Source organism: Manis pentadactyla, chromosome 5 (genome assembly GCF_030020395.1).
Source record: "Manis pentadactyla isolate mManPen7 chromosome 5, mManPen7.hap1, whole genome shotgun sequence".
In the NCBI taxonomy this organism is placed as follows: domain Eukaryota; kingdom Metazoa; phylum Chordata; class Mammalia; order Pholidota; family Manidae; genus Manis; species Manis pentadactyla.
Genome location: NC_080023.1, coordinates 1,043,079 through 1,327,346, shown reverse-complemented (window position 1 = coordinate 1,327,346; position 284,268 = coordinate 1,043,079). Strand labels below are relative to the sequence as shown.

Here is a 284,268-nt window from a genome sequence, read left to right as displayed (position 1 = left end):
GTCCTCTGCCTGGCAGGGCCTCATGCTACCCCCAACACCACCATCTAACCAGGTCCTACTTGCACTGAAGTGACCCCACTGGGGAGAGCTGACCCCCAGCCCTGCGCCTCCACCACCCCCAGCTCCGCCCCTTGGATCTGTCACTGTTGTTAGCCCGCTGTCAGTACCACTGGGCTGGTGCTGCTCAAGGTGTGGACCCACTGTGGACCCCAGCATCCTGCACGCTGGCCTCCACCAGGCTGTCAGAGGATGTGCATGGGCCCCACCCAGACCCCAAGGGCCCCACAGTTGGGCCCTTTCACCATCTGCCCTGACCCATCCCACCAGGGTTATTAGTGCTTCATAAAAACCCCAGGCAGTGGTGGCTTTAGGAGGTCAGTGTCCCTGGGACACAGAGGGAACTTGAAGCAGGCTCACAGGAAGACCAGGGTTGTGTACCTGTGGAAGAGAGGAATCTGGGTCCGCTGTGCTCACCGGGGGCCTAGCTGCCGAGGCCCCTCGAGGGCCAGAGCTGTGCCAGGTCAAGGCAGCAGGGAGCTGCCCTTCGGGAGGGGGTTGTGAGCTCCCCGTCACTGCTGCTGTGCATACAGGGATGGGGACAGATTCGCACACCGGCTGGGGCTGGCACAGACAGGAGCCCTTACTGGGGGTTGGACAGCTGGCCTGTCCATTATCCTCTTCCCACTGGTCCTTGAGGAGAAGATGAGCCTGTCCCGCGATATCCTCTGGGACTTGTGCTGGGTGCGTGGGCACCTTTGCACCTGGCTGGTTTGCTCGCCCTGTGCCCAGCACAGCCACCCTTTAACATGGCTCCTCTTGTCCTGACAGTGTCGGAGCCCCAGGCTGGTCACAGCCCCCTGGAGAAGCCGCCCAGCACGGCGATCCTGTGTGACACCTGTGGGAACGTGTGCAAGGGGGAGGTGCTGAGGGTCCAGAACAAGTATTTCCACATCAAGTGCTTCATCTGCAAAGGTGAGTGTCTGTCCTCAGTCTGGGCTACAGCGGCCGCAGGGACAGCCCCGAGGTGTGGCCTCCAACCCAGGCCTCCCAGCTGGGGTTCTGAGCCCCGGAGTCTCTGGGAAGCTTGTTAACTGGGATCCTGGGAAACCTCAGGGTCCAGAATCGTCATATAGCTTGTGAGTTTTTCATCACGGCCTGTGTCCCTTGCGGGTGCGCCATGGGAGTGGGGAGGGATGGAGAATGGGGTCCAGGCCCCGGGGTGGGACACTGTGCCCAGCGTCCGAGGACTCAGATCCAGTGGCCAGAGCAGAGTGGCCACCTGGGCCCCAAAGCCAGGAGGCCAGGGCTCACTGTGGGCGGTGTGGACGCAATGGGCAGGTGCATAGGTGTGTATTTACATTTAGTTTCCTAAAAATATATGAAGAATAGAATTTGGGGGGAGGGGGGGCAAATCAAGCCAATTTGAGGCAGTATCCAAACCCCCAAAATTTGTAGTTTTAAAGGAGTTCTGTTGATGGCACGTCTCTGCAAGCACAGAGTCCTCAAGACCTGCTCTCCCGCGGGTGCTGTGTCCTCCACGGCCACCAGAGAGGCACACAGCATTGCCCATAATGACCCAGGGACCCCTAGGACCCAGGAGCCATGAGGGTCTGCTTCTTCATGGGCAAACACAGCGGGAAATACGCCACATATACATGATGAAGTGATGTGATTTTTGTAGCTATTCCATGGCCCTGTCAAGCCGGTGTCGGCTCTTGCGCCTCACTTCCCCGACGGTCTCAGGAACCCCCTCCTGTATCAGCCTGGTGGGTGGGCCTGGAAGTGCTAAGGAGTAAGAGGGCACGATTCAGCTCTGACCGGGGAGGTCTGGCGCGGAGATAGTACAGCGCCCCCCACTGTCCAGACGCACGGCATTCAACACCTTGTGGGCCAAAGGGTGCGGAGCGAAGAGGCGAGAGGCACTCACCGCTGGTTCACATGGAAAGCGTTTTGGGTTCTCAGACCCTCAAAATCACCCCTTGTAGGCTTTCTGATAACAAAGGGCACGTCTCACCAGGATGAACAAAATAATGGGGCTGAAGCACGATGCTCACAGACAGCTCAGAGCCCTTGGGGCTTGATGCTGAGCATCCTTCCTGGGGAAGGAGCTTGGTGGGGGCCCCCTCCCTGCCCGGGTGTGCGCGGCCCCTGTGAAGCCTCTCTGCAAAACCCGCACTGGACCCTCTGGTCATTTTAGCAGTAAAAACCAAGGGCTGGGTGTGGGGAGGGGTCAGGGAAGGATCCGGAAGCTTCCAGAGAGGGCTGCACAGAGGAGATGGTGTTCAGGCTCCTACTCGGTGATAGGTCCGTGGGGGAGGCAGCCCTTCCAGGATGCAGGGGCCGCGAGCACGCAGTGTGGGGCGGGGGGCAGCCTGGACCGTGGGGAGGGCCAGGGTTTGACTGCTGAGTGCAGGAGCTGAGGCTGGGGGCTGGGACTGCTCCCCATGCCAGCAGCCCCAGGAGGGGCGTGTGGCTGTCCCCTGGGGAGCGGCAGCTGAGGCCTGGCGCTGCAGGAGCTCGGTCAGGGCTGGACCGCAGGCCTGCGTGTGGCCCCTGGATGAGGCGCTTCCATCCCGGGGCTCCGTGGAGGTGCCTTCTGGGAGCGGGGCAGAGGCGGCAGGGAGAGCGAGGCTGCAGGGGGGCCGCCCACCCCGGAGCTGCTTGGCCTATGGCCACATCATGGTCTCGGGCTCTGGGTGAAGACTGGATTTTGAGTCCTGCTGTTTGAAGAGAAAACGTGAAAACTGTTGAGGGTCGAGTTCATTCTCCTCGTCCCCTGTCCCCACCGCAGCAGAGAATTGAAGGGCAGAGACACAGGAGTGAAGCAAAATGAAAATTTTATTCAAATACACTCCAGAGGAGGAGTGGGCTAGAGTCAAGGTAAAGGCAGGTTTATTTAAGGCAAAAAGGTGCCACTCAAAGAAAGGAGAGAGTGGGCAACCTCAGAGAAGAGGCGCACCTAGGGGCCTACTGTCTTTTAAGGCTTTCAAGAATGGGATACAGGTGAAGGGATGGGGGGCCATAGGCTTGTCACGCGGTCTCATGATGTCTGTCTCTGGTGAGAGACCGTATGTCATTATCCATGGTCAGTCCTCTAGATAATTCTGTAAGATAAACTTAACACAAGGAATTTACTGATCCTGTTCTTCTCCAAGGTAGTGGTTACCCCCAAGCCCTGGGAATTTATCAGTTAGGACTGCCTGCCCTCCCCTAAGATCTGGCTGATTACCAAAGAGTATGTTAGGAATCTAACTTCTCAACTCTCTGCTTTTAAAATGGAATCTTAGATTTAAGATAAGTCTCTCCTGTTCTTCTCAGCACTTTTAGGAAATTTACTCATGATGCCTGTCCCCTGTCCCTGCCCTGTCGCACCTGCATTCCACTGGCTAGAGCAAGTCTCAAGGCCCGCCCCGACTCGGAGCACGCGGGATGAGCGCACACTGCAAGGGTGTCAACTCTGGGTCCCTGCTGGCTCTGGGCTCCTCTGGTCAACTCCCTGCATTCTTGCTGGGCCCACCCTCTTTTCATCTCACTCCTATCTGCCTTTCTGCCCAACAAAACCCCTAGCCAGGCCTCCTCTGCCTCCAGGCGGAGTGCCCCAGAAATGGCCCCGATGCCTTCTGGACCTGGAGGAGGTCAGAGTGCAACAGGGGAGTTCTGGGGGACCTGGCACGGGCCAGTGGCTTGGGGAGGATGGTGAGGCTGCCAGCGCAGCCAACTCTGGGACCCCTCAGGGGCTGTGCCATTTCTGGCAGGGGTGGGAGTGCCCTCGGACCCTGGGTCTGAGGCCAACCCCCGCCTGCCTCCCCGAGGGGCTGCAGCTGCACCCATGGGCCTGGGCAGCTGGCAGGAGCATCATTGAGGTGACCTGGTGCCCCCATGATCTCCCGGATCCAGGGTCCCCCGAGCACCCACAACCTGGCTCAGCCTTGGGGAGTTCTCTCCAGAGCACCCTGCCCTCCTGGGTGTGTACTGTCACCCTGATGGAGGCTGCCAGGGGCCTGATAATGGGCCTCGGGGCACCCCCAGAACAGAGGCTTGTGGAGAGTTTGGGGAGAGACGAAGGGAGGGGCACGTCCCAGGAAGCATGTTTTCTGGGAAGAGACAGAGCGGACCGTGGGTGTGAGAATGGCAAACTTAGCATTTCCGTAAACAAGAGGCCACCCACCTGGCTCTGCCCGTGCATCTGTGCCACCCCCTTGGGCCCTAGAATTAGGCTGAGTCTGCGCCAGGGAGGTCTTTCCTAAGGAGATGGTGACCACCACCCTGGTCAGCGCCTGGCCCCACCTGGAGCTTTTTTTATCGGAGCTGCTCAGGCCAGTGTGGGATTTGTACAGTTCAATGGTTCAGTTTTTTCTACTCTGCACAAAGATGCATTTGCTACATTTCAGAAAAGCAAAATCCATTAGGGGGCTGTTTTTACAAGCTTATTTTAAAAGACAAAGGGAAAGGCCCACTGTGATTCAAAGGATCGTCTGTGGGAGCGACCTTAGGAATGCAGCAAAGGGCACTAACGAGGTCCTAGAATCAGCCCATCAGCCCATCGCCTGGTGTGTAGGAGGGGAGCTGCCCCCGTGCGCCCTCCCCGCGGTGCCCTCGGAGGTTCAGCCTCCCGAGCAGATTGGGAGTAGCTGAAGCCCCTTCCTCACCGGCCTCGGTGGGAGAGAGGGGACAGGTGGGCACCTCCACTCAGCCTCTGTCCCTGGCGGCTGCTGAGCGGGCTGCCGTCGTGGTGGGGGGTCCGGGGCGCGGGGCCTGCAGTTCCACACCCCCCGCCACAGCCAGGTACTGAGTCTCACTGTCTGACGGGAGCCTTGTCGGCCCTGCGGATGCAGTGGGGACCCTGCCCTCTGTGAGTGGCACCTCTGCTCCCCCGGCTGAAGAAGGACATGGAGCCCCTGAGATTTCCTGCCGCTTTAACGAAAGCTGTGTTTGCCTGAGGATTAGGTGGTCCTGAGCTTCTCTCCAGGCTCTTTGAAAACGCGGCCTGTGAACCCCTGCAGGGGCTTTGGGATGAATAAAGAAACCTACTCACAGTGTCTTAAACAGCCCTGATATGTATCATCTCAACATGAAGCCTGCAGGTGGCCCCCTCACCCCAGACTCAGTTAATTTAACAGCCCACCAAGGTCACTCCGAAATCTTTCTCCGCTTCTCTGCCCCCAGCTGCCCCCTCTCCTGCCTCGTCCTGCGCTTCTCAGCAGGGCTGCGCCTCAGGGTCCCAAGATGGCTGCTGTAGCCCCGGGCATCAGTTCCCTGGTCAGCGGCACCTGACCCAGGAAGGGATTGAGAAGGGGTGTGACCAGGCAAAGGGGCCCTTTCCCTGGGACCCCCAGAGACTTCCAGTGTGAGTCACTGGCCGGACCTGCGTCGCACGTCCACCAGCACCAGCAAGAGAAGTGGGAGGACGGTGACCGGCCAGCTGCATCCGCCCCTGTGTGGGCACGTCACCAGATGCACCGAAGCAGACCTGACAGTGCAGACAGGCGCGCCCCCATGTGTTCTGAACAAGTGGTTCGGCGTGTCGGGATGCGCCCGTGAACAGAACCAGGCACCCTCGTCCTCGTGGCGATCACGGTCTAGGACCGGGGGACAGGGAACACTGGGTAGAGCAGGTACATTTGACCACAAGCTGGAAAGTGACGTGCTAGGAAAGGACAGGGACAGGTAAAGGCGTGGGTCAGCATGCTGGAGGAGTTACTGTTTCAAATGGGGTAATCAGGGTGGGCTTCACAGAGAAGGTGCCCTTTGAGAGAAGACTTGAGAGGGGTGAGTGAAGTGTTGCAGCCAGAGAGAGCAGCTAGGACAGCGCCACTGACGCGCAGAGCGAGGCTGGCAGGTTTGGGAGCAGCGGGGCGGGTGTCCGGAGCAGACAGTAAGGGCTGGGGTGGGAGGGGAGCTCCTTGTGAGGACCTCGGCCGGCCGCCGGCGCGGGAGAGGATCGGAGGAGCGCTGTGGCCGTCCTGTTTCCACGGATCACGGTCGCCCTGCTGACGCAGGAGCCGGGGCAGGTGAGGGGGGCGGCTCGGGCACATGGTGTCTGAGACAAGAGCCTGAGGACATCTGATCACGTCACCTCTTCCGGACAAAGCTGGGAAAACAGCCATCTCTATCTTCACACTAAAAAATGGGGATACACATAAGATGTAAACACATCTCACACCCGGCACGGAGTAGGTCCTTCAAGAAAAAATAAGGCTCTGCCATTTTTACCAACTTGAAATTTGCCTCGAAAAGTAAATCTGGTCCTCCTGACCCGTGTGTGGCCTCGGCCTGTGCTTCGAGGGCTGTGGTGCTCGGTAGCCCTGCCCATAATGCCCTTGGAACTCAGGCCCTGACTCTGAAATGATGGGCAGGTGAGGCCACAGCCCAGGAGGACCACAGGGAAGCAGACGCGCTCTGAGGGGCCAGCAGCGGGACGGTGCGGGCCCACGGTCATGGGAAGGAAGGCTGTGTGCCTGGCGAGGGGGCCGCCAGCCCCGCCTGTGACTTGGTAACGGTGGGTGCAGTTGTGCACAGGGACATATCCATCTGGAGACTATGAGTCACCACGTGGAAAGCAGTTCTGGGCACTGGGGGTGACAACGGAATGTGCAAATGCCAGCATCTCCCCTTTTGGGGCGCTCCCAGGGCATCGATGAGAAACTGACCAGGGCTTCCAGAATGAAAGGAGGGCTCTGGACAGGTGGGCCTCGTCCGTGGCCCAGGACACACGTTCTACACAGCCCCACCTATGCTCCAGGGACCACGGGTCACATGCCAGAGCTGCACGAGGTCACCAGGGGAAGGAATCTGCTGACTCAGGCCTGTGTCACACGTGGAGGGTCAGAGGCTGAGCCGAAGACAGAACCAGGGCTGGCGTGGCCCCGTGACCCCCAGACCAGCTCGCCGTACATGGGGGTGTGTGCCCGGAGTCCCTCTTCCTCCCCCGCCACGCAGAGACAGGAGAGGGGAAGGCGGTCCCAGGAACCGCTGGCCGGGCTCCGGCATCCCTCCTTCCGATCTTCTCCCCTGTCTGAGTCCTCTTGAATCTGACGTCACGCTGTATACACATTTGTGTATCCTGGTTTTCACTGTCACTGACCGCGGAAGCCCTTTGTCCCTCGTGTGAGTTCTCAGGGTCTGCCCCAATTCTTCCAACTGCAAGGCCCACAGGGAACTTGGCCGTCCCCCTGCTGCTGAACACCTACATCAATTCCTGCCCTGCCCTGGGCTAGTTGGTTTCACACCTCATCACACTGGTATCTTAGGACAGCCAGGAGAAGTGGGTATGGCTCACTCTGTTTTACAGATGAGGATGCAGAGGCCCAGAGAGCTTAGGTAACGTGCCCAAGGTCACACAGCTGGAAAGTGGCAGGATTGAGGCTTCAAATGCAGGCTGCCTGACTCCAAAGCCCAGCATTTATTTACCTCATTTGCAGTGATGCTGAGGTCAACACGGGGCAATTGAACTTCAGTGCATATTCCCAGTCATTTCTCAGGATAACGTGCTGGAAGAGAGATGGCTGGGTCAAAGGGCAGAGGCGGTTTTAACAATCTTTAGAGTCAGTGCCAAATGGTATTCCAGAAGTCGTCTTCCCACTGCTGCCCGCCCTCCTGACTGGTCCTCATAAATGCCCGTATTATATGAGCACCAAGGGCCCGACCCTCGGTCACCCACAGTGGCCCTGCTTCCCTTATCAGTCTTGGCTAATTTGATAAGCAAAATAAAACATAGTAATACTATATTGTGTTGATGAGGATTTTTAAAATTATTAATGAGGCTGGACTCTTAATTTTTAGGAGGCAGAAGTCTGGGTTTTAACTGTCTGGCCTTGACCTTAGCACCCTTGGGGCTGCTGCAGATGGCACTGGCCAGGGCCCAGCCTGCGGCAGGTGTGGCTGGAAAACTGTTCTGACTGCTGTCCGGTGCCTCGTGACATAGACCTGCATTGTTTCAACGGGCACTGCATCCATCTTCACATTTTTCTCCTTCAAGGACAATCAACCAACATGTGCTTACAAAGACTGGAGAAGCAGCCCACGGAGGGTGTCCGGGAGCCATCCTACTGCTCCACAGCTGTCTTGCTACAGGCAGTGTTTACCAAAAAAGGCACCGATTCCCCCAGAAGGCACCAGATAGGCTATTCTCTCCACGTGCGGGCACCTCTGCTTGGCCTGCCCCAGGGTGCAAGGTTATATGAGGGCTCTTCACCCTCAGGCTGGTGTGGAGAAGGACACGGGACCTGGTACCAGCCTCTGTCCTCTCAGAGTGAAGCCAGTGCAGTCCCTGCCTGGACAGAGGCCTTGCACGGTCAGGGCTCACACCATACTAGTTTGTGGCCCCTCTGTGCTGCTGCTTTTGGTCAGCCCTGATTCCAGGTGCAGGGACAGAGGCCCAGAGACATCAGGGAACCTTCTCGCGGCACCAGGAGCAGTGCCCACGTGGAGGCGGGATCTAAATCTGGGCAGCTCTGGCATCTGTGCTCTCCACACAGCTTGTGTCTCACCTTGTCTGAAGAGCTGGCATCTCCCTGGAGACATGGAATGACATTCCATGCATGGCAGGGCTGTCACCTGTGAAGGTGGCCTGGGCCGGAGGGACGGGGAACCCAGGAGAGACCTCCCCCCATGTGGGAGATGGTTGCTGAGCTGAGGGGTGGCTGCCTGGAGCCCCCAGGTGGCGGGTGGGTGGCGGGTCCTGAGCCCTGACGGCACCTGAGCTGGAGGCCTTGCTGCCGACCGGACACCCCGGAGACTGAGGAGATGCAGCTTCCAGACTACGGACTTCCATGGACGCTGTTCTGAAACCTGGCCTTCCTGAGAGGGCACCCGTGGCTGGGGGAGGCTGCTGGCTGCCCCGCGCCCCCCAGACTCCCTGGGTGCCAAACAAAGGCACAGTTCAAAAGTCTGGTCTCAGCTGCCAGGAGCAACCCCCGGGCCCCCATCCTTGTCACCAAGAGCTGTGTGCAGAGAGGACTTCCTTGGTACATTTAGTAACAACTTACCAACGTGTGTAACATATGTGTTGTGCTCCTATTGTAATAATACCTCAGTCCAGAATATGTAAATATTTAGAGCCTGTGACCACAAGAAATTTCTGATAAACCAGTTTCCACATTGACTCTGGAATTTTTTGTTTTAGGGAGCACGATAGGGCACTTTCTGTCTCAAAATACGTTTGCATTCCGTTTTTGGCAGTGGGGCGGCAGTGGGCTTCACAGCACAGAGGGGACACGTGAACTTTCCGCCTTTACTGAGAGCTTGGCTGCGGGCTTTGTAAGTGGACGTTGGTGGTCTTGCTTAGGCGCCCGCATGCCACCGGATGTGCCGAAGGACAACGTGGCAGCTGGATTTAAATGGGTCAATACTTAGAATTCAGCAGAAATGGCTTCCTTTGTAATCAGTTAATGTTTTGATGAAGACTTTAAGGTGTTGATTCCAAACTGTCTGAGGGCTTCATGGTGTTTCAAGGCTCCGGCTTGGGGGCTGTGACGCACGAGGACCCGGCGCTGGGGCCGCAGGGGGTCCTCTGGGCCTCCAGAAGGGAGGGACCGGGGCCGGCCAGGGCAGCCTAGGCTGCCCCCTCTGAAGCTGTGTGTGGCCCCCACGGGCCCCTGGGGCTGGGTGGGGAGTGCATGGGGTGAACAGGCCTGGGGCCTGGATGCCAACTGGCAGGCTATCCTGAAGAAAGGTGCCCCAACCTCTCCAGGCTCCAGGGCCCAGCGTCCTGGGGCAGGAGGTGTGTGCTGTTAGGGGTCAGTGAACCAAAGGATTCGTGTTCGAGTGTCTGCAGAGTTCTGCCTCTCCCAGGGGTTCTGGCATTGTCCACACTGTGGGAGACGGACATCGAGGACGTGGGGAGGCAGCAGGGTGGGGTGGGGATCAGGAAGCCTCACTGTGCGCAGTGGGGCAAGTGCGGGGATGCATCTGTTCTCCACGCTGCCTGGCTCATAGTAGGTGCTCAGGTATTCACCACCTTCCTCATCACCTGGCATAGCTGACAGGTGTGTGGGGCATCAGTGCTCGTCCCTGGTGGGCTCAGGGAGGCTCGGGAGGCACCCCAGTGAGAGAGAGAGGCCGCGCTGGTCCCTTAGCTCAGGCTGCTGCTTGTTCCAAGTTGTTGACCCTTTCTGGAAGCTTCCGTAAGACAGTCCACTCAACTCTAGGCTGAGGAGCCAGAGCTCAGGTCTGTGTCTGGAGCCTGGCCCCCTAAGGGGTTCAGTGAGCCACCCTGAGTTTGCCCCTAGGCCTGTGTCAGAGGTGGGGGTGTGGGGCATCCGCCAGGGCCTGTTAGAGCCAGGAGGTGGTCACCACTCTGCTGACACTGTGTGCTCTCCCCAGCGTGTGGCTGTGACCTGGCCGAGGGCGGCTTCTTCGTGCGGCAGGGCGAGTACATCTGCACGTTGGATTACCAGCGGCTGTACGGGACTCGCTGCTTCAGCTGCGACCAGTTCATTGAGGGTGAGGTGGTATCGGCCCTGGGCAAGACCTACCACCCCAACTGCTTCGTGTGTGCCTCCTGCCGGTGAGTGAGGCCAGCCAGCCCCCTGATCCTGCCACTGGCACTGCCTGCCTCCTGCCCGGCGGCCCTCCCTCCCTCCATTGGGCCACAGCTGGGGAAGGGAGAGGGTGCCAGCCAAGAAACGGCAGGTTGGCACTGGGTGGCCAGGCACCAAGGGCTGCCGACCAGTCCCAGCCCCTGCAGGCCTTTTGCCTGCCCACAGCACAGAGCCGGGCCATCTTCCTGGGAGTCGTAGAGGCCAGCAGGTTCTGAGGCTGCCAACGCGCGGCTTCCTGTGGCTTCTGGGCAGGGTCACTGTCCCGTTCCCTCTGGGCCCTTGGCCAGCTCCACTCTGTGCCAACATCCCCCTCAGGCTCCTTCCCTCACGGTGGTGCCCGCAGGGTCCGTGCTTTGGTCTCTGCCTGCCCACCCACTCAGCCGTCCAGGCACGTCCCATCTGCACACCTTGCCTCTTTCTCCCCTTGCCCTGGGCCTGTGGGTGACACCACCACCCAACCCACCAGGTGCATGAGCCCCTTCTAGGGGCGCCTTCCAGGGTCCCTTCCTTTCCAGCATCTGCCCTGCCCACACTGAGGCCTTGGAACTTGCCGGCCTGGAGTCTTGCCACGGCCTCCGCACTGTGGTCCCCGCCTCCCTCTGCTGCCGCTCCTTCTGCGCCCAAGCTCCTTGGCCCAGGGGAGAGGACCTTCACAATCCGGTCCGGTTCCTTTCTCCTTTCCTTCACCCACCCACTCACTCATTCACTCACTCACCCAGACTTTTCTAAAAGTCTACACGGGCCAGACGTGGGGTTGGCACCAGTGACCTGGTGATCGTTAGCTCAGACCCCACAGGGCTCAGCCGCTAGAAGCACCACAGTGCAACAAGAGTGCCTCCCCCTGGGCCTTGCCCACCTGGGAGGACAGTCCCCGCCTCATGGCCCCTGCTGCACCCTGTCCCATCGCTCTTCTGGGCCGCACAGCACTGTGCCAGCATGGCCCTGGAGCTGCCTAATGTGGGCTCCGGGCAGGCACAGGCTGGGGCCGGGTCCTCTGTGTCCCAGTGCCGGGCATAGAGCAGGGGCGCAGCGGATGATCCCTGGAGACGGACTAAGATCCTGCCCCTGGCAGCCATACGCAGCTCCCTTCTCTGCCCTGCATCTCTGGGCACTGGGCACAGAGGCCAGAGGCAGCTTTCCCATGTGGGCACCCTCTTTCTCGCCCTCCCATGGCTCCTAGGGGGTTGTTCCATTTCTAAAAACAAAGAATATAAAAAAAAAACCCAGAGTTGATTTTCTACTCTGTTCTCTGCGTCTCACCACACCCAGTTTAAAGGGGACTTTTTGGGTGTTGTTTCCAAAGCATTGTCTGTAGTTACAGCATGTGCGCCAGTCAGAAAGCAAAGCTGCTGTCCGGGGACTCCTGAGAGAGAAGGACAGTGACAGGGGACATTGCTGATGACAGAGTCCCTGGGCTGTTACAGTGTGTGGGGGTCAGATTTCCCCCAAGGGCTGCTTGAATGTTTGATTTCTGTGCACGTAGCTTAGAGACAAAGGCTGACACATCACAGTTGGTCTGAAAGATCATCTCTAGGTAATCTGCTATTTTAAATATAATAGCAGAGACCTCTGTCCTGCTGCAGCAACTGGGCTTGGCCTTACCACCCACTATAAACAACTAAAAAGCTGGACAAAATGTATGGAACAGCTGTTTTCCGACCTTGGAGAACAGGCAGCTCAGGACTAGGAGGAAGGAGAGGAGCGCAGAGGGCCTTGCAGCCCAGCTCTCTCCCTGGGGGCAGCTTCCCGGCGTGGTACAGGCAGAGGGGACCCAGGAGAGCAGTGTTCTCGCTGCGTCAGGAGACAGTGACCTGGGAGGCAGGAGCAGCCTGTCAGGGGGGAGGGAGCTTCGCAGAGCGACATCAGAGAGCCAGGTAGAGGAGCCGTGGAGCCTTTGACGGAGTAGGAAGCCGTGACATTTCACGAGGTGGGACAAGGAGTGACCAGGCTGCAGTAGGCTAAACAGCTCCCAGGGCTGGGAGACACCCAAGTTCTGGCCGGGTGGGGATCCCCCGCTGAACACCCAGGCGTGCAGTGCGGACACCGAAGGGCCGTGCCTTCTCAGTGGGACGGAACAGACCCAGAGCAGAGGCTGCTGCCAGCCTGCCTTAACCAAGTACACGAACAAGCCTCGACATGACCTTGCTGACCTGCCTGGGCCCAGAGCAGCCCGGCTCTTGTAGGAAGATAAAAAAAACTACAGCATTCAACAACATAAATCTGACGATGTCCAATGTCCTACCAAATGTTACAAGTCAGAAGAAGCTGGAAAGCGTGACTCAAAGCCAGGGAAGATCGGTCAGTAGCAATAGTCCCAGAAATGAGAGCAGCGGTGAAATTAGCAGATCGTGACTTTAAAACAGTAAGGGAAACAAACGTGTTTAAGTATTTAAAGGAAAATGTGAACATTAGTAGGAGTGTTATGGAAGCTGTGGAAAGAAACCAAATGAATTTCTAGACCTGAAAATTGCTGTACAGGAGTCAGCAGTAGATTGGGTATTTGTAGAGGAAAAGACTGGTGAACAGGAAGACAGAACAATAGGAACTCTTCGAACTAAAGCGAAGAGAGGAAAAATACTGAAGAACATGAAAACAGGCCCAGTGATCCTGGAATGTAGGTCAATCCGTCTGTCTTGCTTGGGATGGGGAGGGCAGGGAGTAGGAGACCAAAAAAACTGAAGAAATAATGCTTGAAAAATCCCCAAATTTGATGAAAACTGTGGATCCAAGAATCTCAATGAACCGCAAGCAGAATAAACACAACAGAAAACTTCCAAGTCCATCATAACCAAATTTCTGAAAACTCGGAATAAGAAATCGAAAGAAGAAAAGCAGCAATAGAAAAAAACATTCCCTACAACGAAACAGAAGAATATTGCAGTCTTCTCATCCAAAAAGTGCTCACCCGAAGGCAGTAGAACTGCATGTTTAAATAGCTTAAGGAAAAAATCTTTCTGATAATTCTATACCAAGCTGACAAAATATCCTTCAAAAATGAAGGCAAACCTGCTGAAGGGTGAGGTTTTTGGGGGGAGAGGTGATGTAAAAGCTCAAATTGATCATGGAAATGGAGGCATAACTGTGAGTATGCTGAGAACCGTTAGACTGTCCACACTGAGAAGTGAAGGTCATAGAGCATGGGATTGAAGAAATGTCAATAAAGCTGGCACACAAAAAAATGAAGGCAAAATATAGACTTTTGTAGACACACAAAAGCTAAAAGAACTTGTTGCCGGCAGACCCACACTACAAGAAAACTAAAGTGTTACAAGCTGAATAAAAATGTCAAAAGACATCAGTAAAATGCAGAAGTAGGCACCAGCTGGTCAATAGTGTGTATCTGAGGAGGGACTGGGATCCAAAATATATAAAGAACTCCTACAAATCAATAATAAGACCCAAAAAAACTTTTAAAAATGGGCAAAAGAATTTGAAAGATAATCCATAAAAGAAAATATATGCACAATCAATAAACACATGAAACAATGCTTAACATCATCAAGTCATCAGGGGAATGCAAATTAAAAACTAAAAGACGGCCACACTAGAATGGCTGAAACCAGAGATGGGTGACATCAGGTGCTGGTGAGGATTTGAAGCAGAAGGAACTCTCATACACTGCTTGCAGGAATGCAAGCAGTGCATGCAGCCTCTATGGAAAGCAGTTTGGTGGTTTTTTATAGTTAAACACAGAGTTAACTTATGACCCAGTAATTCCACTCTTGGTATTTACCCAAGAGAAGCGAAGGCACACATCTACAGAAAGACTTGTCCACAGATATTGTTAGAAGCTTTGTTTGTAACAGTCCCAAACTGGAAAGAACGCCAATAGCCTTCACCAGTGAGCGGAGCGCGAGTTGTGCCCCCTCGTGTGATGGAACCCCGCTCAGCCCCAGGAGTGTACTTGGGTGTATGCGCCGAAGTGAGTGGAGCTCAGAAACGTTATGCTGAGCGAGACTGAAGATGACGTCCTGTGTGGTTCCAGTCGTGCGCAGCTCCAGAAAGGGCGACACGAATCTGTGGTGACAGAATGCCCATCCTGGTTGCTCGGGGCCGGGGTGGAGGTGGTGGGGTGATTGTAGACAGCTGCGGGGAACCTTCTGCGGCGGACAAAATGTCTCCTGTCATTACTGTGGTGATGGTTACATGAGTGTGTACATTTATCAAAATACACTTCAATAAAGTTGAATTAACAAAATAATAGCTTCCATTTATTCAACCCCTCCTGTTCCCAAGGAGCATGCTAGAGCTTTCCACGCAGTAAGCCCCATGGATGGGTGGGTGGAGGGATGAGTAGCAATCCTGGGCCACGGGTGTTTTTAGTCCCATTTTACAGGTGCGAACCAGGAACTCAGAGAAGTTAAGTAACTTGCTCTGGGTCACACAGCCAGCGGTCCTCGGTGTGCACCCAGGGGTGGTGTGGGACTCCCACTCTGTCCCAAGACGTCCATTACCAGACCAGTTTCAGGACACTAAGAGGGAGGCAGGCAGGGCCCAGCACTAACACAGGTGGCACAGAGATGGCATCAGATGGCTGCGAAGCTGGGGAGGCAGACCTGCTTGGCCTTGTCATTCACCTGGTCACTCCAGCCCTCCCTCCTTCATTAACAATGACCTGTTGAGGGCCGGGGGTCCCAGGCATAGTTTTCAGCCCTGAAGAAGGCAGAAGGGAGATAGCAAAGGTCTAACCAGGGGAAGGGAATGTCCTGGTCTGGACAATTCTGCAGGCTACTGTCTTGGGGGGCAGGTTCTCCAGCCAGGCTCAGCTGGGGCAGGAAAGGTGGCCGCAGGGCTGCTGGGAGCTCAGTGGCAGCAGGTGGCAGGGGCGGACATGGGCAGGACACTCAGGTCACGTTTCCAGCCCTGGTTCACAGGTGGCCTGGCCCGAGCTCACCAGGGATCAGCTGCCTTCCCTCTCTCTCGGTCACCCGAGGAGAAGTTCTTGGGGCTGCGGGGACATGGGCTGGGTCTTTGCTGCCCCTACCCAGCCTCGATCCGCCCCCTATCCCCCAAACCACCCAATAACCTTACCTTGCACCAGGGCTGAGACAAGGGTGTGGCTAGTGAGGCACTGGCTTTAGATACAGAATTGAAGGGGGTGCCAAAAACTCAGTGAAGGTAAACGACAGTTTAACATGATATTTTCAAAAATTGAAATCAATGCAAAAAAATCCATGATGACCAACATGCCAAACTCTTAAGCAAAGGCAAGATCCAGCGTGCAGGACCCGGATGTCTGCACAGCATGCGTTTAGGGGCACTGCCTTCTCCACAGTCCGAGTCGGTGAGCCATGGAGCTTTGGAGCCAGACAGGTCTTGGTTTGACTCTGGCTCTGATATGCATCAGCTGTGTGTCCTTGGACAGGTTAACTATTCTCTCTGAACTTCAGTTTTTGCACCTTTAGGGAAAATATGAAGCAAACACCAATTTGGACAGACGTCCTAAAGTTATTAAATGAGGTGTGCATTTTAGGGATCAGTCATAGTGCCTGTCACCTGGCACATAGCAGGTGTTCCAGAAGTGGTAGTTGGTGCCATTACTATTGAACCGATGCAGACAAAGCTTCCTGGGTGGTCAGCGGAGGCCATGGTTCGGACCAGCTGAGTGACTGCCTTATGCCAGGCTCTGGGCCGGCCTCACTGTGCCGCACCCCACACTGCAATTCTGCCTGTTTGTACAGTGAGAAAACTGAGGCTAAGTGGCCAGTGACTGGCCTGAGGTTGCACAGCAAGGATGCACCAGTGCCAGATGGAGAGATCGCACTTGTCTCCACGAGTCCTGGGGGAGGTGGTGGCAGGCCACCTTGGGGGGCTCCCCGCCAAGAGAACAGCGGACGGTGGCCTGGCTGCTAACGCACTCTCTTGTTTCAGGGTGCCCTTTCCGCCTGGGGACCGAGTGACCTTCAACGGGAAGGAATGCATGTGCCAGAAGTGCTCCCTGCCCAAGTCTGTGGGTGGCAGCGCTTGCCTGACCCAGGGCCTCTGGAGTAAGTGGGTGTCAGCAGCAGAGGGGCAGGGGCTGAGCTGGGTGGTGGGCCTGCAGAACCTGGGAGGGGGCTGGGCAAGGGGCAGGGACCCAAAGCAGAGGAGACAGAAATGAGTCTCATGACAAGGAAAGGGAGGGAAGAGGGACAGACATCTCCCGGCACTCCTGCCCCCGGGCCTTTGCACAGGCCGAGCAGCCACCCCATTGTCACTCCTGCTTTCACACCCCACTTCCTCTCCCGCTCTCAGCCCCCTCTAGCCTGCCTCCTCTAGGAAGCTGGGCCTCCTCCTGGTCCCTTCCCTGCAGCACACACTCAGCTCCCTGTAGCTCCTTGCAGACGGTCCCGAGCCCTGTGGGAGAGCCATTAGCAAGCCTTGAACTCAGGGTCCTGTGGCCAGGGCTCTTGGGCTAACTGCTGTACCACCCAGGAGCTAGGCCAGGGTGTATCTGCAGTGGGTGCTCAGCACATGCTTTTAAATGAAGCAGCAGGAGGTGGCTCCTGCAGAAGAACACCTGCTGGCTGGAGGGTCACCACCTGGGCTGGAGGCCAGGCTCGGGGCTCTTTGAGGCCAGAGAGGCACCGTAGGGACTGGGCAGGGGCCCAGTGCTCTGGGACCTGCCGCTGCAGAAGCAAGGTTTTCAGAGCCCAACCCATGTGCCACAGTCACTGGTTCCCTGGTGCCAGGGCCACACATCGCAGAACCAAGGAGCAGTTTGTACTGGTTTCCAGAGCCAGCCCCTTGCCCCTAGTTGACTTCCTCTCCCCTACTGAACCCCCTCTTCCCACCCTCCTCGTCAGCTAGGACGCCCCTACAGAGGGGATCGCACCTCCAGCCTCCCGGGGTCAGCTTTGGCTTCAGGGGCGGGTAATAATTTTACTCTCTGAAATGAGGTGAAGCCTTTATTCCTGGGGGAGCCAAGCTTGAAGCAGCACCAGCTGGTGAGGCTGTCCCTTTGGGGGCCGGCTGAGAGTCCGTCATTCAAAACTTCCTTTCTCTCTGAGGTCTGGATTCATTGAATTTTTGAGAATTTGCTCCACAAATAGTACTGTTACAGTTAAGTCTAGACTAGTAGTCAAAAGTTCTACAGCAGAATAAAAAAAGGGAGAGGTTTGTTTGAATAGCTTGTCCAGAGCTTCCTGGCAGCCAGAGTGAAAGGGGAAATATGCCCAACCACAGACATCGTGTGAGATTTTTTTGAGATTTTTAAAAATGTCATGGGAGAAAAGGGTTTGCCTTTTCCAAATATAAATTATTTTAAAATACAAAATTTGCATTTTCAAAGAAAAAATGCTCCCCTGACCTCCAGATGGTCTAGTAATATAACCTGCTCCTTCTCACAGCACGCAGTGACAATCCCCAGCTTAGGACCTTTTTGTGCTTAGGAAGTGTTAAACTTTCATCCCCAGCTCATGGCCCCTGTGCAGATGTGCAGGGCCTTCCCAGCTCCTGCCTCCTCTTGTCCCTAGGGCAGCCCTGCCCAGCAGGACCCCCTCCTTCCATAGGTGCAGAGGCTCCGTGAGTCCAGTGGGAGTTGGATATGTGCTGGGCCCAGTATCCAGCTAGGAAGTGGTGTGGCTGAGGTCTGGGCCAACTCCAAACAGAGGAGCTCGCCCTGCTGTGACCAGAGGCCTTCAGAGGAGGTGGCCTGTGTTCTGGAACTTGAAACACAGGTCCCAGTAGGTGGGCATTTACAGACCTGGACTGGGAGCAAAGCCTGGACGCATGTGTGATATGCTGAGGGCAGTCTCCAGTCCCATGTGTGTGGACAGGGGTGCTGCTGTGGGGCACGGGACAGCAATGAAGCCAGATCTCAAAGCCACGCAGAAGGGTTCCCACTGCATCCTGGAGGCAGCAAGGAGCCACAGAAGGCTGCTGAGTGAGGCAGTGTGGCGGCCATCAGGGGATGCTGGGAGATGAGCCTGAGCAGCAGGTCTGCATGGCTGCGGGCAGGGAGGGGATGCCTCCTGCGGTAGAGTGTCTAGGGTGGAAGGGGCACACTGCCCTTGCCTAGGGTGCAGGGAGTGGCTGGCTATTTAGGTGGGAGACATGCCCGGGTCCAGGCCTCACCTTCCCTCTCCTCTCTGGCCCTGAGCCTGCTGCTTAATAACAGGAGACACTCCTCTCTCTGGGCACCCAGCTGTCCAGGGAGGAGTTGCACTACCCCTGCTGGGGCCCAGCCCTGCCAGGACAAGGATGGGGTCACAGCCGGGAACTGGGGCCACATGGGAGCCAGGAGCTGAGGCCCCTCGGGGTTAGGAGGGGAGGCCCCCATCCCCTGGTGTGTGCAGATGAAGGGCCAGAGCTGAGGCCAGGGCTGAGGCCCTGGAGCTTCTGTGCCTCCCACAGCCGCCTGGGGAGCGGGGCAGCCAGACTGCCCGGTCAAAGGAGGCAGTGGGGCTCTGCGGGGGCAGCAGCCATACCAGCCATCCTGGTGCATACAGTGGCCACCTTGTGAGGTCCAGCTGCTCTGTGGGGTGTGGCCACCTTGTGGGGTGCAGTGACTGTGGCTCAGCCCCTGGAGCCCACCCTCTCGGGGCGCCTCCCCGCTCCCACGCTGCAGTCAGGGCTCAGAGCAGCGGCCCCTTCTCTCTCCCAGCGGCTGCCCTTCCTGCTCTGCTTGGGCTCCTTAGAGAAGTCGCAGGCCAAGCCCAGAACAGTCCAGGCACTTCCAAGTTTCAGAACTCAGTCAGCTCCTGGCTTTCAAAGGTCAATCTCAGATTTGACTCAGAGGCCTCCTCTGCTCCCGACCCAGTTAGACCTGGTCTGGCCCTGCAGCCCCACCCCGAGTTCACAGCTGGGTTCAGAGAGGCTGCCCAGCACATCCTGGGTCCCGCAGCGCTGAGAGGCAGAGCCAGAGACCCGATAACCTCGTCTATTGGAGGAGGGAGTACATAGGGGAAACTAGGAAACTATGTGGAAGTTTCTAGAAGGGCCATGCCAGGGAAGAGGCATAGGCCTGTCCCCTTGCTGTGGCAGCAGAGCAGGCCCAGGGTGTACTACAGGTGAGCAGATGCCAGCTTTGACTCTTGGCAATGGGGGCATACTTCCTTGGGACGTCCCCCTTGTTGACAACTGTAGTCAGCAGGGTTTGTGACACAAGATTCTGTGCTGTGGTTTGCCAAGTGTGCACAGCTATGCTGAGCCCCAGATGTGTCCAGACACTGACTGCTGTTCCCATGACAGCCCGCTTGGCACCGTGCTCTGGCCTCGTCAGGGATCACTATCAGTGGGACTCTGCCCTGAGGGAGGCGCCGGGCTGGTGTCGGTCCCCCTGCCCCACAGCAGCTCCCGGGGCATGTTTGGGGGCCTCTGGCTCCTGCCCTGGGGGGCACACTGCCCTTGGGGTAGGAGTCCTGCAGAGAACAGGGGGCTTCCCCCACTGCGTGCCCCCGGGCCTCCTGCCAGCCTCCCCTGTGGCAGCTATAGTGATAGAGCGTTCAGCCCCACCCGCATGTCATCGTTCATCAAACGTGTCCTCCGTGCCGTGGGCCGGTGGCTGTTTGCTCTCCTTACTCTCGTAACAACCGCGTGAAGTTGGTGCTATTATCATCCCATGAGTGTGTCCCCATTCTACGGGTACAAAGAGGTGCAGTGACTTGCCTGAAGTCACACAGGCGGCAGGGGCAGCCTGGCTCCAAGGGCCGTGTCCCTAACCTTCGCCTACCCCGCCTCCCCTCCAGCCACAGTGCCACCCTGTGCGCTCTGTGCTCCCTCGCTTAGCCTGTTCACAGAGACGCAGACCACGGCCCAGAGCAGGGTTGCTCAGCCTCGGTGTGACTGATGCTCAGCCCCCATGATTCTGTGTGGGCTGCCTGGAGGCATGACAGTCAAAAGGGTCCCCATACATTGCCCAGGCGCCCCTGGGGCTTGCCCTCTGCTGAGAGGCTGTCTTGCCAATGGGTTTCAGCCCCAGATAAGTTCACTGTGGATTCAATGTGAACAAAGAAATGACAGCAGAACATTCTTGGGGTGAAAGGGTTATACCCAACTGTATTCCCATGGTGGCAGGTCAGTCACTAGAATCCCGTCCACTCAGAGTGTGTCTGCAGGCAGCAAGCTGGTCTCAGCCGTCCTCTGGGCCTCTCTGCCTGCACAGCCGTCCCAATCTCAGTCCTCAGCGCTGCCACCACTCCAGCCTCTGCTCTCCTGCAGCCTTGCAGCCGTGCCACCGTGTCGCCCAGAGCACTGGGCGGAGCTCTTTATATAGAGTCAGAAACAATGCATTGCCCACACGTGTGCGGTGGGCCAGCCGACCAGGGCCAGGTGGGAATCCCGGCCACGGGAACCTCCCCTTTCTCCACAGAGGCACTCACGGCGAGCTGCCTGCACGCTCGGGTGCGGGTGCAGGAGCGTGTCTCTGCCCCGTGGGGACCGGAGGTGGGCTGGGGAGGGCTCTGGCTGCCTCCTGAACTTGAACGGGAGGGCCTTCTCTTGGCCCCCCTTCCTTCCTTCTCCCCTTCATTCATTCCTTCAGGCACACATGTATTCACTCACTAAGGCTTCTGGGTTGTCAGCCCGTGCTCGGCCCGGGGTCCTGAGATGAGGGGAAGCTGCTCACAGCCCAGGGTCTTGAGTTTGGTTTTCCGGTGTGTTCTGAAGGAACGTGTGGATTTGAGGTGATGATTTAGGAAGCCAGTTTGACCAGCAGTTTTGTGGGTTTTAAATATTTTTTATTTTTAAAACAATATGATGCTGGTCTCTGCCAAGGAGAGGAGCAAAACCGTGTGTCACAGCAGCATCGGAGCCTCCTCTGCAGCCAGGCGGCTCCTGTTCCTTGGCCCTGGCCGTGCGGAGCGCCTGGCCGTGCGGAGCGCCTGGCCGTGCGGGCGTGGCCCAGTCCTCTGTGTGCGTCTGTCACGTATGTGGTCACCACTCTCCTCTGGAGAGAAAACCAGCTCGACGGGGAAAGCCTCACCCAGCGTGGCCTGCGAGTGGGGCCGGGATCTGCAGCCAAGCCTGCCAGGCCCTGGGCCCCACTCCTTCATGTCAGAACCTGGGGTCCCTGTCCAGCCCGTGAGCCCTTCGGCTGAGCCTGTGGGTTGTACGGGGCTCCTGTGGGCATGGGGCCGTTCGCCAGATGCCCCCTTCATCTGTGCCTTTCAGGACCCTGCAAGGGGCTCCCAAGGCCCTGTCCTTGTCCAGCCCCAACACACGCAGACACACACACGGAGACAGACATATACAGACACAACACGGGCACACACAGGGACACACACTCACGCGCATGCCCACAGACATGCTCATGCACACACAGACACACATACACACACATTCAAACATACAAATACCCCAGGCGGGCTGTGCTACCACTCTGTGCCCCAAAGGCTCCCTGGCCTGCTCCCCCCCTCACCCTTCACTCATGTGACCTGGACTGTGGGATCCCCCAGTGTGGCCACCCACAGCCGGAGGAACCTGGTGGCAGGTGCTGAGGCGAGGACCTGGGTCTCCAGAAGCACTGAGCAGGGATGGGTGTGGCTGGGAGGGGCAGAGGGGGTGTGCGGAGGCAGGTCACAGGGCCAGAGCAGGGGCCACAGGATGGGGAGCACCAGACACCTAGGGGAGGAGTCCAGGGGCCGACGTGGGGGGCCCGGCCAGGGCCTGGGCTGAGACCTGGAGCAGGAACACAGGCAGGGGGACTGAGTGTCCTGTGTCCCGGACGCTGCCCGACGGCCACGGGAGGGCCATGGGGCGGTGAGAGTGCAGTGGCAGCTCAGACCCCCCTGAGGTGGCACGTTTCTGTGTCTTCCAGGTTGTGGGGGCTGCGGCACAGAAATCAAACATGGCCAGTCCCTGCTGGCTTTGGACAAACACTGGCATTTGGGCTGTTTTAAGTGCAAGGCGTGCGGGAAGCAGCTGACGGCGGAGTACATCAGCAGGTGAGTCCCCGGGCCGCTGCTCTGCTGGCCTCTCCTGTCCCGCTGCCAGGCGAGGAAACCTGGCCAGAGCCAGGTGTGCCCGTCCCGCGGTCTGGTGCCTCCCCTGCGAGGCTCGCGTCCCCGCTTACAGAGCCCGCATGCGGCTCCGAGTCTGAAAACTGATGGAGCCACGTCACCACCTCCATCTCTGACTTTATCAGATGCCTCCTGCCCCCACCCCTGGGTGCCACTCTCCCTCTGAATTTGCCCCCATTGCTGGCACCTGGATATCCTGCAGAATGCAAAGTGGACAACAGCTGATGTCAGGAGTGAGGAAGGGGGGCTGACCAACCCCCTTGGTCACAGGGGTGGCAGCATAGCTCCGCATTCCCACTTCTACAGTGCCAGGCCCTCGGGCTGTCCCACTGGCTGACAGCGTCCCATGCAGTGCCAGGCCCTCGGGCTGTCCCACTGGCTGACAGCGTCCCCAGATGCGTGGTCAGGACCCAGTGACGGCTGCTTTGCGTCGGGGTGTTAGAGCACATGCTCCCAGGAGGCAGTGTGAGGGAGGCTCGGGAGATCACAGCCTGAGCAGCAGAAGCTGGTTTGTTGGGAGGCGGCGGGGTTGGGGGCTGTATTTTAATCCCAGAGATGAGTGCGTTGAGACTGGTCAGCTCCCAACAGCGTGGGCCAGGGAAGAGTTGAGGGCTGCATGAAGATGAACGGCTCTCTGAGCACAGGGCGGGCTCCTCCCTGCCTGTCAGGGCATTTTGATGATGTCCATCAAAGACTGTCTAGGTCTTCATGCCACAGAGTGCATGTTACAGTGGAGGAGTCCAAAGCAGGTGGCTGGACGGCCCCGTCTCAGTGTCCTGGTTGATCTGGACCCCACTTGTGCTCAACATCACTGTTGGGGGTACCTGGGTGGGTGTTTCTGTGTTGTTTCTTATGTGACTGTACAATTATTTCAAAATAAAACATTTTCAGTACAAGTCCCCAAACCAAGGTGAGCCTCCGTCCTGGCTGGATCAGGCTGGGTGAGTTTCTGGCCACTGCTCCCCACCTGGGCCAGGGGCTGCTGCCCGTCATGTAAGGAAAGGGATGTGCTCACACAAAGGCAGTGGGGGGACAGAGCCCTTTAAATACACTCAGCATGCCAGGGCCCAGAGCGCTGCCACTCACCCACACTGTGGAGGCGGCTGAGCAGCTTCCTGAGCCACCCAGAGCTGAGAGCGGGGTGCGCAGGGGTTGCCATAGACACATTAGCTTTGAAACTCCTGGGTTTGCTGCGCACACACCCGTACGTGGGGAAGAGTGGGGGCATTTGGGAGTGGATCTGAGGGCCCAATTTATACCTTCCTCTCCTAAGGAAGGGCTCCTTCTCTATGATCTGCCACGTGGCCCCAGGGCCCGGTCACCCCACACACCTTGCCCTCCTGGAGGTATCCCTGCCTCCTGCAGAAAAGGGGGTGCCCTTAGCTCCAGCCTCCCATCAGCTGGAGAAATTTTACCCTCTGTTGGCTGCTGTGTAAAAATCAAAACCAGATTGGGACTAGCCCAACAACCTCAGCAGTGCTGGGAGGGGACATGCCCTGGAGTAGCCAGTGCCCCCATGAGTGCCAACACCCAACTCCTGCTGGGCCAGGCCTGGGGCAGGGGGACAGCCCTGGTTAGCAATGACAGTGGCCTCAGCCTCTGATGGGCAAGTGCCGTTGTGTGCCAGGAGCTGGCCACACCTTCTCTTGTTAAACCTTACTGTTATTTCCCCCATTTTACTGATAGGGATACTGAGGCTCAGAGAGGTTGGGTGACTGCCCAGGCTCACAGAGTGGGGGCATGGCAAGCCTGCGCACCACCCTGCTGCCCTCCAGCACCACACGGAGCATGGCCGCCCAGAAACCCTGCACCCCCTTGGGCTGTCCATCCCCTCCACACTGCCTTCTGTCCTGTTGTGTTGACCTCATGGCGATGGTTACAGTCACTTTTAAATGAGCTCCTAGCCCCTGCCAGGTGCTGCGTCAGACCTCACAGCTGCATTGCATGCTGTCAACAGCCCTGACACTAGCTTTCCGCCCTGGTCCCTTTCTGGAGCTCCGTGTTTCGGCACTTCACCCAAGGCTGCCAAGTATTCAGGAGCAACACCCGGGTGACATTTCACTCGTCACTAGTGCCCCAACACCATGAACAGCGCCTGGCATGTTGGGGCCACACTGTAAATGTTCGTGGGGAGAACGGATGCATCGTCCGGTGGCCCTTCTGCTTCTTTGTGCGTAGGACGCCTCTGATGCCACACCTGGGAACAGTGCGGGCCACCCTGCCCCACCGCACCTGCCACCTGGGATGTGCGCACCCCTCGCCGGCTCATTCCTCAGCCTGGTGTCTGCCGTGGGCACGTTAGTCATACCATCTTTCGGTCCCACGTTGTTCTCAGGCACCCTGGACCCCGGCTGGAAGGAGCAGAAAGCCCCCTGATGAATGAATGGGCAATTTCCTACCCAGTTCTTGAATGTGGGACAGAATGAACCAGAAGAGCCATGTTTTGGAAACGTCTTGTATTTCCCAGGTGTGGCTTTACTGGCCTGGCGCAGCCTCTGAAAGCGGCTGCCAGTCCCTCCCTCACCCGCCGGCCCCCCTCCATGCCTCAGCTTCTCCACCTGTGAAATGGTACAAGCGTCATGATGTTTCTCACGGGGCTCGTGGCAGGGGACACCGTGCCGGAGCCTAGAAGCGCCGTAAGCGCTGTCAGGACAGCATCATTATTTGGAGTAGGAGGAGGCGGGCCCTTCCCCTTTGTCGTGGTCTCACTCCTTGTCAGGGGCTGTCGGATCTGGTCCTCTCAGTGAGCCCCCGCCATCCTGACTGCCTGTCTCTGCAGGAACGGGCTGCCCTACTGCGAGACCGACTACCACACCCAGTTTGGCGTCCGCTGTGACGGCTGTGAGAAGTACATCACGGGGCATGTGCTGGAGGTAAGGCGGCCCGCGGGCAGTGGGCACCGGCCCAGGCAGGCCTGGGGTCATGTGCGGGGCACCGTGCCCTCTGAGCCAAGTCCTGCTCCGCCTCCCGAGGCTGACCTGCCTGCAGGGAGCTACTGTGGGGACCCAGAGGGGCTCTGGGGGTCCCCCATTCATGTGTGTGCACGAACCCACAGCCCGGAGCCTTTGCCCCCCTTCCTCCCATCTCTTCCCCGGGGACGCCTGCCTCAGCCTCCCTCACCTGTTCAGTGAGTGCCGCCTCCTCCAGGAAACCCTCCCCATGACCTTCTCTCTCCCCCGCCCCTTACACGTTGGGAGAGCTGGAGCAGCGGGAAGGACTCGAGACCCTCAGCCCAGCCCTTTGGTGTCCAGCTGGAGAATCTGGGTCCTGAGCGGGGGAGGCAGGACCGTGTCCCCCACAGGAGCCCGAGTGGCTGCCCGGCAGACCGAGCAGCAGGGGTGAGGGGGGTGAGGGGCGGGCAGTGTGTTTCTGATCTGGGTGGCAGTTCGTGGTGTGTTCCTTTGTGAAAACAGCATGTTATGCACTGTTCTACATTCGGTCAGTAAGATAAATCCCAGGGACACCCGGGACCAAGCCCCACCCACCTGGCCGTCTGGGCGTGCGCATAGCCTGTGGGGGAGGGTGCAGGTGGCCAGAGGACTTCAGGGACAGAGCAGGGGCCCTGGCCCAGCCAAAGGCGGGAGCAGCCGCTGTGGTGGGTGGATAGGTAGGCGGGTGAGGTTGTAGCCCGCACCCCACCCTCCATCCTTGACAAAGGCTTTGAGCCAGGGAATACCAGTGAGATTTGCATTTCAAAGAGCCTCCTCCCTGGGGCAGCTGCCAGGCCCTGGAGGCCAGAGGCTGGGAGGCCAGCCTGGAGCCGGTGGGACTGGGCAAGCCTACCCCTGCATTTCCCAGGACTCCGGCCCTGCTGTGCCCACAGCGGCGCCCAGCACGTAATGGGGCTCAGAATTCAACTTTCAAATTGCACATTGGATGCCGAGGGGCTTTCTTCGAAGTTACATTGACTCCCAGGCAGCAGGGACAGGGGCGTATGGGGCCCAGCTCACACCCACTGCAGGAGGCAATGCTGCCAGGCTGCCCTCCGCGCCACCTGGGGCCCGTCCCAGGCCCTGCGTGGGGTCCCGCCCTCCTCTGCTGAGAGGCTGGGCACACATGTGGCCACAGCTCATGGCTCAGACCAAACAGCAGTGGGGACACTAATGATGCCGCCATAGTTAGCCAAGCCTTTTGGAGGTTTCCTCCCAGGGTCTCTGTCCGTGTCATCGCCGTCGATAGCAAACCATTTCTACAGCTTTACATCCTGATTTTCTCACATGGCGTTTCCCATTTAACAGAGTCCCATGCTTTTGTTTTTTGTGTTATGGGTCTTCACAAAAGCAGCTTTATTGGAATGCAGTTCACTCGCCCTTTACAAGTGTGCTGTGCGGCGTCCTTCTGTCTTCATGCCCTTGTGCAGGGGCCCACGTGCACCTTAGGGGGTGCCTTGACCTGGAGAAGAACCTGATGCCCAGCCTTTACTCCCCTGCACCCCAGCCCTGGCGGCCCCCTGTCTGTGTGCTGTCTTCCCTGTTCTGGACATTTCGTTTGACCAGAATCGCACAGGCGTGGCCTCGGACAGGCCTCTTTCTCACGGCGCAAGCGCTCAGGCCCGCCCTCGCGAGCACGCTTCACTGTGGGTCGTGTCTCGTCAGGACTGTTCCAGAACCTGTGAAGCTGGTCCGTTACTGCTGGGCAGATCTCTGCTTTCCAGTTTTTACTTACTACAATAAATAACACAGAGATGAACATCTTTTTTTAAAATTACATTTCTAATTTTCCTTGAGAACCATTTCTTCACAGAAATGTAGAAGCTGAGGCAACAATTACCAACTTTTTGAGTGTTCTTCAAACTTAGAAATTGCTTTCCAGAAAGGCTGCTCTCATCGATGGGCTCTGATGTGTCGCGTCTCTCACAGTGGGTGTGATCTTTATGGAATCCTGTGCCGACCTCGTAAGTGAGGACACGGGCCTCCTTCCATCCCTGGTGATGGCGGGTCTTATTTTTGGTCATCTTTAGCCAGGGTTCTTATATTTCAGTTATCCTTCCTAAACCTACCTGCCTATCGTGTTTCCTGACTGATTGGTGGGTGGGCCGCACGGTGACACTGTTGGCATTTTGTCTGCTGAGCGACTTGTATTTTCTTGGGTGATGATCATATTAATATTTACACCCACATGCTTTGAATGTGGCCGGAGATGCATCCTCGCCCAGTACCCGCAGTGGGGTAAATATCAGGGGTGGTTCTTCTGGAGGAGACACGGGTCAGGCCACACTGCCCCGTCACGCGAGCTGTGTTTCTCTCTGTTCCCCCAAAACCTCCCCCCTCTCCAAGGCTGCCGCCCCCGTCCCCCACTGGTGACCTTATCTTCCACCCGACAGGGGTAACGGGCCAGACACTCGGGGCTGTCCTCGGGCTGTCCGTGCGCCCGTCCCCTCTCCGTGCTTGCTGACACAGGCGCAGCCCCGCTTCCCCACAGCCCCGGCCCCGTGCTGGGCCCTGCCCCTGCCCCCCGGGCCCCGCCTGTGCTGGGTCAGACCCCTCCCGCCTTCTCCAGAGTCTCGGCCCTCCCCTCCTTTCCTCCCCCGCGTACACACGCCCCGCTCAGAGGGCATCCTCCCCGGTGACCTTTTAAACAGCCCAAGTCTCCCTCTGTGCGGCCGAGCCCCTCCCTCTGCTGCCCGTCCTGCCCTCTTCCCTCCCAGCCTCGGGCCCCCACGCACCATGCTCCCGGGCTGTCTGCTGGGGCTGCAGGGCCTGCTTCTCCCGGCCCCGGGCCTCCCCGCACCTGGCCTCTCCCCTCTCCAGGTACCTGCCGACTCGCGCCTGGGCCTCTGAACCGCGCTTCTCCTCGGCAATGTTGGGGCTCTAAAACTCGGCCAGGCCAGCACCAAGTTCAGGAACGACCAACGCCTCCCTCACCTGTGCACACTCGTGGTCCCCTCACACCTCCCGAGCCCTCAGAGAGCTGCGCCACCTGGTGCCCCACGCCCGGCACCTGTGCCCCCAGGGGAGCGTGTGCTGGGCAGGGCTCAGCCTGCCACGGTGCCCTGATGCGGGCGTGCGCCTCGGGCCGGGCAGAGCACCGTGCTGGCGTCCCTGCCGCCTCATAGCGGGGCACATCTTGGCTCAGGCAGGCGGAGCCGCTGCTGCTCCAGGCGCGAGTCTAGCCTGGCCTGCGTCCGGGCACCGGGCCGCGTTCCCTGCATCCTGGAGGCAGGCGACACACCGCGCCCCAGCCCGCTGCCTGCCCTGCCCCTCCTGGCCCTGAGCAAGCCCTGCGCTTGACCACAGGACGCTCTGGTAACCTTGGGGCCTTACCGAGACCCGGCAGTGTCCCCAGCTCAGTGCTGGCCCTGTGGTGACCGGTGGGCGTCAGGGGTGTCTTCATTATTGTCATTCGTCCGTCAGCAGGCCTCCCCTTGAGGGGTCAGGTGGGCAAGGGTGACCCCGTCTGCAGTGTACACGTCTGGGATGTAAGGCCAGGACAAATGCAGGATTGGGGAGTTTGGTGCCTGGGAGTGGGGCCTCTCTTGGTGCCCACTGGCTGCCGTCAGAAAGGGGCCATCTTACATGCGAGCAGCAGAAAACCAGGTCTGGGGTTTTCTTCCTTATCTGCGGTAGAGAATAAAGGGCCTCCCAGGAAAGATTGATGCTTCTGTTCTTGCCTCTGTCTGCAAGTTCCCCGTGCTCCCTGGCGCGGCTGAGTCGGCAGCCTCTGCAAAGCTCTGAACATCCCCCTCAGGGGCGAGGCAGCGGCTGCAGGCGGGTGGAGAGAGCCCCGCTCCGCGGAAGGGGAGCTGTCGCCCAGGAGGCACCGCCTGAGCTTGGCCAGAGCGTGCCGGTGCCCGGCGGCGCGGGCAGGGGGCTCCTGGGGGAGCAGCAGGTGGAAGGTGGCAGGAGCTGAAGAAGAAGGACCCAGACCACAGGCGGAAGGCTGAGCGTGTCCATCCCCACGGTCACCCTTCCCCTTCCAGCCGGCCTGTCCTGGGAGCAGGCACTGGAGAGGGGCTGTGGGGGTGCAGCAGACTGGGCTCTGGTGCCAGGACCCTGTGCAGGTAGGAAGCCTGGCCAGGCACTCCTGAGGGTTGATGGGGGGGCCAAAGGGGCCGTGCCGGGCTTCAGGTGGGCGGGCTTGCTGGGAGCAGGGACAGGTCAGCCAGGTGTGAGACCCCCAAGGCACCCATCACCCCCCACCACCACCATGTTTTGCCTGCTAAGATGCTGGTCAGCCCCAGGGCTTTGCTCTCCTCAGAGCCCAAGCCGGAGAGCAGCCCAGGCCCCCTTCCCCACCAGCAGGAGCCCTCAGTCTGTGCCGTGTCTGCTGGCGGCCGGGCAGAGTGCCATCTTAACGCCAGGCACCAGCAGCGCCTGCCTGCCTGCCCATGAAATGTGCATTCGGTGGTGGAGGATTTTCCCTCCCCCTTCCGCAGCGACTCCTAAATATGTGGCATCCTGTGCCACATCTTTTCCTGCATCGTGCGTGTCTTGGCGCATCTGTCTTGATAAGCCTGCTGCATGCTGGGTTGTAGGTGGAAGAGCCTCCGGGTCCAGTGGAGACCCGGGAGGGGCTGGTATCTGTTGCTCCGCCTTCGCTGAGATGGCCTGCCGGGAGCGTGGGGGACGAGGCAAGGGCGCAGGGGGCGCCTGGAGAGGTTCTGTGGCAGTGCTGCCTCCTCTGGATGTAGTCGCCACGTGGAGAGCTGGAAGGTGGCTGGGAACTGCCAGGGGCTGGCCCCATAACCAGACCAAATGGACCAGAGTTCGGTGAGGAGGCTGAGCAGGGGGAGTCCCTGGCCCCGTCCTTGCCGCCGCCCCACCCAGCCTCGTTCTCTGTCTCATTCTCACAGTTTTAGCAGATGCTCCCCTGCACAGGTGAGGGTTGGGTGGGGGTGTGGGGCTGAGGGCAGATGGGTGCTTCTGCCTGTCTCCATGGTAACGAGAGGCCTGGGGTCCCTCTGGGACCACTCATTAATTCCTTCCTCCCTCCCTCCCTCCGTCCTTCCCTCCCGACTTCCCTCCTTCCTGTCTCTGCCACTCTCCACCCTCCACTCACCTGCAGACCCTCTGCCCGCTCTGACCTGCCCTGGGCTGGGGCCTGCCGTTCACAGAGATGATAGGCACGGGGCCCCTGCCTGCCCTGGAGGGGCTCTGCTCTCTGACAGACGGACCCCTGTGCCTAGGGCCCCAGCCCCCGAGCTGCCTCCTCTCCTCCTTTGGCCCTTCCCACCTACCCCTGGGTGCAGGCGCTGCTGCCTCCAGGAGGAAAGGAGCCTGTATGTTCCAAACAACTGAAAGCATGTCTTTGGGACACGGGTGAGGTCAGCTCCCATGGCCCCGGCTTCTCTTTTTGTAAAACAACTTGTAGAATGAGTCAATCTGCAAAGCACATTCAGAAGGAATATCTGTTTACCAGAGACTAAACCAAAGAAAGCGTCCCTCGTCAGTGCCATCACCCAGGCTGACTACTGTTAGCATGTGGAAGTCACCCCTTCAGGTCCTGTGCACGTGCACACACACACACAGATGCACGCAGAGACACAGCAGGCACCCCCACCCCCCACCCACATGGGCACGCACGCACCCTAACCTGCCTTCAGCCTGATGTCACATCCTGGCTGATGCAAGTCCTGGTCCTCACCCTTCAGTGCTGGCCTGTGATGCTAGCATCAGGTAGCAGTGCTCCCTGCCATCTGGGTGTGGGCTGCCAGGGCCAGTGGGCTGAGTAGGCATCCCTGGTGCAGGGCTTCTCAGAGCCTTGACAGGCTGACATGCGCGTGAGCACCCAAGGGTGAAACGGACTGTCCATGTCCCGGAACTCTCTGGGGTGAGGCCTGGAGCTCAGGGGGCCTGCACACCGCACAGGGCCTTGCTCTTGGGGGTCTTGGGTTGTAGGGCCCCTTGGCATTCTGCGCTGGCTGCCAGATGCCCCCCACCCCCCAAAGCCACACTGCTCCTGCTAAAGCCTGATCTGCTTCCCCGTGAATCTTGTTTTATCAGTGCATTCTGATGATTACGTCTTTTAAGATCTGGGTTTGGTTCTGGTCATTCAACAAGGAAGTTCCTAAAGCTTCAAATTGGGCCTGTGGGCACCGTGAGTGGCCACTGGGAGCTGCTGGCCTGGGTTGGGGATCCGTGCAGTGTGCAGGTGGCCCTCCCTCACAGTGGGAGGGCTGGGGAGCCAGCTCTCCAGCGAGTGGCAAAGCCACAGGTGGCGTTAGGGAGGCATGGGGTCCTGCCTCCCACGTGCCAGGCTCTGACAGCCCAGGGCGGCCCCTGGGCCTGCAGCTCCTCCATGCAGGGGCGGGAAGGGATGTCTGGTGCCCAGAGACACGCCACAGCTCCGGCTGCGGGCCCGCCCTGCAGGTCCGAGGGTCGCTGCTCAGAACCCTGCCCTCTGACTGGGTGGCAGCTGAGGAACCCCTCTTGCTCCCGGCTGCGGAGGCTTCCTTCCTGTGAACCCTGTTCTATCTCATTAAGGGTGACAGCCGCTTGTCAGAAGGCACAAGACATCTTTTTAAAACCATGAGCTACAAAATCTCATGGGTTTTTAATGTACTTTTCAGATCTAAGCCACCTCAAGTCCCACCAGACCAAGGGGCTGGGGTGGCCAGGATGACAACTCCAAGTGCCAATGTCCCTTCTCGGACAGTAACTGGGGGAGGCCCTGAAATAGCCTGGGTGGTGGGGGCAGCAGGGTTCTGATGCGTGGAACCCCGGCCGCAGTGGCCACTGGGAGAAAACATGGCGGTGACGGTACAGGAGGACCCAAGGGGGAGGATGCTTTTGTCTTTGACTCTGTAAGCCTGTCTCTTCTGCCCAGGCTGCCCTAAGAAATGCTGCAGACTGCGTGGCATAAACAACAGTCATTTCTCACGGCCCTGGAGGCCACACGTCCGTGATCGAGGTGCCAGCTTGTTTGGTCCTGGGGAGGCCCACTCCCGGCCTGCGGACGGCCCCCTTCTCCCTGGGTCCTCAGGTGGCGGAGAGCTCTGGTGTCTCATAAGGACACAAGACATCACGGGGGCCCCACGTGTCAGCACTTCAACCCTTTGCATGGCTGGATATTATTCCACTGTGTGGACAGACCACGGTTTGCTCATCCGCTCCCCACTGACGAGCGTTTGGGCGGTTTCCACTGCTGCCTATTGAGGATAAGGCTGCCGTGATGTTCGTGTACATGAACATTCTTTGGGTGGACCTGTGTTTCCATTTCTCAGTTCTTTCTCTTCATTAGTCTTACGTACCGAGGCGTGGAGTTGCTGGTCATGTGGAACTGTGTTCAACACTTGGAGGCTCTAACCGTTCCCCACAATGGCCGCACCGTGTTACGTTCCCACCACCGGTGCACAGGAGTTCCTATTTCCCCACATCCTCACCAACACTTGTCATTCTCCATTTATTTGGAGAAAGGTCTATTCAAGTCCTTTGCCCATTTTTTAATCGGACTGTGTGCCTCTTTGTTGTTGATGTTGAGCTGTAGGAGTTCTGTATGTATTCGGAGCACTTAACCCTTATCAGATCTGTGATTTGCAAGTATTTTCTCCCATTCCTCAGGTTTTCATTTCCTTGATAGCGTTCTTTGATGCACATAGTTTAATTCCTGTGAGAAAAAAACGTTTCTATTTCTGTTGTTGCTCCTGCTTTCAGTGTCAAACCCAAGAACCCACTGCCGAGTCTGGGATCATGAAGATGTGCCCCTGCGTTTTCTTCTAAGTGTTCCGTGGTTTTAGCTTCTATGTCTGGGTCATTAGTCCATCCTGTGGGAAATCTTTTATTGCTTTGTAAGCACGACTCATACACTCGCAGCTTGATAAATTTTCACAATGTGAATATTGCAGCTTCTCAGCCTCCGGCCTGGTGGTCTGGCTTTGGGGTGTGGACCCCCATCCTCACGTGCCCCCCAACCCCAGGCCCCAAGCAGTTAGAGTGAGTGGGAGAAGCTGGGCACACAGAGCAGCGAGGCTGTTGTTCCCGAGGTCACAGCCGGGCCAGGAATGCACTGTGGCCTGCATGTCGATTGCCTGGGCCTGGGGCTGGGGAGCATGTGAGGGTGGTGTCTGCCCCCCCAGAGCCAGACCATCAGCTGGGGGCTGAGAAGCTACAAGGGGCCAAACGCTGGGCTCTGATCCTGGCTCCCCCACCTTCCTGCTGTGTGACCTCTGTCAGGTTCCTCCACCTCTCTGTGCCCCTTATGGAAAACGAGGAGAAAGATGTAGCTCATGGGGCCGTCTCGGTGAGGACAAGTCTGTATGTGAAAGGGCTTCTTCCCTGGAGCTGTGGAAACAGTAACCATGTTGCAGTTATTTCTGGAGGCTGGGGGAGTTTGCCGGGTGCCAGGGGGGGAGGCGCTTCATGTAGGGAGGGAAGCGGGGACTCAGTGGCCGTGGGTCTGCTTTCCCTCCAGGTCGGGTCTCCCCCAAATGTCTATTGCAGAACTTCTGCTGCTGAAGGTGATGGGGGGTGTCCACTCCCCAGTGGGAAGGGTGGCCTGCATGAGGTGGGCAGGGGGACAGGCCAGAGGTCACACTGTTTTCAATGTGTCATCCCTTGACAGCTGTCACATTGAAGACAGGTGGTTTTGCTTCTAAAGATACAGGGCTGTTCGGACCTGTCTGCACCATGGAAAAAGGGGGCTGCTCGGAGCCCTTGGCATCGAGATGCCGGTAGTCACTGAGGTGGCTGCCTTCTCCAGCGTGTCAGGGCCCATGCTGCGTGCGACCTGCTACCAGGACAGATCCCCACAGCCAGCGGCTCCTGCAACGGCCGTGTCAGGCTCTGCCCTCGGTGCTCACAGTTTGGGGGGAAGAACAACCCCTAGTCATCAACACCCTGTGAAATGCGGCTTTTGGGGCCCAGAGGAGGGGAGCACCCGGGGGAGGCCTCCAAGAGGAGGGGGCACTTGAGATAAAGACCATTCGGGTGGCTGGGTGGGAGTGGGAAGGCACTGCAGACAGAGAGAGCTGTTCGTGCCGAGGTCTGGAGGCTCTGGGGCCGGACTGGTGATCCAGCATCCCTGAGCTTCCCTGGAGGAATCTCTTGGCACCAGGACGTGGGCAGGCACCTCAGGTGCCATACAGGAGAGGGGCAGGGGCTGGAGACTTCGTCCCTGACACACAGGGGTCACCTCTGGCCTGGTTGGCACCCCAGGTGGCAGGTGGTAAGGGAAAGAAAGGCGAGAGGCTCGTTGTGAATGTTTAGCCCCGTACATGCTCAGGAAGTGATTATCGCATTTCTCCCTGTTTTAAGGAAGAGCGGGATACGGGGTGAGTGTCCATAGCAGCGACAGGCGGCAGCCCTCCCTACCCCCAGATTAAAAATACGATGAAGTAATGCTGGAGACAGTATTTTGGGGAGATTTTTCTCTTTGTACCATGTAGAACTAAGCCAAACCAGCCAATGTAATTTTATCTCATTTCAGTATTAATATTTTCATCTAATTTAATAGATTTAAGAATTATAAAAATAGTAAATGCTAATTGAGAACATTCAGCAGTACAGAGATACGTAAGAAAACGATTAATCACTTTTCGCTCCACTCCTCCAGCCCTTCCACCTGGGAAATAAAGTCAACTCCGTCCTCCCCCAGCCCCTGTTCCCCTTGCCCCCAGATACAGAGACGAGTGGGACCTCGTGGGAACCCGGGGGGGCAGGGGGCACACCTGTGTCCTGGAGGTTGGGGCGTGCAGCCAGTCTCTGCTCCCAGACTTGGCCCCCAGAAGGCAGAGGCCAGCTGTCACACTCAGCACCCCGCACAGCCTGGGGGCACGCACTGGCACAGGCTCCGTTCCTGGCCCGGTCCTGAGCCCTGAGGGCTGCCCGCTGTCCACTGCATAGCATGCCCTCTGGCGCCAGCTGCCACCCCGCAGGGGCCGTGCGGTGCCCCCAAGCTAAGTGACTCTGTCCGCACCTGAAGTGGCCACGCCTCTGCTTTGTCCTTTCCACAGGCGGGCGAGAAGCACTACCACCCTCTGTGTGCGCTGTGTGTGCGATGCGGCCGCATGTTTGCGGAAGGCGAGGAAATGTATCTTCAAGGTAAGAACAGAGGTGCGCTGCTCGGTCCTCGTGGGCAGGAGGCGAGCTCTTGGGCCCCTGCCACGGGCTGGGTGTGACCTGCTGGGTCACAGGCATTATCTCACTAGTTAGGAAGATGTTGCAGGAAGAAATATTGAAAATAATATTTTGGGGTGACTTTTCTCTTTGCACCATCTAGAATTCTGCTAAGCCAGCCAATGTAATTTTAGGTGATTTCAGTATTAATATTTTCGTCTAATGAATGCATTTTAAGAATTATAAAAATAGTAAAGGCTGAGAACCTTCAGCAGTCCAGGGCTATTGGGCTGCTGGAGCAGACTTAGTGGGGTGCGGAGGCAGAGCCCCTGGGCCTGGTGAGGGCCTGGACTGGAGAGAGGGAGCCGATGCCGCTGGGACCTTCCCCGGGAGGGGTCAGGGGAGGGTGGCTTTGATACCGAGACCTCTTCTCTTTAACCACAGTTTCTTTTCAATGATGTCTCTGTCTCCAGGGGCGGGAGGCGAGCTGCACAGGGCCGGGCGGCTGGGAGGGCCACACTGTCCTGCAGGCAGGCCGGGTAGTGACCTCATCAGCTGTTTTCTTGGGCTGCGTGTCAGACAGGCTGCCCTTTCTGGGGCCGACCCTCACGGGGTGACATCAGCCTGTTCGGCCTCATCCCCACTGTCCCCTCTTGCTCCTTGAGTCATTGCTTCAGAGCCCATGAAAGGGGCCCTTTGCACCCCTCCCACTGCTGCTAGGAAGTCTGGGTGGGAGGGGTTCCCCTGCCTGAGGCGCACGTCCCTGGAAGTAATGCTCTCGGGCCCTCCTGATGCCGAGCACAGAGGCACTGGGGTAGCGTGGGGATGCAGCTCCCCTTCGAGGGGGACCCAGTCTCAGGAATCAAGATGCTGTCCGTGGCTCTGGGCCGAGGCTGGCCACTTCTAAAGGGGGTCCTGCTGTGGCTTTCTGTCGGATGTCGGAGCCAGTCCCGTCCCTTGTCCCAGCCCCGGATATCCTAGCCAGCACGGTGAGGAGTGGGACTAGGTCAGAAGCTTTCAAGTTCATGCAGGAGCGCCAGCGTCCCAGGCCCCCGGCCCCACCCTGCCTGGGCACCCTGAGCCCTCCTGTCTGGTCTGCCTGGATGTTGGGGCCCCATGAAGGGGTTGCTTGGCATGTGAATCCTGTGCAGTCAGACCTCCGAAGAGCAGGGCTTCTGCTGAGCTGCGGGGCCGGCCCTTCCCCGGCACCACCACTCCCACCACGGGCTCACCCCCCAGCCGGACACCCTTTCCATTAAACGCAGGCAAGGGGATGTTGACTTTCACTAATTATCAGGGAGACACAGATTAAAATAGTGATTAAATGCTGTTTTTTTCCCCATTGTGTTGACAAAGATTAAAAAGAAGGGCATGCCCCCAATGTCGTAAGGATTCAAATTGGGTTTCTTACCTGGCTGGTAGCAGCAGAAATTGGGAAATTGCCAGTATGCAACAAGAGCCTTAAAAATGTCCATGTCCTTCAAGCTGGGACTCCATTCATCAGAAATCTTCAAGTAAATAAGAGCAATGTGCCAGGACTTACGTGCCGTGAAGCCCTCGCCACATCATTTGGAAATAAAACACTGGGGCCGGCAAGCGAGGGCCAGACAATAAATCCTCATCCGTCTGCGCAGTGGGACGTCACCCAGCCCTTGTAGTTACGTGTTTGATAGTTAATTATACGGGGAAAGGTCCAAGACATTTCTGAGCAAAAATCACAGGATACAAAACTGCAAGTACAGCCTGATCCTCATCTATGAAAAATACAAATATACTAGTAGATAAGAGATTATAGGGGATTTTAATTTTCTTATTTATACTTTTTAAGGTTTCTTTAATTTTTAATAAGGAACACCTATTACCTTTGTAGTCATAATCCATTTTTAAAAAATAAATATCTTACACACATACATCCCTCCCACCCCCATCCCCCGCACCAATGTTTTCCCCGAGAGGCAGTAATAAGCTTTCTTCCCAGGTGTCAATGCGTCTGACCTAGAAGCCTTTCAGACCAGAAATGGGATGCAGCTCTTCCCTTCCAGACATATGTCAGAGCCCCTACTATGTGCCAGGCCCTTTGGGGCATGTGAGAGGGAGAGACACAGCCCCCTCGTGGGCCTGCCCCACCCCTGCACAAGAACCGTGATGACGAAACACACATGAGCCCTTCCAGTCTGTCATTACCCAGCTTGAGCTTATTAAATCCTCCCAGGGGGCTGGCACGGGGGGCATTATGATTGGTCCTGTTTGCAGGTGGGAGAAGTCTGAGGCTTGGGGAGTCTATACTGGGAAAAGGGCAGGGCCTGTGGAGCACCTGCAACCTTGCTACTATCCTTCCGGCTGCTGATGTGGGTGGCCAGGTGAAGCTGGCAGGGGGAGAAACTGTGGTACAGGAAAGCTCAGAGACCTAGGGAATTAGTGACAGGGTGGGGCCGGGGGCCCTGCTCTTCACCCCACACCTAAGGGCCTGCCAGCCAAGAGCCCCCCAAAGCCCACACCCTGAGGCTGCCCCCACCCCAGTTCCAGCCCCAGCTGTGCCCCCCACATGTAGGCAGGAGCAAGGGGGTGCCGCAGGGCAGCCCCCCTCTCTCTCTTTCATCTGAACCAGAAGCCGCCAGACAGCGCTCCTTTGAGAACCTCATCTGGCTGCCCAGGATGGGCGAGGTGCCCTCCCAGGTTCCTCTGCCCCAGTCAGGCCCCCGGAAGAGCAGTTAGTTCACAGCGGTGTGTTTTCCTGATTATTTCATGTCCCCCCAATTGAGCTGTGAGCCCCCTGGAACGAGACGTACAATCTGCCTGCACAGGGTGCAGGGAATGGGTGGGCTGATGTGGGTCTGCATGTGGACCACCAGCTCCCCCATACCCCCACTCCCCACGACCCCTGCATCTCCCCCTGCATCTCTGGAAGTCACACTATAAACCCTTCCCTCGGGAATCTGTCCACAGGTTCCTCCATCTGGCACCCGGCATGTCGACAAGCAGCCAGAACTGAAGACAAAAACCAGGTCAGTGGGATTCACTGTTTCCTCCCATGGATTCTTTAACAGTTCTGGGCGACTGTCATTCAGTTGAGAGGACGCTCACCAGCCTCTACAGCTCACAGGGCAGTCCCACCAGGCTGCGGGCAGGCAGCATGAGGCCTCAGGGGTGTTAAGGTGGAAATAGGTCGATCAGCCAAGGGACATGGTAGGTGGGGCGAGGGGCATCTCAGGGCCTCCTTCCCTGGCCCTGCTGACCTCTTCATTTGTCCAGTGGACACCGATGGCCGAGAAAGGCTAAGGACAACTGCGAAGTTAGCAGGTCTCCCAACAGTCCCCCAGATCGTTCTTGGGGCTCAGTAAATTGATTGCTGCATGGTTGATTCCATTATCCAGGTGACATGACCCAAGACCACCCCAGATCCCATGGCCAGTCCTGCTGTGGCCAGCCCGCGTCCCCTCCTCCCTGCCCCCGACTGTTGGGTATGACCAGTCCTCTCCTTAAACCAAGACATCCTGTCAGGTGTGAGAGAGCTCCCTGCAAAAATGCAGGCAAAGTGTATGGCCCCGGAAGATGACTGGTTAGCCAGAGACGGGTAAGATTCCTCAAGGGAGGAACAACCTAAGACAGGCACAGTCACAGGGGGGCCATCAGGTGAGAAATTGGGGATCAACAGAGGTGAGGCTTAGAACCTCTCTCCCCCTGTTTTGAGAGAAATCTTCTGCATACGTGGATGTTTTATTGCCCTTGTCTAGCTTGGATTAACACTTAGTCTACAGGCACACACCTGATCATCTACATGTGCCCCCTTACAGCACTAAATTATGTTTTCTACCTTTATCTTGCATCTATCTACCACTTCAGCATTTTATTTAAAAAAATAATAATAATAATAATAAGGGAGATATGTGGGATTCACATATAAATCAAGTATAAAAATCAAATGAATAATCGTATCTGACTTGATTGTTTATAGTTCATGATGCATGATCAAAACTGAAAGTTTCTGTGATATGACTGCCCTTGCACTGTTCACCATGTAAGAACTTGTTCACTATGTAAGAACTTGTTCACCATGTAAGAACTTGTTCACTATGTAAGAACTTGTTCACCATGTAAGAACTTGTTCGTTATGCTTCTGAAGATTGGAGACTGTTGAGAATTAGGCTTGGGGTTGATTAATGATTGTGCATTGACTCCCCTATACAGAATTTTATTGTTGTTAACACCATTTGATCAATAAATATGAGAGATGCCCTCTCAAAAAAAAAAAAAAATGCAGGCAGAGGCCAGAGCTCTCCGGGCAAGGCCCAGGCCTTCCCCCTCGGGCCCAGTGGGACACCAGGCAGAGGGGTGGCAGTGAGGAGGCAGGTGTGGGCTTTGCCCTCCTGGGCCACCATTCCAGAGAGACGCAGAAATGGAGGCCTAATCAAGCAAATGAGGCTGAAGGGGCAGGTGCCCTGAGAAAGCCCGCAGGACATGGTTGGGCAGCAGGGGGCAGAGCCGCTTTGCACGGGAGGGCCAGAGAAGGCCCCCAGAGCACTAGTGGGAGCCTGAAAGATGACACGGCACCAGCCCTGATGGGCGGGCTGGGGAGGAAGGGTCCGGGCAGGCTGGGCAGCTCGTGCCAAGTCCCTCATTTGCTTGATTAGGCATCCATTTCTGCGTCTCTCTGGAATGTCGGCCCAGGAGGGCAAGGTCCACACCTGCCTCCTCATTGCTGTCCCTGTGCCTGAACCAGCAAGCGCCAGGAGCTCAGGGGAGGCTCGGGGGCCGCCCAGTGAGCCCGGGGGGAGCTCCTCCCTCTGCCCCCTCGCCCCTCCCCATGCCCCCAGCTGCTGTGTCTTGCCCAGCAGCGTGCACTTCTGCAAATGCTGTTCCTATTCCTGGGAACACCTTCGCATCCCCTTGCATCCCAGCAAACTCTTACTTCAGCTCTTTTAAGATTGATCATAACCGCTGAAGACTTTGCTGACTGCCCCCCTGCCCCATATCCTCCCGCCCTGGCCAGGTAGAGGGCTCACTCCTCTGTGCTCACAGCTCACCTGCACCCCACATCCCTCGGGGTCCCACCAGCTCCGTGGGCTTTGCTTCATCTGGAGCCTGGGCAAAGGCGCCCTCTGTTCCGAGTTCCTGGCTCCTGGCTGGGCTCCCGGCACATGACAGAGATTTGAGTGTTAGTTGCACCAAGGCATCTAGGGGTGACCTGCAGCCTGGGGAACCAGAGACCCTCGGAGGGGAGGTCTCTGCCACTTTGCTTTGCCAGGCATCATGTGTGCCAGACCCTGTGCAGGCACTGCCTCAGCAGGACCCCACCAGGAGCTGTGACCTTTGGGCCCCAGGACAATGCAGAGGGGGCAGAGCCCTGTGGGGCCAGTGGTATGGGACCCACAGGACACCCCTTCAGGCCTTGTGCAGCCCCAGGACCACAGCGACTCCTGCCTTCTGCTCTCCACCCCCACACACAGGGTGTCCCTGGCGTCCACGCCGCCGTGGAACAGGCTACCATGAGGCAGTTTGCAGGGGGCCCTGAAGACCCTCATGCACAAGTGTCCACCTGGAGTGGGCAGAGCCGAGCAGCCAGGTGTGAGAGAGGGACTTGGGCCCAGGCGAGTTCTGCGCCATGGTGGGGGGGCTCGGGGGCCGCGCTGTGCCTTTGCAGCATACTTTCCTCTGACTGGGGGCCCCAGGAGCCCCCTCACCCTTAGCTCTGCAGTGTGGGCACAGCTGGTCAGCGAGCCCCCGCTGACCACTTCCCCAGAAGCCCCAGACGCTGTGTGCGCTCAGGGTTTTAGAATTTCTGGTGGGGCTGGATGGAGGCCCATGGACTCTGGCCTCTGAGCCAGGCAGGGGCGCTGGCTGGTGGAGACCCTCCTCATCCCTGTGCCCTCAGGGTGGGGGACCCACCCAGTTCAGCAAACCTGTTAGTCCTGTTCTGAAAGAGCCCAGCCGAGGAAGGTCTCCCATTTCTTTGGGTGGGTTTGAAAGCCCTGCTCTCACGCTCCACTCCCTGGGCATCTGCACTGCTCGCTTGGCCAACCATCACCATGGGTCTGGCTGTTCATGGGCCTTGTTCTTGGGGCACAGTCATGAGTCCTGCCCAAAGATGCCCCTGGTAGAGGAGGGAGTGGTGGACACACGTGCACGTCGTGTCTGATGGCCACAGGGACGGGGAAAGGGGCCCTGGTCCATGGGGGACAGGCATCCCCTCCATGCCCACAGGCCTCCCCTGGCCCCCCACAGCCTCTTGCGTTGGCTGTGCTGTTGCTCAGGCTCTTTCCGTGGCCGCGAGACTGGGCTGGAATGTCACCCTGTGCCTCCCAGTGCTCCCCTTCAGGGCAGGTGCCTCCTTCCATTTGTGATGTTGTTTTCTGTATTTTACGATGGTGCCGGTTGCTTTGCTTGGGGTCCAATCCAAGTGTCCACAGGGGCCTCTGATTTAATCTAGGTTCATATGTTCACCTTTGATGCCCAAAAAGATGAGGCCTTCTCAGCCTGGAGACCCCGTGTCAAGCACTGGTGGGCACAGACCTTTGCATGGCTGCTGTTCAAGCCTCAGGCCTGGGGGTGGAGAGGGAGGGCTCCCCGAAGGGCTAGAGGGCCAGGGTCCCCGCCCCGGGGCGCCGGGAGCAGCAGGGGCGGCTGTGCTGGGAACAGTCCCCCTGTGAGGGGCGCGGGGCCTGGGGCAGGTCTGTGGCTGCTGGGACCTTGGGCTGGCTGCCTGTCGGGGTCACCGCCTGCAGCTGCTCCTCTGTCACCCTAGGGTCCTCTCAGTCTCAAATGGCAGTTCTGGGTGGCAGAGAGGCTGAGGGCCTGATGACTGAGCAGAAGGAAGCGAGGGGCAAAGCCCTATGTCCTGGGGAGGGCGTCTGGGGCTGCAGTGGTCCGCACTCCCCGAGTGCCACAGGTGACAGCCATCACCATTCTGGCTGAATTCCCGGAACTGTCACTTGACTGGCAGAACCCAGGGGCTGGGGGTGGGAGCAGCCCACCCAGGCTCCTCCCCACCCCCCGCTGCTCAGCGCCGGGGTTGCTGCTGCCTTCCCTTGGCTGGTCCCCACTCCGCGGGCCCTGTGCCTGGGGGCGTGCAGAGGCGAGGAAGGGGACAGATCCCCCGCCAGCTGGCCCCCCAGCCCTAGGGATGCGGAGGCCTGGGAGGGAGCTGGGGCTGCGTTCATTTCCTGTGGCCACTGTCACGAATGACCACAAATTCAGTGTTTTGAAAGCCTGAGCTTACAGCTCCCGAGGAGGTCAGGGTCTAAAGCGGGCAGGCGGGGCTGTGCTCCCGCAGGCCTTCCTGGTGTCCAGTGCGCTTGCGTTCCTGTTCGTGGCCCCATGCAGCTCAGGCCCCTCCCATGCCGCACCTCCCCGACCCCCTCCCTCCTCCTCTCGAGGACCCTGCGACCATGGGGGCCCGCCCTGACCATGCCAGGCCACCTCCGGTCTCAAGTCCTTGATCCCATCTGCCAAGTCCCTTTGGCCACACACGGTGACACGTTCACAGGCCTGAGGGGTCAGGATGTGGGTGTCCTTGAGGACGTCAGTCTGCTGACCGGTGGCAGAGTGCACCGTCTGTCATGTGTGTGGCCAGTGTCCCCGGGCGGCGGGCACGCGGTGGCTGTCCATCGAGCTCTCACACAGCGCACAGTTCTTGCTGCGATCTGTCCCATGCCCCCCAGGGCCTCAGAGCGCAGCCCGACAGCACCCCTGCTGTCTCACAGCCACGATCCATGACCCTGAAGTAAGCACAGGGTCCTGACCTTTGTCCGTAGGACCCCCTGCCTGCCCCGTCCTCAAGGTCTGCCACAGGGTGCTGCCTGATGGAGGGAGCCCACATGCCAGGGCCTCCGGACCACACCTGCGCGTGCAGGTGGATCGGCCCACTGCCTGAGACTGACCAGGGCTGGAAAGGGGGACCCGGGACCACGGGGGCCTGCTCAGGGACTAGTCAGATGGCCAGTGCTGGCTCCTGGGTTCTGGGCCTGCTGTGGAGCTGGCCCTGGGCCTGCAGGGAGCCCAGCTCTGCCCTCAGCCTACAGCCAGCCTGTGATGACCGAGGGCCACGGGCCTGGCAGAAGGGAGGCCTTCTGAATGCTGGACATTGGCAGGACAGGCAGGAGAAGCTCATTTTCTGGGGCCGCACACTGGGATGGGCTCCCTGGGCTGTGTCCACAGAAGCTCTGGGGCTGAGCTAGCAGCCGGAGAACAGCCATCCCCTCAGCGCTGCCCCCTGGGGCTGGCTTGGCTTGGGGCTGCCCCTCCACGCCCTTGACGGGATCCAGCCCCTGCCTGTCTCTCATTTCACCCTGCCATGTCCCAGCCGCACCCCAGCCCCTCAAAGCCTCTCTGTCTCTTTCTGCCTGAGAAATAGAACAAACCCTGGGCTGGGCCGGGCCAGGTGGTGAGAGGATGGGGCTGGCACAGGCCGTTTCCTGGGCGCTTGGGCTCCCTCGAAGGTAGATAGCTCTCCTCGCCGGGCTGGCTGCTCCTGGACTGGGGGGCAGGAAGACAGCTGAACCCACCAGCCCCAGTCAGCTGGGCAGGCCAGCTGGGCAGGTGGGCTCTGGGTCGGCTCCGGGTGAGCTGGGTGGGCCCCGGCCCCTGCGGAGCGCAGCACAGGTGGTGAGGGCACTGACGCGAAGCAGGCCCCAGACTAGGGCTGACTCCCCATTACCTGGCCAGTGACTGTCAGTTAGCAAGTGCCCCTGCATGCCAGGCCCAGGGTGGGCTCTAGGACCCCCGGGGAGCCAGCTCCATCCCTGCCTCTGAGTTGCCTCCATCCAGCAAGAGAGGCCAGCTCCAGGGTTGCTCATTTCCTGGCTGTTGGAGTCCCCCAACCCTGGGATGCATGCTCCCCAGGACAGGGACAGCTCCTGGGTATCTGCTGAGGGTGCCTGGGAAAGGCCCCATGCGAAGGCTGTGGTCCTAACTGCCCATCGCGGTGCATCCTTATGCACTAAAGCATGTGGTCATTCAGCACACAGAAACTGATCACTTAACTGTGTGCCTTGCAGGCTGGATGCTGGGGACCAGAGATAAGTAAGGCTGGCAGGTTCCCTCCCTGGAGGAGCTCCCTGTCATCTGGTGGGGAGACAGACGTGGAATGGACAGGCTCCAAATTGCAGAGTGCCCTGCCCAGAACAGAGAGGGATGGGCCGCTGGATGGGCCTGGGGGCCGGCGTGGGCAGGGGCCAGCTTCCTAGAGCTGGCTTGGGCAGTGGTGTGGAAGTGTCACAGGGCCAGCCCTGTTCGCGCTCAGGGTCCTGGTCTGAGGAGCCAGTGATGTGCACAGGTTGGACGTGGGTTTCAGAGCCATGGGAAGGGGCAGCCCCTTGCCTGCTGAGGGGCTGGGGAGCAACTCCTTGGAGGTGAAGATGGCCAGAGACTGGGTGACGAGGTGGGAGGGAGGGAGCCTGAACTGGGGGCTGGTCTCGCAGGCTGCAGGTTTCCATGGTTTCAGGAGGCAATGTCCTGCCCCCACCCCAACCCCAGGCACAGAGGTCCGAGCTGCTCACTGTGGCTTCCTCTGGGAAGGAGCGAGTGGGCCTGTGTTCAGCAGGCCTCTGAGTAGGGAGATAACAGGCTTGGGGAGATGCCCAAGAGGCCCAAATGCAGGGACATGTGAGCAAGAATGTCCTAACATCCTTCTCAGCGGCAGCCGAGGGCGGTAGGGCAAGGCTTACGCTGGGGCCTGGCTCTGCCACCTCAGCTCTGTGACCTTGGACGAATCAGGAGCCCCCTCTGAGCCTCAGCTTTAGCATGGGGAGGAGTGGTTGTCTGCACCCCGCCCCCCGTGGTGTTGATGTGACTGAGTGTGACCTCAGTGAGAACCAGATACCCTGGTCCTTGTTAAAAGACAGGCTTCCCCGGGCCAGGCTGCGAGGTGGGGCTGGGCTGGGCACATGGCCTGGCGCCTTCTGTCTCTGAGGGTGTGACAAGGCCCCAGACAACACAACTGGGTATTGAGTCTGACTGTAAGGCTCCTTCGGGCAAATTGAAGTCTGGGTATCGGGAAAGTGAGAGAAAGCCTGTCTCCTGACCCTATGGGAAATGACCTCAACACAGCCCCCTCCTGTCTGGGCTCAGGGGCCTGGGAGGCGCTCTGCCCCTGTACCCCTTTCCACAGAGCTGGGGACTGGGCACAGAGAGGGCGGGTCATGCAGCCACCAGCTGCTTGCTCGGGGTGTCTTAAATGAGCCAGAACAAACCCAGGGCTGCTGCAAAGCAGCTGAGGGCCCTCGGTCCCAGTGGTGCTGGTGATGACCTGGGTGCCTGCCCGGGCCGCCGCCCCCCTGGGCCTGAGCCTCATCCCCGGGGCCTGAGGGCCGGTTCTCCTGCCTCTGCTGCAGATCTCACTTAGGAACTTTGTTTTTAAAACACCTACTGATAGTCTGCTTTGCAAAGAAGGGGCTTCCTGTCACCAGCCCAGTTTGAACTGAAATAAAAGGATGATTTATCAGTGCTGGGCACCTAACAGGCTGTATCTCCAAGTGAATCTTTGGAAATGGAAAGAGTCTTTCAGGAGGTTTTTCCATTTTATAGAGAAGGAACCTGAGACTCAGTGGACATTTCAAATTTATAAAATGTATCTGTACATCATCCTTTGCTGGTAAAATAGGTGACGTAGTCCCAGGGACAGAGAGAAAAGCAGACTGTGTGTTACCTGCCGTAAGAGTGGTGTCATCTCCTCTGCCAGCAGCATGTGACACTTATCTTCCCCAGGGGTGGCTGGCTCAGGACTGCACCGGGGGCCAGGCTGAGGGCACAGGCAGGTCCCTGAGTCGACGCCCCGTCCAGTGAGCATGTGTGGGGCTGCGAGGCTCTGGGAAGCAAGGTGGGCCTCTGGGAGGAGGCGGCAACCCCAAAGCTCAGCCCCAGAGGATGCCAGGGCACTTAGGCTAAGGGGGTGTTGAGAAGGGCCAGGCCAGTGCTGACCAGGGGCGAGTGAGGAGCTGCCCAAGGACCGTCATGCCCTCTGCCTCTTCTCTCTCCGTTCTAGACGCAGAACCAGGTTTTCCATCAGGTTTACCCGGGTGCCGCCCCCTATGCCTTTCAGGTTTGTCCCTCCTGCTGCTCCATGTGGCCTCATGTCTGGTCCCGGTGTCGTCCCGTCCTTGCTGGTGTCATGCTGACTATAGGAGTGTGTCCACACAGAGATGGGGCAGGCCTGACATGGGGGACTGGAGGACACAGGTGGCCAGGGGATCTGTCACCTCGTGGGGGGCAGAGATGTGGTTGGGGAGGGAAGGGGGCAGGAGGGGCTCCAAACAGCGGGTGTTGGAGAAGCATGTCACAGATGTGACCCCTGCCAAGCCTGACAACAGAGGACCAGGCTGGCAGAAGGAGCTGCTACACGCCCCCCATATTCCAGAGGAAAATTACATCTCTGAGCAGCAAATTGTGGGTGGAAGAGACGGCCTCTGCTATCGAAGCCACAGGATCATTTGAAGATGCATGACTGCTCTGGTCCTCCAAAAACCATGATTTCCGTGATGTGAAAGCCTAGCAGCAGGGGGAGCTTTTCCGGCCAGTCACTGCTGTGTGTGTAGCCAGCGTCGCCTGCTGTGTCCATCTGGTTATAGCTTTCCAGTGGTTCATTCAAGCCTGCATGTTTATTTCAAAAATACTTTCGACCTGCAAATAAAAAACAATATCCCGTGAGCCAGGTGGAGCGTGGCTTGTGGCGACCGCCTCTGGGAGGTTCTCAGCGCTGACAGTCCTCCCTTCACTCTCCCCTCCTCTCCTCCTCTCCCAGGAGACCAGGACCTCCTCTGAAAGCATCATTTCTGTCCCTGCTTCAAGCACCTCAGGGTCTCCGAGCCGCGTGATTTATGTAAGTTGGTTCTTTCTATGAAAAGGGGAGGCAGGCAGCGGGGAGGGCACACGGGCCTGGGGCTATTGCTCAGCCCTTGGGGGCCGGGGAGTCCTCCAGGGGCCAGCGTGCTCTCACCCCCGCACATGGAGATCGGTGCAGATTTTATGAGGGCGTCTTGGAGCCCTCAACATGGACCAGCAGCTAGAGCTAAATAAACAGTACTTGAGCACACGTAGCACTGGGCGGGCATTGCAAATAACAGTGTAGATCCGTGCCTGTTCCCATAGAAAGTGTTCCTAACGTGTTTCTAGAAAAATGTTAGGGCTGATGTATGTTATGCAATCCCATTGTCAATAAAAGGAGTGTATGTGTCTGGGTGTGTGTACGAGTGCTGTGTGTGTGCCCACATGCATACAAGTATAGAAATGACCAGGGACATTTTAATCCATTGTTAATTAGCAATTATCTCTGAGTGGTAGCACTGGGAATGGGGGTTATTATTATTTTCATTTGCTAATTTACTTGTGTAAGTACCAAAATTCATTGTCTGACAAAGAGCCTCAAGGCTCAAGGTGGGGATGGGGAGAGAGGACCAGCTCTGGACGGGGTATCTCAGCCACTGGGAGGAACAGCTGGTGGCCTGGGACATGTCACCCTTCCCACCCCTCCTGCCTGGCCAGGGTCTCAGTTTTCTATAGCCCAGTGGGGGTTATATTTGCCTTTCTAGACACTGCTTTTCAGCCCTGAATCTACTGTGCTAGCTGGCCACAAAGGCACTCCTGACCCATTCTGATGGTGACAATAACAAGGGCTCTAGTCTTGGGGCAGTGTGACTGTCACAAGTCTGGGGGTGAGTGGCCGCACAGCCCCCAGTGGGTGGGCACTTGGAGGCTTAGAAGGGGAGTGTGAAGTCGTGGGCCCGCTGTGCTCTTGGGTGACAAGTGGCCCCTCTGAGCCTCCTGGAGCTCTTCTGTGCCATGGGAGGCCCCCAGTACCTGCGCCCAGGGCCACAGAGGGGCACGCGGGCAGCCTGAGTGCAGCCCTAGGCATGGGAAGCCCTGGGAAGCTCACTGTGGCTGCCGTTCCTAAGTCTGGGTTTGTCTGCTGGGCCACCAGCAGAGTACCACATACGGGTGGTTTAAACCCCAGAAATGTGTTCCTCACAGTCTAGAGGCCAGACGTCCAAGACCAGGGGTCAGGAGAGTGGGTTTTTAATGAGGCCTCTCTCCTGCTGTATAGACGGCTGTGTTCCCTGTGTCCTCACATGGTTGTCCTTCTGCATGTCTGTGTCCCAGTCCCCTCTTCTTATAAGGACCCCAGTCAGATCGGATCACGACCCACCCCAAGAACTTCATTTTACCTTGATCACCTTTGTAAAGGCCCCATCTCCAAATACGGCCACATTCTGAGGTGCTGAGGGTTAGAGCCTTGAAATACGCAGTCCGTGATGCCGTCATTGCCATGAACAACAATAACTACGACTATTGTCACTTAGACGAGTTAATGTCTGTAAGGCACTAGGCACAGGGCCCAGCAAGGTCGGCGCTCCACAGGTGGTGGCTGCTGCTGTTGACATAATCGGTCACTAAATATGAATTGTTGTTTTTTAAACCAGCTGGTGTTTGTAAAGTGCTTGGGTGCCGTAGTGACTGCAGTGAGCAGTGACACTGGTGTCTGCTGTCACGGTCACTTTAATGGGACAGTAAGTGGTATAGCTGGGCTCTGGGGCTGGGTCTCTGTCCCCACAAAGCTTGGGTCCTTTCCGGGGAAGCCATCTGCTCAGTGCTGAAAACCAGCTGTGGTGGGTCCCTCCTTCCCCCAGGCAGTTCTAGGCACAGCCAAGTGCTTCATCCCTTGGTCACGTTGGGGCGTGTCCCTCCCCTCAGGCTGACCCTGAGCACCAGGTTGCCAAGGAATGGCTCAGAATGTTGGTGGGCAAAGAAGTTTACCCCAGCCGCATGCGCCTCCCACTGAAGCAGAGGTTTCCCACCAGCCACGTGGGCGTCCCACCGAGGTAGACTGCAATTTGATGCACTGTCTCAGTTTAAGGAAACTTTTTGTTCAGCAAATCCAGATGCAGAAGCTGCATCCCAGCTTTACGCAGAAGCCCTTTGCAGATCAGTTTAATCCAGTCTCCTGAATCTCAGCTGCCCGTTCTTAGTCTGACGCATGGAAGTGCTTTGATACACGGGGCCCAGAGGAGCACACCTGCTGCCTCCCCCAGGCTGACAGCGTCGCCGCCCCCGCACCTCAGATGCAGCTCAGAGCAGAGCAGACTTGAGTGCATCACCGTCCAGGAGCAGGTGCTTCCAGCTCCAACATGGGTGGCCAGCTCCCAGCCTGGCCACAGGCCAGAGCGCCTGGTTGTGCCCCTCAGATTAGCACCAGTCAGCAGTGCACATCTGTGGGCTTCCATTCCCCGGGAGGTGCGGGTCTGGTGAGGCAAGCCCTCTTGTCTCAGGGCTCCTGGCCTGCTCTTCCTTTCATCTCTCTGCTGGTGTCATTGTCACCCCACTGTGTGTCTGGCTCCTTGCTCAGTGCCGGGCACACTCAGGACCTCAGGAGGGTGGTGCCCCCCCTGACGCCAGCCCGGCGTGCTCCAAAGGATGTGGCACACTGCCCACTGAGGGGTGGTTGTCCTCAAATGCAGTGCCCCTGTCCGCCCACTGCCCTGTCAGCAAGAGATGCGCCCCTGATATCTGGGGACGGAACGGAATCCATCCACGGTGGGCCGGGAGCTCCTGGTGAGTGGGGGCCTGCCTCGTGCAGCTTAGTATCCTTAGTATCCAGCATAAAACGTGCACTAGTAGGTGCCCAACAAATCGTGGGGTTTGGAAAGCAGTCTTTTTACTGCCTTTCTTATTACAAAAGTACTTCACATTTATTGGGAAAAAAACAGTGATCTGAGCAGAGGAGAAAATGAATACATGTGTTATCCTTCCAGCCAAAGTAGCCACTGTTAATAGTTTGGAGTGTGCCCCGTAGGTCTCTTTCCTGTGTGTGTGTATTTTTTAACAAAATGAAGTCACACTGCGTTGTTTTGTGACCTTTTGTCACCATGGCAATAAAGTAGCAGCAGGCTGAGCATACGAACAGCATTGTTTGACTGCAACAGGTCGTCATTGGCAGGATTATACTGTGACAGTAGCGTCATATATGGCCACATTATTATTATTTATTATGCTGGACTGAGTAGAGGAGAGAGAAAACCAAGAGGGGACATGTACACAGGTACGTCAGCGGCCGTCTGCCAGTTAGAGAGCATAGCCTGTTGTCCCGGCAACCACCCCAGGGAGGTGGCATGGGAGGAAGTGGATCTGTGAGGCCTGCCGAAGGGACAGACGTGAGAAGCCAGAAAAAGGGCCACTTAGGCCCCTGTGTGGGGTGGGCGCAGGCCTCTTTCTGCAGGCAGCAGCAGCCGGCATCGCCAGGCTGCCTACCTGACCCCCGCTGTCAGGGCCTAACCCAGGGCAGGGCCAGCCCCGCTGACCCATGCTCTGTGGGGCTGAGAATGCGGCGGGCAGGTGGGTGCTGTGACCGCAGTGAGGCTGGTGACCTGTGACCGCAAGCCTCTGCAACCCTACATCCCAGCGTCACCTTATGGGGCACTTCATGTGATCTGCATGAAATCCTGCAGGTGGGCAAGCAGGTGGCCTTCCCATTTTACAGGAGGGGAGGGAGGCCCAGAGGGTCCACCTAACTTTGGCAAAGGCCTGATTAATTTTAATTCAACTGGTCAAGTGCACTCCAAGGACCATTGCTGTGCTGAGCGTGGTGTTAGGCAGAGGGACTCCACGAAGATCAAATGGGGTCCCAGACTCCAGGAGCTACCAGTCCAGGGGGAGGGGAGACGTGGGCCATGATTGGCACGTGTGCTTTACGCACAGGAGAAAAGCAGCCCGCCCGGGTGGTGGGGGTGAAGCAGGGGCATCTGGAAAGGGGGCCTGGGCTGAGTCTGGAAGGACCAGAGGATGAGCCAGGCAAAGAGGCCTGGGAAGGGCATGTGTCCAGAAGAGGGAACAGCATGTGTGAAACCCTTGGGCTCTGCATGACTGGGAAGCTATAAGGAGTTCAGCGTGGCAGGTGGCATGGTAGAGGGGAGTACTAGGATAGTAGATACATGGGGACCAAATCCCCAGGGCTGACGTTCAGATTTCCCCTGAAGGCAGAGAGAAGCAGCTCAAAAATTCTGACCGGTGGGCCTTCATGGCAGACTTGGGATTCAAACTCAGGTCTTCTGACCATGGCCCAGGGTTTCAAAGACAGCAGCTACAGGTCTGAGACATCAGGCACTCACTCTCTCAACCTAGGTCACAAATAGCAGGGTTCACCTCATGAGCACCCAGTGACTGAGAGCCTTGAAGTTGGGTGATCGGGGAAAGTTTCCTGGAAGAGGCGGGCTGGGGCTGCTGGGCCCTGGAGGATGCAGGAAAGCTGGAGTGTGGGGGCTGAGCCTGGCACACTTGGGGCACAGGGAGGAGACACCTTAGGGTGAACAGGCTGAGGACATCAAGGTTAAGTTTGGGCTTGCATCTCCCATCCCAGAAGGGGCTATTGGAAGATTTGAGCTGGAGCCACATGGCCCTGGCAGAGAGGAGAGGGTGGTGGGGAGCTTGGTCTGGAGTCAGAGAAGATAGCCTGGGGCTCTTCCTACCCTGTGTACCCCTCTCTGTGACTCTGAGCAAATTCCCCACCCTCTCTGGGCTCTGGTTTGTCGGTAAAGTGGAGTTCCTGTGACTGCCCCCTTCCCGGGCTCACTGTGAGTGCTGGTGAGCAGGTAATAAAGGGCTCAACCCCGCGCTGTCCCAGGAAAGAGTTCATCATGTCTGCAGCTGCAGCTGGCAAAGTCTGCCAGCAGACAGTGCTGGCAGGAAGGCCCCAGGAGGCGGTTTCGTGATCTGGATGTTGGCGGTGAAGGCCTGGACCGTGCCATGTGGGGCTGCTAAGAGCCAGCAAGAGAGGAGGGCAGGGCCCACACTGACCCTGGCCCAATGCTGTGGGAGCTGGGTTCAGATGAGGGGCTCCAGGCCTGGGTCGGAGCCGGGTGAGGCGGCCGGTGTGACTGGCCTGGGCTGGCAATGCCAGCCTGTGATTGCTGCTCAGAGGGGCACACGGAGGGGAAAGGAGGTGCCCTGTGTGTCCGCTCCAGGAAGGACAGGAGCCTTGGCATCCGCCCTGCCGGGAGCTGTTGTACTCAGTGCTGGGGACGCACGTGTGTGTGGTCCCTGGAGATCCTAGACTGGGCCACTCAGTGCAGCCCAAGCAGGCACTGAGGCTGGTACTGCGGGATGGACCTCGTCCCTGCTGTGCTAGCTGAGAGCTGCGCAGGTGGTTCCCCCCAGGCTCCCATTCGGCTGCGAGGCTCTGGGACCTGTCTGAGCCACCACTGCCCACAGGCAGGCCCTGAGGCTGCAGTAGAGGGGCCGGGGGGGGCAGCACAGGTAAGGCAGGGGAGCTGGCGGCCAGGTGGGCCTCACCTGAGCAGATGCAGTGCTCCGTGTGCCCGAGCATCACACGAGTGAGCATTCCGGTGGCCCAGGAGTCCTGTGTCCCTCCTTGGTCACCTTCCAGCTGGCCTGCCAAACATCAGGTGCTTCTCTGCCATATTGGAAGTGCTCAAAAGTGCTGAAGTGTGTGTTTGTATGTGTGTGCCAGTGCGTGGGTATGGGTGTGTGTGAGCATGTACCAGTTTGTGTGGCTGTGATTGTGTGTGTGTATGTGTGTGCCAGTGCGTGGGAGTGTGTATATGTGAGCATTAGGTGTGAGTGTATAAATGTGTATGGGCAAGTGTGTGGGTATAGGTGGGTGAGAGCACTAGCATGGGTGGGTGTGGGAGTGTAGGTGTGACTCTGTGTGAGAAAGAGTGGGTGGTGGGTGTAGGAGTGTGAATGTGTGTGGGGTGTTCCTGCAAATGTGCACAACCAGTTGTACGAGGGTGTTTGCCAGCATGTGCTAGTGTGCAGTGGTACTTGTGAGTGTGCAAGTGTGCATACCTCCAGTCTTAAGCACCGTCTTTGTGCATACATACCCTTGTGTGTATGTGAGCACATGTGTGTGTGCAGTGCATGTGTGTATATTGGGCATCACATGTACGCACACCTGTATGTATGCCCTGTGCATGCATTTGTATGTGTGCATGTGTATGACTTTTACATGTGTGTACATTTAGTGTAAATGGACACGTGTGTTTTTATATTTTCATATACAGTATATATTTGTGTGCATCCAAGTATGAATCTGTATGCATACATATGTATGCATGTGTTTTATATGCATGCACACATGAACGTGTGTGTGTGTACACATGTAGGTGTTTGTGTTTGCGTGTATGTGTGTATCTGCGTGTTTGCATGTGTATATGTATGAGTATAGTTGCACGTGTTGTGTATTTACTTGTATTCACAATGGTTGTGTTGTGCTTATGTGTATGCATATATGTATGTATATGACTATGTTTAGGCATGTGTTTGTATCCATGCATTTGCATGCATGTGTGCCTGTGTGTGCAAATGTGTGTATGCATGTATGTGTGTATGTGTTTGTATGTACACATAAGTAAGTGTGTGTGTTTATGCCATAAGCTGAGGGTCACCATGCCAGCTCTGTGCCCAGCCTTTCACAGGCTCCCCCTCTGTGACCCCAGAGCCAATCTCTGTGACCATTTCCCTCCCTGTGTAGAGAGGGAAGTCAAAGCTCAGGGCAGACACGGCCTCAGGACCATGTGGCTGTTCCAAGGCCACACCACAGGGCTGTGCCTGTCTGACCACAAGGCACCCCTACCCCCAGGCCTTCGCCCCCTTCTCGCTGCCTTGCTCAGACTTGGCTCCCAGGTGCTACGACTCCACTGCCCTCCACAGGGCCCCCCGGGTGCCTTCTGCCGCTGGGTCTGGGGCCCCTGTGGCAGGGGCGTGGGTCTAACAGACTCTGCTGCTCTCTCCTCCCAGGCGAAGCTGGGCAATGAGGTCCTTGACTACAGGGACTTGGCTGCCCTTCCTAAAAGCAAGGCCATCTATAACATCGACCGCCCCGACATGATCTCCTACTCGCCCTACGTCAGCCACTCGGCGGCAGACAGGCAGAGCTGCAGCGAGGTATGGCCTGCCCGCGGCCCCAGAGCACTGCCCCAGGGTGGGTGGCATGCCCGCCACACGGGTCCTGTTCACTTCCAGCCTCTCTGGGACCTCGGCCACCTTTCCTCCCCTCAGATAACCTTCTGCACGCCCCCTTTTGGGCCCGCTCTGGCCCAGCCCTCGCAGGTAGCAGGCCATGCAGAAGGATGTGTGCTGTGCACGGTGGCCCAGCACAGGCACTCCCCTAGGCTAGGACTCCTCCCTTCACACCCCTGCCCCTGGGAAGTGAGGCTGAGCCAAGGCCCCTTGCTCCAGGGGGGGTGTGGGCAAGCCCCCCTGGCTCGGCTGACCTGTGACCGTTGTAGGTACAGCTACAGAGCCAGAGGGCAGGGCAAGGAAGGGGGGAAGGGCCCTGCATCCCCTGCTCAGCAGCCAGCAAGCTGCTTCCTTCACCCCACTCAGGTTTCTTCTAACACATGGAGCCGGATCTAGAGGGCTGGGTCCAGGTTCCCCCTCCGCCCCGGTATTCCTGGCCATGGGCCAGCCTCCCTGGAAGGAGCCCGTGATTACCTGTGTGGACTGGCTTGTGGGGACCATGTGCAGGGCCTCTGTGAATGTCACTGGCCCTGGGCTGGGAAGGGCCATGTGTACCCGGGGGTGCGTGGTGTTGCCACCCTTGGTCCTGCTTCCATGCTCACGTGGATGTCAGCCAGCACGTGAACACGGCGCAGCATGGCACACCAATGGACGGGGCCTGAGCTGGGTCTCTGAGGCCACATCCCTCCAATGGCGCATCGTTTGCGAACCGCGGTTGATTCCTTCCCGCGGGACGTGTGGTGGGAAGGGAGGGCTGTGTTCCTGGTCAGTGCCCACTCTGAGACCCTCCTGCCTAGGCACAGGGCAGCCCAGGGCACAGAGATTCTCAGCGGTCATCCTGCAGAGCTGATGAGTGTCAAGGGGGTCTTGGTCCCCAGCTATCCCTCAGGCCTGCCCTCAGGACTTTGTTTGCCCATGTTTGGTGGCCGCAGGCTGGGAGTGGTTGTCCCAGGACACAGGTGAGAAGGCACGGCTGGGAGGCCGTGTGGGGCCCGGAGCTGTGCGCCTCCCCGGGCAGAGCTGGGACTGGCCAGGTGGCTGCCCCTGGTCACGGCTGCCTCCGTGCCGGCTCCTGCCACACCCCAGAGGTCCTCTCCTGCCCGCCTCTCACAGGATCCCGAGGGCTCTCCCCTCCCCAGGCCCCGCCACACCCAGCGGGAGCCTGTTTGGTGGTGGTCTCCGTGGGGGCCTTCTGGGGGCAAGGGGAGCAGGGACTAGGAAGTGCCAGGATGGTGGGCCAGGGCACTGAGCTGGCAGACGCTGGCCTAGGCTGGACAGTGCCGCCTGCTTCTCAGGACCACAGCCTTCCAGTGATTCACCCCCAGTGCTGGAATCTAGCAGAGAAAAGAGCAGGTGCTGGAGGCACAGAGGTGGGCTTCGCCTTTCTGAGCCTCAGTCTCCCCTTCTGTGACATGGGGGACACCTTCCCCTTTCCATTCTCAGGAGAAGGAAATGAGCATAAGAAAGCTTCCTGGTTCCCCAGGCTCCTCCGAGACCTTCCCAGCATCCACGTACCTGTCGGGGTGTGGGGGGCAGACAGGCTCGGTCTCCAGAGCCCCTTCGCCAGGAATGGCTCCGCTGAGTCTTGGCGATATGTCTGTGGGGGCCGCTGTAACAGGAGGTGCCTGGCTTGAGAGGCAGGTCACCGCTCCCCAGGCCAATGCCACCCCCGGCAGAGCTAGCCCTCACCCCAAACCCAAGGCCCTCTTGCCCTGGGACCCTTCCCTCTCTTTCCCAGGGAAAGCTGGGGTCGTGGGCTTGCAGGATGTCACCCTCCCACGCGCTGACTGACCACCTTCCTCTTGGAAAAACACCTTCATGGGAGAGCAGGGGGCATCGGGGTGGGCCACGTGCAATCAGGCCCTGGAGCTGTCCAGAGCCTCTTTCTCGGGTGCCAGTGGCCATCTTTCTCCAAGAAGAGGCCTTCAGCATCCTGTGTCCAATTTGGGGGAGGCCCTGCCGCGTGCCTGGGCCCGATACGTCTCTTCTCCAGCCGTAGTGCCCAGCACTAACAGGCCCCTCTGTGTTGTGTCCACAGTCCCCTCGGTTGTTCTCGCCAACGCTGACTGAGGTAACCACCATGCCCCCTGGCCTCGGCCCACTCCTGTTTGTTCATGGTGCTGCCCCCTGGGTTATAAAAATAATCACCAGGCACCCCAGCAGGGCCTCTGTGACACTTGACCATGGGGTCTGGGGCCACAGGCCCCTGGGGCTTGGGGTGCCCTTCTCTGAGTTGGTTATTTTTATAATCGTGTCTCATCTGCATGCTTCCTTAGTGCGTCCAGTGGCCTGCAGTTGTGAACCCCTGGGACACAGGTCTGGAGGTCTGGGTCATGGCTTCCTTTAGAGAAAGGATCAAGGAGCCTGGGTTAACCTGGGCCCACCTTGTATACCTCCAAGCAGGACGTACGGGGACCACCTGCTCCTTGTGGATAAACACGCCCAAAGCATTTCTCCATCAAGTAGCATTAATAATTAGCAGGCTGTTCTTTTTCCTACTTGTCAGACTTTATCAGTGATGTAGATAGCTGCCCATCAGACTCCAAGAACAACCAGATGGGGCAAGTGGCCCACTAGCACTGAGCTTCTAAGTCTGCGCGTGGCTGGGGAGCCCCACAGACAGGCTGAGTGAGAAGACAGGACACCTGTCGGGTGTAAACTGGCTAGTGGGGCTGTGCAAGGACACCTAGAGATGGAGACTGGACAACCGCCCCTAGAGAGAGCATGCCCATCCCCGTGGGTGGCGTAGGCCAGAGGGGCTTGGGGACCTGGCAGGTGTGACATCAGCAGGTGGGCTGCCCTGAGCAAAGTGTGGTGTGGTGCACAGGCAGGCTTTAAGGACAGTGGCTCCGCTGGCGCGGCTGAGGAGCAAGCCTAGGAGGCGGAGGGTAAGCCCAGACAGCCGTGGAGCCGTGAATGCCAGACCCAGACTCTCACATTGCCAGTCCCCAGGCTGGCCTTGGGGTCAGAGCAGCAGGGTCCGCCCCCCAGTGGGATGCTGGGCTGGGCTTTGTCACAACACAGGCCAGCTTGCCAAACTGGGGCAGGCCTGGCAGCCTGCTATCCCCCATGCCGTGGAGCTGTGCCATCTCATGCCACCTGCTGCCTGCTCTGACTGCTCCAAGCAGCCGCCCATCCTGCTTGAATGGAGTCCGTGTTGTCAGTGCTGTGGGTCTGACTCACCTGGGCTTCCAGGCCTGGGAGGGGGGCCTTCCTACCTCCCATACCTGGGATCCCTGATGGAGGCTGGGGGAGAGTGCAGAATCTCAGTGGTTCTCAGACTGTGTCACAAGGAGCCCTGGGGCCGGGAAGGACTGGGCAAGAGTGGATGGAAGGAGGGACCGATGGGGGGTGCGGAACACTGCCCGGGTACCCGGCAGGCGTGGGGACCATGCTCTGTCCAGGGGGTGTCAGCACCAGGCCAGGCCCCATCTGGCTCCTCAGATGTGCCCTGGCACGGGCGGGGGGTTTCATGACAGGGCATGTTGAGTGAGCCTTGGGTCAGGGGAGCAGATGCCGAGTGGGGGCTGGGGGGTGGGCAGTGCTCCCGCTCGGCGTTCATCAGGCCGTCTCCCTCCCAGGGGGACCAGGATGACCGCTCCTACAAGCAGTGCCGGACCTCCAGCCCCAGCTCCACTGGGTCGGTCAGCCTCGGGCGGTACACCCCGACCTCACGGTCGCCCCAGCACTACAGCCGTCCAGGTACTTAGCCTCCAGGCTTCTCTTCCCCGAAAAGCTGTATTTCTTATTGATTTCCTCTTATGAATCTGTATCTTATCCATCCAACTAGAAAAATGACTGATGGGGGTGGGATTGCCAGTGGGTGATGGGGAGCCTGTCCGTTTAGGGACCCAGGGACGGGCCCGTTCATGTCTGGTGGGCTGGTTAACTGCAGAGGCGGCTGGCTTGTCTGTTGGGTAGAGGGGCCTCCTGAGAACCCAGGGCAGCATGGCACTCAGATCTGGGTCATGTTTCAGCGGCGAGAGAGGCCAGGACGAGGGAAGAGGAAAATGGCAGGAGACCAGCTGCCAGTCAGGTCCCAGCTGGCGGGGCCCAGGAAGCTTTGAACAGTGAAGCCAAAACCGACGGCCAAAAAAGAGTCAGAATGTCATTGTCACTCCACCTATAGCTGGGTGGGTGGCCCCAACGACAACCGGCCCTACACAAAGAGCGGTGCGAGGTCCCTGCCAGCCCCTCCCAGCAGGGCACATCCCCAGGGGACCTCTCTGCCCCATTCCTCCTCGTCCCTGCCTGGCACGCAGCTGCGTAGTGCACTCCCTTAGCTTGTGGAACCCCTTGGTGCCCTCGGTGTGTCAGAGCCGTGGGGCTGTCCCACACAGATGCGGCCTTTCGGAGGGACTCTTCCAAGCTGCCCTCCCTCCGGCCACCGCATGCTTCCATTTCACATCCACGAACCCCAGCTCCTATGTCTGCAGGCTTTGTGGGAAAATCAACGCTTGTTTGATTGAAAAGTCATTTTCATTGACTCCCTGCAAAGCTCCTGGTCCATCCTGCTCAACAGGTGTTTGGAAAGTGGAGGGGTGAGTGAGCGAGTGAGTGAGTGAGTGAGTGAGTGGGTGAGTGAGTGGGTGAGTGAGTGAGTGAGTGGGTGAGTGAGTGGGTGAGTGGGTGAGTGAGCGAGTGGGTGAATGAGTGAGTGAGTGAGTATGTGAATGAGCGAGTGAGTGAATGAGTGAGTGGGTGAGTAAGTGAGTGAGTGAACAAGTGAGTGAGTGTGTGAATGAGCGAGTGAGTGGGTGAGTAAGTGAGTGAGTGGGTGAGTGAGTGAGCGAGTGGATGAGTGAGTGAATGAGTGGATGAGTGAGTGAGTGAGTGGGTGAGTGAGTGAGTGGGTGAACAAGTGAGTGGGTGAGTGAGTGAGTGAGTGACTAAGTGAGTGAGTGTGTGAATGAGCGAGTGAGTGAATGAGTGAGTGGGTGAGTAAGTGAGTGAGTGAACAAGTGAGTGAGTGTGTGAATGAGCGAGTGAGTGAATGAGTGAGTGGGTGAGTGAGTGAGCGAGTAAGTGAGTGAGCGAGTGGATGAATAAGTGAGTGAGTGGGTAAGTGAGTGAGTGAGCAAGTGGGTGAGTGAGTGAGTGAGTGAGTGGGTGAGCGAGTGTGTGAGCAAGCGGGTGAGCGAGTAGCGAGCAAGACAAGCAGGTGGCCGAGTGAGTCAGGGGGAAGGAGGTCAGCCCCACGCGTGCCCTCCAAGGGCCCCCTCCTTGGGCTCTGACCACTGCATCTGGGTCCCCCTGGGCTGGTCCATCTGGCCAGCTCCTCTCCTCCTGGCTCCTTGATCCCAGGCAGCTCCCCACATGCCCTGGGCAGGTCTTAGGGGGCCAGCGATTGCCCTCCAGACAGGTGGACTGCCACCCTGTCCCCCGAGGGCCGGGCGTCCTTGCCCTGAGCCTGGAGCAGACGGGTTGATGCATGTCTGGTGACACCTCTCCAGGTGCCTCAGAAAGGGGCGCCATCCCCGAGAGGGGAAGCAGAAATGTTCCTAGCAGAGTGGGGCCTAGGAATGTTTCGTGGCTCCGTGGCCAGTCTGCCGTGTGGGCAGACTCTGACATGCTCTCTGTCGCCCCGCAGCTGGTACTGTGAGTGTCGGTGCCAGTAGCTGCCTGTCCCTGTCCCAACACCCAAGCCCTACATCCGTGTTCAGACATCATTACATCCCCTACTTCCGAGGTAAGGCATGCGGTGCTGCGGGCTGGGGTGCTCGCAGGGCACCCAGCCGCGCGTCTGTGTCTTGCTGTCCTGTGTCAGCCGCATGGCTTCCCCGAGCCCCGTGTCTTATGCCCACGCCCCTTGCTGTGTGTCTTGTGAGCCCAGCCCTTCTGTTGATGTGTAAATGTTCCTGGGAGGAAAACTTAGTGATCCTTTCTGTAAAGGAGTGAGCAGCCAGGAGAGGGGTGAACGCCACCAGCGCAGGAGACGGGTTCACCCAACACCCACCCTTGGGCTTTGTTCCGAGTGCCTTTCCTAAGTCATCATGTTGTATTTCCCACGTCAGCTCTGTGGGGTGCGGGGCCTGCTGGCAGCCATTATTGGAAGTAAGCTAAGGCCCAGAGGAGGCCAGGACCTGCCCAGGGCCTCAGGCCCATGGTGGCAGGGGCAGGAAGCACGCTGTGCATGGTTCCCACTCCTGCCTCCTCCCAGGGTGCAGACCTGCCCACCATCTGCAGCCCTGCAGACGTGTGTGCGGGGAATCGCACCAGGAGAGCGGCCAACCCCATTTTCCCATGTGCTACGTTCTGAGTTGTGTCCCCCAGAAGTCCTACGTTGAAGCTCTGACCACCAGTGTGGCTATTTGGAGACAGGGCCTGTAGGTTATTAGTTATATGAAATCATAAAGGTGGGGTCCTAATCTGGATAGATTGGTGGCCTTATAGAAAGAGGAAAAGACACCAGAAGATCTCGCTGTGTGTTCTCAGAGGAAAGGCCACGTGAGGCCGGAGCAGCTGTTTGCAAGCCAGGAGGAGGGTTCTGCCAGAAACCGAACCCTGCCAGACCCAGTCGTGGACTTCCAGCCTCCAGAACTGTGAGAGGCAGGTCTCTGTGTTTAGGCCCCCATCTGCCATCCTTGTTACGCGGCCCTAGCTGACTAACGCCCCACAGAAAGACAGCTGGGCATTAGAGGGGGCAGCGGTGACATTCTTGCTGATTCCCAGCAAGATGCAGTCAGTTCCCTGTTCCTTACAATGGCTAAGGGGAGGACGTCTTGGAAGAAGCTTCCAGCCCGAGGGGACCAGGCGAGGCAAGCTCAGCTGGGCTATCCCAGCCTTCCGCAGTCCCCAGCAAGGCCCGCGGGGACTGGCACGTCTCTCTCAAGCATGTCACCATCACCTGGCTGGCCGTGCCTGTTAGTGCACGAGGGGGGTCCCCCGATTGACACAGCCTCGTTCCTCGCCTCTCCATGGACCTGCACTTACAGTTCACATCTCTTCCTGACGTACTGATCTTTGGAAAAGCAGTGGAACCCAAGGTGGGGGAGCAGCCGGCAGGGCCTTGCACACACCCGCGGGCACACGGGCGTCATGTGGCCTGGTGAGCCCCCACCTGGGGGAGGGCGGAAGACTCACCACAAGGCGGAGCGGGAGTCCCAGCAGGTCACCAAGGAGACGCCTCTGGCGCCCGACAGACAGCTGGCCTCCTGCTGCCAGGACCCTCCTTTGGGAGGCTGTCAGGTCTGGGGTCTCTGGTGGAGGCAGGTGGGGGGACACCACTGTGCTGCTATTTACCCTCGCCCCCCAGAGGGCCTGGACGAGCTGGGCTGACTGCGTAGGGAACCCTCTCGGCCGAGACCAGCCCAGGCTGGGGCCTGGGGCAGAGCACACCCCGGGACCCTCTTCTTCTCTGTCCGTCTGAGTCTCCACCCTCCACTCCCAGGGGGTGCAAGGCCAGGGCAGGTCCTCAGTCAAGGGCCAGGCCCTGGGTGGTGGCCTCAGGCCTGCAGCATGCCTGCTCCAGGGCGGCCAGCAGAGGGAGCCAAGGGAAAGGCTGCCTGCTGCCCTTGTGCAGGAGGCGTGGCCGCTTCCCATGTGAGGGAGGACCCTGCAGACAGGCCGCATCCCCCTGCCAAAATGGGGTTTACAAACTGTTGTAGCCTGTCGTCAGGCACCCCGGGGCAGGGGCCCAGTGCCCAGTGTGACCTCCTGGGTGGACACGAGCTATGGCCAACCACTTTGATGTCTCACATGCCCTTGTCCCCGCCTGCACTTTAACCACCAGTTCTCTGTGTCCAGAGGTTAGACAAAGACCCCCATCCTCCTCTCTGGTGACAGATGCAGGGGACCCCAGCCGCCCCATTATTCCCCCCTGACTGACTTCCAGGGCCATCGGTGACCTTGGTAGCACCCAGCCTCTTTCCAGAACCCCCCAGAGGAGACCCAGGCTCAGAGGGGTTGCTGGCCTGAGATGGCCAGGCTCCATGGGGCAGAGTGGAGTCGGGCCTCATTCATGGGCCACGACACTGGGCCCTGGGTCCCCTCAAGGCCATAGCAAAGGAGCCCCTTCATCTGGCCCTAACGTCCCAGGGTGGTTGTGGCTGGCAGCTCAGGTGGCATGGGGCAGTGAGTGGCACAGGTGAAACCAGCGGACGTCTTGGTCATCATACTAACAGGCCCTTGCCCAGGGCTGAGAGCCAGCCCTGCTCCCTGGCACCATGGAAAGACCCAGCAGGGGAGCGCCCCCCGAGGCAGAGCAGGCAGCGGAACAGTAACATGAGCAACGTGGTCTCGACTGTAATCCAGAGTATAAAACAAACCCCAGTTCATGCTGATCCCAGTAAGCAAGCAGATAAACAAGCGGGCGAAGTGACGAACCTCCCACAGAGAGGAGATCCCAGTGACTTGTGCAGGTCCTCCGTCCCCGAGGAGGGAAGCCCACCTCCCTCACAGGCCTGGGCTGGGCCGGCGGCGCCCCCCGAGGAGGCCAGCATGGGAGGTGAAAGAGGGGCCTCGCGGGGGAGAAACCTGGCAAACGGGACCCCGGCCAGGGGGTTGAGGCTGGCAGCATGGCGGCAGGCCGTGTGATGACCGATGCCCGTGCTGCGCCCGGAGAAGGACATTCACCTCTGTGCTCGTCCTCCCAAGAGCCCGTGATTCCTGTCTGACCTCGAGAAGTGTTCGGACAAACCCCAGGGGGGGGACATCCTACCAGGCACCTGACTGACCCCTCAGACCCTGCCGGGGTCATGCAGAGCAAGGGCGGGCTGAGGGACCCCCAGCCCAGAGGGCCTGGGGACTCGTGGCGGCTGAATGTCACGTGCTGTCCTGGACGGGGCCAGGACGGAAAAGGTAACCAGGCAAAATGAAATCCAAATCCGGTGTGGCATCGAGGTCCTACCAGCGTGGGATGCAGCGTGGCCGTGGAGCATCCCACGGGGGAAGCTCTGCACTGCCTAAAGGAGCCAGTCATCCAATTGTTAGCAGGAAGCCTTTATAAAGGCTGAGGGCTTCCCATGCACTCTCTCAGTGAAGGAGGCTGGAAGCTCCTTTCCCCAGGGAGGCCGGAGGCTGACCTCCGACCCAGACGGCCTCCGGGAGAGGCATGAGCCTCATGAGCAGGGCCTCTGTGCCTTTTCGGGGTCACCCACAGACAGCCTCTCCTCCGGTTTTCTCACACCCCTGGTGATGTCAGTGGTTTGCAGCCTTTACTGCTGAGGCCCTCAGAGGATGCTGGCCCCCGGGCAGTGGCCAGGGCCTCTTGGCGGCATGCCGAGCCTCTCCAGGGTGCTGGCCCTGTGCCTCCCAGCCGTGGCTGACCCGTAGGAGGCGGCCTCAGCACAGGAGCCCCACAGGGCCAACGTGGGCACTCCGTGAGCTGCCGTGGGCAGGGCACTCCAAGTGGCCTGTGAGTGGTCTGTGTTAACAGTGTGTTTTCTTATGACAAAGCGACACCGTGGACAGGCAGGGTGAGTCCAGTGAGTGAGTGGTAGTGTGGGCTGTGTCCCCCAGGAAGGCTTTTTACCTCAGCCTTGACCCAGGAGGGGTCTGGACAAGTGGGGATGATTGGAAAGCGGGCTGCCGGTGTGCAAGGGGGTGGCCTGGAAGAAGAATGCGAGCAGGGGAGTTTGGGGCTGGGACTAAGATGACTAAGTCACAGGCACACGCACACAGAGTCTTGCCTGTGATGTGGGAGGACATTGCTCTCTGTCAGCTCGGGGTCAGCGGGTCAGGAGTTCTGCAGCGTGTTCAACAGAAGCTGCAGCCCCCTGGGTGGAAGCCAGGTGGATGAGGGCCAGTGAATTCTAGGCAGAAAGAATCGAGCTGCTTGCCACCTCTCGGACCCATGGGCCGTGCCGAGAGCACCCTGACGTAGTGATGATGCCCCAAGTGCGTGGCCCTAGACTGTTCTAGAGTTGGTATGGATGCATTTTTTTTAAAGCCCTTCCTCTGGCGTGGAATTCCTGAAAGCTCTCTGCTACACTGGAGGGCCGTCAAAGGGAAAAGCAGGGTTCACGCGGTGAGGGTGACAGTCCCCTACCTGCAGGTCCTTCAGTGCCGACAAGTGACCTGGGCCCCAGGCTTAGGAAGATGCTGGAGTCAGCAGCCCCTCTGTGGCCTCAGCCCAGTGTGGGCTACAAAAGCTGAGCCCACCAGCGCTCTGGCCCATGTCTCTGATGCCTTCCTCATCAGCCCACCCGGCAGTCCCTGGCCGGTCCACTTCCAGGCCCAGCTCCATGCTCTCCCGCTGGGGACATGCTGTCTCATCACTGTCACCTCGGGGGCCTGCTGTGGGCAGCTGCAACTCAGAGGGGGTCTTCCTGAGTCAGGAGCGCCCCTTTCCCTTTGCCAAGTGGCACCTAAGTGGGGGGCTTCCCAAAGCTAACGGGAGAGGAAATGCCCACACCTGAGGTGTGTCTTGCTAAAATGAGCTGTGTCACATCACCCAAACTGTCCGGTGCCCGCTGCGTCCTGTGTGTATCATTCCTTAGGTGGGTGTGGGGGGCTGGGGAGGCCACTGGGTACCCACAGCCATCGAAATCCGTGACTTGATCATCCAACCTTGTTTGCAAAACAGAAATTATAAATCCAGATGGGAAAAGGAATTGAAGCCAGAACCAGAGGATTTTCTTTAGCTTGTCAAATAAAAAGCTTTATTCAGGAACGTGGCAGCTGATTGACACTGACTTTCTCTTATTCTGTAGCTGGTAAAATTTTATTCCATGGTTTTTAAGGACAGTTTTGATGAATTCTGGCACTTGAATCCTATTCTCAGTGGGTATTTGTGGGTTTTCTAAGAAAGCAGCATCTTTTTATCAAGAATACTCAGGAAGCAAGGCCTTAGTTTTGGTGGCTTTGTGCTTTGCCAGGGCAGAGCAGCAGACCAGCTCTGCACCCCCAGGGGAGGGGGGCTCGCCCACAAGGCCGGGCCAGCCTTCCTCACACGCGCCAGGAGCCGGCAAGCATTTCACTCTTGGCACTGCCCTTCTTTGCCGCGGGGCATGGGAAGGGTTCACACGAGGTTGGACTCCCAAGTCATCGGGCTCAGTTGGAAAAGTCCGTGGAGGCCACAGTCCCGTCCCTGGGCAGCGGGGCTGGGAGGCTCCTCCAGGCGGGGAGATGGGCTCCCTGGGAATAGCTTTCATGCTTGAAATACTCTGCTTTTCCCCTTCCCTCTTCTCTCTGCTCTGTGCTCTTCCGTCTGGAGGCAGTGAAAGTGGCCGGAGCACCCCCAGCCTCTCGGTGCTCTCGGACAGCAAGCCGCCCCCCTCCACCTACCAGCAGGCTCCTCGCCACTTCCACGTCCCAGGTAGGCACCTGAGTGCGCAGAGGCTGCCTTGCCTGGGCGGGGGTGGCATGATTCCTGAGCCTCTCCGTCCCCCGCCACCCCCCTTGCAAACCCTGAGATGCTTTAAAAACGAGCAGCTGGGTCTGCACATCCCCGTGCGGGCATGTGTTTGAGCTTCTCCCAAAGCCCCGCAGGCAGTAGAGAGATGGTTTTGCCCCCCTGGGGGAGGCTGCAGAGAAGGCGCAGGCTGCGCCGGCTGTGCTTCCTGGAGGGGCCATCTGCCCCCTCTGTCCCCTTCCAATGGGCGTCTGTCTGCGCTGGGCCGGGCCTGGCTGAAGCGTGGTGCCTGGGCGTCAGTTGCTCGTGGGGTGCCAGGTCCTTTCTGGCTGTTCTAACTCCGGGGATGGGTTGCTGCTGTGAAAATAGCTGCAGAACGGAGACCATCACAAGGACTTCCTCACCCTGCTGTTCTCTCCTCTTTTTCTTTCTTCTTCCCAGACACTGGCGTAAAAGATAACATCTATAGGAAACCCCCCATCTACAAACAGCACGGTACCGTGGGACCCCCTCTGCTGCTGTGTTTTGCCTGCATGCCTGTCAATACCGTTAGCTTCTGGATGCTTCTTCTCCTCCTTTCCCTGCACTCTGATCGTGGCGGGGAAGGCGCCCCAGAGGCGCTGGTTCCCACACCGTGAAGGGAGCAGCCGGGCCGACGGCCGCACAGCTGCTTAGGGACAGAGGCTGCTGGACCCAGGCTGACCCGGCCTGAAGACTAGAACACAGAACAGACCAGAAGTAGTCATTGATTCCTTTGTGAGCATTTAAGTTCCGTATTTGGGGGATTTCTGTGACAGAATGAGCGATGTGGCCTTCAGTCACACAGAAATCGGGGCCGAGAGGGTCTCTCTGCCTGTTTCCTCTCGGAGGCGACCTCCCGCCTCTGCTGCACCAGAGTCTGCCCCAGACAGGTGCACAGGGAGCAGGAGGCTCCGCCTCCCCTCTGGTCTTTAGAGAATTTCTGGGTGATTTGGGGCATGTTGCTTCACCATCCTGAGCCTCTGTTTCCTCATCTGCAAAATAAGACCAACCCCTCCACTCTGCCTGTTTCACAGGGTGGTTGTGAGGACCTGATGCAGTAATGAGCGTGGACACATGTTCTGAACTGTAAAGTGCTGTGCACATGGTGGGGACCCCCATCAAGTTGCTAGAGAAACAGGAAGAGGAATCCCAGTATTTAAAGTTCTGTGCAGATGTGCCCGAAGAAAACCTCCTGGGCCCTGCTCGGCAGAATGCAGCAGAGGTGTGTTTTCTATGCCTCACTGACGGATCAGTGGTCTAGTTGTGCTGACAACAGGCTTTTTATTTTCTGCTTGATTGCAGTAGGTCCTTTGCTTTGTATATTTCTTTCTCTTCCCAAGAAAGAAAAAAACTATTAAAACTCTCAGGTTTCCAGAAGGCTCTGCCTTACCATTGCCTCTCAGCCACAGAGGCTTAGAACACAGATCTTCCTGGGGGATCAGAGAGGGGTGAGCCGGTTGGCCTCCAGGGCCCTTAGAGGTCACCCAGGACAGCTCACTTGTGTTGCAAGTGGGGAAACTGAGGCCCAGCTGAGGAAGGAGCAGCATGTCAGCTCGCACTCCATCCCGGCACTGTGGTCAAGCCTGCATGGAAGGCTATGTGTCCTGTGCTCATCCCACACATGTGATTGACTAGCTTGGCCCTTTATTAACCTTAAACATGTCATTTACATGCAGTATAAGAGGGTCGGCCCCTTAGGAAGGGGTGAGGTAGGAAATCAGATTATGAAATTGCTCACTGGTGTGTAGCCAGATCTCAGACAAAGCGCTTCCTACGTCACGTCCTCTGACAGAATTGTCCAGTGCAAGATTCGATCTCTCTGTCGCCAGTGAGAATCTTGTTGCTGCTGTTGAGGATTTTAATCTGGATATGGAGTCCTTCCCTATCCAAAGGCAACTGAATTCCTTTTTGCCTGAGCCTTGAGCAGTGACCGACACCCATCTGTCATCTCCAAAATGGGGCACATTGATTTTCTTATGAAATAAACTTTAGAGAGTACTTGCTGTCTGCCATGCATTTGGGTCAATCCAGGGATAAACATGGATAATGTCTGTCCCTTTGTGAACGTAGATGGGCCCTTAACTGAGGGTTCAGCATGCGGTGTGCCCTGTTCTTGACGTCTTTAGAAAACCTCAGAAAATAATGGCTGTGTTAGGATGCATGTGGTTTCCATATGTGAGATGTGTTGGTTTTACAAGACAATTCCCCCATCCAGGTAAAGGATGTCCTGCCAGGTGTGTGTGTGTGTGTGTGTGTGTGTGTGTGCGTACGCATGCATGGGTGTGTGCATTCCAACGCCACCCCATCCCAGCAAAGTGAACATCCGCCCACCCAGGGGGAGAGAGGAGCCCGGCTCAGACGTCAGAAGGTGGCCCCTTTCTCTCCAGACTCCCCTGAAACTCTGGCAGATGGTACCAGGTTAGGGATCATTTAATCAAGCTTAATATGTTCAGTGAGTTAAAAAATTATACTTTTTAAATTAACATATTTACTTTTTAACTCTCCATTTCCAACTCATAGCAATTTTTTAAAAATTAGCACTTTTGGGAAATGAGCCTGCAGCCGTGAGGGCAGCCAGGGCGGCGGGGCCCGTGGTGGGCACTCTTGGTGTTGAGGACGAGGATGGTTCGTGTCCAGGATCCGTCACTGCCCCGCATGGGGTAGATGGCGGCTTGTTGCATTTGGCACACCCTGAGGCTGGCGTCATTACCAACGAGGCTTCTCGGGCAAGGCCGGGAACGCGGCCAGGCGATGGCCAAGCTCACGTTCACAGAAGGCCCGCCCGCCTCCACCCCCAGCCTGAAGCACCCAGTGGTGTCTTCCTGTACTGGGAGTGCCAACTCTCCTCGCTTGTGAGTTCATGGCTTTTAAAAAAAAATAAAGAGAAGAAATGAAAATAAAAAGAAAGGGGAGCAGTCAGGGGCCCCTTCCCTGCAGAGACAGAAGCAGGTGGGAAAAGCAGGACAGGCTGGGAGGACCCCGGAAGGTTTGGGCAGGTGTTGGTGGGGCCTCGACGGCCGGAGCCGCTCAGTGTTAGACTCCATCCCTTCTGCACGGCCACCGGATTCCAGCCACAGCCGCTCTGCTCCAGGGAGTGGGGCTGAAGGCTGCCATGCTCTCGGGGATCTGAGAGGGTCCGGCGAGGCCACACTGACGCTTTCTGTTGGCAGAGCCTGCGAGGGAGCGGCCTGTGCACAGCAGTTACGCTGGTTAAAATGAGTTGCAGAGGAAAACATCGCCTCCCCCAAATTTCCCAGGTAGATGTCCAGATGCAGGGGCAGAACTTGTGTTTCACCAAATGTTGTTTCGTCTAAGCAGGCGTGAGCCCTCAGAGGCCACGCGAGCAGGGCACTGGCCCGGCAGGCAGGAGATGGCACCCCTCAGCTCCCTGGACCCTGCTGCCCGCTGCACACAGAGACACTCGGGCCTGCCCTCCCCTTCCTAGGGCTGCCCACCCAAAGCAGACAGGACCCCGTGGGGCACCCCTCTTTGTTATTTCTTTGGTCATGGCCTGAAACGAGAATCAACCATTTCTCACTTGTCTCTCTAGGATTCCACTGTCGTGTGGCTGAGTCCATTTGGTTTTGGGGTCCTCCCCGGGGGCAGGAGGAATGGAAAGGCATCCAGGCTCTGTGTCCAGAAAGAACATTAGAGACCCCCCACTCTCATGGGGATACCTCCAACCCAGTCCCCCAGGTGGGGAGTACAGGACAGCACAAGGCCAGTGCCCTCCAGGCTCCCGAGCAACTGCCTGGGTGACAGGAAGACAGACACACCTACTCGACCTCTGAGGCCAGAGAAGGGCCCAGGCTGCCCCAGGTGCTGGCAAGGTGGGAAGGGAGGCCTGCCTGCGGGAGGGCTGTGAGCCCCAGGCCCTGCTCCTTTGTGCTCAGGGGTCACTGTTAGTCATGATGTAACAGGTGAGCAGATATCGTTGCCCATAACCGGTGAGGAAGCCCCGTGTTGAGGTGGAGAGCCTTGCGTTAATTGATCCGAGGAGGGCTTTGAGGAGCCACTGTGTGCTAGGCCCTGTCCCAGTGCTGGGGGTACGTGGGTCACCAACAGCCTTGACCCCGTGGACCTGATGTTCTAGTGGACTTGCCGCGGGCCAAGAAATTGGTGAGAGGCCGAGCATGGCTTAAACCCAGGTTTCCAGCTTCCAGTGGGCACATTCTCAGTACACACTAACATGTCCCTCACACACACTCACACACACTCACACCTGACAGCTCTGCGGGCCCAGACACCTTTGGAGGTCAGAGCTGTCGGTGCGTTAATACCAACCAAGGGAGCTGGTGGGGCCTCCCTCGGAAGCCGAGGGCCACGCCGTGCCCACCTCATTCACCAGCTCTATGTCCCTGCGGTCTGCAGGTCACCGCCTCGGGCCCCAGAGGGGAACAAAGGCACATCGGGTGCAGGCTTTGCCCTTCTGTGTCCGCTGTCAGCTCTTCCTGGGCACAAGCTTGTGCCCAGGGCACGGTGGCGGGAGGCAGCCATGGTACAGCCCTGCGTCTCACAATTTACACATCGATGAGGAGGGTGAAGTGATTCCAGCTCAGGCTTTAGGCTTGGACCACACAAGCCTCAAATTAGCAGCTATGTGGCCTGAGGTTCTTCATCGGGAAAATGAGGTTCATAACATCTATTATCTGTTAACACACTTAGCAGATGTTTATGGAGACTTCCGCCCAGGGCCTGCCCGATGAGGAGTTTAAGATGCTGGGTGATCACTCAAGTGGGTATCCAGTAAGTGCTCATCACATGCGCCCTTGGGGGAGGCCCGCTGTGCTGACCTGGCTGTCCTCTCAAAGCCCCTGTGATGTGTACAGAAACTATCTGATCCACTGTCTGCCTCACTGCCCAGCCTGTGAGCTTCTGAAAGACCAGTTTGTATCGCGGGATGTGGGCTTCTCTGCATCCCACACAGTAGGTGTGCACACTGGGCACCAGATCACGAAAGGCCGAAAGGCTAAATGGAGAAGGGAGGGTAGGCGGAAGAAGGAACAGGTGCATGAGGGTTGCGAGCATGAATGGGCACAGGGGTGGACTGGAAGGGACAGATGAATGGGTGGGTGGGTGGGTGGATGAATGGCAAGATGAGCTGATGGCTGGACGGTGGATGGATGACGGATAAGGAAAGAAGTGGAGAGATGCAGGGGTAGTTAGAGGCATGGATGAATAAATGAATGGAAATGGATGAATGGGTAAAGGAATGCATACATGAAGGCATCAATGTTCAGATATGAAATGAATTATAAGATGGGGTGCGGGAAGGAGGGAAGGCAGGCTGGCTCTGTCCCCGGAAAGGAGATTAGAGGCCTCCCACTCTCAGCAGGACCCTTCTAATAGAGGTTCCCTGAGGGACACAAAAAGCAGGACATCGGCCTTTCCCATGTTCTTCATGGCAAATATGTTCTAGGCCTCGGAAGAAACTGCCTCGTGTGATAGGAAAGACATCACAGTCAACTCGATTTTTCTGGTTCTGAATTGATCTCTCTTTTCTGGACACTCTGAAATAGCAAGCTATAAAGTAGCCTCAAATTTAGTCTCTTTCTTATTCCTAATTTTTCATATTTGAACTCCCTGATATGTTACAGAATCTACAATAAGTTATCTCATGTTATCAAAACTTGAAGGAGTGGGCATCATTCGCCCATTTTACAGATCAGGAAACTGAGGCTCAGAGCTGCTAAGAGGCCGGCTGCTAATAATACCAAGCGCCACATTGCTCCACTTCCTGCTGTGGTCTCATTTCTCGAGAGAACCTATCATGTGCTGGCATGTGGGCTGGCAAACTTGGGCTGGGAAAGCCCTCGGTTTGCATCTGGCTAAGTTGTGCCCGTGTGGTACAGCTGGTTGCATTTGCTAAACCGTAGTAGGAAATCCCCCCGTCAGATGGTGGGGCTGTTTTTGGAGCCCTGAGGTAGCTCTGCGGTCAGCGTGTGTCCGGCCCACCCATTGTCTATGGCTGCGTGAAGCCCTTGAGCCTAGGATGGCCTCTGGTCCCTGTGGCCTGAACTCCAAAGGCTGGGACTTCACATTCCGGAGAGCTTTGTGTTTGGGGGCCACTTAGTTGTTTTGCGCTTGTAAATTACCCTAAGTGTGGTGGTCCATTCTGGGCTTCCCAGAACTGTTCTGCGATGTGGCGCACTCTCTTGTGCCAGCACAGCCACCGCTGCGGCCCTTCTCTGGGCTGGACAATGGCAGTGACCTCAGAGCTCCAAGTAGCCGATGCCTGATTGTCCCCAGGGCTGCTGGGCAGCCACCACGAGTCATGCCTGGTGACAGCCAGCGTCTGGACAAGAGCGCCCACATTTATAGGCATGCATGTGCCTCTGAGCTGCCGGCCCTCCGCCTCTCCCCTTCCGGCTCCTTGGGCAGGCTCACCATTCAGTTGCCTCTGTGGATGCAGAGAGCAAGGCTTTTGTTTTGACAATGAAAATCTCTCTCCTGGAAGAAGGAGAAGCATATAGCCGTCGGGTAGTGACAAAATGTCAGTGTATCCAGAACAGTCTTCAATTGTGGCCTCATCTTGTCAAGGTCCTGTAGCCCAATCCCCAATTTCCAAGCTCTCGGGCCTGATGTCAGCCTTGTCCCTGGTGGTGCACAAGGCAGGGTGCTCCGGAAGGCTAGAAGGTCCGAGCCCCCCACAGGCTGCAGGTAAGGAGCCCCCCTTGAAGTGTCTTACTTTGGCCTCGGTCTCCGTGGTGGGTGGGGCCACACCCTGGGCATTTTCCTTTCATTGTCCCGCACATGGGGTCAGTGTGTTAACACAGAGAACATACTGAATTGGAAGCATGCCATTCCGTGATTCATTCGATGATAGTTATTTGGAGATAATGCCAGCCCAGCTGGGTGGCACCCCCTCCAAAAACAGCCAGCAGAGAATGCAGGCACGTCGTCACTCAGCTCCGGGTAGAGTGCTGGGTGAAGGGGCGTTTGCCCGCTCTGCCCCACGGAGCCGTCTCTGGTTGTGTGTTGTGCCCCTTATGGCCCTTCATGGGCTTTTCCAGGGGAGACTCACTGGCCGTTTGTGCTTCGTGAGCGGCAGGCCGTGGGGCGGGCAGCCTGGAAGTGCTCTGGAGACAGACCCCCGGGCACCAATGCCGGCTTCTGCTGCCCACTCCCCTGTGATCTTGAGCAAGGCGTGTCCTCTCTGGGCCTCTGTTTCCTGCTCTGTGAAATGGGTTGTGTGGGTGGATAAGCGGGGATGTCTGGAAACACCTAGCTGAGTGTGACACAGGAGGCTGGGTGACAAAGACCTTCTGTGACTCGAACTTAGAAGCTGCAAAGTGTGTTCTTCACAATGTCACACGCCTGCGTCTAAACACGTGAGGCCATCACTCTGCTGGGGGCTTGGCTGGAGCTTGAAGGAGGCGTGACTTCGTACACCTCTCTTGACTGTGGGACTGTCACGTGCAGGACGCACAGCTGATCCCCAGGCCGTGTTCCTGTGGGAGGCCTGCCCGGCCTGTCTTCTTCCTCAGCCCTGAAAACACACGTGTGGTGCTGGCTGTCTCTGTAACGGCTCCCATTTCTGCGCATGCCTGAAAGTGGGCACGATGCAGAAACTCAGAGTAAACGGCAAGTCGCCCTGACAAATTGACCTTTTCCCTTCCAGCCGCCAGGCGATCAGACGGGGAGGATGGAAGTTTCGACCCAGATAACAGGAAGGTAATCCTGGGGACAGCCCTTGCTTAGAACGGCCCAGCTCAGAAGGAAGTCATGCTTTGTGGGGGCTTCTCCAGTTTGAAACGTCAGGCTCCTCCTCTCACATTCTGCTCCTTAGGGGTCCTGCGAGGCCTCGTGGGGCAGGGACCAAGCATGAGAGCTGGTTCCGCCCACCTCCTTGGGACATTTAGGCCTAGCGCACCGTCACCAGAATCCACCACCACTGTCCCCGTGTGTGCCCGTGTAACCTGGCTAAGCTCGGTGACCAAGGGGATGTCCAGGACGAGAGGGAGATAAAGAGCCTTCCTGGGGCATCTGGGCTGATTGCTCTAGAACAGGCTTGGCAGACAATCTCCTTAAAGGGCCAGAGAGTAAATGCTTTAGGCTTTGGGAGCCGTACGGCGTCCGACGCAGCTCCTCCACTTGGAAAGCGACCGGAGAGGGTGCAGGGAGGAATGGGCCCGGCTGTGTTCCTGTAACGCTCTGTTATGAAAGCAGGCTGCGGGCAGCCCTTGGCCCCCGGGGCAGAGTTTGCCCACCTGGCTCCAGAGCCACGGCCCGCTTTGCTTGTCTTTCAGGAGGCTCAGTGTGTGGGAAGAGCCCAAGGCTGGCTCACCAGGCTCCCACTGTGGGAAGCCATTTGGCCTCTGACCTCTTCATCTGTAAAATGGGGCTCTGCCATTGTAGATGCCCAGAATTCACATGACTTTTTTTTTCTCAGCAGAAGACCAGCTGGCTGATTCTGAAGGGGGACACAGACACTAGGACTAACTCTCCAGACCTGGACAGCCAGTCTTTGTCCCACAGTAGCGGCACCGATAGAGACCCTCTCCAATCAATGCAAGGGGACAACTTTTACTCACGTGAGTGGTTCCTTTGAGCAAGGTGCTGTAAATGTGGTAAAAAAAAGCCACAAAACAAAGGGGCCCCATAACTTTGAGCCAATCCCCTGAGATCTAAGCCTTGCTCGTTAAAGAACATCTAAGATGGAAGCAGGCAGGAGGGGGCGCCGCTTGCCCTTTGCTGATTTCCCTGGGTCTGCTGTTTGCCAGCTCATGCCCTGCAAAGGGACTATGCCAGCGTATCTCCAGAACTCTCCGGGGCAGCATTAGCCAGATCAGCCTCCTGAGTCTTTGGGAGGAAGGGCTTCCAGGCTGCCAGGCTGAATGCTGAGGGCCTGTTTCCCTCCAGAGCAGATGTGAGCATGGTGTGGGGGGGGCGTCCAGACTCGGAGCTGCCGACAGAGCATCGTCACCCTGGGCTCACCCTGAGCAAGGAACCAGGGGGTCAGGACTTTATATCTTAGGGCATATGGGACCCAGAGATGATGTCCGCCTGACCCTGGGGGTCCTGAACTAGGAGCGACCTTCAGATGTAGGACCAAACTCCAGGTAATGGTCTGTGTGTCCAGAGGCTATAAATTGCTGGTGAAAACAGTCAGCTGTGGTCAGGTGCACTCAGTAGACCCTGGCTGCAGTGCTGGGGCTCAGCAGGCTGTGATGGCATTCTGTGGGCAAACCGGAGGCTTGGCTCGGAAGCAGAGGCCAAGACAGGATGGGCGTGGGTGAGACGTGGAGGAAGGAGGCTGGCTGTGCCGTGGGTCGGACCCGAGTCCAATCTGGGCGCCCCACTGACTGGCGGAGTGTCCCCAGGCAGTAACCCCTGTCGCCGGGCCTTGGTTCTGGCTGGCTGCCTGGCCAGGTCGTTTAGGGACTAGCGTATGCAGCCAGCACTCGGCCCGGCCCCTGGTAGGCGCTCCGCAAACAGACTGCCAGTCGTCGTCGTCATTCTCGTTGCTGTGAACGGTCTTACAAATGGAAGCTGCGAGTGCTCTGTTGGGGGGGGAGACAGTGAAGAAGCTCGGAAATCGTCATTTGTTAAAGAAGGATTCTAAACCAAGAAAAGGCGTGGTTTCGTGTGTGAGCTTTGCAAGTAGAGGAGGTGTCTGTACCCACCATGCCTCCGGCCCCCCGGGACACAGGTCTCTAAAGGCAGGGCCCCCGGGCAGGGCGCGGTGCTGCCACCATGGGAAGGCCTAGCCAGCGGCATCTGCAGAGCGTCGTCCAAGACGGCAGCGTGCTCTTCCCGGAGGGGCTCCGCAAGGGACACGGGCTGCCTGACCCGCCCGTGGGCAGCGGCGGGGCTGCGGGGCTGGTCTCAGGACAGCGGGCCAGCTCCTCCCCGGCGGCTGCGGCCTGTCCCCCCTGCTCCCGGGCTCCCGCTGCCCCCAGGGTGCAGGAAGGGCTTGTGCAGGGGCCCTGGGCCATGGCCTGGGCTGTGGGCCTTGCTGCTCTGCACCCCTTTCTCCTAACAGCAGTTGTGTTTGGAAGGTGGTGAGCACCTGTGGCAGATGCCCAGTAGCGCCCAGCAGCCCTGCCAGGCCTTGGGGGCATCAGTGCCCACGAGCTCTCAGGGAATGAGGGCCTGGCATCCGGGAGGTCTTCTCCAGCTCCGTCCTCCCTTGCCGGGTGGTGGGCGCACCTTCCTATGCAAGGCTGGAGCCAGGCTCATGCCCACCCTGGGCGCTCCTCAGAGGAGGCCCCTGCTGCCCCCAGGGATCACTGCTTCTGTTGGTGGCCTGCCTGTGGCTCAGGCTGAGGAAGGAGGGGGTGCTGTGTGGGGAGAAGCCCAGGGAGAAGATGGGCCCCCGTGGGGACCCCGCCGTGCGGCTGACCTGCCACGTAACTGGTCATGTCACCTGCACATGTGTGTGCTGCTTCCTCATGTCACCTGCACATGTGTGTGCTGGGCCGGGTGCCCTGAGCTTGTCCCAGGTGCCCCATGGGTGGCAGACCCTGTGAGGCCCCGAGGCTGTGCCCGCAGTTTTGATCGGCCCGTCACACCCCCACGAGGGCCTGTTGTCAGGACGCCCCTGCCGCCGTCTGCATGACCCAGGCTGTGCATGTGGGCGTGGATGGAGATGGGGCTGCCTCACCCAGGGTGCACCTGGCTGGCAGGAATTGGGTGGCCTGAGCCAGGAACCCACGCTCCTACCAGGGAGATTCCTCCAAACTACAAGCCGTGCGCGTGTGAGTGTGACCTTCCCTGGGCTGACACCTGGCTGCCAGGCCTGTGACGCCCCTCGTGCCCTCTCTGTGTGCTGGTGCTCTGGCGGCGGCTCCTCTGCAGGGGCAGACCCCGGGTCTAACCATTGCCCTGGGCCTTTATTTCTGTCCTGATGATGTCGTCATGGTTCCCTGTGAGCTCGGACACAGAGGCAAGGACCCAGGCTGCCTTGCTCTCTGCCAGCCTCCTGAGAAATCTGGGTGGGACTGGCAATGCTCATAAACTGAGGGTTCTGTACCCTCTTCCCTTGGGGTTCCTTCGAACCTCACCGTGTAGCCCCCAAACGTGAGGCCTTCAACACCCCTTCCATTTGTAAACAGTTGTTACTGAACAAGACATTTGCACACGGCCAGGTGTGCTGCCTGCTTCCCTGGGGTGTCCATCTGTAGTGCCTCCAAGGAGCAGGATTGTTGACAGTCAACACAGTGGGCTCTCAATAAATGTTTGTTGAATTGAGTTGCATTAAATTCAACGGGTACTTATTGAGCACCCGCTGTGTGCCAGAGACTGTGTGGGGTGCCAAGGGCACAAGAGCAGCCCCTGCTGTGGAGAAGCACGTGGGGAGCTGAGAGGCAGGTGCCTATGGAAGTGAGCGCATGCGTGCCCTGCCGCCGCTGGCTCCTCCGTGGGCTGGCCGACCATCACCACCCCACCCTCTCATGACACCATCAGCATGTCTCACCTGGGACTGAATTCATCATTCAGTCATTCATCCATCCCACCACTAAGCATTTATTGAGCACCTACTATGTGCTGGACATGGTGCTAGGCAGCAGAGAGGTGGTGATGCATACAGCCCAGCCCCCACTCCTCAGCAGAGAGGCAGATGACTAGCAGTGGTGACAAACCTGTGTGACATCCCTCTCCTCCGTGGCAGTGGTTCTCAGCGGGCACTGCCGCCCTCTCCAAAGAGGGTCCTGCTGAATGGGCATTTGCTGACAGGCACTGTTTTCCCTGAGGGTACACATGGGGCATTGTCTGGATGGCATCTGGAGTAGGTCAGGCTGCGGACGAACCTGACTTCTGCGCAGAAAAGGGGTGGCATTGAGTTTTTGTTCCAAAGGAGAGAGTCTTGAGCCTCATGGGATGAGACAGGCTCCCCTCAGAAGAACACGAGGTGATGGGGGCCCCCCCAGCTGTAGGCCAGCCCGCTGCTGCTCTGGATTCCGTCTGTACCTCAGGTCCTGCCCCCTCTTTGGAAAACTCCCACGTCCCCTTCTGGGTGGCCAGAGGTGTGTCAACATAAGACAACCTGCAGCTACTGGAGACCCTGCCCAGAGGATGCAATGATAAATAGAAAGGGCCGTGTCCTCAAATCCCAGCACATGGGAGGAATGGGGGGCTGCAGTCCAGCAAGGCAGCCTGTGGGGGGGACTGAGCAGCACAGACGGGTAGCCCCAGGTGCTGGCTGCGCCCCCACCCCTGCTTTAGCTAGGCGTCCTGTCGCCTGTGTGCCCCTCCCTGTGGACTCCCACATCTGATGTTGCAGGCTGTGCCCGCTCACTGCCCACCGCTGCCCGGGGCCTGTTCTGGGGCCAGGAACAGGACTGTCCCCCAGGTGTGAGGGTGAGGCCTGGTCAGAAATGGCCTCTCCTGCCCCTGGTACTCCTCTGGGGTTTCAAGGTGACAAAATCCCATTCTCATGTTTCCTAGTCCATGGTTGAAAGAAAAGCAGCGCCCCGATTTTACTCTGCCAGCCCATCAGAATAGCGGGCAGGCTGGCTGCACATCTGGCCCCGATGTGTCCTGAGGGTAGATCTGCCAGCATCAGAACTGAAAGAACACCCCTGCTATTTCCTCATTCACAGTAGGCGAGGCAAGGCCCGCAGAGAGGGCACGGCCTGCCCAGCCCTCAACCAGCAGTCCATGTGCCTGCACACCCACTCTGTGCGCCAGGGCAGGGCAGAGAGCCAAGCAACAGCACCCCTGCCCTGAGGCTCCCTCGGTATAGTGGGGCAGGGACATAGGCAGAGGCAGAGGCAGAGGCAGCTGCATTGTTGCCGAGCAGGCCAGGGCCCAGGGGGGCAGGAGGGCAGGAGGGCAGGAGGGCTGGGGCCCAGGGGGTCAGGAGGGCTGGCGGCCAGGAGGGCTGGGGGTCAGGAGGGCCCAGGGGGCCAGGAGGGCTGGGGCCCAGGGGGTCAGGAGAGCAGGAGGGCTAGGGGCCAGGGGGTCAGGAGGGCTGGGGGCCAGGAGGGCTGGGGGTCAGGAGGGCCCAGGGGGCCAGGAGGGCTGGGGCCCAGGGGGTCAGGAGGGCTGGGGCCCAGGGGGTCAGGAGGGCTGGGGCCCAGGGGGTCAGGAGGGCTGGGGACCAGGAGGGCTGGGGCCCAGGGAGTCAGGAGAGCAGGAGGGCTAGGGGCCAGGGGGTCAGGAGGGCTGGGGCCCAGGGGGTCAGGAGGGCTGGGGCCCAGGGGGTCAGGAGGGCTGGCGGCCAGGAGGGCTGGGGGTCAGGAGGGCCCAGGGGGCCAGGAGGGCTGGGGCCCAGGGGGTCAGGAGGGCTGGGGCCCAGGGGGTCAGGAGGGCTGGGGACCAGGAGGGCTGGGGCCCAGGGAGTCAGGAGAGCAGGAGGGCTAGGGGCCAGGGGGTCAGGAGGGCTGGGGACCAGGGGGTCAGGAGGGCTGGGGACCAGGAGGGCTGGGGCCCAGGGAGTCAGGAGAGCAGGAGGGCTAGGGGCCAGGGGGTCATGAGGGCTGGGGCCCAGGGGGTCAGGAGGGCTGGGGGCCAGGAGGGCAGGAGGGCTGGACATCCGGAGGGCTAGGGGCCAGGAGGGCAGGAGGGCTGGGGGTCATGAGGGCTGGGGGCCAGGGGGTCAGGAGGGCTGGGGGCCAGGAGGGCTGGGGGCCAGCTCACAAACTGGTCCGGGAAGGAAGGTCAGGCCTGAGTGAGACTTGAAGGGGTGTAGGCTTGAACATACTGATATTTGGGGGTGTTCTCACGAGGACAGAAACGCGGCTGCTGGTTTATGGGACCCCAAGCAGGCTTGTGCAGAGGGGTGAAGGCTGGCATGTATGGGGTCACAGAGCACAAGCCCTGGGAGGCTCCAGCCTGGCCTCCGAGTGGAAGGCCAGTCCTAAGGGGCTCCCAGCAGAGCCTTGCACTGCGCCCCCCCCACCTAGGCTGCAACAGGTCTGAGCCGGGGCAGGGAAGGCGGTAGGAGGTTATCACTGTCATCCAGGCTGGGGGAGGGGTTCCTGGGGGTATGTTGAGGGCGGGGTGTCCCCGGGGTTCATTGGGGGATGTCCAGCAGGGTCTAGGGGAGGGTGTCCCGAGGGGTGCCCTTGGGGAATGTCCAAGGGAGGTTTCATGGGTGGAGATGCTCCAGGGGGGCATAAATGGGGGGAATCCTAGGGCGGTGTCCCAGGCGCCTGCGAGGTGCCCAGAGGAGCATCCTCGGGGGTGTGCGGGTGGAAGGGGTGTGGGAGCGGGGGCGGTTCCAAGCAGCACCAGGAAGCAGGTGGCCGTTCGGGAAGCCAGTGCGGTGGTGGGAGAGGCTCTGGCCAGAGCTGATCTGTGCCTGCACGATGCTCGGACACATGTGTTCTGTCCGCCAGGATCAGGTCAGCAGGGCAGGGCTGTGAGCGGAGAGATGGGGCGTCCATCTTGCATATCTGAAGAAGGGCATGCAGCCTCATAGAAATCAGGCCGGCGGCCCCGAGCCAGGGAGAAGGGGCTGCGGAATGCGGAAACGAACGGGAGGCCCCGACTGCCCAGCGGGACCTTACGTGAGCGGTTAGGGAGGATGGGCGCAGGGGATGGCATCAGGGGTCATGCGGGGTCCTCTGGCTCAGGAGGGCAGAGGCACCGTGATTCAGAGACAGGGAAGGAAGAAGGTGACTCTTCCTGTGGAGTTGGGAGCTGCCCAGAGGCAGCGGGGGTGCTGGGAGCCCAGGAGAGCGCGGGGCGGCCTGAGACCCGGAGCTGTCCCCCCATGTGTGCCCGGTGGTCAGGCGTGGTTCTCCGGCCCCACCGCACTTCCTCTCCGTCTTCCTCGTTTCCCATCTCTGCCAGACACTGGAGCAAAGGAGAGAGAGGGGGCAGGTGGGGACAGCGCCACTTAAGGTGGGAGGAAAACCAGAGGGGCCACCAGGGAGGGAGAGAGCCGAGGCGAGGGGACAGGCTGGGGAGCCCGAAGGGGGCGGCCAGGGCCTGCAGGGGGAAGGCCCCGGGCTGCTGGAAGGCCTCCAGCCGGTGGCTGGGAGGTCCCCTGGTGCAGAAGCTGCTGGGAGAAAATGGCCAGCCAGGCCTCTCTGCAGGGACTTGGTTTCCAGCTGGGTGGAGAGAGCATTCTCGGCCCCTGCTCGTCCTGCCCCCGTAGAGGGTGGTGGGCACTCGGCGTGTAAGACCTGGACCCAGGAGAGGCCGCTGTTGGGCCCTCACTGGAACAGACCGCCCCCGGGTGCGAGAGTGAGGCTCCGCAGAGCCCGCTGCCACTCCCTGGGGACTGGCCGGGGACTCCGCTTTGAGCAGACCTCCCTGTGTCCACTGTGTCCAGCGTGCACGCATGCCCGCCCTGGGACGGGATGGGGTGTGGCCTCCGATTAATGGGCAGGGCCACAGGCCACGGGAAGAGCTCAGGTCCCTCGGGTGCTCGTGGAAAAGAGCTGAGAGGGCCTCCTGTGTCCCCCTCCCACTCTGCCTTGGAGTCTGAAGACACCCCCCGCAACTGGATGCTCTGTCTCCCCTCCCCCAGCCCTGTGGCCTTTCTTCCCCGCTGCCCGGCGGCTCCTGGGGAGCAGGGGCCAGTGGGGACCCGCCTGCCTACCCATGTGCCCACAGCAACTTCTCGGTGTGTGCTTGTCAGAGCGGTGGGGGGCCAGGTCTCCCCTGGGCAGAGCCCTTCCTTCTCGTGGGATCCAGCCCTGCTCCTGTTAGTGGGGCGGGGGCTGGGGCTTGGGGAAGGTAAGTGTGGCTATGACTAACACAAGTCAGTGACAGTGTCCCGGGGGGGAACAAAGAGTGCTAGATCTGGGTGCTGGTCCCTCCAGGCCTGAACCCCAGCTTGCCACTTGCTGTGTGACCTCAGGCAGAATAACAAGCTTCTCTCTGTGAGAAATCATCTCACCTATCAAAGTGGAGATGGTCCAGTCCTCCTAGCAGGAAGCATCTGGGCTTTGGGGTCACACGTGGGCATCTCTGCATCCTATGGCCTGATCCCTGGGGGCTGTCACAGCAGAACATAGTCAACAGCAAGCACACCTCGCCGTGGTGAGCCCTTGGCAGCCCTTCTCACTTGCTTCTGCAGCCTGAAGCTTGGGCCATCCAGGGGCCTCCCTTTCACAGTTGCATGGGCTGAAGGGGGTTTCAGCTTTCTACTTCCTCACACGGGGACCTTGAGGCTCAGAGAGGGGACCCAAACCTGTACAGGGCCAAGTTATATATCTGTGCATCAGCAAACTGAAAACCATCTGTGGCTCTGGTGAAACTGAGATCTTCCCCTGGGACTGCTGACTGCTCATCTGCCCACAAGGTGCCCCTGGACGCTGTCGTGATGAGCCACATGCCTTCAGCTGTGTGCAGCATCATCCACTCGCAACGGGCCTTTCCTTGCACGTGCAGCAGGCAGTCTAACCTCTGATGAGCCAGCCCAGAAGAGGTTCGGACCCAAGAGACCATGCTCATGGCCCCAAGAGCAGTTCTGATGGAATACCAGCTCAGGGTTGTCACAGGGGGCTTCTGGGAGCAGGTGGCAGGGGAGCCTGGGTAGACTGAGTGTGCACAGGAGGAGGGGGTGTGTGTCCATTGCTTACAGGGGCTGATGAGACTCGAGGTCGTGATTACCCAGTTGCCATCTTGTCCTGGGCCCAGCACACCCTCCTTCCCCCTGTGTGCTTTCTCTCTCTAATGCACACACTCTTAAGGCCATCTAGTGCCATCTGACACAAAGGTCTGTAGACGAACCACGCCTGCAAACCCACCTAGGGCATAGCTGCCAAAGCAGATTGGGTTAGTGGTTCCCAAAGCCAGAACCCTGGGCTCTTGTCTCATCCTCTTCACGAGTAACTGTTAGACCTTGTATGGGTGGGTCACTTAATCTCATCAGGCCTCAACTTCCTCATCTGTAAAATAGGCTTGTGAAGGTCAAGTAAAATCTCTGACTGTGTGAAGGGAATTGTTAAACTGGTGGTTCTTAACCCTGGCATTTGGGATCACTGGAACCCCTAAAATCTACTGATGGCTGGTCCTGCCCCAAGAGAGGCCAATTTTAATGGGTCTAGATGGCAGCCTAAGGATGAGTTGGTGGAGATTCCTCTCTCTCTGCTCTTCCCCACTAAGTACATACAACTTAAAAACCTGTAAATGATGCATCAGACAATCACAGAACTCTGACGGGTGGAGAGAGGAAGGTGGGTTGGCTAAGGACCCCGAGACTTGAGGAAAACACAGGACCCCATGCCTCCTACCTCCCATGCCGTGACACAAAGTGACCAGGTAGAAGTTTCCCTCCCTTGGTCACATGAGCAGACATCAAACAGGAGGCCCACTGGAAGAACGGGCCTGGGGAAACCCTCTCCGTCCATGGCCAGTGTCTCCCTCCCCAACGTCAGGGCACAGAGCAGGCATGGAAGCACATCCACTCCAGTCAGCACCGGCAGCTCCAGGGGACCCGGAAGATAGGAGGGCACTTTGACAGGCATCCTGAAACTAAATTGTTATCAGAACCACAGCCCATGATAAGCCAAGCCCTACATGCAAAACCTAAACAGGTGGTGTCCGCTAAAACAGAAGACTTCACGAGGATCCAGAGTCTTCCCACATAATATCCAAAATGTCCAGGAGACACAGAAGAGACTTACTCCTCACACCAAGAACCATGACAAGAGCAGTTTGAATGAGAGAAGATGACAGATACAACAGTGAGAAGAATCAGATGTTGGAGTTTCCTGATGAGGACTTGTGAGGCAGCCATCATAAACATGCCTTAACAAACAATTACAAATACTCTTGAAACAACCACAAGAGAAAAAAAGAAAATCTCTTCAAAGAAACAGAAGTTATAAAGATAATGAAATGGAAATTACAGAACCGAAAAATAACCAAAATAAAAAAAATTCCCTGGACCAGTTCACTGAGAGAATAGCAGAATATGGCAGAGGAGAGAGTCACTGGAACTGACGATAGAATGACAGAAAGTGTCCAACTGAACCATGGAGACAAAATGGCAGGAAAAAAAACAAACAGAGCCTCGGAGACTGGGGGACGCTGTCGCACCTCTGGAGTCCCAGGAGGAGAGAAGGAAGAGGGGGGGTCTCAAGATGTGTTCAGAGATAATGGCAAACACTCAATAACTTTGGTAAAAGACATGAACTTACAGCGTCAAGAAACCGAGTGAACCCCAGTAAGTCCAAAGTAATCCACTTCAACACACATCAGAATTAAACTTCTAAAATCTGAAGACAGAGGGGAAAAGATCTTGAAAGCAGCCAAGTGTCGAGACAGGCTGCCAATCGGGGACACCGATTGGAATGACAGGATTTCTCATCAGAAACCACAGGGGCCAGAAAGAAGTGACATGTTTTTCTTGTGCTGAAAGAAAATCACTGTTGATGTGAATTCTATATTGGCTGAAAATATCCTTCAGGAAGAAAGGGAAATGAAGACATCCTCGGACAGAGTAAGGCTAAGAGCAGTTTTCACTCGCATTCTCCAAAGAATTGCTCTAAGTTTTCTAAACAGAAAGGAGATGATGAGAGAAACAAGCTTGAAACCTCAGAAAGGAAAAAACATCAGACTAGGTAAAAATGGGGTGCATGTAACAGACTACCTCCTTTTCATGCATTTCTTAAATCACATTTGACGGTTGGAGCATAAGTTATGATACCATCTGATATGGGTGCTCAAGGTAGGTAGGAGAAATCTCTAAGACACTGCGTGTGAGGTGGGACCCCGAGACCAGTAGTGGCACCCCGAGCAAGGGGACTTTAAAGACGGTCCGGGACTACATTGTGTCTGCTTGGAGAACCACTGGCTCCAGATTAAGGCTGAGGTTATTCTTCAGGTCAAGGATAGACGTGGGGGCATTGCTGTTCCTGATGCCCAAGAGATTAGTCCACCCTCACACTTGGGGGAGCATCTAAGAACCCAGGGCCCTGGACCCCAGCCCCAGAGTTCCGATGCAGTAGGTCTGGGCTGGAGTCTGAGAATCTTCTTTTCCAGCAAGTTCCAGGTGAGACCAGTGCTGCTAGTCAGGAACCCACTTTGAGAACCACTGCTCCAGCATCTTTGGCTGACAAGGAACTCCTGCGTCCCCACAGAGGGTCCTCAGGTTTCCAACCCAGCAGCCTCCCATCCCCCAGGGTGCCTGGCTCTGTGTGTGCATTAGGGGGGACCTCAGGACCGTATGTCGGGAGGCTGCTTCTTGCATCCCTGGGCTGGGTGACCTTGGGCAGGTCCCTCGTCTGGGGCCACAGTCCCCGTCTGTGAAATGGGCAGAGCTGATGAGCACAGGGGTCCCTTCCTGACTCTGCCCCCAGCTCTCCAGCTCTGTCAAGTGAGGGGCTTGGCCTGGGCAACAGATGATGCCAGGGCCTGAGGCTATCAGGGAACACAGTGCCCAGGGCAGGGGCAGGCCCAGTGGGGTTCCTGGTGTCATAGGTGAGGCCAGGGACGTCACCCCACTCCTGGCCTCTTCCTCAGTCAGTGCCCTGGGGACAGCGGTCACGACTGAGGTGGGGCATGATCGTTAGGGTCCCTCCGTGTGCCCCCTACCTAGCCCCACCAGCCTGGGCCAAGCCCGCCTTCGTGCTTGACAGAGCTGTGCTGTGTCTGTTTCAGGATTCCCCTATTCCAAATCTGACCCTCTCCCAGGACATGGAAAGAATGACTTGGACCACCGGGTAGGTACTCGACGCCTCCCTAGCACACAGTGTACTAACCAGTGGCTGCCGTGAGCCCGATCGCGGTTCCCAAAGCTTGGCCCTGCACAGGAGGGGTCCCCAGGGACCCTGCTCGCCCGCCTGCCTCTGCCTGCGGCTCCACCCAGGGGCTGCCTGGCCACCCTGTGCTTCTGCAGACCAGAACCAGACCAGAACTGGGCAACCCCTTCCTCCTGCTCTGCTCTGGCCCCCCAGAGAGACCTGTGTGTGTGGCAGGGGAGAAGGGTGCCACCTGGAATAGGCACATCCTCTTTAAGGCCCCTCCTGACCCCCATCCTTGTTCTGTGACCTACTAAGGACCCTAAAGATAGGTGTGTTTGAGGAGTGATGTGAGCCAAGAACCCAGTTCTTCCCTGGGGTGCCATCGGCCCCTCACTGTTAGGATTGTCCCCGCTGCCACCAGGAGCGGCGTCATCACTGCCTGCCGTCATGGTTGTCCCATCATCACCACTGAGGGCGTCAGGAGTGCCTTGCTTGTTGGCGTCTGTAGGGAGCGGCTGGCTCTCTCTGGCTGCCCCAGATAAGGCTGGTGGGACCTTCTCACCCACATTTTCCTGACTTGGGAATCCAAATGTGAGCCCAGATAGTTTGGTACCTGACTTATCTCCCAAGCGGGGCCAGGTTCTGATGGAGAGCTGCTCATTTGTGTCCCTCTTCACACAGCTTCGGTCAGGCTCCAGTGAGGACCCTGGGCCCTGGGCTGGGTGGCCGTGATGATGCCAGGGCCCCCTGTCCCTCCCCCCACACACAGCTCCAGGAGACCCGCCATGGCCAGGCAGCCTCTTCCCAGGCCAAGGGAGTTTGCCATGAACTGAGGCCGTCCACACCTCCAGAAAAGCCCCAGAGGCAGAGCCCCCCTTTGGTTGCGCTGCAATGGTCTTGGTGATAAGTGTGTAACGTGCTGGACAGCCTCCTACAGCTTCCCCAAGGGCAGAGCACCTATCAGGGCCCAGGCCACAAGGGCACATGTAAGGACAGGGACCCTGCCACCAGAAGCTGGTTTGCTCCGTGCTCCAGGCTCTGTCTGACTGGCTGCCACGTCTGTCCTGGACCCGGTGCCTCTGCATGGTTTGGCTCTAGCAAACCCCCACCCCATCCCACTAACCACTCTTCCCACACCAAATGGGCCAAGTCGGGGAGTATGCATGTGCCGTGCTTCTGTGACTTGTCTTCTAGAGATTTCTCTACCCCTCATCTTCCATGGACAGCTGCAGGGGTGAGGGACAAGCAGGACAATGTCTACAGGACTCAGGGGTCCTGAGGGCAGTGGGAAAACATCTAGAATGTTCCCTGCTCACCTGGGACAGCTGTTTTCTGACTCCGAGGGCTATGAGGGCAGTGGTCCATGAGGCTGGACCATGCCAAGGTTTTCCAACCCTCATCAAGTCCTGGGATTTTTCTTCAATATGTGGAAGACAGTTAAGGGAAAATCTCCATTTCTAGTCCTGCATCATTGGTGCCCGGGTTGTGTGTCCTCTAGGGAAATTCTCCCCCTGCTTCACATGCTGGAACGGCATGGATTGAGGTCCTTCAGCACCTGCAGAGAAGGCCATGGCCTCCAGACGCTCCACCCTCTGGCAGAGTTTGGGAACAGCTGGGCGAGGTGTTCTGGCAGGGACACATCTTCATTCCCTCTCCTAGAACTAGTGAGGGCAGAATCTTTAGCTCTGCAGAATTAGGAGTTGTTTCTCTGTGAATGAATGCTTCTCCTGCTAGCCTAAGGGGTGGGAGGCGGGGTGTTAGAAAGTCCATACACACTTCTGCACAAGCTTTGGGAGCTGATCTGGACAGAATTCATCATCCTGGGAAGACTTTCAGCCCCTCACCTCGCTCACGTGGGAGGCTGGGGAATCTCACTGGTGAATTCGCTTTGGGATTCTTCTCCTTGTGAAGGTTCCCTCCTATTTTTCTTTCACTCTTTCTAAGATGCTTGTCTCGTTCCATGCCTCTTTCTCAGTGGGAAGGCCAGGTAACTGACCTTTCCGATGACCGGCCTGTTTCAGTGTGACTGTGCTCAGCACCTGGACTCTTGCTCTGCACCCTGGAGGTCCCCAGTGAGTCTGTGTCTGCCCGCTCTCACCCACGGCCTGCAGAGCTCCCAGATCACTTCTTAAATTGCTTCTTGGTTTGTTTCTACTTCCAAAAAGGAGTCTATGTGGCCTAAAGTAAAAGCACAGATGTAATGAAATAAAAAACCCATCACCACCAAATCCCAAAGGAGGAGAGCAGGAAACTGGGGGGGAATAAGTGCATCAGAAACGGAGAATGTTGCGTGAGAAAACCCGCGAAGCTTAGCTCTGAGCTTCCTGATAGCTAGGGCGGAGGCAAGCAGGACTGGGTGTGTGGTTCTCATCGGCCAAAGGAAGGAAACCAGCTCACGGAGGAGGCAGAGGATTTCCTGGCTCTTGCTCTGGGAGGAATTTATCCCAAAGGGCCAGCACCGTATATCCCAGAACTTATTAAAATGTCCTGATAACCAGCTTGCCACAGAGCCTGACTCAAGTAGATGCTCACACCTCTCTATGGATTAAACAAGGTGTTGCTTTCCTGTGGATGAGGCAGTGGCAGTATTAACCCTTTGTTTGTCACCTGGTCTGTTAAGAAAATGACCACTGGCCACTGACAGAGCCTTTTGCTAGCCCCCTGGAAGGAGTCCCGTTGTGAAAACCCCTGATGCTATATGAACAGACTGAATTCTTCTACTAGAAGACAAAGAATGTCAGATTATAAAGAAGAGACACTAGTTCATGATAACATGAGTTATAAAGCAGGTATAGCATTAATAAATTTAAAAGCACCAAACAACATGGCAATGCCAGAGACCATGATAAAATACAACAAATGTGGTAGGCAATTTGAATATGAGCCTTTTGAAACCAGATATATAGATCTAATGAAAATAAATAATGAAAAGTATACAAGGCAATTGAATAGTGCAAACAGCAAACTTAACTTAATAGGTATATGAGGAAAATGTGTATCTTTTGAATCAGGTTTTCACGTGTCCATAATGCATTTGAAAGAATGTTTACATATGTGACTACAAAGAAAACCTTTAAAAATTAAAGAAGCCTGATATTTTCCAACAGTAATGCTGGAAAGAATGTGCATTAGCATCAGTCAGCCTGAGTTCACATCCCACCTCTGCCACCAACTGGGTCTGTGTCTTTGAGGAGGACACTTACATTTTCTGAGTCTCAGTTTCCTAGATTTTTAAAAATTATCCTTACCTCTTAAGGTTATTGTGAAGACAAATAACACTTGAAACATGAAATCTTCCCATGAGCTCTATAGCATGGTTCCCACATGGGTGATCATTACAACAGCAACTTCCCACCCCTTCTTCCTTCCACATCCCTGGCCACTGAGTGAAGCAGCACGTTCCATTCCAATGTGATCTTAGCAAAAAAAGAACAATGGCCAGTGATGAATGGCCACAATTTCATTCCTACTATTAGCAATTCCAGTACAGTTTTTAAAAACTAAAACACATCAGTTAAAATGTTTACAGCTCCATGTATTAGCTGTGTGATCTTAGGCAAGTTGCTTAACCTCACTAAGCCTCATCCATAAAATGGTGATAACAATGCCCACCTTCTAGGGTTGCAGTGAAAATTGTAGAATGCGTCTGTAGAGTAGCTGGCATACAACACGTAATAATGCCAAACAAATGGAAGAAGTAAATAATTTGTTGCTTTAGATTCTCTGGTGCCTCTGTTGAGACCTGCAGGGGGAACATCTGGTGATGTGCCTGTTGGCACTGCCTTTGTGGGCATCCCCTGACCACTTAGCTGTCCTTTCAGCCCACTCACGGAGGCAGTAATCCGAGGCTCCCTTGCACCAGAGAGGTCTTGGAGATCTCAGCCCCACTTGGCACCTAGAAGGCCAGGAGTGGACTGCTCTTTGCCTCCTCTGGACTGACCCAGGGCTCCCCTTCTCCACCCGGAAGATGCCCCACCCTCTCTCCTGGGAGTCTGCATTTTGTCTTGTCTGGCTGACCAGAGGAAGCTGGTTTCCCACTTACCCAGGGTGGTGGGGGGGGCCTGGGAGTTTTGATGGCCTGTGATGCAGGACAGTAGACACTAGGGGGCAGCATTTCTCCTTCACATACAGACCAGGTGGGCGATGGCCAGTGGATGGCAGATTGGCCTTGGTTGGTACAGGAGGAGGTTCCCCGACCAGACGGGTGCCCCTGGGCACTCTGGCGCACTCAGGACACGTCCTAAGCAAGTGTCTCCACAAACTGCTGCTGAAAACCCCTAAGGCGAATTCTGTGAAGTGAGGGGTGAAGGCTGTGTCTGAAGCATCAGTGGGTGGCTGCGAAGACACCTGGCTCAGGGTTCCAGGCCTGGGACTAGGGGAGGCGAGGGGGGCACTTACCAAAAGGCTCAGAATCAAGATAAAGAACATTTTGATGCAATGCTTTTAAAAATTCAAAGTAAAGCAAAAAAAAAAAAAAAAAAAAGTCCATGATGATCAAATACCAAAAGTTGAAAGAAAGATTGGCTCCGACCTTCCACCATGTGCTTACCCGAGTCATCCCCCAGTCCCGGCTGCTCTACGGACCTCAGTTTCCCCTATTTAGGATGCAGGACTTTGGGCTCCATGATTTCTGAGGCCTTTCTCTGCCCCCATACTCTCCAGGTCTACAACCAGCTCCTCACTTAACACCTGCGGCCATAAATCAGCGCTGAAAGCACTTTTCCCCATAACAAAACCTAAGGATGAAGGACGTGATCCCCCTTTGACTGCAGAACTCTCTCCCTTGAAGTTTAATCCCTGGGCCCAGTGTGGGAAGTGCTGCCAGTAGCACGGCACCTATGTGGGCCCCTGCGCCAGGCGCTGAGAATACAGGCGTGAATAAAGTGTTTCCCTCAAGGGGCCCGGCCCACTCTGGGCAGCGGAGGCACAGCTGCAACAAGGCCTGGTTCCTGGTGCCAACACCAGGTGCAGGAGTTGGAGGGTAGAGGGATGGGGCAGCTAACCCCTGCAGGGGCTCAGCACGGGCCTTAGGGACCCAGGCCCTCCCTAGAGGTTTGCAGGATGACTTTATTCGGGGAGGCAGAAGAGAGAGAGAATTTCAGACATTAATAGTCGTGATGCACTAACACAGTGGCGTTTGCTGTGAATGCCATGAACAGGTGAGGGAGGCACCTGAGACAGGGTGGGGCTCAGATCCATGTCCCCTCAGCGTGTCGGCACCTGAAAGTCATCCTCAGGCACAACCTCTCTGTATGGGGTGCTCATGACATGCTGGGCCCTGTGTCAGGGGCTGGACAGACCCTGGCCCACCCAAGCACCTGCCCGTGGGACGGCCTCACACTGCGCTTGGGTCCCACACCTAACAAGCTGCCTGCTGGGTCCGTGCCGGCCACAGGGCTGAGGGACCAGGCACCCAGGAGCCCATCTTAAAGGCGAGTAGGACGTTCCTGGACAGTCAGGGTCAATGGAAACCCGGAAGGTGGCAGGTGCCCAGGGTGAAGCCCGCAAGTCCCAGCAAGTGTGGGCACCCAGAGCCAGGTGTCCTCGGAGGCCTGTGATGCTGAGCACGCCTCCCCACCCAGGCTGTGCAGGAGAGACCTGACTGCCTGCCCCCTGCAACCCGCCTCCTGCCGCCCTCTCTCTTTCTCTTCCAGAATGCCAATCTGGCCCCTTGTGGAGCAGACCTGGATGCCAGCTGGGGCACGCGAGGTACAAGGAGCAGGGACCCCTGTGGTCTCTGGCTGGGGCAGGGGTCATTAACATTCCCACAGTCTCCCTCTGGCATCCCCCTGCTCCGGGGCCAGGAGGCAAAACACTCTAAGCATCGTGGAGTGGGGGGTCTGGGGGTGCCCCTCTCCCCACCTCGTCCATCAAGGACCAGCTCGCCGGAGGCCTCCCCTTCTACCTCTCCTGCTCCCCCTCTCCCTACCCTGTGGGCTCCCTCTCTCCCATCTTTGAACACAGCCAACCTGTCCTGATGTGTTCGTCACTCCAGGTCACTTGGGGGGAGAGATCTGTGTTTTATCGCTGTCCCCTGCCAGGGCAGAAGCCACCCTCGAACACCCAGTGTTAAATTTCTGGCTATAATAAGGGAGGCAGCGTCATGAGCAAAAAGCCTCTGGGATCCAAGCTGAATAAGGTTGGGTCCGATCCTATATCCCACCCTTGCTGACTGTGTGGCCTCTAGGCTCCAAAGCAGGAGGGTTGCCCACTGGGAGGGTGGTACAGTGGAATGACCCTAGTCACATAGCAGGCGCTTGATCAGGGCTCTGCCAGCCCTGAGGCTGTCCCATGCCAGTCAGTGCTTGCTCACCACCCCATCCCATTCCCCTGAGTATGCCGGGGAGCCTGCTTCCTGGGCTGGTGCACACCGGATATAAGAGTGTCAGGGTGTCGCCGAGTCCCCAGGCTCAGAGCGGTGACGTCCAGGATCCTGCATGGTCCGTGGGGACATTCAGCGAGCAGCCCCCCATCCCTGAGGCCCCTCACGGGCTCCCCCTCCCTGGATGGGCTCGTGGCTCCGAGACTCTGCTTTCTGTGGGTTCTGCATGGAAGTCCTCCTCTCCCCATGGTTCCGTTTTTTAACAAGACAATTTTAATCTAGAAGGAAAATCTTTTTAAACATTAACGTGCAGAGCTCATTAATTTAAAAGGAAGAGCTAAAGAGTTAAGCCGATAAGACAGTAAGAGGTGTGGGGTTAGACCCCAATGAAGGTGCCAATCTCCACGGCGCCCCCCAGAATGTCTGCCCAGGTGGCCACATCACAGGTGGGTAAACCGAGGCAGACAGCTTCCTCAGGGCAGCCAAGACCTCTAGCGGAGATAGAACCCCAGCCGAGGAACATAGTGCTGCGTCCGGCTCCCAGTCTGGCCTCCAGCCTCCTGACCATGCGTCCTGCTCTTTCCCCCTGGAGCCCCCTAGAGCCCCTCCTGCGGCAGCTCCGAGGATTGGAGCCCCATTGCAGGCAGCAGAGGGGGCAGGAGGGAAGCCCTGCCCACTGACAGCAGGGGTGCGGGAGGGGTGCCCCCAGCTGGGATGGCTTCCACCTTTGGGACTGTTCCCGTGTTTTCTAAACAGCCACCCATGTCTCCGCTCTCTCTTACAGAATACAAGGTAAGACGGCCACCCACTCCCGCGCTGACCTCTGCGCCGTATGTACCTGCTCAGGTTGAAAGTTCCTTCTGTTGTGCTTCCCTATGAATGTGTGTGTCAGCTGCTAGCGCAAGTATGTACCTCTCCACGGATGGCCTGGGCTCGGCTCCTTCATGGCAGCACACACTTGCTTCCCACGGTGAGCCTGGGGTCTCTTGTCCCAACAGATCTATCCTTATGATGCCCTCATTGTCACAAACCGAATTCGTGTGAAACTGCCCAAAGATGTGGACCGGACGAGGCTGGAGGTAAGAAGAGCTCTGGGGGCGGGGGATCTGTCTCAGCTCCTGATCTGTGCACGTGCATCTTTCACAGTGTCAGCCTCAGCTCTGCTGAGTCCCCGTGGGGGACAGCGCGGGGCCCAGTGTTGGGCTCAGAGGCAGGACTCGTGTTGTTTCCACCCGAGAGTGTGATGGTGTGCTTCAGCAAAGCAGGCCCAGCTGCTGTGGCTCGGGGCAGGAGCGGCCTAAGTGAGGGTGTAAGTCTGTTCTTACACTAAGTCCTGATACTGAGAAAATCATCCCCATTCACAACCCCTCGTTTGACCACATTCTCACTGACGCAGAACAATAACCTGATCTGTGCAAAGCAAGTGTGTGTTTGAAAGACCCAACAGGACGCCAGCACCAAGAAGGTATTTGGGTGTGTGTGCACTGGAAGACCTTCACTGTGCGCCTGCTGTCAGCCGAGGGCCCAGTGGCCGACATGCCATACTTAGTCCCTCACAGTCACGACGAAGCACTCAGTGGCCAGTCAATGAGCTTCGCCTCCTGAGTGCCATCGTGAATGCTTTACTGCCTTTCAGTGACTGTTCCCTGGTCGAGGGTGTCAGAGGCTCCTGAAGACCCAGGGCCCCCCTGCCCCATCCATGCCCCAGGGCTGGGCACAGCAGGTTCTGGGAGCATCCCAGGCATAGCGAGTCCAGCCGGTGCCAGAGCCTGCCAGACTGCCTAGGGGGGCAGTGGCTCAGGTGGCTGCTGGGAAGGGAGCAGGCGAGGTATGGATGTAGCCAAGGAGCAGCAGCCATGACCATGGGCTCAGGAGGGCTGCCAGGAGCAAGTGGGAACAGATGCAGGGCAGATCTGTCGGGAGCTGCTGTCCAAGATGGGACAGAAGGAGGCCCAGGCAGGTAGTGCCAGGGTGGGGGGTAGGGGTGGAAAGAAGCACTGAGCTGTCCTGAAGAGGGACAGGACTCTCACCAGCAGGGAAGGGGGAGCATGGAAGGGTCTCCCAGGCCAAGGGACTTCTGAGTAAAGGCTTCAAGGGGAGACCCGAGCACGAGCTCTGGGGGCTGACTGGACCGTGCCGCTCCCGGCCTCAGCTCCACACCGCTCTGCAGGTAGACGCTTGGCGCCTGCGTGCGGCCCAGCCCCTCCTCCTTGTCTTTAGGTCCCAGGTCCGAGCTCTGAGCTGCCCCAGATCCATTCAGCTCAGGTGGTCTCAGCTGCCCGCAAAGGGCCTCCAAGCCCAGCGGCACAAGGCCTCTGCTTGGGAGGCTGGCAGTTGAGTTGGGCATCGAGACCTCACCCCGCAGAATAGTAACGACCACAGGAAGTCCTGACCAGTCAGGGTGCGTGCGGGACGTGTGGCAGGAGCAGCAGGTGCTGGCCGGGAAGCCGGTGTGTGAGTCCAGGGGAACGGAAGCAGTCTGAGGCCGTGGGCCCACAGAGCAGGCCCAGAACCAAGCAGGGCTGCCTCACGTTTTGGGGCGCCTGCCCCAAGGTCTGGGAGATGGGTCCTGGGCAGCCTCGCGTGTGACAGTCCCCACTCTCGCAGGGCACGCCCTCCTGGGCTCCTGCCAAAGTCGAATCCCGTGAGTTAGGTAGCCACGTCCCCAGTGGCCATGTGGCAGCCGTACCACGGGGCACTTCCAGTGGCCCTGCGCAGAGGGCTCCTTTTGCGTCTTCTGCCCTGAAGGGTGCAGGCCCTGTGGGCGGGAGCTCAGAACAAGACACTGGGGCTCCTGGCGCAGCGGCGGCCTGGGGCGGGGAGCCCATTGGGATGTGCTGCTTCCCTCTTGGGGCCAGGGTGCCCTGTAAATGACTCCCTCGTTTTTTGCCACAATGCTGAATGAAATGTGCAAAAATCAAGTATTAAGACAGGTAAATATTTTCTTCAAAAAAGCTCTCTAATGACTGGTAATGGGCTTCATCACGGAGTCTCCCACCCACGGCGACGTCTCCCATGACCGTTCTCTTCCTCCATCTCAGTGAAGCCAGGAGGCAAATGAAAGTGTCAGCGCTCATGGGGCACATCCCACATTCCCTGGGGCTGGAGCTGGGATGTGAGCCAGGGGTGGTTTAGGAGGGGCATGGCCCAGCAGGAGAGGAAGGGCCCCTGAGGTTTTTATTTCAGGGGAGAGTGCTTTATTTTTAATATGAAAACAATTCATAACTCTTGCAAAACTCCAGAAAAACATGAAGAGCATAAACATCACACGGAATTCCCCCACGGACCTAAGAGAAGTAAGCACTAAGTGGGGTGCATGCTTCTGGAAATCCGATTTTGCACAAATACCCAGAGATAACTGAATCCTGTTTTGAGTAAGTAGGCGTACAGGGTTTATGCTGTTTGACATCTGCTTTTTTCTTTTAAATCTAATGTGAACGTTTTCCATGACAGTTCATGTGGATCTGCCTGTCCTTTTAAACGGCTGTGTGGTGGTCCTTGTTCCACACCTGGGAGGGTCCAGAAGGCCAGGCCAGGGAGGCGCAGACACCGTGTGCTTCATGCCCTATGGCTGGAGCTCAGTCCCATGACAAAACCCCATGCAAGGCAGGCTGGTCTGCTGTGTGCTGACGAGAGGAGAGGGTGGGCTTGAGTGGATGCTCGGTGGTGCCTGTCACGGCTCCACAGGGTCAGGGCCTGGAAGGACTGCTCTGTCGGATGCTCAAGGCCTACCATCCACCCTGATTGCCAAGGTCTTACCTGAGTCTTTCGTTCATTTGGATATGTGCCAGACACCGAGCTGGGTCCTGGGGATGCATCATGAGCAAAAACCAGCATGACTCTGCCCTCCCAGCCTCAGCCTGATGGAGACAGACATCATCAGCTGGCAACCAAATGAACGTGTATAATTTTACACCAAGAGGAGAGCTCTCAAGGGAGGAATGTGGGCCTGTGAGCATTTAAAAATGGGTGAAAATTAATTGGGTGCTGTGCGTGCATGTGTGTGCATGCACATGTGTGCATGTGTGATGGATACATGTAAGGTGAGGGATGGCAGGTAGGAAGAGAATCCCAGGAAAAGCAAACTGCAGAGCTGGGTGTGAATCCGTCTCCGTGATGTCTGGCCATGTGATGTGGGCAAGTTTCTCAGCCACTCTGCGCCTGAGTCCTCAGCTGTCAAATGGCATTGCCCTGTCCGTCTTGCTGGGTGCTTGAGCATTTATTTAGCTGTTCAGTAGCCACTGAGCCCCTCCGGTGAGCAAGCCCCAGGCAGGCACAGTGTTTGTGTGCGATTCCGTTATTTCATCCACCTCCTTAACCACTCTGGGAGAGCCATGTGGGCGTCTGCGGACTAGGGAAAGCTTCCTCAGGGCCAGGGGCTATGCGGTGGCCACACCCGGTGGCCAGGGACTTGGCGAGAGCCGGTGTGGGCACAGGCAGCATCAGCCACGAGGCTGAGCCTCAGCGTCACGGAGATCTCTTCATGACGCCAGTACCAGGCTAAGTAGGACGTCTGAGGATTTATCAGGTCTGGTTTATTGAACTAGTATGTGTCCCGCCTGACTGTGTGCAAGCCGCTCCAAGCACTGGACGTGTCAGCACCCATGGTTTGCACAGGGCACTGGGATTGTAGCAGAGGAGGCCTCGGAGGCAGGGAAGCCAGGGGCCAGTCCCAGGCCTGCGGCCTGCGGCCTGGGAGACATTGCTGAACCGCTGTTCTGTGCTGTCTCCCAGGCTAATTATAGTCTGTGAAGGGACTCTAGCCCCTCTTCGGTCCCCAGCTTCCCCGTGTACGCACGGGGAAATTCCACTCCTTAGGCTAGAGAGTGTATCAGCCGGGGTCTTCTGGAGAAACAGAACCAATCGAGATAAATAGAGAAGCAGGTAGACAGACATAGATGCATATTAAGAGGTTTATTTTAAGGAACTGGCTCACGTAACTGGGGGAGTTGGTGAGTCTGAAATCTGTGGGGCAGGCCGACAGGCCGGAGACCCAGGCGGGAGCCGACTCCCTGAAGCAGGCCTTCCTCTCCTCAGCGTTTGCTCCTAAGCCCTCCAAGGTACTGAGCCTCCCAGCCCCCACTATTGAGGTGATCTTTCCTCAAAGTCAAGAATTGTAGATGTGAGCCGCCTTCACGGCAGCTCCTGGACTAGTGGTTGGCCGAATGGCCTGGCTCGGCTGAACTGCCGGTGCACAACGAAGGCAGAGAGGAGCTTCTCGTTCCCCTGAGGCCTGGTGACAGTGTGTGGGCTCACCCAGAGGACCCCCTCGGTTCAGCGCCCCGCGAGGTCCCGGGTGCTCTGCGTGCTCACGGGGGCAGGGCTGACGGGGAGTGGGGTGCGGCAGTGGCTTCTCCTAGTAGACTGTGGTTCCCAGACCCTGCAGCTAAACGCGCGCCTGAGTGTGCCCAAGCAGCAAGTGTCCACGTTGGAATGTGCCTGAACAATGAGGACCCTGAAGGTAAAGAATCGTCTTTGCTTTAAGCTCACCCAGCTGGTGCAAGTTCCCAGCCACATGCCCGGCTCTGAGAGACGAGTCTGCTCCAGAACCCAGGACCCTAGGGTCTTGGGCAGAGGCACAGAGGACAAACGTGAGCAGTCCTCGGAGGCCAGGCCACGTGGCAGGGATTGCAGGGGTGGATGATGGGCAGGAAATGGAGAGCAGGGCTGGCAGGTGGGATCAGCACAGTTGGAGGGGGATGAGGCTGGGAGGTAGCACAGATTTAGATTTGGGGATGCACACAGACAACATGGAGTATCCCGATGGGAGGGTGGGAGTCCAGGGTGAGCAGACAGGCTGGCATCCACCCTCATGGAGCTGAGAGTCACACAGGTTGGTGGTGACAAGCTCAACAGGGCCTTACTTGGCTAGGGCAATCCAGGAGAGCCCCCTGGAGGAGGGGACATTCAAGCTGAGACCTGTAGGATGAAGAGGAGCCACTGTGTGAGTGGAGAAAAGAGCATTGCAGTCCCCGGGGTGGCAAAGAGCCTGGAAGGTTCCAGAACAGCCCCCCCTCCTCCCGTGGAGTGTAGTGAGGGTAGGAGAGATGGACAAGCGTGCAGTGTCCTCAACACAGCGATCCAGCCACCTGACACCATGTCACTCGGCCTCATGGGCCCTGTCCCCTCCCTTCCCCGCAGGCTTCAGGACAGGCTGAGTGGCTGCATGCGGAGCTCTGCCAGCACTCTGCCAACGGCAGTGGCTGTTGTCATTCTGGCGATGCTGCCATGACAGTGATGTCAGGGTCCTGTCGCTAAGCGGGCCTCACCTCTGCAGGGGGGTCGGCCCCCCACAGGCTGAAGCGGTGTGAGCGCACAGAGCCAGGCCACAGAACCCCGTCCTCGGGAGGAAAGCAGCCCATCGCAGACCCAGGAGTCGTGGGCTTAGCAAGTTGGGCCTGAGCCCCGCTAGTTAGCCCCCACTGGGGCAGGGGGCCTGGCAGCAGTGGGCAGGCCAGGCGGAAGAAGAGGGTGGGCATCAGAGGATCCCCCCAAACTTGCTGAGGTGAGGGCCCACGGGGAGGGCCCTGGCGGGGAACGGAGGCCGCTGGGGCAGGCCTCCGCATGGGGTGCCGGGCCGGGGTGGCGTGGCCCTGCTGAGTGGAGGCGGTAGGGGCCCTGCGAGGCCTCTCCAGCCCCCCGGCCTGGCTCCCGAGCCCAGCCCCGTGGCTTTCCAGACATGGGGCCTCAGCCGAGGCGCATGACCTCTTCAAGCCTGGGTTTCTCAGGCTGTAAAATGGGAAGGAGGCTCTCAGGACAGGACAGGGTGGCAGATGCGGTAAAGCCCCTCGACCCAGTAGCCGTCCCGGTCAGCGTAGAAGAGCAGTGGGGTTCGGTTTACTAAGCAGGGTCCCCACATGGGCCTCGGGGTGTCCGTGGGGCTTCCTGACCCTGGAGGCCAGGTGTATGCAAGTGTGTGTTTCTACCGAGGTGGGGTCACTCCAACTATGTTTCCAAGGGTCTGGGGTTTCTGCCATCAGAAGCTCGGATGGCCGGGCCTCAGGACCAAGAGGCGGGGGCCTTCCTCCAGGGCACCTGCCCAGCTGAGGGCCCGGGTGGCACACAGCAGGCTGCGGCCCTTAGGAGGAGTCCTTGACCTCCAGCCAACATGTGCCACTGCGGGCTGGGTGACACAGGGCGTCCCCTGCCTGCGGCTCAGTCCGCAGCCTCTGCAGGAAGGAGCTAACTGCACAAGCACCAGGCGCCTTGCACACTCATCGCCCTCCTCTCCCTATGAAGCGAAGCTAGCGTGCTGTCCAGCCCTGCGCGGGCACCTCTTGGCTGTCGGCTACTGATCCTTTGATGAGTTTTTGCTGTAAGCTGGAGGTTAGTCACTGCTGAGCTGTGTCTTTGGGTGACCTTTGCTTTGATCCAGGTGACAAAGTCAGAGATTCATTTCTCTCAGAAACGACCTTATGGCTGTAAAATGCTGGGTGGAAATCCCATTAATGCTTTACAATAAAAGGCATCACAGGGTGTTGGCCAAGCCTTCCCGGGCCTCCCAGGTCCCAGAAGCTCAAATGGACTGAATTGTTTTCTGATGTGGCTCCCCACCAGCTGTGAGACCCTAAAGGGTGGGGGTGGTCTGGGTGGGTCTGTGCCCCAGCAGCTGGAGCCCCACAGGAAGTACAGGAGGGGCTGGGAGCAGGCATGGAGGCCAGCCCTCCACGTCGCTTCTCCCCAGAAATCCTGCAGCCCACCCACGTCCCTTCCGGCACCCCTGCTGGCTCCTGTGCACAGGTCCCGCGGGTCCCCATCCCTGCCCTGGGGGCTCGTTGAGGGAACCCCTATAATACAGCTTGCTTAGAGTTCACTGGCAGCTGGACCTGCTCCTGTGTTAAGCCCAGACATTACTGAAGACCAAATTATGTAAACTTACACTGAAAAAAGTTATATTTAAAGCAAAGATAATAAATACTGAAAACTCACCCTTCCCAACTCCTTTCTACCTGTTACTACAATCTGCTCTCAAGGTCATAAACATCTGTTGTATCCTTATGGGAGAACCAGCCTCACGGTGCGCTCCTGGGCACCTCTTCCCAGCTCTGCACCCAAGGACGTCTTGATGGCAGCTTGTGAGAATTTACACCATGGAAAGGAGACTTGAGGGCTCTGGGAGCTTGGGGAGAGGGGCGCAGTCAGGAGGGGCTTCCTGGAGGAGCTAAGACCCAATCCCAGGTCTGAGGAGTGGGTAGGACTTAACCTTGGCGGACGAGGAGGGGCCGGCACTCCAGCACAGGGAGAACAGGGGAGCCATAGGCGTGCTTACTCCCGTTCCACAGACACAGAAACTGAGGTCATGTCACTCAGCTCGGCTGGGCAGGGAGGAGGCAGGGCTGGAACCCCTATGTCTGACTCCTGGCAGAGGTCTTTGTATGACGCTGCCCTGGAGCTTCCGCGCAGCAGACCCACATCGAAGCACGTGGGGCCCCTGCCAGGCCTCGCCAAGGGCCTCCCCCCGGGGCTCTCCTTGGGGGACCGGTGTGCCCCAGGAGTGAGGCTGTCCGGGAATGAGGCCAGCCCGCCTCCTGCAAAGGCACCACGCCCGGGGCTTCCTTCCTGCACTTCAGGAAGTTCGGCTGTGTCTGGCCTTGGAAGGTATCTGCGGGTGGGGCCGCCCCTCCTCCTGGGGAACCTTCAGGAACGGGGGCCACTGTGTCCCACCCCATCCCACCCGCTATGGCAAGCACGCAGGGAGGCAGGAAGAACCTTTGCATGGGGCAGGGGGTAAGGGGGTCGGGGTGCATTCCTGCGTGCAGCAGGAACACAGGACCAGGGGGCATCAGGAGGGTCCCAGGGGCTGGCCTCCGGCTCTCCCCACCCAAACCTAAGCAGGGCTCTGTAGACCCCACACAAAGCAGAAAAGGAGAGGGTCAGCCTTGAATCACGCTGCAGGTCCGGCCCTGTTGCCTTCCCAGGATGGTCAGCACCTTGCTGGGTCTGGCTGTGCTCAGACACTGGACACTGATGGCCTGTCTGCAAGCTCCAGACCAGCTCCTCCGCCCCTCCCAGTGCCCCTCCGTGCTTCCCATGTAGAAGTCCCTGCGCTTGGGCGTGCCCATGGCCCTTGGCCCTGGATTTCCGTGCAGCTTTTCAGACTCAACTGCCAGGGCACCTTGGTCCTGAGAGTGGAGGTTCTGCTGCACAGGACTGCAGAGCCAGGGCCATGCCGGCCCTGGAGAGCCCCCAGCAGCCCTGCAGTCCCTTCCTGGCACAAAGGGGAGCCTGGAGGCAGCTGCCTAGCTGCCATTGTCCCCTGGCATTCCTGGGGGGCCCTCAGGCACCTACTCTCCTTCCCAGCTTGCAGGGCATGGTGGTCATTGTCCCCTCCCCAGTCTCCTGCATTTTTCGAATGGCCAAACCTGGAGGCCCTTTAACACCTGACCCCAGGCTGGGGTTGCTGGAGCGCCTGGGGCCTGATCTGTCTCGTCTTGCCGGGGGGCGGGAGGAGGGAGGTACCCTCCTACTCTCTGCCACCGCCTGTGGGCGCCTTTCCCCAGCCCTCCCCCTGCCCGGCCGTGAGGGTGCCCGCACACTGGTTTCTGCTCCTGCTCCGGCCCCAGCACACCTGCTCACCACTCCACCCGCCCCAGGGACCCTGCACCTCTGGCCCGTCCCGGCTCACGACCAGTTTAAGTTGAATGACAGAAGCGATCCTCCTCCTAGCTCCCCCTCTCAGAGCCTTGGCCCATCCGCAGTAACTGGGGAGACGGGTTCAGTTCCTAAAGGGGGGCTGTTGTCTGATGGCCAGTCTGAAGCTCTGTGGGCTGGGCTGTGGATGCCTGAGTGCACCAGGAAGCCCGGGGCAGCATCCCGTAGGTGAACCGTCCGTTACCAGCAGGACCAGGATCCTCTTCCTGTTTGCACGGTCAGGATGGCAGCAGGCAGCTGATGGCCTCTTCCTGGCAGAGACTAGCTTGGGGTGTGCGTGTCCGTGTGTGCTGAGGACTCCAGGCCCCGATTCAATTAGCAGGGCCTTCAGTGACTCAGCAAGAGACTGAGAGGTCTTGGGGGTTCCCTCCTCCAGATCATGCCAGTCACTAGGCTCCAGAACCCCATGATGCCACCCAGATCTGGTGATTTTTGTGAAAGACACAAATGGTAGTGATTGCTGTGTGCACTTTCCACAGTTTACCAAATGTCTTCATTTTCTCCCTTGATCAATCATCACAACCTGTATTTGAGTAGTTTTGTTTTGAAGTCAAGGAAACCACATGTTTTTTTTTTTGCAAGAATCTTTTCTGTTTTGGAAAATTCACATAAAATAGAATTCACAATTTTAACCATATAAAAGTATACAATTCAGTGGCATTTAGGACATTCACAATGTTGGGCAACCACCTACTTTGTCTAGTTCCAGAGCATTCTCACCTCCCCAGAGGAGACCCCAAACCCACTGGCAGTCACTTCCCACCCCTGGTGACACCATCTGTGTTGGTCCCTATGGATTGGCCTGATCTGGATGTTTCCTGTAAACAGTGTCACATAGCACGTGGCCTTCTGTGGCTGGCATTTTCCACTCCGCATCATGTTTCCAGGGCTTACGTGCACTGTAGAAAACATCAGAATTTCACCACTTTTTGTGGCTGAATGACATTCTATTGCATGGACCCACCACAATTTGCGGATCCGCTGATCCTCTGCCGGACGGTCTGGTTGTTTCTGCGTTGGCGCCGTTGTGAATAACGCTGCTGTGAGTGCGGCGGAGCAAGTATCTGTTTGGGTCCCTGTTTTCGGTTCTCTCCGCTCTGCCTGGGCTGGGGTTTCTGGGGCATGAGGTTGCCCTGCTGAACTTACGGAGGCAGTGCCCAGCTAGTTTCCACACAGCTGCCCAGAGGCCACACCTTGTAAGTAGGGGGCAGACGGGAGATTTGAACCAGGTCCTCCGACCCCTCGTGCCACAGACCCACCTCCTTTCCCTCCTCTCCTCGGCGCCCCCCAGGCCAAGCAGAGGAGAGCAGCTGCCCGGCAGCGGGGGAAGGCCGCACCCTGCCTGGGAAGGCTCGGTGGGCGCGGGTGCTGGTGCCCGCTCTAGCCCCATCTTGAAGGACTAGAGGAGGGTCCGTGGAGGCAGCTCCAGCCCGGAGCCTAGTTAGTAACTGTGGCCAGCACCCGCTGCCCGCCCGTGGCAGGCCCAGCCCTGAGTACTGACCGGCCCTGGCGTGGTCACCCCCACGACTCCAGCCAGCAGACACTAGGAAGATCCCATCATACAGGTGAGGAGGCTGAGGCCCCGGCATCCCAGAGGCCCTGACATCCGTGCCCGCGGCCTCCCACTGTGCAGCCTCTGCACTGTGTCCCAGGAGAGGAGAGGGGCTTGGAGAGACTAACTCATGACCACACGGCAGACGCTGGGCAAGAGGAAGGGTGTGAACTCAGGCCTGGGCCCTGCCTGCCTTCTCTGCTCACTTTCCACCCCTCCACTTCCTCGTCTGTGAAATGGGGCATCATAAACCATCCTGCTTGTAAATGGTGGCCGTGGATTTAAATGAAGCAATAAATGTGACTGTGCAAATCTGCCGAAACCTCAGATGCTCCTAGGCAGGCAGAAGTCCCAGTCCTGGGCGAGTTTGTGAGCCGAGCCTGCAGTGGAAGATGCCTTTGTAGTGTCAGGAGGCAGGGCTCTGCCCCAGCCCGGCTGCTGGTCGTGGCGGGTCCCAGAGGGTCTCCTCTGGGCTTAGTTAGGTCAGCTGCAAAGTGGGAGTGAGGGGGATGCAGAGGGCATCCCGGGAACTGGAGGGCCTGGCGTGCTGCGGGAGGCCATCGCATCTGGCGGTGACCCTGCCTCGGGCCACGTGGAGAGCCGACCTGGAGGCCCCGTGGCCATGCTGCAAGGTTGCCATCTGTCCCCCTCTGCTGTTTCCTTCCGTTTCTAGAGACACCTGTCGCCTGTGGAGTTCCAGGAAGTGTTTGGGATGAGCGTGGAAGAGTTTGACCGCCTTGCGCTCTGGAAGAGGAATGACCTCAAGAAGAAAGCTCTGTTGTTTTGATGGCTGCCGTGTGCCTGACCCCACGTGCAACCACAGCAAACTGCGGACACCTGGTGGGAACCATGCCCGCCCCTCCTGTTGTACCTGGCTCTGGCTCCTCTGCATCCATGGGGTGGGCAGTGGGCGCCTGGGGAGGGCTGGGCCGGGGTGGGAGGTGGTCCCGCAGCAGGTGCAGTCTCTGCCAGCAGCACTCCTGCCGTAGTTGGGGCCCAGACGGCCTTGTGCTGCACTGCTCCTTTCCTGCTGTGGCTTGGCGTCAGTGAGATGCTGCAGAGTAGCTGTCCCAGGAGACTGAGGAACATTTACGTGCCCCCAGCCCATCTTCCCGGCTCTGTTCAGTGCCCTGGCCCCCGCACTAGGTCCTTGGGGCACAGAGGTGACCAGGACTTAAGATTTGAGGTGGCTTGTCAATGACAAATGCTGACACAATCATGGGTGGATGGGCACATGGGTCCCAGTGTCCCTTCCCCACCCACCCACTGGCCCCGGGTGGCATAGCATTGCACACAGCACGTGCCTGCACGCCAGGGCAGGGAGGGTGCTGCGGAGCCGTCAGGGCTGCACCAAGTGTGGGGGGCACGACTTTTGCAGCCATCGGTGATGAGTCTGTTCTTAGGGACGAATGTCCACCTGACAGGGCACCTTCCTCAGGGCCCTCCATGCACTGCATTTTCTTCCAAATCATGCCCTTAGATGCCTAGATGATATCTTTAAAATAACACAGAAGTTTTTATTTTATTAAAAAGTATAGCCTACTTAAACATAAGATGACATATATAAAGAGCTTAGTTTTACAGTCTCGCTGAAGGGAGCGCCTCCAGCCTTACTGTCCACTGTCCGCATCTGTGCGGTTTTGGGTTCCTGGTGTGTTCCTAATACAGAGGATTCCTCGTTTGTTTTTGCTCTTTTTCTTTTTTACCTGTCACACAGGTATGTTTAAAAGCAGACCCCCTACCTAACGCTGTTTGCAAGTATGCGTGAAGTATAGCCACTACCATCTTCCTCACTGTTACTTTCCAAGTCTCGGAGAGAAAACACCGTCCTCTGATGGTTGGGGCCCCGGAATAAAGGATCCCCACGCACCCAGCCTGATGCCTGACGTAGCTTTGGTGTGCTCTTTGTGACGTAGCTGGGGGCACCCGCCTTTCCCTCACCAAAACACAGATGTGCCCAGGAGCCATGTCCATGCATGGTCCTGAGACGGACACCCAGACACTCGCAGAGAGAAGAAGAGGAGGCACCACCCTCTTCTGATCTGCGAAGCTAGCAGAGTGTCCCACCGCAGAAGGCCGGCTGGTCCCTGCTGAGGGGCAGCTGTGTCTATTATCAGGCGTGGATTAAAGTTTGATGTGGGTCACAGAATGTTTGTAAAATGCGCTGAGGCAGATGAAACACTGCAAAGGTGTCACTGCTGTTTGTTTCCCAGCCTTCCCTGGGGCTGCATCCCTTTGTCTGTCCTGGGTGTTCCCGCCTGTGAGTCGATGTTACTCAGTTTCCTTCCAGCCCCATAACATGCCAAGTCCCAGTGCACACCCAGCTTCTCAGCAGCCCAGCTTGGCCAGGAAAGGGGAATTTTTAGCACCTAATATGCTTCCTTCCATTTAGCAATCTGAGCCTGAGCAACTGGAAACCCCCATTTTCTCATTAGCGCAATGTCGTGTCAGATCCCAGGGAAGCCTGGAAAAATAAAGGATGATGTATTATCACTTGTGAAAGTACGAAGCCGCTTCTTATAAACGTGTGTCATTTCTGCAGATAGCGCCTGGGGAGAGCGTCCCCCAAAAGTGGCAGCGCCAGATGTGTGCCCAGAGCAGGGGCAATGCTGGTGGGGCAGGCCCCATGCTGGCATGGGGAGCGTGGACACCCTCTCAGAGGCAGCCCTGCTTGCTTGGAAGCACAGCTCGGCCAGGGCCCGGTGCCGATGGCAAGGAGGGAGGTGTGAGGGCAGCAGCTGCAGGCAGGCTGGGGAGACCAGCCAGCAGAGAGACAGTGACAGTGAGACAGACCACTGCCTTTGGAGAGGGCCCGAAGCAGGGTCCCAAAATGAACCCTAGAGGGCAGGGCAGGCCCAAACCAAGTGTTGGCAGGTGAGGACGTGTCCCCAGGGGCCAGGGGAGGAAGGAGCTAGGGGAGCGAAGGGCATTCTGTCTGCGGGAACAGCAGGAGCAGACCCTCCGAGGGGGCACAGCTCGGAAGCCAGTAGCTGGGCATGGCTGAAGCATGCGGCTGAGGAAGGAGCGTGCCCGCTGGGCTCCCCCGTGGGAGGCTCCCCTGCCCCACCCCATGGACCTGTCTGTCCCGCCTACGATCAGCAGGGCTGCCCTGGGATCCAGTGCTTCATGATGTCTGTCTTAGTCTGCTCGGGCTGCTGCAACCAAACACGATACACCGAGAGGGGCTGAGACAGCAGGCGCCTCCTTCTCACAGTTCTGGAGTCTGCAAGTCCAGGGTCAAGGTGCCGGCATGTCTGGTTCTGGTGAGAGCCTACATCCTGGCTTAGAGATGCTGCCCTCTCTTGGGTCCTCACAGTGGCAGAGACAGGTCACCTCTCATCTGTCTCACCTTCTTATGAGAGCGCTGACCCCATCCTGAGGACGCCCTTATGACCTAGTCATCTGCCAGGGCCCCATCTCCAAACCCTCACAGTGGGGGTTAGGGCCTCCACATATGAATTTGGAGGTCACATTCAGCCCATAGCAACCTCTAATGTTACTCCAAGGACATTAATGACTTGTGAACCTTGGGGTCCTCCTGGGAAGCCTGTCCACATGCACCCGATCTGCAAATTAGTAAATGGCACAGCTGTATATACACCCAGTTATGCAAGTCAGAAACCAGCCCACTTCCCTGAACCCCAAGGATGACCAGCCAGAAATCCTGGTTCCTCTGCTAAGCACCTCTCTGCATCTCTCCACCTCCGCAGACACTGTCATGGAATTTTCCAGACCAAAAATGCCGAGAGAGGGTGGTGGCTCTACCAGCAAGGCCCCTGGGACACAGGTGCACAGCTGGGCAGCCCCTGGACCCACCCTCCCCTCTGGATGGGCCATTTCCCACCCACCAACCAGAGTGATGCTTTGAAAGCATTGATGGGATCCTGCCACACTCCAGCAGCTGCCCTCTGCAGCCCTCCACGCAGGCCCCGGCGTCTGTCCCACATCGCCACCGTGCAGGTCCTTCCTGAGTTCCTTAGGCAGCAAACCTTGGGCTCCCACCCGTGTTCTGTCCTCCCAGCCCCTGTTTCTGCTCAAAGCGAGGCCCTCTGCCCCCTTCACAGTTGGGCTCGGCAGTTCTCCCTCTGCTGACTCCTCAGGAGATGCCCCCCATGCCCCCTACTTCTCCTGGGTCGGCAGATCCTCCCTCTGGCCCTTGACTCCCCCGCCACCAGACAAACCCAAGCTCTGGCAGCTTGACACCGAGCGTGGTTCCTGGGGAAGGAGCTTAGTGGGACACTCTCCCTGCCCGGGTGTGCGCGGCTTCTGTAAAGGTTTGCTGCAAAACCCGCACTGGACGCTACGGTCTTCCTCCTTTTGACCTTCTTTGTAAAAGTGAAAATCCTCTGATTTCTTTTGGTTAGCTAAAACGAGTACTAATATAGTCCTTTTGTAAAAGTGAAGTGGCATACACGACTTTCAAAAAGCGGGGGTTCCCTGTATAGGGTTTAGCGCACACCTGCTGAGCACCCACCTTTGCCTGGCACTGTCAGGCTGATGGAGTGTGCCTGTCCTCCAGGCTTATGCCTGCCACCTGAACTTCCGGTGCCCAGGACGTGCCCACGCCAAAGCCCCAATCCAAGGGTGTGGCTCAGTTCTCCATGCCGGCCTTAGAGTGTGCCAGTGGCACTGGCCTTCCAAATGGGCCGCAGCTCAGGCCTGTGTCGGGAACCCCGGGACAAACAGGGCAGGGGGATGGCAGAAACAGAGGCCTCCTTGCTGGACCCTTCTGCCCAGGGTAGCCGTGCACCCTCAGCTCCCTGAATCTCAACGCAAAGCCTCAGAATTCCCTACTCTGAACGAGAGGGAAAGGCTAGAACTGGTCACATGACCCTGCCCGACTGCAAAGGGGTCTGGGAAGCACGAGCGCCCATGTGTCGAGGGGAGGGGAGGCCAGCACCGTTGGGGAGCACTCCCAGTTCTGAGCCAAGCCTCACTATCGTTCTCCTGGCCCCACATTCAGCTCCCAGTGCCTTTGCTGATTCATCCTGGGAGTTGCTTAAAGGCCCCCACCTCCTGGGCTCCCCTCCCCTGTAGGTGAGCCTGTCACTTATCATCACTGCCCATCTGCCTGCAGGCCCTGCACGGGCCCCCTAACCACCCGAGTCTTTGCCATGTCTTGTATCCTTCCTGAAGGTGCTTTACCCACAAATCATTCTACCCATGGCCTACTGCCCTGGGCACAGGTCATGATTGGACTAAAGATGCGCCTGAGCATCTGCAAAGCGGAGTCCCTGGTGACCCCGTGCAATGGCTCAGCCCACCTGAGATGCTTTGTTCTGGAGATCGTCCACCCAACCAGAATTATCTCGGGAGCTGGATTGTGAGACGCTCTAGTCGTCAGGAGGGTGGGCACACCCAGCCTGAGCCATGAGCCGGCAGAGGACGCGGCGTGGAGAGGAGGAGGGTGAGCAGGGAAGGAGGTGGGGCTGGAGGGTCCGAGTCACCTGCAAGGCGGGCACCTAAGTGGCGGGGCCCTCCGGGCGGTGTCTAGGCTCCTCTTAGGCCCACCCCACTTCCCCTCTGGGTTCCAGGCCAGTCGAGAACCAACATGAGGAAAGGGATAAGGGTCCAGAGCCGTGTCCAGAACCACAAACCCCGGGACGCAGAGCTTCAGGGACAACCGCATCAGATGCTGCTCAGTGTCCTTTAGATCAGGAGAATCTGTAAGGATGGCCCGCCTCTGACCAGACCCGAACTCGGACCTAGGCTCCTCCCAGGGCGACAGGAGGGGCAGGTGGGAGGGCAGAGAGGGGTCTGGCTGTGGCCCACATGGCTGCCCCTCCCAGATACAAGAGGGGGACCACCCCCTCCCCAAGTCAGCCATCAGGACAAAGCTGGACACCTGTGCTCCAGGACAGCGTGGGACACGCACCACCATGCAGATCAGGGTGGACAGCGGAGGGCAGTATCCCAGGTGGGGAGGCCTGGCTGGGTGGTACTGAGGCTGCTTCGGCTCACTTGAGTTCGTGAGGGTCCCCGGATGGCCGCCAGCCCCAGGGGCGCTGAGTGCGCCCCATTGTGCAGCCTCGGGTGGAGGTGGGAGGTAGCATCCTTCTGCCCTGAGGCCCAGCCGGCCCTGGGGGGCGCTCCTCCCCGCCGCCCACCTCTCCCCTCCCTCCTCCAACGCAGTCATCCCAGCTCTGTTCGGCTCCTTTCAAGGCCCCTCGCTCACCCCATTTTTCCATTCTACTTGGCCAGCTCTGCTCCTTGCTGCTGTTCTTCCTGGTTCCCGGGCTGCCCCTCCAGAGCAGAAGCCCATGTATTACACAGGTGAAAGTTGGATCATTCCAGAAGCTGGGGCCCCTTGCCCACTGGCTCCTTTCCCCAACCCCCACCTTTAAGAGTGGGAGAAACCCTGGTGTCAGATAACCAAGCCCCCCACACTGCCTGATCCAGGAGCTGGCATGGTTCCTGTGCCACAGGCTGAGAGGGGCATGTCCCTGGTGTGAGACCACTTCTGGCAAATTAAATGAGAGAGGTGATCAATGCCTCCCTGGTGACCACCCGGGGCTGCCAGGCTATTACTGAACTGGGCTCCATGAATAATAGAGGCTTCATTTTCTGCTGCCTGAATTGTGAGGCCCGAGGAGCATCCCACATCTTCTCTGATGGCTCCTCTGGGCAAGCCCTGCCGCCTAACATCTCTTCCTGCCCCAACACCCTGAAAATCTCTTTGTTCTGATGTGCCCGTGCCATGGCATTCCCTCTGGTCCATCCTGCGCTCCGTAGGTCACAGCACTCTGTCTGTGGTGCACACTTGACTGAGCCGTGCCCCGCCTGTGGGCTGCCCTGGGGGGCCCTCTCTGGCCTGTTCCCTGACTCCGTCCTGGGCGTCACTTAGCCCCCGATTCCCCCCACACACTCTTCCTTCCCTCTGGAGCAGCATCTGCTTACCTCCCTCCCAACACCATGCCCTTGGAAGAGGGTCTTTCCTCTGCCTCTCTGTCTAGGAAACTCCTACTTATCTTTCAATACCCACCCGAGATGCCATCTTCTCTGTAAAGACTTCCACGACCCTAACGCCCTCCCCAAACTCTTATCACCCTTCCTTCCATCTAGATAACCCCATTCATCAATACTTACTGAGCTGGGCATGACCAAACAGATGAAGAAGACACTGTCCTGACCACAAGAACTGGCCATAAACCCATGGAGGAGAGGTGTTCGGACTGAACTGTGTCCCTCCAAATTCCTGTGTGAAAGCCCTACCCACCCTGGCAAGGTGGCTGCCCTTGGAGTTGGGGCCTATAAGAAGGTAATTAAGGCTAAATGAGGTCATGAGGGTGGGTCCCTAATCCGAGGGGCTGGTGCCTCATAAGACGAGGATGAAAGTTTCCTTGCACACGCCTGAGGCCACATGAAGATGCAGCAGGAAGGGGCCGTGTGCAGGTCACACACAGAGCTCTCACCAGGAACTGGATTTGCTGGCATCATGACCTCGGACTTCACAATCCCCAGAACTACGGGGAGTAAACTGACGTTGCTGAAGCCCCCGGGCGGTGGTGTTTTGTTACGTGCACTGAGCTGACTGATGCAAGGCAGTCAAAGGAAGAGGCTATGGCAGTGCAGGTGGAGATGCCAGAATATGGTGGGCACACGTGGGGAGGAGACTCCCCGGGAGCTGGTGGTGTCCAGGAAGGCTTCCCACACCAGGTCCCATTGGCGCTGAGGCCAGAGGGATAAGCAGGAAGCAGCGGTGAGGGCCAGGGCGAGGAAGGGTGCAGTGGGCAACACAGGCTGAGGACATGGCACGGACAAGGGCTGGAGGACGGGGAGCGCTGGGGAGCCACCCTCAACCAGTATGGCTCCCGGGTCGGCCCCCATCGGTGGGGCAGCTCTGAGGTCGCTGCTGCTGGGACTGAGCCCCCGCTGCCCACAGCAGCCGCCTGCTCATGGACACACTCCCTCAGCTCCTTGCCTTCCTTCCCTGGATCTTCCCCTCCCTGCCAGGTGCTTCCTGGGACCCGTCCCACTTAAACAATGTGTCCCCAGTCCTGGTTTCCAGGTCTACTTCTGGGGACCTGCCTCACCCCTTGCCTCACCTGCTGGGGGTAGAAAGATGCTGTTCTTGGAGCCACCCCACTGCTCTGGCCTTATCAGGAGCAAATGGAGTCTGACCACTGTCCAGGGCCATGGGGCGTGGGTGGGTGGGCAGTCGGCTGCGGCTCCTGTCATTCAGCGGGGCCCCTTCTCATGGGAGCAGCCCCACTGATGGTCCCAGAAGTGCTGGCACCAGAGCTCTTTCTCTCAGAAGGACGTGGGGACGTGGGGACCTGCAGCTCTCTCCTGAGACCCTCTGGAGACCTCCGTCTCATCTGAAGTCACCACGCCCATTGCCCTCCTCCCCAGGCCCCCTCTGGCCCCTCCTCACTTGAGGTGGCCTCCTTCCAGCGGCCCTGAGCCTCCAGCTCCGGGCCCCTGCCTGGGTGCAAGGGTGAGCATGCTTCCCCCAGCTCTTTGCCAGCTTGTAGTCATTTCCCCCAGCATGGTGAGGCCCCCTATGTTCGAGGAGCCTGCTGCACTGTCCCCCAAGTATTGCCAGCCAGGTAAGATCCTCCCTCAAAGTCCTAAGCCCTCTGGAGACCAAGCCACCCCCGTCCCCTACCGCCTGCCAGAATGGCCCAGTCCCTTCTCTGCACCAAAGGCCTTGTGGCCTGGTCCCCTCTCTGCACCAAAGGCCTTGTGGTCCCGCAAACCTTCCAAGATGCTTCCCCCTAGAAAAGAAGACAGAAGGACAGCCTTTCAGCTGGAGTTCGTGGTCATTCTCTGGATTCAAATATTCTCCCATAGGCCGAAGAGTCCCATTACGGATGGGGAGTGGGGAGGGCCCCCCTTTCACTTCTGGGGCAAGGCCATCACATCCGTATACTCATCACTCTTAAAATTGATCAACTGTGGCCCAGGCCCCAGGCCCCCAGCTCTGGGAACAAGATAGATAAAAATCTGGAAGTCGTTTTCTCTCTGGGGTGGTAAAGCAAGCAGACAATACGTGTGTCAGTGGGGGACAAATGAAGGCAGAAACGTTAAACAAGAGAAGGGGAGCGAGTGACCAGAGGTCACTCTATACAGTGGTCCAGAGCTGTTCTATACAGTGGTCAGTGAAGGGGACAATTGTGTCACTCCTGGGGGAGGGGAAGTCCCTTCTTCCATGGTGACAGGGAAGGAAGGAGGAAAGGAAGGCTGAGATGCTGCTTACTTTGGGGTGGAAATATGCTCCGCATAAGTGCAAGGTCTGGACACCTCATTTTAACCCTAGATTGTTTCCAACCAAATTACTAATATCCATCAAGCACATACCATGAAGCCGGGTGCCCTGTGGGTACCAGGGAGATGAGTATGACTCAAACATGCCCTGCCCTGGAGGAGCTCACTGTTGCATAGGAGAGACAGAGCTGGAACTAGATCATGATAGTGCAGGGTGTTAACTATCATAATATAGGGTGGGTTGTTCAAGCATCAGTGAGATCGTGGAGGAGGTAAGGCTGTCTTCCTGGGGAGCTGAGACCCCTTCACAGAGGACGTGACATTTGAGCTGGGTCTGGAAGAATGAGTAGGAGTTTGCTGGGTGGGGGCTTGAGCAGGAAAGGAATTCGCACATTCTAGGTGCTAGGCAATTAGCATATATTATCTCATTTAATTATCAAAAAAATTCAGCATGGTAGATATGATACATATTTTACTGCTGTGCCTACTGAGGATCAGAGAAGCTCAGAGATTTGACAAGGTCATACAGGTGTTAGAGGTGGGTTTCCAAAGATTATTATTTTCACCCTCACACTTATGCTTTCTCCAGGAAGCACCACACCACCATATTAACCTGATAGATGAGTGTTTGCAAAGGCACCAAACAGAGCAGGAGAATGACACGTTTGAGGCTAGCTCAGAAGTGGTTCTTTCCCTAATATTCCATGTGTATGAAGGAAACTGAAGATGGTGTACATAAGTGGTTGTAGGTTTTGAAAGAGCTGGACTGACTGTTTTGTTCTTTCTTTCAACATTATTAGTCTGTCATCGCATTGTTTTTTCACTTCCATTATTTCAGGTAAGAAGTCATCTGTAATTCTTGTTATCCCCCAGAATATGATAATGGCTATTATATTTTATGGCTGCTTTTAAGAATTTTTTTTTAATCTTTGGCTTTCAGTAGCTGTGGTAGGCAGCCTCTGAGATGCCCCCCAGTGAGCCCCTTGCTTCCTGGTACCCCCACCCTTGTGTGGTGCACTCCCCGTGAGTGTGGGCTGGACCTGCTGACTTGCTTCTCATAGAAGACAGTGAAAGTGATGGAATATCACCTCTGATGTTGGGTGACAAAAAAATGTGTGGCTTCTGTCTGTGGTACTCTCAGCTACTGCATTATAAGCTGCCCTGTGTAGGTTCACGCAGTAAGCAACTGTGTGGGGGCCAGGAGCCAGAGGAGCTGTGTCCTGCAAACAGCTACCTGAGTGAACTTGGAAACAGAACACCCATCACTCAACCCTTTGCATGAGATCACGGCCCCAGCCACCAGTTTCGCTGCAGCCTTGTGAGAGGCTTTGAGCCAGAGGCACTCAATTAAGGTGCGCTCGATTGCTGACCCACATAAAAACTGAGAGATACTAAATGACAATTGTTTTAAGCTACTAGGTTTGAGAGTCATTTGTTGCATAGCAGTAGAAGACTAATGCACAGCCCTGTGGGCTTTCACTGAACTGACATCATATCCTAAACTGAGCCCAGATTCCCCACACGTACCCAGTTGCCATAGATGATCTTTGCTCCCTTTAGGCCCCAGAATCTAGGAAGACTGTGTCAAAAGTGTCATGGAAATACAGCTTACCTTGGCATATAAATAGCTTATAATTAATTTTTTTCCTCAAGAGACCTGTTAGTGTAAGAGTCAGGGAAGAGGTCTCAGATCACTAACCCCACCAAGTGGCCCTTTACATTAACAAACTAGGTTAGGAAAGGGTGTTGTCCAACTTTGTGGATCAATAAACCCTGATTTATTTTCCCACTGAATGAGCACTCTCTCTATATCAGAAGGAATGTGGCGGCAAAGAGGGATTTGACTTATTTTCTGAGCTTCCAAGAGGTCCTCAAATTCCAGTTGCATATAGGGAAAACTTTCTACTAATCAGAGCTATGAAACTGTGCCTGGACTGGTTCATTGTGCGGCATTTCTTGTTAGTTGACAAGCCAGACTGGATGACCACTGATGAGGAAAGAGAGTGAGGTTGAGTTTGACAAACATTCACTGAATGCCTATATGCATCATCCACGAATTCTATAAGTAACAGAAAAATTGACAGTGGCTTATACTAATAAGGCATTTGTTTTTCCTACCTAATAGAGAATCTGGAGGTAGGGGATTCCTAATTTGATTCAGTGGCTCAAAGATGGAAGGGTCAGAATTGCTCTGACTCTGACTTGGTTCATAGTTGTGAGGTGGCTCTGTTACAGCTCCAGATGTCACACGTGTGTTCAAGGCAATGATCCTTGCTGCCGAGAAAAATCACTATTAGCTTTTTCTAGAGAGGAAAATCTTCCTCGAAACCAGTGGTGTGCTGGTAAATGTTTGATTAGGGGCGTTCTGTGGGATGGAACCAAGGAAGAAAGTCCTGACTTGTAGCAGTTGCCAATATCTGTGGAATAAATTCTCCTACCACATCTAATTTCAAGCTACCAACATGACTGCTGTCTGTGGGTATGGGAAGAGACACCAGTAGCACCATTACATAGCATTTCTATCACACAGGTACAGTAGATATAAAATCCTGAATAGCACAGATAATTGTGAACTGTAGTAAAATAACTGAGAAGCAATGATTTTTGAGTACTTATTGTCTTTGTTTTAAATATAGCTCTTAATTGTAAGTTTATATAATTTAAATTTCAAGTAATGACTGTGTTTAACACCCGAATCGTGAAATTCCTGAACAATGAACAATCAGGTCTCCTGATCTGGCCCAAACTGGCTCCAGGACAGCACTGCTAGAAACCTTTCAGCCAACTTCTACTATGTCTCACTGGCCAGGACAATGTCACATGGCCACACCAGGCTCTAAGGGAATCTGGGAGGGCAAGAAAAGAATTGTGTGTCTATAATGGAATATGGTCAGGGAAAAGGGGGCTGGGGAGGACGGTAGGGTCAGCCAACCAGCTGACTGACTGGTCCACCTCAGACCAATTGCCATAGAACAAAACTGTGCTGGGCATTTGGAGAATAGAGATGAGCAAGACAGGCTCCATTTTTGTTTTAATGGGGCTTTTACGCCTGTGGCAAGAGAGAGATTTTAAACAAAAACATAAATTGTGATGACTACCAGAAAGAGGTGGAGGTGCTATTTACATGTGTATTGGCCAGGGGACCTTTTATTAGTTTTTATTGTTTCATGACAACAACAAATGTAACAGTTTAACTCAGTGCACACATTTTAACTCAGTTTCCATGAGTTGGAATTTGGCTCACCTCAGAGAGGTCTCTGCTCTGGGCTCACCATCCTTCGCTCAATGTTTTGACTGTGCTGCATCCTTACCTGGAGGCTCAACTGGGGAAGAATCCACTTCTAACTCATTCAGGTTGATCCCAGAATTCACTTCTGTGGGGTTGCCTGACCAGGGACCCAGAAAACTGGAGCTGATCTCCACTTGCCAGGTGGGCTTCTCATAGCATGACAGGTGACTTCTTCAAAGCATCTAAGCAGAACCTCTCTCTCATCTGTTAGGATGAATTTTTTTTTGAGTCAGAAGACAATATGTGGTTTTTATTTATTTATTTATTTATTTTGAGAGGGCATCTCTCATATTTATTGATCAAATGGTTGTTAACAACAATAAAATTCTGTATAGGGGACTCAATGCACAATCATTAATCAACCCCAAGCCTAATTCTCAACAGTCTCCAATCTTCTGAAGCATAACGAACAAGTTCTTACATGGTGAACAAATTCTTACATAGTGAATAAGTTCTTACATGGTGAACAGTACAAGGGCAGTCATCACAGAAACTTACGGTTTTGATCACACATTATGAACTATAAACCATCAGGTCAGATATGAATATTTGTTTGATTTTTATACTTGATTTATATGTGAATCCCACATTTCTCCCTTATTATAATAATAATAATAATTATTATTATTTTTAATAAAATGCTGAATTGGTAGGTAGATGCAAGATAAAGGTAGAAAACATAGTTTAGTGCTGTAAGAGGGCAAATGTAGATATCAGGTGTGTGCCTATAGACTAAGTATTAATCCAAGCTAGACAAGGGCAACAAAACATATTAGGATGAATTTTTATGTAATATAACATGACTATGACATCCCATCTCCTCGGTCACATTCTATTGGCTAGCTGCTGTCACGGTTTCCTCACATTAAAGTGTCGGGGGGGATTGTACAGGGCATGACTCATTGGGGGGCCCCCTCAGGGTGTGTCTGCCACAGTTGTGCTTGGTGGGTGGGGGGTGACAAAGCCTTTCTGGGGAAGGTGACATTTAGGGAGAGACTTGAAGGGTCAGTAGGAATGGCCAGGCACAGGGAGAAAAGTGCCAGGTAGAGGGCAGCACATGCATGCGTCCAAAGCAGGGAGTTGGCATCCTTTGTAGGAATGTCACTTCCTGAGATTTTGCTTCCCTCACCTCTGAGGACATCCCCAAAGCAGAGTGGGGCCCTGGCTTTAAAGTGGTAGGGAAGCTTATGTTCATGGAGGAATTTGGCAAGTCAGATTGGAAGCCAGACTTTCAGTGGTGTGCATGTGTGTGACAGAGCACGTGTGTGTGTGCAGGGAGATGGGGATAAGGTCTGCTGCAGCCACGTCAAGAGTGTACCCAATTATCCATCCATTCTATAGGCATTCCTGTAAGTGCCAGGCTGTTCTGTACACAGAAATGAATCAGTCACACTCCTGCATCGTCCCAGAGGAGTCACACTTCACTAGTGGTGGGGGAAACCACTATGGAAAACTCCTGCAGGTGCTCTGCCTGCAGGAACAGAGAAAGGACGCATGGGGGTGAGGAATAAAGAGCTCCTGGAAGATTTCAGACTTCAGCCTAAGCAACTAAAGATGGAGAGGCCATTTACTGAGAAAGAGAAGAATGTAGAAGAGCAGGTTGGGGGCTCTGAATAAAGCACTTTGTTTTGGCCGAGAGAAGTTTGAAATGCCTCTGGGGCATTCCGGCTGGGGACTTGGGAGAGGTCAGGCAGGGCTGGTGAGAGGGATCCGGCTGTCAGCACAGTGCCTGGTGTTTACCACGTGGGTAAGCAAGAGAGTTTATGCCGTGTAGGAGGTTCCACGGCCAGTAGAAAGGCCTGGCCTCAGCCGTGGGCCCCCCTAACACCCTAAGTGGTAGAGACTGGGCCACAATGGGAGTGGATCCAGCAGACCCACAGCGGAGCAGCTGGGAGGGTCGAGACAAGCCAGAATGCATGGTCAGATGATGCCGGAAGATGAAATGTGATGAGGAGAGAGGTTTTAGAGATGATTGGTTCTTTGATATTTGGGGGTGACAAGTGGGGAAAGGAGGGCATTTCAGGAGGGTAATAGCCAACCCACAATTTGAGGTAGGAAGGATAACAGCTGGGCTTCATGCTCCCTCATCTTGTGTTAGTGACCCCGATAAATCCCTGGAGCTCCTTCGGGGAAGGCCAAGTTGCCTCTATTCTAATCTTAAACCAGGCGGATGTGCTGCGGAATGTTTGCTGAATGAATAAGAGATGAACTAATGAACGGGACTCTGTGACTGGGACCGCGGGTGATCCGGCTCGCTGGGTCTCAGTTTCCCTGTCTGCAGAGTGGACCAAGCGGACACTCTGAGGTCTGGGTGGGGACCAGCCGCCCGCGAGCCGCCCCTACCTGTGTGAGCCGGCGTCCACGGCCCCGGCCCCGCCCCGGAGCGGCCCCGCCCCTCCCTTTGTTTTCCCAGGCCCCGCCCCCTCGGCGCCGCGCCCACCCCATTGGCCGGGGGGCGGGTCCCGCGCGCCGGTCGCCGCCGGGGGCGGGGCGGAGGGTGGGCGAAAGAGTGCGCTTGCGCGGTGCCAAGCTTGGTCGCTCCTTCGCCGGCCGCTCTCCGCGAGGAGCCGGACCCGGAGCCTGACGGGCTGAGGCGGCGGCGGCGGCCCCGCCCCGGGCTCCATTGTTGCGGCTGCTCGGCTCCGCTGCACTCGGCCTGGGCGCCGCTGGCAAGGTGCAAGGGCTGCCCACTGGCGACCTGAGGTGAGGCGGCGGCGGCGGGGCCGGGCGGGGGTCCCTGGGCGGGCGGGGGCCCGGGGCCCGGGCGGGGTTTTCCGGGCCGGCAAGACCTCTGGGTCGCCAGGGGTCTCGGAGCGGGGCGACGCTCCCGGCTAGGCGGGGGTCCCCGGGCCGGGCGTGGCAGGTCCGAGGAGGCGGCTGCCGCCCAGAGCGCCGGCGAGCCGGGGCCGGGGCCGGGGCCGGGGTCGGGGACTGACGGGCTGCAGGGCACGGGCGGCCGGGCGTCGTCTCCCCGAGGGCGCTGTGTGCCTGCTGCTGGGGTCAGGGTCACCCTGACGGTGGGACCCCTGCCTCGGTCCCCGCCGCCCCTTGGTGTGTCTGTCACCGGAGGTAGCTCTGCGTGGGCCCTCGCGCGTGGGGGTTCCCGGGCATCCCGCGGGTGGGAGACCCTGTCCCCCGTCCCCCTGTGGGGCGGCGGGTACACTGTCTCACTGAGGGGGACTGCGTGGACCGTCGATCGAAGGGGTCCCGGTCACCTTTCTCGGGCCCCAGGCCCCCCACGAATGGCCGAGTAAATGCTTGTGTGTCACGGAGGGCGGCTCTGCGTGCAGCCGCCCGCGTGGTGTCCTAGCCTCCCTGTGGGTCGGGGGGCTCGGCCCCGTCTCCTCCCACGTGCTTTGTCTGGATGTGACCCTGCCCTGTGCTCACGCCCCACAGTGTGCGTGGGGTTCCGTGGGTTCAGGGGGTCCTCGTGCGGGTCGTGCGCCCCACGGGTGTAGCCGGCTGTGCGCCAGGGGCGCAGCTGGCCTGGGCAGGATCCAGACCCCCTCTTTTATTTATTGCCTTTCCTGCCAGAGGAGCAGAAGCGGGGAGCGGCGCCGGCCGGCTGCGCTTCCCCGGGAACCCGCCCCTCTCCCCGCCGGCCCCGGGGGAGCGCGGGGCTGTCACCGCGCCCGGGGACCGCGCGTCGGGCCGCCGCACTTCCTGCTGGGCGCGAGAGCCGGCTCTGATTGGAGGGGGCCGGGCCCCTCTGCCGGGCGCTTCTCGATTTCTTCCGTTAGCACTGGGAGGAGAAAAAAATCTGGAAAGCCAGATTTAACTGTGCCGCTCTCAGCGCCTGGAGAGCGGAGGCGAGTCTTCCAAGAATTTGGCGGGCGAGAGAATGAGTCTGAGGGAGGAGCATCCACGCCCACGGAAGGAGGCCGCGGGATGAGGCCACGGCAGTTGCATGGAGAGGTCAGGTTGAAGAACGGGTAGCCTGGGCGAGACTGCGGATTTCAGCCTGATGCCAAGACCGGGGGCCACCCTGCAGGCTCTACATCTCTCGCCACTTAAAATGGAATCATTCAGTTACCCTTCATCAGAATTTAAAAATTCCTGCCATGTCCCAGGGATTATTTTTCCCCGGGGGGCTTCGGGGGATGCAGAGTTGGCCAAAAAAGCCTTTACCTTTTAAGAGTGTTATGGGCCAAGACGGAAGACGGAGCTCTAGGCACAAGTAGCACTCATCTCCCAACTGAAATTCTTTGTGAACAAGATGGTGTATAAATAACAGGAAAACAAGATGAAAATGTGGTGATAATGCTCTCACTGTTGTAAAGTTAGACAGCGAGCACTCTGCCCTCCCAGCCGCTGTCGTATGGCTCTGCCTAGCCATTCAGCCCTGTCAGTTTAGATGGCACCCCCCAACCCCCAAGCCTGCCTGAAATCCTTCTCTCCCGCCCGCTAAGAGCTATGGTCTCAGGGGTCAGAGCTCTCTCTGATCAAGGGGTGGGCATGGTTGGTGCCCAGAGCTAAGAAGACGTGTGTTTAAATGAAAGATCCTTTTTCTATACCATGGACCCAAGTATTTCATGTGATTTAAAATCTTCAGTTCTTTAAAGCTCTTTGGAGTTTCTCTGGGCTCTTTGTACTTTTACATTAATATTTGCTTTTCTTAGTGTTTATTGCATAGTGTAGAGTGATTCAAATTTACTGGGTCTCATTCTGGCTGTAGCATTAAGTTACTGTTTGTTCCTGCAAAACCACCCCATTGGGCTTCCAGTTCCTCCCGTTTGAGGGTCTAAAAAGCTAGAGAAGAATCTTCTCAGCACTAAGCCTTTAATTCTTTCAACCAAATATATATAGCAAAGGAAAGTTCTCTTGGTGGAGGTCTTTGAACATGTAGATTTGAAAGTGAAAGTTCTTTTCAAAAAGTTTAGCTGCGTGGGTGTTGCATGGATGTGCCCTCTGGCAGTGAGGGACTAGAGTCTGATGGAAACTCAGGCAACTTTCTGATACTGTCTTGCGTAGTCTTCATAATTATGTTGTTCTTGAAACATCTGGACTATATCAGATTGGTTTGATGTTTTCCTTAATGAAGTTGTGGGGTGCATAACTCCTGTCAGGAGCATTTTGTTGATTCTTTTGAGTGTCACATGAAATCAGCCAACTGTAGGCTTCTGTATGTCCCAATCTCTAACAGAGATTTTAATTTGGGGAGTCTATGAGACAACGAATTTTTAGTGCCTTGTATAGATGTGACTCTGTATGATATTTTAAAGCATAGTTTAAAAATCATTACTTATAAAAAATTGCATCATAGGTTAAATGATCTATAAGGAAGCTTCAATTCTAAGGGATATGGTAATTAATCCTTTAAAATTAAATCTTGCTCCCAGTTTATCTGCTTGGTAAAATGGGATTTGGGGTGCTCTTAAAGCCACATGTCTGCCTGTAGAGAGGTACACAGTTTTCTCTGCTGTTCTTGTTTGGGTGACCACAGGGACTAAAAATGGGTAGCTGTTTGGTTAAGTAGTGAAGCCACAGAATTACCATTTTCACTTACCTCAGGAGGATTTTTGTCTTTATTTTGATTTGCAGTCTTGTCTTAATTTCAAAAAGTGCTTTTATACATACTGCATACGGTTTATTTTTTTAGGGATCTTATTTTAGGACGAGTCTTCCGAAACACAACTGGATTTTCTTTGTGGCTTTCTTAGATTGAGTTAATGTTTTCACTGAACCTTAACTAGTTAATCCTTGTTGTGCATTAAGAGTATTATTTCGTTTGTAGCAGGCTTGATGTTTTTTATGGATTAAATGGAAAGGGGTCTTTCATGGACAGGAATGCCTGGAGATGCAGACAGTAGAGTTTGAATTCTGCACTTCAAAATTATCCTCTCATTCTTTACTGAAGGCAGAGAGTGAACCTCACTGTTCCCTGGGGGCCCACGCAGAGAACATAACTCACCTCCTTTAAAGAACTGATGGTGCTTCCCTTTTTTTTAGGTTACGATATTCTGTAAATCTCCTTTTTTTTTTTTTTAAAGTGTTATTTGCTGGGAACTGGAAGTTCAGAAATAAATTTTGCTTGGACTGTAAGTCTTCATGTTTGGTGATAACGCTCCACCCCATATCACCTAACAAATGAATTTTTTTCTTTCACTTCCATTTTAAAGTCTTTATCATATATATGTCTATGATTTCGAGCTGTCTCCAAATCTTTTTGGGTGTTGACAGGTTGTAAATATAAATGATACAGTGACGATAACTCACTCAGTTTCTCTTGGACAGGAGAATTGAGCGATGATCTTGGCCCGGGAAAGGCTTCTTTTAAGTCCAAGTACTTCTCTGAATTTCAGCTCCATAGTTCAACACATTGTTTTGGGGATGAAATGAAATCATGAATGTAGTGAAATTTTGTAAGTGGTAAAATATTACCAATATTTTGTGTGGTAAAATTGCCAAGGAGTCAAAAAAATGCTTCATTAAGAATTCAATGAATCTGCGTTTTTCTTTAAAATTCCACATGTTTAAGATACAGATGTTCCTTAATTTGAAGTGTGCTAGGCAACTTCATATAAGATTATTTTCTGTCTTTAATTGGCCAGTATTGTTTGGTATTTTAACATTTTGGGGAAACATTAAATTCAGATCTTTTGTAAGTCAGACTTTGAACACGCATAATTTAGCCTTTAACAGCTCTTCAGTTATGTACATTCCCATGAACGTTCCTTTAATGAACGATCATTTCTTGACATTCCTGGGCAGTAAGCAGTCTGAGGTCGAGGTGCACAAAGCATTCACCTGTTCACATTTAATATCCAGCACGAGTGAGCAGCAGGCATCGGTGTGAACTTGACCAGCACAGAGGTTTTCTGGGGCCGCCCCTTCTCAAGCCAAGCCACTTAGGGAGCTGCTTGCCCAGTGTCTCCTGAATGCCAGGCGGTTCTGCTTTTCTCTGTCTCCACCTTCTGCCTTCTCCTTTCTGTCAGCTCCTGAGTACTTCCAACTTCCCAGGCTTTGGCTGAGGGCAGAATCCCAAGGCCAGTAAAACACAGCCTGGTCCTCAAGACTTTGCATTTTATGTACAGATATACAGGTATACTGTCATATAGCTCAACAAACCTTTACATGAATTACCTGTGACATGCCCCAGTACCCTGTCGCATGCAGAAATGTACCGGTGGCTTGCAGTGAGTCATCCGTGAAGGGCTGGAGGCCACCTCGGGGGGGAAGCAGACCTGAATCTAGTTCTAGGCAGTCTAGGAAGTGCCATTGTAGGTACAGAATGTAGGAGAGTTTGGGGGCCAGGATGGTGCACACATCCAGCTTTGATTCTCCATTCTAAGAGTGGTGCTTAGAGTTTATCAGGTAGACAGGTATTGGGAGGGCTGTACACTAAAGGAAGGACAGTGAGTTACCTGAAACAGAATTGGTAGACGTTCCGGGCAACTTAAAATTCCCGAAGTCTGCGTCTAACAGACCAGTCTATAATCTTTTGTTTTGGATGGCCATTCTTGCCTTTGATTCCAGGAAGTTAGGTGACTCTTGCTGAATGTGGACAGTGAGATTTTCCATCTATCACTGTATGAGTTTCCAAGGGCCACAGTAACAAATTTCCACTACTTACTGTCTTAGAAACAACATGTATTATTATCCCACAGTTCTGTAGGCTAGAAGTGTGACTATGGCCTCACCAGGCAGGAACAAGGTGCTGGCAGGGCTGCGTTCCTTGCTGGGGAATCTGGGAGAATTGCTTCCAAGCTTGATCAGACTGTCAGCGTGAATAGAGCTCCTGGCAGGTGGAGGATGTAGGCCTGTTCCCTTGCTGACTGTCAGCTGGAGGGCTGCCCTCAGCTCCTAGTAGCGTCTGTCTGGTCCTTGCACGGACCCCCTGAACCCGGAACCAGCAAGAATGTCGGAATGAATACTGCTCCAGGCCTCTGCCTTCTCCGTATGCTATAGCCCTCTTCTTCCTGTAAAATGTTCCTGTTTGTACGGGCTCATGAGATTAGGTTGGGCCCACCTGGATAAGCCAGGGTAACCTCTCTAAGGCGGTAGCAATGCCCTTTTTGCCACATATATGACATCGTTACAGGTTCCAGAGATTACGGCATGAACTTCTTTATTCTGCCTTCCACAATTACCTGACCCATTTATGACAACATCCTGTGAAGTTATTTATCATTACCCTCAGTTTACAAATAGATAAACTAAGCCATCAAAATGTTAAACAAATTGGCAGGACCATTAAGATCCCTATTAAATAACAAGAGTCCTGACCTGTTGTTGAGATGTTGGTGAGGTTTATAAGCAGCAGAGACAGGTCAGTTGGAAGCAGAGTAAGATTTGTGTTTTGGAGTATTTAAATGGCCCTCTTTGATTACAGAAGTTTTGCCAAGAAGTCATTAGAGTAATTCTTCTATTAGAAAAAACACCCATGTGGGGAATTTGGGACCGTTCCTCATGGCAGGCTGTGGGGTGAAGAGTGTTTGATTCCATTTCCACTTCCAGAATGGAAGCAGCTGAGTCAACCCAGCGGAGTTCACATTCCTGAGTTTTAGAGACTCTTTCAAGGTTGAAGCAAAGCCAATATACAGAAAGTTTGTACCTTCATTGATAGTTAGGAATGAGGTGTGCCTTGTGGTCAAGGAAACAACTGGTGATGGCCACTAAGTGTCCTAAGACCAAGCATGACTGTGACCTTATGTGATCATGTAGGTGTGTTTACTAGTTTTTCATGAGGATATTTTTCCCTTTACAATAAATGACAAGCTCTGATTTAAAATAAACTTCGTGTAAGGAAGCAGTATCTATATTGCTAATGCTTTTAAATTGGCCTTCAGGAATTCATGAACTGCCTGAAATCCTGTGCAGAATTTTGTGCGTTTGTCTGTGCCTCTGTGTGTGTTTACTAGGGAGAAGATTTATAGCTTTCCATGCATTGTCAATGGGATTGGATTCCAGAAAGTTTCAGAATGCCCCACTAAACATAATATTCTTGCTGGTCAAGTATCATATTTTGTCTAAAAATTAAATAACCACGTTTAACAAGTTATACAGGCGCATAGTTTCAAGAGTCAAAAGTTCTACAAGTCTTAGAACAAAATAACCCTGCATCCATCTACCCCGCCCTTCTCCACCCTGATTCCTGCTTCCTGGAGGCCACCCCTTGATAGCAAAAAATAATATTTTTGCTATTTCTTCCAGATTTTGTGTATGTGAAACATATGAAGGTGTTTTAGAAGGTAGTTTAGGTCGCTATCCTATCCTTCCTCCCATTGCCTTAGCTCAGGGTGATCATGTTAAATATTCAGCAGTGCTTGTGATCATGGAAATAATATTCATCACTGAGTTACTCAGTCTGTTTTGATTCGTTTCCTTTCCTCTCTTGATTTCCCCTTAGAGTTGGGAATGACCCTGCTTTGTTTTGTTCAGCTTATTTGTATCTGTCATTTATTCGCCCTCCCCCTGCCTTGCTGCCCCAAGTGTAAACGTCACAGCACACTCATACCCCTCAGGCAACCATCCCTCTTGTCCTCTTAGGATAGTTCCTCCCAGACCTCTCATCCTGCCTCCTCTCAACTGGCCTGCCTCACATTTGTCCCCTTACCTCGTCCCTGTGACCCTGATGTTTCCTTTCACCTCTTTCCTGGGTAAGACCCTCCTGTTTTTTTCTCTTACTTTCGTTGAGTACATTCAGTAGTAGCTTTCTAAGAAATACTTTTTTTTTGAACTCTTGTATAATGTTGGAATATTTTACTCTCACTTTAATTGATTGTTTGGCTGAGTATAGAATTCTGGGTTAGAAGTCACTGTCCGGCAGAATTCCGAGATAACTGCAGAGTTGACTTCCAGCTTTCAACACGACGGCTGATGTGTTCAATGCCATTCCTTTGTATGTGAGCCGTGTTTCCCTGTGTGTCATCTTTTGGGCTCTTGTGATTCTACGTGTGGGGAAGCTTCATGATTGTAGTGCCGCGATGTGGGTCTTGTTTCCATTCATTGTGTTGGAAACTTGGTGGGCCTTTCCCATCTGTAGACTCCTGTCCACCATTCTGAATGTGAGTTCCCCTAAATGTCTTCTCTTTTCTTTTTCCATTTTTTGGTCTTTCTGTTTTCCTTTTTAGAAGATTTGCCCAACTTTTCCTCTAAATCCGTCTATGTGTTTCTTATTGCTAAAAATTTTTTTCACTTCAAGAACTCCTTTATAGTCCTTGGAAATACTTTGTAAAAAGTGCCATCCTTTTTGTGTCAAGGTTGTGGTCAGTTGTTGTTCTGTTGTGCTCCACATCCTGGAGGAAAGGTTTCTTTTTAATGGCTTTCAGTTTGGTTATCTATGAAAGCCTGGTGAATTTGATAGTAGTTTCATAACACAACTATAGTTTGAAAGAGAAATTACCTTTCAACTCATTATCTCTTCTCCAATATGGAAAAAGACTCAGCTTTCTGTCCTTGGAGGTCTTAGGACATTTCCTTGGTGTGTCCTCAAACACGTGTTGAGAACATTTCTTTCCCATCCATGCCTGTGTTGCGGCTACAGTGTGCCCTCTGCCTTGTTTATTTAAGCCTGTCCATTCGGTACTGTGAGCAGGACAGTCACGGTGGTTCCAAGTCTGGGAACCCTGCTTCCTCTTACTTGACCCAGCACACTTCTAGTTCACTGTGCCCGTGGAGTGCGATATGCTGTGTTGCTGGCAGCTGGTGGCATTGAGAAATGTCCTCTTGTAGGTTGTTTTTTAACCATAAAAATTATTAAGAAAAGGAAAAGAAGTAATAATGGTGGACTCTTGTTCTGGACATTAGGTAATGGTATAATAGTTTTTACGCATGGTGGGTAGAACTCAGTTTGGGGGCTGTCATCTTGTCTGGAACTTTAATGTCACAAGTAGTTTATAGAGATGGCTTCTTGGGAGCAGGACACAGTGCCTCCTGGGGGCGTTTGATGAAGAGATTTGTGACAAGGATGACCAAAGGGGAAAGAACACATGTGAAAATTGTGCTGGAGTCATACACTTTGAATGATTTTGAAGCCTGTAAAGGTTTCCCCAAACATTCACAGCATATAATTCTCAGTTACTTTAACTCTCAGCTGTGGAAACAAAAGTGAAAGTGATGATTAGGATGAATCTGACGGTAATGTGGCATGAGGTTTTCTCTTTAAAAATCCTCTTCCCAATTAATTGAAATTTGTGTACTGAGCAGCCATAAATTACTTGGTATTTTAATTCAGATGGGTTAATTATTTGACTTTCGGTTCCTGAAGAGTGACCTTCTATCTTGGTCCGTCCAGGCTGCACATAAGTTACATTTTGTATTAGGACAGCAGGGAAGGCATTTGGTGCCCTTCGGGTGTCCACATTGGTTTGGGTGCTGTGGTTCTTTTAAAGTGGCACCCAGGCATTTAGACTGGAAGAAGACTTTCCATTTCTACTACTTCTATAACTGCACCTTCCTGGAACAATCCCACTGTGATTTAAAGACTTTGGAGTCAAAATCACATTGTCCAGGTACCTCTTTTGAAGCAAATTTACACATAATGTTTGTTTATAAATAACTCGGGTGATATGGAAGTAGATGTGTAGAGTAAAAAGCTGAATTTTGCATCCTTTCTTCTCTAGAGGTAGCCATTTTAATAATAAAGGATGTATGTCAAACATTTCCTGGTGTTTATATTGGCATATATTTAATAATATGACATATACTTAATAATATATAACATTTGTTAATTTATTTAACACCTATCTATTAAACTACCCTCTGTACCAACTCATTTCATTTTGAGAGCAATCCTATTATTGTGACCATTTTACAGTGAGGAAACTGAGGTGCACAGAGATTGGGGGCCTTGTGCAACATCACACAGACAGTGAGTGTTGGAGTTAGGGTAGGAACCCAGGTAGCCTAGCTCCAGAGCTCTTGATTATTCTGGATTATTTGTGGAAACCTCATGGCTGCTTGGCAAACCTGGCCTCCAGCAAAAGTTCACTTCACTCGCGGTACCCGTGAGCTTTCTCTGCCTCTTTAAGCCTAAACCTAGATCTTGGAGTCACTCCAGACCCCAGCCAGGACCTCCTGAGGACTGAATGGAGGCTGATCCAGCTGGTTGGATGGTGTAAGTGGAAGAGGGTAACGTGCCAGAAAAAAAGGCCAGGTTGATGGGGCTCCCTCCTCTAAGGGGTGGGGCCCTGGAGCAGCCCCGAGACCTTGGCCACTTGGGTAGAAAAGTATGAGTCCAGGGAGAGGAAATCCCTCTTTTTAAGGGCAAAATACCTCTAAAAACCGAAATCAGGTTTTTAGGGAGAAATAAAGTTTAAAACCTGTTTATTGCTTACAAACTGCAGTCCAGCTCTGTCTCTCTCCCCTGCTCCCGAAGAAACAAGCCAGCCAGCACCCCGCTTAACCTCTCAGGTTCAGACACGCCCTCGGTTGCCCAGGTAATCACCCATTGACATGGAGATGAACTTCTCTCCACCCTTGAGGACATGCAAATGCACCAAAGCCAGGCGAGATATTCTGGAAATGTTGCAATTTTATCCACAAAGAGGAAGAAGGAGAGTTTTACCCCTGGTGGTGATACTGGCTGCAGAGATGAAACACTAGCCACCAATGAGTTGAGTGGACTGCCCATTAATTTCCCTCAAGTAGACAGTTTGGTGAACGTTCTCCCCCTGGAGGCCAATAAATACAACTTCTGGCTCAGCCAGGTCAGGGCAGCTGTGGTCTGGCCCTGCTTGAATACAAATAGCATTTATCAGAGCCAGCTCAAATGTTCCCAAACAGCTTTTTTCCTTTTGGACAAAAGTCCAGTTTGACTCATAAGTACCTTTCCTGCCTTATAGCTATGTTATGGATTAAAGTTTTGTTTTTGATATTGAAGAAGATCAGAGTTGGTTAATATGGCACATCCGAGTCTGCTGGAGACAGAAATATAGGTAGCGTAGGAAGTCACTTTCTTTTCATGGATCACACAGTGTTAGAAGTGACCCATACTTAAGTTGGAAAATGAAAACAAATCTTGTTCTTTAGTAGGATTCCGTAGTCTGGATACTACTGCATCTTGTATGGACAGCAGGTGTCAGAGTACTGGGACCATCACCCTCTTTCTGAGACATCTTGTGCTTCTCCCTGGGGTAAGGTGGGCCATAGCTGGTGAGCACCGGGTGTTTGTTAGCCACGTTACATATAGTGTCCCATTTAATATGATCTTAGCGGTAAATGTTATTTTTATTAAAGATGAAGATAGAGGCTTAGAGATGTTAAGAAATTTGCTCAAGTTCACATAATTATAAGTGGAAAAACGAAATGCTTGATGAATTCAGAGGTTGCTGTATAGCAAGGGAGTTGGCCACCATCACTTGCAGAGACTCAAAGGCAGGCAGAGGAGTGGGGGGCTCCCTGGAGGAGGAAAGGGGGCTCAGGTGTGCCTGACAGGGATGGAGACTGGGGAGGCTCACGGGGGTGGGGAGTGGGGTGGGGGACATCTTGGGTGATTGGTTGGGGAGCAGTTTTGGCTTTCTTGGCTTGGTATTAAGTTGGAAGCAAGGACAGAAATGAAGGAAGCTGTCAGTTATTGGTTGAATCCTGGCCAGTTGTTACAGGGTGTTGGCTACTGGATGGTCGCTAGAGGAGCAGGCTGGCTTCCTGCAGGTCTGTGTCAGCTTCCCAGCTGGTTGTGGGGGTGCAGGTGGGGGTGGGCTCCGCGGGTGGTGGCTGTAGACGGGGGTCAGAGTTCTGTTTTTATTTGTGATTTGGCCATTGTTTGTATATTCAACCTCTCATCTTTCTCTTGTTGGTAAAAATATTAAATGACAAATTAGATATGTTGGGAATATTTTAGATGTCATATATCCTCTGGAAGAAGTTTTCACATTGAAATTCTATCAGAGTAACCATAACTCATTGGGCCATTAACTTCAAAGATTTAACACAAAAAGACTTCAACAACATTGCCTGGACATCATCACATTTTCATCCATTGTTATGAAAATGTGCTTTTATCTGCAGCCAGCTCTTTGTCATCCGGTTTGTTGTTGATCCAAATTCTGGGACATCTCATCTCCTGTGCGTTTCTTGTCTGTTACTATTAGCTGCCCCATCTTGTCAGAGAGTTTTATTTTTGTAACTTTTGTTGATAGGAAGGTATTGATTGTGGGATTTGCAAATTGTGATCTTGGAGCTCTCCTAGGTCAACCCAGCAATGTTACAGATAAACTGGGATGCAGAGGAATGTCCTAACCTTTTAGGTGGCAAAGCCTGGAGTGAAATGCAGTGCTCTTTCTGCCACAGTGCGATTGGAGGGAAGGCTAAATGTACGGCCTAAAGTAAAATATTTTATAGCTGATTTTTATTTCTCTCTGCTTCTCTTATTAACACAGAAATTTTAAGTCGGCCAGTTATGTTATCACAAATGTAAAAAGTGCTGATTTGTTCACATATTGGTTATCTTTTTCCTACTTGCTCAGTTGTTTCAGTATCATTGAATGGACACTGTACGGACTGAATGGTGTCCCCCGAGTCTCTATGTTGAGCCTTGACCTCCAGTGTGATAGTATTTGGAGATGGGTCTTCGGGAGGTCAGTAGGGTCAGGTGAGGTCATGAGGGGGGGCCCTGGTCCTATGAGATCAGGGCCCTTATAAGGAGGAACAGCAGAGAGCTTGCATGCTCTCTTTCCCCATGATGTGAACACACGGTGAGTTGGCACTGACCAGCACCTTGATCTTGGGCTTCCCAGCCTCCAGAATTATGAGAAATAAGTGTCTGTTGTTTAAGCCACCCAGTCTGTGGTATTCTGTTGTGGAGCCCTGAGCTGACTAATACAGACAGGATTCTAGAATATTGTGGTCTTGTTGCCGGGCAGCTGTCTCTGGGGTGGGGGGGGTCTCTCCCTGCATACTAGCTGAAGCACTAGGAGAGACTTCAGCCTGGATGGGGGAGGGTTCTTGACTCCGAATGAGAAAGAATTCTCGAGCAGGTTGGACGGGTGTGGGTAAGGAAGGAGTTCTTAAGTGAGAGTAGCAGGAAGTGGCAGCTGCCATGCGGGCAGCGGAGAGCAAGGAAGGGCAGAGGAAGGAAAGGCAAGCTCATTGAACTCCTTCCTGCTCAGCACTGGGCAGAGGCCTGGCTAGCTCCTAAAGCCAGGGTCAGCTGGTGTTCAGTGTCTGCTTAAATTTGCACAGCATTGGAACTAAGTCCCTACCACCCTAGGAAATGGGGGGGCCACAGAGCACCAGATGAAGTGAGATTTTGTTCTGAGAACTTCCCAAAGGCAAAGAGAGGAGATTTGCAGGCAGGCTACTGAAGAGTATGACCGTACAACTGCAGCCCTGTCCGGGTCACCCAGGCAATGGGAACTTGCAGGCCCAAATCAGAGCTCTCAGCAGCCCCTTCCTACTCGTCTGAAGTAGGACAGAGAGAGTAAAGACTTGTGTTAAGTCTGGAAAATTGAATGAAATAGCAAAGTAACAATGATACTTACCACTGGAAGAGCACAGAGACAAAATGCAGTAAGTTGAGCAGAGATAAGTCTTTATTTATTAAGGCAAAAAGTATGCGCTCAAAGAAAGTGGAGTGTGGGCACCCTCAGGTGGTGCACTTAGGGCTTAGGATTCTGTCTTTCAATGCTTTCAAGAATGGGGCACAGGGCAGTGAGGGGTGGGGGGCTGTGTGCTTGACATGTGGTCCCATGATGTCACCACCCACAGTCAGCCCTCCAGATCTTCTGCAAGATAAACTTAACACGACGAATTCACTGACCCTGCTCTTCTCTAAGGTAGTGGTCACCCTCAAGCAGTGGGGACACATCACTTAGGACCGCTCACCCTGCCCCAGAGTGGGGTTGGTTGTTGGCTGATCACCAAAGAATATGTTAGGAAGCTTACCTCCCAACTCCCTGGTGTCCAAAATGGAATCTTAGTCTTAGGATGGAGACCCTCCTGTTCTTACTGTACTGTATATACCTCAGCATTCTTCATCATAGGCAGGAAAAGTTAATCATGGTGCTTGTCCCATGTTCCTACTCTACTTCAGTCTGAGTTATGTTGTCAGTGCCTTAAGAATAAATGCCTAGCAGATTCCTGTGTATGTGGAGAGAGCGCTGTGGTGCCGGGGCTGGGCCCTAGTTCATGCTCTTCCACAGGCGTCCTGTCTATAGCATTGTTGTTCCATGTCTGTGCAAACTCTTAGTGATTCTCTGTGTCGAGATGACCCACAGATTCTCAGGCTTGGTGCCCAAGGCCTTCCTGATCTGGGTGCAGTCTACAAGTTCAGGGTTCTTTCAATCTCTGTCATCAGTCTCACTGCAGCGAGTTGCTGAGCCCTCTTCTGAAGCCCCGTGGAAGAGCTGCACTTAGAATCTATACTTTCCCTTCTCTGTCTTTGCATGTGTTCTTCCCTCCAACTAGGACGCCGTCACCCCACTCTGCCTCTTCAGATCTTACCCATCCTTCAAGGTTTGAAAACGCTCCTCTTCTGTGACCCCTTCTCTAACACCCAAATTAAAATTACACTTTCATCCTTAGAACTCTGATAGTATCTGAAATTTTATTCCTCATTAATTAATACAATGATGCTGTGAATTAGGTATTACTAGTTACCTTATTTTTTTATAGTTAGGTTAAAAATACTTGGGGCATACATTTTGAATATGTAACATGAACAATAGAACAACATTCAAAAGGCCCCAGAGAGTGAAAAGGAAGTCCCATTCTGGTCATTGGTCTCTGTCCTGGAACCACTATCACCAGTTCCCCTTGAAACCTTCCAGGGATATTCTGTGCATAGTCTGGCATTTATGGATAATAGTGTCTTCTTTTTAAGAGCACAGATGTAGGCATAATATAAACCCTCTCCCCTGCCAGTCTTCTATTATTAGATGTCCAGGAGGTTCCCAGTCTTTTGGGATAAGCTGTGCTGTGTCGTACATAATTCTTGTGCATTTGCATGAATACATTCATAGGATGGACTCCTAGAAGTGAAATTGTTGTATCAAAGGGTATGTATGTTTAGATTTTTGATTGGTAATTCTGGATTCCCTTTCGTTGGGGTTATACCATCTCATTCTCTCACCAACACTGTGTAAGAGTGTCTGTTTGCTACACCCTTGCCAATACAGTGCGTTCTCACATGCTTTGTTCTTTGCGAGTCTTATAGATAGGTTAAAACAATGCTCCTATTTTAAAGAATAGGAAATTGAAGCTAAGGGTGATTACTAGGTAGGTAATTTGCCTGGTTTCATAGTATACAGTTAAGCTACAACCTGAATTTAGTCTTTGAATTTCAGAATGTGTTTTCTTTGGATGCAAGCTGGTATAAAATATATATTGCCTTTAGCAAGTTAAAATTATGTACTATTTAGTCCTTCTCCTGGATTATAAGCTTTTTTGTTTATGTGTGTGGAAGGGAATTTGCAGGTTTAGAGAATTTTTTATTGAGAGTATAGAACAGTCCTGAAAAGGCAGTGCATATAACAACAACAACAATATATATATATAGATCTTGTTTTTTAATCTCAAAGCATACCTAAATTGTCTTCTGACTTTTCAAACCTTTTGATGTAATGACTTAGTCTAGTGGAGAAGTCCAGGCCATTTGTTTCTTAAATATGGCAGTTTTCTTGGTTAGAGAAAGGGGACTTTGTAATTAACCCTGTTAACTTGCAGGAATCTTCTGTGTTTAGTTAATTGCATATGACTGAGAAGATTGTTTTGGGAAGCTAGTACAGTTTAGCAGTTAAGTTTATTTCCTTGATTATTAAATCCTCTTTCCTTCTGTCCTTTATCCATCATAGTGACAACATAAAATCCTCCTGTGAAGCCACTGGGCTCTCTTGTCATCCAAAGAAGGGTGAGCCTCCAAAAACGGATCATTGCACACCAAATTATAAATTTAGTCCAAAACAATTGAGCATAGTAATTCTAATATTGTCAAACTTCCCAGATGTATGACCTGATAGTACAATTCATATATGAATTGTGTGTATCAATGTACATTTATTTATTTATGATGTAGGAACCAAATAACACTGTTCAAATAGTCTTTCTGACAAATTCCAGATAGCCCTTTTATTGTAAAAGATAAGCATTTTACATGCATACTTAGAGCATTCATAGGCTATCTGATAATTTTTGTATTTTAATAATCAAGTTACTAGCATTGTAGATGTGTTTGAATTTGCTGATCAGTCTTAACTCTTCTACTCAGGGATTTTGATTTTGTTTTTTGTTTTGGTTACTAAGCTAGTGATAACCAGTGTGAATTCCCCTCAGCCTCTCAGCCATATTCTCTCTCTCATGGATCATCTTAGTATCTTATTGGACTTGAGTGTTTTTCTAACAACGGGAGTTCAGGACTCCCAGCAAAATGTATGAACTGTGTTTATAGGCCTGCATACCAGTGCTTTCCTGGCAGTTGGAAGACCTGGCTTTGCCCTGCCTCAAGCCGTAACTAGTCTAGTTACCACAGACAAGTCACATCTCTTCCTGGTTCGTGTCTTTGGAAGTAGAACAGCAGCTGGTGTGTTTGTAAGGCGCCTGGAGCCTGGTTACTCACTGGCCCGTTTTCTGCCCTGTGCCAGGTGCGGGGGAAATGACAGGCAAATGTGAGGTGTTTTGTAACCACTAGGGATTGCAGTCCAGTGTCAGACACAGGAGGACAGCTGCCAGGGCTGGGTGGGTATGCGGACTGCAGGAGTTAGGAAGGGTGATTCCAGTCCCTCGGGGTGGCTGGCGTGATCAAAGCCTCCCAACTATGTGAGGGGGACATGTGCAAAAGAGGCATCAGGTCATTTAAAGGAGTCTGAATCTCTGAGTCTTGGATTATCCCACAAGAGAGGAAATGGAGCACTGGATGGTGTTTGCAGAAAGGTGAACGGGGGTTCGCAAGTGCACACTGAGCCAGGACTGGCGCTCCCATTCACCTTCTGTTTCTGCCTTCCTGGTGTACCTGCTAGACTCTCCAGAAAAGTCACAGTGAATTTCTCTGAAAAACTTTACAAAAGGAACAGATGCTCATTGAAATTATTCAAATCATACCTGAGACAAAGAGCACAAGCTGAATGTCCCCAGTGTACGGATAAATGTACCTTTGGGGAGTATTTTCTTAGAACAAAGCAGTAAGCATCTGATACACACTGTCCATCACTCCACCCTGGTGGGGTTCAGGGACATTCTCTGCAGATGATACATCCAGATCTGACAAACACCTTTTGCCCTAGGGTGCTGTCTAGAAGCAGCTAATGATAGCTGACATCTGAGTGTTGCCCTGTGCCAGGTCCTGTCTGTTAAGCTTGTTACGTGAATTGTGATTTTTCTGCAACATCCCTAAGGGTGAATACTGTTATTGTTAATATTTTATAAATAATAAAATTGTAGTAGAGAGAAGCTTAGGTGCTTGCTCAAGCTCCATGGCATTATTTCTAAAAGAGATTAACACATTCAAACAATTCTTGATAAATTAACATAATTGACATTCACTCTTCAGGAAATATTTATTGAATGCATCCTGTGTCGGTTGCTGTCCCAGGAGCCTTTTCTGAAAGCATGTTTGGGAGGGAGTCGGGGGGATGCAGGGAGGGAGGGGCCCTGCTGGGAGAAGTGCCACAGGGAGGGTCTCTGGACAGTCCTTGTGTTGTCCACTTTTGCCACAGTCTGGCCTTCGATCCAGTTCTTGTGTGTACAGTTTTCAGAGATACTTGGTTTTGGTTTCTTTGATGGCCCACCTGAGTCCAAGTGAGCAGTATTTCCAGGTGCCTGAGTCATGGCCTCGAAGGTCAGTGCCAACACCTTCTGGGCAGGGAGTCAGCCAGGGACTAGACCACAGGCAGCTCAGTGGGCATCTTAGAGTGAGTGGATTTGATGCTGGAAGGGTGGTCCCGAATGACCTGCTATTTCCTTCTTGGAAGAACACCATTCACTCACCTTATGGTTTTGCCAAGGAGCTGTGGGAGTTAGAGCAGCCGGGCCCTGGCGTCCGTTGGTTCATATACGTTCTGCAGGCACCGTCAGAAGGCTTCATGAGATGTGGAGGAAGCAGCATGGATGCTGCCGGCTGGGCGCTAGCGCTCTCCCATCACCAGCCGTAAACACCTCCTAACAGAACAGCGACGGATCCACACACATGGTGCTGGGCTTGTGCTCTGTGCTCTCTGCTATTTTGGCATGTTCTATTTGGGTGTGTTTGGTACAGAGGCATGACACCAGCGTTTGCCCCCAAGTATCTTTAGCAGTTGTCCCTCCTATGTGGGTTGCTTTCTGTGCTGTGGTTTCTTCAAGGAGATTGCAGCCCTTCTACCCAAAGCACACCTTCCATCTCAAGGAGTTGCCCTTTCCAGTCGCCTTGGGTGGTGGTGTTCCGAGTAGGAAGCCTGCTGTCAGGCAGTCCGCTCCCAGTCCGGTGGGGTCTCACGCTGCCCAAGCGCAGGAGGGCTGCGAGGAGGGCCGTTCTGGCCTTTGGGATGAGCGGCGACCCTCACCCTCCGCTGCCTCCTTCCCTTCCTTCTGCTCCTCCTGCTCTAGTTTGTTTGTTCTTTTTTTTAAAACATTTCTTATTCAAAATTGAGCAAGTACTTTGATCTTCATTTGCTATTCTTTGCTAATTGTATGTAGAGTGAACCTGGGAAAGCGAAGAAGAAAGTTTTTACTTTCCTTCCGCGATGAAATCGCGCTCTTAATGGAGGGGCTCATGTGCCCTAGCATCGCAAATGGCTTTGCAGACACTCCCTTGCTGTCCTCACAGTTAACTGGCTGAAGTAGGTAGTATTTATCCCCAGTTAATGATGAGGGCACTTAACTCAGAAGGGTTAAGGGAGCCTCCCAAAGTCACATAGCTAAGAAGTGACAAAATAGAACCAAACACAGATCGTTTGAGTCACACAGTTGGACCGATTCCAAAATGGGCTCTGAACTCCTGGAGGTCAAAAAGCCTAGTGTGGGCCGGCATGGCCGCAATGTAGCAGCCTGCTCAGATCTTCTTTATTGACCCCAGACAATTCTTTGAGCTAAACTATCCTGCCTTCAATAAATGTGATTTGAATGTTTAACCTTCAGCCTAGAATTTTACAACGTAGAGAAGTAGCACTAGATTTGCTTGAGATACAAACATTTTGCTGTTAAGTCACAGATGTTCACAGCGATGGTCCTTCCCCGCAATGAATGGGAAATAAAACCCAGACTGATTGGCACCCACATGGATGGTTTTCCTTATTACTCAACGTTGGAGATTCGGGCTCCCTTTGTGATACTCATGACAACAGTATCTGGTATCTTAAGTAGAAATCAGAATCATACGTAAGAATATGTAGAGCTGTATTTTTCAGACTTTTCAGCTGGTCATTTTACATTGTCCAGTATATAAATGGAATTGAAGTTTCACAAAACAATAGTTGCCTTTATTTATTTATCTATTTATTTATTTCTGGGTAAGCTCTGCTCACTGATTTTTTAAATTAAGTTATCACTGATATACACTCCTATGAAGGTTTCACATGAAAAACATGTGGTTACTACATTCATCCATATTATCAAGTCCCCCACACACCCCACTGAAGTCACTGTCCATCAGCATAGTAAGATGTCACAGAGTTACTACTTGTCTTCTCTGTGCTACACTGTCTTGCCTGTGACCCCCCGCCCTGACACCATGTACACTAATCATAATACCCCTCAATCCCCTTCTCCCTCTCTCCCCACCCACCCTGCCCTACCCCCCTCCCCTTTGGTAACTCCTAGTTCCTTTTTGGAGTCTGTGAGTCTGCCGCTGTTCTGTTCCTTCAGTTTTGCTTCATTGTTTTTTTTTTTATTTTAAATAATTATTTTTTATTGAAGGGTAGTTGACACACAGTATTACATTACATTAGTTTCAAGTGTACAACACAGTGATAAAACATTTATATACATAATTCTAGGTTCCAGCTATCACCCTACCAAGCTGTTACAATATCTTGACTATATTCCTTATGCTATACATTACATCCCGGTTACTTATTTATTTTACCATTGGAAGTCTGTCCTTTTTTTTTTTTTTTTGTGAGGGCATCTCTCATATTTATTGATCAAATGGTTGTTAATGACAATAAAATTCTGTACAGGGGAGTCAGTGCTCAATGCACAATCATTAATCCACCCCAAGCCTAATTTTCATCAGTCTCCAATCTTCTGAGGCATAACAAACAAGTTCTTACATGGAGAACAAATTCTTACATAATGAATAAGTTACATAGTGAACAGTACAAGGGCAGTCATCACAGAAACTTTCGGTTTTACTCATGCATTATTAACTATAAACAGTCAGTTCAAATATGAATACTCATTTGGTTTTTATACTTGATTTATATGTGGATACCGCATTTCTCTCTTTATTATTATTATTTTTAATAAAATGCTGAAGTGGTAGGTAGATACAAGATAAAGGTAGAAAACATAGTTTAGTGTTGTAAGGGAGCAAATGTAGATGATCAGGTGTGTGCCTGTAGACTATGCGTTAATCCAAGCTAGACAAGGGCAATAAAACATCCACGTATGCAGAAGATTTCTCTCAGAACGGGGGGGTGAGGTTCTAAGCCTCACCTCTGTTGATCCCCAATTTCTCACCTGATGGCCCCCCTGCGACTGTGCCTGTCTTAGGTTGTTCCTCCCTTGAGGAATCTTACCCGTCTCTGGCTAACCAGTCATCTTCCGGGGCCATACAGGGAAATGTGAAGTTGGTAAGTGAGAGAGAAGCCTTATTGTTTGAAATGGTTAGCTTTTTATTTCTTTGCATATTTATGCCCTGTAGCTTCTATGCCCAGCATTTGTCTTGAGGTATCTTTACCACTTGGAAGAATTATGGTACTCGGTAAATTTGATATGAGGCACGAATTCTATTTAAGGGTTGTAATTAGGAAGGAAGAAGAAAAGCTATAGAAGTAGCAGGCGGAAGAAAACATGGGAAGATTGATTATTTCTTTGACATATCTTCTTGTAGAGTAACTTCAGCATGTATAGGTTTTAAGCTACTACTTAAATTGCGCACACACATTAACATAATAGGAGTATAGTTACATAACCAAAGCATATCTGTAATTACCAGCCATCTCCAGTGAAACCAAGAAAACCAGTTAGGCACCTTAGGCATTTGTGAAAACTTATCTATGATATGGTGGATATTGTCCAACTGAACTTGAACAGTCTGAGAGAAATCAGACAAATTAAAACAACCCATTCCTGGGGAATGTTCACATCCCTTATGTTCTTTTAACAGTAAATAGTCTGTAGTTGTAAGATTTTGGAGTGCTACAATTTGCACTTCTCCTAATTCTTGGTTGAGTTCCAACAGTATAGATCCAGTCAAATTTGTTGTTTTACTGTATGCACAGGCCAGCTTAGATATCTCCTTCATTCCCATGGCAAGTCCAGGAGCTGGTGGGATGAGTGCATCTACAGCTGTAGCAGTGCGTGGATCTTTGTTGGGGTTTTTTGATGAGCATCTTCTGGCATGAGTCTTCCAGAGAGTGCTGATGTTGGAAGTTCTCTTTCATATCGTATCTTAGTTCATTTTCGGGGTAGCCCAATTAGGCTTTGATCTTCTGTATAAATGCAAACAGACCCTTTGCCTACACTTTTATATGCCCTTTATACACTTGTGTAGAACTCATTGGAGGTTACCGCACAGGAACTGCCCTTTTTTTGTTTTGTTTTGTTTTGTTTTTGGTATCACTAATCTACACTTACATGACGAATATTATGTTTACTAGGCTCTCCCCTATACCAGGTCTCCCCTATAAACCCCTTTACAGTCACTGTCCATCAGCATAGCAAAATGTTGTAGAATCACTACTTGCCTTCTCTGTGTTGTACAGCCCTCCCCTTTCTCCCACCACCCCCATGCATGCTAATCTTAATATCCCCCTACTTCTCTCCCCCCTTATCCCTCCCTACCCACCCATCCTCCCCAGTCCCTTTTCCTTTGGTACCTGTTAGTCCATTCTTGAGTTCTGTGATTCTGCTGCTGTTTTGTTCCTTCAGTTTTTCCTTTGTTCTTATATTCCACAGATGAGTGAAATCATTTGGTATTTCTCTTTCTCCGCTTGGCTTGTTTCACTGAGCATAATACCCTCCAGCTCCATCCATGTTGCTGCAAATGGTTGGATTTGCCCTTTTCTTATGGCTGAGTAGTATTCCATTGTGTATATGTACCACATCTTCTTTATCCATTCATCTATCGATGGACATTTAGGTTGCTTCCAATTCTTGGCTATTGTAAATAGTGCTGCGATAAACATAGGGGTGCACTGATCTTTCTCATACTTGATTGCTGCATTCTTAGGGTAAATTCCTAGGAGTGCAATTCCTGGGTCAAATGGTAAGTCTGTTTTGAGCATTTTGATGTACCTCCATACTGCTTTCCACAATGGTTGAACTAACTTACATTCCCACCAGCAGTGTAGGAGGGTTCCCCTTTCTCCACAGCCTCGCCAACATTTGTTGTTGTTTGTCTTTTGGATGGCAGCCATCCTTACTGGTGTGAGGTGATACCTCATTGTAGTTTTAATTTGCATTTCTCTGATAATTAGGGATGTGGAGCATCTTTTCATGTGTCTGTTGGCCATCTGTATTTCTTTTTTGGAGAACTGTCTGTTCAGTTCCTCTGCCCATTTTTTAATTGGGTTATTTGTTTTCTGTTTGTTGAGGCGTGTGAGCTCTTTATATATTCTGGACGTCAAGCCTTTATCGGATGTGTCATTTTCAAATATATTCTCCCATACTGTAGGGATCCTTTTTGTTCTATTGATCGTGTCTTTTGCTGTACAGAAGCTTTTCAGCTTAATATAGTCCCACTTACTCATTTTTGCTGTTGTTTTCCTTGCCCAGGGAGATATGTTCAAGAAGAGGTCACTCATGTTTATGTCTAAGAAGTTTGTGCCTATGTTTTCTTCCAAGAGTTTAATGGTTTCAAGACTTACATTCAGGTCTTTGATCCATTTGAGTTTACTTTTGTATATGGGGTTAGACAATGGTCCAGTTTCATTCTCCTGCATGTAGCTGTCCAGTTTTGCCAGCACCATCTGTTGAAGAGATTGTCATTTCGCCATTGTATGTCCATGGCTCCTTTATCAAATATTAATTGACCATATATGTCTGGGTTAATGTCTGGATTCTCTAGTCTGTTCCATTGGTCTGTGGCTCTGCTCTTGTGCCAGTACCAAATTGTCTTGATTACTATGGCTTTATAGTAGAGCTTGAAGTTGGGGAGTGAAATCCCCCCTACTTTATTCTTCTTTCTCAGGATTGCTTTGGCTATTCGGGGTCTTTGGTGGTTCCATATGAATTTTTGAATTATTTGTTCCAGTTCATTGAAGAATGTTGCTGGTAGTTTCATAGGGATTGCATCAAATCTGTATATTGCTTTGGGCAGGATGGCCATTTTGACGATATTAATTCTTCCTAGCCACGAGCATGGGATGAGTTTCCATCTGTTAGTGTCCCCTTTAATTTCTCTTAAGAGTGACTTGTAGTTTTCAGAGTATAAGTCTTTCACTTCTTTGGTTAGGTTTATTCCTAGGTATTTTATTTTTTTTGATGCAATTGTGAATGGAGTTGTTTTCCTGATTTCTCTTTCTGTTGGTTCATTGTTAGTATATAGGAAAGCCACAGATTTCTGTGTGTTGATTTTGTATCCTGCAACTTTGCTGTATTCCGATATCAGTTCTAGTAGTTTTGGGGTGGAGTCTTTAGGGTTTTTATGTACAGTATCATGTCATCTGCAAATAGTGACAGTTTAACTTCTTCTTTACCAATCTGGATTCCTTGTATTTCTTTGTTTTGTCTGATTGCCGTGGCTAGGACCTCCAGTACTATGTTAAATAACAGTGGAGAGAGTGGGCATCCCTGTCTAGTTCCCGATCTCAGAGGAAATGCTTTCAGCTTCTCGCTGTTCAATATAATGTTGGCTGTGGGTTTATCATAGATGGCCTTTATTATGTTGAGGTACTTGCCCTCTATTCCCATTTTGCTGAGAGTTTTTATCATGAATGGATGTTGAACTTTGTCAAATGCTTTTTCAGCATCTATGGAGATGATCATGTGGTTTTTGTCTTTCTTTATGTTGATGTGGTGGATGATGTTGATGGACTTTCGAATGTTGTACCATCCTTGCATCCCTGGGATCCCACTTGGTCACGGTGTATGATCCTTTTGATGTATTTTTGAATTCGGTTTGCTAATATTTTGTTGAGTATTTTTGCATCTACGTTCATCAGGGATATTGGTCTGTAGTTTTCTTTTTTGGTTGGGTCTTTGCCTGGTTTTGGTATTAGGGTGATGTTAGCTTCATAGAATCAGTTTGGGAGTATCCCCTCCTCCTCTATTTTTTGGAAAACTTTAAGGAGAACGGGTATTATGTCTTCCCTGTATGTCTGTTAAATTCCGAGGTAAATCCATCTGGCCCGGGGGTTTTGTTCTTTGGTACTTTTTTGATTACCGCTTCAATTTTGTTGCTGGTAATTGGTCTGTTTAGATTTTCTGTTTCTTTCTGGGTCAATCTTGGAAGGTTGTATTTTTCTAGGAAGTTGTCCATTTCTCCTAGGTTTCCCAGCTTGTTAGCATATAGGTTTTCATAGTATTCTCTAATAATTCTTTGTATTTCTGTGGGGTCCGTCGTGATTTTTCCTTTCTCGTTTCTGATACTGTTGATTTTTGTTGACTCTCTTTTCTTCTTAATAAGTCTGGCTAGAGGCTTATCTATTTTGTTTATTTTCTCGAAGAACCAGCTCTGGTTTCATTGATTTTTGCTATTGTTTTATTCTTCTCAATTTTATTTATTTCTTCTCTGATCTTTATTATGTCCCTCCTTCTGCTGACCTTAGGCCTCATCTGTTCTTCTCTTTCCAATTTCGATAATTGTGACATTAGACCATTCATTTGGGATTGCTCTTCCTTTTTTAAATATGCTTGGATTGCTATATACTTTCCTCTTAAGACTGCTTTTGCTGTGTCCCACAGAAGTTGGGGCTTAGTGTTGTTGTTGTCATTTGTTTCCATATATTGCTGGATCTCCATTTTGATTTGGTCATTGATCCATTGATTATTTAGGAGCATGTTGTTAAGCCTCCATGTGTTTGTGAGCCTCTTTGCTTTCTTTGTACTGTTTATTTCTAGTTTTATGCCTTTGTGGTCTGAAAAGTTGATTGGTAGGATTTCAATCTTTTGGAATTTTCTGAGGCTCTTTTTGTGGCCTAGTATGTGGTCTACTCTGGAGAATGTTCCATGTGCACTTGAGAAGAATGTATATCCTGTTGCTTTTGGATGTAGAGTTCTATAGATGTCTATTAGGTCCATCTGCTCTACTGTGTTGTTCAGTGCTTCCGTGTCCTTACTTATTTTCTGCCCGGTGGATCTATCCTTTGGGGTGAGTGGTGTGTTGAAGTCTCCTAGAATGAATGCATTGCAGTCTATATCCCCCTTTAGTTCTGTTAGTATTTGTTTCACATATGCTGGTGCTCCTGTGTTGGGTGCATATATATTTAGAATGGTTATATCCTCTTGTTTGACTGAGCCCTTTATCATTATGTAGTGTCCTTCTTTATCTCTTGTTATTTTCTTTGTTTGAAGTCTATTTTTTCTGATATTAGTACTGCAACCCCTGCTTTCTTCTCACTGTTTTTGCTTGAAATATGTTTTTCCATCCCTTGACTTTTAGTCTGTACATGTCTTTGGGTTTGAGGTGAGTTTCTTGTAAGCAGCATATAGATGGGTCTTGCTTTTTTATCCATTCTGTTAATCTGTGTCTTTTGATTGGTGCATTCAACCCATTAACATTTAGGGTGACTATTGAAAGATATGTACTTATTGCCATTGCAGGCTTTAAATTCGTGGTTACCAAAGGTTCAAGGTTAGCCTCTTTAGTATCTTACTGCCTAACTTAGCTTGCTTATTGAGCTGTTATATACACTGTCTAGAGATTCTTTTCTTCTCTCCCTTCTTGTTCCTCCTCCTCGATTGTTCATATGTTGGGTGTTTTGTGCTGTGCTCTTTCTAGGAGTGCTCCCATCTAGAGCAGTCCCTGTAAGATGTTCTGTAGAGGTGGTTTGTGGAAAGCAAATTCCCTCAGCTTTTGTTTGTCTGGGAATTGTTTAATCCCACCGTCATATTTGAATGATAGTCGTGCTGGATACAGTATCCTTGGTTCAAGGCCCTTCTGTTTCATTGTATTAAATATATCATGCCATTCTCTTCTGGCCTGTAGGGTTTCTGTTGAGAAATCTGATGTTAGCCTGATGGGTTTCCCTTTATAGGTGACCTTTTTCTCTCTAGCTGCCTTTAAAACTCTTTCCTTGTCCTTGATCTTTGCCATTTTAATTATTATGTGTCTTGGTGTTGCCCTTCTTGGATCCTTTCTGTTGGGGGTTCTGTGTATTTCCATGGTCTGTTCGATTATTTCCTCCCCCAGTTTGGGGAAGTTTTCAGCAATTATTTCTTGTAAGATACTTTCCATCTCTTTTCCTCTCTCTTCTTCTTCTGGGACCCCTATAATACGGATATTGTTCCTTTTGGATTGGTCACACAGTTCTCTTAATATTGTTTCATTCCTGGAGATCCTTTTGTCTCTCTCTATGTCAGCTTCTATGCGTTCCTGTTCTCTGGTTTCAATTCCATCAATGGCCTCTTCCATTCTATCCATTCTGCTTATAAACCCTTCCAGAGTTTGTTTCATTTCTGTGATCTCCTTTCTGGCATTGGTGATCTCCTTCCGGACTTCATCCCATTTCTCTTGCGTGTTTCTCTGCATCTCTGTCAGCATGTTTATGATTCTTATTTTGAATTCTTTGTCAGGAAGACTGGTTAGGTCTGTCTCCTTCTCTGGTGTTGTCTCTGTGATCTTTGTCTGCCTGTAGCTTTGCCTTTTCATGGTGATAGGAATAGTCTGCAGAGCTGGGACGAGTGACGGCTGGAAGAACTTCCCTTCTTGTTGGTTTGTGGCCCTCCTCTCCTGGGAGAACAGCGGCCTCTAGTGGCTTGTGCTGCGCAGCTGCGCGCAGACAGGGCTTCTGCTTCCTGCCCGGCTGCTATGGAGTTAATCTCCGCTGTTGCTGTGGGCGTGGCCTGGCTCGGGCGGCTGCTCCAAAATGGTGGAGTCGCGTTGGAGAAGGAGCGGCAGGGAGGCTATTTATCTCCGTAAGGGGCCTCCCTGCTCCCTGCAGCCCAGGGGTTAGGGTGCCCAGAGATCCCGGATTCCCTACCTCTGGATTATGTGTCCCGCCCTGCCCCTTTAAGACTTCCAAAAAGCACCTGCCAAAACAAAACAACGACCACAAAAAAAAAAAAAAATTTAAATTAAAAAAAAAAAAAAAAGGTTGCTGCTCATTTTTTTAATTCTCCGGTGCCAGCCTCAGGCCTCTGCTCACCGGTCTTGCTGCCCTGTTTCCCTAGTATTGAGGTCCCTATCCCTTTAAGACTACCAAAAAGCACTTGCCACAACAAAACAGCAAAAAAAAAAAAAAAAAATGGGCGCTCACTTTTCTGGTGTCCTCCTGCGCCAGGCCACCAGTGCCCGCTCACTGTTCTTGCTGCCCTGTTTCCCTAGTATTGGGGTCCCTATCCCTTTAAGACTTCCAAAAAGCGCTCGCCAAAACAAAACAGCAAAAAAGCAAAAAAAAAAAAAAAAAATGGTCGCGCGCTTTTCTTATGTCCTCCGGCGCCAGGTCTCCAGTGCCTGCTCACTGTTCTTGCTGCCCTGTTTCCCTAGTATCCAGGGCCCCCTGGGCACGTACTGTGTCTGCACTCTGGCCCGGATGGCTGGGGCTTGGTGTTCGGCAGTCCTGGGCTCCGTCTCCCTCCCGCTCTGCCTATTATTCTCCTGCCGGGAGTTGGGGGGATGGGCGCCTGGCTCCCGCCGGGCCGGGGCTTGTATCTCACCCCCTTCGCGAGGCGCTGGGTTCTCTCAGGTGCGGATGTGGTCTGGATATTGTCCTGTGTCCTCTGGTCTTTATTCTAGGAAGGGTTGTCTTTGTTATATTTTCATAGATATATGTGGTTTTGGGAGGAGATTTCCGCTGCTCTACTCACGCCGCCATCTTCCGCTCCTCCCTGCTTCATTGTTATACTTCACAAATGAGGGAAATCATTTGGTACTTGTCTTTCTCTACCTGGCTTATTTCACTGAGCATCATACCCTCTAGCTCCATCCATCTTGTTGCAAATGGTAGGATTTGTTTTCTTCTTATAGCTGAATAATATTCCTTTGTGTATATGTACCACATCTTCTTTATCTATTCATCTACTGATGGACACTTAGGTTGCTTCCATTTCTTGGCTGTTGTAAATAGTGTTGCAATAAACATAAGGGTACATATGTCTCTTTGAATTTGAGATTTTGTTTCCTTTGGGTAAATTCCTAGGAGTGGAATTCCTGGGTCAAATAATATTTCTATTTTTAGTTTTTTGAAGAACCTCCATATTGCTTTCCACAATGGTTGAACTAATTTACATTCCCACCAGCAGTGTAGGAGGGTTTGTTCCCCTTTCTCCACATCCTTGTCAGCATTTGTTATTCCTTGTCTTTTTGATGTTGGCCATCCTAACTGTTGTGAGGTGATATCTCATTGTGGTTTTAATTTGCATTTCCCTGATAATTAGTGATGAGGAACATCTTTTCATGTGCCTGTTGGCCATCTGAATTTCTTCTTTGGAGAAGTGTCTGCTCATATCCTCCACCCATTTTTTAATCAGGTTATTTTCTCTTTGTGAGTTCTTTATATTTTTTGGGTATGTTGTTGACGAATATATTCTCCTATACTATAGGATGTCTTTTTGTTCTACTGATAGTATCCTTTGCTGTACAGAAGCTTTTTAGTTTGATGTAGTCCCATTTGTTCATTCTTGATTTTGTTTCCCTTGCCTGACCAGATGTGTTCAGAAAAAAGTTGCTCATGTTTTTATTCAAGAGATTTTTGCCTATGTTTTCTTCTAAGAGTTTTATGGCTTCATGACTTACATTCAGGTCTTTGATCCATTTCGAGTTTACTTTTGTGTATGGTGTTAGACAATAATCCAGTTTCATTCTTTTACATGTAGCTGTCCAGTTTTGCCAACACCAGCTGTTGAAGAGGCTGTCATTTCCCCATTGTATATCCAAGGCCCCTTTATCATATATTCATTGACCATATATGCTTGGGTTCAATACCTGGGCTCTCTATTCGGTTCCATTGATCTATGGGTCTGTTCTTGTGCCAGCACCAAATTGTCTTGATTACTGTGGCTTTGTAGTAGAGCTTGAAGATGGGGAGCATAATTACCCCACCTTTATTCTTCCTTCTCAGGATTGCTTTGGCTATGAATTTTCATATGTTCAATATGAATTTTCATATGTTCAATATGAATTTTCATAGTTCAATATAAATTTTAGAAGTATTTGCTCTAGTTTGTTATTGAATGCCATCGGTATTTTGATAGGGGTTGCATTGAATCTGTAGATTGCTTTAGGCAGATGACCATTTTGACAATATTAATTCTTCCTCTCCATGAGCATGAGATGTATTTCCATTTATTGATATCTTCTTTAATTTCTCTCATGAGTGTCTTGTAGTTTTCAGAGTATAGGTCTTTCACCTAGGTGTATTCCTAGGTATTTTATTCCTTTTGGTACAACTGTGAATGGAATTGTTGTCCTGATTTCTCTCTCTGCTAGTTCATTGTTAGTGTATAGGAATGCCACAGATTTCTGTGTATTAATTTTGTATCCTGCAACTTTGCTGAATTCAGATATTAGATCTAGTAGTTTTGGAGTGGATTCTTTAGGGTTTTTTATGTACAATATCATGTCATCTGCAAAGAGGGACAGTTTAACTTCTTCCTTGCCAATCTGGATTCCTTTTATTTCTTTGTGTTGTCTGATTGCTGTGGCTAGGACCTCCAGTACTATGTTGAATAGAAGTGGGGAGAGTGGACATTCTTCTCTTGTTCCCAATCTTAGAGGAAAAGCTTTCAGCTTCTCGCTGTTAAGTATAATGTTGGCTGTGGATTTGTCATATATGGCCTTTATTATGTTGAGGTACTTGCCCTCTATGCCCATTTTGTGGAGAGTTTTTATCATGAATGGATGATGAATTTTCTCAGATGCTTTTTCAGCATCTATGGAGATGATCTTGTGGTTTTTGTCTTTTTTTTGTTGATGTGGTGTATGATGTTGAGGATTTTTTTTAATATTGTACCATCCTTGCATCCCTGGAATAAATCCTACTTGATCATGATGGATGATCTTTTTAATGTATTTTTAAATTCGGTTTGCTGATATTTTGTTGAGTATTTTTACATGTATGTTCATCAGGGATATTGGTCTGTAATTTTCTTTTTTTGTGGTGTCTTTGCCTGGTTTTGGTATTAGAGTGATGCTGGCTTCATAGAATGAGTTTGGGAATATTCCCTCCTCCTTTATTTTTTGGAAAACTTTAAGGAGAATGTGTATTAGGTCCTCAGTAAATGTTTGATAAAATTCAGCAGTGAAGCCATCTGGTCCAGGGATTTTGTTCTTGTGTAGTTTTTTCATTACCAATTCAATTTTGTTTGCTGCTAATTGGTCTGTTCAGATTATCTGTTTCTTTCTGGGTCAGCCTTGGAAGGTTGTATTTTTCTAGAAAGTTGTCCATTTCTTCTAGGTTATCCAATTTATTAGCATATAATTTTTCATAGTATTCTCTAATAAGTCTTTGTATTTCTGTGGTGTCCGTAGGGATTTTTCCTTTCTCATTTCCTATTCTGTTTATGTATGTAGACTTTCTTTCTTGACAAGTTTGGCTAGGGGTTTATCTGTTTTGTTAATTTTCTCGAAGAACCATCTCCTGCTTTCATTGATTCTTTGTATTGTTTTATTCTTCTCAATTTTATTTATTTCTGCTTTAATCTTTATTATGTCCCTCCTTCTACTGACTTAATTTGTTCTTCTTTTTCTATTTTCATTAATTGTGAGTTTAGACTGGTCATATGGGGTTGTTTTTCTTTCCTGAGGTAAGCCTGTATTGTAATATACCTCCCTCTTAGCACGGCCTTTGCTGCATCCCACAGATTTTGCGATGTTGAGTTATTGTTGTCATTTGTCTCCATATATTGCTTGATCTCTGTTTTTATTTGGTCTTTGATACATTGATTATTTAGGAGGATGTTGTTAAGCCTCCATGTGTATGTGGGCTTTTTTGTTTTCTTTGTGTAATTTATTTCTAGTTTCATACCTTTGTGATCTGAGAAGCTGGTTGGTACAATTTCAGTCTTCCTGAATTTACTGAGGCTCTTTTTGTGGCCTAGTATATGATTTATTCCTGAAAATGTTCCATGTGCACTTGAGAAGAATGTGTATCCTGCTACTTTTGAGTGGAATGTTCTGTAAATATCTGTTAGATCCACCTGTTCTAACATGTTGTTCACTGCCCCTGTCTCCTTACTTATTTTGTCTGGTTGGTCTTTCCTTTGGATTAAGTGGTGTGTTGAAGTCTCCTAAAATGAATGCATTGCATTCTATTTCCCCCTTTAATTCTGTTAGTATTTGTTGCACGTATGTAGATACTCTTATGTTGGGTGCATAGATATTTATAATGGTTCTGTCCTCTTGTTGGACTGACCCCTTTATCATTATGTAATGTCCTTCTTTGTCTCTTGTTACTTTCTTTGTTTTGAAGTCTATTTTGTGTGATACAAGTACTGCAATTCCTGCTTTTTTCTCCCTGTTAGTTGCATGAAATCTCTTTTTCCATCCCTTCAGCTTTAGTCTGTGTATGTCTTTGGGTTTGAGGTGAGTCTCTTGTAGGCAGCATATAGATGGGTCTTGTTTTTTTACCCTTTCAGTGACTCTGTGTCTTTTGATTGGTTCATTCAAACCATTTACATTTACGGTGATTATAGATAGGTATGTACTTATTTCCATTGCAGGATTTAGAGTTGTGGTTACCAAAGGTTCAAGGGTAACTTCTTTACTATCTAACATTCTAACTTATCTCATTTAGTACATTATTACAAACACAGTCTAAAGGTTCTTTTTTTTTTCTTTTCCTCCTTTTTCTTCCTCTTGCATTCTTTATGTATTAGGAATATATACAGAATACAGAATATTCATATTCTTTACTCTTTGTATATCCCTTGACTGACTATGGTGTAATTGATTTAATTTTGCATCTGCTTAGTAATTAATTGTAAATAAATACAATTAATTGTATTTGTATAATACAGAAAAAATTACAAGTAAATAAACTATTTTCTTTACTGTGGTTTTATTTTCTCTGGTGACAGCTAATTTATATCCGTCTATAGCAGTCCCTCAAAAATATAGTGTAGAGATGGTTTGTAGAATGTAAATTCTTTCAACTTTTGCTTATTGGGAAATTATTTAATCCCTCCTTCAAATTTAAATGATAATCTTGCTGGGTAGAGTATTGTTGGTTTGAGGTTCTTCTCTTTCATTGCATTCAATATATCACGCCACTCCCTCTGGCCTGTAAGGTTTCTGTTGGGAAGTCTGATGATAGCCTCATGGGTTTCCTTTGTATGTGATCATTTTTCTCTTTCTGGCTGCTTTTAATAGTCTGGCCTTATCCTCGATCTTTGCCATTTTAAGTATTATATGTCTTGGTGTTGTCTTCCTTGGGTCCCTTGTGTTGGGAGATCTCTGTGCCTCCATGGCCCAAGAGGCTATTTCCTTCCCCAGATTGGGGAATTTTCTTCAGTTACCTCCTCAAAGACACTTTCTGTCTGTCTCTCTCTCTCTTCTTCTACTGGTACCCCTATAATGCGCATATTGTTCCATTTGGATTGGTCACACAGTTCTTTCAATATTATTTCATTCCTAGAGATCCTTTTTTCTCTCTGTGCCTCAGCTTCTTTCTGTTCCTGTTCTCTAATTTCTATATCATTTACCATCTCCTCTACTTCATCTAATGTGCTTTTAAATCCCTCCATTGTATGTTTCATTTCAGATTCTTTATTTTTCAATGTTTGTATCTCGTTCTTGAATTCCTCTCTGAGTTCTTGAATATTTTTCTCTAGGTCTGTGAGCATGTTTATGATTTTTATTTAGAAATATCTTTCAGGAAGATTGGTGAGTTCAGTTTCACTTGGCCCTCTTTCTGGTGTTTGTGGGATTTTGGTTTGAACCAGGTTCCTTTGACGTTTCATATTGTATGTGGCACCCTCTAGTGTCCAGAAGCTCTACTCTCTGGAGCTGCTCAGCCCCTGGAGCAATGGTGGGGGTCACAGGTGAGCCACGCTGGTGCCTGCAGGGAGGAAAGACCTCTTTTCTGCTTCCCAGCTGCAGTGCCTGCCTCCACTGCCATGGGCTAGTGGGCTGAGTGTGCAGTGAGCAGCCTCTATGCTTTGCACTGGTATCTTCCATAGGCGGGGCTGCCCTCTGGTTACCCTGGCACAATGGCAGGGGCAGCCAGTGCCAGGCAGGAGGAAGGAATGGCAGGCTGCATATTGTGGTGGGGGACCTCATAGCTGCGTTGCCAGCCAGGGGGATGGAGCTCCTGAAGCTCCTGAAAGTTCCCACCTGCTGGGCTGAGTGCACCAGGACAATTTTATCCCCCTCTCCCTTCTTCTGAGCAGCAGGCTCTGTGCAGTCCTTGCCGCTTTAGCAGCCCTCTTGCTCTTAGGAAGTCTCTCAGAGTGCCCAGCTTTCCTGAACGGGTGTGGGTACCTGTTCTCCACAAGTGGCTAGAATCTCAGTCTCTCCAAGTATTCTGCTTTCTTAGCTTCCAAATTCCGTTAATCTCAAGAGCACTATGTAATGTAGGTTCTTGCTCCCAGAGCAGATCTCCAGGGCTGGGTGTTCAGCAGTCCCAGACCTCCACCCCCTCCCTGCTCCGTTTCTCTTCCTCCCGTCAGTGAGCTGGGGTGGGGGAGGGGCTTGGGTCCCGCTGGGTCACGGCTTTGGTACTTTACCCTCTTCCATGAGGTCTGCTCTGTTCCTCAGGTGCAGGGAGTCTGCCACAGCCTTCTTTCCTGTTGCTCTTTCACGATTAGTTGTGTTTGCTATATTTTCAAAGTATATGTGGTTTTGGGATGAGGTTTCTGTCTCATCTCTCATGCTGCCATCTTTAAGCCTCTCAATCAACAATAGTTGCCTTTAATATGAGTGATGTACCAGCATATTTTTCATTCCATTAAAAAATGAAGCTGGCTGTCTGGAGCAATTGGACTTTCATAAGCAGAAAAAAATGAACACTGACCTAAATCTCACACTTTATGTAAAAATTTACTCAGAATGGGTCACAGGCTTAAATAAAAAACATAAAGCTATAAAGCTTTGAGAAGAAAAGTGTAGAAAATCTTTGACATCTAGGAATTTGGCAGTGAGCTCTTACTTTAGACTCCACACCAAAAACACAATCCATAAAAGGAAAACATGATAAATTGTACTTTATCAAAATTAAAAACTTTTATTTCAGTCAATCTACAATAAAGGAGGCAAGAATATACAACAGGGAAAAGATGGTCTCTTCAGTAAATGGCACTGGGGAAACTGGACAGCTAGATGCAAAATAATGAAAGTATATCACTGTTTTGCACAACACAAAAAAAATGAACTCAAAATGGGTTAGAGACCTAACTGTAGGACATGCAGCCATGTGACTCCTTAAAGACAACATAGGCAGCAAGCTCTTACTCTCTGTGTAGGCAGTTTTTTCCTGGATATGTCTCCCCAGGCTAGGTGAACAAAAGCAAAAATAAACAAGTGGGACTACATCAAACTAAAAATCTTCTGTACAGCAAAGGAAATCATGAGCAGAACAAAAAGGCAACCTACTAAATGAGAAAATATATTTGCAAATGATATATCTAATAAGTGGTTAATATCCAAAATATATTTAAAAACTTATGAAATTCAGCACCAAAAAGTCAAATAATCTGATTTAAAAAGTGGGCAGAGGACTGTAATAAACATTTTTCCATAGAAGACATATAGGTGGCCAACAGACACATGAAAAAATACTCAACATCACTAATCATCAGGGAAAGGCAAATCAAAACCACAACGAGGTATGATGTCACACCTGTCGGAATGGCTGTTATTAAAAAGACAAGAAATAACAAGTATTGATGAGGATGCAGAGGAAGGGGAATCCTCCTACTCTATTGGTGGGAGTGAAATTGTGTGGCCACCATGGGAAACAGTATGGAGGTTCCTAAAAAAATTATAAATAGAAATAACATACAATCCAGTAATTTCATTTCTGGGTATTTATCTGAAGGAAACAAAAACACTAATTTAAGGGGATATATGCACCCCCTCTTTTATTGCAGCATTATTTACAATAGCCCAGATACGGAAGCAGTCTGAATGTCCATCAATAGATGCATGTATAAAGAAGTTGTGGTACATATACACAATGGAATATCATTCATCCATAAAAGAATGAAATCTTGTCATTCATGACAACATGGAGGACTTACAGGGTATTATGCTAAGTGAAATAAATGAGACATAAGAAGACAAATACCATATGATTTCACTTATATGTAGAATCTAAGAAGAAATAAAAGAAAACAGAAATAAACTCATAAATACAGAGAACAAACTGGCAGTTGTCATAGGGGCTGTGGAGTGGGGGGATGGACCAGATAGGTGAAGGGGATAAACAGGTACAAACTTCCAGTTATAAAGTAAATCAGTCATGGGGATAAAAGCACAGCATAGGAGATAGAGTCAATTATCGTAATCACTTTGTATGGGGATGGATGGTAAGTACGCTGCTGTGGTGAGAATTTCATCATGTATATGGATGTGAGTCACTATGTTATACACCTGAAACCACTGTAATATTATATGTCAGCTATATTTTTAAAAATTAAAAAAACAAGGAAGAAAACTGAAGACTTTTGCTCTCTCTTTAAAGACTGTTAAGAGGATGAAAAGACAAGCTATGACTGGGAGAAAATAACCAGATATATAATAAAGGACTAGCATCTAGAATATATTAAAAACTCTCAACTAAAACAGTATAACAACCCAATTAGTAAATGGGTAAAAGTCGTGAAGAGACAGTTCATCAAAGAGGATGTCATTGAGATGGCAAGTGAGCCCATGAAAGATGCTCAACACCCTTAGCCAGCAGGGAAGTGCAAATTAGCCCACAAGGAGGTGTCACCACACACCTGTCCAATGGCTAAAATAAGAAACAGTGGCACCGTCAAATGCTGGTGAGCATGCCAGTAGCCTGGATCCCTCACACCTGGCTGGTGGGAATATAAACTAGTATCGACATTCTGGAAAACAGTTCAGCGTTTCTTCAAAAATCTAAACATACCATCACCACATGAATCAGCAGGTGCACTCCTGGTTGAATTTATCCCAGAGAAATGAAGACTTGTGTTCACACAAAAACCTGTACATGAGTGTTCACAGTGGCTGTTTTCATAAAAGCCAGAAACCGGAAACAATCCAGACACCCTTCAGGGGTGAGTGGTTAAACAAGCTATGGACACCCACCCATGGAACTGCCCTACAGTCAGAAGGAGCAGGTCACCTGTGCATGCTACACCCTGTGTGAATGTTCAGAGAGTTACACTGATTGTAAAGAGGCCAATTCCCAAAGGTTACACAGTGTATGACTCCATTTATATAACATCCGTGAAATGACGAAATTATAGACAGAATTATAGAAATGGGGAACAGATCAGTGGGCCATGGCTTAGGAAGTGGGGAGGAGGCCGGAAGGTAGTGACCATAAGGGGGAGGAAGGATCTCTATGGTGATGGAAATGTTCTGTATCGTGACTGCGCCGATGTCACTGTCTGTGTGTGATATTGTGCTATGGACTTGCAAGATGTTAGAATTGGGAGAAACTGGGTAAAGAGTCCACGGGCTCTCTCTCTACTAGCTCTTCTACTGCATGTCAATCTACAATTACATCAAAGTAAAAAGTTTAAATATTAAAAGATGGTGGTTGCTAAGCTTTCAGTTGATTTCATTATCCACTGGAAGACTATTCTAGAGAATTTTAATGGACTTTTAATTTGCTTTTAAGGAAAGTATTAATGTTCTTGTAAAAATGTCACATACACATTATAAAGAAGTCAAGCAATGCATGAAAGTACATTGGTAAATATTTTAAAAATCACCAAATCTCACCCTCCAGAGATTACCATAAAGATAAGTTTTTAAAATGTGTCATTTCTTTGACCACACATTTAATTTGCTGTTTCCTTCTGAAGACAGTCATGGCAGTGATCACCCTCATAGTAACATCAGGAAACCAAAGCTCAGAGAATGTAGAGGACTTGATCACGGTCGTCAGTGAGTTCGTGGCCAGAAGCAGAACTGGCTCCCTTCTTTCTGTGTCACCTGGGGCCAGCCCCACCTCCCTCCTGTGCCCTGTCCCTTGGAGCGGTGGTTCTCAATGTGTGGTCCTCTGGCCAGAGCGTCAGGGTAGCTTGGGAACTTGTTGGGAATACAGATTATCATGCTCCCTGCCACGGAGTCAGAATTTCTATTTGATAAGCCCCCTGAAGGGTTCTGACGATACTCTGGAGAGCCGAAGGTGCTTTGTCTTGGGGTGGTGTTTGAGCAGTGGACTGGTGCCCTTCAGAAGACAGGAAATGAGAATGCACTTTAGCCACTGCTATTCCTTCGCAGTACTTTTTCCTGCTGTGCTTTGTTGATTGTGCCCTCAAACAGCCATTTGGTTAATGTCTGTTTCCCATGCTTGATTCTGAGCACTGTGTTGTTTAGCAAGGCTCTGCAGGGTCTGACCCAGTCCAGCGCACCCAGGCTCTCACACAGTCATTGACTAGACATGGGAGTGGGTGGACTGAACCCATGCATACTGAACCCAGAAGCAGAACTGGCTCCTAGGTGTTAAGACCCTTCTTCCTGCATCGCCTGGGGCCAGCCCTAACTGGCCTTGGGGCTCCAGAGGCTAGCTGCCTGCCTGTCCCCCACCCGGCGCATCCCCTTGCCCTCCTTCCCCTTGTCTCCCCACGTCACTGAGTGCGTAGTCGCTGAGGAAACCAAAGTGTGTTCATCACCTAGAGTAGCTCATGCTTCTCAGATCCTACATGACCACATCTTTTTTCCAAACCTGCTTCTCCATCCCACTTGTTTTACATAGTTAAGGTCGTCCTTACTCACCAGTCTTTCAGACTAGAAACCTCCCTCATTCTTACTCTCCTTCCATCCCTATGTCTAACTGGACTTCACTGTGCTTTTCTTCCAAATGCATTTTTCTGTCTCTAGTTTAACTGTTGCAGCCCTGGGTTAGCACCTCATCCTGTTGCATCTGAACTGTTCATTGTGATAGTCATTTAATTCTTTCTCTGCCTTGTCAGAGAATACTTTCATTCTCTACATGGCCATTAGAATGGTCTTTCCAAAACACAAATGAACTAGATTAGCCTATGTAACATTCTCAAAGAGGTGTATGCTTTCTGATAGAAATTCCGTTATTTCTCTTTAGGCATCCCAAAGGACTCCAGAGAGACAAACCTGCTTTCTGCACTTCCAAGATCAGGTAAGAATCCCTCAAGGGGCCATGTGGAATGTCTGCAACAATGTTGGCTCTGGAATCAAGAGGCTCTGGGTCCTGGTTCTAATTCTAGCTGGATACCTTTGGAAAGTCACTTAATTTATTTGATTTTGGTTTCATTATCTTAAAAAAAAAATGGGTATAATGAAACATACCCAACATATACAAGGCTAATGGGAGGAGCAGGTGAGCTGCTTGGTGGAAATGCTTTGCAGTCTGTAAAGCCTCACATACATGCATGGGGTGATGTGTGAACAGCATTTCTGGAATAATCATATGATGCTCCTTAAAGCGCATTTGTACTTCTGCTGGAGGAGTGAATGAGGAGCTGTGTTGTGCATCCTGTGATGGGAGGCCCAGCACAGCTCAGAGTTCTGTTTTACTGCAGAGTTGGAGATGCCCGGAGGACAGCCCTCCCCCACACCATAGCCTGGGCAGGAGGAGGCAGTGGTGGCAGAGCTGCAGTGCCTTAGGGGGAGGAATCACAGTGAGTTGTGGAGAGGGAAGCTATTCTCACTGCTAAGTAGCCAGTCTGAGCTCTGGGGGCAGGACTGAGGGGAGTTATTCCATGGTAACGTGCCAAAGTCTCCCTTAACCCATCTGCTCACAGAAGTGACCAGCATATAACAAGCAGGAGAGCTTTAGGGACAGATGGGCTGGATTAGCCCAGTGTATTTATGGCTTTTGTGGCCTCAAAACAGCCCGTGGCACAGCTGCCAGGACTCAAGAGCTTTCTAGGGGAGTACTCGATAGCCAAGGGACTGAAAAGTGAGAGGAGGGAAGTACCCCCCTGCATTGCATTCTGGGAGTGATTACCGTGACTCAGGCGTGGGTAGTGGGGTCCCTCAAATACACTTCCTAACCCCTTAAGGCTGCAGCTATTTTCATCCATAACAGTGAACTACCGCAAAGAGTTCTGTGACCATGAGACAGGAACCTAGTACTTAGGAGGCTGCAGCGAATGAAAGTGAAGCACATAGAAGGCACTTCTGGTACTTGCCTGATGAGTGATGAATAAATGAGCGGACAGATGAATGGATGAATGGATGGATGAGTGAACGTATGGATGAAGGAATAAATGAATGGATGAATGAACTGATGAGCGAATGAATGAACAAATGAACGAATGAATGAAGAAATGGATGGAGGGCGAGCAGATGAAGATGAAGGCACGCATGTCTAATCGCGCTCCCTTGGCTGCTGGGAATGGAATGTGCATCCTGCTCTCCTGTCTACCGGGCAAGATGATTTCTGGGTTCTCTGCTTTTACTCCTGAGTCTTAAGTTGGGGAAAGGGTACTTTGGTTACCTTTCTGGTTGTGGCAGACATTCCTTTTGTCACTGTTAGGCCCTGGAGCTTGTAATGACACCTGAATTTTATATTTTACCCTCTCATTAGCTGTTAGCCAAACCGAGACCAGAGCAGAGAAGGCACTTCCTGAGTAACACTGCTAGTGGGTAGTGCCCTGGACTAGACCCCCAGTACCTTGACTCCCAGCAGAGCCATGTTTTCTATAGTATGCTGCTTTCTGTGTCCATCTTTGGTAAAACAGTAAATCTCAAGTGTCTTCGTGCCCTTCCTTTTGAGGGGGTGCACTTGAAGGATGGCAAACGGCCAAGACCTGGCTTTTCTTTCACATTTCATTCAGTAGCTGATCCTGGGCTACTGAGAGGGAAGACAAAAGAACCTGTTTTGTGTGTAAGCTTATACAAGAATTTTTTTTTCACCTGGAAGTTTATTTGATTTGGATCGAAATAAATCTCTGACATAAGTTTCTTTCTCCTAAAGCAGAGAGAATGGTAGACACTCTTTTAGGGGGAAGAAGCTGACTTGCCTTCCTCAGCCTGGATTCTAGTGCTTAGAATCTCAGTGAGTGGTGGGCTGAGCTGAAGTGGGTGATCATCTGAACAGTGGTTCACAGCCCCAGCTGCATGTGGCGGGCTTTGGAAAAAACATGCATGCTCACTCCACACCGGTGGAAATATAAGCTCCAGGAATGGTGCTGGGGCATCTATAGGTTTGCAAAAAATCCCAGGTGATTCTGATAAACAGTGAAGATTGAAAACCACTGTCCAAGGTGAGGGGGGTTCCAAATCATGCAAGTGTCTTCTGCTTTCACCAGCTTAGAACAGCTGTTGGGTGCTTGGGAGGGATTAAAGAATGTCTTCTGCAAATAGATATGGAAAGTACGTAAATGCCACATCATCCTGCTAGTATCTGCTGTGAGTACATTTATCAGTTATTGGGGGTATTCTGATGTGTACTTGTGGAGAAAGTAAAGGTGCCTATGGCCAGGATTCACCTGGCCCTAGGCAACTCGCTCACTACACACGTGTGGGCAATATGTTATTATTGACTCTATATAAAGAGCTCTGCCCAGTGCTCTGGGCTGCTGCATGGCTGCAGGAGAGCAGAGACTGAGACAGCTGCAGGGGTGGAGAAGCCCAGAGGCAGACACTGGCTTGCTGCCTGCAGACTCGCTCTAAGTGGACGGGATTCTAGTGACTGACCTGCCACCATGGGAATAAAGTTGGGTATAAACCCTTTTACCCTGAGAATGTTCCATTGTCATTTTTTCAGTCTCTTTGAATCCATAGTGAACTTGTTCTGGGCTAAAACCCATTGGCAAGATAGTACTCATTCTACTTTTTTTTACATAAAAGAATAATTTGACCATTATGCAGAACTACAGTAAATCTGGTATGATTGACATGAAATGATCTTGGGTATGAAGCCAGTAGGAATTTATTGTGCTCTTGTTTGTGCTAGCACTGTGCCAGACAGCCTAGAAACATCACCTCTTTAAGCAAGACCTGTGAAGTGAGGCTGCCTGGGCTTTGCTAATGAGCTGTGTCATTTTGGGAAAGTTTTTAAACTTGTCTAAACCTCACTATCATCATCTATAAAATGGGATGACAGGAGCCATTACATCTCACAGGACTGCTCTGAGGTTTAAGTATACACACGTACATAAAGTATGTAGTTTAACACCTATGCCTAGCACATAGTAAGTGCTCAATAAAGTTGCCATTATTACATCATTATCATAATTTTTAATGTAAATAGAGCTAATAAATTTGTCAAAGATAATTCTTTCTTAGTCATTAAACCAAGGATTTCTTTAGTTTCAACTGGTAGGGTTAATTGACCACTTAAATATTGGCCTCTGGAGTACCTTGAATTTCAAATGAGTGTGGCCAAAGGATTTCATAATTGGAACATTGCCCCTAAAAGCTGATTTTAGTCTACATGTCTTGCCAATGGGTTTCAGCCCCGGGCAAGTTCACTATGGATTTAGTGAGACCAGTGAATGGCAATGGAACGTTCTTGGGGTGAAAGGGTTTTATTACCTGGTTTGTTCTCCCGGTGATAGGTCAGCACTAGAATTACATCTGCATTCAACAGTCTGCAGGTCTGTAATCCTCCTTGTCTCTGCCTCTGCCTCTGCCCAGAACACTGGGCAGAGCTCTTTACATAGTGACCCAGTCAGTAATAGCTCACTGCCTACGGGTGTGGAAGCAGAAGCCTAGCAGCAGGCCAGTTACATCATCAAGTAGTTTAGGTTCATATGAGGATTCTGGCCATAGGAACCTCCACTTTATCCGCACGAGTGAAAAATCCTGAAGCTGTATTTGTTTCTTTGGTGTTTTTTCCTGAACATTCCTCTATGGTGATTCTGGCATTGATGGGGACATTTTATTGCCACCTCATTAGCAGCCACAAGGGATATGATCTTACACTTTCAGAAGCGCAGAGATTGTGTTATTTGTGCTCTCTCTAGACAAAGTCAGGTTCTTCCCACAGCAACCTGTGCTTTTTCTTAGCTCTGTCCCACCAATTTAATATACATATATATTTTTAATCTGTTTCCTGTTAGACACTTTTGAACAAGGATTCTGGTTCTTGTTACTGCTGGGTCCTCTGCACTTAACAATGTCTGGGATACATAAGGTGCTCACTAAATATCTAGAAATGACACTGTAGTAGAACACAGGATAGAGCCACAAGATGTAAGCTGTGGTGTGAAATCTGCATCAACAAAACTTAGTAAATCAGTTCTGTTAATGAAGGTTTAAAATGTTTTAGTAGCTAACTTAGTTCAATAATCATTTATTGACTGCCTTATAAGCTAGACATAGGGGGTAGAAAGGTATCGGATCCCCACCCTCATGAACACATGGTCTAGTTGGGGTGGGGGGGACAGACACATGGACACTTAGCTGCTATATAAATATGACAAGAAGATAAAGGATACCCCCTGTACCTGGAGCACAGCACAGGGTTTGTGCTTTATGAACACAGGCACCAAGTTATAACGCAGCTGAAACTACCCTTTCTGTATTCATGGATGTACATTTTATAGGAAGCACCTGTCTTTAAAAAGGTGCTAAATAAACTTTCAAATAACTTTACTGAGGACTGACTGGCTTTTGCCTAGGATCTTGTTTTACTTTCCTTCATTTGGGAAAAAAAAAATACAAGGCATGTTTGCTCCAGGAGTTCTGGGCCAGAGTTTAGGTGGGTAGGTTTTGGTTTTGGCCGTCTCACTAAGCCAGAACATTTACTTCCATTGTCTCGGGGCTGAAGCCTTCAGCCCTACAGGGAGGCAGGGCTGTATGATGTCTAAGGGCCCTTTGGGTTCTGATTTTTGCAACTCATCATTTGAACCATCTTCCTCAGGAGTGGAGAAGAATGTGGCAATTTGGGAATTGTTTACGTATATACTGGAACTTTGCAGCCTAACTTTGGGAAAAAGTCATCTTTAGTGAGCCCTGGGAGAGATACTGGTGACCTTTTTGGTGCTCAGCTGTGAGAGGTGAGCAGTCCTATTGATGTTCCTTAGTGTTGGTAAAGGCATTGTTAAGGTCAGGGTGTTAGTAAAGTCAGCTAGAAAAAATTCACTGAATTTCTTCTATACATTTTTCGGGGACTGCAGCCCTGTGTGATTTCTCTGGTTTAAGCACAGGAAATTTAGTAGCATCATATGACATTTGAATATTCATTGACCTCTGCTATGGGAATGTACAAATGCCAGCTTTTGAGTCTGGTGGTAGAAAGCCCCCTGTTGCCTCGCTGTGCTTAGGTTTGATGACCTCAAGCCCCTCTGAGAAGGATGACATGGTCTCATATGTCGGCCTGGTTCTGTCTCAGGGAACTCCACCACTTGGAGGGAGTGACACTGTGTGAGTCCTGAGCCATTTGAGGGAACCCCCTGCCCTAGATGCTGCCCAGATACATCAGTTGCACTCTTTATTGCATTTCACTAGAAGAAGATGGAAGGAAATGCCTTGGTCTTAACTCAGTTTGACCTGGTTATTCTTAATGGTAATAATGATTTCTTATATTTGTATTTGTATTTTGCTTCATAATGCACAGAGAATTTTAAAATCCATCATCTCATTTCATCCTGTCAGCCATTCTGTGAACAAGGCAGGTCCCTTTTCTATCCTTTGCTTTTCCAGTGTTTCTGCTGTGGCTCACAGAAGCTAAGAGACTGAACTGAGGGGCTGTCATATACACATGGTGACTCTAGTCAGTAACACTGCATTGCATATTTGCAAGTCCTAAGAGAGTGAATCAAAGTTCTCATCACAAGAAAAAAATTTTGTGCCTCTGTACAGTGATGGGTGTTCACTAGACTTACTGTGATGGCCATTTCACAGTATGTACAAATATCAAATCATTATGTCATACACCTGAAACTATACAATATGTCAATTATTTCTCAGTTTAAAAAAAAGGAAGTTCAGAATCTTTACCAAGGTCTCAGGCAGCATTAGCACAGAGCTGGAATTAGGCTCTTGGGCCTCACCCTGTTTCTTCCTTGGTATCACACCAATGCTCTATTCTCTCATAATGACACCTGTTCAGTCTAGTTATCTACAAATCCCTGACCCATTTGGGGACGGGTTCTTGGGCTGTTTCTGTTCCTTTTGGAGCCTTTAGATTTGCTTTTCTCTGTCTCCTTCCTCCCAGATGCCTGGAACTATTCCTGAAGGCCCCTGGCTGACCCTAGTGTTGGGGGCCCTCTCCACTTAGACGCTCGCTGTGTGTGTTAACCCTTCTGAATGAGCTCTGCCCCTGAAGGCATCGCCCCCTGTGCCGCCTGCATATTCCCCGCCCGGCCTTTTAAGGTTCAGTCAATGCTGCTGATTTGAGCATCACTCTGTTATAGAAATGGGATGTGTCCTGTGTGCTCGGTTCTTCTCTTTTTTTTTTCAGTTTGAGCTAGTTAGGGCCAAAGCTGAACTCGGTGATGGCCATCAGCACACTGCTTTAAGGCTGTCATGTGATCTCCCCTTCCCCAGTGTGATCTGCTTCAGGGTACATCCAGGCCGTGCACATCTGTGCCGTCACCAGAGTGCCTTAGCTCAGCATCTGGGCTCTAGAAAACTCTACTTGTTGCCTACATGAAAGTAAAGCCAACAAAGGTTTTAAATCTGGAAAATGACAGTTGAGCTCAAATAATTTTTACTGAAGACATTTGTAAAATAAATCTTCTTAGAAAAGTTGACCTGTTTCTCAGTTGGAGTTTAATTTCAGCTCAGAAAAGCAGCTGTATGTCCAGAGGGCTTTGGGGTTTTGCTTTATTTATGACAGATGAGTTTAATTTGTTGTTGTATTTTCCTTTTGTGACTTTATCAGACCCTTTTCCCAAGTGGAATAGATTTTTCTATAAAAGTCACACTTCCTTTTTGAGAAGTGGAACAGTAATTTTGTGGGATGATCTCCTGCTCCTTTAACTCAACAGATTACCTGCCAAGAACTGAACACGCTGCTTTCAGCGTAGGGAACAGAGTCTAGTTGCTGCCTTTGCAGCTGATGAGCAGCGCAGCATTCTCAACGCAGAGAACAAGACTCGTTTCTGCACTGTGGCTTTTCTCGACGGTCGTTTCAAGTCTAAGTCAGGACTTTTAGGAGCTGGGTGGGTGTATGCAGATCGTAGTTCAGAAGAAGATGGTGTCCACGACCAGGACGCTCTGCTCAAGCCCCGGATTTCCCCCCGCCACTGGCTCCCGGACTTCGGACAAGTCTCGAGGAACTGAGTGACTTTCCTTCTCTGTTACTCTATCCTCGAAGGATTTTTATAAGAGCCAGTGAGACAGTGAAGGTGAAAGTGCTTTGTACTTTTAAATTTTGGAAAGTTTGAAGCTTATATGTGTTTTTTAATGTGTGTGATTATTTTTGAAATGTATTTAACATAGTCATTTACTGGGCATTTGTCACTGTTTTAATACTGTCAGGATGTAGGATTTAAAGCCTTAGGTACTTGTGAATACCTGGAACAAAATTCTAGGTGTGCTGAGAAAGAGACAAGAGTATTTGGTTCAGGGAGAATTTTGCTGATGTTGCCACATACAGATTGGCATCTCATTCACATCATCTCATTGCTGCTTAGGTTTACATTCCTGTGTTACAAAATAATTCCCACAATCATGATGTTTTCCACGGGCAGATGCAGCTCTGAGAGTGTTGCAGACATTAACTCATTAGGTTTCATTACGACCCTGTGAGGGTCGCAACCCTCCTATTTTCAGTCTTATCTCACAGCTAAGGAAACAGGCCCAGAGAAGTCGGGCCACTTGCCCAAGGCCACAGAATTCCTGAGCAGTAGCTCTGGGGTTGCCGCCCAAGCAGTCCCAGAGTCATCTCTGACCATTGCCGCGAGGCCACCTACTTTCCACCCGCCACACTGTTTCCTGCTGCTTCTCCTGGTAGCCAGTAAGCTTTGGAGCTCTGTGCGGCCCTGACTGTTTCATTTACCACCGTATTGCAGCACCTGACTGCTAATACCCAGCACACAGTAGGCATTTGTTGAAGGATTGTGTGGGGGTTTTCAGATGTTACTGTCTTGCCATTATTAAACAGCATTCTTAGCCACCTGTTCTCTCGTTTGGCCCTTACAACCATGAGGGAGCTAGCATTTCCTCCCGTTTTCTAGGTAAGGAACTTAGCCATGTGAAGAATATCTGGATTCATGGATTGAACTCTGGGTTCTATATTGCAAGTTGATACTTTTTTCCCCTAACTTTTGATTCTTCTTGAATTCTGTATTTGGGGAGGGTCATCAGAAGGAGGCACAGGTAAGAAACTTCTATGATCTTCAAAGTCACTGGGGTTAAAAATATTAAATTGTGTTGACAGCTGGAATTACAGAGCTATCTACTTTGAGTCCTCTGAATAGAAATATTTGTATTGGAAACAAAGCCGGACCTGCTCATAACCAGCCTGCCCATAACCACCTCTGAGATGAAGGCTGGCCTTTGTGCACGCGATTTTGTCAAGGCTTCTTGTACTGGGGTGGAACTGGGGCAGAACTGGGAGCCTAGTGCTCTCCCCTGACTCCCCATCCCTGTGGGCGCTTGCTGCTCTTCACCGGTGCTCCGGCTCTACCCTCTCCCTGTAGCTGATGCCAGTTCTCTGGTGCCATTTTTATGTTAACTTTGAATATCAGAGAAGTTTTATTTTTCCTGTACATCATCTGGAAATTGATATTATATGGACAAAGCAAGTAAAACGAGTAGAACTTTTAAGAAGACTGTGACACTTCTCCCTTGATCACAAAGGGAATACATGTACATTGAAGAACATTTGGAAATAAAAGGGGATAAAGAAGAAAATAAGTCTTATAAGCAGATTTTAACATTTTGGTCTCATGCAGAAAAACATTAACACAGCAGGCCTGACACTGGCGTGCTCTGAGAGACATGCTTATGAGGTTGGCCCTTGGCGGGTGTCTAGGTACTTGGATGTCAGGACACTTCCCACCACCCTAACTGGTAAGAGTGTTCTAAGCTGCAAACAGTATGGCTTGTGCCTGGACCCCTGCTTTCCTCCTGGGAGTCTGGAGTTTGGTACCTGCTAGGCAGCGGTGCCCATGTGACCAGCCCCCAGGAAAGACCCTGACACTGGGTCTCTTAGTGAGCTTCCATGGCAGACAGCTCTTTGCTTGTGTTACTGCTGCTCGTTGCTGGAGCAATTAAGAATGTCCTGTGTGACTCCACAGGAGATGATTCTGGAAGCTTGTGCTTGGTCCTCTGGACTTGGCCCCATGCACCTCCTTCTTCTTCTTTTGCTTCATATCCTTTTGCTGTCGTTGACCATACCTGTGAATAGGACTATATGCTGTGCCCTGCAAATCCCCAGAGTGAATCATAGACCTGGGAGTGGTCTTGTAAAGAAAGGAAAGGCCTGTTCCTTTTCTTTTTTCTAAGCATCGATAAAGATACATGTATTATTTAATAAAATGGGTATTATATCATGTTTTTGAAATCTCTTTATTCAACAAATATCAATGAACATTTTGTCATATTAAATATTCTTTCAAAACATGATTTATAATTACCTTAAATTATATCTTAAATGGCTATGTAATATTGGATGTTTGAGTTTTACAATTTATATTGCTATTATAGGTAATGAAGGTCCTTACTTGTAGAACTTGGTGTGTATCTCCATTCATTTTCTTAGGATAGGTTGTTCTGGGATCTGATCATATGTGTGATCTTGACAGACAAATCGTTCTTCAGAAAGGTGGTTTCTATTCATGTGGTCCATCAGCATGTACCAGGGTAGTCATCTCGCTGAATCCTCACCCATACTAGATATTATCATTAAAAAAAATTATTTGCCAATTTGACAAGCAATAGATGGCATCATTCTAACTTGCATTTTTGAGGCTTGAATGATCTGTTATGTGTTCATTGACTTTTGTCTATTCATGTCTTTTGGATTGAAAGTAATGGAGTTTTCACCTTCTGCGCACATTTTGTGTGACCACTGTTCTGGGCTATGACAATGATCTCGGAGGGAGAGGGCTGTGAGCTGGCACATTACTGTGTCCACCCAGGCCTGCCCAGGCCTTCTATCCACATTGGTGGTTAAGAAGCAGGCTTTGCTCGTGGTGGGAAGCATGGCATCTTTGCCCATTGGTGAGGTACATCCTTAAGAAAGGCACTGATGTGTGCTGGAATTAGCATTAGCCACGGGAGAGAGTCAGTGAAACCCACCAAGGAGAGGGATGGCCACAGCTGCTTCTGTGCGGAGAGGGGCTGAGATAATTTCTGCATAAGCTGAATTTGCCAGCTTGCTATAATAATATAAATATCTCTACCAGGATGTGTCCATGTATTTCTCATTTTTCCAAGGAAGACATACAGATGGCCAACAGACACAGGGAAAGATGCTCCATGTCACTAATCATCCAGGGAAATACAAATCAAAACCACGAGAGCTCACCTCACACTAGTCAGAAAGGCCACTATCCAAAAGACAAGAAATAACAGGTGTGGCTAGTATGTGGGGAAAGGGGAGCCTCCTACAGTGTTGGTGGGAATGTAAATTGCTGCAACCACAATGAAAAACAGTATGGAGGTTACTCAAAACACTAAAAATAGAACTACTATATGACCCAGTAATTCCACTTCTAGGAATTTACCCAAAGAACACAAAAGTTCTTATTTGAAAAGATATATGCACCCCTATGTTTATTGCCACATTATTTGCAGTAGCCACGATATGGAAGCAACCAAAGTGTCCATCAGTAGATGAATGGATAAGGAAGAAGTGGTACATGTACCCAATGGAATATTATTCAGTCATTAAAAAAAGAAATCTTGCCATTTGCAACAACATGGATGGACCTAGAGGGTATTATGCCAAGTGAAATAAGCCAGGCAGAGAAAGACAGATACCATATGATTTCCCTTACATGTGGAATATAAAAACAAAACAAAACAAACAGAACAGCAGTGGATTCATCAACACTGAGAAGTGACTGGTTGTCACCATGTGGGAGGGGTTGCGGTGGGTGGATGAAATAGGTGAAGGAGATAAAGGGGCATCCATCAGTCACGGGGATGGAAGTGCAGCGTGGAGAATGTAGCCAGCGGTTCTGTGACATCCTCCTGTGCTGGTGGACAGTAACTGCACTAGGGGGGTGAGCGCTTAATAATGTGGGTAACTGTTGGATCACGATGTTGTATGTTTGAAACCAATATGACATTGCATATCAACTATACTTATATCTTAGAAAGGGAAAAAATGAAATACAAAAGACTCACAATGTGAAAGCCTTAATAAGCTAATGAATTCCACATGATGGCAAAAACCGTTCGGGAGATGGTAGCGGGAACCCCAAGGGAAGAAGGAAGATTGTGCTGGGTGCCTTTAGGAGGCAGTGGTCCCACTGCATTGGGGGTCTGCAGAGGCTGGCGTGGAGGGAAACATCTCAGGACAGGCCCCAGGCAGGGAGCGGGCCTGGGCAGAGGGCACAAGGAGCCGCGTGCTGACCTGCCAAGCCCCACTGGCCTGTGGGGTGCTTGGGAACAGGGCCACACCCTGGGGCTGACACATCAGGTCTTTCCCCCCCTTTCAGTGTGGGGGAAACCCTTGGGGCAACGTTGTCCCTCTGCAGCTGGGTGGACCCTGCACGCGCAAAGCTGACCCCACTCCCCACAGCCAGGCAGCGCACCCCTGCTGGAGGAGTTGTGCAAGGCTGCACGTTTGTGTCCTCCAGGCCACAATCCATTCCTTCTGGTTGCAATAGAAAACATGGCTGCATATGGGCAGCCATGTGGACTTGGACCAGGGGCAGCAAGTAGCAAGGAGATGCGCTTTGAAGCTGTGCTGTGTGACTAGCTGTTTTTGCTTTGCCTGTTTATTTGAGGTGTGGTCAGTGTGTCATGGATTATGGGGATGCGGTATCTAAAGCCCCTTCAGGTCCTGTGGTGATACGGCAATGATGTACGATGTCTCACTTGTGGGTGTACGTGTCTGTGCTTATTTCTACATGAGTGGCAGCAGCCTGGGTTACTGTCAGCACTGCTGACACTGTAAGCCTCAGAGGAGGGGATCGGTTTATAGTAAAGGGAGAATCTCACTGTTTTGTATAATTCTGAATTTTAATTTTTGCTTTTTTATTATTCTGAGTCCTAATTACTTTTAAGTTTTAATGACATTTGTAATTAAAGATTTACTTTTGAACATTTGAAAAAAAATACTAAGTCACCTGTGACTATGGACGAATCACATAACGTTTCTGTGCCTGGCTCCTTGTGTATAAAATGGGGCTGGTGCAGGATGGATTCCATAGGGTTGGAAGGGGAGTCAAGTGAGGTAAAGCACAGAGCATGGCACCTTGAGAGAAGGACAGGCCTCACTATTTCACCATGGTAGAGCGGAAAGAACGCAAACAGGTCATGGTGGTTCGTGTAGTATGAGCAACCTGTGGGCTTGTTGTCTTATTGGAAAGAACTCGAATTCAATTCCATATAAACAGTGTAATGGAAAAGCATTATTTCGGTCATCAAGAAAGAAGGCCTCCATCGCTGTGGACTGGGCTGTCTCTCCTTCCTGTGTAATCCCGGGCAGCTTACTTGACTCCCTGCTCCTCATTTCTCTTCTCTGTAAAATGAGTGTGCTAGCACTGTTACGCAGCAGGACTGTTGGGCGGGTTACAAGACATCAGCAGTGATGAATGTACAGCAGACACAGGAAGTAGTCTTCATGCCAAGAACAAAGCCCAGTCTGTCTTGTGCAGAGCTGGTCCCCCTGCTGTTCTTTTGCACATTACACGACAGTGAGCCTGCTTGCTGCCTGGAATCCAGATCTGCTCGTGTTGATTTGGCCAGTTGTCATTTGCTGTCATCCCAGCAGTAGTTGTTGATGGGACAGTTTGCCTTGATTTGCATATGTGGGTGTTTGTGCTATTTATAAGCAATTAGAAAGGCACGGAAGCCTGTTTATGGCAAGCTGGCAGATTCAGCAAAACATGGACAAATCTGTTAGCACAGTTTGCTCATGTGCCAGCACCAGGCATTAGATAAACAAACACATTGGCCCATGTTTAAAGATTGCTCTCAAAAAAAGACATGCAACCATTGGCCATATGGTTTATAGACTTGTCCTTGAAATGAGTGAGTTTGACTATGAGACATCTGAAATCTGAAGCCATCTTAAAACATGGCAGTAATTTTTAGGTCTCCTCCCCCTTTTCCATTATGAGGAGAGGAAAACCTGAGGGAGGAGTGTCGACTTACAAAGGCTTTTGTTCCCATTTCTCTCCCGGGCTCTTCCTTTTGGTCTCCTTTTGGCTGCTCGCTGCTCCTGTCAGTGCCCATGGAGGCCTTCTTTCTGGCTGCGTTTTCCTCTATGGCATTTACCACTCTCTACCATGTTTTTTGGTTTGCCTGCACCTGCAAAAATGTGGGCTGTCTGAAAGGCCGAGACTCTTGTCTCTGTACTCACTGCTCTGTCACAGTGGCTGGCACACAGATTAATAAATATTTGTGGAATGAATGGGCCAGAAGAGGCTGTTCTTCTTCTTCCTGTCATCTCATGAAAATGCCTTGGGCAAAGTCGTATGAACAGGGAAGCCGGGGGTTGTAAGCAGTTGAGGTCACCCAGGTTGCTGTGGGATGTCTTAATAGCCCAAACGCTTACCCTGCAGGAAGGTGTAGCACTTGAGTGGAAACAGAGAATCCCTTCAGGAGAAAGCTTCAAAACACAGCTCTTCACATAGCCCTGTGTCTACGTGAAGTGCTGCTGTGGCCAGCATCCCAGGCTCTTTGATCCCTTGTGCAGGTAGGAAATACAGGCTCAGGCACAAAAAAGGGATTTGTGCGAGATCACCTGGATGGAGTGGTCCTGGGAACTACCTCCACCCTCCCAGAGCCTTGGACCTGCCTGCTGCACCACCCACTTCACTGCTAAATCCATTGTTCTTGACCCTGAATGTGTAGTAACAACGGAGAAAAATGTGTCCTGGGTCACATAACTCAGCAACTTATAATAGTGTTCACAAGTCTTACACCTAGAGAAAGGAGTAAGTTTTCACAGTACCTTTACATGTCATAATAACTTGAGTTTTCTCATAAATTTTAGAAAACAAACAAGACCACAGAGAGAGTTTGGGGAGCATCATCTTTAGAAAAAGGAAGAATAATCAAACCAGAGAATTATAGTTTCTGTTCAATTCTTCGTCTAGAATGTAAGCACTTTAGACACCTGAGGTACAGCTTGAGTCTGGGTAGGAGCCATGTGTGGCTGGTCATTATCCATAATTTCAGAGCAGGTGCAGCACCAACTACCCTCTATTAGCCATCTTATTAACTTTAAATCTGAATGGCAGGAGAGGCAGATGGGGAGGTGGGGTGTGAGTGCAGGTGTTTGGTCACTGATGGCTTTCTCCGTCCATGCATTGCCCTGGGATTTGAGACTGGCTGAGCCCATGGAGAACTGATCATTATCTGTCCTCTCGCCAGATGGGACCCTTCATACTGGGTCCACAAGGACTGCTTCTGTTGCAGTCAGGAAACACGGGCTGCTGACTGTTTTCAAATCCTGAAAGTCTATTTGTACCACCCCAAAATCTGAAGCAGAGCTATAGTCCACTGCAAAGCCCCTGGAACTTTGTTTACACAAGGATGTGAGCTTTAGAACATAAATTGGATTTTCTAAATGATTAACTAGGAATAACACTGAGCACCAGACAGGTACATTTCATTTTGTCTGAGTTTAGATTTTCCATCAGTGCTTAGAAAAACAGTAACAGACTAGTCCAGCCTCCTTCTCATGCCTCCGTAACGTCCACGGTGCTTGCAAGAGGGCACGTTCCCTGCCCTTCTTGGGTTTGGATGGTGCTGGTCCTCATGGGTCTTTTCCTGGCAGTGTGCCTCATCTTTGCCTCCATTTTCCCTTCTGCTCTGATGTCTCCTTGAAGAGCAGAGCTGGCTGCAGTTGCCATGAGGCTGGGTGAGACTGTAGGGTGCAGGGTGGTGTAGCTGCATGCCTGCTGTTCCCGGCAGGGATTAGCCATGCAGCAGTCTGGTCAGTGCACAGTGCTCTGTGAGATGAGACCTGGGGCTGATGGTGACAGAGATCGCTTCATCAGGCTGCTCTGGGTATTGTCATCATGGGTAGAAAGCCTTGGGAAAGTATGTGACACTGACTGTCAGCAGGAAGTCAGGGGCTTGATGCCGGAGGACAGAGGAGAAGGAAAGTGGAGGCTGCACAGGGCCACTCACTTTGTCAGGCAAGGGCTTCCTCTGTCTCCCTGCTGGGTGCACACAGGCCTGGGCTACAGCTTACATGTGGTTGGCCAGCATGCCTTGTAATGATGTTTAAACTTACATGGTTATGTTCTTCCTCATATAGTGGGGCTCAAACTGCATTCAGCAAGAAATTTACTCTTGCTACATAGCGGTCCTAAAATCTGGGCTAGTGATGTGGAATGATAGAGAGTAATAGAGATTGCCTAGTCCAAACTTGGTGTCTTTGAGGAATTCAGAGGCAGGACCAGAGAAGGAAATTTGAATTTGCCTGAGACCTACTGCTGTTTCACTGTGGCACTGGCACCAAGCAGCTTGTGGACCTTGCTTTGAACTGTAAGGCAGTGCTTCCCTGGTGCCTGCATATTTATTCCATCATTCACTCTTGTGTTGCTGTGAGGTGCTCCATTGCTGCCATGTGACTGTGCTCCGGAGGACAGCATGTGGCAGGGTTTGTACATTTCTGAGGTTTTCAGTTGTACTGTTTTAGAAGTGCTTACAGCTTCTTATAGGTTGCTAGACATCCTTTCAGAAGCAAATTCTGTGTGGTATATTTATATCTATTTATTTTTAAAGTCTAGTTAGGCTAGAGCCTACTTAGAGTAAATGGAGTGGGGTAGAGGGACAGCGACAGTTCATGGCAGCTGCCCGCTGAACATGCAGAACTGAAGTCATCGCTTCCTAAGACTCACCGTTATGCCATCCTGGTGGCCACACTCTCCAGCTCGTCCAGCATGCGGACATCCCACACAAGTCCCACCTCGCCTGGGTCTCCTTAGTTACATGCAGTTTGAGGCTGTGAGAAAGAGTGGTCGTTGAGAACAAGAATCACTCGAAGGACAGCCTGCTTTCTGCTGTCTGTCCTCAGCTCCCGTGGGGGTGGGGGCTCCTGGGGCTGGGAGCCACCTTCATGGTCACCAGGTCTTCCCCACCTGGTTTTATGGGGATGGGAGACAGACCCTCGAAGGCTGAGGCTTATTAGCTGGCCATGCTGTTTGATACCATGGGGGTTTCGTCTGTACAGGGAACTTACATGCTTAGTAGTAAAGAATGTTTTGACTTCTGTCCTCCTAGGGAACCTACCCTTGCTTCCAGCGAGAAAAATATGATTTCCTTATCAGGGCACCTTGTATTATTGGGTATCAACTGACAAACTGTCGACCTCATCCTGCGCGCAGCCACTGTTCACTGGCAGTGCTGTATACCTGTTGTAGGAGCAGCTCTGCTAGCCCCTAGGACTAACCCTTAGGAGACTGATGGTCTAGGGGGAAGCAGACGTGTATAAGTATTTAGCTGTAAGTGCCACAGTGGGAAGCCTGGTGGGTGCAGGACAGCCCATGTGTCACTGCCGGGGAGATGGCACACCCTCTCAGCAAGTTCCCATGGTGCTGCATCCCTTGGTCATAGTACTCATCACATTATTTTGAACTTCTCTGCTTATGTTCTGTCTTTCCATTAAACTGAGAATGCTCTAAGAACAGGGGTCCTTATTTATGTATGTATCCTTTTTTAAAAAAATATTTCCATGGCCAAGTACAGTAAGAAAAAAGATAGGCAAGGGCTCTTTACTGTTCCATGGAAAATAGATGGACTTAAGGAGGGCGTTCCCAAGCCAGCCAGGGGGAAGATGGGTTGGGCTTACAAAGGTATAGTGGTTTTAGTTTTTTGTGTTTTTTTTTCATTTGAAGTAGTTCAGAGTTACAGAAAAGTTGCACAATCAGTACAACGAATTCCTATAATGTCCTTCAGCCGGATTTCCCAAGTATTTTGTGACATTTGCCCTCTCGCCCACCCACCCTTTCTCCTTCCCTCTCCCTGCTGTGCCCCAGCATATAATTTTTTTCCCTGAAATGTTTAGATTGCAGGGGTGGATGAGAAGAGATGAGTTGGAGGCTTTTGCATAATCTGAGTGGCAGAACGCAGTGGCTTGGCCCTGGTTAGAGACAGAGGTGGCTGAGAAGCGGGTATGTCTGGTGTCTGTTTGAAAGGAGACCCTGTAAGGTTTGCTGATGGGTTGGATGACAAGGGTTTTGAGGATGGCTTCCAGGATTTGGCATAAGCAGCTAGAAGCCTGGAGATTCCATTACTGAGATGGGGAAGGTTGGGAGAAGTGGGTTGGCAAAAGAATCAAAGCTGATGTTCAAGAAGGTCTGAGTGCAGAGGTCCTGAAGTGTTGGGGAGAAAAAGCCGAAAGCAAGACCTCAAAGAGCATGAGCAATTCCTACAGATATAGTGCGCTGAATTTATCACGAAGCAAACAGTGGCCGTGAAGGAGTAGACAGGGGGATTGGCCATGTTGTCCAGTTTCCTCCATTAGGGACAGTGGACATCGCGTGCAGTTGGTTGCCTCCTTCAGCCCCCTTGGGAAGGGTGGGGTAAGTTCAGTTTGCCCACAGTCAGTGTTGGAGATGGGAGTTTGGCGTTGAGGGCAGAGACCTAAACTGGAGATAGAAATGGAGGGGTGACCCCCTACAGGGATGATAGTTACACTCACAGGGTTGGAGGAAATCATTTGGCAATGACCAGTTAGGGGAGGAAAAGGAGCCCGAGGTCCACATTCCACCCGGGCACTTCAGCACCGGGAATAAGGGAGCTTGAGAGGGAACGCAGAGGGGCCAGGGGACAGAAGGGAGGCAAGGAGGGGGCCTTGCAGTGTGCCCTGGTGACTGCACAAGAGGATTTGGGGACAAGGGATATGGAGCTCACAGAGAGCCGGGAGAAGGAAGCCCAGAGCCTTCTAGACCTCTCGCTGCAGTAGCTGGGTTTGTTTAAATGATGTGTTTTAGGTGGTTTGTCATGATGGCTTGAGTATTTCTTAGCATCTATCATAACCTCTGCATCCTGCTCCTGGGGGCAGGGGGCAGATTATCATCCTTTCGCTGGAAAACTAAATGTGTGTAAAATATCTCTTTTAATTATAGGCCCCAAAATGTATTTTGGGTACTACAAAGAAAATTTTCTCTGTGGAATTGGGCCCTTTGGATTAACTCTGAAAGGAAATAATTTTCAGAAGGACACACACTTTTATATATGACTTGTAAAGTGAGAAAATAGTTTCCTGCTTTATTGAGCTGGTAATTGCTAAAACTGCTAATACTTTTGAGAGGTAGCTATTGTTAATGAGAAGGTGTTGATTTGTCATTAAGAGTTTCTGGTCCTTCAGTAAGTTATTGAACCTCCCTGAGAGTTGGTTTTATCACCTCTGAGATGAAAATATCTACTCTGCAGATTGATTCTGTTGTTTTTTTAAAATTTCTAAACAACTTATTTGGCAAAGCTGTCCTCATGAAGGTTATTGGCGTGTCATGAATTACACCCGGGAGACCAGCTTCAGTTTCTCTGGAGAGTGATAGCCTCACTCCACCAATGGCTTCCTACGTGCGACGCTCTGCGTAGACTAGTTACTCATTATTTAACCCCTGTAACTACTCCGCAAGGTGGAGATGATCCTTAGTTTTTTTTCTTTTACATATAACAGTTATACTGATGATATGGTGATGATATCAAAATTTATGGTCTACTTCTGTGCTAAGTTCTTCCAATAAGGACATTAAAAAGTAAAGCCCAATGACAAGGCCCTCTCATCCTTGTCCCCTGCCGAGAGGGGTAACAATGCACCAGTGTGCACGAGGCCACACCTAGAAAGTGGTGGAGCAGAATTTCAACCCAGGCTCCTCAACACCAGCGTCTGTGCTGAGTGGCTGTATCAAGACAATCCCATCATCACATCTTATCGGACGCTGAATCTCATCTGTTTATGAACGAGGCAGCTCCAAGCCCTGAAAGGTTGTTGTGAGGCCAGCTGTCCGCTTTGATTGGCTTCCATTGACACAGTGACATATGTTAGCCAGACCTAGTGCCCACCACCCCTCCCCACCCACACACGCAGGTGGAGGGCCCATCTGCCTGGGGGCAGGGGCAGAGGCAGCTGGCCTTTCAGCCTGCCATCCCTGGAGATGAGCCGAAAGCCCTTTGCAGTCTGAGCCTCAATTTTGTGCCAGCTGTCAGGGGCCCCAGGGGCTTTTCCTGTTCTGCTGTCAGAAGAGACTTGCATGGGAGTAGGGCCAGGACCTCGGCACTTCATGATGGCCAGGTGACAGGAGCCACATTAGCTTGGAGCCCATCTTCAGGCTCCTGCACTGGCCGGCACATCTCTCCGAGGTCGGTAAAGAAATGGATGGTGAGTCAGATGTCCACAGGGAGTGGGGGCAGTCATGGAGGCTGCTGGGTTCAACCAAGGAGCACGTTCGCTGGTCTCCCTGTGGTGCAGATCCAGCACACTCCACAGGACACTGGGGACACCTATGCAGTGGGTTAGGGCTCATGTTAAATGGGGGTCCTGTTCTTCAGCTTTTACTAGACTTGCCTTAAAATACATCTGCCTCTGAGTTTTACACCGTCCCAACTGCTTCTACAGTGTTGGAATTGTGTCCTGTCTTGGATTTCAAGTTTCCCTTTTTGGAGTTTATTTCCCTGAGTACCCAGAGCAGAGGCGAGCATGCTTCTTCTACAAAGGGCTGCACTGGGTCTCCTTTGCAGCCACCTTACTCTGCTGTTTAGTGTGAAAGCCGCTGTAGACAATGAATACATGAATGGGTGTGGCTGTGTCCCAATAAAACTCTATTTACAAAATAGGCTTCAGGGCAGACACAGGCTCTAGTTTGCCAGCCACTTAGATGGATGAGGAAAGGGATAAGCTTTCACACAGATTGAACCCTGTTACCAAGTCATTTTAGGTCTGGCTGCACCTGTCTTTGAGGGCATTGTTACTTAGCTGTCTCCTCTCCTGATTCCTTTGCTGGTGATTTGAATTCAGCTTCTGTTTTAGCCAGCGCCTGGTGCTCACAGGGGTTGTGGGTGGAGGGTGAGTGATGACAGCAGCGTTTTCATGATTTCTTTGAGAAGCATTGTTGCTGGTGCACTTCTGCGCTGCAGATACCTTTTGCTTGGGTATCAGCTCAGTGTGGTGCGGTGCCTGGCTTCTCAAACAGGGACCCCCAGGCTGGCAGTGTGAGCATCACCAGGCAGCTTGCTAGAAAATGCAGACTCTCAGGCCCCGCCCTAGGCCTGCAGAATCAGAATCTACATTTTAACAAGATCTTGTTTCCCTCCAGAGTTGTACTCCTATGAAAGTTTGAGAAGCGCCGGTTTAGGGCTTGCCAGTCTAGAGGACAGTCAGGAAGCATTTTTAAAACTCCTTTTACCTTTGGCTTTCTAATATTAAAGCATAATCATGGAACTTAAGAGCAGTGAAGGCAGTTTCATGTCTTCTCAGGAATCTTGTAAGAGTCATAATTGAGTGTTATTTTCCTGATGGAAAGGGATGTCACAGCCCACTGATGAGGAGTGGTGTAAGAAGTTATAGACTAGTTAAAAAAAATAGCAGCCTGCAGTCACGGCTCCCGTGGAGTGGAACTGGGCAGAGTCCCTGGGTCTGTGTGGGCCTGGTTTCTCCTAAGGCCCGTGAGAGATTTAGGACTCTTCCTGGTTGCAGGGTCTCTATTTCATCTCTCTCAGTCTGTGTGCTTTGATCCTCTCCTTCCATCTCTGGGAGATTTTCATTCCTCATTCCCAGACGTGACCCTCCTCCCATCCCACTTCTGACTGATGGGCTGCAGTTTGAGCACAGCGGGCTGGGGTCGGGAGCAATCGAAAGTGCACTGTGATTGTAGAACTTTGGGGTTGTTGAGGAGAGAAGCTGGAACTGGGAGGAGTCATTTCAGAGTCTGTAGTTGGAAAATCATTTTGGGGAGGTAGAGATGATCAAGGCTTGCTCAGGGAGAGAGTCTAAAGTCCTAGGGGTTACTGTTCCCAGCATCCTCGAAGCCTCTGCGTCCACTTTATACACCAGATCTAGGCAAATGGTTTTGATGACTTAATTAGGCTACGCTTTTTAATTCAAATGAAACAGTGGCTGGAGAGATGGCTGTGATATAGTTGGAAGTGTGAAAAGATGGTTTTGAATAGGATTATCTATTGTCTTGGGTACTGGAAACTGGATCGTATAGCTGGCAGTGTATCCTAATGCCCAGCCTCCCTCTCCCTCCCCTGCCCCTCCTCCTCTCCCTTTGTCCTTGGGGAGTGCTGAGGTCTGCAGACAGGGCCCTCACTCTGGACTATCTATTGTTTCCTTTCCCACAAAGCCTGCTGTCCTAGTAGCCACTTTGGACCTCTGCAGAGCCACAGGTGTTCTGGCCGGGCAGCTGGTGGCTGCAGCCTATGCCAGCTAGGCAATCTTTCATCAGTGTTGAGAGGCCTCAGTGTTTTTAAGCGATGCTTCTCCACACAGGGATGGTGTCAGGGCCTCTTCTGTGCCCTGCTCCTGGAGTCAGCACCACCCTTGAGGCTCTGAGCAGCGTGGGGTCACACAAGAGCTCCTGCCGGGCAGGTGGACTGGCATGGCTGTCCTTTCTGTACCTCAGCTGGACTTGTGGCCTCAAAGGCCATGCCCCTCCCATGTGGCAGCATCCTCACTTCTTAAAGCAGAGCATTAGATAACATACTTTCTAAGGTTTCCTGACTCTAGAAGCCTTGTGGCGGAGAGAGAGCGCAGTCAGTAGGTGACAGGTGGGCTGGCAGTGGGTTGCTGCAGCGCCTTGCTGCCCGGGACCTGCTGAGTGCAGCGCTCCTGCACTTTGCACTTTGCCTGGTTCCTCACTCCCTTCTTGGTCTCGCAGGTCCAGGGGCTGTGCAGCCTCTCTGTGCTTGGTGGGCAGGGACTGCAAACTCCTTGTGGCGGTACTCCTCATACAGCGGGCGGTCTCCCTGGGCCTAGCCCATGGCAGGCGCTTTGTGTTCAGCTGTTCTTTTCTGCCATGGATGGAAACAGCCGTGCTGGCTGAGCTGTGCTCCTGTGCTCCTGCCACATGGGCCGGGGGCCTCTCTGAACTCCCAGGCCTCAGCCGTGACAGGAGAAGAAAGCCTGTTGTCATTTGGATGAGCCCAAGTTTATAGGTTCAGACTTCTTTCATTTTTTTTTGCTTTTATTCCTTCCTTTGGTGAGAAGAAAACCCATTCATGAGTAGAGATGCAGCCCAGCTTTATGCTAATAAGGAGAACTCAGTTCAGTAGAACTTTCTGATTATCTGTGCAAGAGATTAGGGACCCTGCTTTCTTCCTTATGAAAACAGAGTTAGCCCCTGATGTACAGAGCCAGTTCAATGCCTTTATTTCCTGTTTATTGCTGTTGTGTGCCAAAATCTTTTATTAAAATTCCATTTTGCTTTGATTTTCTTAAAATTCCTCTTACCTAGTAGAGTCAGATAAAACATGCAGTGTTTCCTGTTTGATTTTTCTTCCCCTTGACTAGTTAGGGTTTTTCTCTGACTCTGAATTCTGTACCTCTAATGTGTTTGCTACCGTCAGCCCGTGGGGTCCCAGTCCAGTGAAGACGAGAGCACGTCCATCCACTGCTCGGACCAAGGCAGCCACTGACCAGCTTCCTGCCACGGCACATTTGGTTTGCTTGTTCTAGGACTGCATGAGCGTGGACCCATGCAGCACGCCTGCTTCTATGTCAAGCTGCTTTCCCGTAGCTTTTTTGTGATTCATCTTAGTTATTCATATAGATAGCTTGGGTTTTTTTTAACTGCTAAGGAATATTCCATCGTATGAATACGTCATAGTTTGTCCATCTGTATATTTGTTAATGGTCGTTTAGTTGTGTGTGGTTTTTGGCTGTTATAAGTGAAGCTGATAATGTTTTTGTGTGGACATGAGGCATAAATACCATATTGGATAAATATGAAGGAGTGGGATTGCTGAATCACATGGTAAATATATGTTTAGCTTTATAAGAAACTGCCAAACTGTTCTCTAAACAGTCTACCATGTAGATTCCCACCAGTTTCTGCTAGCTCTACCATTTTTCCAAATTTTGATATTACCTGTCCTTTAAATTCTTGTCTTTCCAGTGGATGTATAGGGGTATGTCATTGTGTTTTTAATTTGTGTTAACCTGATAAATAATGGTATTAACATTTTTTAATATGCTTATTGGCTGTTTTGTCTTTTTGTGTGTGTGAAACATTTGTGACTCCTTTGCCTATTTTTTTGTTAAATTGTCTTGTATGTCCTCAGCATTCAGCATATTGATATAAGTGATTTGTCAGACATGGGTATTGCAACTGTTTTCTTCCCGTTTTCTTAATGGTTTCTTTCAAAAAGTTCAACTTGTAATTTTTTTTTTATGTTAGTACTTTTTGGTGTCCTAAGACATCTTGGCCTACTCCAGCCATAAATAATTCTGGTTTTCATCTAGATGTTTTACAGCTTCACTTGCTATATTTAGGTCTCTGATCCATTTGAGTTAGTTTTTGTATATGGAGTGATACCACGGGATAGCCACTCGTTCAACCCCCTTGTTCCAAAGCCTGGTCTTCCTCCACTGAACTGCCCGCCATTACACGCGGGTATTCTCCTGGACTTTGTTCCGCCTCACCAATGCATCCTAACACCAGTGCCACACGGCTTGGTGATTGCAGCCTTGAGGTGGCCTTGAAACTGGGTGATTCAAGTCCTCCCATGCTGGGTTTTCCTCCCCCCATTGTTTGGCTGTTCTCATTCATATATTTTAGAATCAGCTTGTTAATTCTCATCCCCGTTCCCCAAAATGCTGCTGGGATCTTGATTGGGATTGTGTTGAAGCTCTAGATGGATCTGGGGGAAGAATTACTACATGAGTGGAACAGAATCTCCCAATCTGTGAATACAGTATCTCTCCTCTTATTTGGATCTTCATTAAATTTTCTCAGTAGCACTTAATAGTTGTCAGTTTATAGGTCTTTTACATATTCTGTTAAATTTTTCCTTAAGCATTTCCTGTATTTTACTGCTATTTAAATGGAACTAGTTTTTCCTTTTCTTTCACTTTTTAATTGTTCCTTGCTAGTATGGAGCTTATTATTTTAGAGAGAAACTGACAAGTAGTAGACAGATGTGGAGCCTAAGAACAGGCAGGGGGCACTCAGTCCCCAGTGAGTTGGGCTAGGAGGGCGTAGCTGTGCCCAGAGGAGTCCTGACTGGTAGAGATGTTGGGGCACACTCATTTCAGAAAGCGTGGGCCAGCATCAGAGGCGGGAGCCCAGGAATGTTCTGAAAATGTTGACATGATATTATATGTCAATTATACCTCAGTATATAAGAATCAAATTGTGGTAATGTATTTATAAAATAAAAATGTGTCATTTTAACCATTTTTGAAGTACAGTTCAGTGGCATTAAGTACATTGACATTGTTGTGCAACCACTCCTCCACCCTGATACATCTCAGAACCTTTCCATCTTCCCAAACTGAACTCTGTGTCTATTAAACACTAACTCCGCACCCCATCCCCAGCCCCTGGCACCCACCACCCTGTTTTCTGTCTGTGAATTTACTTCTGCTAAGAAGCTCATATGAGTGGAATCACAGAGTCTGTCCTTTTGTGACTGGCCTGTTTCAGTTAGTATAATGTCTTCAGGGTTCTTCCATGTCATCGCATGAGTCAGGATTTCACTCCTTTTTAAGTCCAAACAATAATTTGTTGTGTGGATGGACCACATTTTGTTTATCCATTCTGCTGATGGACACGTGGGTTGCTTCCACCCTTTGGCTGTTGTGAGTACAGAACCATTCATAAGGGCAGAGGACCTCTGACATGAAGGCAGGTATTTGAAGCTAGAAAATCTGACATAAAACTGGTTGACTACATGCTTTTTTCATAACATCCATCATGATTTCTGGCTGTTTTTATTCATTTGCATACTATGTGTGTGTGTCTCTAACTTGAACATAGAGATCACGTTTGTTTCCTTTTGTCATTGTATACCCTACACTTAGGTACCCAAGTACTTGTGCAATGAGGTTTTTTTTAGTAAATATTTAAAACATTCTATGATAAATAGAGCAAAATTGGTGTTTTCCTTTTCCATCCACCTATTGTCGTCATTCTTCATATCCTCTTGACAGGTTGTGCCTCTTTCTGCTCCAGCCTCAGCACACCAGTCCGTCCTTAATGCTGCTGTCAGTCTCTCCAAATAGAAACCAATCAGTGCCGCTTTTTCTCACGATCGCCTGTGACTCTCCCTTTCGTGGAATCATGGTTTGTGAGTCCACATGTTTACCTGCTGCTTTAGGTCATGAAGTCTTGGATGTCAAGGGCTTGCTTTAAAATTTTGATTACAATGTCTTGAACAAAGTCAGTATTTAGTTCCTGTTATTACTGAATTAAATTGAACTGATGTAAATGAAATGGAAATACTATGCTGTCAACATAGTGTTTACAAGAGCTTAGTTTTTTGTGTTTTTTTAAGAGCTTAGTTTTTTAATCAGTTGTCTTCCCCTTCTGGCTTCAGAAATCAGGAAATCTGGTTCTGTGGAGGTGTCAGGTGACATACATTATTATGATTAATAATAGACACGTGCACTTCTAGGTTTTATTTTTTGCTTTCTACAAAAAAATAGAAAGGATATTTTCTGAAATATCTAGATTTTCTACAATATTGATTTTTTCTGAAAACCACAGAAGGGTAATTTCCTTTAGGGCCGCTTCATCCATCTGTGTGTTAATCCACCTTTTTAAGAAGTATGACAATGTCTGGGAGTGTGTTTTGTGGGTTCTTACATCCCTTCCTTTGGAGACCCGTGCTGGCTGTGTAATCCAGAGGGGGAGTCCCGGGACTCCGAATGCACGTGTGTATACTTACCCCTCTGGAAATGCGGACTCTCCATGGGCTATTCGCACATCCTTTAAAGATCCGGCTCTCAGAGTCAGTGCTGACACTGAGCTGTGCTGCCTTCGTCTAGTCAGACCTGGAGAGGGGCAAGGAGAGGCCTTATTTGCTTTCTCTTTTCAGATTCAAATTAAACTGGCATTAACCAGGGGCTTTTATTTGTAGCCATCTTCGGGGCTCTGCAGCAGTCTTTCTGGGCACATAGCTGTTACTATTCCCACATTGTAGAGCATAGCTTTGGGAATCAAAGGAGTTAGTGGCTTTTACTCAGAGACATTGGTCGTCCAAATGATGGTCACCTGGACTTTCAAGGAGTTTCAGATGCAGCCTAGCTGAGGGAGACTTTCCAACCACACAGTATTTAAAACCAGCCGTGCTGCTTTTTCTGCGATTTCTCAGATCAACCTTTAGGCAGCCCATTTAGATGATCTGCAGAGGCCTGTGGAAATACTTGGAAGAGTTTGCATGAGGAGTCTTAACTGTAACCCTATAAGGGAAAATATGCAAGCGCCTTGCTCGGGCGTCAGGCACTTCGCTTTGGTGTCACACAAGTTCTCTCTCCACAGGCGCACTTCTGGGTGTCCTCGCGCTGTCTCTGCAGCCTTGGCAGAAAAGGGCCTCACCAGGCAGCCATCCACCTCTTGAGAAAGTGGACTTGTCAGAATCATTCTTTTGCTGCTCTTGATGTGTGAGCTGTAGGAGTATCACAGATGATGGTCACTGTGGGAGGACCATCTGTGGTGTTTTTCTTTCCAGTACACATCTTGGGAGTTTCATCTGTTATGGAGACCTGAGAACAAGTGAATGAATCCACCGCATGTTGAGTGTCTGTGTTTGAGCGTCCATGCCAGGCATTGTCTGAGTGCTCGGGGTACAGAAAGGAGTTGGGCTTTGGTCCCTGACTACAGATGGCCTACTGACTGCTGGAGGAGACAGACCGGTTAACCCAGCGTAGTGTAAGAACTGGAGGCCAGGCTGAGTCTTGGAGGGAAGCTAGGTGAGAGGCAACCAGGTAGGAGAGGCGTGGCGGTGCTGTGTGTGTTGGGGGCAAGACAGGGCCACACAGGTGAAGCCCACCTGCTGAGAGCAGCAGCGTGTGCCAAGACCCGGGGCAAAAGCAAGCCTGCTGCGAATAGGAGACTGCTGCTTGCGGCGGAGTCAGGCACCAGGCGGGGAGAGGAAAGGGGGAGATCTGGAGAGGAGAGCAGAGGCTGGTGTGCTTGAGGTTCTGACACAGGGTCAGAGAGTCGTTGAGAAGAAGAATATAGGGGCAAGGGCAGTGATCTGAAGAGCAGATTGATTTGGGGGCCAGCCGTGGCTCAGAAATTGTTTGTTAATTGGACCCCTGAATCTGATGCAGGGAATCCTTGGTGAGGGGCATGACCTGCACTTCACGCGGCCAGCTGTCCGGCACCCCGGTGCCCAGGCCCCGGAGACAGTCCGTACAGGGAGCAGGTGCCGGCGGGCAGGCAGCAGATGGGCTGCTCTGCGGACTCTGGACTGTGCCTGCGAGTGAGGCTCTGCGGGCAGGGTGGTGAGCAGGCATCCACGGTTCGGTCCCCACTCCCCAGGAGCTCATGCTTTGATTTTTATGCTCTCTCATCGAACAGTCTTTTCTTCCTACATCTACATCCCACAAACCATAACCCATTTCTTTTTTATTTTATTTTATTTTATTTTGGTATCATTAATCTACAATTACATGAAGGACATTATGTTTACTAGGCTCCCCCCTTCACCAAGTACCCCCCCACATACCCATTCACAGTCACTGTCCATCAACATAGTAAGATGCTGTAAAATCACTACTTGTCTTCTCTGTGTTGCACAGCCCTCCCCGTGCCCCCCACCACTATACATGTTAATCGTAATGCCTCCTTTCTTTTTTCCCGCCATAACCCATTTCTTTTACTTTGTTGAGATAAATTAAGTCGCTGCCAAACCTGAGCCAGAGGTTTCCTTTAAATAGTAGAAGGAGGGTGGTGATTCCACGGAGGCCTGCTGGCTGGTTGCATGAAGCACTCTCTGTCTGCCGGACCGGGACTGTCTAGCCTTGTTGCACTTTCCCTTTCGTTCCGTGGAGACACTAACCAAGCACGAGAGAGCGGATCGGTGGGTCAGCACGAAGAAGCCTTTTGCCAGGAAGAAGGGAGGTCTGCTTTTCAGATGCTTTGAATGTATCTAGGAAGGCCTCCAAGCAATTTCCCTGTTGCCTTAGGGATCATAAATTCTTGGCCAGTCTTTTGTGTGGTGGGGGCATTTGGGAAAAAAGACATTCTTCTGGAAGTTAGTGATTTACTCCCTGTCCCGATTCCAGTCTGTGTTGAGTGACCTTGCCATTCCATCCCGAGTGGGGTCACAGACGTTCAGGGTCAGGGTGTTGAGCAGAGGGGGAAAGGACCATGGTTCTGGTAGGGGGTGTCCCGGCTCAGCTTGCTGATGTAGGCCAGTCTCTTAATCTTTTCAAATCTTATTTCTGCTACCAGCATATTTCAAAAATAATGTGCTTAAGTATCAAGTGAGATCAAATACATTAAGAGTATCTCATAGAGTAGAGGAGAGAGAAGCTAGTTACCATTCTGGATGCAAGCCCCTTCGGCCCATCCAGGGCACATGGTTGGGAGGGGCGGGGGAGACCAGCCTCCTGGTAAGTCTCCCATTCTGTGAGCCTCCATCGTGCCGTCAGCAAGTTGCAAGAATCATCTACGGTTGTAAGATTTGTTTTTTTAGTGTAAACACTATTAGTAAAAGAGCGATGTAAATACACTTTGAGCAATGACCTTGAGGGTGTAATTGTGTGCAGAGCCTCTTCTGTGTCACAGGAGATGGTGTATATGAATTTAAATGATGAGGAATATAACCTCAGAGGAATTCACATCCTCTGCCACCATGAGCAAAATTTAGAGTCAATGTGATGGTGTAAAAAGTAGAGACATTAAGGTCAGGTAGACCTGGTTCTGATTCCCATTCTGGCTCTTATTTTGAACTCTGTGGCCTTAGGTAACAGAGCCTTTTTGTCTCCATTTCTTGACCTGTAAGATGGTGAAAATGATGCCCATCTTGAAGAGTTACTGTGAAGGTCAGTCATAGTGTGTGTGATGCTCTCAGTACCTTGCCCGGCACATGGTCAGTGCTTGGCGGTGGCTGTAATTCTCTGCCAAACATCCGTGTGGAGCAACAGACACGGGCTGCAATTCATTGTGCAGGAAATGGAGGAGCCTGACTCGACAGCGGCCTGGCCAGAGGGTTGCAGTAGCAGCAGTGCACAGGTGAGCCTTACTTGGCCATGGAGAGCAGTCCTCCTCTGTTGGAAGCAGAGTGTGCGGCAGTGGTGGCTGGTGGGTGTGGGTAGGGGAGCCCCAGGCAGCACTTGGAGGGGGGCGCTTGGGTGCATCTTTGGGAGCTGAAGCCGATGCCCGGAACCCTGGTGGCTTTGCCCATCCTGCAGAGGGCTGGCTCCCAGCTGGTGAGAGAGTGACGTCGTTGTAGGCTCCTTATGCCTCTGGCATCCTCCTGCCTTGACACACATGTTTCATAGGAACCCCGTTTACACGGAAGCCTCTGCTGCTGGTTACTACCCTCGGACTTTAAGGGAAAAGGCAGGCCTGTTCGTATTAAGAGTTTTAAACTGAAAATGGTGGCAGGAACATCTTCTTCCTTCCTTGCATCCTGGTGGCCTTGTCTGTGCCATGTCTGCTAGATGCCACACCTCTGATGTGCATTTGCTGAGTGCGCAGTTGATGTTGGACACCGTGAGGCACCAGTGTGGTTGGCGGGCGGTCGGGAGCTGGGCAGCCTGGTATGTAATATATGGCACTGTGTGGGCTCAGGTGAGATGTCTCATTGTCCTAGTGTTTTCTAGGACTAGTTCCCTTAATTTTATTTGACTGTCCTATTGCCTCTTTTTAAAAAATGCCAAGGCAACTCACAGGGCCAGGTCACCTCAGAAAACAGTCCGCGGAACAGTTGCCATGAAATGGCCAAAGCAGGGCCTTTGGAGTCAGGCTGTGCTCAGATTCTCGCCATCATGCTCCAGCTGTGTGGCTGCGAGCAGATTAATGACGAGGCGCAGCCACTTGTCTGCTCAGTGACCTTAGGCACATCTATGTGCCTCAGTTTCTTTACCTGTAAAATGGGAAAAGGAAGAGTGCCTGCCCCATGCCTGGGAATCCAGAGGAATCCATATGTGTAAAGGGGGCACGACAGCGTCAGGTACTTGAGTTGCTGCACGTTTACTTAAAGAAAAGTAGGCAAACGGGCACTGGTGTCCTCTGCCCGTGCGTGGGGCCGGCAGCATCTGCGTCCTCGTGGGATTGAGGTGAACCATTGCCTGTGGGTGCCAGCCCCATGCCTTTCACACAGTCATTTATAGAAGCTGTTAATTCTCTCGCTTTCTAAGTCACTTACCCACTGCGGGGCGCTCGCGGCTTCCTTCGTGCATGGTGCTGCTAGGCCACCGCACGGTTTTACGAGATGAGCCCGCATGAACCCTGCTTTTGACCAGCTGACTAGCAGTGTTTGGAAAAGGAAGAACAGAAGCAAGCCTCAAGGGGACTAAGTGTCCAGGTAACAGCTCAGCTGCTGAAAGAGGAAAGGGTCTTGGTAACAGAAGAGGCCGGGGGAGAGGGAGGCGTCTCGTCCACATGCCTGAAGTGACTGTCGGGCGTAAACGAGGATCCTGAAGAGGAGCAGCTCCCCAGGCTCTGGTTTGGGATGTTTACATTCTGAGGTTCGAAGAGCTTGGCCACAGAACCTTCTGGTGGCAATTTCAGGGGAAAAGAAAATCACACAGGTAGCTTGATAAAAAACAATGAAACAGGTGACTCACGGAATTCAAGTGCATTTCCACAGGTAACTACAAAAAGTGCAGGAAGGCCTCAGGCATCCAGTCAGTTGGTGTGTCTGTCTGCTTTCCTCTCTCCTCAGTGGTCTCTTCCTCTGGGTGAATCCGCACACCATCCAGAGTGTCTCAACTTCCTTCTTTCTTCCTCTGTTAATGGCTGTCTTCCCGCGGCACATGCATGCCTAGACATGGCTCCCGAGTGAATGTGTCTTCAGTTCAAGAGACCCCAACTGACTGAGAGTCCTTAGTCTCAGGGAAATATAGGAAAGAGAACCTGATTGACAGCTTGGCTTCTGGTGATCCAGTTAATTAGAGCCTGGAGGGGCTGGGCTTGTGGGCATGCAGGGTGGCAGTGGCTGCTGTGGGCCCCCCGACGGTAGAAGGCGCTGCAGTCTGAGTGTGGGCTGGGCTCTGCGAACTGCCAGCCAGAGGGGTCGGCATACAGCTCTCCATGGAAACCCTGGAGAGAGACTCAGGTCTCAGATGAGCTAGGATGGAGGTGGTCATAGTCCTCGTCACATGTTCTGATGCTTCTAGCTAGAGCCCAGGTACAATCTTGCAGGATAAATATGATTTGGCTACATGCAAGAGAAGCATTTTTGGTAAAAGAATATATGAATGAAGATGCAGGATAGGATACTATAAGTTTAACATAGACCCATAGCAGCCCATCAATTTTTGGATAAGGTTCATTTTTTTGTGTGGTAAAATGTATGTAGGATAAAAGTTGCCATTTTAACCCTATTTGAGCATATAGTATCATTAAGTGCAGTCACATTGTGTATAATCATCACCACCATCCATCTTCACAACTTTTTCATCTTCCCAAACTGTAATTTGCCACCCCAAACTGAACTGCACCCACTAAACACTTACTCCCCATGGCCCTTCCGCTCAGCTCCTGGCACCCACCACTCTACTTTATGCCTCCATGATTTCGACAACTCTAAGAACCTCACCTAAGTGGAATCATGCAATATTTGTCCTTTCATGACTGGTTTATTTCACTGAGCATAATGGGTTCAAGGCTCATTCATGTTGTGATATGTGCCTGAATTTAATTCCTTTTTAAGGCTCAAATATATCCCACACTTTATTTGTCTATTCATCCATCATTGGACATTTGCGTTGTTTCTACCATTTGGTTATTATGAATAATGTGAGCAGCCATCATTTTTAAAGTATAGCTGAAGTTGTTTTCTACTTAGAATCATCAAAGAAGTTGTTTCACTAATAAAAAGGACCTTATGGGCTTACTGAATCCTACCTCTTCATTTCATAGAGAGAAATTGCCCAATTAGGAAAAGTGAGCAGCTCAGGGACACACCTTGCCTACTTTGAATTCATTAGCTATTTCTCTGCCCACTTACCTGAAATGAGCAGAGCTGTGGTAGTTCTGTAAGGGGGGCCTCAGTTAGGATCTTTAATCCTGGAGGGTGTTGTACACTTGTAGAAAGTAGATTTGGAAAGAATCCCGTAGATCAGTGGTTCTCCAACTTTTTTGCTTAAAGAAGCCTCAAGATACATACTGAAGACCCCAAAGAGCCCTTGTTTATGAGGGTATATCTGTAGGCCAGTGCCTGCGCTTGTATTTTAAGTTCTCTTCGGCATGTGCATCTCTGTTGTAACTGCACAAACATGCTCACAGTCATCCTGGGATGCAGCCAGACCTACAAAAGCAGAGTTGGGTGTTGAATTTCTGAACCATGTCCCAGTGGTTACTTGAAAACTATTTGGCATTTTAAATCCCCGTCTTCTTCCTGACATTGAAACTTAATATGCAATCGACACCAAACAGTGATGTCAGGCTTTGGGGTCATGACTCCATCAGTTGGCAGCCTGGCATTGGAGCTCCTCCTGCATGACTATTGCTGCCTCAGAGCAAAAGTGCAGGGTTGGGCATTTGTCTAGAAGATGGCATGTGAATCTTTTCATCAACCTGATGTCAGCCAACTTGTTTTTTGCAGTGAAATACTATATCCAATCAAGCTAGAATGAAATGCTTTGAGTAAAGCTTAGCATTTATATTTTGATGGTCATAAATCAAAGGGTCTAATGGTACCCTTCCTCTCTGCTGTGTTTTCAGCAATGGAAGAGTTAATAGTTGAACTTCGTCTGTTTCTTGAACTCCTGGACCATGAGTATCTGACGTCAAGTGTCCGAGAAAAGAAGGCGGTAATCACTGACATGCTGCTGAGGATGCAGTCACCCAAAGGTCTGGCCCCTTCAGACATCTGGTCTCTCTTCCTCTACTCTCTTTTTGCCTCTCAGTCATCTTTAATTCCATCTTCGTACAGTGTACATGTTTGTTCATTAATGCATAAATTTGCTTACTTGTCAAATCATCGTAGAAGGCCTAACCACACACCAGGGTCATGTTAGTCCCTAGGCTTAGGAAGATAAAGCTTTAAGGTGCTTACAGCAATGGGTGTGCTGGAGTCCCCGAGAGCCCCCTCCATTCACGGGCTCACTAGATGGACTCAGCATGTGGTAGGACTTTCTCATGCTCAGGATTTGTTCTAACGGTAGTAGGGATGTGCAGCCAGGTTGTGAGGGGAAGATACAGGCAGGTCTGGAGAAATCCGTGTGCAGGCTTTCCGTGCTCCCCCTCCCGTGGGGGTCACACAGCCACACTCTTTCCTCAGCAACAAAAATGCAGCATCCTGGGTGTAACGTTGCTATTCACTGGGGCTCGTTAGAGACTCAGTGCCCCGGGATTTTATTGGGCTGCTGGCATATACCAAAAGTCCAGACTCCCAAGAAAAGCAGGTTTATTAGTCAGGTTCTCCAGAGAAACAGAAACAACAGGATGGATGGATGGGTGGATGGATGTATAGATAAAGAGGAGACTTAATGCAGGAATTGGCTTGTACAGTTACGGAGACTGGGAAATTCCACATCTGCCATCTGCAGGCTGGGAAACAAGGAAAGTCGTGACCTGAAGGTCTGAGAATCAGGGCACTGATGGCCTAAGTCTCCACCTGAGTCCAAAATCTTGAGAACCAGGAGGGCCAACATCCAGGGAAGAGAAGATGGATGTCTCAGTGCAAGCAGAGAGAGCGAATTCACCCTCCCCTGCCTTTTTGTCTTATTGAGGCCCTCAGTGTATTGCATGGTGCCCACCCCTTTGGGGGAGGGCCATCTACTGCACTCAGTTCACTAGTTCAAATGCTAATCTCTTCCAGAAACACCCTCACAGATACATCCAAAAATGATATTTTACCAGCTATGTAGGTGTCCCTTAGCCCAGTCAGGTTGACGTATAAAATTAACCATCACAGCAGGTGTTTGGCAGAAACCACATTGTTTGCACAATCTATGCATAGTTAACCAACCTGATAGATTCAGGATGATGGGAACACTTTGGAAATACACAACTGCTGGCCAAGGGCCAACCCTGCAAGCAGGCCTTTGTAAAGACAGCAGCCTCTGGCCAGCCAAGCTAACTTTGTGCACAGTGGGTAAGACAGAAAAGCAGGTAGTGATAAGCTTGCCAGTACCGTTGTAGGGACACCTAAGGGGAGGGTCCAAGTGAGAGAGTGGAGGGGTGGGGCCAGGGCAGGTCTTGGAGTATAGGCATGTTAGGATCCAGACAGCTCTGTGGGAGAGGAGATGCAGGGATTCCTTTCTGAACAGCTTTATTGAGATCCCATTCACATACCATTCAGTTCACTGGGCTCTAGTGCTTGAAGCCTGACACGACACGATTAGGTTTGCATCCTGGAAAGCACACCTCATCAGTCTGGGTGATGGGCTGAAGGATCTGGTAGCCGACTGCACGTGAGCAGAACGAGGCCCAAGGTGGTGCAGGGGCTGGTCTCTGAGACTGCACCCTTAGTCCACGGGTAGGTGCCAACCTGAGCTGAAGTCCATGTGAAGCAACTGGCCTCTGAGGGGTGTGGCATGGGAAGAATGCAGCTCCATCATTTCTCCCTGTTAGTGTTTCCATTAGTCCTTTAATCTTTTTCTTTTTTCTTTTTTAGCCACAGATTCTTCACCTATCAAATGGGAAGAATAATACCTACCTTGCAGGATTGTTGTAAAGGATTAGAGAGAATATTTGGGAAGTGCTCCGTGTGGGGCTGAGGAAGCAGGAGCTCTTAGCAGTGCCATCCTCAACCTCCTCACCCCACTGTATGGTTTTGGTTAATCTTACAGGTTTTGAAGTGAAAGATCATGCTCAGAAGCTGGAGACGCCCAACACCCTACCAGCTCCCCCACAGATGCCTCTGCCTGAGATCCCTCAGCCATGGCTGGTGAGTCAGAGTCCCCCATCCCAGCAAGAAACTGCACACCTTGGATTCTTATGGCTTGGGGCGGGTGATGAAAGTCCAGTTCTGGAAGAAAGGAGGCCTTGTTTTGCTCATGGCTGTCCTTTCACTCTTTTCAGGACTGGTAGTAACACCTAAGTGGCATACCGTAAATCTAGCCTCCCTGAGGAGGCTGGTGTTGCTTTGAAAATCGCTGAAGCTACAGGTCCATGGAAATTTGTTCTTAAGTCAGATTAAAAAGAAAAACCAGAGGCTTTAGCAGCTAACACGGTGGCGTAGAGCCTGGGGACTTGACCCTCTTCTGTGTTAGTTCTGAATTTGGATTACTTCGTCTGAAACTTTAGTATTCATTGTTATGCTTCTGGGATAAAAAAGAAATGTTTTTCTATCCCAGAAGAAAAATATGTATATATTCCAGGAATGTGTATTTTATTTTATTTTATGCATTCAAAATTTGTTCTGGGGTTCTTTTGGCATTTTTGCCCTCTGCAGATACTTACAGAGCAGATTTTCATGTTTCATTCAGCTTTTTCTGCTTTTTCTGCTTTTTAATTTGTTTACTCAGGGAAATTAAATTTCCATTCAAAATCAGAGCAAAATCCATTACTTAGCAATTCTCTTTCTCATGTTAGCTTTCTGTATGACTCATCAGTTTTCTTCCCACCAGGATCAGAACTGTAGGAAAGCAGGGCCATGTTTCAAACTTTTCCTGCATGTCTGTGTCCCAGCCTAAGAGGCAGATGTGCACTGGATACTCAACAATTATCATTTTGTGGGGGCTGATTGGGTTCCTACCACATTTCACAGGTCATGCTCTTGTTTTCCATTTATAATTGCTTAACCAAAAAGGACCCCTAAAATATCTCTAAACATGTGACTGTGTACAGCTGACCCTTGAACAAAGTAGGGGCTATGGGTAGGGATTCCTCTTGCAGTTGAAAATCTGAGTATAACTTTTGACTCCCCAAAAACTTAACTACTAATAGCCTGCTTTTGACTGAAGGCTTCCTGATAGCATAAACAGTTGATGGACACATTATGTGTCATATGTATTATATGCTATATTCTACAATAAAGTCAGCTACAGAAAATGAAATGGTTTTTCAAATTGTCACAAGTCCCCACAACTTTTTCCAGTATACACTATACCCATTTTCCAGAAAGGAGATGTGTTTGTTCAGTGAATGTATGTGATTTGCTCAAGGTCATGTAATAAGTGGGAAAGGCAAACATTATAATACATTCTTTTGCTTACAAATCGAGTGTCTCCTCGCAGTACTCTGTTGGCAGGTGTGGTAGCAAAGCCAACACAACATGACTCCTCCACTGGGGAAGCCTGTCTGAGCCAGACCAGCTCTCCCACTTGTATGACTTCACACTAACCTCTCTGTGCCCCACGTGCCTCATTTCTAAAGAGTGTGATAGCAGTGCATCCTTAATAGGACTACCATGAGGATTAGAGAGCTGATCAATCTCCAGCGCTCAGAATCAACACCTCGCCTGCACTTAGCCCCACGCAGGAGCTAGCTGTCACTGTCTAGAGCAGTGCTCCATGGGCTTTCGTGGCCATAGGAATCCCCTGGGGATCTTGCTAAAACGAACAGTCTGATCCTCGAGGTCTGCATGGGGCTTTAGATGCTGCATTTTTACCAAGATCACTGTAGAAAATAGGGGAACAAACCCTAAGAGAAAATAAAAACCATCTGTGTTCCCTTCTTTGTGAGAGAGCCACTGTTCTCTGGTCTTTCTGCACCTGTGCCGTCCAGTGCTGGCAGTGTGGCTAGCTCAAATTGGGATGCGTTATCAGGGCCAAATACACGCTGGACTTGGAAGGCTTCCTGCGAAAAAAAGGATGTAAAGTATCTTCTTAGTAGTTTCCCCATTGATAATATGTTGAATTATATGATTTTGGATATGATGAGTTAAAGAAGACACGTTAATATAACCAATTTCTGCAATTTCTGTGGCTACTAGGAACATTTAAATTATATATTTGTCCCACATTTGTAGCTTGCATTATTTTTCTGTTTAATATATTTAATCTTCTCACACTTGAGGGCATATTGAACATACGATTTTCATGCGCTGTTTTTATTTTTAACATATATATTTTTTTCATTGTCTCATTTGCTGTTTAGTTATAATGCAAAATTATAGTCCAGAAGTATATGTCAACAATATTAATCCCATTTATTGATATATTGTTTATCAAAAAGATTAAGAGCTAGGTGAGGAATCAGTAGGTCGTTAGTTTTCTGGATCTCTCCCTCTGGTTTACTTTCTCCATCCTTCCTAAGTCTGTCTGGACCTGTGGCCCCCCGGTGGCACGGCTGAGTGTGCTGCGTCTTGTACTTCATTGTCACGTTTCCGGTCGGGAGAGGTGTTTCAGGAGTGAAGTGAAACGCGGACACCTGGAAGCACAGAGGAGCAGGCATGCTGCCAGGAATTTCACAGGCTCTTCCTTAGAGCAATACAAGCTGCCAGCTGACTGGCCTGGACGTGTCCCAGGTGTCCCGGCCCAGATGGAGTGGTCTCAGTTTCAATGCCAATTTCAGACAAAATACTCACTGAATGGTCAATATTTTCCACCATTTTTGACCACTGACTAGTCAATCCATTTCCATAGAATTTTTCTCAAATACAGTTCATTATTCACTTGCTCCTCATGCTCTTTTCTCTCAGTTCCTTCCTTGTCTCTCACTCTCCCAGCCTTTTGCTCTGCCCCTGCCTTGGGCTGCAACATGGCAAACTGCCCTGGCCTCAGGTGTGTGGCAAGCCCTCTGACTGGTAGTTGGTTAATCAGCAATGCTGGTTAAGGGGAGAAATTGTATTTTAAAAAAAGGGGTACATATGCCTTAAATATTTTAAGTTTAAACAAGTCATTTCTGAGTAGGAGTTTGGCCAGTGGCTAACCTCTCCCTGCTGGTGCCTACCCCATGGTGGAGAGGGTCTTCCCTCAGCTTCCAGGCCATGCTGTCACTTGCTATAGAACTAAGATTTTGATGTAGGGCCAAGAGCCTATGTTCTTGGCTTACAGGGCTATGCACTAGATTCTTCTTGTCTTTTCTGCATAATCTATATATCATTAACCATTTCCAGTTTTTCTTTCCTTAAAGTGGGGTTAATCTAGATACTGAAACGATCTGAGTCGGAGCCCCCGGGATTTCGCGAATGCTCTGCTCTTCTTTCATAGCTGACTTCCCACCCCCAACTTTTTCTTTTTTCTTGTTTTGCAGTTTGTCTTCACTGAACCTTTCTAAAGCATCTCAGAGAATTGTCAGCTTTCTGTTTGCACTCATTTTTTTCCCTGGTTATTTATGTAATCCTTAATCAAGTCAACATAAATAGTTATAGTGATAAGTGTAAACTGAAAGAAGAAAGCTGACTCAGTAAACGTATGGCCACCTGATGGGACTATTTCTAGGTACTGAGAGAAGCCTCTGATCATGAATATTTAGCCTTTTCTGGACATCAGCATGTTTTCCAGAGGGAATGAAGAACAGCTGTCAGTCCAGCAAGTCAGGAAGTGGAAACTGGTTCAGATAGCTCTACTGTATTTTTTGATGGGTTTTCATCGAATTCATTATTCAGTAAGGAAGCCAGTCATTCAGTAAAGTAAGTTTGCCTTTGGTGAATTGGTTTTTGGCTAGTTGGTCATTTGCTGTTGGCAAATTGACTTTCAAGAGAATTAGCTTATAGTAGGAAAAAGATGGAGTAGATAGGAAGCTGTGCTAAGCAGAGGGTGTACCACAAATTGAGGCAAAGCCAAAGAAAGGCCCGGATGGACTGGAGCATTGCAGACGCCTCTGTGTGGCCTGGTAACATGGGTTGGGCAGGCATCTGCAGGTGAGGCTGGCGCCCTGCAGGGGTTCAATTGGGAAGGGCCTGTGGGCCATGCAGAGAACTTGGGAATCTTCCTGAAAGCAGCTATAAATGACTGAAGGAGTTTTTGTTTTAGTGTAAGATTTTTGATACTCCAGCCAGGTGTTACTTCTCATCCTTTCTAGCCGCTACTGCATTTTTATGTATTCTGTGGCAAGTATTGAGGAATACTGCCTTTCAGCACAGCTATGTGTGTTTTAAACACTAAGAAATGTGTTCCCTTTTATCTGTTACTGCCTTAAGTGCCTGATGTTGCTCTATGCAGTTCTTAATGGCTGTTTCTTGGCATTCCTCTTTTTCTAGAAGATCTCTAAAATTTATTCATCTCACATAACTGAAACTTTATATCAATTGAACAGCAATGCCTCATTTTGACATGGTTTTAATTAAACTAATTTCTAACCTTTTGAGGATTGCATTTGTGTTGTCGTGAGGCATAGTAGCATGCTGATGACTTCCCAAGGTCAGGGAGCAGGTCAGAAAGGCCATCTCCTAACGTTGATGACACTTCTGTCCACAAAGGGAATGTTTGAATGTTTGTGTTTTGTCCCCAGTGTACCAGGAGTCCCTTCAGTGTGGCTGCTAGAGCTTGGGGAGGGCTCTCAGGAGTGTGGGTGGGGGTGCTTTGTGGGAGGGCAGGACTTCTCAGCCTGGAACTGCAGTGTGCCATGCGGCACGGTGAGCAGGTGATTTCGTTTTCATGTGTTTCAAGAGGAGCCTAGAATTGGCCAATGCAGGCACATGTATAATAAAAACTTTTCTGGGAAGAGTTGTGCTTTTCAACAGGCTTTTGTTTTTGCTTCATTCTGAGAGCTGTGCAGCTCTCAGATGATCACACCTTGTAGGCTGTGAGAGCTGAGAGGGTGCGGGGACAGGCGGTGCTCCCTCGGAAATGGATCCCATCTGTGTTGATACCGGCTACGGGGCCCACCACCCAGCTCTGCAGCAGCCAGTCCACTAACCCTGCAGGCCAGACAGTCACCGCTCACCTCCTCACCCGCCTCCTCCTCTTCGGGGTAGCACAGGTCTTCGTGGTGGAGAAAGAGAAGAGCCAGGTCGGTTCCTTTTGGGACTGTATGATATGTGAGACACAATCAAGACCAGAAATATTTTTTTAAATAATTTAAGCAGCAGGGGTTTACATTAAGCTTGGGTGGGTATCTAAAATTCTTTGGAATTTTAGAGTCAGAGCTTATATAAATGTGATGCCTTATTATGCTAGCAGATAACAATGAAGTTTTTTTTTTCTTAGTGTGGCAAAATATATATAACATAAGCTTTACCATTTTAACCATTTGTAAGTGTCCAGCTCAGTCAGGGGCATTAAGTACATTCTCATTGTTGTATAGCCATCCCCACCATCTGTCCCCAGAACTATTCCATGTTCCCACACTGAAACTCTGTGCCCATTAAACACCAACTCTGCACCCTGTCCGCTGCCCCAGGAACCACCATCCCACTTTCTGTTCCTGTCGAACAGTGAGGTATGGATGCCAGCCAGTACCTCCTTGCCTACTGACTTCATTTTATCCTTCCCAAAGGACTTTCGCAGCAGCTTTGGTATCTCTGACAGGTGGGATTATGAAGCTCTTTGAGATTATATGACAAAATTAGGTATTTTACTAGTTGCAGAGTTGAGACTAAAGCCCATGAATTAAAACAGAAAAACCATTTATTTCCTGATTGAATCAGATGTGATCCTTTTAGTGGATATGAACCATCTTGTTGCTTTCTTCTTTGTCTTTTGAGAATCTGAGCATTTAGTGTCATGTTCAGTTGCTATGGCATCTTTGTCTTAAATTTCCTCAGTGGCTGCGCTTCAGATACATGCTCTTTCTACTCTCGTGTCGGACAGTTTTGCCTTCCCTGTGGACGCCTGCCTACTGGCAGAGAAGGAGGGCAAGATGATGGGGCCCCAAGGGCTTTCATTCCTTGCCATGCAAAAATAAAACCAGAGAAAATTTACTGCGTGTGAATATCTCCCCATTGTTTACTCAAGTGCTATGTGGAATGCAAATTAAATAGTGATCAGAATGGAATGGGGTGTAATTTGGATAAAAACGTTTATTTTGCCAAGAAGATTACTTACTCAAGATTCTTGATGTTAGTTAGGATTGAAGCCATTTTTGCAGTTCAGACTGCAAAGTTTTGCCACCCATTGAAGATGACTTCACTGCTGTCCTTGGTCTCCCTCACAGCGCAGACCTTCCTGAAGGCGACCTGCAGCACAGGAAGTTTCCATTATGGCAGGAACGCCGTGCAGTGCTTCTGAAATATTCACGCTAGTTAGGAAAGAGTTTTGCTGAAATGTGATGAACTATAACGTGAACGTTGATTTTTCTCTTTTCAGATTACAGTTGAATGTTTGAACAACAGATTTGAACTGACAGGTCCACTTGTGCATGGAGTTTTTTCAATAAATGCATTGGAAATTTTTTTGAGATTTGGGACATTTGAAAACAAATTTTTTCTGTAGTTTAATTTATTATAAGAATACAGTACATAATACATGTAACATACAAGATATTTGTTAGTTGATTGTTTATGTTATCAGTAAGGCTTCTGGCCCACAGGAAACTCTTAGTAAAGTTTGGGGAGTCAAAAATTATACGCGGATTTTTGATTGCACAGAGGCTCAGTGCCTCTAACCCCCACATTGTTCAAGGGTCAAACTGTGTCATTTTTGGCTGTTATTCTTAACAGATTTTAGTTGCTGTAACCAGAAAAATAGGATCTGGATACACCACCGTGTATATATAGTTAGAGTCAGAAAGTGATTCCAAATTCTGGGCTGATTTTTTTTTAGTTCTCATAGTTTATTGGTGTTTCCAGTGCAAAGGACTAAATGATAAATTGAGGCAGGAGAAGTAGCTGGTGGGGAGCAGCAGAGACGAAGTGCCAGTTTGTGGTGGTGGAGGGCTGGTAGCAGTGCTGAGCATGACGTGGGGTACAGGCGGACACACCTTCCCTCTGGGGTGCAGCTCCAGCTGTGCTGTGTGCCTTGAAGCTGCAGGTGGGGCCCAGCAGCCTCCGTGGGTGGGCTGTCCTGCTTGGCTCCCTGCAGCAGTAGGTGCTGAGGGGTGTGTCGTGACACAGAAATGCCATCCTTGCTGTTTGGTGGGTCCCAGGCCAGCAGGCAGTGCCAACTGTGGTGGACTTTTGGCCTCTCCACTGACCAGCTCTGAGTGTGTGCAACCCTGGCTAAGGCCTTTTATCTCTGGATCCTCGGTTTCTCCTTTGTAAAGTCATAGTTGAAATACCAATATCTCAGTGTTATTTTCTGAACAAGAGAAAATGCATGTGAAGTATCCCAGGACAATGTCTGACACATGGTAGACAATAAGTAAATGATGGTTATTACATCATTAAAGTAACAGTAATAACAATAATATAATTACATTTATGCCATGCTGTTCTATAAACATAATATTTATTACGACTAATGGAAAAAGAATTTTCTGGGAGGCTTTCTTTTAGTAGCAAAGGCAAATACTAATGGGCTTTTCTTTCCAAAAAGATGGGAACTAAATTATGGCCAATACTGTGAGCCAAGCAAGCCGATAAATTATATTCCCATCCAGCTGTAAGTGCTGGTTTTCTCTAGTAAGAGATCTTAAAGGAGAAGTTTACAAATTCTTAAGGCAGATAAGACTTCCTAAACCAAGAAGTAACTTTCACTTCAGTATTAATTTGAGGGAGAAATACTTGGGTGAATTTAAGTTATTTAGTAACTGGAACTGTGCCATTTCTTTTATGTCTAGAGCACAGCAGAGGCAAAGGCCATCATTCTTTGAGGAAAACAGTTTCTCATATTTCTTTTAAGTATTTAGAGCACTGAGGTGGTTTGAGTTCAGTCACTTATTTTACTGGCCAGTGTCCCAGCCCAGGAAATGCTGGTGACGGACAAAACACAGTGTTAGAGCTTTGGCAGACTGGGTCCCGTGGTGTTGAGACAGAGTTCTGCCAGAGTGATGCCCGCTGGCGTGGGGTGTTCATGTTAGAGGGTACATCTGAAGCATCTCCCCTGGCTGGAGATTATAGTGTCATTTACCCTTTGGTGAGGACCTGGGGCCAGGTCTCACTAAAATTTTGAAATAGATAAAATTGGCTTTATGGCCTGATGACCTGCCACCTTATGAGAATATTAGAATTGGATCTCAGGGCTGGGATGGATATCAGAGGTGATCGTGACCAGTCGCCCTCATTTGCAAGGGTGGAGACTGGGACTCGGGGTTCGGGGAAGGTTGCATTGACCAAGGAAGACCCTGGACCCAGATACGGTGTGTGACAGGTACTCAAGTGCCCAGCATCCCTCTCTGCTTTTGTCCTCGTCTGCCCTGGTTTTCCATAGTCCCTTCTGGAAGTCTGCCTCCCCTGCTTTGGAAAATTCCTGTTAGTGGTGATTTCAGTGAATTCTTACCTATTGGGGAGGATCTGAAAGATGTTTTCCCTCTGGAAGTGATAAATAACAGTTCAAGTCCCTCTTTTAGCCTCTCTCCCACTTGCCCTTTAACAAACCATAATATTCTCCTAAGTGTCTGAAACCCCTGTGGCAGAATTTCAAAGGTAAACAGGTTCTGGGAGTGGAGTGCAGACCCTTCTTGGAGAGAGGGTGCTCCTCTAGAAGTATTAGTTTTTGAGGGGTATTACTTCAAAGCAAAAATAGTTTAATTTTTTCTGATTTTAACAAATGATAAATACTGTGTAGACAATCTAAGCCCTACCAATATGCATAAAAAAAGAGACAGCCATTTGTTAACATTTTGATAAATGGCCTTCTTCCCTTGTGTGCAGGCATAAATACGATCATATTAAAAGGGCTCATAGGATACTTGTTTTCTTTCGTGTCACAGTATCTAATAGAGATTTTTCAAGCAAATGACTGGCACATGCTACCCTTTTTAGTGCCTGCATGTGGACCTGTCAGTATCTCTCAGCTTCTTAGTGAACATCGAGGTGGTTTTGGGGCTGTGCTGAACAAACTTTTATTGACCATCCTTATACATTTTTGCTTACATGACCAATTGACCTGGGCAGTATTTCTAAAAGTGGAATTATTGGATGTAAGGGCATACCCATAGAAGGGTTGTGCCAATACATGACCATCAGTAGGGTCTGAGAGTCCCTGTTGAGATACCCCGTCAGCTGGGAGTGCGCTCTGCTCCTCACACACCTCATGATTATGTGTGGCACGGGGAGAGGTGGCTGGGCTATTTCATAAATGTTTGATTCAACTATTTGTAATGCTTTCCCTGGATATGAATAGTTTGACTGTTTCAGAATACTGAAAGGAAGTTGAAATACCCTCTGTTTTGTGAAGAAAGACATTCAGTGAATCAAATAGCTCTTTTCCAAAAGCAACACACAGAGGTTTTACCCTGGGCATGGCCTCCTGTTCAGACCTTGCCTGGGGCTGGGGGTGGTGTATGGGGTTCCGGGGCGAGAGCTGCTCTTCAGGGGCTCATGGAGGACTTGGACGCAGTCCCGTGTAAGACCACGGAGTGCTGGTGATCCGGGGCAGCCTCACATGATGGGGACACGAGGGAACTGGGAACACGGATGGGTGGCAGAGAGAAAGCTGCCTTCCCGTGTATGAGGAATACGTGCAGTTAATGGTGATTAAACAGCCTTCCTTCATGGGGCCAGAGAAAGGAGTAGGCTGGACGCACAGTGGGCCATCAGTCATTCACAAAGGGCTTCTTGATTCAGAGCCGAGTCACGTGGAAAGGGGTGGGGTTCACATTCTCAAGAGTTTACATATATATGAAAAAAGCCCTGTGATTTCTTTGGAACATTGTTCTACTTGGAAATTTAACTTGATAGATCTGCAGTTTGGGGCCTCTGTTCTGTACCATTCTCAGTGACATATTTCTAGTTTGTTTATGGAGTATAAGTAGTGTGAACTAGCTAGAAAAAGGAAAGTGAGAGAGGAGGAGTATAGGAAAGGTCTTTAGTGGACAGACCTGGTGTCATCTTCTAGTGTCTGATTTTGAGAAGGCTCTTCAGACACTGAGCCCCGCTTTCAGCATCTGTGGAACATCAGGTTATGTAGTAGCTTCCCTGAAGGAGCCCTGAGCAGATCACCAGATACAGCCTGTGACCAGCGCAGAAGCACCTGGTCCCGTGCCAGGCGAGTAGCAGGTGTCGGGCAAATGTTGGCTTTCCTTCCCTCTGTCCCCTTCCATTGGCAGGAGGGCGGGCGATGAGGTACTGGCCACTGTATGTGGTCTCAGGAAGAGAACATGTGAGGGAGGGAGGGCCTTCAGTGGGACTGGAAGGGCGGGTAGCATCCGGGCGGTGCTGAGCTGCCAGCTCTGTGTGCTCCAGAGTCATGGTTTCAGCACCCAGATGCCTCACCCCAGAGGCCGACGGGAAACTGTGATGCGACTCCTTCACCAGATGAGTTACTTTTACTGAGTGGCTGGCAGCTGATTTTCTTTCACTTATGTATTCTCGCATTTCTCTGGCACACATGCAGAGTGTGGTGACATTGTGGGCAAACTGCATCCCTTTATCCAGCCCCTGCTTAGCTGGTGTTACTGGGGGACACCGGAGAACAGAGGGCAGGGGTGCAGGCTGGCTGGGAGGGCAAGTTAGCCCGGCCGAGGCCTGTGTGCAGGGTGCTGACTGTGGGGCCTCAGGATGCATGGCACTACGTGGCCAGGGCGAGGCTGCAGGGGCTGGGGCCCTAGCGGCCATCTAGTGGGGAAATGAGCTCCCATGCCTCTTCGTAGGACGCTATTTTTTTTGCCCTAGGCCTGTGCGAAGGAAAGTGGAAAATGCCAGCCAGCACCTGTTAGGTGGAATGCCCAACTTCTGTGGTTCTGCTAATGTCTATGCCGTCTGCCTTCTTCCTCAGCCACCCGACAGTGGACCACCGCCGCTGCCCACGTCCTCTCTCCCCGAAGGCTACTACGAGGAAGCCGTGCCCTTGAGCCCCGGGAAGGCTCCAGAATACATTACATCAAGTGAGTGTGGCATCTGCCTGGCAAAGCTGGTCCCGTGGTTTGGGGGACTGTGGTATGAAGGGTAGCAGGGGGTGCACACAGCACCAGGGGAGTCGGACAGAAGTACCTCTTGATCCCAAGAGGTGAATCCAGGAAAGGATTTGAAAAGCCGAAGTGCGCACGAGATGCCCTCGCTAATTCAGATCGTCTCCCCTGTGGCTCCTGATTAGCGGAGGCTCACTGCGGTGGAAACATGCTTCTGAACAATATGTGTTCCCCTGGCGGATTGGGGACACGGTCTTTTGGAAACAGACGCTCTTCTGTGGCATGTTTGTGGGTGCAGGCCCTCGACTTTGACCAGCGCGTGTCCCTCCCAGGCTGAATTCATTGTGCCCTGTGAGCATAGTGTCTCCCAGGCTACAGTGATTAGGCACAAAACAAATAGCCACCTGAGCCATAGGCTTTTCTTTTTTTTTTTTTTATCTCCCATTTATGCAGGTTTCCTAGAAGAGTCTTGCCTAAATTAGAGTTGTCATGATGTGACTCTAGAGAGCTAGCTGCCTGGCAGCCCTCAGAAGCACTTCTTTATCTGTACAGCTTTCAAATTCACATGAAGAAAGATACCCTGACATTGGAAACCTCTTCATAACTTTCTCCGGAATTTTATTTCTGGATCATTGGCTGTATTTCTGTCAGGCAGTGAGCTGTTGTCTCATAATGAAGTGGAGTAGAGTATCTGAATATATGCAGACTTAGGGAATCTTGCTTTTCTTATGAAAGATAAAATGAGGGAGGCAAAGAGTCTTTGCGCATTAGAATCACAAGGCTGCCAGCACATGGTCTGTGCTACCTCAGAGCGTGTTATCCTACCTCGTCTGTTCTCTCGTGGACAATGTGCTCCATCATCCATGTTCCCCGAGGTCTCTGCTCCACGGAGACTTTGAGTTTTCTGATCTTTTTCCTCCCTGGCGATAAATAGGCAGAGCCATTTCAGCAAAGCACACTCTAAGTTGACGATTACACGAAGTGCTCCCTGACCTGTCCCCCTGCCCAGGATATTTTCAGAATGTGAAAGGTATATACAGAACCCAGGCCAGCTGGACCGTCATCCCGTCGAGGGCAAGGGCCCTTTTCCAGCTCCCTGATGCCTGTCTTCTCAGCTTCCTGAAAGTGCTGACACAGCCTCAGCCCAGGAGCAATAAATATTTGTTACATTCTGAATGAGAAAAGGGACAGTTCTGATGAGGAGGTTAGGAAGTACCAGGTTTTGAGATTTACAACTTGCATATTTTAATTTCTTTTCACTTAAGAACTATTTAGGAAAATGCATTCTGGTAATTTCTAAGTGTCCACAATTTCAGAAACTATTAGATACATTAGAAAACACAAAGAACTAAATGGCTTGATATAATTCAAAGCTGCATTGGTCTCCTTTCTCTCTAGCAGCAGGGAGTGAAAAAAAGACTTGGGTTTAATAAGGGTATTTCCAGCACTCGGCGCATTAAGTTCCAGCCTCCCTCCAACAAACTTTCAGGGCTGGAAACTGATAGTAATTGCGTTTGACTCTGGGGGGCCTTAGGTACTTTTCAGCGCAAGAAGCCCCACACAGCTGATGTGTCACGTCCTGTTCTTCAGAGAAGGCACTCCTCACTTGCTGACTGGTGGGCGACTTTTGCTGAACTAATTCTGAAGAACAGTGGTGGGACCCACACTCGCGGGTGGCATCAGCAGTGGCAGCCTCTTTAATTGACTGTCTGGTTGGACAGCAGAAGGTTGAGCACCACCCCTTCCCTTGAGGATCGGGCCAGGCTTAGGCTGTCTGCAGTCACCTGTGGACTTTTTGACAGCTCAGCCCTGTATCGGGTATGGTTTCATCAGAGAAGCAGAACCGTTAGGAGTGTCGTGGAGCGAGGGGTCTGTTACAGCAGTGAGGCCTCATGCAGCTGTGGGAGCCGGTGAGGAAGCCTATAGAGTAGGCTGGCTTGGGGGAAGAGCAGGTGGATGGGGCCTGGGGAAGGAGGACGGGCTGGAGCCCACTTCTGTCCCGCCTTCCTCTAAACCTGGTGACATGGATGGTGAGCAGGGAGGCCGGCCCACGCAACCAGGAGCTGCTTACACCCAGCCCAGGACTCAGCGTTGACAAGGGAGATGCCCCAGCTGGAGCTGGAGGCACTGAGGGCCCCGTGGCTGCCCCAGGCTGAAAGGAGGCCAGCGACGTGTGTGAGCCGCCGCCATGCCCGCGCTACCCCAGCCTGCAGAGCGTGCTGACAGCTACTCGCCTTCCGCCTTCCGGATCGCTCACAACTCCCTCTTGTGGCCACCCAGAGTCATCCAGGAAAGGGGATCTGGGAAGATGTCACTCCAGCCTTGCCAAGTTGATACAGTATAAAAACCACCATCGTTTATCTTGTTTCTATTTGGCATCCATGCACACCTCTTTTAACTACATCCAATTTCCAAATAAAGACAAAGGCAGAATCACGGTTCAGCAGAACAGGATTCAACTATCACCCATATGATGGAAAACTCCCTAGCTCCCCCAGAGGATACAAAGTCCCTTTTCCATTCAGGGTGACATCCGTTTTCTTCTAGCTGAGGAACAAGAACTGAGATCCAAGGCCGACTGTTAGCACTGCTGATGTCGGATGCAGAGGGGGAGAAGCATCCGCTTATACACAGACAAATGCTTCCATTTCAAAGTCAGGAATGAAGATTCACACCTGGTTCAGTCCTTTCAGGGCGGCCTGCAGCCCTGACCAGTGTGTGTAACTTCCTTCATGTTCCCTTTGCCTTCAGCAAGCACCTGGGTTGTTCGTCTAATAAGATGGCTCATTTTTCCTTCCTCAAAGTCTGGGCCTTTGGCAGGACTGCCTGCATGGGATGGTTGTGATTTTCCACTGACTATTCACAGGGCAGGGGGTACCAAGGGACAATGAGGGGTCCCCTACATGCTCCTCCTCCTTCCTAGGTGGTCAGACCCAGTCACCCCTTCTTTGCCTGTTGTCTCCACTTCCAGGTTAATGGAGCAAGTGCTATATCCTTTGGAGGGAATATTCTGTCCTTAGAAACTAAGATCTGAGGGCTAGCAGAGCCAAAATTTCAGGGAGGGAGGCAAATGTTTTGTTAGTGGATACTAGGGGCAATAGTGAGGGGAACCTCTACCATTTTCATCCCTGGGTTCCCAGGCCTGTGAATCCTGACTCTGGGAGAAGCAGCCGACTGGGGCAGGGCACATGTGCTAGAAGATATTCTAGAAGACAGCAGCCCCTGGTGCCAGGTGTGACCAGTCTAGCTGGTCATGAAACTGATTATCCACAGGGACATTCTGCAGGTCTGTTGTGTCAGCTGTTATAGGGTGATGGGAACATGGCAAGACCAGTGAATTTTATGAGCACGAACCCATAGCTATAAACTTCATTTACTGTGCATCGAATTCCATGGTTGGAAGCAGTGCTATGTGGGGTCCCGTGATGGTGACTAGGGTATTCCAGAGACCATGGGCACTGCTTTTGACAGCATTGTGCACAGGAAGGCAAGTGCACTTTAATTTTGTCCCAGTGAAAGTAAACTGCCCCTTCCAAGCTGGAAGGGGTTCAGTGACAACCTGCTGCTTGTGGCTGGCTGTGACCCCAGGGAGCAGCATTCTGCACAGGCAGGACACTCAGAAGTGCCAGGGTCAGATTAATCCTCATGAGTGGCAGTCTGTGTGGTTGATTCTCATGTGTGACCTCCACTCTGGCCACCCTGGCCACTTGTGCATGCGTCCATGCAGACAGGAAGTTTGGGAAAGGGGTTTACCAATGCCTGTGTAACGGGTCATGTTATTTACTTGGTGACAAAGACCTTCCACTGAGGTTGCTCTTTGCTAAGCATTCGCCTGGTCTGTTCACAGCCCTCTCTGCAGACCCCCTCGCTACTAGTTCCTCTAAAGTCTTGACCATCCACACAAAGCGTCAGGCTGTGCTCATGCATCAGTGTTGAGAGGAGGAGGCCGTGCAGCAGGAGGGGCCACCGGCCTCTGTGCTGCTAGGTCATGCACCTTGCTCCCACGTCTGGGCCTGATGGAGCCTCTAGAGAGGCAGACCTGACAGTCAGGTGCTTCTTGATGGGTCAGGGAACCCAGAGTCTGTGTTAGGTGGCCAAGGTTGCATTACGACTTCGTGCCCAGGACCAAGCATTCAGCCTCTACTAGCACACTAGGTCGTCAGTGAGCCGGAAGCAGTTTCTCGACAGTGAGCTCATTGTCTTCAGAGGTCTGCATAGCTGGGCCCTGAGATCCTGAAGGCCGGCCTGAGCTCACCTACAGGAGCCTGCTGACGGCTTCCAGTACCGATTTCTGTAACAGGGTTTGATTGGAGAAGCAGAAGTGCTATGAGGTGGGACAGAAGATTCAGTGTTGGTCCAGACCTCACGCAAGTGTGGGGGCCGCTGTGGAAGTCAGTGGAAGGCTGTTGCCCATGCATCTGGTCAGAACAAGAGTCTGGAAGAAAAGCTGGACTTGGACGAGGATGCGCTGCAATCTGCAAGGACAAACTGCAGCCCATCTGTCTTTCACCCCCTCCAAACTGGGTGACACAGGTGACCCACGGAAGGTACCAGGGCTCCTGGCTATGGAGTCATGTGTGCGCCTGGCTGGGAGGTGAGCCGTCAAAGTAGAAGGCCCTGCAGCAGATGAGGGGCGTCCAGTCACAACCCCAGGTGAACAGAGTGGGTAACAGATCCTCTGGGACAGACCCAGCAGCCCTCACTGACCTTCTGCGTGTATTGGCTGCCGGTCCCTTTCTGCTGTCCAGTCACTCACCAAGTCCCGCTATGGCGGCCCTAAGCCAGACCAGTCCTGGCAAATGTGCTCCAGCTTGGCTCAGCTGACAGCAACAGCTCTGCTGACCCTGTGGGCCTTCGGGGTTCACATTTACATTCCATTTTATTTTCGGTTTCCTAGTTCCCCTCCTTGTACTCCTCTCCCTCCTCAAGGGCAGTTGGCTGAAATGCCATTTTTTATTTTATGGTGTATGGGTATATGCTTGAAATATGCAATTTTATATAGTTCAAGTAATGGTTCTTTGGCTCCGCCAGGACTGCACGGTGATGGCAGCTCCTGCCCGTAAGACCAGTGTCTGTGTGGAAGAGCATCTCCTGACCAGCAACCTCCCCAGAGCACAAAGACCCACTCAGTTTTCTTGCTGATGCTGGTTGGCCTCCTCATCCTACACCAAGTGTAGACATCTGCACGGGACGTGCGGGGCTGGTGGTTCCTAATCACACCCTCTCTGGCTTTGCCCCAAATACAGCCCTCCATCCATCTCCCTGGGAGCTCCTGTACCACTCACTCAAGGTCCAGAGGTCATCGGTGGTCCACCCCCTATCCCACTCTGGGTCTTTCTTCATTGTTCACAAAGCCCTCCTTATCTCCAAACATCATCCAAACCCCAGCCCCAGAGAGTGACTCCTTGAGGTACGCTTAGAGCCACTGGGAGGTGCGCGGAACGAGTGCAGCACGAGAGATTCTGCTCCCTGCTGGGGCGCTGCCCAAGATGCTTCTCCGAGAGGTAACTTTCTCTAGGCCCATGATGTTGCTCCTAACTGCTCTTGGTTTCCTGCTAAGTTGGCTGATGTTCCTCCAAAAATGCATCTGTCAGTTCTGCTCTCTCTGAAGAAGGTGGGACAGTGAACTTCCTGTCTTTTTCAGCTATGGACCTCAACCCATTCCCCAGGGTGACAGGGGCTCCCAGGGGCCCCGCCGCTCACCAGGGGCCCTGCTGCTATCAGGAATGTGGTCTTGGATAAGTTACTTGGTCTTTCAGCATCATTCTTACTTTCCTTATAAGGAGACTGTAGTCGCCTTTATCCGTGGGGGATACGTTCCAAGTCCCCCAGCAGATGCCTGAAACCGCAGATAGTACTGAACCTTATACATACTGTTTTCTCCTATACATATACACCTATAATGGAGTTTAATGTGTAAATTAGGCATAGTGAGAGATTAACAACTATAACTGATAATAAAATAGGACAGTGTTAACCACATGCTGTGATATAGGTTAGGTGAGTATGGTCTCTCTCTCTCTCTCTCCCCCTCTCTCTCTCACTGTGCTGCACGCATGCTTCTTGTGATGATGTGAGATGATAAAATGCCCCGTGATGAGCTGACGTGAATGGTGACGCAGGCGTGTGACATAGTATTAGGCTGCTGGTGACCTTCTGATAATGTGCCAGGGAGGATCATCTGTGTCCAGTCCACCGTTGACTGTGGGTAACTGAGACTGCATATAAGGGCCCTGTACTGCTCTGCGCCCGTCCGTGGGTGGGTGGCCAAGAGGACCCATGAGATAGAGATGCAAATGCCCTCTGTAAACGTGAAGTGGCCTCGTCGTTTCAGGCATCATCAGTGGCACCTAGCAGAGAAATAGAAGTATGAAAAATACTGCCTGACACATCGTGAGTGCTCAATAAATATTTGTTGACTGAATTAAATTAAAGGTAGTTCCCATTTTTAGCTAATTTATTCATTACTACTTCTCATTTGTTTGTGAAATGTTTACTGAATTTGATGTTCTAAGAAATGTGCTAAGCATTGAAGGATTTGTGATACTTCAAGCTATTGTCAGCATGATCTTTCTGAGATAAAAAATCTGATGTTGTCCTTGCCCATCGGAGATCTTGCCGTTTGTATCAGGTCCCAGGGCTGTGCATGGTCTCCCAGAGCCCAGCTGCCTCCTGTCTTTTCAGTGTCGTATTCCACTACTGCCCTTCACATACCCTACATACTAACTGTGCTAAACTTAAAAAAAACACTTTCATTCTAAAAGACAATATAGTTACCCAAAAGTGCATGTAATATGAAACACTTAGTGACTTACAACACAAAACATCTGTGAAACCACCAGCAGGTCAAGAATAGACTCAGCCCTGGAAGCCCCCTGTCCCTTCCCTGTAACAACCCCCTCCCCACAAAAGTAACTGCCAGCTTGGTTTCTGTTGCAAACTTGTAAATACTATTGAAAAATGAAAAGGTCTACTCAGTTTTTTTGGGGGGTTTTTAATTTATTTTTATTTTGGTATCATTAATGTACAGTTACATGAGCAACATTATGGTTTCTAGAATCCCCCCATTATCAAATCCCCCCCACATACCCCATTACAGTCACTGTCCATCAGCCTAGTAGGATGCTGTGGAATCACTACTTCTCTTCTCTGTGTTATACTGTCTTCCCTGTGCCCCCCCCCTACATTATGTGTGCTCATTGTAATGTCCCCTTTTCCCCCTTCTCCCTCCCTTCCCACCCACCCTCCCCAGTCCCTTTCCCTTTGGTAACTGTTAGTCCATTCTTGGGTTCTGTGAGTCTGCTGCTGTTTTGTTCCTTCAGTTTTTTCTTTCCACTTATGCTCCACAGATGAGTGAAATCATTTGGTACTTGTCTTTCTCCGCCTGGCTTATTTCACTGAGCATAATACCCTCTAGCTCCATCCATGTTGTTGCAAATGGTAGGATCTATTTTCTTCTTATGGCTGAATAATATTCCATTGTGTATATGTACCACATCTTATTTATCCATTCATCTACTGTTGGATATTTAGGTTGCTTCCATTTCTTGGCTATTGTAAATAGTGCTGCGATAAACATAGGGGTGCATCTGTCTTTTTCAAACCGGGCTCCTACACTCTTAGAGTAAATTCCTAGGAGTGGAATTCCTGGGTCAAATGGTATTTCTATTTTAAGTTTTTTGAGGAAGCTCCATACTGCTTTCCACAATGGTTGAACTAGTTTACATTCACACCAGCAGTGTAGGAGGGTTCCCCTTTCTCCACATCCTTGCCAGCATTTGTTGTTGTTTGTCTTTTGGATGGCAGCCATCCTAACTGGTGTGAGGTGATTATCTCATTGTGGTTTTAATTTGCATTTCTCTGATGATTAGCGATGTGGCACATCTTTTCATGTGCCTGTTGGCCATCTGAATTTCTTTGGAGAAGTGTCTGTTCAGATCCTCTGCCCCTTTTTTAATTGGATTATTTGCTTTTTGTTTGTTGAGGTGCATGAGCTCTTTATGTATTTTAGATATCAACCCCTTATCAGATATGTCATTTATGAATATATTCTCCCATAGTGTAGGATGTCTTTTTGTTCTATTGATGGTGTCCTTTGCTGTACAGAGCTTTTTAGTTTGATATCGTCCCACTTGTTCATTTTTGCTTTTGTTTCCCTTGCCTGGGGAGATATGTTCATGAAGAAATTGCTCATGTTTATGTCCATGAGATTTTTGCCTATGTTTTTTTCTAAAAGTTTTATAGTGGTGGTTTTATGACTTACATTCAGGTCTTTGATCCATTTTGAGTTTACTTTTGATCTACTCTGTTTTTAAGAAATTTGACATTTTCCGGTGCTTTTGCTTATTGTGTTCCTCCTTTTAGACTTTTCTGTCTCGTTGGCAATGACTCATAGCAGATTCAGATCAAAAGTTTCCCCTTTGGTCTTCTCTGTGTCCCACACAAATTGCACTCCACTGTACGCATTTTAGCTGCCCAGCCTGGTCTTCCGCAGCAATGGCAGTGTGCTCTGCCTGTGCTCTCCTGGGTTTCAGCCACTCAGCACAGGACCACTGAGCACTTGGAATGTGACCATGCAACTGAGGAGCTGAACATTTAATTTTATTTAATTAGAATTAAGATTTGAAGAGCCACTGCAGCTATGTGTAACCAGAGGTGTGGTGCATGCAGCTAGTGTGCGGGGGAGGTTGTGAGCCCATGAGGGGAGCCTGCTTGGGGTGGAGGGGTTTCCTGGAGGGGCTTCTGTGCCACAGCACAGTGGGGAGTCTTCACGGCTGCTCACTGCTCTCAGTGTTCTGTGACCAGGGCCCTCAGCACGTCCTGACCCCCGCTCCTCACGGTCCTCTCGGCACACCTCTGCATCTTCCTCTGCATCCCCACAGGGCCTCTGGCCGGTCCAGCTCAGCCCATTCTCCATGCTGCTGCAAAAGCTCTCTCTCTCAGAGAGAACCTTGGTTTCTTGCTTCAAATCCTTCCCTGACTCCATCATCATGACCGAGATGGCAATCTAGACTTCTAGTCCGTGTATCTCCTCTCTGGGCAGTGGTTCTCTCCCAGGAGGTTAAAGCACAAGCCTGACTACTGATCACTGGTTTCCAGTGGGTAAAAAGCGTGAATCTCATTCTGCATAAGGTCTGCCGTTTCAGCCACTTCTGCCCAAATTGCAACCAATTGCTTTAGCCTTAGTTTCTCCTTATCTGTCATCCATTCGTTATGTAGGTGTTCATTCCTCAAATATGTCTGCAAAGTGAATGTATTCCAGATGTGTCTGGGGGTGGAAGGGAGGCAGCAGTGAATCAGACACTGAGTCCAGGAGCTTATCTCTCAGCCAGGCTGAAATTAATAATGTTACTGACAGTCCCTAGTAGTCATTAAACCCTTGTAACATGCCAGCCATCCTTCTGAGGGCTTGGCTGGTACAGCGTTCATTCATCTAGCAGGTCTCCTGCCTACAGATGGTCGTTACTTGTCCTGTGCCAGGACTTGGTTGCCTGCTGGCTGATCATGTCCAGTAACGAGTCCTCTTTCCCCTCAGTGGGCCTACAGCCTGACAGCCGGGCAGCAGTGACCACAGAGCAGGACGGGCTTTGTGCTGGGCTGGGTGGAAGCCGAGGGGAGCCGCTCTCCCCATGTCCTCGTCTGCCTGGGCCGCCACAACGAAGCACTGAAGACTGGCCAGCAGAACAGTCGGCAGTTACTCTCCCAGCCCTGGAGGCTGGAAGTCCCAGGTCAGGACTCCAGCACGGGCAGGCCTGGGGAGGCCCTCTTCCGTGCTGATGGACAGCCACCTTCTCGCTGGTCCTCACATGGCAGACAGGGCAAGACCTCTCTCTTCCTCTTCTTCGAAGGCCACCAATCCTGTCAGACTGGGGCCCCACTCCTATGACCTCATTTAACTGTGATCACCTCCTAGAAGTCCTGTCTCCAAATACAGTCACACTGGGATTCAGGCTTCAGCACATGGATTTGATGGACTCCTTCAGTGCACAGCAGCCGGCTTATGGTAATTCTGGAGGTTCCAATCAGTTAAATCCTCAGAGATGGTTGCACGTATCCAGGCAAAGGCAGGAGATCCAGTGAGATGAACAAGACACCTTCCGATGAGAGCGGCATATGCAGACACCCAGAGGTCAGAAACAATGTGATCTGTTTAGGAATCTAAAAATGATCTGGTGTTGAAGTGCTCATGTGTCACAGAATGCGAAGTTTGGTGCAAATGTCTGTGAAAGGCCCAAGGTTGACCTGAAGGAGAGGGTGGCCTTGGGTGTGAACTTGAGCGTCAGGAAGGGTTTGTGTGTGCGGTGATGTCAGCGGAAGAAGGACACGCCTACTGAAAGAATGTTAGCGCAGAGGTGTGCGCATGGGAGCCGGGGCCCCGCGTGAGCACTTCCCTTGGCAGAAAGCATGGCCGAATAGGGCTGATGTGCGCCTGGCAGGCACATGGCGAGGATTCAACAACATAGGGTCTGCAGAGAGCCGGCCCGTGCTGAACAGTCTAGAAATGGCTTTACAAATTCAGGATTCTTAGTCATTTCAGTTCAAAACTTTTCCTTGGGTTTCCCTGCCAGAGTCTTAGTTTTTCCCTATTTTTACTAATTGTTGCTTCCCCAGCACACTGAATGCAAAAGCCCCTTCCTTATATGAACATAACAACTGCTCTGGATCCATAGGTGGGCTTCAAGATAAGATGTTCACAACCAAGCCCTTTACCTTTCATTCTTTATTTTGACAGATTATGACTCAGATGCGATGAGCAGCTCCTATGAATCCTATGATGAAGAGGAAGAGGATGGAAAGGGGAAGAAAACACGGCACCAGTGGCCCTCTGAAGAGGCCTCCATGGACCTGGTGAAGGACGCCAAGATCTGTGCCTTTCTTCTGCGGAAAAAGCGCTTCGGGCAGTGGACCAAGCTGCTCTGTGTCGTCAAAGACACCAAGCTTCTGGTAAGGCGCTGCGCCTCGGTTGCTCTGGTACAGTCCAGTCTGTAAGGTCCTGGTGGCCATCCAACTGGATGGAATTTATGCCCGGGCAATGTTCATGCTGGCGCAGAGGGAAGGGAGGCACAGACTTCAGCACCCATGGTGAGCTCCTGGCTGTCAGCAGGCATCGGCTGAGGTCACCATGTCCTTAATGCTGCTGGTTTCGCCGGCTCCCCCAAGCAGCCAGCGGGCGCAGTCACTCCCATCTGCCCAGTGTCTGCAGGTTGTGTCAGTGGAAACGCAGTTCTTTAACTGGCCAGAAGTTGTACGATGGATTTTCTCATTTGTAGTGAGTCGGTGAACTCTTCCAAGCCAGGTCATACAAGCGGGCTGGTAGGCCAGGCAGTTTCGGGGGAGAGTGCCCGGGAAAGGAACCTCTTTTGGAAAGCTAAAGCGGATTTTTTTTTAAATCTGCAAGGCAGAAAGGAAGCTAGAGTAAGTAACAGAGAAGCAGAGCTCATAAAAGCACAGACCCTTTGCTGTAAGTGTTACTCCGAAAGGGGCTCTGTCAGGGAGGCAGGAGCCTTTGAGAATGGAGTGCTGCTCCCCCGGTCCCTCCTCCTCCCTCCCTGCACAGTCCATGTAGAAACTATGCTTGGTGATTGGAACTGTGAATTTTAGAGTATATTTTTGCATTTGCTTTTTCTTTCAAATTAACATTGGGGGAAATATCACTCAAAATTACATCACTGAAGCAAAGCACATGAGAATTTATGGTTCTGTACATCGTTCTTTAATGGAGCAGATGGCCTTTTGTCTTGTAGTTTCCTCTGTGAATTATGGGAGTTGTATCTTACTAGATTCTTAGGACATTGTATATTTTTTAACTAATGGTTTTGTTCAAAAATACTTTTTGAATACACATTTTTCCCATGTGTGTGGCCTGAATTTTACAAATTTGGAATATGCCAGAAATGATGCATGGGGGAATTTTAAAGTAAAGAATGAGGGAAAAATATTAAAAAGATTAATATGGTCCTTATTTATAATCTGACATAATGGCTGCAAGATGTGGGTATATTATATAAGTGTTTTAAAAATTTTCAGTTGACTCTCATTTAGAAGAGAGGCTTGACAGCCGAGGAGGGAAGCCTGTGGTCCGTGGGGCCCTCCCAGGGGTGCGGGTGTCCTCGCCCTTGGCCCACACTCCCCCCCGCTGTCCTCTTTCTCCACACCTTTTCCCTCCCCACCTTTTGCCTACATTTCGTCCATCTCCCACCAGATTTCCCATCTTCACAACCAGGATGAAAATTTCTTCCACTTAGAATAGTTGTAAATGTTCAAGAAGAAATTAATGGAAAACCAGATGAAAGTTTTCTTCACATTTCTTCATTTATTGTCTTCAACAAAATGCAGAATCAAAGTTAATTGCTTTTATTATGAAGGTTCTTTTTCATTCAAAAATGACCTTGGATCAAACTGCCCAGATGACCCCTGTTGACATTGAAAAAAAATTAGTAGTGATAAGAGAAAATGCTTTCCAAGTCTTAACAGTAGGGACAACTATAAACAGAAAACAAAAATGTCCCAACGTGCCACACTATAGCCTTTTTGTGCACGTGTCTGGAAGCTGTTCCTTTCTGTGCCCAGGAGCCTTTCAGGGGCACTCCCCTTAGGCCGGCGGGGCGTCTTCCCTCACCGGCAGGGGGCGGAGGACTTGCCGAAGGCCGCGCTCCCTTCGCTGGGAGACCTGTGAGGCCCGTGAGGCCCAAGCACCCAGGCCCAGAGCTCCCGGGTGCCCCCCCCAGGCTTTCACTGAACCATGTTGCAGCCCAGCTTCTCCCTGAGCCCCGCCCTGCCTCCTTCCCTTCCCTCCTGCGGGTGTCCACGCCGTCGTAAGGATCCTGCAGGCTGCCCTCTGCTTCCCAGTCCAGCTCCCTGGGGAGCCAGTCTGCAACGACCTCAGGCTGTGTCCATCAGTCCTGATGATGTGCCATTTTGAGGCATTTACCCTAAGCAAGAACATGAGCTGTAACGTTTCCCTTTTAACCCCTTCTGCCACATTGTTACTTTCTTTTTCACTTTTTTTTTTTTGGTACTTACTGAGAATGTGAGAAGTCTAATAAATGGTAAACATTCATAGCACTCTGAGGCTAGTTGGTTTTGGTGTATTTTTCTTCCTTTTTGACAGGGCAATCATCTGTTGAATTTTTTTTAAAAGGGGGTGTCTTTCATACCTGTGCCATTCAAGAGCTGAAGCTTTGAACTGTAAAATAGGGAAGGGCTCTAGAAATCATTTCTGAAAATAGGTATCTATTCATTCATTCCTTCATGAATAGATGGTTTAGAGTCAAGATGACAGGCTCTGCACTCAGGCAGTTTGGACTAGAATTTACCACTTTCCAGGTTCTCTGACTTCTGGCCAGTTACTTAATCAATTGAGCCTGTTTCCTAATTCGCAGAATGGACAACGGTGATAATTAAATGAGATGTATGGAACATCTCATATCATGTTGACACTCAATATGTGGTAGTAGATGTTATTCTTAGAAGTTTAATGTAACTTAGTAAAATAACAATAACGGCAATAATTCATTTTACAAATAAGGGAAAAGTCTCAGGAAGCTTTAAGAAACTTCCCAGAACGCAGATTAAATTAAGAAAAGAGCTAGGACCCATGTATCTGAACTCCTAGACCGCGTGTTTCCTGTAGGAGGTATGCATTTGGTCCCAAGTAATACAACTGAACCCAAGGGGGCAAGGAACCTTGTGGACGGATTCTACATTTCATAGATGTAAATTAAGCAAGAATGATGTGAACTTTATGGAGTGAACATCACTGGTGTAAGTGGAACAGCATGCATTTTGGATCTTCTACTCAACTAAGAAACAAACCTTTGCAGACATTTTGTTATACTGTGTGTTGATATTTATACTCTAATAAAATCATCCATCCACCTTTCAGAAAGGGGATGGGATGAGACAGGCAGGTATCAAACGACATGGATTATAGAACAAAGTATCCAAGTTATTGCCTGCCCACCTTAAGGCAGTTCTGTTTCAACAAGAGAACTGTTTCAGCATTCACCTGACTTATGGAGGAAGCTCCCCTCCATCAAACAGGGGCTTTGTTTCCCGGTGAGTCGCGGCAGAGAGGCTGGGGGAACTGCTGACTTCACAGGTAGATGTATTTTCACGTACATGGGGCTGAAGGATCCGTGTGGAGCTGTGCTGTGTGCGTGGTGCCCATCTCAGTCACCACACGCCTGCACTATTCAGTGAGACCTCCGCCCGCCTTGCCAACATTCCCGTGTCCGTTATGCCAGTTTTCTCAGTGTTTCCGCCTGAGCTCCCTCGCAGCCTCCCTGACTTCTCGCGTTCAATGCAGTGCTATAAGAGCTCCAAGGACCAGCAGCCTCAGATGGAACTGCCGCTCCAGGGCTGTGGCGTCGCCTACATCCCGAAGGACGGCAAGAAGAAGAAGCATGAGCTGAAAATCACCCAGCAAGGCACAGACCCACTTGTTCTCGCCGTCCAGAGCAAGGAGCAGGCCGAACAGTGGCTGAAGGTAGGCTGGCGGGTTTGTTTCCGTGTGTGTCTATTCTAATTTGTGTTTTTTCCAAGCATAGGCGAGCATGGATTCACCTGAATCGGTGTGTCTTTGATGGGGATTATTCTGGTTGCTTTGAGGTCACTCACGCTGCCTCCTGTCTTCAGAAGGCCCTCTGCCTCGTGTCTGCAGCTGCTTCTAGGACTTTCTCTTCTACTTTGATTTTCTAGTTTTACTTTATTGTGTCTGGATATGGATTCTTTCCTGTTTATTCTGCTTGGAATTCTTAGGCTTCTAAATCTGTGGATTGTCCTCTTTCTAAGTTCTGGAAAAAATTTTCAGCCTTTTCTTTTAAAATGTAATATTGCCCCATTCTGCTGCCCCAACTACATTTAACTGTATGTTAGGTCTTTTCACTATATTCTGCTTCTTTGTATTTTACTGTCCCCTCCTTTTCTTTCCTTCCCTCTGGCTTATTTTTTTCTTGTTATTTCCAGCTCACTTTTTCTCATTCTAGTGGTATTGAATCTACTGTTCAATTTGGTCCTGTTTACCAGGTTCTTAATTTTGGTTTATGGTAGTTTTCAATTTTTGAATATCTAATTGTTTCTTTTTCAACCTGGAAATATTATTTTACAGTTTTAAATTTCTTTTAGAAATGTTTGGCTTTTATCTCCATGACGAGCACCTAACAGGCATGGCTGTTGGACATGGTCCAGTGGAGTTTGGACCTGGTTCTGTTACTGTGGTCGAGCCTGTTCTTGTTTGTGCCATTTTGTCTCCTTGCATGCCAGGTTATCCGATCATCATGCTGGTCATTACATTTGGAAAAACTTATTTCATCAATTTTTTTTATGATAGCTTTATTGAAGTATAATTCACATCTTGTACAACCCACCGTTTTAAAGTATGAGACATTTTTTTTGTATATTCGCAGAGTTGTGCAACCATCACCATGATAATGTTCAGAACACGCTCTTCCCTCCAAAGAGAGACACTGTGCTCAGCACAGCCCCAGTCACAGGCCGGCCCAGCCCTGCCCCACCCCCTCACCACGCCCCGTCCAGCCCCAGCCGCTAACCTGAACCCACCCCAGCCCCAGGCAGCCACTAATTGGCTTTCTGTCCCTATAGATTTGCCCATTCTCAATATTTCATATGAACTCATTCATATAATACATGTCCTCTGTGACTGGGTTCTTTCAATTTGCATAACATTTTCAAGATTCATCCACATTGTAATATATATCAGCACTCCATTACTTTTTATTACTTTTTGTGTCACATTTAAGAAACCGTTGCTTAACTCAAAGTCCGGAAGATGTACACCTGTTTCCATCAAATAATTTTATAGTTTTGGATCTTAAATTTAGTCTGTGATCTAATTTTTACATGTAGTGGGAGGTAGGCATCCAGTTTCATCCTTTTTCTTGCACGTATCCAATTGTTCCTGTAGAAATAATTTGATTCTTAGCAGTGTGCTTCCCCTGTGAGAAAGCATTTTCATTTGCCTCTGTCACATGCTTGGAGGGCATTAGCTCTTCCAAAGTCAGTTTGATTTTAGAGCCTGAGATGTTTAGAGCCACTCAGGTAACTTGAAGCCTGCCTACAATCCATTCAAGGGCAGGTTTGTATTTGTTTGACTTATTCCAAGATACCTTGGAGTCCCTGAGGTCCTTGGGGTCCCACTCCTGATTTGGGTGTTTTGTGAGGGACCTCATCTTTGGCATGCCCTGGACTCCAGCTTTCAACCCCTAGTGCCCCAGAGCTGCCACAGGTGCTACCTGACCTCATGGCTGCCTGCACAGAAGTGGCAGAGGCAGTGCCAGCTGCCAGGCTGCCCCTCTGGATTCCATCTTCTGGACTGTGGCCCTGGAATTCCTCACTGTGGTAATAGCACTTTCATGTTCGTAGGAAGATGCTGTGTGTACTTTCTCTTGCTTTCCTAGTTGTTTTCATCAGGACAGATTGGTCCAGACCATCTCGTCCATCATCCACTGCTAGTACCTGCTTCAAAACAAGGGCTGGGAGGGGAGGGAAAACCTGACGAAACACTTACAAGAATGGGTTTTGCAACATGCGCGTGGCCATGAGACCTTACACCTCATGTCCCTCTTATCCCCCAGCAAAGGCTAAAAGTCAGACTACTGATGATGACAGTGATTGCTCTGCCAGAACACGTGATGTGGCTTCTCTTGCGTCTGCACTGTGAGAGAACGAGGAGAGCTCTCACCTCTTCAGCGGGAGTCCTGTGGTCAGGGGCTGCTGCCGCGGAGTCGGCCTCGCCTTCCAGACACAGAGCTCCAACGTGCCACGCATCAACCACACTGCTAACCGATATCTTTAAAGCCCTTTAAAGTTTACGCAGCACTTTATCACCATCGTTAGCTCCTAATCCTCAGAACAGCTGCCCAAGAAAGGTGTCATTGCTAGCAGTTTACAGGTGCGAGGCCGAGGCGCAGGTTGGCGGGCTCCTGCCGAGAGGAGTGAGCACTGCAGCCAGAGCTGACCTCACGTTTTGACCTGGCCTCGCACTGCATTCTGCTGGGCCATCTGACAGCGTGCCACTTTCTCATTTACTCCTTCCGTCCGTGACCTCAGCACCATCCCCTCAGAAAGGAGGTGAAGAAGGATGAACTAGGCAAGGCGCTTTCTTCGTGATTCGGCTTTCCTCGCCTTCTCCTGGGCAACTGCGTCCATCCTTCTGCATTCTTGTGTTTACTGAGTCCCTAGTGGGAACCTAGAAGGCGACTGTGAAACCTAAGCTCTCTCATTTCCTTTATTCTTCCTGCTGTTGAGTATTTCACGCACACTCCATTCTTACTGACTGGGCACAGCAGGAAATGTGCAGTGTCACTGGGTTTTACTGTTTCACTGGGAAATGGCATTGAGCTGACAGTGCAGCTCACAATGGGCAATTAAAGACAAAACTGTTTCAAGATGTCATACGCTGGTGGAATGAAATCCTCTTACATCTTATTCCACATGCTGTGAGATACAGATCAGAGCCACTTGGCTAATTATGCAATGACTCTATTTGTCAATGGAAGCCTAATTGCAAGTATTTTTATCACTTGCTGATATTTCTTAAAAGAGAGGTATATAATAAATGGTAAATTACCTTTTTCTAAAGAGATTAAGTTGATTAATTACTCTATTTGATGTTTATGCCTTACTTCTATTACATATTACAGTATCAGAAGCTAAAAGCTGTGATTAGAAATGAAAGTCAGATGACAAAATTAATTTTAGTCAGTCAGAGAATTTTATTTTTGAAAAACCAGTGAAGACCCAAGTTTAGTTTCTTCCAGATATTGTCATAAGGTCAGCTGCCTTATCAGAATCACCTGGAAATTTTAAAAACATAGATTCCCAGTGATTCTGATTCATTAAGGTCCTAAGGATCTTTTTTTTTTTTTTACTTTTTATCTTTTATCCTTTTCAAGATCTGAAATGCTACGGATGTAATTGAAACTTGCTTCCTCTTATTAATTCTCTCTCCTGCTTCAAAGGTAACTTTTATCTTTATCTTTGAATTTGGTCTTTATTATTATCTAGGTATGCTTTTCAAAATACTTTTTACTTTTGTAAAAAAGTGTTCTGTGTGTACTTATAAATGAGAAGTGATACTGTTTTCATGTTTGTCTTGCCAATGGGTTTCAGCCCCAGGCAAGTTCACTATGGATTCAATAAGACCAAAAAATGCCAATGGAATGTTCTTGGGGTGAAACGGTTTATACCCAACTTTATTCCCATAGTGTCAGGTCAGTCTCTAGAATCCTGTCCACTCAGAGCGAGTCTGCTGCAGCAAGCCAGTCTCTGCCTCTGGGCCTCTCTGCCCACACAGCTGTCCCCTGGGCCTCTGTCCCCAGCACCGCCACCACTCCAGCCTCTGCTCTGCTCTCCTGCAGCCTTGCAGCCATGCCACTGTGTTGCCCAGGGCCCTGCGCAGGGCTCCTTATATAGAGTCAATAATAACTTATTGCCCACACACGTGTAGTGAGCTAGCCGACCAGGGCCAGGTGAGAATTCTGCCCACAGGAATCTTCATTTTATCCACAATCTATTTTTAAGGAGCTTCCCAGATGACTGAGGAAAAGCTAGGTTTGTAATCATTGCTTTGGTTCAGCCTACTCATTTTCCTTTTGATAGAAGGCCTCCTGGAAAAGGATTTAAGATGTCTGATCCAACTCATTTTGCAGTCAGATAGGCAGTAAGGTAACTGGCATCCCAAAACCAATTTGAGTAAAGTTTTATTTGATTTTTATAATTGCTTCCAAAACTCAATGTAATAAACATGAAAGACCAGGAGAGGAATACAAGAGCTATTATTGCACAGTCACTCTGTGTTCTGACCGCAGCCCCGCCAGCCGGCTGTGTGTCTTGGATGAGCTACTTCACGTCTCTGTGCCTTGGTTTTCTCCTCTGTAAAATGGGAGGGAGGGTCATAGTGGCATCTGGTTTCTAAGTGTTTGTGAGGATAAGTAATACTAAGACACCAGTCATTTAGAAGAGCACCTCATATGTAGTGAGCATGTGCGTAAGTGTGAGCTGCTATCATTATTGCCATTTTTGTTCTTGGTATTATACTACTGCTTCTCCACCTCAACAGACTTCAAACTCCTGCTGGAAACAGCTAGGAAATCAAGATGATAGCAGGATGTGTTTAGGGACCATCACTTTTTCCCAGGCTCCTTTGCCCAGACCTGCAGGGGTTGGGGCACATTATCCTCCTGCGTGCCTGGAGTAGGAGCCGTCTGCTGAATGATCCACCATGTCCTCTGTTGCAAAATGAATTAAACATCCTAAAACAACGATCTTAGTTTATGCCAAAGAGAATACTGAATGGAAATTGGCTGCACTCTACACCACCATGTTCCCTTTCTAACAAAAATAATAAGGGTCCTGGTACTGGCATTGATCAGTTTCACCCATGCTTTCCTGCTTTCCCCTGCCCTCTACTGGGTCACACTGTAGGGGCTTCACAGCTTTTCATGGTTTCAAGTAGCAGTGGATGAACAGAGCTGAGCAGCGTTCTCACAGTGATTTTAACGTGCTGTGAAGGGATCGTGGTTTTGCCAGCATTCTCAGGAAGGATTGTGAACAGGCCCTTTGTAAACGCTGATGACCACAGAACCTGATCCTGTGTGTCTGAGAAAGGTCTTCTGTGTTTGCCCATTACTGGAGTCTCCATTCCTCCTGAAGGTGTGGGCCCCCATCCAATATAATTCCCCTTCACCCTAAATGAATTATTTTAAAAGTTTTAAATATTATTTGTGGCAGAGCAGGTCTTCTAGAAATAAACCTTTCAGCTTCGTCTGTCTGGGAATGTCTTTATTTTGCCTTCACTGTTGATGAGAAGTTTGCCATCAATTGTTCCTTTGTGATGTGTCCTTTTCTTCCTGCCTTCACGATAGCTTCTTGGGTTTTCAGCAGTTGACTGGGTGAGGTTTTCTTGGTGTTTATCTTTCTTGGTGTTGAGCTTCCTTGTTCTGTGGGTAATGTTTTCATCAGTTTTGGAGCATTTTTGGCCATTATCTCTTCAAACATTTTTTCACCTTATTTTTTCCCTCCATGTGTATGGATGTTCATTGGATACATTCCCATAGATCAGGAGGCCCTGTTCTATTCTCATCACCCTTCCAAGAGGTCCAGTTTGGGGGGGTGCTTCTGACAGAGCCACCCTCAAGCATACTGTCCTCTCCTCTGCTCTGCTTCAGGCTCATCTCATGAATTCTGCTTTTGTGATAACTTATTTTTCATTTCTAGCATTTTTCTTTTTCTTTTTTTATAGTTTTCATCTCTTTGCTGAAATTCCCCATCTCTTCATGAATGTCCACCTTTTTCATGAGTGATTTTAGCATTTCTGTTGTAGCTAGTTTAAAGTCTTTGAAAATTCTAATGTATGGACCATTCCTGGGACTGTGTCCATTGGATTGGCATGAGTTTTCTTTACCTTCCACACGTTTTGTGCACAAGAATAGCAGAGATGCAGGAAGAGATACTGAAGGACTCTTTACTTGGAGAATTTAGGCCATTTGGGCATCTTTGCATCCTCACTGCACTGACAAGTTAAGAAATACTATTAATTTTTAATGCCTCTTCTCCTTGTTTAATTGTCAATGTGAGAGTGATGGCCTGCATGCCTCCTGTATGGAAACCAGGGTCAGAATACCCCACACCATCTTTTCTTCATCAGTCTTGCCAGAAGTGTATTCATTTCATTAGTTCTCTAAAAAAAAAAAACACATTTTGGCTCTGTGGATTTTTCTCTGTAGTACTATTGTTTTCTAGTTAATTGAATTATCCTCTGCTTCACTTCTACTTTCTTTTGGCTAATTTATTATACTTATTTAGACTTTTGAAGTTCATACTTAGGTGACTGATCTTTAGCCTTTTTCTTATATATATTTATTTAAAATCATATACTTCCCTCTGTGCACCGTTTTTTTTATTAAGGTATCATTGATATACACTCTCATGAATGTTTCACAAGAAAAACAATGTGGTTACTACATTCACCCTTATTATTGAGTCCCCCCCATACTGCACTGCAGTCCCTGCCCATCAGTGTCTGGGCAGTGTGAGATGCCACAGAGTCCCTACTGGTTTTCTCTGAGCTACACTGTCTTCCCCGTGACCCCCCACACACACAACGTCTGAAAAGTTTTAACTGCATAAGTTTTGAGTTTTCTGTTTTTGTTACCATTCAGTTAAAAATATTTTCTAATTTCTGTTTGATTTCCTTTTTGACAAATGGTTTATTTGGGAATATATTGCTTACACTCCAAATATTTGGTGATTTTTAAAAATTATTTGTTTTTAATTCTAATTTAATTCCTTTAAAGTCACTGAACTTTATATGATTTCACATGGCAGAAATTTGTAGACTCATTGTTCAACATGTAATCACTTTTGGTAAATGTTCTGTGTCTGTGTGTAAGAGGTGAGTATTTTGCAGTTGCCTGTCGTTCTGGTCTACACGTTTGTTGGGGCACAGTCACTTGTCGTGTTTGAATCTTCTATATCTTTACTAATTTATTTTTTGTTTTATCAGTTAATCAAAGGGAAAGATGTGGTAGCGTCTACCCCTTTAACTATGGATTTATCTGTTTGTCTTTATTTCTGTCAATTTTTGCTTAATATGTTTTGACGTTGTGTTATTTGTTGCATCCAGATTTTGCACGGTCATATCTTACTGGTAGTTAAAACCCTTTCGAATATGAAATGTTCCTCTTTATCCCAATGTTTCTTGCTTTAAAAAATGACTTCCTTAATGGTATCTTCAGATGAGCAGAAATTGTTAAACCTGAAATCTAGCATATTAGTCTTTATTTCTATAGTGAGTGCTTTTTTCATTCTGCCTCCCAAATCTTAGCATATTCCAAGTCACCAAGATAGCACCTGTGTTCTCTTCCAGATTCTTTATGGCTCGGTCTTTCCATATAGGTCTCTGATTCATACATAATGATTTTTGTGTATAGGCTGAGATGGAGGGGTCAAGATTTGTTTTCTTCCGTACGGACAGTCAGTTGTTCAGTACTGTTGTATGACCTGAATTGCTTTGACTGGAGATCAGTTAATCGTGTATGTTTGGGTCCCCTGTTGGGCTTCTTGTCCTGTGTCATTTGTCTGTTTATACGTCCACATTGTCTCACTTGCTGCAACTTTATTATACAGTTTTGAAATCAGCCAATATATGTCTTCCAACTTTGTTCTATTTTTCCTAAATGATTTAGAACTTATTTATGTGAAATAAGTCAATGTTGTCATCATGGCTTTTTATTTCACTTTGTAAAGCCTACACCTTTCTGATTAAAGTTGATTTTTTTCAAAGTACAACTATCAGAAAAGGAACAACCATTACTTATCTGGATGATGTCATGTTAGGATGACAGGATCATGAATGAAGGGTCTCAAAATCTGGAATTCCAGGATATTTTAAGCCATTATGAAATTGGTACAAACTATTTCCCATTTATCTGATCAGAATTTTCAGTAGCAAAAAAGTAGAATGAAAAAGTTAAATGCACCCTGGAACTGTAGTAAGCAGTTGAAACATAAGTGACTTACTAGTGTCACACCTTAGGAGTCTTTCTGTACAAACTCCAGCAACCCTCTAACATAAATCATTTCACAAAACAAATGATAAGTCTTTTATTAATACAGACTGCAATATCCCATTTTGTCCTAAACTTATTATCCAGGCTTTCAGTATTTTGAAACCTGGCTTTAGTGTAACAATTAAAGATCTCTTAAGTAAGTCACATACACCCTTTGTCAGGTCCAAGAAGCATGAGGCTTGTGTTCAGCCAGTACATGACTTGACAAAAACTTACTCAAAAACCACTGCCAAGTTTGTTTCTCTCCTTTCAGTCTGCAGCTTCCATTACTAGCAGCTCATGCCAAAATTAACTGACTGTGTGTGTGTGTGTGTGTGTGTGTGTGTGTGTGTGTGTGTGTGTGTGTGTGTATACAGATGCTGAAAACACGAGCCATTTTGTAGGGGTCAGTCAGAAGACAAGAGCCAATATTCCCAGAAACAGAGTGGTCAGGTTTCCTTAAAAAATGTGCAGAGATTGTGTTTCTGGAGATGAAGACTCAAGTTAAAAGCAAACAAAAATACCACAGAACATATAACAGTTTGTTTTGGGGAGGATTTGTGTCTCTGAATTTGGATCTAGTCCTCTTAAATACATATTGAACTTCTCATAGAACATGGCACTTTGAAAAGAAATATATTGATACAAAACCTCATTTATACCTATTCAAGGAATTTGGGTGAGAAACCGTTTATTTATTACTCCTGAATTAACTCTGCAGGGGCAATTTGGCAATAAATAGAGGTCAGAATAGAAAAACAGTTTCATAAAAGTAACCTGAAATAATTCAACTGGCTGGTTGATAAAAACCGAGGAAGGAGACCAACTTCTGCTCCCTGGTCTTTTCCATCATTCCTCTCTCCATACCTGGGGCAGACTTACTGTTTAATGTGGAAGAGATAAATAATCGTGGGACACTGAGATGCCGTGAGTAACCCCCAGCCTGGTCCTGGGTACATCTGGGTCTACCGAATGCCCATCTCTCTCCAAAGCGCTTTGGGAGACACTCTACTCCCCACAAGGGATGTAAATTCTAGTGGGGGAAGTTAACAGAGGACAGAACTGCATGATTTGTCTATGTGCTGTTGTCTGAGCATGCAGATAAATGGTTTGGGTTTATTAGGAAACGCTTCTCAGGAAGGGTGATTATGTGAGTTAGCGTCCATGGCTGGTGACTCACTGGTTACTCAGCTCCCTGAACCTTTGCTGGCAAAATGGGACTTGATATGGGGCAGGGAGAGCAAAGGGGACATTCCAGGGACCAGGAGCAGGTGTGAGGGAGTTAGCTGGGGCAGGGTATGCTGGTGCTGTGGGCATGGCTTTTATCTGCATGCCCTTTGAAAAACTGTATCTCCAAGGATTTCAGAAATCTGTGCAGACTGGGGAAACTTTGTCATGAGGATTTACTTATTGTACCTGATGGCCTGGTTTCTCTCCTGTTTCTCATTCACCCTTTATTTTTTCATCCTCATAGGAAATTTGAAGCCCACTTTATTTCTTCATTCCCTCCTATTTTTCCTTCTTTAGTCAGACTTCTTAAAGTTGCTGTTATGTGCTAGGCATTAGAACACCCACATAAGCACGGCATAGCCCCTTCTGTGAAAATGAGCCCAGCTTAATGCAAATGCACAATGCACGTGATGAGGGTCTGATAGAGGAATGCATGGTGGTCTGTGCACGTATAGAAGGGTAGCCATGCCGTCTGTCCCAGTGGGAGGCTCAGAGCAGGCATCCTGGTCACAGGAGCTCGAGGCTGAGTCTTGAAGTCTGAGTCCTGTTCAGCTAAGGGACAGAGCACAGTTGCCCTGGAAGACACCTCGCACACACCCCCACCAAGGGGCTGGTAGGGGGAGTGTGCAATCCTGCTAACGTGCTTGCAGAACCCCCTCAAGAAAGAAAATGAAGAAGGAAGAAACTTTTTTGAATAACTTTTGTAACTTTTGGCAGAGATGTGTTTCTGCAAGTTACATTTTGTGGGGTTCAGCCTTTTGGTGTGAAATGAAGAACTTGAAGCTCTGGTTTGTTTATGTGACGTAACACATTTTCTTTTAACGCCATCATCGTGAGAAAAGAGCTCGAGTTGACTCAATGTCCCTTCTGGGAGAAGCTCCGGGCTGGAAACACCACACTGCTTTCCCGGCCCAGGGACGCAGGCCTCTGAGTCTAGATTGCTCAGCCACCCGTGTGTGGAAAGTGGCAGAATTGGGGTCGGAACCCCAGTCTCTGTTTGACACAAAAGGCCAGGAGTTTTCCATTGTATTATATGCACTTTCCCTAGAGAACAGACAAAAACTTGTCCTTAGGTTGTATAGAATTTGCCTTGTCTTCTAAAGATATAATAAATCCATTGGGAGGTGAGGGTAAAAGACCCACCACGAGAAAGCAACAGTGAAATCAGCGTGAACCAGAGAATAAGGGGGAAGCGGACCTTTGCCTGCTCTGGTGCTTTCTGACACCTCAGCACCCACAGGGAGAAACCACTGCAGTAGCTCTCTGGACTTTTTCTGCCTTTTCGTCTTTTCCTGTTTTTGTCTCAAATGAGGACACCCCTCCATTGTCTTTTCATAAAACAGCTGAGCAGCAAAATGGCTGGAAACACTATCCTGGTCTCCTGTCAGTTCCTGGCTCTAATCCCAGCCCAGGGCAAGCCAAGTGAATTTGAATATGTCTGTTGAGATCATATTACAAAGTTACTACACAGATATCCGGGACTTTGGCATTTCACTTCTGCCCAGAAGGCAACTTGGGTTGAACTCAAATTGCAGCTTAGTTCCAAAAAGAATAGAAGACATTTTGAAAGATTGCCCGCTGACTTTTCCGTTAGAGGAATGTAAGTTCCACCGACCCGGGAACCTTTCTGTCTTGTTTGCTGTGCACCCTTAGCAAACGGAGCCCTGCCCAGGCCATTGTGGGAGCTCAGTGATGGTGGAAGGGGCAGTGGGTGACTGTAGGCGTGGCTGTGGACACCAGTAGTGCCAAGGGTCACTACCTACACGCTGCTGATCCCCACACCTGCATATCTAGGCCCTGATCATTTCATGAGCTCTCCAAGTCATAAGGATGCTCAAATAACGATGGCTGTTGAAGGTGGTAGGGCCACCACATTTTGAATGTACATATGCCCCATCCTGGTGCAGGCATTTGCAGGCAGGGTTGCATTTTCTCCTAATTTAACCATAGCTAAATTGCCAAGACAGGTCATCTTGACATTCCTGCCTTTACTAAGTGAGGAAACTGAGGCTCAGAGAAGCTACAACTTTCAGTGAGTAACTGATATGCCTGCTTTACAGTTCACTGAGGAAATAGACTCAGTGGGACCGAAGTGTTATTCTCAAAGTCTGCCCCTAAATGCACTAGCCTTCCTGCGTCATCCCCTGCCGCCCCCGACCCCACCCCATTCCTGGCTCTGAAAAATCCCTCCTTTGCTCCCTCCGCCCTAGCCTCCCCCTAATTCCTCACAGAGAAATCTTAGAGGTGGTGTCTGTCGGGCTGTACCCCTCCTTCCCCCGCTCCTCGGGCCCCACCCTCCTGTCCTGTCCCTTCCTGCTCATGCTCTCACCAGCTTCAGTCCTTCGGCTCCGCCTCACCTGCCCACAGGCTCCTGGTCTTCCTCCCGGTCATATCTCCCTGCTGGCGGCTCACCCCGTCCTCTGCTGTGGGAGGCAGCTTTTGGCTGCGACCCCTGGTGTGTTTCTAGTGCTGACTGGAGGTCTGTCTTTGCCTCCAGACTCATCTCCCACCTCTTCCACCCATCCCACCTCTCCGTCTTCTCCACCAGAATGAACAGCCTGGCCTGTCCCAGAGCGGGGAAATCCAGGTGTCCTGCTGGAGGCGGCCCTCCCCTCACCCTCCACACCCGGTACATCCACAAGGCCTGGTGGCTTTTCTACCAGGACACGTCAAAATCCATGCATTCCTCTCCCATGCCCCACCAACACTCCAGCCTGCCCCGCCTCCACCTTCATCTGAGCTACCGCAGCAGTGGCTCTGAGCACACTCTTCTGTCTTTTTTGGTGATATGCATTTTCATGGCAACATCTAAATTGTGCTGTGATGGTGGCCCCAGGAAAGTAGGACCATTGTGTGTGTGCTTCCCCTCTGTACCCCAAACCTCTGCCAGCACTGGAGTCAGACAGACATTTGGCAAGTGAAGGAGTAGTGAGGGTGGCGTCCTGGAACGTAAGTCCAGGTTCTGATCCCAGGGTTTTCCCCAGACCATATGCCTCTGTCCGTCTCAAGCTTCAACCTCTTAGGTAAGTACCTCTGATTTGGGTGTACTCAGAAATGTGCACACTTCTTCTAGGTGATCAGAGAAGTCCACAGCGGCTGCAGTGGGCCGGTGGATGCAGAATGTCCTCCCCCATCAAGCTCCCCCATGCACAAGGCAGAGCTGGAGAAGGTAAGGGCATGTTTCTTCTAGGAATCATAACCTTACAATTGATTGAGGTTTCCCTCAAAGTTTTGGCAATATTCTCTGATAATTTCAGCACTTCTGGTTGAAAAGAGAAAAAGAAAAGGAATGAAATCCTACTCCCTATGCATTTAGTGTCTACCCTGTATGAAGCTCGAGTTAGTAATTTTCAGACTGGGGGGTAAAGTTTCAGCCATGGGTTTCAAGGTGATGGTTTAAGGTGTTGGAGGTCCCCTGGCTAGTACACGGCACAGCTGGAGTCTGCATGCAGGTCTGTGTGCCTCTGGAGCCCAGCAGGCGCTGCATAAGTGTGCCTTCCCACAGAGCAGGGCGCCCCCCCCACCCCCCAGCCCTCTCTGCTCTGCACTCATTTCCCTCGTTGGCAGCCCCCTGAGGGCAGAGCAGTCCCCACTCTGGGCGTTAGCCCTTCTTGCCAGAAATAGATAAACCCGTTGCTGGATAAGCTCTCTCTGAAGTGCTGTATCCATCTATGCAAAGGTCCTGGATCCGTGGGGACCCTGGCTCCCACCGTGCAGTGTTCTGCAGGTGACCTGTGTCCCAGGAACCTTCTGAGTCCTCCCAGTCAGCCCCCCAGCCCTCAGACCCCTTCTTGTCTGTTGTTGTCGGGGTTCTCCAGAGAAACAGAACCAACAGCATGTGTGTATGTACATGTATGTATATGATATATAGGAATGTGTGTATATATATATATTTATATTTATATCTGTTATCAAACATACATACGATTCAGATATAAACTGTCATATACATTATAAAACTATGTGTTATATATATGGGCACACGTGCATGTATACATACATACATAGACATGTATACAAAGAGTTTTATTTTAAGGAATTGGCTCACATGAGTATGGAAGCTGGCAAACCCACCCTCTGCAGTGTGGGCCTGCAGGCTGGAGGCCCAGGAGAGTTGATGACGCCATGAGACCTGGGGTCCATCTGCTGGAGAAGCCCCTGGTGCCTGGGGAGGCTGCTCTTTCTGCTCCCTTCAGGCCTTCAGGTGATTGAGTGAGGCCACCCACACTGTTGAGCAGCACCTGCTCACTCAGGGCCCACCAATTTACATGTCAGTCTCATCCACAAACACCCTCCAAGTTGATGCATAAGATTGATCCCTGGTTCCTAGGACCGCTTTGTTAGGGCCTGGCCAGACCTGTTGACCTGGGGACTGGTTGCCCCCAGCCTGGTTGCCAGGGCAGTGCCGGCTTCAGTCACTCTGTCCCCGGAACTTGGTACATACTCAGTTCCCAGGACACACCATAATCCCTCCACTGCAGCTCTTCCCGGTGCTGCTGTGGGGTTGCAACACCTGTCTGCCATCCTTGGCCAAGATTGCCTGGACCTCTCAGGACGAGCGGGGTGTGTGTGTTCCCCTGTGCCCTTCTATCATCCAGATACCTTGTTGGTCTCCTGGCTGGCCAGTGTCTAGGGTACTGGGTATGCTGTGGGTGGTTCTGAGGAGGGCATTTGGAGCCCCTTTCCTCTGTGACACTAGTCGTCTGGGCAGAACAGAAAGATTCCTACTCTAACCAACGTCTCTTATTTGGGAACTGACTTAAAGTCCTAACTGCTCCTTACATGGAGAACTAAGGTGCTTCTTACACCTCAGTCCTAACAGGACTGAGATAATTACAGGAATCCAGTGCCCTTTGACAGTTTTGAATGACAGTCTCTCTGCATATTTATTCTGAGTCTTATTTGTTACAAGGAGATGCTTGACACTCACCCAGTTATTGGTGAATTATGGGAGGACATCAAATGGGTGATGGAGTATTTATTCTGGAGGGATAATTCAGCTTGGTGACAAATATTTTTTGTAATCAGTATTTTTTCAAAATTATTTGCAGAACAGTGGTTTGAATGAAATAGGCATGGTGCTTATTACTAGTGTTAGTATAACCTCAGCAAGGGTTTCTGTTCTTTTGAGGTTTTTAAAACTTTTGTATCCGTCCAAGCAGCTAGTCTGTTACAGTTGGGCCCCTGCTGCCTCTGGGTTGTTGAAAACTTGGCCCACATTTTCCTTCGCCTTTGAGTTAACTTTTGGATGATCCGTGATACACCACTTGGCCAGCGTGACCACTGTGAGAATGACTTAATCCTTTCTCTGCTTGTAGAAACTGTCCTCAGAGAGGCCAAGCTCAGACGGGGAGGGAGGCACAGAGAATGGAGTCCCCATGTGTGACGGGAGGGAACAAGGTGAGTCCTGCTCATGTCAAAAATGTGTGAACTAGAAAATAAAAATGAAAAACAAACTGCAGCTGGTTCTGTAAACTCTGAGCAGGTGAAAAATTTCCCTGGTAGTTTTGTGGTGCAGCTGTCATTGTCCCACGTGGTGATGACGGAGACTCCAGGGCAGCCCTCCGGTCAGCCCCAGCCCCACGTGTCCCCTTGCCCGGGGGTTTCTGTGGCCGTGATGCATGCCCCTCGTGTATTTTGAATGTGACTCCAGCAGTAGGTCATCTCTTCCCCTGGTCTGTCAGTAGATGTGTCTGCAGAGCTGGTATTGCCATTTTGTCTCACTCCGTTTTGTGCTTTTTATTTTGGCCATTTTAATAAGTGTGTGGTGGTATGTACCTGGGGCCTTCGCTTGCATTCCCTAGTGGCTAATGATGTGAAACATTTTGAATGTTTACCTGCTTCCTGTGTGTCATCTTTGGTGAAATGTCTATCAAATCATTTGCCCGTTGTTTTCATTGGATTTTTTGGTTCATATTATTTACTTGCAAGAGTTCTTTATATATTCTGAATACAAGCCATTTGCCATTCATGCACTGTACATAGCTTCTCCTGGTTTGTGACCTGACTTTTGATTTTCTTCAGGTGCACGGGCTGCGAGCAGGGCTGAGCTTTGTTGGCCGTTCTTGTGCAGCCCTGGCAGCCTGGGTGCCTGTTGGGCCCGTGGCCTCAGCCTTCCCAACGAGCAGTCTGTGCCCACCCAGCTCACCTGTGCCCCAGCACGAGAATTGAGTGGGTGTCTCCTCGCTCTGAAATGAGTCTTCCTTAAACCAAAGAGCAAGCCAGGCCATTAAGAAGCTTGGAACCCAAATAGCCTGGACTATTGTGGCGTTACAAGGGTCCAACCGAAGGACCGTGATCTCTGCCTTTGCCCATATGGCTTTCCCACTCTCTAGTGCTTGTGTGTAATCTTGTTCTCCTCGTGGGAAGTTATTCTGTGGAAAGTACTCTCTGTGTCCTCCCAGGGCACATCATGTGCAGTCAGAGCCAGGAGCGCTGTCTTTAAGCTCTGCCCTGGCCTGGAGTGACGTGAAATCTCAGGCTGCTGTGTGGGCAGCCTCTGCCTTTGCCTCCTCTGTGGCCTCTCAGTGCCCCTCGATGAACGGCTCCCACAGAATGACATATATGCCGGCCTGCATGTGTCGGTGAAGATAGCCGTACTCAAACCCTCCCATTTCCTTTTAACCAGGGCAGTCCTCTATGCTTTGTAAAGGTGATCTGGGTTCAGCCATTTTTTGCCTGGGAAGTGCTGTGCGTATAGTAGACACTCAGTAATCAGCCAGTGAGTGGCAGTAACGGTTCCAACACCTCCTGACTTCCTGTCTTAGCTTTTGTTCTGGCTGCCCACTTGTGACCAGTTTGCGCTTGAGAGGTTTTCGTAGTTCCCTTTCTCCCAGTCATATCATGACGCAGGCAGACAGATTTCTGTGCTGGTTGAGTAGAGAGAATCCTGCACTCTACAGCTTCTCCAGCACGCTAGGTCCTCAGCTCTGTGTGGGACGGTCCAGCCTCGTGCGGTCAAAGCCGCCGGGAATGACTGAAACTCTAAGTTCTTCTTTCAAGGTGACAATCCTAGTATTTAATCAATCAGTGCAGTAGGATTTTTGGTGACTTAGTAAGCATCCTATAGCTATTGCAGCTGATAGGAGAAAAGAGAATTGAGGTCCTGGTACTGATCTGTGTGAGGTGTCATTGTCCCTAGTTAGCACTGCACACATTTAAGATTTTATCACACGTCATACATAGTCCGATGATATTAGCCCCGTCTCCATTCTTCCCAAATAAAGAAACTTCTAGACTACCATTTATGTAGGCTAATCGGGAACTGTCTGCAGTTATGTTTATGGCTTCAAAAATGCTGGGAACCGGCTTTGCTCAGTCATCTGCTGTCCCACTCCACACTGACGGTGGCTGCAGTTTGGACTCCACGACTTTGCTGCTCTGTAAGTGCAGTGCTTTGAGAATTTTGAGTTTGTGGGCTCTTCTTTATAATTCTGTTACATGTGCTAAAGTCTGCCTTTTGTTTAATAAATAGCATCAAACATTTTATTGAATGTCAGTCTCTTTCCCACATTCCTACATACTTTGGCTTTTTCTTCCCAGGACTACCTCATTTCTGCTTTTGCAAAAAATTAACCCATGGGCATTCAAGGAATTAAGAGTATTTTGGTGCAGTCAGAGTCCAGGGAGTACTTTTGGGACAGGAGCAAAGCCTAGGAAAACTGGAAGAAAGCTAACCACCCAGCGTGTCTAACTCCTTTACCTTGCGATGCATTCCCCGAGCTTTGCAGAGGGATGTCCGCCGGGCCCTCTGGCTGCCTTTGCTGAAAGTCTCCCCTTTAAAGCTCAGAGTTTGTCCCCAGTCTCTTTAGAAACAGCCAAGAGGGTCTGCCGTGGCTGCTTTCACCTTGGGCTTGGGTGATCTGAAGTCAAACGCTGTGGCTGCCCGACTTCAGGCTCCCAGGAAGGGGACGTGCCTTCAGAAGAAGAGATTCAAACAGACTCTTGGTTCTTGTAGAAAGGGTAAAAGAGGGTATGTGCTGCTAGAGGGTCAGGGGCATGTTTAATCTTACGTTTAAAATAACACACAAAAAGGTTGATCCGTGTTGTCTCAGCTCAGGCTGCCGTAAGAAGCTAACCACTGACTCAGGGCTTAAACAACAGAAATTTCTATCTTACAGTTGAAGGCCAGAAGCCAGGATTGAGGTGTTGCCAGGGTAAATTGCTGGTGACAGCCCTCTGCCCGGCTTCCGAGGCTCCTCCTCGCCGTGTGCTCATGCGGCCTTGCTCCCATGCTCAGTCTCTTCTTAGAGGACCCTGATCCTGCCAGCTCAGGGCCCCACCCAGATGACCTCATTTAACCTGAACTCCTTCTTAGGGGCTCCCTCTCCAAATAGAGCCACACAGGGGATTAAGGCTTTTTAGCATTTCAGTTCTGGAGGGACACAAACATCCAGTCCACAACACCGTGTTCACCCTGAAATTTAGCCCAGCTTCGTTTTTAACTCTAATGTAGCACCTCTTGCCTCAGACATCGTTACTGTCATTTCTTTCTAGAGAGGAAATCAGGGTTAAAACAAAGTGATCCCACAGGTCTCATGGGAAGGAGAGCAGAACGAGGCAGGCCAGATGCAGGCTGGCGTCCCACCAGTGCCCTTCAGCCAGGCTGCAGTGGCAGCAGAGTGCAAACAGGAGCCAGGACTGCCCCCTGCTCCCCTCTGCCTGGGAGAGGCAGGTGGGGACGGGGCGGGAGTGCGTGTGAGGACGGGGATGTTTTAGAGGAGGGTGTGGGGATTAGGCCTAGGTTCATGATCTCACGTCCCTGAATCCTCCTCCTCTGGAATCATCTTGTGCTAATGGGGAGAGGGGGAGGGGAAGAAATTCTGGACTCCCATTGCATTTTCAAAATTGCCTGTGATGCCTCTAGGTTATAGAGTTTGAAGGTGTTGCCCTGCTGGTGGTGGCAGAAAGGGTGGTTGGGAGTCGCTCTGGGCTCTGGATCTCGTGCACCCCCTCTCAACACAGCCCACACTGTGTGAAGGTGCTCTTGACCCCCCACACCAGGCACATCATGGCCCTCAGCTGATCAAGTTGAGCGGCAGCCCACCTCTTCAGAGGTGCTCCGTAGGAGGGGTCCTGTCCCTCAGGCCTGGGTGCTCTCACAGGCACATGGTCACTCTGCACAGTCCCACACCTGGTTCTGCAGGAGGTGGGGGACACGGCCTGGGGAGGCAGTGCTTTGTGTTTGCCTGGCAGGGAGCCACACTGGGCGCTCCAGCCATGTGCATGGTCCTGAATCCCCTGGCACTTCCCCTGCTCACCTTTGCTTGCTCAGATGTGGGTCCAAAGTTGCCAGACCTTCCAGTTTCCCAAGGGAAGCCAGAAATCATTTTTATGCAAAACATGTGTGAATTTTGCATTTTGTCAATGAATTTGTAATTGAACACCGTGCAGGCCAAACAGAACACGACAGGCTGCAAGCCAGCCGCCTGTCTGCGAGCTCTGGGCAGGGGAGAACTGCATGTGTCTAGCAGTGGGCTCGCTGAAGGACACTGCTCCCCCCACTCACCTGTGCCCTCCCCGCCGCCAGGATGTGTCTCTCTGGACTTCCTTTTGCCCTTAGACTTGTCCCGCTCCTCCAGCCTGGCCTTCCCTCGGGCTTTCGCACAAACACATCCTCATTGCTGGGCTCTCTGCTCAGAGCTGACCCCTCTGAGAGGCTTTCTCTGACCACCAGTTGCTGCAGCACATAACCCTACCTAACCGTCCACATGGGCCTTGCCACCATTTGACCCCCTTTGTGTGTGTGTGCGTGTGTGTGTGTACATGTGTGCTCCCAGCTACTCTAGAGCACAAGCTTTCTAAGAGCACCTCTGCCTGCTGTCTCCCCTTGTGTCTAGACCAATAGCTGGCACGTAGCCAGTACTCAGTAATTAAAAATTGGGGAAAATAAAATGGCTATGACTCGACTAATACTTTATCTTTATTTTTTTCAATTCTAAAGTCTTTGACTGAGACATACTCTTTTGTTGTCACTATTACTCTTTACAGCTAAGAGGAAAAAAGGTTCCAAATCAGAGGCCAAGGGAACCGTCTCTAAAGTCACTGGGAAAAAAATCACCAAGATCATCAGTTTGGGGAAGAAAAAGCCGTCCACAGATGACCAGACCTCGTCAGCCGAGGAGGATGTCCCCACCTGCGGTAAGGCGAAGGCGGACGGAAGGAGGGTGCTGCTCCCTGTCCTCCGACCCCTGCGTCACGCTCACCCAGGGCTCTCCACTTTGCCCTCTTGACAGTCGAGTTATGGTCATTGGAACTGTGGGAAATGTATAACATTTTACTGCTTATTAATCAAAAACTGTGCAGGAGTTTGAGGTGTTCCCTGAGGCTCTTTCAAGATGAACACGTTCTCTCTTTGGTCCCATGAAGTTCTCCTGCAGCCCTTTAAGCCCATGCCCTCGGTTATGTGAAGGCGGGAGTATGGGGTACTGCAGAATATTTATGGAGTTAAGACGAGTTCTTCCCTTGGGCTACGGTAATAAAACACCCTTCCTTGTAATGCCCCATTTTTAAACTTACATTTCAAACTGAGTCTCACCCATGGACCATCCCCCTCACCAGTCTTCCATCCATAAGTAGTATCTGAGCAGTTGCTGTTGGTCAGGACTGTGTGGGCACATGCAGGTGAACCCCTACATGATCACCGTGGTGCCTGCCCTGCCATCACATCCAGGTGAGCAGCAGACAGGTCTGGGACCGGAATCACAGAGGCAGATGTGCGGTAACTCCCTGTGACCATGCTAGGAGGGAGAACAGGACAGAGTCTGTAGGGACCTCAGTCAGAGGAGGGGACGGTCAGGCGGCCTCTGTGAAGAGGGTGGCCAGTGGGAGTTCATAGACATCGTGTTTTCTGGGCAGCCAAGCTTAGAAGAACCATGCAACTCTCCAGGAGAAGAACTTTAGAAGCTGTAAAAGGGCTATCTACCCTTTTAGAGGTAATTCTTAAAAATTAAGAATGGGCCGTAATTTTCCTTGACTACTTCAACTTTCTATCAGTGTAAATCCCATAATTCCTTTTATTTGTAGGGGTACTATGCTTACCTCCCTCTCTCTCTATGTCCCTCTCCAAGTATCCATTCTGTTCAAAGTATTAGGTTTTAATTTGGGGGATACTCAAAGATACGTAATTTAGGTGCTGCCTGAAAGTGCCTAAGCTTGACCATACATACAAAGATACATCTTTTCAACAAAGAGCACGTTGCAGGTGTGGCTTATGCTAAAGGCAAACAGGAAGCAAGAGGGCTGTGGGCCGGAGTAGGGTAGCCTGTGGAGTGAGGAGCCTGGAGGGGCCAGAACTGGGCCCATCATGAAGGCCCAGCAAGGCCGATCCTCGGCTCCTTCCAGCTTTAAGAGCCGTGGTTCTGGGAAGCTGCACCAGTAAGATTTTTAGTGGGCATAATCAAATGATTTCCTTCGTCAGCCCTTGGTGGGTGGGGGGAAGCTGGTGGGCACACAGTGAGGAGGCACTGCCTGGTGGAGGTGTCATCTCTGAGAGGTCCAAAAGCAGCTGCCTGGAGGGAGAGGTGGGGGCAGATGATGACACCAGAAGGAGACTATGGGTCTAGGAGCCCTGGGCATCTGAGAACCCTGACCTAGTCCCTCATCAGGTGGCAGGGGGTCACAGAAGTGGCCTGACTGATGCCCTTGCCACTGCCCTACACCAAGGAGAACACAACAGGTGGGGAGAGCTTAGCAGGGAGGGCGGTGGGGGGGGGGCATTTGTTCATGCCTGGCAGTGTTTCCTTGTCATCTGTGCCATTCTTGGAATGACAAAAAGCCATCAGTGATGTGGGACCATTTCCCCACTTACATTTGCCCCAGAGAGGAGACGGGAGTTAGGATTAAAGTTGGAGAGCAGAAATTATCCAACAAAAAGTGAATTGCTGTTTTAGCTTTGGTCTTGTTTTTTAAGCTGCTCTAGGTCCGTGGAGAAAATGGAAATTCTTTCATGAAAACATTCATACAGAAGGTAACTTACAAACTGTGGTGCAGACCCTCGTTTTCCAGACGAGAACGTGGGCTTGCCCTGGGCCCCATGGCCGGCTGGGGGCAGAGCCAGGCCCAGGCCCCAACTCTGTGGATTCCCTGTAGCCCACTCCTTCTCCTGTCTCTGTGCATCTCAGAACCTCCATGTCAGGACTCCCACTGGCCAGCTCTGCTTGTGTTCGCGTCAGACGTGGCCGGAAGTGCTCTGGCTGGGTGCTTGCTTGGGACCGAGCTGATTGCTGAGGGAGCGGGAACGATGTACTGCAGCCTGTGGTGTGCGCGTGCGGATGGCCATCAAACTGCCTGGTGGGCGTCTTTTCCTCTGTTCAGAGAACATCCACTGTCCACGAGTTTTTAAATTGTCACCTAGTTCTTTGCTAGGACAGGGAAACAGGGGAGGGGTCTGTAGAGAATCCAAGGGGAGAATGACTCTTTTCAGTCATTTTAGTACGGCTGTAAAGTTTCAGGCAGGAAAAGTAAAGACCCTGCCGAACAGCCTCTGCAGCTGTTCTCATGCTGCGAGCAGAGGAAAAGCCACACTGGGCAGTGGCAAGGGCAGCAGGGCACACTCGGAAAGGGGCTCCCGGCGCAGATGAGCTGAGTTCACATCCCAGCCCCACGGAATGCTGGCCGGTAGCTGGGCCTCCAGGCACAGGGAAAATCCTGCTGGCAGGGGCGTGAAGACGGCTCTCTGCAGCTGCTCCGTGGGTGGGCGCGGGGGGCACAGCACAGCCTGGATGCAGGGGCTCTGGGTGCTGCCCCATGCCTCACGGCTCTCCTTAGGCCTGCGGGGTCTCGTGGTGGGCAGCAGCCGGGTCCGCTCTGAGACAGGCACACAGGCCCCTCTGCAAAGTCCTTCTCCAGTGCTTACAAGGCCTGGAATTATTGTTGCTGTAAATGCATTTTGCTCCTCCTCTTCCCGTTTCTGCCTGTTGTTTGGACTAGTGCACATGCCCCTTGACTGGCCACCTTCTACTCCACATCCCTCCGGGACACCAGATGGAAATTTGGAGACCGTGACTCATTATGTCATCCCAGACTGAGAAAAGGCTCTTTTGCTGCTTAGTTCAGGGTCCTAATGATCTTATCTCAACTGAAATTACAGCTTTTTCTTCTCTGTTACTGGATTCAGATTCAGGTCTAATTTGCTCTGAGGTGTGTCCCCAACATCTGGCACAGAGCCTGGCAGATGATGGCAACTCAATAAATACTCGTTGACTGAATGAATGACCTTAAGTGAATCACATGACCTCCCTGAGCCTCTGGTTGTTCATTATGAGATGGGCCCATACTTAAAATTACTTTGTTTTCCTAAAAATTGAATGTAAAATCATAAAGCACTAAGCTCAATGCCTATTCATAGTTTATGATCAGTAAATGGTCGCTGTTAATATTTTTTGTTCACCTGATGAGATTTTCTTCTTAACCTGAGCAAAGCAGACATATTCAAGTCAACATGAGGCGATGCCGATGAGCACACATGTACTGCAGAATAGGGAGGCCGAGAGCGGGGAGAGGCCCCAGGTGTAGCACTGAAGGGCTTCCTGGAGTCGGGTCACCTGAGCTACTCTGAAGGGCTTAGTGGAGATGTCCAGGGCCTCTTCCAGCTCTCATGCTCTGTGGTTTTTCGAAGTTTTCAACAATTGGATTCATCAGTGGACAGGAAAGTTATATGCCTCTCACTTTCAATCATCATCTACCCCGAAAGTCAAGTGACATCTCACCCAGGAGGAGGAGGGCAGTCTTGGTATGAGCCGCCCCGTCGGGTGTCGGCATACGAGTTCTTGGCACATGCGCCTACAGGGGGCACATGACCGAGGGGGGGAGGTCAGTGCTGGGGCATCGGCAGGCCCAGGATCCACCGTGGGCAGCATCTGGACATGCGCTGTCCCCTCCTCCTCCTTGGAGGTCCTTTCCCAGGCCGTCTCCCAGGTCTGCATCTTCCCAGGTCTGCATCACTTGGACGGTGGACCAAGACTTGCTGAGAAGATCAGCAGCTCACTGGGATGAAAGCCCTCTCAAAAGTGTGACCAAAACACGTAGCTAAAGAAAATAAATCCGGGGACGCTTGGCCGCACTTCTGCCAGGCAGCCTCTGCCTGCCCTTCTGCAGCTGCTTCAACTTGCTGGACACCTGGCGTGAGACCAGAGGCCAGGCCCTCAGCAGCTGACTGGGAGCACGATGTCTGTGCTCCTCCCTCTCTGTTTTTGTTTATACCAGACCTATAAAGCTAATTTTATAGTTCAAAGGAGACCTCCTGTATTCTTGCCATAGTTTTGCCAGAAACTTAGATTTCTTTCTTTAGAATTTAGAGCAAAAATAATCTTGAAACACCAAGCTGAAATTCCAAAATTGTTCATATACAGTAACACCTCACCATACATGATAAGTGGGACCCAAAAAAAGAAAAATAAAATTATATTGGAATTGTCTTACCAAACAGTTCATTGAAATGACCAGGATGAGCCTGGGCAGCCAGGATTCCAGCCTGGCCTGGCCCAGCTGCACTTGGGCGCCACCTGGTGGTGGGCCTTGCCCAGCTGAAGGATTCACAGGGAAGACCTGGGACTCAGTGTCTGCACCCATGCCATCAGCCAGATGGGTGGTGTCAGGGCAATACCGGGGTAGGGGGACCTTTGACCCCAGGGTCCTTAGATGGGTTGTCTGCCATTGCCCTGGGTGCCCTTCCTCATCTCTATGTGCCCTACTCAGAAAGTAGGAATTTTAGGTCACCCTTTTTGAGAACAGAGGGCAGCAAGCCTGGCAGGGGAGGACAGCTGCCGTATGTGGACATGTCACCATGGAGTTGACTGTAGAAACAGTCCTGGCTTCCCCAGGGGCCTCTTTCTGCTTTTCTCTTTGGGGACTGTCAGTAAATCTGAGGAAGGTGTTAGAATATGGTAATTCCACATCTAGTCATGCTCTACATAAACTGTGAATCTGTCCAATATAGTCATTCCTTTTGTGACTCAAAGAACAAGCGATTCATAGCATTTGGTGACTTTGGGCTAGATTCGGCCAGGGAAGGAACTATCAGGAGGCCACCTTTGCCTTTTCGGTGGATATACTGTCACTTGGTTAGTGCCGCCAGCCTCAGGGACTGCTGGCCAGCTCTGCAGGGCAGAGACTTGGGAGAGAGCGCACCCCTGTGGGGAATTCTGAAACTGGAAAGCGGCAGGGACATCAGAAGGAATGTTCTCGCTGTTACGGAGAAGGCAGATATGCTGCAGGTTCACGCGCTTTGCTGAAATTCCTCTATGAACATTCCAGCATCTCAGTTCCCATCACGATTCCCTGCCGTCTTCTGCATCAAGGCCACGTTCTACCAATAGATTCTGAGGATCTCTGTAGTCGGATGCCTGGATGTCTCTCATGCTCCCCTCTTCTCCAGCCAGACCTGTCCCTTCCCCAGGCCCATAGGAGGCCCCTACCTCTAAAGGCCCAGGCAAGGAGAGCCTCACCCACTGAGCCCCTCCAGACTTCACATAGGCTTCCCTTCTGCCAGCCCAAATCCTGACTCCTCCCGTGCACCAGGCTTAGTAGCTCTTCTTTGTGGCAATTGCTCACCTGGTGTTAACCTTATATGTCTGAGCAGATTGTTTCTTAGAAGCAATTTCCTGCCTTTCTAGATACACCGTCATGTCTGTATCCAGGTGCATTGACTCATGCTCAGAATATACAGTGGGTGCAGTTGGCAGTCATTTCATAAAAGTCCAGAAAAGTGAGCTTTTAGCATGGTTCATTACATACAGATAGTACTAAAATCATAGATATTAATGGTTCTAATAGCCATGACTTCGATGTCCAGATATTGTAACTGACTGTTTTTTTTTTTATTTTATTTTGGTATCATTAATCTACAATTACATGAAGGACATTATGTTTAGTAGGCTCCCCCCTTCACCAAGTCCCCCCCACATCTCCATTCACAGTCACTGTCCATCAACATAGTAAGATGCTGTAAAATCACTACTTGTCTTCTCTGTGTTGCGCAGCCCTCCCCGTGCCCCCCTCCACACTATACATGCTAATCGTAAGGCCCCCTTTCTTTTTTTCCCCCCCCTTATCCCTCCCTTCCCACCCATCCTCCATAGTCCCTTTCCCTTTGGTAACTATTAGTCCATTCTTGGGTTCTGTGCTTCTGCTGCTGTTTTGTTCCTTCAGTTTTCTTTTGTTCTTATACTCCATATATGAGAGAAATCATTTGGTACTTGTCTTTCTCCGCCTGGCTTATTTCACTGAGCATAATACCCTCCAGCTCTATCCATGTTGTTGTGAATGGTAGGATTTGTTTTTTTCTTATGGCTGAGTAATATTCCATTGTGTATATGTACCACCTCTTCTTTATCCATTCATCTACTGATAGACATTTAGGTTGCTTCCATATCTTGGCTATTGTAAATAGTGCAGTGATAAACATAGGGGTGCATCTGTCTTTTTCAAACTGGGCTGCTGCATTCTTAGCGTAAATTCCTAGAAGTGGAATTCCTGGGTCAAATGGTATTTCTATTTTGAGCATTCTGAGGAACCTCCGTACTGCTTTCCACAATGGTTGAACTAACTTACATTCCCACCAGCAGTGTAGGAGGGTTCCCCTTTCTCCACATCCTCACCAACATTTGTTGTTGTTTGTCTTTTGGATGGCAGCCATCCTTACTGGTGTGAGGTGATACCTCATTGTGGTTTTAATTTGGAGTGCTATTGGCGCGTCTGTCAGCTGGGAGAGTCAAGCCTCTTTCCACTTGCTCCTGGCCTTTCTTTCCTGGGACAACGATGACCCCTAGTGGCGTGTGTTGGGCAACTGCGTGTAGACTGGGTCTCTGTGTCTTGCCCGGCCGCTATGGAGGAAGCTCCCCTGCTGAGGGCGTGGCCAGCCTCAGGCTGCCGCTCTGCTATGGCGGGGCCGGAGGGGAACGGACGGGGGCTGTTTGGCTGTTTACCTCCATGAGGGGTCTCAGAGCTGTTGCCCAGGGAGTTAGTGCGCCCGGAGTTCCCTGGAACTTCCAGCTTCTGGACTGTGACCCGGGATGCTCCCGACCAGCTGTGGGGTCCCTGTCCCTTTAAGACTTTCAAAAAGCACTCGCTTTTCTTTGTCCCAGGGGCGCCGGCTATGGGGACCCGCTCACAGGTCCTACTGTCCTGCTTTCCTCGTATCCAGCACCCCACGCATGCACTGTGTCTGCGCTCTGGCCCGGATGGCGGGGGCTGGGTGTTCAGCAGTCCTGGGCTCCGTCTCCCTCCCGCTCCTGCTCCAACTCCTCTCCTCCGGCCGGGAGCTGGGGGGAGGGGCGCTCGGCTCCCGCCGGGCCGGGGCTTGTATCTCACCCCCTTCGCGAGGCGCTGGGCTCTCGCACGTGTGGATGTGGTCTGGCTGTTGTGCTGTGTCTTCTGGTCTCTCTTTTAGGATTAGTTGTATTTGTTGTATTTTCAAAAATATATATGTTTTTGGGAGGAGATTCCCACTGTCCTACTCACGCCGCCATCATGGCTCCGCCCCCTTGCAAAGGTTTTTGAACTTCGACTTTTACCTTTAGGACAGCACGTTGTCTTGCAGCTTGGGGCAAGGTGGTAACTGACTGTTTTTTAAAGAACCAGTCAGCGCTATATCATTCATAAATAGCATTTTACAGAATGAAAACCACAGCTCTTTATCTGCTGTCTTTAACTCTCAAAAGAGCTTCAAGTCAGGCTTTGCTGGGGGCTGTGAGCAAGATACTTCACATGCTGGGGGATGAGCTTCCCCTCCGTGCAGCGGACCTTCTGGCTCCTTCCGACTTCCGTTCTCCAGCCTCCCTTCACCCTGCTCCAGTCCCTCCTGAATACATAAAGTACAAGGAATTTGTGTCCAGATACTTGAACCAATGGGCTCACTTCCCTGCTTTCTCTTTTATTTCACAAATACGGCAACTCATGCCCGCAAACTGAAGTTTTCATTCTAGGGAAGCAGTGAACGCTTTTGTTTAGGGCACGTTCATAGAACTGATTCACATTTAGCCAAAGGAAATTAAAACCTTATAAGAGTTTACATCATAAATTCATTGAGCAAATATTTATATGCAGTATGTAAAGCACCATGATGGGCCCTTAACATCCCTATGTGTTTGGACTTCGGGTTTGATTTTGTTCCTCTGTACGGCACCTATCCATTGCTAATAAAGTGTGTAAGACATGAAACATGAAATGAGCAAACATTGGGAGGGATTTGCTTTGCTGTTTGAGCACATGTGTGACTTGAAAGAGTACGTGATGGCTTAAGGAATCCTTTCTTTCTTTTTGACCTGCATTTTGTATGTGTTTAAGTCCCTTCCTAAATCTTAACAGAAGGGGGCAGTAATTCACTAGCATCATGGGGTGGTTAGAAGTCCTTGTTACCTGTGCAGTCTACTGTACATGCCTTGTTATTTCTAGAAAAATGCATGTTATGTTTGTGACAAATGACAATGATCAGTGTCTTGTATTTGAGGTTTCCATTTTTTAAAAGGAGGATAATTGCTCCTGTAATTACATCACACTTGTAGTGTACTGAAAATATGATAAGTATCAGAGATGTGAATGGAACATTCCATATATGCTCAGACTCCGGAGTCTGGGTTTCTGGGCAGCCTTCCCCAGTCAAAAAAAACCTCAAACTCGAGGTTGCAAGAAAGGTCTCTGAGTGCAGCCTTGGGCTCTCCTGGAATGTGGCCAGCAGTGAGGACTTACCACATCCTGAGGCCACCCAGCACTTGAAAAAAGCTTTCATTTTCAGATAGTTTTTAACTCATGTTAAGCCAGAATCTGCCTCCTTGCAACTTTTGCCCTGGTTGTGTCATTTGCAGCTACTCAAAATGCACCTGAGTTCTTTTGTGTATGACAGCCCTTCATCTGTTTGCAGGTGTTCACCATGTCCGCATCTCCCGCTCGCCATCCATACACCCATGGCTCAGTGACCTTCCACATTCCCCAGACAAACCCCAAGTCCCCACAGCAACGTTCGACATCTAGTAACTGATTCTTAGCACACACGCACCCCACATCACCTAGGGCTTCTGATATGGAAGGAAGAGCGCCCAAAGCTTGCTTGAAGTCAGTCCATTGCTGTCGTGGCAGTTCCTATTTATGCGTTTGCCTTTGGAAATGTGTGAGAGCCTGTTTCACCCCAGCTGCCTTCACTGGGCCTCTCTCCCTGAGACTCGAACAAGGGCCCCTCAGCCGCCTTCCGCAGGCCTCATCTCCCCGGGAGCCAACAGTCTGCATTGTCTTCCTGCAGGCTACCTCAACGTGCTGTCCAACAACCGCTGGCGGGAGCGGTGGTGCCGCGTGAAGGACAACAAGCTCATCCTCCACAAGGACAGGACCGATCTGAAGACCCACATCGTCTCCATCCCTCTGCGTGGCTGCGAGGTGATCCCGGGACTGGATTCCAAACACCCGCTGACCTTCCGGCTGCTTCGCAATGGGCAGGAGGTCGCTGTGTTGGAGGTAGGCTGCTGCAGCGCGGCCCCACACTCCTGGCAGTTCCCTCCAGAAGCCACCTCCTGGCTCCGCACCAGGCTCCTCACGCCCGGCCGGTAGCCCCTGCATTGCCCCACTTCCTCTTCCCCCTTCCGCCCGCCCTCCCCGCGGGGCCCTCCTGGGCCCACAGCGCTGTGCCAGCTTTTCCTGAGCTACAAGCTGGACTCGCCTGCCCAGTTTCCTCCTCCCTTCACTTCCTCTCTTCCAGTGTTTGCATGAAAATGAAACACACAGCTCCTTACAGGAGATTGCTTTTTTTTTTTTTTTTTTTTTAGATAATTATTTTTTTATTGAAGGGTAGTTGTACAACATAGTGATTCAACATTTATATACATGACAATTCTAGGTACCAGCTATCACCATCCAAGTTGTTACAATATCTTGACTATATTCATTACATCCCGGTTACTTATTATTTTACCATTGGAAGGGAGATTGCTTTTTAACAGCTGCCAGAATATAGCTGGTTTTAAAATTTCCAATAAAACTTTCTTTCCCCAACTATGTTTGCCTGTGAAATGGTGGTGTTTCCTCTAACTCATCCTTTGGAATGTCCTTGACTGCTTTATAGGTGGAGCAGGTTTTTTAGACAACTGACTGCCTTACAGACAGTGGCTGGTGAACCAAATCCAGGGCACCCAGAAGAAAACCTTTAGCTTTTAGGAACCCTTGGCTTTGTATACATTTTTATTGTCTGTTTGGCTGCTTTCCTACAACTTCTTATTCTACAGCAGAAAAAAGGCAATGAAACTAATTCCTTAGCTTCATACTTAGAACTTTCATTTTTGAAAGTTGTAATATTTACTTTTTTGTCTATTATATCATTGATTTATTTTCTACCCTTTATTCAGACCTTTTTTCCTTTGCCATTTTCTCCCACTTAGCATTATCATGATTAAGACACAAAGATACACATACACACACACGTATAACCACAGTACACAAATATCAGACTGTAGGATTTCCAGAGCACATGTAAGTTTCTTTATGCCGTATAGGCAGTAGAAATGAGGCTGTGTTAGATTTGGTGGAGTGGCCGGGTTCTCAATGACTGTGGTCGTATTGGTCAGTGGAGGGAAGAGCCTGGGTTTGGGACCAAGGTCCAGGTGGCCCAGTTATTCGGTCTAGAAGGTCTTGATAAGTCATAGGAGTTTCATAGAAATGAATTTCTGGTAGGGGCTAAAGAGTTAACCATATAGTCTTTCCTGCCATGGGGCATACAGCCCAGTAGTTTGCGATAAGGGGTCAGAAGGATAGACTGCTGTCTCCTAGGGCTGGCTTTGCAGTAGGATGGCTACACAGAAAGCAGGCCAGGCCTGCATGCAGCCAGTGTCTGTGCCCTGGTCTTAGTCCTCCGTGCTTTGATGACACCAAACCTTTTTCTCTCTTAGCTGCTTCGTTCATCTGTAAGACACGAGCATTGGGCTAGAATCAGTGTACTTGATCAGGCAGAAAACTGCTGGGTGGATAGTCATGGAAAAAAGCCAAATATGTAAATGAGGAGACTATACTCTTGATGTAAAACCATGTAGGTTCCACCGGCGAGCCCTGGCAGCAGATCTGAGAGAGCGTGCAGGGAGAAGGGGGTGTGGTAGTGAAGGGGGAGAGGTCCGGTCTGCCTTCTGAGAGGAGCTGGGCTGGGTGGGGTTTTGAGGCCCAGGAAGGGAGGTCCTTACCTGCCTTTGCTGCCAGACTGACAGGCTGGGGGTGTTGTGTTATGTTACCTCCTTCCATTTTCCAGTCATTCAAACAAACCCACACAGAACCACACAGCATTCCAACATAAGCAGAGAGCTCTGCCTCATCAGCAATCAAGTGCAGTGAGCCAACCAGTAAAGTTGTAATCTGTACTTTTACTAAGATCATTTTATTTTAACTTTTATTTTGGGATAATTTTAGAATTACAGCAATACCCTTCATACCTGTTCCCCAAATGGTAACATTTTACCATGTTTGGTATCTCCTGTGCTTCCCCCCCAACTCCGTCTTCTGTACCCCCACTTCTTTGTCTGCATAAAGTTTTTCAGAACTGTTTATAGACATTTCCCCCTTTGTCCCTAAATACTTTATTGTGAATTCACTGAAAACGAGCGCAGTCCCTTACCAAAACCACAGTGATTAGCAAAACCAGGAAATTAACATTCATAAAATACTATTGTCTGATTCATAGATCTTAATCAGACTTTCCCAGTTATCCCACTAATGTCTCTGGTCTGAGCAGAAATCCCAGGTCCTGTGTTACATCGGCTGCAAGTTTCTAGCTTCTCCATCTGTCTGGTTCCATGATGTTGATACTTTGAAGGGCTCAGACTGTGTAGGAGGTCCCCCCATTTGAGGGCTCTGCTATTTCCTGGAAGTTAGAATTGGGGGTACCCTTGTCTGGAGCCTGGGGAAGCAGTGCTGGATTTTGCAGTATTTCGTATCAGCAGGCACACGTGTCGCTTTGTCCCACTACTAGTGATGTTTGCTTTGGTCCCTTGGATAGGCTGTCTGCACGGCTTCCCCTGTGCAAGGTCACGGTGTTGTCCCTTGTCTTGCATAAGCATCTTTTGGAAAGATACTCTGAGACTGTGTAAATGTCCTGTTATCACTCACAATCTCACCCATTAATGGCTCTTGCCTGAACCGGTCATTACAATGACGGTTGCTAATGAGAACTTTCTAATCCATTATTCCTTCCACACCAACCAGCCAGCATCTTCTACAGGAAGGTTTCTTCTTCCTCTCATTTAATCAATCATCCATTCATTTGTGTGTGTGTGTATCAATGCGCCTGACTAGATTGTTATTTTAATCAGAGATTAAATCCTTCATTGTCATGATTTACTTGGGTGAAATTATCACAGACAAGGTCAGTGGAAGGTGCTTTGAGCTGGCCCCTGTGGCCTTTGCTCTATCCCTATAATAAAGACACTATAGTGCCGTCGACGTTGAAGAACATTCCCTGTGTTGTGACACAGTACGATGTCCCAGGTTCATCTTGTACTTTTCCCTGCTCCAGGCCTGGAATCAGTCACTTCTCCAAAGAGCCCTTAGCATTCTCCTCCTGGCAGATGGTGGTATTCAGAAACCAGAGTGTGGGTGCATGGTGTTCTCGTGGTTACTGGCGTGATTCCTGCTGGGCCTTTTCAATAGCCAGACATAAGAAATAGGTGTGTATGTGCGTCCACATCCACATTTCATGATGTGTGTATGTTATACATATAAGTATGCATATACATATGAATATGCATATATGCACCCACATCTATATGTACATCTATATTAAAAGTCATAAGATCATAACTAATACCTCTAATTTTGGTCCAACATCAGCAAGGTTATTTTTTAAAAGCCTCTGAAGATATAACCTAAAATGAACTATAAAGGAAACAACTAGGAAACTCTAGTGTGTATCATTCACATCTTATATTGTGTTAAAATACTTTTAAAAAATGCTTAAATAAAATAGCTTTAGAGTCATTGATACAGATTTAGTCATAGATACATTTTTTTTCTTTTTTTATAGAAATGTAGTTGGTAGACAATATTATATTTGTTTCAGATATACAACATAGTGATTCAGCAATTATATACATTAGTAAATGCTCACCATGATAAGTACTGTTACCATCTGTCAATACACAAAGAAATTACAATACTATTTGCTGTATTCCCTATGCTATACTTTGATCCTCACGAGTAGCTTATAATCGGAAGTTTGTACCTGTTTATCACCTTTACCAATTTTGCCCATCCCCTACCCACTTCCCCTTGGAAACCACCAGTCTGCTCGCTGTTTATGGGTCTGTTTCTGTTTTGTTTGTTTTTTCATTTGTTTTGTTTTTTTTAGATTCCTCATATAGGTGAAATCATAGTATTTTTCTTTGTCTGACTTACTTCACTTAGCATAATACCCTCTAGGTCCGTCCATGTAGCCAAAAATGGCAAGATTTCATTCTTTTTTATGGCTGAATATTTTATAGATACATTCTTGGTATAGATTTTTTTTGGGGAAGGATAAAAGACCAATGAAAAGAACACATGTGTGATTTTTTTTTACCCAAGTGTTCAAATCAGTTCATTGTAATTTAGCAAATTGATTACATTCTTAATTCCCTGCAGGATACATGATTGGAATCGATTCTCTTTGCCCTGATGATCTTATTTGATACTGTTTAGGAATGATTTTTTACCTGTACAATATTCCTAGCCAATTTTAATACACAAAAAATAACTTCTCCTTGGAAAAAATAATAGCTCTTGGAATACTTCCAATTAATTTGTATTCTGATCAGTGTTCATCTTGTCAAGGTTATAATTACAAAACCCAATTCTAAGTCATTAAGTCAAATTTATGACCTTTATTTTAAAGATTAGTAATTTTAAATAAATTCAGTTTTTCTTTAGCATTCAGTTAGTTCATGCACTTGATAGCTCAATGTCCCCTAACCTTTAAATATTATTTACATATTTGATTAATCAAATATATTTAACATTTCATAAACCATTAGGAATATAATGTAACTGATTTTCTAAATCATGTAATCATGATTTAAAAATTTAATGAACAGGGTCTTAAAGATATATTTCAGGTTTCAAATTAAGAAGATCAAATTTGGGGTTGAGGAGAATTTCAGAAATCTTAAAAAACATTATGTACAAAGCAGCCCAATGATTATAAAACATTATTACACCTACATAAACAGCATTTCTTACCATCTAATCTAGGGAAATAAAATTGCCATTTCAGGCCCATTTAGGAGACTGTCACAAGGGCTGCTATGAACAAAGTTTGAGATGCACAGAGGCAAAGACCTGATGCTGTTTCTGGGTCCAGCCACCCACAGTTGGAGGGACGTCTTTTTCTGGCTAGATTCTGTTGCCAAATTACTGAAGCTTTCCAGACAATTTTCTACAGCAAAGACTTAATATCTATGTTTTACACCCTAACGCTTTTCCCTAAAAGAATCAGAAGGTGTTTTAGGACCTCAGATTTTTACACCCTGGGCTGTAAATCATTATGTGGCTCCTGTGTTAAGGTTCCGTGTGAATGCAGTGTTAGCCCCACTCCTCCAGGATCCGTCTCCTGCCCCATTGCGTGCTCTGTGCTGACATGTGACAATGCTGACTTCACCACCACTTCAGTAAGATATACTTTCCCCCTTCACCTCAACAGGTGTCTTCCTCTGACGACATGGGCAGATGGATTGGGATTTTGCTGGCTGAGACAGGGTCCTCCACGGATCCTGGGGCTCTGCACTATGACTACATAGATGTGGAAATGTCTGCGAATGTCATCCAGACAGCCAAACAAACCTTCTGGTAAGATCCATTGTCATGTGAAATGGCACTGAACTTCAACAACTTTATTTTTTCCCTAATTTTTCAACTTTTTTATATCTGTAATCTTGGCGGAGAAGAAAACAACTAAAGACTTTCCCTTTTATATTACATTAATCTAGACTGCTGAAATGTTTGTCATTTCAACTCTGTGTTTTCTATTAGATCAGGGGTTGGCAAACTGTTCCTATAAAAGATAAGATAGTAAATATTTAGCTTTGTGGCCCAAATGTTTCCTGGTAAAACTACTCAAATCTGCCATTGCCTACATAGACCATACATACATAAATGGACATAACTGTGTTACAATAAAACTTTATTTGCAAAAACAGACAGAGGGCCAGATGTGGCCTGTGGGCTATAGTTTGCTGACCCCTGTATTAAGAGAACAATTTTACGTAACAGAAATGATTCTGTAAGCTGTAGTGAGGACTGAGTTTTCAAAGTCAATAGTCATGTACTTTTAAAACTAAAGTTGTTATTTTTTTAAAAGCTTAGTACATACAAAAGCATTTTTTTGAATTGAGTATTCCTTTAACATGATGATCACAAAGGTCATTGATAACATGATAGCAGCTGTTCTTAAAGTGTGGTTCACAGGCCCCTTGTCGTGACATTTGCATCAGTGGTGCAAAAGCAATGGGAGTCAACTGGCTGGCGCCTTGGCATGGACGTGGTCATGCCACACAGTGCTGCGATCATGGTGTTTGTCATCACCACACGCGTATTGACAGGAAATACTGCATTCACTTTAGATGTCCTTGATGAAGCAATAAAAGTCTTACTTGTTCTGTAAAGGGCCAGATAGTAGTTATTGTATGAAATCTCTTGTGTACATGGTCTTTTCATATTTTCACGATGTAACAGGGAGGACACAGTCACCTCCACTGGGGTGGTGCTGTCTTGAGGAAACGATTGCTGGCTGAACTAACTGCTTTTTCCCGCCCACTTTTTCATTTTTTACTTGAAAAACAATGACAAACTATGGTTATTCAGACTTCGATATCTGCAGACATTTCATTGAACATGAACAAAATGAGTCTCTCTCATCTTAAGGAAAATGGTTGAGAGTGTTGGCTGTGGTATGGTTGAGCTTTCACTCAGAAATTAGAATTCTTCAAAATTTGTATCCGCTACTGTGAGCTGACAGCTCCCAGTACTTACAGACTTGTCTGATAAGATCAGTGGCGGTAGTAATGTGTGGTTTTTTTGGTAAGGTATGATGAAGTGAGTCAGCCTTTGAAAGCTGTGGGTGAGTCATGCATGGGCAGAGATCCTTTCCAAGGGCCAGATAAACTGAAAATGGGAAAGGGAACAGAGATCATTGGCACAGTTTCAGACGTGTGTCACCACTAATCGTGAAGGACCTACCACTTGTCGCTTTGGTGTTGTGACAAAGTGCCATCCACAACCATCTGAAGAAGCCATTTAAATTCACCTCACTTTTCCAATTGCACTTCTGTGTGAGGCTGGATTTTCTTCATATACTTCCCCCAAAACAGTGTGTTAGTGCAGATTGAATGCAGAAGCAAGTGGGGAAATCAGCCATCTGCTACCAGGCCAGACACTGAATGGATTTGCAAACATGTAAAAAGTTCCAGTTTTCTCATGACCTTTTTTGATCTTGGAACATACAGATAGTTTGCACAAAAATGTATTATGTTGAAACATGATGGATTTATTCCTATTGTTTTTTAAATGAATAAAAGTGAATACATTTCTAGGGTTTAATTTCAAATACAGTGAAATTGATAGGTAACACCACATAGGTAAAAGCTCTTTGGGGTTCTTCAGTAACCTGTGAAGATGTAAAGACTATAACATTTGTGAATCACTGATTTATAGTAATGAATTAGAGAAACTAAGAAATTGCAGGTTTATACTCCATGCTCTCCATTGTCTAAAGCAGGTGTTGCCAACTTTTCTGTAAAGGGCAGACCATGAATGTTTTCAGCTTCATAAAACCATTGGTTTCCCACTGGAGCAACTCCTGTTTGTTGCACGGCTCAGCTCTGCACGTCATGCGGAGGCAGCCAGGCCACACACCCAGGGATGCTGCCCTGCTTGGCGGGACTTTGCTGGTTCCAGGTCTAAAGCTGTGCGCCTGGGAACAGGAGGGGAAGGGTGTTGGACTGGGGAAAGGAAATCAGGTTCTGGTCCCGCTATAGTGTTTACTGAATAACAAGTTTTGGACAAGCCATTCATAACCTGTCAGCGTCTTAGCTCCCTGTGTAGATTACAGAGTTAGGTGAGCTGTTGTCTGAAACTTCTGGCTCTCATCTCTCTGATCCCTGGACTCCTGCTTCTGTTCCCCTTGTCCTTAGACAGTCTGGATTTGGGCATGAGGAGAAGGGGACTGAAACAGAACCAGTGATGGAATTTTATAATCAGCAAGTGATGATAAACGTATCAACAACTTGTGCAGACCGCCCAGTGCTCTCTAAGATTATGAAGCCCTTTGAGTATGGGAAGGAGAAACTCATTGTTTACACTGGTATTTGCCTTGTGAATAGGAACACCACCATCTAGTTTTTCCCCACAAGTTGTGGTTATGGGGCATTTGAACAATCTTCCTTTCTATCTTGAATGGTGTTATAGAATAAACATTTATTTGATGCTGACTAGGATATTCTGGGGCAAAATAAAGTAAAAACTCTGGCCCATACTAGGAATCAAGTCACCATGTTACCCCCTCAACTAAGAAAACAGCCTTGACAGAAGAGTTAGTCTCCTCCAGCTTTGCCAGAAAATCTCCAGTAATACTAGAGGTTTTCCAAAGTATAAACCACCTGTTCTGACCACTGTTCTGTTATGTAAAAATCAGAATGACATAGTTGAGTACTAACTGTTCCCTTTATATTCATTTTTTTCCAAAATAGTATTCTGTCTCATCAACAAAATGCAGGCCAGTTACAATGAATCTCCTAGTCATTCAGTCCATGCAGTAAATAAAGGACACTGACACCGTGGCTCTGTAAGAAATCTAATATCCAGGAATTGGGCTTTGCAAAACCTACACCTCTAGACTGACATAAAAGAAAAAAATTTATGGCCGTTAACTGGTTATTTGGAAGTTATTAGATTTCCACAAACGTCTCCTAAGTCCACATGTAACTATAATCAGCAAACTAATAACCACATTTACGGGAAACCCTGAATAAAAATATTTCCTCTGAACACAGCTTGGCTTCTACTTTCTAAGTGAGTGGAATATTAATCTAAACCAAATGTGGGAAGGTCACATTTTGAGAAAGGCATGTAGATTGCAATATTGAAAAATGATTTTCTTAAAATATTCATATAATGAGTTTATGGCTACAAGAATCTTTGGTACCTCATTAAAACCTTTATAGGAGAGGTCAAATAGCAATAAAGTTTATTTTCATTTTTTCAGTTTTCTAGCTAAACATTCTTGTAAAACTTAAGGGGGAACAGATTTAATAAGGAAACAATGTTCAAAATATAGAATATGGCAACTTGCTGATGTAATAATTGTTCTAAGATTAATTTTTGGCTTTTATGCAAATTGGCAGCCAGTTAATGAATCTTTTCAAGGTTATTTGGGGAAGTGTCTGCACTGGATATGTCTGAGAGAGAAAGGGCAATCATATTTTGGGAAGAGGGAAGCGAAAGAAAATATAGTAATTTAAATTCTCCCAGGAGAAGTAGCATATTTAGGAATACGAATAATGGTAAACAGTTGAAATATATTTTCCTGAGACCTATTTTTAAATGCGATACAGAATTTTGATACAAGGGAAATGGCCTGAATTTTTCTCCTGAAACTCTTTGCAAGCCATGCTCAGTCAGAGATCTATGAGGGAGCTGTAACAATGCTGCTGCTGATGAAGAGCAATGGGTCAGTGTGGACAAAAAGCAACAGACGAACTGTTGGGCAACTGGTATCTTGAGTCACTGTCTCATCTGAATTCCTGGGGGATTATTTTAAAATGTATTTCCTTAAAGCACCAATGAACCTGGAGGGCATTATGCTCAGTGAAATAAGCCAGACACAGGACAAGTACTGTATGATCCCACTAATATGAGGTCCCTAGAGTAGGCACATTCCGAGAGAGAAAGTAGGATGGTGGGAGGCAGGGACTGGGGAGAGGCTAATAGGGAGTTAGTGCTTAATGGGGACAGAGCTTCAGTCTGGGTAGAGGAAGATGATGGGCATGGATGGTGGGGACGGTGGCACAACAATGTGAATGTACTTACTGCCCCCAAACTGTACACTTAGAATGGTTACCATGGTAAATTTTATGTTGTGTACATTTTACCACAGTATGTATCTTTCCCATGAGCGTCTTATGTTCTTAGTTTAACATGTGTTATGTGGTCTTTTAACTCACTTCCACTTTTTTATACTTGGTTAAAAACCCTATTATAGAAAGAGCACCAAAGCAGAAGATAAGGGCCTGGTGCTTAAACTTTGTCCCACCACTTGTTAGTGCCCAGAGGCTTGTTTTGGGGGCCAGGTCCCATTCTGTAGAGGAGGGGTAGGGCAGGTGGTGGCCAGGGTCTCTTGCAGCGAGGACCTCCTGTGTCTGTGACCTCCTCCTCCTGTCCCGCCTGTCAGAAGCACCCTGCGGGAGTCTGTCCCGCCCCCTCCTGGTCCCCGCCCCTTCCTGGTCTCTGCGCCCAGCGTGAGTGCTGGGCCCCGCACCCGAAGCCAAACACACAGACCGAGCACGCTGCAGCCCTGCTGTGGGGTCCCGTCCCCCGGGAGGGAGACGCGTGCAGACGGGTGTTGTGCGGGGCCAGACGCCTCAGCGCCCCTGGCCGGCACCGGGAGAGAGGTCCATGCAGCCGCGGTTCCATCCGTTCCGTTTGCTGCCTCTCACTGACAAAACTTGTACATAGTGTCTCACCCCACAGTACCCTCAACTGAGACATTTAAGTCAGAAAACCTTATATATTTAAAAACAAATTAAAAATCTCATTTTCATTGCAGAACTCTTGAATGTTTAAATTTTTCTGCCTTGTATTTTTTTCTTTCCTCTACATTTCCTTTCCCCACATGTAAGTTTATGTATTGCAAGTACAGAGTAATTGTAAATATTTTATATCAGGAAAATGCAAGGAGTTTTATGAACTAGGGAGTATGCGCGTGGGGGCGGCCTGGACGTGCGGAGCCGCCTTCCCCCGGCAGGGGGCAGCATGCGCGCCCCTAACCGCTGTGGTGCCCCGCGCGGAGGCACCGCTACCCGCGGGACACTCCTGACCTGCTGCCTCTCGCCCAGCCCAGCCGGAGATCCAGGGGCTTTGCTGCCAGGCCTCTTGCCAGGCAGCAGCTCTCATCTCCCACCGTGCTGCCCGCACTTACTTTCACTGACTCTCCTTTTCATTCACCCAGGTATCATCGTACACATGCAAGATCCTGCAAGGAAACAAAATCTGAAAAACAAACCCTTTCTTTTCATTCCAGAATGTTTATGTTTTCCCACTGGGGGAGAGTGTGATCTAGGCCACTTTTCCCCCAGGCATTTGCACATTTTACTTAGAACCACAGCATAGCCTGGTGAGCAAACCATTCGTGTGCCACTCACTCCACATTTGTCAGTCACCATTTGTGCACCAGCCACCATGGGAGGCTGTGAGCGGCAGGGATGACCGGTGGCGCGGAGCCCACGTTCCCCCGAAGCTGCTGGTCAGACGCAGACCGTGCGGCCTGGCCAGGTGGTGATGAGGGAACGCAGAGGAGGCCAAGGAGGGGGAGCTGGGGCGGGGAGGCCTTGGTTTAGTAGCCTTCTCAGATGTGGGGAGGGGTCTGCAGACAGAGCGGCAGTGCACTGGGAGACCCCGGGGAGCCTGGCCGGGTAGGGGTTGGGGCCACACACAGAGCCTTGCAGGCCTTGTGCACCTTGGGTTGTTCTTGGAGCCACTTCAGAGTCCACTGGAGGTTTCGAACAGGGCTTCCTGAAGGGTCTCGCTGGCTGCTGTCAGAGGCCCTCAGGTATTGGTAATGATGAGGGACGGACACTGAAGGCTGAGAAACACGTGTTGAATAATGTCCTCAAGAGCTTAGGGTCCATGTGCTTTTCCCAAAAAAGGCCAGCTGGTAAATACTTCAGTTCTGCAGGCTGCGTGGCTCTGCTGTTGAGAGTCAGCAGGTTCATGAAAGAGTCACATGGAAGTGGAGACCAGCCGCAGACAGCAGGGAGAGGGCGAGGCTGTGCTCCAGTAAGCAGGCCTGGGCAGGACCCTTGCTAGAGGCTGCCAACGACCAAGATGGCATTAGGTGTCCAGTCCTGGCTGTGTGCCCGGCAGCACTGCCCCAGCCCTCGCCACAGCCGTGCAGGGCAGGTGGGGCCCTAGTTGTATAGCCTGCAGCCTGTTGCCGCCCTTAGACCCCCGTTCGTGCAGGTACTGATGTTCCTCCCCCGTAGCCTCTGACATGGCCTGAGCGTCACGTTGGAACTCAGGTAAGACTTGTGGATGGGCTGGAGGAATCTGACCCTCTCCCTCTCTTTCAGTTTCATGAACAGGCGTGGCATATCTGCTAACCCATACCTGGGTAGCACCTCCAATGGCTACGCGCACCCCAGCGGCACAGCGCTGCACTACGACGACGTGCCGTGCATCAACGGCTCGGTGAGTGGGAGGCCAGGGGTCCGAGGTTCTGAGGGTGAGCGCCCCTGGCTCCGTCCAAGTGAGCAAGGCTCTGAGGGGGGTTGAAGGGCCTGGACAGCTCTCCCCTCCTTGTTCTGGTGAGCTGTCCGTCTTCTGCCTGTGAACACCCGTAAGCAGTCTGCCATTCAATGTCAGTGCCATCAATCAAACATTTTGGCTCATCCTACAATACAGACAAAAGGGTGACATGTCAGAGTGTAGCTAATCGGAATAGAGCACAGTGTGAGTTACCAGAGAGTGGCCATTTCCCAGTGCAGTGGAGGCGCGGAGGAGTGCATCTCTGAGCCTTTGATCTCAGCCACCAGCTTTTGAAAAGCAACACACAAACCTGCCTCTAGACCTTCCTACCCACAGGGATTTCTGCGCACATACTTGGGTGTGAAAGTGTAGGGGAGCTGATGGTCAGAGAAGCCCAGACCTGCACGAATAGTCATCCAGTGACACCCATCCCATTCTCAGATGTTTATTATGCTAAATCCAGGAATGAGCTTTCTTTGGGTCATTTACTACGGCTTAATCTGCATTAAAAATCAAAATAACCATTCTGGGGGAGCTTTGCATTCAGGACTTGTTCTGTGTGTACATTGCTGGGCAGGGACAGGCGCATTTAAGACTTAACATCCTGCGTGGAGTCTGTAGCTATTTGCTTGTTAAGGGCTTTCTTTAAACTATTTTTCCATGTGCTGGGCTGCATTACCAGGTAATCTTTTTTGGAATGCTTTATTTCTCTGTTTTATAAAGTTCATATTTTTTGACCTACTACCTGACATTTTATCAGTAATTCTTACCTGTTCAGTGTTCCCCCTGACCCCCACCCCATGCCTAAAGCAAGATGAAAGTAAATCCCAAAGGTCTCAGACATACACTTTTAATCTGGAAACTTCTATGGAGCTTGTTTTCTAAGTCTTCCATGTGACTTAATCCTCTGGTATTTTAGGAAAATGGTAGTGTAGTCTAAATCACTTTAATAACCCTGGACAAATATATACTAGGCTGTCATTATGAAACCCTCACATCCCGCATCCAAGTTCATCTGTATGTACCATTATTTTTAGATTGTAGATGAGTCCCCAGCATCACAAAAATAGACACATTGAAGTGATTACAAAGGGATAAAAACACTCCTCCTGTGACATTTTAAACCTTTCTATTTTTATAACAAAAGGCTGTAATTACAGTCTGGCACCAGTAAACTCTGCAAGGAGTATATAAAAATAGGATAAAATGAGCATGATATATGAATTAATATTTTTCTCTTTTTGGTAATGCAAGGCAATTTATAAAGACCTTTAAAACTTAAAGGGACCTGGCTGTGGTTGTTAGGTTTTAGTTTTAATTTATACTTTAATGTCCGTGTTCTAAAGTGGCTTTATAGCTATTTTAGTCTTTGGAGAAAGATTTTCCTTTAAAATAATGCCATTATGTCAATTATATTTTGAAACAGCCCATTATCTATATGATTTGATGTCTTTCTTTTAACAGACTGTTTTGGCTGCGGCACTCTTTTCAGGCATAACATAGTATGGCACAAAGCATGGTGCCAGCCGGCCATCACCCAGAAATCCCACATCACTGATGTGTGCATGGCAGGCATGGGAGAGCCCAGAGGTGGCTTCCACTCTGGGGAGCACAAGGCCCAGAGGCAGCCCCATATGCAGTGTGAGATGGCCCGGTCCGTCCGTGCCTCTTGCAGCCGTGTGACCTCTCTCTGTCTCAGTTCCCTCATACCAGGAGAGCCCCCTGAGAATGATGTTTATAACTCTCCCAGCAGTGCCTAGAACATGATCACCCCTTTAAAATAAAGTGCTCTGCTGGGATCATAATGTGCCTTCTTAGCTGAGCCAGAGCTCTGCATTTTGGGACTTCCAGCCTGGTTTTCTATCCTTCCATCAGATTGCTTCTGCTTTCTGGATTAGGAGGACTTCTGGAATCTGGTCCTTTAAAGAAGGAAATGTCAAATGAGTATTTTCTTTTGTATTTTAAAAACAGAACAAAACTGAGAGTTCATAAACCAATGACCATGGGGACAATTTAAGGAAAAAGAAACCATTCCTTAAGTCCCCAGAGGTGGGAAAGTTATTTTGAATCAGTCCACCTACTTGGTGTGTGTGTTACTGATAACAATGTGGGGTGTGTGCCTGCACTGGGGATGCTGATAATGTCACAATATGCTGAAGTCTGCTGTGCTTTCTGCGGCCGCGCACTAATGACAAAGCTGTGTGTGTTGCAGTGGGAACCCGAAGACGGCCTTCCTGCCTCCTGTGGCAGAGGCCTGGGAGAAGAGGCGCTCTATGATAACGCGGTCCTGTACGATAACCTGCCGTCTCCAAAAATCTTTGCCCGCTACCCACCTGCTGACAGAAAGGCTTCTAGGTCCTCTCCTGACAAACTGTCTTGTAACCACTACAAATGCCCTGCCTCCTGCGGCCTGCCCTCTGCTCTGTCTGTCACTAACACCTCTTCTGTGGGGAGGGCATCTCTCGGGCTCAACTCCCAGGTACGGCATCTCACTGCCATATTCTAGAATCATCTTTAAGTCGCGCGCCTCCTACAGAGTTTTGCAATGATACTAATTCCACCAACTTGTAGTAAATGAGACTTCTTCAGAGCAAAGTGTAATTTTTTTTCCTCAACCACAACATAATTTGCAAGTGCAATTAACATTGGCTTACCAGGTGCTGGTTAAATATCCCCAACTAATTCACGGGTTAAGCACTGTACCTCTTTGCCTGCAGGTGGCTCTCTTTCTGTTCTTGGAAGATTCCCCAGTGAATTTTATGAATTAAGTCAACTAAAAGGCAAACATTTTAAAAAGGACAGGGACAGTAAGACTCTTCAGAAGATTATTGAGTTGCAGGTTTCTTTACTGTGTCCCCAGTACATGTAAACCAGAGGCCCACAGGGTTTGACCACAGTGAGTATGAAAGTGCACCCCCAAAACTGAGCAGAGGAAAATGAGGGTCTGGGATTACCACTGAATGATAAGTAACATTGGTGCTGAACTGCTGTCTATCCCACACCTCGTATCTGGGGCAAACAGTGACATTTCAGTGTGGATACCAATTTTGTGTTTTCATGCATTTTCAACCTGAGAATTTTGTATACTTCACATAAAGATCTAAGCACCTTATATAAGAACACTCTGCAAATGTAAAGCAGATAAGCACATTTTAAATTATTTTCTTTTCCTTCCATTTCTTGGGTAATCTTAAGAAAATGATGAATGCCTAGGAAGATCCCAGAATTTTGATAGTAGCGGCTTATAACAGCTCTTCCCAACAGACTGCTCTCATCAGAATCACAGCAGAGACTTTTGTTCCTGATTTTTAACAACACTTCCTCAGCTCCCACCCCTGGAGATTCTGATTCAATAAGTGTGAGGGGCCCAGGCCCCTGTGTGGTCAGACCTGGGAGTCATGACCTCTAGGCTTTAATGGGTGTTTATGTCAGTCTGGCAGAAAGGTGTGTCTGACTGTATTTATCTTTGTATTGGTATTAGAGTTCCCTTGGTAAAAGACATGGGACAAGATATGCCATTGTGTACATTTAGAATGTCCCCTGATTAGTCTGGAACAATTTGATATGTGGTTTCTGTGTGCTCATTTTTATTTTGTTTGAAGTAGGAAACATTTGCCAGTTGAATTACAGCACCTTTAGTGTGCTGGGCTCCTGTGGCCATTTTGATGGGGAACCTGCTATTTAATGGCAACATCTCTCGCCTTCCCTGTGCTGTGTGCTGTGCGGGGTGTGGTGTGAACTTCAACTTCTGAGGAACCCTGTGCGGAGGCATCAGTACCCTTATATTTTTAAACGAGCAAACTGAGGCTTAGAAAGTGTTCGTGACCCGCTCAGCACCTCCTAAACGATGGAGCCAGAATGCGAAGCTAGGTCTGTGTGCCTCCTCAGACCCAGGCCCACAGGGGCAAGAAACGTCGTGGAGCGGCAAAGCAGGGGCTTGGCTGCCTGGAGTTAGGCTTTGCCATTGAGCTGAATTTATTATACAACCAAGGTGCACATATGTTCCTTAAAATGCAACATTTATTGGTTGCAGCAATCAAAGAAGTAGGGTCACTCTTGAAGATTTTTAAAAACCTGGTTAATTAAAGTTTAGTTGATACTCTCTATGTATTGTATTCTACATTACAATTTATATTTATGATGTTTATATATTATAATATATTCTGTATTGTGCCTGTCTCGCTCCTTCCTCAGATCCTGCCCATGAGCCAGAGGTAGTTCCTCAGCCCATTAGGATGTCAGTCAGGTCATGTAAGAGCTCTTGAGGCAGGCCTCTCACCGCACAGTCATGCTGGCCCAGAATAAAAGCTTTTAGTCTTCAGAAACATTGACTTTGAATAATTGTAACCAAATGCTCTTGGTACTCAACTGTCTGTGCCAGTTTCCCAACTTGCCTTTATGACCTCCCAGTAGAAACAAATGCCTTGTATGGAATCCCAACTGAAGACATCCTAGGGCTCCTCATTTACTCTGAACCTCAATGCTAGAGTCTCCTAGCTAGTCTGGGAAAATCACAGCAGTTCAGTGTTTGGAAACCAAATTCGTTTTCTACTATCCTCTTTTTCTTCTGTCTATGCCAGGTTGGTTCTATTTAAAGTGTCAGAGACTGAGACCATTTACTGCAGAAAAACCCAAGTTTTTAAACATCGTTTGATTTTAATTTCCTTACATGTTTATTTCAACAGTTGAAGAGTAAAAAGCCCCCAGTAGCCTCCAACGGGGTTATGGGAAAAGGGAAGATGCTGAGCAGTCAGCAAAAAAAAGCTGAATTGGCCCCCGGAGTAAAGCGCACGCCGTCAAGTAAGTTCCCCTTTGCTTTCCTGTGTCCGGTTTCCTAGCAGTTTGCAAGAGCTGGGGCTGAACGACCTCCTCCCCGCCGCTCAGGTAGAGGGCTGGGTTCGGGGGCAGCTGAAGAGATGGCCGTCTTCGCATCACAGCCTTCCTCGTTTGCTGGATTGAAGAATGTGCCATTTCTTAACCCCACTTTTTTGACTCTTGTGCATAAAAGGAAACCCGAAGCTGGTTTGCTAACCATAGGCCTGGGTAGGTGCATTGAAGTAGGAGGCAGCTGTCCTGCTGGCAGCAGCGACCTGCACGTGGCTCTGGACTCTGGGTCGGGAGACATCAGTTTCTGTCTCTGATCTGTTGGTGACTCAGTGCCTTGGGTCCAGTCCCGTAAATGCTCTAAAGTCCGCTTCCATGTTAGAGATGGAGACAAGTGGTGGCTGTGGGAGCTGTGTGTGAAATAATTGAGGTAACACATGGACCTCAAGGCACTAGAGAAATCCAAGGATTTACCAAGCATCCTTATTCCTGCGCACCCTGCTAGTCATCTGTATTCACCCTGTAACCCTTGTAGCTGCTCCATGGGAGGCATTTTCGTTTTCCTCAGCGTACAGGTGTAGGCATAATCTCTGGCAGATAAGCGGCTTTCCCGAGAAATCCCAGCTGGCAGGTAACAGAACCAGAGTCAGGGCCAGGTGTCCAGGCCCCACTTCGGTGGGGAGAGGCTGAGCAGAGAAGCAGCGAGACCCCACGGGCGATGCAGCAACTGAACGCCCAGTGCCCTCCCTGGTCTCCAGGAGAGAAGCCGGACGCCATGCGGCCGTCCGAGTGTCTGCCTCAGCTCGGTGTGTCAGGCGCCTGCCCACCTAGCCTCCAGGCAGCATTTACCCACCCCAGGCGCTCTGCTTGTTGCCTGGCTGTGAAGACAACAGAGCCGTGGCCCTGCCTGTAGGTGGTGTGGCTTCAGTCTGGCAGAGCAGCAGCCTGGTGCTGCGAGGGTGTGGCTCCAGTGCAGCCTTCACAGGGCTGGGCAGCAACTCTGGGCCTGGGCCTGGCCGGGCAGCCTTCCAGGGGAGGTGTGTGTGAATTACACTCAAGTCGTGAGTTTGAGAAGTCACTTGGGAGTCCTGTCTTCACTCTTTGAATCTGGTTCTGTGTGACCAGTAGATGGTCTCCATGGTAACGAGGACAAGGCTGGCTGTACCAGGGGTGTGCCATCTGTGGCCTCTGACCTCCCTGTTTGCACTGTGACCTACTTAAGAGAGCACACGAGGGCTGGGAGGCTGGTGGAGTCCTCGGCCATATACACGGACAGCCTGGGAGTCGCTCAGCAGTACTCGCTGCCTCTGCCCAAGGAAGCTTGTGTGTTCTTTACATGAGCCTACGTATCCCTCCTCCCCTGACAGACAGACAGACATCCCAGCAGAGAGATCTGGAGCCCACTGGACCAAATCCTCCTCATGATGTGTTTAATGTGCTGCCTTATCTTTCTGGCAATCTCATTTCCCTAAAACAGTTGGGGGTATTCATCCTCACTTAAAATTTTAGTTCATTTCTGGAGGGCGCAGAGGCAGGAGGGGGTAGCTTGTTACCTAAGACCTGAGCCGAGGGGAATCCCTCTCCCTAGCGTTGCTCTCCTGTACCTTCCCTTAGTTTATTTCCTAGATGATTTATTTCTTTACTTTATGAGCCCATCTGAAGGGAATTTTTATTAATTGGTGACATCTAATGGTGACAAAGAGAAAAATAATTACATTCTGTGTTTTTGCTGAATTCAGCCAGTTGCCTTACAGACTAGATGGCACTGTGTGGGGACCAAAAGATGGGGAAATGTATGGGTCATCGCGTGTAGGTTTGTAGGGAATGCGTCTCAGATCAGAAGTAAGTGACTAGCTTGGGCTTTGCTCTTGGTGCAGAACGTGTGGTGACCCTGCCACTAGTAACCATGCTCTGGTTTCGGTTATGATGTGGGCACTAAAGGCCGCCCTCTAAGTACCACTGCACGTGTGGTTTTGTTTGCTTGTTTGATCATTACCAAGGGCAATTGGCTGGGGAGTGCTGAGTTTTACCTGTCTTCATAAAGGGAGTATTTCCGGCAATGCCGAGCCCGTGTTGCAGGAATTGGTGATTTCGGCATCTGAGACAGGCACTGCGAATGGCTGCCCATGGTGTCTGAGTGAATGAGGCTCTGGTGACGCAGTCATGGACAGAGATCAGGGCTGCCAGTGGGTGTCCACCTCCGTGTCAGGTACATTACTGAACTGCCCACTGGCAGGCCTTCCCCCTTCTGCCTTGCAAGGGGTTGGCCAAGGCTTAGGGCGAGTAATGCTTGCCCAGAATCATAGCCACCCCTCCCGTCCACTGCCTTCATTATCACCCGTCACACCACCTGGTCTGGCTTCCGCCCAGAAGTCGTTCCCAGTCTTGTCATGGGGTCAGATGTGCAAGCAAATGATCGCCGTGCGGTAGAGCCTGAGGGAGTGGGGGGCACGTGAATACAGAGGGACTGCGGCTGTAACTGACGGTTAGAAGCCGCCCGGAGGAGTGGGAGCCTCAGAACTGGTGACCTGACCAGTCTCACTGGCTTCTTCAACTTGTTGATATATTTTTCCAAAAAGGTTTTTTCTAAATTATTATCATCAAAAGGCCAGCGTTGTTGGAGGAGAGCAGCACGGGTCAGGGTCTGGACGCGATATTAACCCGTGGTGCGGTATTGGCCAGAGCTCTCGATTCTCCCTAGAACATTCCCTAAAATGCAGTTTCCTCTGCGTTCATCCGTTTTATTTAATGAGCATGTATGCCGCTGTCATCGGTGGTGGTTCTGTGAGCTGTCAGATACTGACCTGACACCCAGCGGGCACCTGCCCTATCACCGCTGCTTGGCGGATGAGGAAGCCGGGCCGCGGCGCCTTGTTCACGCCCAGGCCGCCGGGTGCGGGCACCTCACCTCCCACCCGCTCGATCACTGCCCACTGCCTGCGCGGTGCTCAGTCTCAGTGGGTCAGCAGACGCATAGTTGTAAAGCTCAGATGTGACAGTGTTACGGGAATTGTTTTGAAATACACTACAGAGAACCGACAAATTCATGAGATCGTTTTGACATGGATGGATGGACCCCTTTCCGGATGATGGAATGTCCACTCTCGACCTTATGGAAGGTGGATCTGACTGATTAAACAGGCTTGAGTCACCCTGTTAGCTGCTTGTTAAGCCTAATTTCCCATTAGATGGGACAGCCCCCGATGTCCTGTTGCTGCTTTTTTCTGTTCCAAGATGCTGACCAATACAAATACGGCAAGAACCGGGTGGAAGCTGACGCCAAGCGGCTGCAGACCAAAGAAGGGGAGCTGCTGAAGGGCAGGGAGGCCCTGCGGAGCCGGCTGGCCCAGCTCCGGAAAGAGAGGGGAGACCTGAAGGCTGCCATCGAAGTGAATGCAGGTAAGGGGCGTGGCTGGCTGCGGGCTCCTGTCTGCTGACAGGCCTGTGGCTCCCAGGGCCCCCATCTTGGACTGTGTCACACTGCGCAGTTTGGAAGCATTGCTGTTAGCCCAGGTCAGGTGCCAGGGTGGACAGGCAGGAGGAGGCCAGAGCTGACCCTCAGCCTGCTCACTGGGGCAGGAAGTCCTGGGAAGCTGCCCTGCCCTCGGGTGTAACAGCAAAGACATCTGAGGACAAGCCCTGCAGCCTGGGGCTCAGAGTTCCCAGTCAGGGTGCATAATGAAGCAGGAGGACGGCCCAGAGGGACAGACTACCTTCCAAAGCCCAGGGAAGAGGCCTCTGCCTGGGGAGGAGGAACCCTCCGTTCCCCAAGACGGCACTGGTGAGGGAGGTGGTGTCTGAGTGCTGGGAAGGCTCAGGGGAAGAGGCCCGGTCAGCGGGGACAGCCCCCAAGGAGGAAGTCAGACTGCAGGCAGCGGTCAGGGGAGCTGACCCAGCGCAGGAGGGTCTCTGCCGCAGGTGTGGTCACGCGTGCTGGCGGGCCTGGGTTGTGGCTCCCAGCCCTGGACACGGGACCACTTACACGTGTATCGCCTCCGCTCAGGACTGCCTCTTCAGAGGTGGACCGTGGTGGCCTCTGAGGGGAGATGGGAGGAATGCCCGAGCAGAGGGCCTGGAGGGCCAGAGGGGAAGCACTGCCCTCGAGCAGCTCACCCAGTGGGAGGCGGTGGCAGGTCTGTGCATGCAGCAGGGGCCTTCAGTCTTTGTGCCTACGGGACTTTTAGGAAGGGAAGTGCTTTTGGAAACAACAGAGATTAGGTGTGGGCTGTGCAGGTCAGAGCCCTGCAGGAGGAGCAGGAGGGGACGTGTGGCCTAAGGCTGCCTGGGAGGAACCAAAGGTCAGCAAGACAGATGGAGGCTCTTCCTTCTGTGGTTTCAAGTTCACTGGATTGTGAAGATGCAGGAGACGGACCTGGGCCCTGAAACAGTCTCGTGTGCTGGCACTAGATCAGGGTCCCGGTCACCCATCTGTTGAGCCCCTGGAATCGGTTTTTTGATTTGTCCAGTGACTACATTACCTGCTTCCCCATGTCACTGTGACAAGTTTCAAATAAGATAAATGAAGCAAACGTGCCCTAAAGAAACATGAGCCACGGTCTGTGGAGATGCAGCTGTATGATAGCTTTACTGTAGGGCAAATAGGATGGTTCCAGAATATCTGGTAGGAGAATTTACAAGACGTTCAGACTTTCAAGTCAGTACTAGAAGTTCCTCGTTTTGACGCTGGGGTTCTTGTTTGCGGAGCTGAAGAATGAGCTCTGTAAACACCGAAGGTAGGAGAGCCAGGAAGATGCTTTCACTGAGAGGTGCAGTAGAGGACAGAGCTCCCGGCTCGGGCCAGGGGACAAGAGAGCCCGGGGGGTGCACTGTCTAGGGGGTTTATAGGCACTTGAGGATTTGGGGAAACTGATAAAGGGCTTAGGGGTGTGGACTTGTTAAAAGTGGTCTTAGGATGTTTGTCCTTGATGAGACATTAAGTCCCTTTAGCATACTAAAGTGAACCTTACACATGATCATAAACGGTTAACATAATAAAACATGGGCTTTGCTGAGATGCTTTCCTTTATCTGGGGAACATTAACTGATCTCACCGAAGAATGACTCTAGAGCTTAGTGTTTAACACGGAGCTTTGGTAGGGGGTTTCCTTGCATGCAGTCACACTGCTCTGACCGTAAGTACCCCGCCTTGCTTTCTCCGGAGGTGCCCACCCCACTCTGACTACACCCACGGCCCCTGTCTCAGATTTAGATGAGTGCATTGAGGCCTGGACCCAGGACTCCTGGGAACCAAGGGCCTGGCTTCCGGGACATATTCTTCCAGCTGCAGCAAAGGAACGTGACTAGAAAAGAGCTTTGTTCCTTCAGAGAACAGCTGAATTTGGGTTTGTGGAAAGTCCCCAAGTCAGGGAAGCTCAACCCCCCAAACCTAACGGAGCTTCTCCTGGAGGCACCCAGTGCATGTGCTCTGTCACTCTGCAATCCTTGCCTGTGGTTGGAGCAACGGCATTTCTCGGGGATTCCAGGCCGGAAGACCCAGGTGGTTCTGGAAGACAAGCTGAGAAAGCTGGAGGAGGAGTGCAAGCAGAGGGAGGCACAGCGCGTCAGCCTGGAGCTGGAGCTGACGGAGGTCCAGGAGAGCCTGAGGAAAGCCCTGGCCGGCGGCGTCACCCTGGGGCTGGCTATCGAGCCCAGGCCGGGGGCGGCCAGTCCACAGGTAATGGTGGCCAGCACCCCTCTGAAAGGGGTGTCCAGAGCAAATGGGCTGTTTTATAAAGTAGCTGCCCGTCCCCCCAGCGTCAGCACAGACACGAGCTCGCATCCTGGCTTCCGGCACCGACCTCGCTGGGTTGAAGGGCGCTGGCCGTGAATTTTCTTATCTCCCTCACTGAAGTTTTTTAAAGGTGGTGGAAACAAGGTCTGTTTTCTTCCCCTCTGCATCTGATTCTAATTGGTATACTTGTTTTTATCTCTTTGAACTATGTCCTGATCCGATGCCAGTTCATTAGACAGAAACCTTAAATCCATGTAGCATGTTTGTATGAATGCCCAGCATGTTCCGAGAATGCTGCCCATGCTGGAGAAACCAGTGAGTGGAAATCACTTTCCGAGTGAACCCCAAATGGCTTACTGTTCACCCGTTTCCCTCAGAGCCACTGAGAAAGCCCTGCTGTCCTGTTCTCAGGCCTTTTCTGGGTGGGTCCTCACTGTGAGTCCGGCATTACCGTTTCCATTTGACAGATAGGAACTTGAGGCCCACAGCAACGAGGTGAGCTCGCCGAAGGCAGGCGGCTTCTCCGGCGCAGATCTTAGCACATGTCCTCCTTCCCAGGGAAGCCCACAGCGCTCCCTCCCTCCACCTCGCCAGCACCTTAAATGCTCCTTTGGGGTCCTTCTTTCCAAACCATTCGGCAAAATGCTGAGCCTGCTGAACCCCTTGGTTCCTTCCTCCGAGCACTGGGAATGAGTGGCGAAGGCCTGCGGATGTCCAGGGGAGGAGCCACTGAGCCCCCGCCGCCACTTACCCCTACCCCGGCGGCCTGCTGAGGGCCTGCCCGGCCCGTCCTCCCGCTCTCCACGGACACAGTCAGCCCTCTCCTACTTGGCAGACCTCATTCTGGCAGCAGTGTAGGTGCTTCTGTCACCAAAACACCAACTGTGCGCCAGTCTTTTTGCCACAGCCCAGTGGCGTGGGCGTGTTCAGGAAAGAGGCTCTGGGATCAGACAGGCCAGTGTTCCCTAGGCCTCGATTTGCTGTCTGTAAAGTGGGGGTGATGATATTACCTCCTGGGAAGGACCAAGGGTGTGAGAGCTCTGGGCTCAGTGCCTCACCAAAGAGAGCGTGTCCATTCGTTCATGTGTTGTAGCTCTTTCTTTTATTCACGCAACAATCACATGCATGGGCTGTGCTCCTCCTGCGTGCCCGGAACTGTTCGCGGAGCTAGTACTCTAGAGGGAAGAGAGCCCTGTAAGAGCCACTGACGTTGGATGTGGCGGGTGCTGTGGGGAGCAGTACACCAGGGAGGGGTGGGTGCAGTGGGATTCCGAACCAAGGGCTGGGCTGACACAGCTTCTCGTGTCTGGCATAAATGGGACCCAGGGCACAACGAGTCTGACAGGAGCGGGCAGTAGGCTGCGTGTGCCAGCGCTGGGCCAGGGGTCTTCCTTGGGGCACACAGACTTCTGGGCCCCTGGGTCCTTGTCAGCAGGGGGCTGAGGGCAGGAGAGCCTGTGCACCACTCAGGCCCCTCACCCCCCACCGCAGGGCAGACCTAGGCTTGCCAGCACCACGTCCCAGCCTACTGGAATGGGGTTGGGGGTTGCCCTGGTCCCAGCTCTCCGGGCTGCTCAGGTGCCGTGCCAGCTTCTCTTCTGGATCTGCACTGTCCCTCTACTGGCTTCCTTCAAGATCCTGCCTGGGCCCCTGTTCCCCTCCAGTCGCCATGCTGTACATCACACCTTCCCTCCGAGTCAGACTTCGGGAACAGCTGTCTGTGCCCACAGTGCCCAGGTCCCCCTCCCTGCAGAACTCACTGTGCTTCCTCCCCGAGCTGCTCTCACTGAGGCGACCTCCATGCTCGGAGCTCCGTGGTGCCCTCCCCGCCCCAGCCCAGCACCTGCTGCTCAGCTGCCTCCTCTGTGGCCCGACCTGCTGCTTCAGAACCCAGCCTAGGCTGCCCCAGAGGAGGTCTGTCCTTTCTGCCACGGCTCTTTCCCCTGCTCCTGCCCTGCCAGTGTGGCCTTTGAGAAGCATTTCCAAGTGAGGTAGAACACGGGGAGAGCTGGCTGCCCAGGGTCCGTGGTCAGGGGCCCTCATAGGGTGCCCTAAGGGAGCTGTCCTCATGGTGATTGGTGCACTATTCCCCTAAATCCGAATGCATGCGTATGACCCGATCAGGATCTCCAGTCACACATCACACAGCGGTAACGGGGAGCGCTTGGGCCTCGGAGACCTCATCGGGGGAGGCGCAGCTAATTGCCACGCAATTCCCAAAGAGCAGCTTGTAATCTGGTGGACGGGTCAGGATGGGGGGCTTGGCAACCAAAGGTACATTTTGTCCCCTTTTAAGTGTTCCAGAAGGTGGCTTCCCTTGGCATATGTAAGCTGCACCACGTAGATGGGACATTCTCAGCATTAACCGAGCCGGAGTCACCCCGATGAGCCCAGCCACGTGAGTGGCTCCAGGGGCTGCTGCTCCCCTCACCCCTCACCGCAGTCCCCAGAGGTCACTGCGGCCTGGGGGCTGCAGGGGCGGCTGAGGTGGAGCAGCTCCTGGCGCATTAATTGGAAAGCGCAGTGCGAAGGGTGCAGTCGTGGTAGAAGGGCTGGGTGACGCGAAGGCCAGGGCTGGAGCCCACTGCCCGCCCCGAGCGGCACATTAGCACCTTCTGAGCCCAGCCCATGTCTGCACAGATGGGAGAGGGCCCCAGCTCTGAGGTCGTCCTTATCATTATTTTTCTTATCCTTGCCTTTTTTCAAAATCTTGTTTTTTGTTTAAAATACACCGCTCTGCTGCTGCTGGGAAATACAGACGGCATGGCCCGTGCCTCACGCAGCCCCATCTTTCCACCCAGTCTCCAGTGTTGCGGCACCAGGCCCTGGAGAACTCGCCCCTGTCCAGCTGCGAAACAAGTGATGCGGAGGGTCCGGTGCCCGTGAACAGCGCGGCCGTCCTCAGGAGGAGCCAGCCGGCCTGCCGCTCCCCGCACCGCGGCCACGTGCTCCGCAAGGCCAAGGTGAGCCGCCACCCCCAGGGCGCAGCCCCGGGCGCCCCCACCAGGCTCTGGGGGGAGGGAAGAAGGAGCTGAGTTTGCCCTCAGGGGCCAGGCTTCCCCTGGCAGAGCCTCCTTCAGGAAGCCCCCTCCCCGGAGGCAGAGCAGCCCAGCGCCCGGCCCAGAGGCGGCCCAGTCGGGGCAGCAGTGCTGAGGTCTGAGCTCAAGCCGCGGACTCTGGTTCCTCCTGACCGGCCTGCGGTCGGAGACCTGCCCCATCGGCGGCGTCCCCCAGCCTCCAGCGGGGTCAGCCGACTACCGACTTGTGTTGCTAAACCTAAAAATGTCAGAGAATTTAGAAATCATGTGCAGTTTACCAAAGCAAACAGTTCTGATGGCAGGAACTGGAGGTGTGTAGGAAAAAAACGTACCTGGTATAATTGATCACATGAATCTGTCAGATGATCTGCCCTGCCCTGCCGCTCAGATGTGGAGGCCGCCACGCCCCAGTCTGCCCCTGGCCACCAGTGCTGCCCCGTGGCGTTTCTTCTCTGGCAGTGCTGGCCCGTTCCAAGTGGGCTAAAAAGGCATTATTTTCCAAAAGGTGGGAGTGCTGACCCCTTGCTGCCCCCAGGAGTGTTCCCAGAAGGGCCCCTGTGGTTGTGACAGTACCCTTGGGGACCTGGCCTTCCTAGCAACTGTGTTTGATGGGGGATGTTGGTGAATTTGGGGGAAGAATTACCATGCAGCATTTTTGTTATTTCCTGAGCATCTGGCAAGTGTTTGTAGTTTGTACCTGATGCCCATTTACAGAGGAATATGTTTTGGCTGAGAGATGTTTAGAATCGAGCTGTCTGGTGAAGTCCTCTAATCACTTGCAGATGAGAAATACAGTGCAAGTATTTCATTTATTTTATTTCTTTACCATCAAAGATATCAGATTTGCAACTGTGTAACGCCAGCCCTGAAAGAGCTGCCCTTACTGTGTGTGGTCCCACCAGCCAAAGGCCCGGCACGCCGGTTCCCGACCGGTTTTCATGGTAAAGGGCAAATGTGCTTTCAGCTGATTCAGCTGCACAGCTGGCCGTGAGGCCCCCGCACTCCGAGAGGGCCACTTCCTTGCTTGCGGCCCAGAGGTGCCAAGGAAGCAGCCAGGAATCGTGCCTACAGCCTCCTGAAAGAATGGGATTGAGCAGGGGTTTCCCAGGATTCCTGGGAAGAGTGACAAGGGACCATAGCTGGAGGCAGGGACGGTGGCCTGTCCACTCCGGGAACGTCAGTCACTTTTAGGTGCATCACACATGTGGTCTCATCTGCTCACCTAGCCTTTTCCTGAGGACTAAAAGAGTCTGATCTTTCTGGGCATGGAGATTGTTACCCAGGCAATATTTCTAAAATAATTCCACTTTCTGACTAGGAGAGCTCTGAGCGTGAGACAGTGAGCGCTCCCGGAAGGCCAGAGGGTTCCGGGTCACCGGGCATGGGAGCTCCTGGCTGAGAAGGGGGCTCCCCGTGGCCCTGATGTCCAGCTCCAGGCCCAGCGTGTCCCCAGGCGGGGGCCACTGTGTGCTAAGGCTGGGGCATGGTGGCTGCAGAAGTAATCACAGTGGCTTCGGGCAGCCTTGGTGGGGAGGCACACGGCCAGGCTCAGGTCTCAAGGATCTCCTGCTGTGGCAGGTCCCTGGAGCCTTCTGCCTGTCATCCTCTGCTCTGTGGCCTGTGTGACCTGTGCTTGGTGGTGGTTAAACACAACGCACATACCTGTCTTGTCTCTAAAAGCTGCCCTGCCTTATGGGACTGGTTAGAGCTGGCATCCTGGCCTATCCTCGGGCAGAGGGCATATGGGGGGGGGGCCATCTGAGGCTCACCCTCCCCTTGCAGGACCTGGAAGTGCTTGGGCCTGGTTTCACTGGCGTGGAGGCAGCTCAGCTTTGGTGGTGTTTCTGTCACATTTGCTTTGCCATGCTTAAACCAGTAATTAAGTTTCAACTTCTGATTCTAGACAAGGTGGGAAATTCTTAATTTTATATGATATGTCAAGATGTGCAGTTTGCCGTGGAAATAGACTGGGCCAGGCGTTGGCATCAGACCAGCCCCTCCAGCCCCAGTGCCACTGAGAACAGAGCAAGGCAGTCCCGAGGTGCAGGCCCCTGCTGGGGTCTTCCACCCCCATTTTCGTACTTTGATCCTGTGGCACATCAGAGTCCTCACTGGGGCTGGAGGTGACCTGATTTCTAAGCCAAATGGCGATTCCCTGTTCTGGTGTTTGAGGGACCGCCCTTCTGGTTCCCGCAGCAGCTGGGCTCCCGTGCATGAGGTCACAGATGCTGCTGGGGTGCAGCATGCCTCATCTCAGCCTGGCATCCCAGGTTTTGACTTGTGTACTTTCTTTCTCCACTGTTGCTAGGAGTGGGAGCTGAAGAACGGGACCTAGAGGGAAGGCAGGACCTGTCAGCTCAGGAAGGTGCTGCTGCGATGCTGACCACAGGGTGCTCGCCTGCGTGGCCCCTGCTGCAGGACGCCAGGGTTTGTGACTGAGCTCTGTGGCCAATAGGCAGACCGGCCCGTGTATTCTTTCTACTGTATAATGGTTTTCCTTAAAGAAATCTACTTGTAATGCTTTGGTTTCCAACTTTATTTGTTAAAAAGCAAAAAGGGATGAAGGTATTGTAAAAGAACCCAGTAGCAAATGGAGAAGTTAGGCCTTTGTACCTGGGGAAGTCCTCGGATTGGCCACGCGAGTATGGACACCGAGTGCCCAGCAGGGCCCCTCTGGGCGGGAGTGAGGCCAAGCGCGGGCTTTGGGACCACCTCGCTCTCTGCCCGGATGGCCCAGCGTGTTTTATAGCTGGGACATGAACAGCATGAACCCCTTGTGTCCCAGTGCCCCTCCCCAATGCCTGTCCCCCTCATCACTAGAGGTAGAGGCAGGAGAAGATGGCGCTGTGAAGCATTTTTACCTTTTTATTACCTTTTTCTGGACAAATGCTTTTGTCACCAGGACATGAAAAGCTGCCATTCTTCTTAAACTTTTAAAAAACGTTCTTTATTGTGTGTTGCACTTCGCTCTAAGGATTTTTCAGAGATTCTGTATCATACTTTATTATTTGTACTGCTTTTGAGAGGCAGTTGAGTGGTTTTTATTCTTAACTAATGTGTGTGCCCCCCATCCCACTGTCCCAGCCCTGCAGAGCCAGCAGGTGATCCTCAGAGGGCGGGGTCACGGTTTGGGGAGGGCATCCTTTGAAAGGAAGCAGGTTCTGGAAGTGGCCCAGTTACAGACCCGGAACATCTCGGAGCCGAGGACTGTGGAGAGCTTCCTCCCCCCGCCCCCCCCCCCCGCCCCCGCCCCCAGACTGCTGATCGAAGCCAGGGGACGTCAGCCGGCCCCATGCTCCTCACAGGTTTTTGCATTTGCAGCCTGTGTGCTGCTTCCTGGAGCTGAGATGCTGAGAGCAAAGCTGGAGCTCATCTCCACAGGGAGTCTAAGAACCAGACTAACTGTCCTTTGTCTCCCAGAGGGACCTCAGGAATTCTCAGCTGTGGGAAGTGCAGCCACTGGGGAGGAAGTGAAGCTAGCCACCCAGGAACCCTGCTCGCAGCCCCATGGGAACCAGTCAGCGTGGGGAAGGGCTCATCCACCGAGATAGGGACCGCTGCTGTGAGCCTCCGTCCACTGTCCGGCATGTGTTCTGATCAGACACAGGACTCGAAGGCAAGGAACGGCACAGCACCCGGTGCCTCCTCCCAGCTGTGCCTCCGGAGCCCATCCTGGGGCCAGTCACAGCCCCGCAGCCTCCGTGGCCGGTTCTGAGGCTGAGGGCCTGGGCCGCGCCCTGCATGGGTGGGATCGGATTTGATTACTAGGGCGGGAAGGCCGGCTCCAGTGCCGGAGAGAGTTCACAGCAGCACTTGGAGGCTGTTTACCTGGAGCCCACCTGAAACTTGAATTTATTGCAAATCCATCTGCCAGGAGCATTTTGGTCCATGGCTGCCACCTGGCACTGTCACCTGGCACTGTCCAGGGCCCCTCCTTCACCACTGAGCAGTTCGTGGCTCGTCTCACCAGCATTTGGCATGTTTGGCCCCCAGGAACTGGAGGGAGAAAGCCTCCCAAAGCCTCGGCCCATTTCCCAGTGTCACTTGGAAGAAGCCTCGTCCGACCTGTTCTCTCAGCCTAGGACGCTTCCCCTTCGCATCCCATGAAGCTAATTTTCTGGAAAGGGAAAGAAGTTTGATTAACCATAGATTTCTGCTGCCTTCTGGTCAGATAAGCCTTCTCAAGGTAAAGCTCCAAGATTTTAAGCATTTAAGCCAGTGCTGCCCAGGACGACTGCCAGGTTTTGATTGTATCAAGAAGGGAAAGATGAGCAGCAGCCTGTGTTCCTGACCTTAGCCCTGCGCAGGTGGGCGCCACCAGTTTGGCGGGTGGGCCTCTGCAGAGCATCACAGTGCAGCCAGGGGGCCTCAGACACACACCCCGACCACCTGCTCCACGGCTGTGTCCAGGGGAACAGCCCATTGGTGCAATATACAGGATTTGGTCTCCTGGCGAAATATTTTGTGTCTAAAAAACCCAGGTTTTTAATATGCTTTCATAGCCATAAGCCTTTTAAAGAGGATGGCGAACTTAAACCCTGTTGCATGGCATGGAGCCACTTCAGATGGGCCGCAAGGGGGACCAGGCTGCCAACACTGGGCTCCTTTGATAAATGTATGTTCCCCTCAGTGTCTTTGGATTTGGTCAGAAAGTCAGTTTAAAGCAGTTGCTTCAAAATAAGTTATTTATTTGTATATGTTCAATAAATAGTTTTTAATTTATATCTGTACATATTAGACGTACATTAGACACCTTGTCAGAATTCTGACAGTGGTGATGTCATTGACCTCCCAAAATGTGCCCCAGGGACAGGTACCCCATCACCTGTGAGGCACAGGTCATGTTCCCTGGGAGAGGTCAGATTTCTTTCAAAATGTCACATGTTCGTCTAACAGCGCCAGCCAGACTGTGGCAGGATCCAGACCAAACGCGAGAGGCATGTGCTGGTTGCCCAGAAGGGGATGGGGTGGGCCTGCCGCCCTCTGTAGGGCGTGCCCTGCCTTAGAACCCACAGCCACGCTGTCAGCCTCAGGACTGCTTCTGGCTGTATTTTCATAAAGTGTTAGCAAACTTCAAAAATCTCCTCCATTTTTATGTTTTTATAATGTTCTTAAGTCCTAGCCAAACTTTTACACAGAAACAACATGGCAGTGAAGGGCTCACTGCATCACCACTGGGGTGAGCACAGGTGGGAATGCTCACTTTCCCTTCTCCTGGAGTCCGTAGAGGGCCAGAGAAGCCGGGGAGGCCTGGCCGTGCTCAGGATGGCTCCTCCGCTGGGTGGCCAGGGTGGGCCTGGGGACTGGTCCTAGAGGCCAGGACTCACTGTGTGGATGCGCGTGGCCCCAGCGCACGGGCCTTGTCTGAGCTCTCTTGGGACTGGCTCTGGTGACCATAGACAGGCCATGTCCATGTCTTGTCCCCTCTGTGCACCTAGGTGTTGCCAACCTGATTACACCTGATTCATCTCACTTGTCCCAAATTAGTTCTGGCTATTTCTAAAAACCCCAAACTGCTCTGATAGGTTGGAGATGTGCCACCTTTTACAAAGTCTGTTTCAGAAAGTGCGTGTCTGCTCCAGGAAGGACATCCAGGTTTAACTGTGGCGACCACATGGCGCTTGTGGGCAGGCTTCCATGGGGGCAGCTTTGACACTGGGCCAGGGGGTTGTGGACACAACTTCTTTGTTTGTGTCCACACCCCTTCTTTCCAGCAGAGATGGCTAACTGGCCAGCATGCCGCGTTGAGGGCAGTCTTGCCCATGACGTCGCTTACTTGGCGGTTTCTCTGTTTACTCCCCAAGCCATGCAGCAGTGCCTCCTGAGGACGCAGCAGGGGTGACACTCATGGCTTCCCCTGCGGAGAAATGACGGGGCTGCCCCCGAGTCCGGGCCGCCACCCTGCAGGTTGTGACCTTTGCCCATAGCCTCTTCCAGGAGCTCAGTGACCAGAAGCAGCGCTGCAGCAGACGCAGCTAGCAGGGGTCCTAAGACTTTCCATGTTTAGGCTATCGCCTTCCTCTTTTTATTTCGAAAATTTACTTTTTTTCATGGGAAAAGTCATTTCAAATCCATGGCACAGTTTTGAAGAGGGTGATTATTGACCGTGTTTTGGTTCCCGTTGCTACTGCTGTCTCATTATTCCCATGATGGGCTGGGTGATACTGTGAAATAGGAATGGACTACACCTTCCGCGCCGCACGCATGCGGCACAGCATCGCGGTGAGGCAGGGCGGCTGCCCGGGAGTGCCAAGCTGTCCTGGGCCCCCGCACCTGCAGACGCAGGACGGCTTTGCGCTGGGGCAGCCTCTGCTCCAGGTGCCTCCTTCTGTCGTCTTCTGTGAAATCTCTCCCGTTACATGCTTCCCGAAAAGCTCGACTTGACAGTACAAGTATTATCAGGTATTTCTAGCCGCCATGGGAAGATATTTTCAAAATGGGGTCATTAGCTCATAATTTTTAGGGACCAAAGGTGTTTTTAATAAGATAATCTTTGTATTTGATTTTCTAATGAGAAAAGAAATAGTAACTTTAAATTTTAACATCGACTTTTAAATTATAGATATTCAGCATTAACTGACCATGGCTATAAGTTGTAAAATGTTTTCATATTAAGATTGTAATTATTTCCTTATTGTATTTTTTAAAAACTAAAGTCATATTTAAAATCTTTTTGAAAAAAAAAACAGGCAAAAACAGGAAAGATTTTTTAATTAAATATGTTGGCAGTGCCCATTTTAAATGACTGTAAATATATTTTCACTGTGTTTCTCAATGTATTTAATTCATAAAGTAAAAGCTTTTATTAAGGGAGACTTACGATGGAGATTCTAGTTTTCGGTCCACTTGCCACATTTTGTACTAACCTCCCTTGATTTTCTGTTTCACGAACTGATTTTCCTCCTGTTCCCACGGTGTGATCGCCAGACTGGCGCCCCCCGGGCGTGCCTCCACTGTGTGCCACTATCGCCAATAAAACTGTACGCTTGCAGCCAGGCCTCCGTGTCTTGACTGACTTGGCTGAGGTGCAGGTGGGAGTTCCTAAAGCCCTGGCCCCCCACCTAGGGAGGTGCTTTGCTGACAGCCCCTTGCCAGGTGGTGGAGGATGAAGGGAGATGGTGGGCGGTGTGGTCTGTCTGTTAGTAAGAATCCCCTTTCAGGGAAAAGCCGCAGTGTGAGAGGAAAAGTCTACAGAGCTGAATATTCAAGACATGTCTGCACACCCGCTCAGTGCCAGATAACTGTGGTGCACTCTGTGGGTGCAAGACTGTGTGGACACTTCTGGAATCATAGGAGAAGGAGCAGCTGTCTTTGAGGCAGTTGAGCAGAGTTTGCAGGGGGGTGGGTATTCGAGCTAGGTCATGGTGTTTAAATAGGAGTTCATCAAGGAGTGAGGCAGAGGAAAGACATTCTCGTGGGAGGCAACAGCAAGAGCAGGAAGGGTGGAGGCTGGGAACGTGAGCTGCCCCAGCAAAGGCAGGCAGCTGAGCGCACTGGAGCGCAGCCCCCGGGGAGGAAGGCAGAAGGTGTTGGCCTCAGACCAGAGGGCAAATACCAGGTGGAGAAGGGGGCGCTCGAGCACATCCGGGTTTCTTGTGTGGGCGGGATGGCCAGGTTTCTGGTTTTAGGAAGACCCCTGCAACCAGGACCAGGGTGAGTCCGAGCGGCGAGCCCAAGGCGGCCTGTGCAGCCAGGCCTGCAGAGGTGCCAGAGAGGCAGCGGGCAGTGGCAGGAAGGCCACCTGCATCTGGTGGCTGCCTCCTTCCCCAGAGCTCCCTCGAGCGGCCCTGCTCCGAGGGCTCGTGCAGGTGGTGACAAGCAGCTGGCCGTCACCTGATGTGAGACACGGAGGAGCAGCACGTGATGACGGTGCTGCAGACGAGCTGGGCTTGGAGTCTCAGGACGCCTGGAAGACATGTCGGAGAGGCCAGGTGTGGTCATGGGAGAGGGCCTGGCCTGGAGTCCAGGACGTGTGGTGACAGATTGCCCGCCCAGACCCACCTTTCCAAGGTCCGGAGCCAGATGACCCAGTGGTGGCTCCTCCCCCGATTCTGCCTCCTGGCGGCCAGGTAACAAGGGGCCCCTTTCATTGGCAGCGTGCAGTCGGGAGGTCCCCGCTCCGGGTGGCAGAAGGCTCAGTGAGCCTCCTGCAGGTAGGCCAGGCGCACCCCTGAGCAGGCCGGGAAGCGGTCTTCCTGCCCCGTGTTGGCTGTGCAGTGGGGGGTGATGCCTCACAGACAGGCCCGGTTCAGCTTTAGGGAACCCCTTTTCACGACGGTCTTTATTGGGTCCTGAACTTGGTCACGTCCCAGCGGGCTGCCAAGTGAAAGAGGAGCTCCTCCTCAGGTACTTTTGAAACTTCTCAAGAAGACACCAGAGCTCTTGGCTTCGCTCTCTAAGACCATGGAGGTGACTGGGGACGTTCATCACGTGAGCAACAGTTTTGGAAGCGGCCACATGAAGTCTCGCCAGCATGAATTGGGCCCGCTCCTTAACGAGAGGCAGGGAAAGCAGGGCTGACGTCCATGATCCGGAAATTCTTTTTTTTTGAGAGGGCATATCTTATGTTTATTGATCAAACGGTTGTTAACAACAATAAAATTAAGTATAGGGGACTCAATGCACAATCATTAATCAACCCCAAGCCTAACTCTCAACAGTCTCCAATCTTCTAAAGTATAATGAACAAGTTCTTACATGGCGAACAAATTCTTACATAGTGAATAAGTTCTTACATGGTGAACAGTGCAAGGGCAGTCATCACAGAAACTTTCGGTTTTGCTCATGCATTATGAACCATAAACAATCGGGTCAAATATGAATATTGGTTTGATTTTTATACTTGATTTATATGTGGATCCCACATTTCTCCCTTTATTATTATTATTATTTTTTTAAAATAAAATGCTGAAGTGGTAGGTAGATGTAAGATAAAGGTAGAAAACTTAGTGTCGTAAGAGAGCAAATGTAGATGATCAGGTGTGTGCCTGTAGACTATGTGTTAATACAAGCTAGACAAGGGCAATAAAACATCCACGGATGCAGAAGATTTCTCTAAAAACAGGGGGGGTGAGGTTCTAAGCCTCACCTCTGCTGCTCCCCATTTTCTCACCAGATGGCCCCCTGCGACTGTGCCTGTCTTAGGTTGTTCCTCTCTTGAGGAATCTTACCCGTCTCTGGCTAACCAGTCATCTTCCGGGGCCATACAGGGAAATGTAAAGTTGGTAAGTGAGAGAGAAGCCTTATTGTTTGAAATGGTTAGCTTTTTACTTCTTTGCAGATTTATGCCCTGTGGCTTCTATGCCCAGCATTTGTCTTGAGGTATCTTTAGCACTTGAAGGAATTATGATACTCGGTAAATTCGATCTGAGGCACGAATTCTATTTAAGGGTTGTAATTAGGAAGGAAGAAGAAAAGCTATAGAGGTAGCAGACAGAAGAAAACATGGGGAGATTGATTATTTCTTTGACATATCTTCTTGTAGACTAACTTCAGCATGTATAGGTTTTAAGCTACTAATTAAATTGCACACACACATTAACATAATAGGAATACAGTTACATAACCAAAGCATATCTATAATTACCAGCCATCTCCAGTGAGGCCAAGAAAACCAGTTAGGCATCCTAGGCATTTGTGAAAATTTGTCTATGATATGATGGATATTGTCCAACTGTACTTGAACAGTCTGAGAGAAATCAGACAAATTAAAACAGCCCATTCCTGGGAACTGTTCACATCCCATATGTTCTTTTAAAAGTAGATAGTCTGTAGTTGTAAGATTTTGGAGCGCTACAACTTGCACTTCTCCTAATTCTTGGTTGAGTTCCAACAGTGTAGATCCAGTCAAATTTGTTGTTTTACTGTATGCACAGGCCAGCTTAGATATCTCCTTCCTCATTCCAATGGCAAGTCCAGGAACCGGTGGGGTGAATGCAGCTACAACTGCAGCATTGCCTGGATCTTTGTTGAGGTTTTTTGATGATCATCTTCTGGAATGAGTCTTCCCGAGAGTGCTGATGTTGGAAGTTCTTTTTTCATATCGTATCTTAGTTCATTTTCTGGGTAGCCAAATTAGGCTTTGATCCTCTGTATAAATACAAACAGACCCTTTGCCCACATTTTGATCTGCCCTTTATACCATTGTGTAGAACTCATTGGAGGTCACCACCCAGGAACTGCTTTTTTTTTTTTAAGAGAAAAGAATATTATCAGAAAAGTGTACCTCCATAGCTGATCATCTGACACACTTTAAATGATCAAAGTTAAGGATATTTAAAGCATGCATTAATCATTGATTTACAGTTAGTTTTATCCTATCATGGAGTAATCCCCCTTTTCTTTCTTTTTTTTTTTGTTATCTTTAATCTACACTTACATGAAGAATATTATGTTTACTAGGCTCTCCCCTATACCAGGTCCCTCCTATAAACCCCTTTACAGTCACTGTCCATCAGCATAGCAAAATGTTGTAGAATCACTACTTGTCTTCTCTGTGTTGTACAGCCCTCCCCTTTCTCCCACCCTCCCAAGCATGCTGATCTTAATACCCTCCTTCTTCCTCCCCCCTCTTATCCCTCCCTACCCACCCATCCTCCCCACCCACCCACCCTCCCCAGTCCCTTTCCCTTTGGTACCTGTTAGTCCATTCTTGGGTTCTGTGATTCCGCTGCTGTTTTGTTCCTTCAGTTTTTCCTTTGTTCTTATACTCCACAGATGGGTGAAATCATTTGGTATTTCTCTTTCTCCGCTTGGCTTGTTTCCCTGAGCATAATACCCTCCAGCTCCATCCATGTTGCTGCAAATGGTAGGATTTGCCCTCTTCTTATGGCTGGGTAGTATTCCATTGTGTATATGTACCACATCTTCTTTATCCATTCATCTATCGATGGACATTTAGGTTGTTTCCAATTCTTGGCTATTGTAAATAGTGCTGTGATAAACATAGGGGTGCGTTGGTCTTTCTCATACTTGATTGCTGCATTCTTAGGGTAAATTCCTAGGAGTGGAATTTCTGGGTCAAATGGTAAGTCTGTTTTGAGCATTTTGATGAACCTCCATACTGCTTTCCACAATGGTTGAACTAACTTACATTCCCACCAGCAGTGTAGGAGGGTTCCCCTTTCTCCACAGCCTCGCCAACATTTGTTGTTGTTTGTCTTTTGGATGGCAACCATCCTTACTGGTGTGAGGTGATACCTCATTGTAGTTTTAATTTGCATTTCTCTGATAATTAGCGATGTGGAGCATCTTTTCATGTGTCTTGGCCATCTGTATTTCTTTTTTGGAGAACCATCTGTTCAGTTCTTCTGCCCATTTTTTAATTGGATTATTTGATTTTTGTTTGTTGAGGCTTGTGAGCTCTTTATATATTTTGGACATCAAGCTTTATCGGATCTGTCATTTACAAATATATTCTCCCATACTGTAGGGTTCCTTTTTGTTCTATTGATGGTGTCTTTTGCTGTACAGAAGCTTTTCAGCTTAATATAGTCCCACTTGTTCATTTTTGCTGATGTTTTCCTTGCCCGGGGAGATATGTTCAAGAAGAGGTCACTCATGTTTATGTCTAAGAGGTTTTTGCCTATGTTTTTTTCCACAGGTTTAATGGTTTCATGGCTTACATTCAGGTCTTTGATCCATTTTGAGTTTACTTTTGTATATGGGGTTAGACAATGGTCCAGTTTCATTCTCCTACATGTAGCTGTCCAGTTTTGCCAGCACCATCTGTTGAAGAGACTGTCATTTCGCCATTGTATGTCCATAGCTCCTTTATCAAATATTAATTGACCATATATGTCTGGGTTAATGTCTGGAGTCTCTAGTCTGTTCCACTGGTCTGTGGCTCTGCTCTTGTGCCAGTACCAAATTGTCTTGATTACTGTGGCTTTGTAGTAGAGCTTGAAGTTGGGAAGTGAGATCCCCCCTACTTTATTCTTCTTTCTCAGGATTGCTTTGGCTATTCGGGGTCTTTGGTGTTTCCATATGAATTTTTGAATTATTTGTTCCAGTTCATTGAAGAATGTTGCTGGTAATTTGATAGGGATTGCATCAAATATGTATATTGCTTTAGGCAGGATGGCCATTTTGACGATATTAATTCTTCCTAGCCACGAGCATGGGATGAGTTTCAATCTGTTAGTGTCCCCTTTAATTTCTCTTAAGAGTGACTTGTAGTTTTCAGAGTATAGGTCATTCACTTCTTTGGTTAGATTTATTCCTAGGTGTTTTATTTTTTTTGATGCAATTGTGAATGGAATTGTTTTCCTGATTTCTCTTTCTATTGGCTCATTGTTAGTGTATAGGAAAGCTACAGATTTCTGTGTGTTAATTTTGTATCCTGCAACTTTGCTGTATTCCGTTGTCAGTTCTAGTAGTTTTGGGGTGGAGTCTTTAAGGTTTTTTATGTACAGTATCATGTCATCTGCAAATAGTGACAGTTTAACTTCTTCTTTACCAATCTGGATTCCTTGTATTTCTTTGTTTTGTCTAACTGCCGTGGCCAGGACCTCCAGTACTATGTTAAATAGCAGTGGGGAGAGTGGGCATCCCTGTCTAGTTCCCAATCTCAGAGGAAAAGCTTTCAGCTTCTTGCTGTTCAGTATAATGTTGGCTGTGGGTTTATGATATATGGCCTTTATTATGTTGAGGTACTTGCCCTCTATTCCCATTTTGCTGAGAGTTTTTATCATGAATGGATGCTGAATTTTGTCAAATGCTTTTTCAGCATCTATGGAGATGATCATGTGGTTTTTGTCTTTCTTTTTGTTGATGTGGTGGATGATGTTGATGGATTTTCGAATGTTGTACCATCCTTGCATCCCTGGGATGAATCCCACTGGGTCATGGTGTATGATCCTTTTGATATACTTTTGTATTCGGTTTGCTAATATTTTATTAAGTATTTTTGCATCTACATTCATCAGGGATATTGGTCTGTAATTTTCTTTTTTGGTGGGGTCTTTGCCTGGTTTTGGTATTAGGGTGATGTTGGCTTCATAGAATGAGTTTGGGAGTATTCCCTCCTCTTGTATTTTTTGGAAAACTTTAAGGAGAATGGGTATTATGTCTTCTCTGTGTGTCTGATAAAATTCTGAGGTAAATCCGTCCGGCCCGGGTGTTTTGTTCTTGGGTAGTTTTTTGATTACCATTACAATTTCTTTGCTCATAATTGGTTTGTTTAACTTCTGTGTTTCTTCCTTGGTCAGTCTTGGAAGGTTGTATTTTTCTAGGAAGTTGTCCATTTCTTCTAGGTTTTCCAGCTTGTTGGCATATAGGTTTTCATAGTAGTCTTTAATAATTCTTTGTATTTCTGTGGAGTCTGTCGTGATTTTTCCGTTCTCATTTCTGATTCTGTTGATTTGTGTTGATTCTCTTTTTCTCTTAATAAGTTTGGCTAGAGGCTTATCTATTTTGTTTATTTTCTCAAAGAACCAGCTCTTGGTTTCTTTGATTTTTGCTATTGTTTTATTCTTCTCAATTTTGTGTATTTCTTCTCTGATCTTTATTATGTCCCTCCTTCTGCTGACTTTAGGCCTCATTTATTCTTCTTTTTCCAATTTCGATAATTGTGATGTTAGACTATTCATTTGGGATTGTTCTTGCTTCTTCAAGTGTGCCGGGATCGCTATATACTTTCCTCTTAAGACTGCTTTCACTGCGTCCCACAGAAGTTGGGGCTTTGTGTTATTGTTGTCATTTGTTTCTATATATTCCTTGATCTGTATTTTAATTTGTTCATTGATCCATTGATTATTTAGGAGCATGTTGTTAAGCCTCCATGTGTTTGTGAGCCTTTTTGTTTTCTTTGTAGAATTTATTTCTAGTTTTATTTCTAGTTTTATACCTTTGTGGTCTGAAAAGTTGGTTGGAAGAATTTCAATATTTTGGATTT

The 284,268-nt window shown here is 50.8% G+C and overlaps 2 protein-coding genes across 27 annotated transcripts in view; both read left to right on the top strand.

Moving 5' to 3' along the window:
- Window positions 1-105,365, top strand: part of ABLIM2 (actin binding LIM protein family member 2) — a 143,240-nt gene extending 37,875 nt beyond the window's left edge. For 2 of the 22 annotated variants that reach the window (XR_008997633.1, XR_008997627.1), the window contains exons 2-23: window positions 829-972; window positions 10,324-10,507; window positions 16,413-16,528; window positions 22,279-22,405; window positions 25,260-25,353; window positions 35,370-35,457; window positions 38,419-38,477; window positions 47,207-47,284; window positions 54,211-54,357; window positions 56,471-56,503; window positions 58,014-58,134; window positions 60,023-60,121; window positions 65,588-65,689; window positions 66,167-66,220; window positions 72,287-72,406; window positions 73,368-73,420; window positions 74,139-74,280; window positions 85,253-85,314; window positions 90,990-91,044; window positions 92,442-92,561; window positions 92,656-92,736; window positions 103,534-105,365. Coding sequence is in view for 1 of the 22 variants with exons in the window: in XM_036921337.2 (XP_036777232.2) it covers window positions 829-972; window positions 10,324-10,507; window positions 16,413-16,528; window positions 22,279-22,405; window positions 25,260-25,353; window positions 35,370-35,457; window positions 38,419-38,477; window positions 47,207-47,284; window positions 54,211-54,357; window positions 56,471-56,503; window positions 58,014-58,134; window positions 60,023-60,121; window positions 65,588-65,689; window positions 66,167-66,220; window positions 73,368-73,420; window positions 74,139-74,280; window positions 85,253-85,314; window positions 90,990-91,044; window positions 92,442-92,449; window positions 92,656-92,736; window positions 103,534-103,647 (1,961 nt within the window). In the remaining 21 variants the exon portion in view is untranslated. The remainder of the gene's footprint in view (window positions 1-828; window positions 973-10,323; window positions 10,508-16,412; window positions 16,529-22,278; window positions 22,406-25,259; window positions 25,354-35,369; window positions 35,458-38,418; window positions 38,478-47,206; window positions 47,285-54,210; window positions 54,358-56,470; window positions 56,504-58,013; window positions 58,135-60,022; window positions 60,122-65,587; window positions 65,690-66,166; window positions 66,221-72,286; window positions 72,407-73,367; window positions 73,421-74,138; window positions 74,281-85,252; window positions 85,315-90,989; window positions 91,045-92,441; window positions 92,562-92,655; window positions 92,737-103,533) is intronic. The other 20 variants (XR_008997629.1, XR_008997628.1, XR_008997632.1 and 17 more) reach the window with 20 other exon arrangements.
- Window positions 105,366-117,871: 12,506 nt separating this feature from the next.
- AFAP1 (actin filament associated protein 1) lies at window positions 117,872-277,365 on the top strand. Of its 5 annotated transcripts, none has more exons than XM_036921359.2 (18): window positions 117,872-118,059; window positions 188,470-188,598; window positions 190,542-190,639; window positions 201,396-201,504; window positions 212,261-212,472; window positions 215,837-216,016; window positions 228,403-228,498; window positions 230,648-230,729; window positions 235,320-235,469; window positions 244,564-244,775; window positions 249,967-250,112; window positions 256,607-256,724; window positions 258,994-259,260; window positions 261,467-261,581; window positions 264,840-265,004; window positions 267,089-267,279; window positions 270,138-270,299; window positions 272,683-277,365. In XM_036921359.2, the coding sequence occupies exons 2-18, from the start codon at window positions 188,472-188,474 to the stop codon at window positions 272,707-272,709; spliced, it is 2,457 nt and encodes an 818-aa protein (XP_036777254.1). In that variant the 5' UTR covers window positions 117,872-118,059; window positions 188,470-188,471; the 3' UTR covers window positions 272,710-277,365. The 5 variants fall into 5 exon arrangements, with proteins under 5 accessions (XP_036777254.1, XP_057357976.1, XP_036777255.2 ...); XM_057501992.1 differs by lacking the exon at window positions 117,872-118,059 and adding an exon at window positions 182,532-182,552; XM_057501993.1 differs by lacking the exon at window positions 188,470-188,598.
- Window positions 277,366-284,268: the final 6,903 nt, after the last annotated feature.

Bases quoted from the DNA above. Each gene is read 5' to 3' on its own strand.
- AFAP1 (XM_036921359.2), top strand. From the start codon at position 188,472: ATGGAAGAGTTAATAGTTGAACTTCGTCTGTTTCTTGAACTCCTGGAC. The intron at 230,730-235,319 runs GTGAGTCCTGCT...TACTCTTTACAG, and splicing joins GTGTGACGGGAGGGAACAAG to CTAAGAGGAAAAAAGGTTCC. The intron at 235,470-244,563 runs GTAAGGCGAAGG...GTCTTCCTGCAG, and splicing joins GGAGGATGTCCCCACCTGCG to GCTACCTCAACGTGCTGTCC.